We start from the raw sequence: 283,179 nt of genomic DNA on the forward strand, positions 1-283,179 counted from the left end.
TGTTGTAAAAAATGTCAAAACTGAGGTTGTTTCACATTAAGGATTTTTCATATTTATAATGACGTGCTCTTTCGATCGTAACAGCAAAAAAATACTTAAGATTTTTATTTCTATCCGTTACTATTTTTCTTAGACTTTGTATTGCGGTAACGGAATAGCAGAAGCAAAAAATTTAGGGTTTTTTTTCAGCTATTAGGATCGAAAAACTCGTAAATGGCCTACGTAACCTAATTAACTTGCTAGTCAATTATACCCAAAAAAAGGTTCGATACCATTGAACTATTGTTGCACTATTGGTTCTCTGTGCCGGTTTCATACGTAAGTTGTCGTTGTTTTGAATACAAACCAGGAACCAGGAACCGCGAGGGTGAATCTCGTAAGGGCCATTAATTATACGGCGCTTTCGACATTTTCGTTGCGTGGTACAAGTTACAATAGGGCAATTTCATTATTTGGTATGGCTAGAAATAAATACTCAATGTTCGATACACGACAAATTATTCAATGTATATGTTGTTGTGTATACCCTGGCAAGATAGCTTTGTCACGAAAAAAAGAGGCAAATTAATAAAAATTGAATTACGCGCCTTATTCTACCGTCAAAGTTGCCTTGCCAGAGTATATATATATGCATTACTTTCTTTTGAATATTTTGACAATGGCGACAGAAAATCGTAATATTCTTGCAAGCGTTTTACTGAAAGCAAAGCGGGAATAATATCTCAATAGAACACTGAACCATTTAGTCATTTTAAAACAACAACATGTAGACGACGTATTTTAAGGATTTATCTTTAAGAATATGCAGTTATTTTTTAATAGAGAAAAATATGATACCGGTTTTTTGTTTAATCAATTTGTTTTTTATTAAGAGACAAAATAGCCATATTTCGTTCCTAATAGAATTGCTGGAAAAATGGAATAATTCACCGCATCGGCTAATGCTCGAATTCGTGTTCTGGCTCAACCGAACCAAATAAGCTACAAAAAATGCCAAGGCTTATCTGAAATCTTACTTTATTAAATCTTACGGGAAATCTTTCCTTTCCTAATGGTCTCACACAGAACAGCTTAAAGTATGTTTGATTTTAATTATATATTGATATTTATGGAATATTACATTTAAAAAGTGCTTTTTTTTCAAAACGGTGCTGAATTGGGATATTTAAAATGTCAAAGCCGTCAAAAGGGCCATATTAATTACAACTGTTTTCTTACAAACACGCTGCTAAGGCGAAATTATTTTTATTCAATTTTCTATGTCGATTTCGTAAAGAAATTCATTATAGAAAATCGGCCTGAGCATACCTCACCTTAAACGTGAGATCTTAACTCATCGCAATACGAGTAAGGTCGTTTTGAACAAGTACTATGGTTATCATAATAAAGAATTGGAACTAACACTTATCATCATGGAGTCTACTGGATTAAAATATATCTTACATAAAGGTAGGCTATGTGATGTGTTCACTAAAAAGGTACCTTTGCGAGGCGCTTACAATGCGAAAGAGTATTATTTATGGTATGTATGGCTAAATTCTTGAGGCCAAAAGCTCCTTCTTGCTAAGAATGACGCTCTTATGTAAAATGTACAATTTAAGTAGAAAAGGCGGACTTATTTAAAAAGGTTCCCCGCTTGGCAGAAACCGATTCAAAAATGTTTTGAGCAAGAGAGAAAATAGAAAGTACGAGACAAGTATTATTCTAAATAACTATACTTACATCGAATTTCACAAAAGTTGATATATTTACAATAGAACAAGTATCAAGAATAGTTTCTTATTATCAATAGGTACGTTAATCCATGGAAAACATCGTATGATGATACATATAAACTAGTTTCAGTTCCAAAACTCAGCTGCCTTCTACTGGAAAATTTCTTTGCCAACCGCCTGCAATAAGTAGTAATAATAGTAGTAATAGTATTAGTAGTAATTCGCTAATATGTACCTTATGACTACAACAAAAGGTGCAAAATATTAAAATTAAAATGAGTGTATTGCCATGGATTTTATAGTGACATCTTTTTGTTAGTAATATCACATTGGCAAGAGATTTCTGCCTCGAGATTCGATGCCTCGTATAATATCGAGGCATAGCGTATTCGACCATCTTTTTATCGATTTATTAAAATGTGCATAAATATATTAATTATATTATATACTTAAGTTCAAGTATGTGTCAGCACATGTTTTTGATTAATTAATATTTATTCCCGAGTAGGAACGGATTATGTAATTTAATAGCCTGCAAACGTGGACGAATACGCTATTAATTTACGTAAATATTAAAAACAATATAATCCACTTTATGTAGGGAGCTGTCGTATTCATTATTCTATGTATTAGAGTGAGACGCATGTATCATTATGCGTGTCTAAAATTATATAACATTGTGATTTAATGAAGAAAGCAACAAATAAGTCGGATTTGCCTCGCCAGGAATGTTACTGTACAAAAAGTTTTACTGTAAAGCGAAATGTTATTATTACTCGGAATCATTGGCTGTTTATTGCTGTCAAACTTCCACTCGCACCCGACAATATATCTGTCACTCGTATTTCATAGAAACACGAAGATTTCCGAGTACTGTTATTATTCTGTTTTTGTACAGCGTCACATTTTGCTTTAAAATTCTATATCATACGCATTTTCATTTTTATGTTTTTGTATACTTTGACTTAGTAGACTTATGAGGACAGGGCATGTATAGTTTGATAATTTTTTTGCGTATATTTTTACTCTTTTTTCCCGACTCAAAGCAATACGCTATGGTTTATGGCCTAAAATGGATAGATAGGTACAGTCGCCATCAGATATATCGGAGTGGCTAAGGTGCTAAAAAATAGAGGCTTGTTCAGATATTTGTGAGTGCCTTGGCCGCTCCGATATATCTGATGGCGATTGTACAATCTGCATCAAATAGTGACGTCCAAAGTACCCAAATAAATCGTAACTTAACACTCGTTTGTTACCATAGAAATATGAAAATGTTCCTATATTATAAGGAAGAGAATGCTTCAAGGCATTAAGTCCGCCTACTGAACTTTTTGCTCGAATTTTAGTTTAAAATAATAAAATAATTATATGGCCACTTTGAACTTCACTATCTGTTTGATAGCTGTACACTCAATCATAAATATTTACACATTTCTTTACCTTTATCTGTTGAAATAAAGTGAAAAATGTATATATATATATTTGACCTTTGCACAAATGTCGCGGGGCATCTCGAGCGAGGCATTACACAAAACGACACATTTCATCGCCGTGGTGCTTGCGAGGCATGTGTTATGTTACTAATGTTCACACTGTGTCGGTTGAAATATATATAAACGTTGAAATACTTGGCTAACAGACTCTCCTGACATTTTAAGGAACTTAGGCCTAAAATATGTTACATACATAAGTATAACACTCATACAAAACGGTAATTTTCATTGTTATAGTTAGGTACTCGTGAATATTCCAGTCAACTAGTAATGTTATTTACAATAATCAAAGATAAAACCATAATTCCTAATCTATGTATTTAGATCGCAATAACAATATCCGAAAATTTTTTTTTTATGTATATGTAGCTAATTCATATGTTATATGTATGTCGTGTGACAGGGACAACATAATAAAACACTATCAATTCTATCATGCTGTCCCTGTCACACGATGTTATATAACATTTAACAGACAATGTGCATGGGAGCACCATTAAAGTTGTACACTACACTTTTTTATGTGGTAATGTTTATATTATTTCTACTTATCTCAAAATCACGGGATCTTTCTGTCCTGATTGGATAAAAAAGTCTCTTTTTTTCCATTCCGTTACCATTTTTCAAATACTTCATATGGCGGTAACGAAATGGAAGGTACGAAGAACGTGCGAAAATCTAGGCCCTGTTTTCTCTTGTTAGGATTAAAAGAGCTCGTCATTTTGACAAAAATATTCCCTAATCTGGAAAAAAGTTAGTGTACAACTTTAAGGACCACCCCACTCGTGTCACCTGAGCGTCAGCGTCTAGTCAACTCAATGACGGCTGCTCGACGCAACGTTGGCGCAACTGCGCAGCGACGCCATTTTCCACAGCGCCGACTAGACACCGACGCTTAAAAATCGCCCATATGTAAATGGATACAAGAATCTGAATATTTTTGAATGACTTACTGCTGATACCTAGATTTTACTTAAATACAATATTGTAGTGATGTATATTTTCTTGTGATGTGTATGTATAATACAAATATCCTGAAAGACATTATAAGACTTCATCGAATTGCAATAGACTCCAGTACTTTTAGCTTAAATATTTTATTAGTTAAATATGCCAGGCATACGTTCAGACAACAAACATCCTTATACATTAATAATGTGGCGACTGAGTATCATATTTATTCAATGGTTGTATGGAAAAGATATTCACAAAAATATATCATCCATCAAAATATACACATGTCAAACTTAATTTAGGTAAAAAGAGAATTTAATCATGTTTAGGTACAATCACGAACTTTATTTGTTGGCCCATTAGGGTTTACTTTACATTGGAGATGTCATAGCGTTAGTGTTGACAACCAAATTAGCTTGGACCGTAGATGGGTCAACAATGTCTGTGGCCGTACACTGAATGCTAACAATTTTCACCGGCATTTTCCGTACGAATGCATTGGGGTAATTTCAAAATGCGATAAGTCCGAAAATATTAGGTACTAGGAAATAAACAAATTCATTACGAAGCAAACCGCGGAAGTAAGCATAGTTCGGAATTTCCCCAAAGCACTTTCAGAGCCCCTAGTGTAAATTTATTCGATTTCGTGACGTGACGCACGCGTTTGCGTTAAGTCTTATTTAGTATGAGATTTAGAAACAGCGCGCCAAGCGGGACTATTAGGAAACTCAAAATCTCATACAAAATGGGACTTACGCCATCGAATAAATTTACACTAGGGATACAGATCGTGACCACTTTACGATACGATCCACTGCAAACCACAATCAGGATTGACATGCGAATTTCTCAAACATGATATTGATATAATATTCTCATCGCAAATTCCTGTTTGACGGAAGCAAAAATACACTTCTGCTAGTGCTTACGCAAATATCAACTCTTCATCGACATTATATGAAGCAATTTTTGATAGATCGTGATTATAAAATAAGTGCGTCAATTATTACTTTTCCCATTACTTGCAAACCACTTTCATTTATGTTTATCGACATGTTGAAAATTGAACAACAGACAAACATCATATTTCGCTGACATTATTGACGTTAACGTGTTTTTCTTTACGAACGCAAGTAATGAGAAATAATACCTACACAGAATTAACGCTCTTATTATGTAATTGCTATCATTAAAAATTTCTTCATATGGGAATCGATAGAAGAGTCGATATTGAATTAAACTGAAGTGCATTTTCGCTCCAGTTAAATCGGGGTTTGCAGTCATCGCAGATGGGCAAGAATCCTTGCGATGATTAAATATCAGGGGGCCTACCGCGAAAATCGAAGTTCGTCAATTGCGGGCATTTTTCTCTGTCACTCTAATTACATCTTAGTGAGAGTAAAAGAGAAAGATCCCCGCAATTTACGAATTACGGTTTTCGCGGTAGGCCCCCAGATCACGAACAGATTTATGAAGTCCGGACGTCATCCATCCATCCATCCATCATTTTTTTTAATTGGCAAACTAATGTACGATTCCCACCGACCGGCTGGAGTCGGGGGGCTGCGCCGGAGCGTATTTGCAATGTACCTATATATTATGTATGACAGATTAGAAGCGATAGCGTCCGTCTGGAGCTGGTCGCGTCTGCGAGGAGTTGTCTGGCTTGCGGGCGTACAAATGTGAAATGCGCGCCGAATCCGCCCGTTCGGAGGAAATCGTACCTAAGCGCCAAAGTGCACTCGTGTCTAATTTTATGACTGGTTTAAAACAATCATGACGTCAAACTAACGCTCATTATTGTATACAATTTTGTCTATGTGACCCTATCGCTATATTGTACGATTAAATAAATAGACCAAGCATGAGTTTTGTATGTAAAACTTGTGCTCGCTCTAAAGACTTTGTATTACAATTTATAGCAACAGAAACTAGTAGTAGTAGTAGTATGTTATTTGAATGTTCATGTCAAATTTCATGATATTTCATAATGTCGTTTTAAAATGAGAGCGTAACGTAACGTTAAAGCCACTAGCGTCTCTTAAGCGTCGGCGTGTAGTCAACTCTAAGGCTGCCGCTCGACGCAACGTTGACGCAACTGCGCAGCGACGCCATTTTCCATGGCGCAGACTAGACACCAACGCTCAAAAGACGCTAGTGTGGGGTGGCCCTTCATAACATAAAAGGAAGTTACTCGTAGACCATTTAACCACGGACGGTCATAAGTTATTTTGACAAGGAATAATTATGAGTTATGTTATGGCCCATTTCGAAATAGCTCTCCAACTAATTTAAATGCCACGCAAAACATCACTCCCTAACAATAAACGTTCGAGTTTTAACAGTAAATTTTATTTATGGCATACAATCTAAATATTTAAATAGAAACATCGAGAAAGGTAAGCTCCGGGTTTCATAGAGGTATAGAGATTTAGAAATATGCTACTATTTTAAGAGAAAAATGGACGACGTTTTCTATGCAAACGTGGGCTCCATTCACTCTCTGAATTTCGATATATTATTACACAAACTATGTATTTTAGCCGTAGCTGTTTACTTTGACTTTTTTAGATTTTAAATTATTACCTATAAAAGATAGGAGCGAAAAAAATTGTGAACTGGATATACTTGTAAAATTACTTAAAAATCTAAAATTGTGTCTAAAAGGGATATAGCTGTAGCAGAATATACATGAAATCATGTAAAAATATTTCATACAAGATAAATATCTAGAGTGAAAAATGTGGAGTACGATTACTTGGACGTCGTCGACTTTCCTCTTAAACGTGCGACTAGTCGCAAAGGAACTTTAAGCGTAGCTCTGCGCATGCTCCAAGGTCAAGTTTGCGAACTTATTCCTTTTGTCGACCCAGTTCTTGAGCCGGCCTCGCAACTCCTCCAAGCTTTTCGATTTCGCTTTATTTATCCTCTTGTATTTCACGTCTTTTGGTTTCGTCACGTTCCGATGATTCGACATAACGCGATTGTAAGTCACTACTGGATTACGTTCCGTTTCCTCGTCGCTTTCTGTAGCTTCGTCGTCTGATGCGGTCTTCTTTGGAACATAGCTATACGCCCAAGTCTCATTTTTCTTATCATCGTCTATGCTTTTGAGCGCTTCAGTTAACACAACGCTTCTCATGCGGAAGTTATCACGTCTTTGAGAGAGAAGACTGGAGGATTCATTCTGTTTTTCTTCGTCCGTCTTATTGTCTTTAATCTCTTTTTCTGTTGAGTTCTGAGCGCTTAGACCTTTCATGGAGTCCGCATCAGCTTCTTCTTCCACACTGTACACTGTTTCTAAGATCTCAGGACGCCGTAGGAAGCCATTAGAACGGCGGATGATACTGTATTTTAAATTAGGATCGATAGCGTCTGAGATGGATCGTACGATGGTGACAGAGTCAGAATTTCTGAAGCGTGGAACGTGTGCGAGATTACTACAGTCTGAATCGACGTCTTCCATGATGACGGCTGAATCAGAATCGTTGAGACTATCGAAATCGGCGATTTGTGAGTCTTGGAGCATTTCTCTAAAGTCCGGGATCGCTTGTGTTGGTTCTATTCCATTTTCTAGTAGTTTCACTTGCAAGGCTTCTATGGCTTTCTGTTGTTTGGCTATGATGGACTCTCTGACGGCGATGATGTTGGAGATTTCCTTCTGTTTTCGGACCAGGCGTGATTCGAAAAGGAGGAGCTGGCTGGAGAGGGATTTGAGCTGGTTGGCTTTCTCTATTTGGAGACGGGAGACGAGGTCTTCTTGGATGCGATGGGCGCGCCGCCAGGTTAGGAGCTGGTGGGCTTGAGCGCGATACTTCATTCTTAGGTCTCTGTAAAGAAAAATATGTTAATTAGAACTAGGACCCGGAATTTTATTGCAAGCTATAATTACGAGTAGTTATAGCTTGCATGCAGCACGGGGAGTGTTTTTAGCTTGGAATTTTAACGCAAGCTAAAAACACTCCCCGTTTTTGATCGTTGATTTGAGGCTTGAGAAAGTATTTTCCATAAAATTTTAGATTTAAATGCCAGATAAGTTCACCAAGTCTCGCCTGGCATCCTGAAAGAGGCTGTCTACATATCTATTCTTCGTGCGAAGGTTTAAAGTTACCATATTGTCATGTAGGTTTAGATGGCCTAGATGACAATATGGTGGATGAGTGTCATCCACGATGACGCGTAGATTTGTCAGATCTAACCTTTAATACAATGACAATACGAGTCAGGGTACGCGTCGTCGTGAATGACATAATCTATAATCACGTGATTTTTTGTAGCATCTGTCATCCTGATATATACTTTGCTTTCCTCTGGCGTTAGTCGTCGGAGACGTCAAAGTATGTTAACTTGTGAAGTTAACAGCGCCATCTATCTGACCCTTTATATACTTAATCGAACCCTAGATGGCTTATCGATAATCGATACGCATCTGATAACGGTATATAGTTCCCTATACAGTCCATAGGTAGCGTTGTAATCAAAAAATAATTTATTCAGGCTGGTGAATTTAGATGGACTTATTTTACTTTCCAAATATACTCGATACGAAGCACACGTTGTTTGTGTCCGACCTCCTCAAGATCCTCCGACATTTAGGGTAACAGTATGTTACCTAATGGTCCTCCGGGCCTCCTCCAGCGTTGTGGCCTCAACGGGATCCGTAAGGGAAGCCGCTAGAGACACGTCGGGCTCCGTCGGGCTGTTGAGGGCCGACTCGCTCCGACTGTGGACAAATAGAGATGCTTCTTAATATAGAGATAGAGATATCACCTTCTGCCCGAGACTTTGTCTGCGTGGATTATGGTAATTGATAAAAACTACCCATCATACCTTCCCCGGGCCTTAAACTATCTCCATACCGAATTTCATCTAAATGGTTTAAGCATGAAAAGGTAACACATAGACAGAGAGCTACTTTCAATTTATTTATTTGTAACCAAGTACACAACACATACAACACAAAAATAAGCATCTCTTTAAAAAGGCAGCTGACCTGAACCAGCATTCTCGTAGAGATCCTAACAGGCTCGTATGAGAAGTCACTCCAAAACTAGCACTCTATAGGAAAAGCTATTTAACAAAATGCCTGATCACCTTAAAGAATTGAATGCCAATAAAGCACTAAAACCTCTATAAATGGCTAATTGAAAAAAACTTGTATACTATTAATAACATTTTAAATTGATGGTTCCTTCTAATTAATTGTTCTTAGTTTTAGTATTGACGTTTGAATTATGTTGTATACCTATAGCTGTCTATTTTGTTTTGTATGTCCTAGAGTTTAAGGTGTAAATTTGCATGCTACTATGTAGTTATCGTGTGTTACCTAATAACAAAAGTATAAGCACCATTGCAAATAAATAAATAAATGAAATGCTAGGTGTATGTGTACAGTACGTGGAGCCTGATAGGGTGCAGCAAAACCTTTACTTAACCTTAACTTTCGCATTATATTATTACTATTATTAGGTATTTATCTCAATGTAAAATTAATGGTACATACAATTATATAAAATAGCTACTTATATTAAAATTAAAAACTAATCTAAATTAAAATATATCTAAATAAGGCCCCCGCGGCATTGCGCCAAAGATGCTGGCAGCATTTCCTCGCTGAATGGCAATACTTATGCGCTGCGGGAGAAAGCTGTCAGCTCTCTGGTCACCTGTAGAATCTATGAGCCTTTTACTTATTTCCTTGCATAGTACCTTGGCGCTTGGACCCCACTAGTGTCTCGACTCAAAATGCCACAAAGTGGTATTGGGGGCCGAAACCTCGATATTTGGATTTTTTTTTGGTTTCTGCCGCCTCGGCAGCTGCCCCAGCCCTGGTCGAAGTTCTTGGCAGATGGGACGGTGCCAGTGTATCGACGCATGTGGCGTCCCAGACTAGCACTCGACCCATCTTCCATGGGACCAGGGTCATACCGTCCGGAATCTTGCCGTTAGGTATTGGAGATTTTAAATTTTTACATTACATTAACTGTTTAAAGTGGGAAATCGCGGCACTAATATTAATTATCAATTTTATTTGTAACAGCTTTTTTTATACTATGTGGACCACACGTGGCTGATATAAGGTAAATCAATAACTTTGCATACCGCCAAATGGCAGCAAAGCGTAAATCCAAATATTCCAAATTAATTCACATGTTTGAGCACTTTGAGGATGATTTCATTAAATGTCTGGAATTTCAAATGAGGTTGTCACTGGATTCTCAGGCGTAATGAGATGGTACTGCAGACCAATATGTCACAGATTAAACAATGACGTACGAGATATGCCACTGTCTAAAAACAAGTTCCCGGATATTTCACGGTGTGCAATGTGATCGCTGTGATTGCCTGTAAAACTCAGGTACTATTCGTAAATTTGACATATATATATATATATCTTATCAGGTTCCAAAGTGATCCTATTGGGTGTTATACTCGTATGCAGTACAATTCCCAGAGTGATTTATGAAGATAATGGAGACCGATTCTTCATCTATTCCATTTCTTGTCAAGTAGCAATACTGATAAATCCGCTACTCGACGCTAGATGTCAACTAAGAAAAGTTTCGCTAAGTAAACTGTATGGAGTGAACACTCTATGCTTTGTTATTTCTCCATGACTATGGGTAGGCCGTAGGTAGGGTTTGCAATCCGGATCCGAAATATATGAAATTTTTCAGAACTGGATCCGGGTCTGCGGATCTTTCCATACATTACGGATCCGTCGTGCAAACTAGCCGTAGGCTAGAGGCTAATGTCTGAACTTATGGTGTATCTATTAAGGGTTAGTAATCTGTGCAAACGCGTGGAATCTAATTAAAAATGTAGTACAAGCATTCCAAATAGGCAAACCGACAACAGTAGACGATTAATTTCAGTAATTGAACAAACATCTTGTCAAACAAACTCATGTATGTAATGAATATAATTAATGCAACATACATTACTTATTCTGTACCATTGTCCTAGTTCGTTTACAAAAATATTTGTCGTTTCGAAGCAAAAAGTCCCACTTTGTCGCTTGCCATAAGGAGGCTCTGGCAGGTTATACGTATCAAGATACGAGAAAATCTCGTCCTTATGGTAAGCGACAAAGTGGGGCGTTTGACTAGACTTCAACACATGATGCAGAAATACACCAAATATTTTTTCAGGGCACCCAAGAAAACCTTCAATAAACAGAAAATAAAAACTAAAACATGATATAACAATGTATTAAATTATGTAACGTTATGGGCGTTGAAACTCTAGGTCCATGGGGTCCCAGCGCGCACAAGTTTTTTGGAGAAATCGCGAAACGTCTGGTTGACGTAACTGGTGACCGAAGAGCTGACGGCTTCCTCGCACAACGTATCAGGATTGCGATACAACGAGGAAATGCCGCCAGCATCCTTGGTACAATGCCTCAAGGGCCTATTTTAGATATAAGCTAGTTATAGTAATCATCTGTATATATCCATTATGTATATTGTTATTGTCAATAAATTTAATATGGACCTGTAAAATTATGTACAAAAATAGGTTATTCTAAAATAATATCTAATATTTAAATTCTAACATTTGTTTTTCAAGTTAAAATCATCTTAGGGTAAACCGTCTATTACTGGCCACCCTCCAATTACTGGCCACCCTCCAATTACTGGCCACCTTATACTATAAGGGATTCTGTATAATAATCACACAATCTAAGTTAATCATCAGAACGATATACACGACACGACGAATAGAATTCTTATTTTAGCCATTTTAGTATAAGGTGGCCAGCAATTAGAGGGTGGCCATTATTAGACGGTTTACCCTATATAGGTTATTTTCATATCACGTTAAAATAGATGTTCCTAAATCTGTTTATTATCACAAAGGAGTAATTGAAAAGAAAGCGCCTACAAAATAAATGAAGGAAATGTGCACATTTTGCGACTCGTTCTCCTAAAGTACAGGCATTTAACTTGAATGACGCGTGTCACTGTCACAGTATGCATCAAGTGAAGGCCACGATGAAAGGGAAAATAAAATAGCAAAAAAACAAATATATGGCACGTCACGCCAAACTCGCGACACAAAATACAATGTACAAGTACAATACGGGCGAATATTTATTTAAACGGTGGTTAGGATAGGACCTAAGAAGTATATTTGCTTAGAAATGCAATGACAATATTAATCATATACAAACTAATTCGGCCCGCAATGTAAAGCAACACACAAGTTACGAGATACGAGTTTTTTAAAGTAGGTAACTGTCAACGATTGTTGAGATGCACTGCGTTTGAGTTACCGTAGTCGCTAGCGTTAAGAAGAATTACTAGTTGCGATTTTTCCATACAAACGCTCTCGACTGTTTCTTCCCTGGATTTTTAACCTAAATTAATGTTTTTTTCAAATAAGATCAATATCATCAATATCTGTGCGGCTATGTTTTACTTTTTTGGATTATTAATTTTGAAGAAACTTACAGCGATTATAAAATCGCAAAAACGGCTCAATTGAATTGGATGCAAGAAAAGGCACAGTATACAAATATGACAACAAATATACAAAAAATCAATACATAGAGGCATAGATTATTTCATTCTCTTGCAGTTTCCAAAATTTCATAATGATTAGTCGCGTTTTGGAGGAGGAAACAGTCGAGAGCGAAACCTCGATTTTGAGTTTTTTGCGTGGGAATTTTAGTCCGAGCTGCTCTGCAGTTGAACTTATCGCACGCACGCACTCCTGCCTACCGCAGCGCGACCGAAACATCTTCTTTCCAACCTGTTACCTCCTGCTGGGGTGTAGGGCTCGAGCCATTTTCTTCCACTGACTCCGGTCCTGGGCAGCTTGGGTAACCTCCTCCCACCCCATCCCCAATACACCCAACTCTTGCTCGAGGGAACGGCGCCAAGTATCTCGTCTTGGATCTCCTCGTGTACGGGTGCTTGTCCGGTAATTCTCCATAAGTGAGCGTTTGTGATCCGTTTCAGTTTCCAGGCGAGTGCAAAAGTGCATAGATCATCAAGGGGAATACTTTGAAAAACAATAAAACCATTTTCAGCAGTGTACGTTTGTTTGTTTTTTTGTTTCCGGATATATAAGTAGCAACCCTCGTATTAATGTGCATTACAAAACACACGACGAAGCAGGTGTAAACTATGGATTAAATATAAATGGAAAAATTCACAAGTTCTTTTGAAAATGCGTTTTTTTTCCGTTTATTTCAGATTTTTTGTATTCGGAAAAATACATAAACTAAGTGACATTGTTTTTTTCCGAATAAAACTTAAAAAACATGGCTTTTAGAAAAAAAACGGGAATTTTACACTACAGGCGACAGAAACATAGCATCAAAAATTCGAGATTTGATAAGTTGCACAGCAAGGAATTGCTGCTAAGGCTGCGTAAAAATAGTGAAATTGACAACTTGTACGTGTATAATACGTATAATGTGACGTGAGTGCTGCAAATCAAATCACGTCTCTCAGAGATGGTTCAGACGGTTCCTATATCAGTTAGAAATGGCACTAATAGGCGGCAACCTTAATTATTTACAGTATTGGAGTGTTTCTAAAAGTAGTTTATGTGATTGTTGCATAACAAGGCATTAAAATACAAGTGTTTTAATGCCTACCTCCTTTTCACTTTCCATACTTGCAATGGCACCTTCCATAGTTAATATAACTTACTTTGTCACGTAGCAAACAGGGATATATATATTTAAATGGATTAAGGAAAAAAATAATTCTTTAATTTCGCATTAGCTTAAAAAAGCTTTACAGCGCGGCTTACGTGGGCGATGACTCGCGAATGCGACGCCGCGCGGCGCGGCGCGGCGCGGCGGCCCAACGGCATTCGGAGATCGCCCACGTAGGACACTTCCATAGGTATCAAAGGATTGAATTCACCCGCGCCGCGCCGGTTCGCGTTCGCGAGTTATTCGCTCAGGTAAAACACTGCCTTATCGGGTAATGTGGTTGATTTTCATGAATCAAGAATCACAAATGAAGCATTATTTTTTTTTCTTTATATAGATGGCCTTGTGCTTTATTTGAAGAAATAAGCTAATTATCACTTTTACAAACACAAAAAATACAGGTATGTATGTGTAAGTGTGTATGTGTGTGTGTTCGGGGCGTACCGTAAGCCGGGTAGGCCTCACGTATTAGTGGTAACAAAATCACGAAAACACGTTTAATCTTATTTAACTTTAACAAGTACTTTGACCGGCTTACGCACCCGCGTGACTATTAATACTTAAAAGCAATAATAATGGGTTGCTCTATACGGTGAAATTTAATTATGTAGGACTAAAATATACGATATTTTAATTACACCAATTTTTAGGGTTCCGTTCCTCAAAAGGAAAAAAACGGAACCCTTATACGAGTAGGATCACTTTGTTGTCCGTCCGTCCGTCCGTCCGTCTGTCTGTCTGTCAAGACCCTTTTTCTCAGGGACGCGTGGAGGTATCAAGCTGGAATTTATATCAAATACTCAGGTCTACTGTCTCTTGGAACTGTGAAAGAGTCTAACTTCTAAGCCAACACAATCAAAAGATACAGCCGTTTATGCCGCAAATTCGACACTCGCAAGGGAATTAAAACCTACAGGGTACTTCCCGTGATCTCAGAATCGTGAAATTCGGTACGAAGCAACGTCTTATAGCATAGATAAAGGAAAAATTGCGAAAACCGTAAGTTTTTAGTTACCTACATCAAAGAATAATATATACCTACAAGTTTGTACGGAACCCTCGGTGCGCGAGTCCGACTCGCACTTGGCCGGTTTTTTTATTTTAGTTGATATTAAATTGTAATTTTAATTCATTGTCGCTCTACAATGGTTTAGTCTAAAGAGTCTATAACCTCTTTCCAAAGTACCTAACAGCCATAAAAAAATACCCTTCCTATAAGCAAAAGGAATTTGTAATAGAGGTGGATTGTCAAAGAAAATTTTGTAGCCACAATAAATTTACTGCCATCTTTCGACACATTATTAAAACTTTTAGAACGCCATTTGCCTTTGATCCTTATTCTTTCAGTGATATGTGTTAAATTTGTTGAATATCTTAAAGAGGCTTTCTCTTTGGAATAAGCTGTCAATTTATCATTGTCAAATTATTCAATTCCCCGTCATAGCGATGGCACTTGACGTATATACTTCCTTAAATAAAAGCGGCCAAGTGCGAGTCGGACTCGCCCATGAAGGGTTCCGTACCATTTATGACGTATAAAAAAAACTACATACTAGATCTCGTTCAAACCAATTTTGGGTAGAAGTTTGCATGGCAATGTATATCATATGTTTTTTTGAGTTTTATTCTGTTATTTTAGCAGTTACGGGGGGGGGGGGCACATTTTATCACTTTAGAAGTGTGTCTCACGCAAACTATTCGGTTAAAAATAGGGCGTCCATGTATCCAGTGATAATTTCAATAATACCATTAACTGTAATTAATTAGACTGTGAAGTAAGTTACAAGAGATCTCGCGTATTGAATTATATTTAGGTTGTTAATTAATATTTTTCTAATCCTGATCACCGATAAAATTTCATCGTGTATAGAAATTCGTTACTAAATGGATCCATTTTTATTGCTCTGTGAGTGTAATAGCAACGGCATACGCCGATGAGTAGATCTGTAGGTACCCCTAGTGTACATTTATTCGATAGCGAGATGTGACGTACGCGTTTGCGTTAAGTCTCATTTTGTATGGGATTTTGAGTTTCCAAAACGTCCCGCCTGGCGCGCTGTTTCTAAATCCCATACAAAATGAGGCTTAACGCAAACGCGTACGTCACGTCTCGCTATCGAATAAATGTACAATAGGGGCTCTGGAAGCCCGTCAAAATCGGTATAATTATACGGCTGTAGAAGATTCAAATACAGGTTGTAAGTTGATATACCTAGGCTTGTGACACGTGTATTTTCCACCGAGTTACACAATGATTTTTCATCACACTTTCGTGGAAATAAAATACGTAGCTAAGTACCTACTAAAATGTCTTTTTAAAAGGTAATACCGTCTACAATTATTTCGTTTACCCTTACGTTTGTACACATGCTTAATTTTTTTCGCATCGTCTTACGTAGGTGAACAATAAAACAACACGCGAACGTGAAGCGAAGCTATACCAGTGCTATAACCGCGAAAATCGAAGATCTCAAATTGCGGGCAAATTGCGGGAGAACGCGAGGAAAGAGAAGAAGAAAAGAGAAAGATCTCCGCAATTTGTGAATCTGTTTTCGCGGTGGTACGCCCTCAGAAGTGTCGTGCGTAGCCGATCTCGTTATTCTCGTTGCGAGCGTGAAGCGGGGCGACGCGGTGCGGCTTGCACGCGAACGCCGTGCGGCGCGGTGCGGCGTTACTGTGTCTGAGCGAACTAGGGAAATCGTCAATCACTGGCCACTCTTTAATAGGGTATTAGGCTGTATTTAAAATTAATTATTTCACACCATGCATAAAATAAATTACCAGAACCTTAATAGAGAAACGTAGACAGCAGTTATTTTTAGACACTATTTCTATTTTATAATTCGTATAGAACTATTAAGAGTATGTAACTTGATCGTGACGTCATTTGCTAGTGTTTCATATAAATTCCATAGTAGCAAATTGTTTGGACTGTTCGTAAAAATAAACTAGTAGTCAAATACCCTATAACTGGCCTCCTTATACTGAAAATGAATTGATTTACCCTACGTATACATAGGTATGAACGCCTTCTCAAACAAAAATTGTATATCGACCCGATTCCAAGAATGATTAATACACGTTTAAGATCTTGGAAAGATCTTTAAAAGACTGATAACTAAACGATATGTCATAATTGATGTTTATTTCGATTCCGCTGTGATCTCAATAAGATCTATCTACGATATTTCTAACGGCAAAGTGACAGTGGTTGCCCGAATCGAGCTGCTTCTGTCAATTAGATACAAACTATATCTAAATGAGAACTTATCTAAACCAGAACTTATCGTTATCGTATCTCATTCTTCAAATCGGGCCGTATGTCTAACGCAGCGGCTTACACGAGCGAATAACTCGCGAACGCGAAGCGGCGCGGCGCGGCGCGGGTGAATTCAATCCTTTGATACCTATGGAAGTGTCCTCCGTGGGCGATCTCGTTGTGAACGCGAATGCCGTTGGGCCGCCGCGCCGCGTCGCATTCGCGAGTTATTCGCACACGTAAGCCGCTGCGGTACCCTCCTTGTTACAGTATTGTTGGTGTGGTATCAACTCAATTATCAAATCAACATGACATTTTTTGATCACCAAAGCCGCTCGTGAATTTGCTGCTGGCATATCGTGGTGTATGTATATCTGTCTACAACCTTAAACCTATTCGGGGCCGCTGGCGTAAAATTACTTGGCTGTAACGGGAGTTCCACGCCAAGGAGTACGCACAAGGCATAGCCTGTAGCGAGAGCGGGGGCGGTATTCTGTTAAGATAACACTTTTCAGATAAAATTGTAAGAAATGTTAATAGGTTTATTTGTTTTAAACCAAGTCCATCTGAAATCAAATCAGCTGATTTTAATTGATGAATGAGAGATATTGATAAAATAAATTGCTAAAAATTATATTTAAAATATCTTGGTTGGTTCTATATAACACTGTATATAACAAACTGTACTCAGAGACACAATAGTTATTTACGACACAGGTGCATAAAACAGGAAAGTCGCAACGAGTGGTGATCAGGTGGTGATAGATTAAAACACCACCGAAGGGAGTGTTTTAAATCTACACGAGTTGCAAATTATCCATTCGCACGTGATCGTACAACGTTTTACAGTACATATGGCTCGTTAAAGTTTCGACATATGCACGGTAAGTAACAAATAAATTAACTGCCAGATAAAACTTCCTGCAAAACTCAGCATTTTATCCACCAGTTAAGCTTATTTGAAGATTGTGAAACTCCAATGATGACTTTATTCGTCAGATAAGTGGAAAGAAACTTATTCAGGACTTTACTTCGACATTGTGAAACAGGACTTAAGGGTGGGTTTCGACCAGAGATCTGCTATGCTGTGCTATGCTATGTTTTCATACATTTGAAACGTAGCTGTAGCTGCGTTTTAAATGTATAAAAACATAGCATAGCAAGCATGACACATCTCTGTTCGAAAGGCACCCTAAGGCTATCAATTAAACTGTAGGTCTCAGCTTCGTAAATATAGTAAGGGTCAATTTTGTAGCTCTCAAAATTTACTTCTCACCGCCCAGGGACTGTAAGTCGTATTATTTAAAATTCAATGTGTTTTAATTCCGCTATTCTATTACTTATCTTTCTAAGGGCCAGCTTTATAAGGAAAAGTCCGAAAACCAGTGAATTCTGAACTTATAATGTAGGAAATAGAGTTGATTTTGTTTTTTTTTTTAATTTTACGAAACAATACAAATGCCACGCTATTTCAATTGAACATGTTTAAATTTCATCCAACTTAATAAGTAGGTACACGTAGGTAAAGAACTGATGATTAGCAGGAAGAATTTCGTATTGATACGGCTGTTCCTATCTCTATCGCATCACGCGCATAATTATAGTACTGTCCCGCACATGACGGTCATTGACACTGTGCGAGCGGGACAGCAATATAATTATGCATGTACAATAGAGGTAGGAACAGGTGGGTCAGTTTACGAAATTTCACTTGGTTAGAGTATTTTCTTTGAACCGTGAGTCTTAAGAGGCTATTCTGTGATTCCGCCGCCGCCTTTGCCCTAATCCTCAGGTGCAATCTAAGCATCAACATACCGTGTCCCCCTACATGTTATAAGTTATAATTTATGCAGCTACATCAAAATAACTACAGGAACTTCGTAACTTTCGTAAACTTGGGCCATTTTTCAACCCTTTAACGGCTTGGCTTAGAAAAATACATAATTCATCATCGCCTCTAAATATAAAAAGATGATGATATATGCCATTTTTGTCCTATAATATCTGTGTGCCATAATGGGTTAAGAGCAATTCCTAGCTGAGCAACTTTTCAAATCTCGAATTTTTGAAGGTGTGTTTCTGTCGCTCTGCGGTGGGAGTGCGTGCGTGCGATAAGGACAACTGCAGCTCGGACTAAAATTTCCACGCAAAATACTCAAATATCGAGGTTTCGCTCTCGCCTGTTTCCTCCTCCAAAACGCAACCAATCATTATGAAATTCTGGAAACTGCAAGAGGAAGAAATAATCTATGCCGCTATGTTTTGATTTTTTGGATATTTGTTGTCATATTTGTTATACTGCGCCTTTTTTTGCAGCCAATTCAATTGAGCCGTTTTTGCGATTTTCGTGGCACAGCAAAACAGCGGCACAGATATTGATGATATTAATCATATTTGAAAAAATCATTGCTCTAGGTTTAAAATCCAGGGAAACAGTCGAGAGGGTTTGTATGGAAAAATCGCAACTAGGAATTCCTCTTAATGATGTACACTTCACTTTTTTAGATTCACGAATTTTTGATATTTTTACTCCGAACAGTCCGAATCACAAGCTAATTCGATTCTAATAGGAAAAAGTTCCTAACATTTTTTTTTCTTTTCCCTTAGCATTTTTCATAGACATTATATACCTAGTAACAACGAAATGGAAGAAACAAGAAATGTATAGAAATTTCGGGACAATTTTGAATAAAAGGACCCGACACGTTTTCTACTTTTCGATTGGTATTGTTCATAATCGATTGTCATCTTGTCTACGGCCCCTGATCTAAATAGTTATTTGTGCAACAAGAGAGGAAAGTTGGTTTTTCTTGCGAGTGTTGATTTTGAGTTCCGAGTAGGCGAAGGATTCTATAATTGATTCTAAGTTAGAATCTTGAGCGAAGCGAGTGGTCTAAGTTAGAATCTTGAGTCTACACTCAGGGACTCAAAAACACGAGATGTAACATTTCTTTGCTCTCGTGTGACACGTACAACCTTTCACCTCAGTAGTGAGAACATATTAAAGGTCTTGGTTAATTTGTGAGTTTTCGAACGTGTTACTTGTTAGCGGTGTAGGTATAGGGGGTCTAATATGAAATTTGAATGTCGAACTATGAATCGACCTATTCCTGTCATTTTCTATTTTCTTAACGAATGGAAAGGGATAGCGAATGAAGTTCAAATATGTATTTCGAATTTGTAAATTTTGTAATAGACCCCGAAGTATGAAGTGGCAGTTCATGGCCTTTACTAAATTAAAAAGCTACTTTGTCTCACTCCATGGAGTGACGAAAGTAAGCTTGTTCGAGCTGCTGAGGTGAAAATGTCTTTTGGCAATCAAAGTCAAACGCTGGCCACTCTAAAATCAAATTAAAAATGGAATACCTGGCCCGATTCCAAAACCTTCTAATTTAAAAACCCATCTCGAGTATATTTTGATCCTTACATTCGTAAAACCTGTTTCTATTCGGAGTTCACACATTAAACTGGATGGTTACAAAGACTTGAAAATCTGATGTTTATTTTAAATTGCTACGTTCAAATCCGTTGGATATCTCTCAGTATTTAATTAAAGGATTCGAGCTTTACCTTACCTTTAAAAATAGTAAAAAGACGATGTAAACCCTTGGCAAAATGTTACAAGTATAAATGTAATTTCATGTAATTCCTCCCTCAGAGAATTAGTCTTGCATTAAAGCGAGGGCTGCCAACATCTACGGCACCATGCCGCAGGGGGATAGTTTATAGTATTTGATTCTAAGATCAGTATTATTTATTATGAGTTTGAAGTTTTATAGTTAAAATACCTATTAGAGACGTGTTTTTGAGTGTTAATAAACAGTATGAATTGGATTTCAGGCAATGCTAATTCATAATTAGTGCGATTGAATATTCGAGTTGCTTACAAGAGAACAATCTCTTACGGGGTCCACTGATTACCAGTTCGCCGGACGATATCGGCCTGTCAGTATTCGCGATTGTCAGCTTTTGCGAATAACCGACAGGCCGATATCGTCCGGCGAACTGGTAATCAGCCCCTTAACTGTTGCTTATGGAAGGTGGAGGTATAAGGAAAGAAATCTCCATATACCAAAAAGTGTCATCAAAAAACCTTAGATAGGTGGCGCTACAATACTTAGAGTACTTGAACAAAAAAACCAAATCATAGACAGCGCACTTCACTCCGTCAATAACGCCTAGGTTCTTAGCTACTCTAGCGTTACTCTGGAGATATTTGGAACTATTATTTATAGCTGACAGCTGGACACTTTTGCAACAGTCCTACCATAAGAGATTTAACTCCTTTTAATCCACACTCCATACTGTTGCTAAAATGTCCAGCTGGCAGCTGTAAATAAAAGTTCTCAATACCTCCGGTGGCGCTAGGGTAGCACAACGACATGATATGAACTTAGACGTCATTGACGGAGTGAAGTGCAGATTTTTTAAAATAAAATAAAAAATTTATTTGCGATGTACTCGTATTGATGCGCCAACTATTTAAGGTTTTTTTGATGGAGAGCTTTCATACACATAGATTGTTCTCCTTGCCTCCACGTGCCTCATATTCATATTCCTTTGTTGATGATAAAATTACAAATTTTACGTGTCAAAAAGGTAATCCAATATAAAAGTAATCAACACAATTCAGATAGCCAAAATTAAAATTAAATCATTATTATAATATTCTGACATGTCATAAAATGCATTTGTAGTCAGCCATTTTTTAATCGAGTGTATAATGTCAAATCATTTTCAATATTTTTTGTTGTTGTTGATGTTTGGCATAAGAAAATAAAGGCAAACAATCTTGACGAGTCTTTTTATTGAAAATGATTGAAAACAGCTTTTAAGAGCCCTTAATCCTTGGAGCGTTCTCCGATTTCACGAAATAACGCTCGATAGATGGCGTTGGCGCTCGGTACGCGAGCGCCGGCAACGCGACGCGCGTTTCAATGCAGACTAGAATAATCTTGATAGTTTTCAATATAATTTCAAGCAACATTAATTTTAGTGTCATATGATATCATATGGGCACTCTTTATTTTATTGTATATGCACAGTAGTTTTTTTTTTTATGTACACTACTACTAAGTGTACAGACTACAGAGTGTACTATAACCCTTGCTCTTTATTCTGTCTCTTTCACACCAATGGAAAATGAAGAAGTTACTAAATGACTGCAGGTATAAATAAAGTATATTAGTGCGATAGAGAGACAGATAGTGTTTCGTTGTCGTATCGTAAACGATTGGCATGTTGGCCACACACTTGCTTATTGCCTAGCCAAAATACCAATCGTTTGCGTATATTAGTGCAATAGAGAGAGAGTAGTGCTTCGTTGTCGTATCGTAAACGATTGGCATGTTGGCTACGCACCCATGATACCTAGCCAAGAAGCCAATCGATTGCGCATATTAGTGCGATAGAGAGACAGATAGTGTTTCCTTGTCGTATCGTAAACGTTTGGCATGTTGGCTACGCACCCATGCTGCCCAGCCAAGATGCCAATCGTTTGTGCATATTAGTACAAGAGAGAGACAGGTAGTGTTTCGTTGTCGTATCGATTGGCATGGTGGCTACGCACCCATGCTGCGTAGTCAAGATGCCAATCGTTTGCGCACATTAGTGCTATAGAGTTTCAGTGTTATTTGAAATCACGTTAGGGTTTGTATTATTATTTTTGACCCGAATGAAGTCCATCCAGGTTCTTATGATGGAGTCAGGAGTTGGTCACCAGAACTCCTAATCTACTCATTATAATTCCATCGTGCTTGGGCTCAAAAGATTTGCCCTGACGAACACCATCGATCTAGATGAGGTCCAGGGTCTCATGACGGAGTCAGGAGTTGGTCACCAGAACTCCCCAGAACTCCTAATCTACTCATCATAACTCCATCGAGTTTGGGCTCAATAGATTTACCCTGATGAGCACCATCAATCTAGATGAAGTCCAGGGTCTCATGATGGAGTCAGGAGTAGGTCACTAGAACTCCTAATCTACTCATTATAATTCCATCGTATTCGAGCTCAATAGATTTGCCCTGACGAGTACCATCGATCTAAATGAAGTCCAGGGTCTCATGATGGAGTCAGGAGTTGGTCACCAGAACTCCTTATCTACTCATTATAATTCCATCGTGTTTGGGCTCAAAAGATTTGCCCTGACGAGTACCATCGATCTAGATGAAGTCCAGGGTCTCATGATGGAGTCAGGAGTTGGTCACCATAATTCCTAATCTACTCATCATAACTCCATCGTGTTTGGGCTCAATAAATTTGCCCTCACGAGCACCATCAATCTAGATGATGTTCAGGGTCTCATGATGGAGTCAGGATTTGGTCACTAGAACTCCTAATCTACTCATTATAATTCCATCGTGTTTGGGCTCAAAAGATTTGCCCTGACGAGTACCATCGATCTAGATGAAGTCCAGGGTCTCATGATGGAGTCAGGAGTTGGTCACTAGAACTCCTAATCTACTCATTATAATTCCATCGTGTTTGGGCTCAAAAGATTTGCCCTGACGAGTACCATCGATCTAGATGAAGTCCAGGGTCTCATGATGGAGTCAGGAGTTGGTCACCATAATTCCTAATCTACTCATCATAACTCCATCGTGTTTGGGCTCAATAGATTTGCCCTCACGAGCACCATCAATCTAGATGATGTTCAGGGTCTCATGATGGAGTCAGGAGTTGGTCACTAGAACTCCTAATCTACTCATTATAATTCCATCGTGTTTGGGCTCAAAAGATTTGCCCTGACGAGTACCATCGATCTAGATGAAGTCCAGGGTCTCATGATGGTGTCAGGAGTTGGTCACCATAATTCCTAATCTACTCATCATAACTCCATCGTGTTTGGGCTCAATAGATTTGCCCTCACGAGCACCATCAATCTAGATGATGTTCAGGGTCTCATGATGAAGTCAGGAGTTGGTCACTAGAACTCCTAAACTACTCATTATAATTCCATCGTGTTTGGGCTCAAAAGATTTGCCCTGATGAGTACCATCGATCTAGATGAAGTCCAGGGTCTCATGATGGAGTCAGGAGTTGGTCACCAGAACTCGTAATCTATTTATCATAACTCCATCGTGTTTGGGCTCAATAGATTTACTCCGACAAGCACCATCAAATTACCATTATGATGAATAGATTAGGAGTTCTGGTGACCAACTACTGAGTCCATCATGAGACCCTCGACTTAATCTAGATCGATGGTACTCGTCAGGGCAAATCTTTTGAGCCCAAACACGATGGAGTTATGATGAATAGACTAGGAGTTCTGGTGATCAACTCCTGAGTCCATCATGAGACCCTGGACCTGATCTAGATTGATGGTGCTCGTCAGGGCAACTCTATTGAGCCCATACACGATGGAGTTATGATGAGTAGATTAGGAGTTCTGGTGACCAACTCCTGACTCCATCATGAGACCCTGGACCTCATCTAGATCGATGGTGCTCGTCAGGGCAAATCTTTTGAGCCCAAACACGTTGGAATTATAATGAGTAGATTAGGAGTTCTAGTGACCAACTCCTGACTCCATCATGAGACCCTGGACTTTATCTAGATTGATGATGCTCGTCAGGGCAAATCTATTGAGCCCAAACACGATGAGGTTATGATGAGTAGTTTAGGAGTTCTGGTGACCAACTCCTGACTCCATCATGAGACCCTGGACCTCATCTAGATCGATGGTGTTAATCAGGGCAAATATATTGAGCCCAAACACGATGGAGTTATGATGAGTAGATTAGGAGTTCTGGTGACCAACTCCTGACTCCATCATGAGACCCTGGACCTCATCTAGATCGATGGTGCTCATCAGGGCAAATCTTTTGAGCCCAAACACGTTGGAATTATAATGAGTAGTTTAGGAGTTCTAGTGACCAACTCCTGACTCCATCATGAGACCCTGGACTTTATCTAGATTGATGATGCTCGTCAGGGCAAATCTATTGAGCCCGAACACTATGAGGTTATGATGAGTAGATTAGGAGTTCTGGTGACCAACTCCTGACTCCATCATGAGACCCTGGGCCTCATCTAGATCGATGGTGTTCATCAGGGCAAATCTATTGAGCCCAAACACGATGGAGTTATGATGAGTAGATTAGGAGTTCTGGTAACCAGCTCCTGACTCCATCATGAGACCCTGGACCTCATCTAGATTGATGGTGCTCGTCAGGGCAACTCTATTGAACCCAAACACGATGGAGTTATGATGAGTAGATTAGGAGTTCTCGTGACCAGCTCCTGACTCCATCATGAGACCCTGGACCTCATCTAGATTGAAGGTGCTCGTCAGGGCAACTCTATTGAGCCCAAACACGATGGAGTTATGATGAGTAGAGTAGGAGTTCTGGTGACCAACTCCTGACTCCATCATGAGACCCTGGACCTCATCTAGATCGATGGTGCTCATCAGGGCAAATCTTTTGAGCCCAAACACGTTGGAATTATAATGAGTAGATTAGGAGTTCTAGTGACCAACTCCTGACTCCATCATGAGACCCTGGACTTTATCTAGATTGATGATGCTCGTCAGGGCAAATCTATTGAGCCCGAACACGATGAGGTTATGATGAGTAGTTTAGGAGTTCTGGTGACCAACTCCTGACTCCATCATGAGACCCTGGGCCCCATCTAGATCGATGGTGTTCATCAGGGCAAATCTATTAAGCCCAAACACGATGGAGTTATGATGAGTAGATTAGGAGTTCTGGTGACCAGCTCCTGACTCCATCATGAGACCCTGGACCTCATCTAGATTGATGGTGCTCGTCAGGGCAACTCTATTGAACCCAAACACGATGGAGTTATGATGAGTAGATTAGGAGTTCTGGTGACCAGCTCCTGACTCCATCATGAGACCCTGGACCTCATCTAGATTGAAGGTGCTCATCAGGGCAACTCTGTTGAGCCCAAACACGATGGAATTATAATGAGTAGATTAGGAGTTCTAGTGACCAACTCCTGACTCCATCATGAGACCCTGGACCTCATCTAGATCGATGGTGTTCGTCAGGGCAAATCTTTTGAGCCCAAACACGATGGGATTATAATTAGTAGATTAGGAGTTCTGGTGACCAACTCCTGACTCCATCATGAGAACTTGGACTTCATCCGGGTCAAAAATAATAATGCAAACCCTAACGTAATTTCAAGTGAAAATGCGTTTTTCAGAAAATCGCAGCCAAATAACACTAGACCTTACTCATAGTGTTGTGTTCCTGCCGGTGAGTAAGGTTGCCAGAGCTCAACGAGGGGCGGGAGGGGGTTAGGGTCGGCAACGCGCATGTAACTCCTCTGGAGTTGCAGGCGTACATATGCGGGCCGTATGCTTATTTGCCACCGACTTAGTATTTAAAAAAAAGTAACACTGAAAATCCATCAATAAGCGAGTCTGTTAGGCATACTGTAAAAAATGAACTTTTATTAAGATTTTCTAATCGCAGTATATAGCACTTCTCGGAACTCCGTAGCTGATTACGATCGCAACGAATGCCTGACAATCGAGCACAGGTCCGTCCTCTAAGCGCGCTCCGCGCGGACTGAGAGCGGGGCGTCGCTGCTGCGTGATTTATACGTGTTTTAAAAAAATATAAATTTACGGCAATGTAGGTCCCATAGTTACGATTTTTTTTTTATAGGTTAACATAAAGTTACAGTTTGCTATAATATTATTTTTAAAGCAAAATATGCGTACAATTTGCGGAAATAAAATATATTAAAACCCTGTTTTCGCCAAAAAAATGAAGAAAACTCGGAAGGTATTTTATCAGTTTTTTCAAATGAATCTTCGATTGTTTATCATTCCAGCCCCTCGTACGAGATATGTTGAATAAAATTGTAGTCATTCATGTACCAAATGATTCTTGTTTATAGCAAAATTGAGAACCGTAACGCCACATCTCACTGCAAAATTTGGAAAAGACTCCCAAAAAACCTCATTAAAAAAGAGGTTTAAAAGAGAAAATGAAAATTTGAACTGTTGGAGCCCCTAGTTTAGGAAACGATTATTTAAGTACGTTATCAGTTTTTGAATAAATACTAATAGTTACGTCGTAATCTTGAATGAAAAAGGAAGCATTTTACAAAATACGCTCGTCTGTAGGAATAAGGACTCTTAAATTAATAATTTCTATTACTTATGAAAGAAAATTATGTAAATAATCGTTTATGATTTATAATTGCTAGGTATATATTAGCCGAAACTTATTTTTCAAAAGCGTTTTTGAATAAAAAAGTCAAGATCACTTACCTTCTTGTTAATGTTAAACAAACGAACTACAGGTTTATGCAACTCTTAAAGCGGTGTCTATCTCTAAGTGAAAGCTCTTTGAATATACAAACGCAATAATTATCGCTTGAATAACCGGTCAAATGTAAACAATATGGATGCCAATCATATGTAATTAAAAGTAATTCTGTCCGTGAGGAATAATTACCCAAGTCTACAAAATACGCAAGCCATTTTAGGCTTTAAAGGTATAGAACGTGTATTAACGAATGAAACGAATTGTACTTAGGCTATTTTTGAGTTCGAGTTTCGATTATAATTGGCTAATACTCATCGAGACAATTCTAACCCCAAACAAAATTAGTTTGCGTTGTTTCATCACAGAGTTCCTATGTCCACCTCCTGTCTCCATCATCATCATCAGATCAGCTCGATGTTATCATAATATTGCATTGTGATCCGATTGATATCCTATGCAAATTTTCAGCTCAATCGGAAATCGGGAAGTGGGTCGGGGTGGGTGGGATTTGACCCAGACTAACAGGGCATGTTAAATGAAAGCTTGTAAAAATAGACTTAACTTTTAGTGCCATTTTGGAATTCTGTACGATCTTCGGGCTGTGTTTCTCAACTTATCGGAATAGCGTAATATTAAGCCCTTATTCATTATCATTACCTTTCTTTCTTACAAAGAATATAAAGTCCCTCAGCTTATAAAGGAATTTAAACCTTAATACGAAATTGGAGCACCTGCGTGAAATCGCCTTTCATACAAACGTAGTCCTCAATTCCCTCTCTGGATATTAACATTTTTGAAAATATTTCGACACAAATAGTTGTATATCAACCAGAGCTACGACCTCACGTTAGATTTTTTAATTATTATTTAGACTTAGGATTTAAAAAATTGTATGAAATCTATTTATCGCACCAAATTTTTACAAAAATCAAAAAATCGAAACATTCAAACGTAGGGGCATAGCTATGGTTAATACACATCAAATTACATAAAAATATATTCCATAATCTTATACCTTTAAACGAGCAATTCTTGTATATATATATATATATTTCTGTGATCTCGGAAACGGCTCTAACGATTTCGCTGAAATTTGGTATATGGGGGTTTTTGGGGGTATACAATCGATCTAGATTAGTCTTATGTTTGGGAAAACGCGTGTTTTCGAGTTTTCATGCGTTTTTCTTTCGTCGCAGAATATGGTCGCTAATTTCGTGTTGCCGGCCACTGTCCGTCTGGTCCAGCGGGTTAAGACGCGGACTGCTAAACGAGTGTTACGGGTTCAAATCTCGCCCGATGATTAACTTTTGTTTTTTTTTTTATTTTTAATTCTTATTGTTTTAGACAAGTTTAATTTAGTAAAAAAAATTACCTATGTAATAAGAGAAATTGACAATAGATGGCGTTTCTCTGTGACAAGTGCTGTAAGGTTAAATTAAAATCGATTGTAAATAATAATAATTGTCAGTTCACATTTTACTTTTTAAGTTTATGTAGATTATCACCTATACACCACCATATTACAATAAATAGTTATAACCGAGCAAAGCTCGGTCGCCCAGGTACTGTCAATATTAAGAGAGGAAAATGGGGATTAATTTTTAACGGAGAAGCGGCCGTCCCCTTTCCTCGGTGATAGTATCCCGTTCCCCAGATGTCGTGAATGTCTTGGTTGAATGCGTTTCCGTTGGCCGCCCCGCCCGGGAAGCGCTCAACCGACGCTACGGACGTCTCAAGCTTAGTACAATTCACAGACTGGCGCGCTGGTGGACATGGACACGCTATACCAGTGGTGCACGCACCAGTCCGCGAAAGGATTCTATCTGGCCCTCCGTTCCTTCTAAAGAAAGGAAAATATTACTTACATGGCCCGCGAAATAATAAAAAGGCATATTGTGTAATGTATGCTACAATGGCCCTCTGAAATTTATTAAACTTTCTGGCCCCCGTGAAGAAAGTTTGCCAAGCACTGCACTGCGCTATACAGTATTATATGATCTGTGGCTATACTAAGGGAATAGTTTAAGTGTCTGTGTTACCTGTATAGTTACTTAGTTGCCGTACAATGGCCCTTTACTCCAATAAGTATTTGTTCCAAATTAAGAAAATTGCGAATATTTTACATGTGTATTCATTTTCGCTTAGTTAGAAATAGAAATAACGTCAGTTATCACCGCAAGTTCATATCCATAGTGAAACGTAGAAGAAGGTATCATATTATTTTTGACTAATTAGTGACATTCAGTTGTCACCAGCGGTGGCATCACGGTTCCATTTTTATCACTTGTCACTATGCCCGTCACTTTCGCACTTACATACTTGTTAGAACGTGACAGGCATGGTGATAAATGATAAAGAGCCGACCATCTTAGCCCTACTGATGGTATGAGGGCGACGGTGAGCTGGTGGTACTACTGGCAATTATTTTTATTCTATAAATTATAGCATATTACGCTCTTCTAATTGTGTGTTAAAATTCGGTCTGAAGTCCTTCTTAGGTTTTGATATAGGGGCCCCGCGTGTCTGCCACGCATTGAAAAAAAAAAGTGTAGTAGCATTTTTATAGCTCCTCTACACGATGGGCCATCATACAGGCGCGGCGGAATGGGGATGAGATGACCTCGATGTCGGTTTTTCGTTTTTCGTTTCACATCAAAGGTAGTGCGTACCATCTACACGTAGTCCATTCCATAGTGCGTGCTCTAAACCATCGCATGGTCATCTCACTGGCCCAGCGCTGGGCCATCGTGTAGAGGAGCCATTAAATGAAATGACCCGTTTACGAAGTATTCTTCTTATTCGTGCCCCATACAGTGTTATGCAATAAGTCGCAGCCGCAGTCGCACGGTCGTCAGCTAAGCGTGTGAACGTATTGATTTATCTCCTTTTTTGTGTGTGAACTGTACCGCTTAAGATCAAGCCACACGATTCATCATCTAGCATTGTGCAAAAAGTTTGTGATACTTTGCGCAAACATCTCACTTTTTACATTTCGCAAATACAAGTCGGTTGAAAAATTTAAAACCCGACTGCCATGTTTTAAGTATACAATTTGATAGCAAAATCAGGTATTTTAAGTACAGCCAGCGTCTATAGTAGCGGTAGAACCAACGCGTCAAAAGTACCTGGCCACCCTGGAATTATTTTCTAAATACAGACAAAATTTCAAAAGTTCGCGTTCAAAAGTATTTGTTACTAATTGTTATATACACGGTGCCCGTGAGCATTGCGAGATATTTTAACAGTATATTCCTGATCATATTTATAGACTAACATGTCCTATAAACTTTTTTGAAATTCGAACTAGTTTCAGAGTTAAAGCCACAAATACAAAAAAAAACATCTTTTTATTGTTACAGTGCAAAACGCCTTTTTGATGGCGATGTTGCCACTATGGGACCTAGACCAAATATCCTTATAGATAGATGTCAAAAAGTGACAAGTAACACTTTGCAAAAAATATGTTTTACAAAAGTTCAAATTCTTTTTGAGTTACAGTTTTACAAATAGCGTTAACATTTTATGTACAAACATATGTACAAAAAATCGACGAAAAAATATTTTTTTAATGTGAAATTAATTACCCTAACTCATATAATGTTTTTTCCTTTTTCTGACCTCAGAAATGCGTGGTTTAAATCTGTCGGGTTCTTCGTGGGCATCTTGTATATAGAAACATGTCTATTTTTGTTAAGCTGTTAAAAAAAGGCAGATACTTTTGACGCGTGGTCTGACTAGCTACTTTTGAAGCTGACTATATCACCCATTACTGACACCAATAAATAAATAATAATAATAAATAAATGTTATACGACATTATTCCACAAATTGACTAATCTCACAGTAAGCTCAGGCTTGTGTTGTGGGTACTAACAATATGTATTTATAAATACTTAAATACATATTAAGTAAGTAAGTAAACACTTTATTGTACGAGAAAAATAAATATTAATTACATCAGATAGAAAATAATTGTGTTCTACAACGGCGAACTTATCCCTAAGAGGGATCTCTTCCAGTTAACCTATACCTAAAAGAGTAATTAAAAACTATACCTAAAGTAATTATATATTATTACATACTATAAACCGGGATGAGTGGAAGAAGAGGGGGGAGGCCTTTGCCCAGCAGTGGGACACAATGGGCTCGTTATATAATAATATAATATAATAACTATAAACTATATATAAATAAATATGTTTATATACATATATGAATAAATATGACCATAGAAAACACCCATGACTTCATCATACAAATAAATGCCCTTACCAGGATTTGAACCCGGGACCATCGGCTTCATAAGCATTGGGCGTGTAATGACACCAATGACGCCTCATACGAGTACGCACACACATAAGTTTCGTCCGTAACAGCGACACACGACTTGGTGCAACCGATTTAAAACCTAATTTCCTTAGAGCAAACACAGTGTTGTAAATTGTAAAGCAAATAAAACTGTGCACACCGTTCAGTTTTGCCTAAATAAAACTTCGAATACAATATATTAAACACAAGGGCGTCAGCTTTAAGGTCAGAGGGGGGTCATGCCCCATATGACCCCCCCACCCCTGGATCTGCCTATGATTAAACAACAAAACAAATATGTTTAAATGGATACAACTTTCAAATATTTAATTAACAGACGATCATTCTATTTAACTTGACGAAACGTTTACGACACGACCGCATGATTATTTTCAATGGCGATTTTAATAGTAGATGAGATGGTTGACCAAGGGATGAAAGGCATCCATTTCTGTCGAGGTAGTTTAGCGCTACTTTTCATTTCGAATACGAGGAAAGTAAAATACATGTGCATTTAAAACCACGGCTAAGTATAAACTTCAGTAGTATTTTTTGAGGGTAATTTAAATTAACAATTTAGGTAAAAATATCATTACTTATGGGATGGGGAGTTAATTAACAGTATGAAAATTGTACAACAAATCCATTAAAAACCAATATTTCAATTGCTTATCGTAAAAAATGCAAAGAACGTGCAGAGCATGACAAATGAAAAAAAATTTCATCGCTGAATGTTCATACTGCCAGTGAGTAATTTTTCCCCAAACTTACACCAAATTAAAACAGAAAAACATGACCGAGGTATCAAAGTATGCACATCCATCTTGCTCACGGTTGCTCACGCTAATGGTTCCTCTACACGATGGGCCCATCATACTGCCCCACTAAGATAGGCCAGCGTGTAGAGAGGGTAGTGGTGTCGGATGGCTTATGACGCGGCGGATGGCGATGGGATGGCCAAGATGTCGGTTTTTTGGACCGCACATCAAATGTAGCGATGGTGAGTACACATTTATACGTGGCCCATTCCATAGTGTGCGCTCTCAACCATCGCATGGCGATTTCGCTGGTCCAGCGCAAGGCCATCGTGTAGAGGAGTCATAAATGGGCCCGCTGATTACCAGTTCGGCGGACAATATCGGCCTGTCAGTTATTCGCAAAAGCTGACAATCGCGAATAACTGATAGGCCGTTATCGTCCGGCGGACTAGTAATCAGTGGGCCTCTTTACGCTCAGTAAGGCCTAGGGGTCACAAAACCGGTTTCACCGAAACCGAAAAAACCGGAAAAGCCGGGTTTTTCGTTGATTGAGAAAACCAGCTTTCAAATTTGAAAAAACCGGTTTTTCGAGTTTTTCGGTTTTACACTTAAATACTTGATAGTTGTAAGTATTACTTTGATTATCAGTTTATTACTACTTATAACTTCTTCTATTTGTAATTTCTACTTTTTAGTTTATCAGTAAATATAGAATAGAATATATAATTGAATTAATAAAAATTAGCTAATTGCCCTACCCTACGTATAGTTTGTTTTTCAATACAACATCTCTGGTCTTCCGTTGGAAACATTTCAGTGAAACCACGGCATGTAACATACACCAAATGAATACACGGTAAATAAAAATAAAGAACAATATCTGTAAGTTAATTAACATGACAAAAGATTATTTTAAAACAAAGTGTGTGCGGGTTTAAAATAAACATACCGAACGAGATATTTTTTAACAATTGCAACACAATCACATCAAAATGGCAACCATGATCGGAGTGTTACTTGCCTAATCTGTAATCCTAGAAAATATCATGTGTGAACAAATGTGAACTTTATCCCTGCAACGAATATCTCTATATGTGGGTTATTATAATGATTTATTCTTAATTGCCTGGCTGAAAGAAGGCGAGAAGATCACCAATCCTGATCTCCAATTCCAATTCCAATTTAGTAACTTAACCTATGAAAGAAATTAATATTGATCTCAAATGTTAAGTGTAATTAATAAGTATTTACTTTCGTAAAAGGAATATACGATGTTTTGTGTTTTGTGTTATAATGATAACTATTTGTAGTTAATTTTGCGTTCCAGAAGTGCATGGAGATTATTATTTTAGTTATTTTGTTTTTAATTTTTGTTCCTAATAATTATAAGATATAAAAGAGGTTTTATACCCATTGTTAAATGACTGAATATTAAAGTTTAAATACCAATAAATACCATTTTTGTTCTGCAGAAGAGGGCTATTCGAGCAATATATAAAATGAACCATAGAGAGTCACTGAGAGATAAATTTAAGGAAATTGACATCATGACAGTGCACTGTCAATACATTTATGAGAATATTCTGTATGTGCATAAAAATATTGCCGATTTTAAGAAAAATTGTGACATTCATAATATTAATACTAGAAATAAACATAAGTTCGCAGTGCCCTTCACTCGGCTCCATAAAATTAAAAAATCATTCATGGGTAATTGTGTGAGATTTTATAATAAACTTCCAAACCATATTACTGAGTTACCAATTAATAAATTTAAGAATCATGTAAAGCGTAAACTTATTTCTAAAGCTTATTATACCACACAAGACTACATGAATGATAAAACAACGTGGGATTAATTGTGATTCGAAATGATTAGTTATTTATTATATTTGAATAATGATGATGAAATGGATATTCCAATGCATGTATTTCCTTTGTTGTTTTTATTATATTTGTTTGATATTTAGAATTTATTCTAGAAACAATCTAGACTAGTATTTTTTATACATTTTTTTTTGTATGACTATATTTGTGAAAGTTTTAGTATTAAATTTGATCTATGAATTATATTCATTAGTATTATATATGGAATAATATTTACAACATCAATAAATTGCTCTGATAATTAGATTAAGATAATTATATGTAATACTGTCTTACTATTCATAAGTGCTTGTTGCTAGGCCTACATGAATAAAGTATATTTGAATTGAATTGAATTAAATTCATAAAATGCAGTTTTTTTCACTTTTTATATGTAAAACCGAAAAACCGGAAAACCCGGTTTTGTAATGTACAAAAACCGAAAAACCGGTTTTCAAAAATACTAGCGGTTTTGTGACTCCTAGTCAAGGCCTTAACAACAGACTAATGAGTGCTGTCCCTAAAACACCTAGCAGCGCTCCGCGGAATTCAAAAAGTTTCTTCAAAGGAAATGTTCGCGATTCCATTTCCGGGATTCCGGATGGGAAATTCCGGATGAAGTCAGTTAATTAATGTTTCTAGATTAGTTATTTAACTACCTCGGGAATGGGAACTTGAGCAATAATCTGCAGTTGCGCGATACAATCCGTAAAATGCATTATGGTATGTTGAAATTGTATGCTAAAAAGTTAATTTAGTGAGACAATATCGCAAAGTTGCATTTTGTTGTTGTTTAGTCCCAAGGCAGCGAGAGTTTTATAATAAACACGCTAAGCTGTAATTATGATTAAGATTCTTGTGCGCAGCGAGGGACTCGAAAGATGAAAGTGCAAATAACTTAGTCTCGTGTGTCGCATACAGTCAACTCAGAGCTTCTCGCTCATATTAGAATCGATTTTTATTTTATTCCAGTTTTTTCTCATGTTATATTCATAGGTTAGGTAGGTATACCATACAATAACTATTATTTTCGTTACTGCTACTTGTTTTAAAGTAAAACTTACTAACTTGGTGACGGAGTCTTTATTTAAAGGCTCGAGTCTTTTTGATTTGCCTTTTATAGACTCAATAAAGGACTCGACTCGGGACTTAAACACTTGGAAGTTTTTTAAAGCCTTTGTTTAAAGGCTCGAATCTTTTTGAGTTGCCCTTTATAGACTCAATAAAGGACTCGACTCGGGACTTAAACACTTGGAATTTTTTTAAGCGCTGAGCCTTATACAAACCATTCGAGTTTAACCAACATTAAACTACTAGTGTATAGTATATAAGAATTATCTCATGGTGTTTTCGGGCTTGGTCCCTTATCTGTCAAACAAAAGCCTTTGTTTCTTTAAATTTATAAACTATGGTCTACTAGATATTTGCTGAGTAACTTTAGCCATAATTTTAACTGCTCTTTTTTGCGCAACAAATGCAGCTTGGACATTATATCATAATTATTTCCCCAGAATGTTATACTGTATCGTATCTTGGATTCTACTAACACGTAGTAGACCATTTTTAGTAGTTATAAGTTAGCGTTGCTCATACTATTTTTCGTTAAGCCGCTCACCGTGCAGCCGCACTATCCAGCGGACACCAAGGGGTTATACCAGGGACTGATTTCGGTTACGGTATAACGGTATGGTAGCGGTATAAAATTACGATACCGATACATTATACCGCGGCCGCGGTAATATTACGGTACCGGTGTTTTTTTCCGGTATATACCTTAACCGTTATTATAGCCAAACTGATAGTATTAAATAAAATCAATAGGGCTTACGGGCTTACACTTACATAGACAGCTTCATCCAATAGGAACTAAGTTGGTGCGAGGCGCGGGCGGCTTGGCAACGACGCCTAAGCTGATAGGGTAGGTAGGGTAGAGTAGGGTATGAAAGCGGTTAAGGTACCCGAAAAAATAACGGTACTGTTATTTTTCGGTAGCGAAATAAATTTATTCGGCTACCTAAATGGTTCGGATTAAACCGGTATGACGTCATACCGTTATATAAAGGTATCGTTATTTTTCGTTTATGCAGTCCCTGGGTTATACGTTAGGGTACAAAGCTAACAGAAGTAAGACATTATGTTAAGTCTGCTCATCAGCGGCCATTGTCCGCCGCATAAAAGAGCTTTGTTTTAATCGTCTATTGTTTCCAGCATCATAATACATCTGCACATGTTTCTTAAGTGCTTTTAGGGGGCAGTTGAAGTTAGAAACTTAAGGGATAAACGATTTATATTTGGAATCAAAATTATATCTCGCCACGCAAAATTTGCGACGGAAGTTTGGTTTTTACCTTTTTATATCTATTTCTCTGACACTACACGATATCATTAGCTATTTTATTGGTACCAAAACTAGTTTCTGCCCGCGACTTCGACTTTGTGGGATACTTCATAAAAAAAAACGATTTTAGTGATGACTGGAAATTTTTAACTTTTGGTTCGGAATTACGTCGGACAGATTGGCGTCGGAAAGGGAACCGTTAGACCGCGGACTGGACGCACACGTCGCCCGCCGCGCCGCCCTGTTCACCGCGCCACGCGCCGCTTTCGTCCAGTCTGCGGCCTTATATCGTACGATATCGGAAGGGCTACATTGGGAAGGCGACCGCAGCGGCATGGCTGATACAGGTTTACTGCATTATTACTGTTGAAAACCTTTATGCTAAAATGCCTGTTCTTGTTTACAAAAAAACTTTTTTAAAACTAGCATGACAATAGATTCATCTGAACAGTTGACCGGAACATCGACCTTGGCCGCCATCTTTACAATTTGAAATGGCCGTGCATTCCAAACGGCTTTGAGGGCAGAGTCGAATTCTTAAGTCCCAGTTAGCAATGTGCAAGTTTTTTTATACTACGTCGATGGTAAACAAGCATGCGGCCCGTCTGATGGTAAGCAGTCTCTGTTGTCTATGGACACCTGCAACTCCAGATGTGTTGCCAAGCTTAACACTCCGCACCCTCGTTGAGCTCTGACTTACTCACCGGCAGGAACACAACACTATGAATAGGGTCTGGTGTTATTTGGCTGTGGTTTTCTGTAAGGTGGAGATACTTCCCCAGTTGGGCTCTGCTCTAGATCTGACCATTCTTAACTGGTCCGCTCAAAGTTCGCCTCTGATATCTATTGGAACAGACTCTGATTATCCAAGCATGGCGTAACCTAACCTCGATAAATAACGTCTATCTGGCGCTGATTAATCGATTACTTTTTGTTATATAGCTTATTCTATGAACACACCAAGATTTTACCTTACCTCATCTGATCCTGATATCCTGTAGATCCAATCAGATCCCATAGATCCTGTCACATTGACCTTACATTCATACACACACACGCATTTACATTTTTGGATGGGACGTCTGTGACAAGGCAAGTACTCTCGTATTTGTATACGTACCGTACTTCACTCTGACATGACACAATCAGAAAGGAAGACCTTCCCTTCTACTTTATCCACCTTCTGTAAATGGAGTACGTGTACAGTCGCCATCAGATACATCGGAGCGGCCAAGAAGTTCACAATTATCTGAACACACCTCTATTGTCAAGGCATTTAGTGCTTGTTCATATATTTTTGAGCACCTTAAATTGGCCGCTCCAATATATGTGATGGCGACTTAACATACAATGTACACACAAACGCAAGAGATAGAAGCGGCAAAGAGCTTATAGAGGGACTTTACCATATTTTGTACATATACCACGAAGTACTAAGGGTTTCAAATATAAAAACAAAACGACTGTCTGGGTCTCAGGAGATGTGTGTTGAAAATAGATAGATAAATCACAGACTATACGACGCCTTAGTCCAATATGGATGACTTTCCTCTAGTGACACAGAAAAGAAAATATTAAAATTGAAAACTTGACTAGCTTGATACTTCTACAAAAGGGATTGCTGTCTAGGGAGTGTCTAACGACATTGATTGAAGGAATAGAAGTCAGAAAAAAGGATGTATTCTCATTCTAAAGGGGTCAACTGATTAACAGTCTGCCGGACGGTATCGGTACCCGAGGCCGATACCGTTACCGATACCGATCAGTGGGCCCCTTTACTGATGATGCGTGACGTCATCTCCGCTGTTTCAACGCTGCATCATCAACGCCTTTGGCTTAAAACGCACTGCGATTAATTTCTTGCGGTCTCAGAACCGCAGAAAGTGTAACGTACGGTATATTTCATAAGCGCACGCACTTGCGAGACTGAAACCGCAAGAAATTATGCAGAAACCGCAAGGAATTACACTGAAACCGCAAGAATTAAACCGCGTTCCAAGCCTTAGAGTCAATGTGGTTAGAGTCTGTCTGTCTAAGCTGACTGTCTGACTGTCCTAATACTGGACTAATTATCTACAATGAATTATAAATCATTACTAAATGGAACAGAGTTGCTTTTGTTTTATTGCGTTTGATTTCGTTAGAACTATTTTCTAATACCATTGATTCAAATTAGTCTGCCAATTTTCCTTGTATGGATAAGGATAAAGTAAGTATTATATAGACTTGTCACACGAGTACGCCCGTGACACCCTACCGCGAAAACCGTAATTCGCAAATTGCGGGGATCTTTCTCATTTACAAAAAATGCCCGCAATTGACGAACTTCGATTTTCGCGGTTATAGCCCAGAACATTCGCAATGCGACGAAATTCAAAACACGTTTTAATATTTATGACAACTTACCAAAAATAGCCTACGTATTTAGTCGGGTTCATTGTTGCCCACCAAGCTTTGGTGAACAAACATTATGTATTAGATTTTTAACCAAGCGTGGAAAGTGAATGATACTCGTATTCGTTCAAGCGCCAATACTCGTAGTTCGAGGGTGAGGTGGTTACTTTAACCCGAGATAAACTCTCTACTTTTCATTTCGACTATGAGGAAAGTCAAACACAAGAAATGTAGGTTATGACTGGAATTGGCGCCATTTACATTTTTATAGGAAAATAATTTTAAAACCATAGACAATCCGATCTTTAATAAGGATCTGTCTGAAACGACCTTAATGTATACGCGCCTTTAAAAAAGTAAAAATCTAAAAATGTTAATCTAAAATTTATAATGTTTAGTAATGCAATGCAATTAACATTTAATTTCGATAATACTCTGTCTGAAAATGCGAAAGCTAATATAGCTTTTAACTTAATAATATGGCTTATGTATATGTTAACGGCACCAATCATGGGACATTTAAGAGAAACTTTGGAGTATTTTTGATATTTCAACGATCTTCGCTTTAAAAGTTGAATGTCCAATTCGTCCTTTAGGTTTTCTATTTAATGACAGCTACTGCAATTGGTTTTAATATTATTAACCAATTAAACGTGTTTGGTTTTGCTCCAGTCATGGGATGTATGCCGCCATTCATTTTCAAACTAATAAATATCAATGAAAAATTAAACTTAAGCAGCTCTTTGGCTCTTGTTTATGGTAAAATGTTGCCAGCGATTAAAAACTGATGGTAAATAATTGTATTACAGGATTTGTCTATACCATCCCATTACTGGTGCCTGTTCCATTGTAGGGGTGTTTACTACATGGCTGTTGCTCGAAGTACAAATAAAAAAATACTTTCCACCCTAGGGTGGGAAATGTAATTTTCCACCCGACTATCAGCCTATGAAAGGTGAACTTTCCGAATAAGACAGATGAAAAAATACTTTCATGCATGTATCTCATTCTGCATCTCAAAAGCTAAATAAAAAAGATGCTGATGCTACCAATCTACATTACATATCCATGATTACTTTTAACCGTCAACGGCGACCGCGACTATCCACTATCTCCCACTCATCTCGATTGCAACTCGCAACGGGTGCTATTTATATGGCAACTAGAGATATGCCCTTTATTTTCCTAATATAGAAACTCACGATTTCAACCTCTGAACGACAAACTTACTTCTACAGTCGCATGTGGCGCTCACTCGCTTGTTTAAACTAAATTTCCGAGGTAAATCGTTAGTTTAAAATTTTGCCGCTGGCAAAATTAAATTTGTAGTTGCATGCTGCGCCAAGTCACTAATGTAGTTATTCAACTAGGTTCTTGTTAGTAGAATTCATAAATATGTAAGCAATTTTGAGCTTTATTCTGTTATTGAAATGGTTAGGTACGAATATATATTTGTGATCGGAGACACGGCTGGTTTTATCTTTGGATGGTAAAGTTAACTTAGTTAGGTCTTGAGTAAGAGGGCACCCACAGTTGTCTCAAAAAGGTGTAAGTATTTTTTATTACTTGCAGTGACATTTTGAGTGCATTGTGTTTAGATTTATGTTGTCAGTTTTTTTACTGGTTTGACTAATTCTCAGTACTCAGAAAAGTAAAGACATATAAGAGATTTAATTGCGTTCTAGGCGTACGTAGTACTAGTGTTAAACGTAGTAATGTTAAGTTTTAAATTTGCCTAATAGCACAATAGATGTCGCTGTGCTATCGGCTACTTCACGCTGTTAAGATTTTTTTACATCTCCTTATAAGCTAAAATTGGTAAAAGATAAATGAGACCGCTTAGGGTTAATTTGTCCGGTTGACTCTGATTTCCATATTTAAACAAAAAACAATAAATATAATTGTCCAAAACAAATTCAAGCATCTGTTTGACAAGGTTCAAAGGTCGTCCTCATGATGTTTCACAATGGGTATATATTTATGTATGTATGTATATTTATGTATCATATTATTTATGTACGTATAATTTTGTGATATTTTTTTGTCATTGTACTCTGTATTCTGACCCTGCACCAATTAGGATCTTTCGGTTTGGCTCATGGTCGACTGGAAGAGAATGCCTTCTGGCATTAAGTCCGCCATTTGTACTCTTCATGTATTGTGCAATAAAGTTTAAATAGATAAATTGTATAAAGTAATTCATTGTAAGGAGTTTCATACATTGATCCGCTAGGTCCTAACGTGCCAAAAATATCTGCCACCCTGGAATACTTTTCCAAATAGAGAAGATCAAGTAAAAAAATACTGCCTCGGTTGAGACTTGAAGCTATCCAGAGGCCGTGAGTTCAATCAACCAAGGCTGTAATTTTTCCACTTTTACATTTAATCTAAGCTTAATAGTTCGAAGAACTTTCTACTTCTAAAAATTAAAAGTATCTGTCCCAGTTTTATCGCCATATAGAGACATGTTTCTTTTTGCTAAGTTTTTAGAAGGAGATAGTGTCGCTAGTTTAGGTGCTGACTGTATGGCAGTGTTGGACGAACGTCAATTAGAATTGACAAATTGAAAATTAACCATTACAAATTGGACCGCGTAAACCGTAACGGGAGTACACACTGTACATTTTCGTGGCAACTCATACGTTTTACGTCTTTTTTTCTTCCTCGCGCTTATCGCCATGGCTCATGGGAGCTAGTGGTCCGCTTGGCAATCCCAAGAATTGGCGTAGGTACTAGTTTTCACGAAACTGACTGCCATCTGACCTTCCAAACCTAGATTGTTGGGATTAGTCCAGTTTCCTCACGATGTTTTCCTTCACCGAAAAGCGACTAGTAAATATCAAATGATTCATACATAAGTTCCGAAATAGTCATTGGTACGAGCCGGGGTTAGAACCCGCGACCTCAGGATTGGAAATTGCACGCTCTTACCGCTAGGCTACCCAGCTACCCACGCTTGAGGTTGCTGTACAATATTTGGCGTTGTGCGTCGTAATATTTCTTTGTTTAAGTCTCAGATTAAGAACAATATTGTCTATAAATTATAATAATAATAAATTGCCGATCATATTTATAATTAGAAATGATAAAGTAATATTAACAGAATAGATAGAATATTACAATAGATCATAAAGAATGACTTTACTGCCTACCTTACCTACCATAATAACTTGATAAAAAATCAAATCGGAAAATTAACTTATTCAGAATAAAATATGTGCGCCAGACTCACTTTTAATTTAATATTCATTAGTTATAATTTAATATTCAGTCAGTACCTACATATTTATCTCATTAAGTATTCATTTTATCCAACATCGATCTTTTTTTATGAAATAAAATTACAGTCTACCACGACGATTTGTTTTAAAATGTATATTCACCGAAAAGCTCAATATCAAATGATATTTCGTACGTAAGTTCCGAAAAACTCATTGGTCCAGTCGCCGTCAGATATATCGGAGCGGGCAAGGTGCTCAAAAATATCTGAACACGCACTCTAACACGTTGACAACAGTGGCGTGTTCACCTAGGCCGCTCCGATATATCTGACGGCGACTGTACGAGTCCGTCACGGAGGAACGTCATACCCACTCGGCCATCACCGCTTAGGGCTTAGCACAAATCACGCGAGATTTTTTCGGCTACTTTTTGACCCCCCTCTACCCCTTTGGCGATATTTGGTGAGGTTTTTGGCTATCCCTCCCCTCCCCCACATAACCTCACGTGTATTATATGTGTATAACCGACCGAAACCGAAAACTGTAGAATCACCGCCCCCCCCCCCACCCCCAACGTGATCTGTCGTGATTTTTTCGTGAACAACCTCCCTCCCCTATCAAACCTCGCGTGATTTGTGCACAAGTCCTTACCATCATAGGCTCAGTTTTATTTACTTTGTTCTTAAAATTAAATTTCCTCCATTATCGCAAATTAAACCTTCCCGTCCTTTTTACAAGAACAAAACAAGGTAATTTCTTCTCATTTAAGCAAAGGCTTTTAAGTGTTAATTACGGCAAGTGGATTTACTTAAGGTTCGCTGGCGATGAACCCTAAGCGTTTGTGAAAGAGGCGTATTTTGTTTAAATCCGTTAGAGCATGGCTTTCCAACTAGGGGCATGAAAAGGAGTGACATAAAATAGTATTTTATGCAACCAGTACATAATGGGACCTAATTAAAATTATGTAACCGTTTATTACGACTCCATTTTATAACAACAGACAGTTTTAACAGTTTTGAATGATTCACAGTTAGTTTCACTACACTTAACTTTTTATATTGTTTTATTGAGCTCTCGATATTTCGACTGACTGGGCAGGACACGTCTGCCGTATTCCGGATGACCTGTGGGCCAAAACAGCCACCTGCTGGGTCCCACAAACTGTAAGGCGTCACGGTAGCTTGTCGGAGATGGCGGGACGAACTTGATGCCTTCGACAGAGACTGGTGGGAGACTTCCGAGGATAGGGACACGTGGAAGAATAAGAGGGAGACCTTTGCCCAGCAGTGGAACAATATGGGCTCTTAAAAAAAAGATATTTCAATGCAGTTACATGTATCTTGTTCACGGATAAGATAACAATATAAAAGGTAATTACGGTTTATATCCCGGTCGATTTAAGTGTAGTAAATGTGTTAACGTCGCAATTTGACACAAAATCCTAGTTACTACTAAATTAATAGGTAGCTTTGCGAGAGATTCAAAGTGTACAGGCTGAAACGGAAGATAAACCACAAAGGCAAACGTATTCGCTGGCACAAAAGGCTAATTAAGGTAATAGCTTATTTTACAGCTGTATCTAATGAGAGGGACAGTTACAGCCTTTCTTTAAATACTCGGGAATTCACGTGCGTCCATTTAGGTATTTTTATCTAGAGATAGAAAATGTTTTTTAAACACACCAGCATTTGCTCTCTAAATTTTTCAGAAACTGATGAGAAAGTTGCGTTTTATCCACATGTGCGGGAAAGCTATCAAATGAAAATTTTGAGTTGTTTCCTTATGTTGGCTGGTAGAAAAAAAGTCTTTATATGTGGTAAAGGTACTTTTAAATGATTGTGAATGATAAATATTTTATAACGTTCATTTTGATTTGTTATTTTGCGGTTAGTATTTTCCTTGAGTTGGTGTGGTGAAAAATGTTGTGTTTCTCGTGCCTTGAAACCCTCATAACGTGGTTTAATTTTGGTATCTTTCGCTAGCTCTATTATTAGCTATCTATATTAGCACGAGAACAAACATGTTTCCATGCATGCATGGTTAAGCCACCTACAAAATTTGCATCTGATTACTTTGCCCCACATGTGGATAAATGCAACTTTCTAATTAATTTTTGAACAATCATGAGGGCCTTTACCAGTTAGTGTGGTGAAAAACATATTTTCTAGGGACATTTAATTAGGGATGTCAGGAATATTCGCATTCGTATATACGAATATTCGTATCATTTTAAACATTCGCATTCGCATCAAATGAACCGAATGTTTTGCGAATGCGAATGTCCGCAGGCCGCGTAGCCAACGTTACAATCGTTAACGCTCCGTAGCGTAGCGTAGTCATCTCTCTCTATCACTCTTCCAAATTATTGCGATTGTGACAGTTGCCTTTCGTTCGCCACGGAGCGTGAACGATATGCACGTTGGCTATGCGGGCAGGTCGTGTCCTTTCTCGTCGACTTGCGTATATATGGGCAGTGTTTTCTGTTTTCAAGTAATGCATTTTACGCCGTAGACAGCATTTTTCAACACTTTATAACATCCCGTTCTAATGTACCATTATGTTTAAGGACTAACAGTTTTTTTTCTAATTAGAAATTATAATAACAACTACATATTCCCTAACATTCGTATTCGCATTCGGACGTTGGCATCCTGGACATTCGGTTTCGCATTCGCATTCGCGAATGTGAATAATGCGACATTCGTGACATCCCTACACTTGGTGTTCTTCATATAAAATGGACGAAGTTTTCTTAGAAAACTTATATAAATTAAAGTCTGAACAAAATGATATCTTGCGGATTACTTTTAATGAGAATTCACTGGGTAGCTAAGGACAATTCAGTACACGGCGGGAAGAACTTGATAGCTTGAGATGTAAAATTGAGGTAATTTGAACCTTACGTAACTCTATTTTAAGTTCAAATTACCGAATTTACTAGAAAGTGTTGTATTCTTTTGTCCTTTTATTTTTTTTACACAATATTTGTGGAAGTAAACTCACCATACAGAAGATGGGGAAAAACTATAAGAAATTTCAGTTTTATGTCAAATCTTCTTCCTCGCGTTGTGCCGACATTTTGCCACGGCTCATAGAAGCCTGGGGTGCGCTTGGCAACTATTCCCTAGTATTGGCGTAGTTTTTGCATCGTTACGAAAAATGTGCCAAAAATATGTAAACACTACCTTAATATATGGGCAATAAAGTCGTGTATACATATTTTTGACTTTTTTTTCGTATCGATATTTTCAGACGTGACCGTACCATATTTGATGCTGATGTATTAATGTAATAAATAACGGCGCGATTCGAATTTTAAGATACATACCTCAAATATTAGGTCCTGATACGATATTGATCGAACCTCTAGTGTAAATTTATTCGATAGCGAAACGTGACGTACCCGTTTGCGTTAAGTCTCATTTTGTATGGGATTTAGAAACAGCGCGCCTAGCGGGACGTTTTAGAAACACAAAATCCCATACAAAATGAGACTTAACGCAAACGCGTTCGTCACGTCTCGCTATCGAATAAATGTACACTAGCGGCTCGGATATGTCAGTTTCAAAGTGACGTTTTTGTTTGAAGAAGCGTATTTAGACTATGGAAGGTAGAGGCAAGGAACAAAATATACCAAAAAGTGTCCGACAAAAAACCATAAATAGGTGGCGCTACAATACCTATAATACTTGCGCACTTCACTCCGTCAATAACGCCTAGGTTCTTAGCTACTCTAGCGAGTTTTGGAACTATTATTTATAGCTGACAGCTGGACACTTTTGCAACAATTCTGCCTAAGGAGTTTCTGTTCCTTGCCTCTACCTTCCATAATCTAGACCTAATTCGACGTTCTCATCCTAAAGTTTGAAAATCGGGCCGCAAGTACCTACTTAGTTTAAAAGTGTAGCCTAACACAAGTTTTAACTTAACATTGCCAAAATCACCCCTATTTAAAATTATGATATTACAAAATTCTTAATTTCCTCCGATGTCTACAAATTAAAACTCTTTTGTCCGAAGTTCGGAACACGATTATTATTTCTATCGAAGATTTTGTGAAGAAGCGACCCGTCTTACTTTGAAAACTCGCTTCAAAATATTTGTCTAAACTTGGTATCACAGAGCAAAAATACGGTTAAGTCAATATTGGTACAAGTTCAATCGAAAACTGAGCAACACCGGCTTCCGACACGTCGGAAGAGAGGAGCCCAAGTGATATCTTACCGTACAAATCGTTCTGCAATTTTTTTATTATTTTCACATTAACAGTAGGTTTTTATGTTGATTACGACTTTTAAAGGAAACTAACATTAACACTCATCAATAAGTAGTCCAGTAAGTACCCCTAGTGTAAATAAATTCGATTTCGAAACGTGACGTACGCGTTTGCGTTAAGTCTCATTTTGTATGGGTTTTTGAACAGCGCGCCAAGCGGGACGTTTTGGAAAGTCAAAAATCTCATACAAAATGACACTTAACGCAAACGCGTACGTCACGTTTCGCTGTCGAAAATATTTACACTAGGGGTACTGAATTGGAACAAGTGGAAAAGTAAAAAGCACTAGTTCGCCAAATCCAACTTTCCGCACGCTAAACAGCTACGTAAAGTAGCACTTTTTGAGCAACTGTATTAAAAAATATGTTTCAGTCGGACATCCAGAGGGTAAACTGGGGCTAATTAATACGGTTTACATTGCTCTCTTGCCATTAGCTTTGAAAAGGTTAAAAGGGAAATCCTACACGAGCGCGTCCGAGTATCACTTGTATTATCGATGATATAATTATAAGGAAAAGTTACACTATCTGGGTCAGTCTGACCCAGTAACTTTTCTATTTATCAGTTATTGGATCGATCGAACATTGCCGGGTGTTTAAAAATGGAAGGATAGTTATAAGGGCGCCCGCTAGCTGGCGCGGCACGGTGCGGGCGCTCGCACGAGGCTGCCATTGTAGGTAATATCCGTCGCACACGTCCCACGCCAGTGAGCGTTGCTCATACGTGCAAGCGTAGCGTTGCTCCAGCTAGCAGACGCCCCAAAGACTTTGTACGCAAAATTACAAAATTAAAAAGAATTAGATTCGTTCTTTATTCAAAATGTGTGATTCGTTCTGTTTTTGATTGACCGTTACTGAGTTATCTCTAACTAAAAAAAATATTGAAGACCTGATCACAGATCTTGGTGTTTTTGGGTTCTTTCAACTCGCACTAGCATATTCAATCCAGATGCTAAAAAATGTCCCAAAAAGTTGTTTGTAATTTGCCCATAGTCTTAAGATTATCTTATAAAAAATATTTTTTAAATGATCTTGCAACAAACGTTGTTTAACAAAGACAATATATAATATAATACATATCGAATTGAATTATCTTTATTTTGTCATGATCAACATGGTCTTTTTAAATATTTTCATTGTCAAATGGTACGATGATAGACTTAAAGGTCAATTCGTGCACCTGAGCCCCCCCCCCCCCCCCCCACACTAGCGCCTTTTGAGCGTCGGTGTCTAGTCAGCGCTATGGAAAATGGCGTCGCTGCGCAGTTACGCCAACGTTGCGTCGAGCAGCCATAGAGTTGACTAAACGCCGACGACACTCGGGAGATCTCGATTTGATCCAAATCAAATTCATAGCCTGTTGTTAAAATCTGAATACGCCTCCGGGTTGCAATCCCGAAGGAGAACCCGGAGATCGCTCGCTTGCATTATTGATGATATAATTAATACGTACATTTTGCACGTATTTGGGTCAGTTTGTCCCTGTAACCTACTTAAAGCATTATAAACCACTTAATAACGATCATTGGCCTTTTAGTAGTATTAAATGTCACTTAAAGGGGTCGATAAAAAAAATCGTCACAAAGACGATCATTGGCGCTTAAGTAGGTACCTAATATTGTTGTAATTTTAGATGAATGCATAGGACTTGCCAAGTAGGTTAGGTGTAGTGAGGTGATCTCGAACACATAATAATTCTGGAACGGACTAGAGTCATACTAAGATAAGTTAGCAGCCATATTGTTAGCCCAGACGGCGTAAGTGTTAAGTAAACGTCATAATTTCATAGAAGTTCCACGTCTTTCAGTCCTTCTTATTTTAAAGAAGTGCCCCGTCTGGGCTATCAAAATCACTGCCAACTTAGCGTGGTCCGACTGTTATATCTTTAGATGTACTCCAAATTTTAGGCCGTCCGCTAGCTGGCGCGGTTGCACGGAGCAGGTGAGCGGTTTAACGAAAAATAGTATGAGCAACGCTAACTGACGCAGACGCGTGCGACGGATTTTACCTACAATGGCACCCGCGTGCGTGCGCAAACTCTGCACCCGCGCCAGCCAGCGGACGCCGTTAACGTGCATAATTGATAATACAATTAACAACTGACCTACTTTTACGAGTAATTACAAGTATCAGTTACCCGAAAAACGATATGTGAGCGTAAATATTAACTTGAAAGTAGGCTAATAGTTCACACTGCCCCAATTTGCATAAAAACCGATTTTATTTCGCCAGATTTTGATAAAATTTGGTGGGTTTTAAGAGTCGTAGTGGGACTAAGATGGTCGGTTCTTTATCATTTGTCACCATGCCTGTCATGTTCTAACAAATGTGTTAGTGCAAAAGTCATGTATGACATGACAGATTATAAAAATGCAACCACGATACCTCAGCGCAACGGTGGCATTTTTATCACTTGTCACTATGCCCGTCCCTTTCGCACAGCAATCTAATATCTTTTGGAGCAAAATAGGCACATTATTACGATATTTGTTACTTCGCCGAACTGTCTTTGCAAAAGCACCGTTTAACAAAAGTCAATTCGAATTCACTCATTCAAAATAAAAGGATCGACTTCGGTACACCTAGTGTAATTTTATTCGATAGCGAAACGTTTGCGTTAAGTCTCATTTTCTATGGGATTTTAAGTTTCCAAAACGATCCGCTAGGCGCACTGTTTCTAAATCCCTTACAAAATGAGACTTAACGCAAACGCGTACGTCACGTTTCGCTATCGAATAAATTTACACTAGGGGCTCAGAATATAAACACGAACACAATTGAGGTATCTGTTTATTCCACTCACAACTGTGTTTCATAACTCCACTTTATAACACCGTTGTGAACAACTTGTCTTAGACCCTAGACTGTTGTTATTCTATTATAAACGAAACTTTGAATTTTGAGAGGGATGATACAATATACTCCTCAAACGAAAATAGGAGCCACTCGTTTTGAATGTTACATGAAAAACACATTGTGAAAACCATTGACGTATTAGTACTAGAGTCGCCATCTCTATCAAAATGTTTCCACACCTCAATGAAGTGCCGGCACTTCATTGCGTTTAGTACGCCTCCAACTACTGGCGAGATGCCACGCATGTAACGATAAAAAAGAGTTAAAAGTTATGAAAATGTATTCTAATAATATCAAAAAACATAATAAAAGCAATAGAATAACAATCTACTGCGACAAAGGCCATATGCATTTCGGAGCGGTGGTGCGCCATATTCTTTGGCGCATAGATTACATTTCGCAGATGTAACACGTAGGTACTAATGATTACCTACCTTATTGTTCTTCTACCTTCTACCTCTACCTTCATATCGTAATTTTCTGTGGTGTTTTTCTTATATATTCTATAAGCGCGATTTCACCAAAATGGCTACGAGAGTCAAATAAAACGAGTTTTTTGACTATTTTTATAAATGTCAATGTCGTCCGTGTCACGTAGGAACGTTAAAAAAACAATACATTTATTTATTTAATCATTATTGCACAAAAGAAAACCTTATAGTACAAAAGGCGGACTTAAGGTTGACTGGTAGAGAATGCCTCATGGCACCATGAGGCATTCTCTACCAGTCAACCTTTAGGCAAAGCAGAGAGATTGTGGGCGGTGCTACTTTAACAACAACAACCAAATATAATACAATAACATACCATACATACATAATACATAAATATACATACTTGTATTTCTTATAATATATACATAAATAACGACAAAACATATAGCGCTTACACATACATTATTAATTATACATTATTACATTTGTACGGAATTAAATACATTTTATCTATATTCTTTGCGAAACTGTTATGACAACTGTTCATTTTCTGCCTACACACGCAGTAGGCAGAAAATGAACAGTTGTCATAACAGCTACGCCTCTGGCTAGCTTCGCTTATTCTTTAGCTTAGTGACAGACGTCAAACGCCGCAAATGGTGGGTACAGTCTTTTCCCCATAGTGTGTCAAGTACAATTATGTAAGAGGTGAAAACAGGGTGTTTGGTGCCTCGATTGCCAAATAGGGATGTTTTCTGTATTCAATTTCTATATTTGGAAACAAGGGTGGTAATTTGTTTGCAATATTCTTACCCCACAATATTTTTCATCACACTTGCAAAGAAAAAACTAAATTTCAAGCGGAATAATTCTTAAAAACGGTGACATGTCAAACACTCGTCCGCCATTTTGTAATTTCTTGATAGGTTAGGCATCGAAGGTATAGGCAGACCTATTCGGCATTCAGCCACGATTGTAAATTATGTAAACAATATTTTAAACGGCTATTAAATTAATCAAATTAAATAATTTTAAACATAAGCAAAAATATTAAATACAAAACACGCAAGGAATTTCGCATAATGTCCGACGTCGGAATCCGGTCAGGTATTTAAATTTGTGACGAGCAAATTTCAGTAATTAAGTTTTATGACGTATACATCGCTTGTTACAAATCATTTATACTTTCACTTTTTGACGAGTTCATTTACATGCTGCGCGCGCACTAGCCACTAACAAAGAATAACTTATAGTATTTCCTACACTGACATATATATCTAAGGACGGGCAGTCTAACGCCGCAACGCGATTGGTTGATGAGTTCGCACCACGCGCGCGATTGTTCGCAACTAATTCCGTTAGACTGCACGATAGACTTGAATTGCAGAGTGGCACCCCTGAATTAGCGCCATTCTTAGTGTCCGTGAGGCCCGTCCTAAGATATATATGGCAATGATTTCCTACAGTACAGCAAAGCTACTAAGGAAGGGTTGACCAAATGGCGGATAGTCCGGTTAGGGCCGCCGACTTCTTAATTTTTTTGCTTATTTTAATAAACTCAAGCAGAAACGGACCGCGATGGTCATTTTATTTTAGAACCGGAGCCCTGAAGCAATGAGAATTTGAAATAGACGTGGATTGTCAAAGAAAACGTTGTAGCCAAGTAAATTTACTGGTACCTTTAGACACATGATTAAAACTTTTATAACGCCATTTGACTTTGATCATTCTTTCACTAATATGTGTTAAATTTGTTAAATATCAAGTAGCGCCATCTTACCGGACATAACCCAAAGGTTAGGGCGCCATCGCTCGAAACAATGTCGCGATAACTTTGGCCTTTGATCTATTAGATGGCGCCACTTTTTGATATTTATCAAATTTAACACATATCAGTGAAGGAATAAGGATCAAAGTCAAATGGCGGTCTAAAAAAGTTAATCATGTGTCGAAAGATGGCAGTAAAATGTACTGTGGCTACAAAGTTTTTTTTACAATCGACCTCTATTTCAAATTGTCTATGCCTGAAGAAACTAATTAAAGCCCTCTGTATTAGGGCATCCAATTCGCTACGTGCACGACTGTCACGCCACCTAGCGTCAAATCGTTACATCTTATAGAACAAAGCTCAAAATTAAAAACTACTGAACGGATTTTCATACGGTTTTAAATAATAGAATGATTCTTGTGTAAGGTTTAGTTTAGGTATAACTTGTTAAGAGGAAAGGGGACGGCCGCTTTTCCATACAAACGTAGTCTCCATTTTCCTCTCTGGATGTTGAAATTATGGAAAATACGCTACGCTACGTTTAACTTTTTTTCGATTTTATGATTATAGTAAAAATTAGGAGTGAAAAACAGATTTCATACAAATAACTCATAGCTGTGGAATATGAGAACTATATGTTAGTAGGACCAGCGTGGGGACAAAAAAATACAGCTAATTTAAGTGTTACATACAAAACTTTTATTTGCTCTATTTCGTTTGTTTCATAAACAGGAGCTATAGAAGCTGATTACAGGCATAGATATACCTGATGTCATTACAATTCAGCACGCAGTTTTAAAATGAGAACGGAACTCCCTTTGTACGGGAAGGTAAAATTGGGCAAGCATGCCGCGGATTCTTAAGATTCGAATATAAAAAAAAAAAATTATAGGTCATTATTACACAAATTGACTAAGTCCCACAGTAAGCTCAATAAGGCTTGTGTTGAGGGTACTTAGACAACGATATATATAATATATAAATATTTATAAATACTTAAATAGATAGAAAACACCCATGACTCAGGAACAAATATCCATGGTCATCACACAAATACATGCCCTTACCAGGATTTGAACCCGGGACCATCAGCTTCGTAGGCAGGGTCACTACCCACTAGGCCAAACCGGTCGTCCAAAATATAATTTTAAATTTTTCCCCATAAGTCAAATAAATTCATAACCAGATGGCTCCTAGTATAAACTTAACATACTTTTGTTATATTTTACTTTGGGACTTGAAATATAAGAAACCTAATTACACCAGACCCCGCCACGTAGCAAATTAAATATAAAAACCCAATTTCGCCTTTTATTCTTAGTAATAAAAGAGTAATTTTGCCTGGATGGCTAATTTCAGTCAAAACAGAAAGGACTGGGTGTTCTCTGTGGTTTAGGGTCATGGAAGGAACAGTGACTCAGAAAAATAGCCGGGTACAGTGGCTCACTCAACGTGATCCAACACGAGAGAGGTTACCTTCGTCCCTGCTAATAGAACAGAAACTTTCAGTAATCGAACAAACTGGACGTGCAATGGTTATTCTAACACGTAAAGGACGACCGGTCTGGCCTCGTGGGTAGTGACCCTGCCTATGAAGCCGATGGTCCCGGGTTCAAATCCTGGTAAGGCATTTATTCGTGTGAATAGCATGGATATTTGTTCCTGAGTCATGGGTGTTTTCTATGTATTTAAGTATTTATCAATATTTATATATTATATATATCGTTGTCTAAGTACCCTCAACACAAGCCTTATTGAGCTTACTGTGGGACTTAGTCAATTTGTGTAATAATGTCCTATAATATAAAAATTAAAATTAAATTAAATTAAATTAAAGGCGCTACAGCTAGTGTACAGCGATATTTGGGCGACTGAGCTACTGTTTGCGTTGAGCCACTGTTCCTTCCTTGACCCTACACGAAAAATTGAACTAGCCGTATTTCGTATAGATCACTTATCAACAGAGGAAGCATATTGTAAGGTGATGGTCAAAACCCGCTATTTATACATACGTATATAGATAAATACATACTTATTATATACTTATACATAAAAACACCCACTCAGGAACAACTATCTGTGTTCATCACACAAATAAATGCCTTAAGGGCTTGTGCACAAATCACGCGAGGTATATTCGGCTGCTGTTTTGATGCCCCCTCCCCCTTGGTGATATTTGGTGAGGTTCTTGGCTAACCCCCCAATGAAAAAATAAAATAAAAATACACGTGAGATCATGTGGGGGAGCATGACCTCACGAGTATTTTTATTTTATTTTTTCATTCGACCTAATCTTAAGATAAATAGTATTGTATAGAGTAAATCTTGTTTATACTCGCTATTTTGAAGTGCCAAGTGAAGATTTATGTTTAACGAAACCGAGAAAAAGTATGTGGTAGATATTTTTTCTTAGTTTCGTTCACTATAGAAAAATACACGTGAGGACTCCTTATAATTATATTTGTGGACGATGTTGTTGGTCTCACACTTTATTATTCTTTGTATTCTATTTTTGTGTCTAAACCTGTTGTCCCAAAAAAAAATGAGCTTAAAAAGTTGATTTCCTACGCGAATCATATTAGTCCGTCCGTAGGTTTTTTGACTTATTTTATTTACAGTTCGTGATATGGCAACTACTTCGGACTGTTCAGCGTGTCTGTGGGGTAAGCGTTATAAAGCAAAAAAAAAGTAATACACAATACTTCTAAACTAGAGCATACTCGTGATTTCCTAAATCCTATTCCAAATAATCCCAATGCACCCTTTTGCAACTTTTACTTACGCACCCACCCATATTCTGAGATCGGCTAATCTCCAAAATATACTGCAGCAACATCTTCCATTATTCAACAGTTACATTGAAAAATCAACCTTAACGCCCGAACATAAGGTTAAACTCGAAATGCAAATTTAAAACAGATAAGATATTTAGAAAGTTATCCCGCATTTCTGCTCAGTTAATCCAACTTGACGTTTTAACCGATCTTTATATGTCTTCAAAAATCAACCTTATAATTTTCTACGCAAGGTTCACATTGCAATGAAAAGTTACTAACAGATACGACGTCGGGTAAGTTAGTTGTATCACAATATGGCGGTTTCATCAGTGCACCTTCATCTGAGGGCCTTTCAGTGCCTTTCCGCACACTGACGGCTTTTCACTGCTTAGTTTGTTTCGCAATAACGGAATGGTGTCAGTTGGGATTCGAATGGAGGATTTTCTACAGTTTGTACTTTTTCACCACACCAGCTGGTGAAGTTGCATTTTATTCACATGTGGGGCAAAGTAATCAGATGCATATTTTAAGTTTTGAGATGCATAGCTTGAGTCCCAGCATGCGAAATATCGCCACGCGAGCGCCGCGAATGGTTTGAAAAATCGAAGTTTGAGCGTTGCGAGAGTTTTAAGGATATATAGGCTATGAATATATTTGTTTTAGATCATATACCATTGCATGTATATTGTAGATTATAAGATTTATAAGTATAAACGAAATATCTTTTTTATTTATTTTGTGCGCCACTTTGTACATACGGATGTCTCCTTCAATTCTCCCTCAATTGCTCAAAAGTTAACTGGAAGAGATTCCTTAAAGGGATAAGTTCGCCTTTGTACTAATGATGATTGTTTTTTTCTGTTTTGTTTTCATTTAAGTAAAATAAAGAGTTTTACTACTACTACTACTACTTAAGGCACAAGGATTAAACAAACTTTGCCACCGAGTGGAGCACAAAATGTTCCACCACATCAACACAAATCAAATCCAAATAAACGATATTAAATATTTATCAAGTCAAATAATTTCATCAGCCAACATGAGAAAAGAACTTCAAATATGCGTCAAATTACTTTGGTACTCTTGTGGATAAAATGCAACTTTATCATCCGTTATGAAAATATTTTTCCAGCATGTAGTTCATTATGAATGCCACTGTAGTTGATTAAAACGTACGTTGCATTGGATGGATGTAAACAATGTTATCGAAATAAAAGGGTATTTTTGCATGAAAATAGGTTATGACCAGGGGTCGTACAAAAAGTGCGGATGACGTCAAACCACTTATAGGATGATTTCAAATAGTATTTTTGATTTTCATAAACAATTATCACTTATCATTTATCAACCTCTTTATTAAACGATATCGCCACTTGAAATGAGTAAGTACGTTTTTGACTGACACATTGACAATCAGATGAACAATAAATTGACTTCGTTATTGTTTAGCTGTTGTATCTTCACGATTATATTTAGCTAAAATTTATATTTACTAATGTATAAGAAAACGCTCTAAAATGTCATCTTTACTCGAATATTGTGGCAATTTTCCGTTTTTGGAGGTACGTGACAAACACGTATACTGCTCTTACTGTAATCAAGATATACCAACGAAGGTAGGCAATATTAAAAGACATTTGGAGACAACCAAACATGTCGGAAACGTAGAAAAAAAAGGGCAAAGTGAATTTAATATGAACCTTACAAATTTTATGATAGCAGCAAACATAACATCAAATTATCTTTTTTTATTTTTACTAATCTTACCTACTGTTCCTACTTTTGACTATTAAACCTATTTATCTGAGGATCCCACAGACTTTTCTAACTAATTTCAAATAATTATACCTTATGGTAACAAGTTTCGTGAAATTTATTTTATTCACTACATCACCCTACCACCTGTATTATTAATTCCATGGATTTATTTACGATTATTTTGTTACTTCATTAATACTACTTTGTTACTACATGTCACACGGAAGTTTAAATACAAACTGAAACATCATCCTGTGTGCAAGATTACGTCATTTTTACGTCATCCGCACTTTTTGTCCGACCCCTGGTTATGACGAGAGTTATTTGTATAAGCTTTTATTTAAGAGGCGTTATCGATTTTAGTAGCAAAAATGTCAAATTGATTGATTTAGTCGATGTAATTGTACATCTTTTGTTAACTATTCGAAATAACAAGTTCTGGTTTCTATTAGCACGTCTTGTTTTTTTTTTTTCATTTTAATATTTTTTTTTTTTTTAAAGACTCGCTTCATTAGTATTTTTTTTTCTGATGGTCGTTTAGGTAAACACGCGTATAGCACTGATTTTGTCGATCTTATTTGTAAATTTCGTAAAGTTTGGACTGCTAAACATGGTAATATTGTATTACACATATCCTGTACTTCAACTTTAATAAACTACATTTTTGTTATTATAAATTTGAAGTAGTGTAAATGAAAGTTAGACGAAATCAATTTAGTCCAGAAATTACATCAAATCAAGTAGCAATTTCTCTGAAAATCGACCTATTTTCAACGTAATTTTAATAATTTAACAATCTAAAACATTTGCTGAAAATGTTCTTATACATCATTTTGTATAATTTACCACCATGTTTTTTTGATGATTTTTTGAAAACTGTCCCTTCTCGTCACATATTACCGGGGACGCACGCTTGCGACCTCATTATTAAAAGACGTGCTAATAGAAACCAATACTTGGCATTAACTTAACAAAAGGTGTACAATTTCAACGACTAAATCTATCAATTTTACATGTTTTGCTCTGAAATCGTTACCGGGCTTAACAGTCTCTTGACGTGAAACATGTATTTCATACACTTTTTTATTTTTTAAATTCTTTGACACCTAGATCTAGAGAGCCTTTACACCTCCAAATCTTATTAATGTCATAATTATTGTGTACTATTACTTTCTCAGACCGTGGGGACCTTATACTCGTACATCTCCAAACTTAATGTATTAACCGTGGAGACTATACGTCTCTGTAATATTGTATAATATTCTTGACTTGGTACATATGTACTAGTTATGTATTCTGTAGCATTAGTTTATGAGGCTGCTAGTTTAACAGTCCAGACGCGATTTATTTATTTAGTATAAATTTTATTTTGACACTTGGAGAGACTTTACACCTCCAAATCTTATTAGTATTAGTACTCTGACATTGGGGACCTTTTACATCTCCAGATTTACTGTATTTTTAACCATAGAGACTATACATCTCTATTGTCTTGTAGTAATTATTTACTTTAAGATTATTATAATGTAATGTTTACCCAGGTATTGGCTGTTGTATTTATAAATGTTGTTATGTATTTTTCATGTCACTATATGATGTTACTATTAATGTTGTATTGACTTGTAAAAGAGCCCTTGAAGCCTACTTGCACAATATTATTTATTTATTTTTTTAATTTTGGGCTCTTAACTTGCCCGTTTAGTACTAAGTTTGTTTGCTAGTTAGTATGGGTCAAATCTTGAAAGCTAAATTTGACCCACTGCCTGATTTCCAATTGAGCTGATGCTTACCGTCAGGCGGGCATATGCTTGTTTGCCACCGACGTAGTATAAAAGATATATTTAATTTTGACTTTAAATATATATGACGACCGCTTTGGCCTAGTGGGTAGTGACCTTGCCTATGAAGCCGATGGTCCCGGGTTCAAATCCTGGTAAGGGCATTTATTCGTGTGATGAGCATGGATATTTGTTCCTGAGTCATGGGTGTTTTCTATGTATTTAAGTATTTATAAATATTTAATATTATATATATCGTTGTCTAAGTACCCTCAAAACAAACCTTATTGAGCTTACTGTGGGACTTAGTCAATTTGTGTAATAATGTCCTATAATAAAAAATATATGTACGTTACTTATACTAGTCTATGTTATGTGTATGTTACGTATATTTTAACGGGTACCTACCTATCCCATTTTCAATTAAGCAGACATCACACGCATTAAACAAAATTGCTCATATTGTGTCCGATACGGCATCTGGTTTCATTGAAATACCTATTCAGTGAGGGTTAATTAAAAAAATATTTAAGGCGAGGTCATAATGGTTCTATTTTAGAATACTATGCATTAAAAATGGGAATAAAACACTGATTTAAACTTATAGGAACGGATCTCATCCACATGAAATCCAGTCATTATATGTAAGCGGAAACGAATATCGATAGTCGAAAAATTTAATATCGTTAGTGTTGTGTGTCGACAGAGTAACATCCATAGTGTGCAAAACGTTCAAGTTGATAAACAAAACTAAGTGCGGGTAGTTCGAAAATCTCGCGCGGCTAGAAGATGTTGATGTCAAATTTAGCCAGTCTTCTCCGAGACCACGGGGACAACGCCGTCCTCGAAACGTGGGAGGTAAATTTAAATCTTAATACGCGATTAAATCCCATTTCTATAAGTTAATAAGGCACATAATAAGTATTTATAAAACAGGACCACTAAGATTACCCGATGCACATAATATTATTTCCAAGAAAGCAGAAAACGCATAAAATATTGCATAAAATCAAAAATATCTATAGATACAAGAGGAAATAAATTTGGTCTCTAGATAATTGCCAGTTAAAACTTAGTAATTAAAAAAAAATACAGTTGTAGGTATTATATTGTATGTATAGTCAAAGTCAATATATTTATTCAAATAGGCCTAACAACAAGCACTTTTAAATTGACAAGTTTTATAAATATCATCTTAATCTAAATATTGCATTGTGTTATTGTGCCTATCAAAATAAAATAAAATAAAATAAAATGAGATGAGATGAGATGAGATAAGATAAAATAAAATATCAGAGGGCCTACCGCGAACCACGTTCGACGTGTTGCCTCCCTATCACACTTACGCACGAATTTAGAAGTGCGACAGAGAGACAACACGTCGAACGTGGTTCGCGGTAGGCCCTCAGAGCAAATTATTAATGCAATCATTACTGTTATTAAAAAACATTTTTAGTATATTCCTAATAACATTGCTATGTGTGATATGGTTGCTTTTAATATCACATGTAACCAATGGCAAAAACTGGCCAAGACCGACCCGTGTGGCGTCGTGCCATTCATGATGGTCAATCCAAACTCGACGATGTCTGGTTTACCTCTCATGAGGCGCCACGAGCATACCTCGAACCCTCGCCCACCTGGGGAAGCATACACCTGCCGCGTGTGTGGACGTGGGATCCTCTCTCGCATAGGGCTATACAGCCACGAACGCAAGTGTCGTTACCAGGATGCTGCTTAAAACATCTCACACAGATGAAGAGATCTAAATAAGCGCTATGATTTTTAAAAACACTACTGACTGAACGCACTGCCCCTTAACAAATATTACGAGGTACATATTATAATGTCGAATATAATTTTAATTACCGATGCGATCAGATGTTAAATGCCATTATGCAAATGGCATTCAATAGTTTCAAATATGGAAATGAGTATGAGATTCAGTAAGTTTTATGGCTCCTCTACATGATGGCCCATCGCTGGACCAGCGAAATCGCCAAGCAATAGTTATGGCTCGTTTACACGATGGCCAGGCGTTGGGCCAGCGAGATGGTCATGCGATGATTGAGAGCACGCGCTGTGGAATGGGCCACTTGTAGATGCGTACACACTATCGCTGGCCCCAGTGTTGGCCGAACGTTAAATGCAATTGATAATGGTCAACTATTACAGTTTGCGGTTAAATTTGTACTGGTTAATTGCATTAACATTTTGGCCAACACTGGCTGGCCTACCTACCTTTGATGTGCTGACAAAAAATAGACACCTTGGCCATCCCATCGCCAGCCGCGTCATAAGCCATCCGACACCAGTACCTTCTCTACACGCTGGCCCATCTTAGTGGGCCAGTATGATAGCCCATTTTGACGAAAAACCGACACCGTGGGCATCCCATCGCCATCCCGCCACGTCATAAGCCATCCGACACCCGACACTACTACCCTCTCTACACGCTGGCCCATCTTAGTGGGCAAGTATGATGGCCCATCGCGTAGAGGAGCCATTAACTCGAGCTAATGACCGAATCGTTAGCGAAGCTTTCCATTTTAACTCGGGCATTTTGTACTCACCTCTCTGAATCCATGTTGGTTTTAAAGAGAATCCAGGGCTTCTGAGCTTGACCTTCTGCAACAAAAAAAAAAGATTGTAGTGTTGCTGTTGCTGTATTACTAGTAGAATGTACTTATTATAAACGCATCGATTCGATATAATACATTCGAAAGAGAAAAATAAGTATTTTACAAAAACAAATACAAGTTTTTATCGCTGACTGTATTTTCCTTCCAACAGACAACTTTTTTTGGATTTTCTTTATGTTTAACATTTCAACAGTTATAATGATATATTTATCCGTTTTTCCCGGCCCAGTTGCATCGCGGGGTGTCACACTTCTCATAGATTATAAAAGCTTTGTGCATTGTGTCAATCGATTGCGTGTTACTGATACGGTTCACACGTAACCTATCACATATATTATTTCTATTATTGTACATTTCGACTATAATGCTACTGAGGATATAATTCGGAAATAAAATCTTAAAAACAAATCGATACAACACACATACACATACACACACACACACACACACACACACACACACACACACACACACACACACACACACACACACACACACACACACATCTAGCCTATGCTTTATTGCATATCTATATATTTATACATATATATATATATACACACACGTACCCACACTTAGCCTAAAATAGATAAGAAAAAAAAATATATATTTTAAAGAATAAGTAATATATAATCAAATGTAAATTTTGTAAACTTTATCAATTTGTAATTTCATTGTAAAATTATAATGTTAATATCAAAACTTCTCTTAGTGTAGATCTAAATCTGTAATCTGGAAGAGCGAGGTCTCCTGACACAGGTACTTCATACCTAATAGGAGGACTCGACCACTGTGTATTTACCAACTAAGATTGAAATGAAATAAATGATTATCTTATCTTATCTCTTATCTTATCTTACATGTATATTTCTGGTTAGTATCGATAACATCTCCTGTCAGAAGAATACTTTAATTTTCACCAAACTAAATCTAAAAGGATCTCTCCATTCATCAAAAACTCATGAGATAGTTGCATTTTATTCACAAGAGTGACAAAGTAATAAGATGCAAGGTTGAACTTGTTTCCACATGTTAGCTGGTGGAAGTGACTTCGCCAGTCATCAGTCGCCATCAGATACATCGGAGCGGCCAAGGCGCTCACAAATATCTGAACACGCCTCTATTGTCAAGGAGAAAAGCCTAGTTCGGTCTACGCTAGTAATTTAGTCGAGGGGCGAGTATTACGTTTCTGAACACCAAAAATTTAGTTGAGTAGATTAGTCACTGATTTAGTGAGTCAATCCATTTTATTCTATTTTTTCTGGAGACTGAGCCTTCACCCACTCTTACTAATCTTCTCGACTAAATTTTCGGTGTTCAGACACGTTTAGTAACTAAAATGCTCGCTACTTCACTAAATTAACGTAGTCCGAAGTTCCGAACCGGCCTTTCATTTTAAAACACTACCTACTCACTTGTAACTCGCTCGTCTGTAGTCCTTGACCGATTTTAAGTCAGTTGGCCGATTTTAAGTCAGTAGACCGATTTTAAGTCAGTTGACCGATTTTAAGTCAGTTGACCGATTTTAAGTCAGTAGACCGATTTAAGTCAGTTGACCGATTTTAGTTAATTAAAATACTCGCTACTTAGTCCGAACTATGCTTTCGAGTGCGTGTTCAGATGTTGTGAGCGCCTTGGCTGCGTCGATATATCTGATATATCTGTAATATAGACAGATCAGCGTCTATTGCAGCGTATGGTCCAGTGAATATTAGTAAAGCGTGGGTAGTTCCCATCTGCTTTCGTGACCCACGTGGGCTTAGGGCTGTTACTATTATAACAACCAACACTTGTATATTTTTTATACTACGTCCGTGACAAACAAGCATACGCCCCGCCTGATGGTAAGCAGTCTTCGTAGCCTATGGACGCATGTAACTCCACACTATTTTTATTTACCTCCAATCATTTTTTTTTGACAAAACTTTTATTTTTGATACAAGCTTTTATCGCCGACTGTACATTTCTTTCACAGTCAACTAATACTTTTTTTATGATAGAGGAGGCAAACGAGCAGACGGATCACCTGATGGTAAGCGATTACCGCCGCCCATCGACACCTGCAACACCAGAGGGGTTGTCAGTGGGATGGGAGTACGCTCTTTTCTTGAAGGTGTGAAGGCCGTATCGGTCCGGAAATACCGCAGGCGACAGTTCATTCCACAGTTTAGCTGTGCGAGGCAGAAAGTTCCTGGAGAAACGCACAGTTGACGATTACCAACCATCTAAGTGGTGAGGGTGGAAGTTTTATGATGATGGCGAAGATGGCGAAAAAAAGCGACAGGGATTAATTCGAACAATTCCTCGGAGCACTCCCCGTTATACATGCGATAGAAAATGCAGAGCGAGGCCACATCTCTACGCAGCGCTAACAGCTCTACACCGGCAGTCGACAATTCGAGTCGCTCTTCGTTGGATGCGGTCCAGAGGGAGAAGCTGGTACTGGGGTGCCCCTGCCCATAGATGAGAACAGTGTTCCATGTGTGGGCGCTCACTGGGCACTCATCAATACAATTATAAGAAACCCAAATACTATGAGCTTGCGTTATTTTACCACCTCAAGGCCTACCATTTCTCGAATGGCATTAGACTAATATTATTAGTCCAAGAACTGTCAAGTCGAATGGGTTACCATGGCAACACACTAATAATATTAGACTAACACCGTTCGAGAAATGGACCCCAGAGGTATCCATCATGAGATTAGCTTGATGGTGCCGTAATATTGCATTGTCACCATAGACATATCTAAGGACGGGCCGTCCGGGCAATAAGAATGGGGCCAGTACAGCGGTGTCACGCACACGAATTCGAGCCAATCGTGGAGTCTAACGCCACAACGCGATTGGTTGACGAGTTCGCATCACGCGCGCGATAAATATAACTAGTTGTGTTAGACTGCACGATTGGCTTTTTAAACAGTTTTTTAATAAGTGCCTATAAAATGGCAAAGAGTTACCGACAATCACGATTCTATAACAATAATCATTAGATAATTAAAAATCGATAACCCTGTACAGATTTAAAATGAAACAATAACCACCCACAACTAGAAATGCAATCGCATCCTACATTTATGTTTATCTATTGTTTTATAACAATCGCTCTTTATGCCGTAAGGCCACGTCTTGCCATTAGCTTAGCGATGCGATAAATTGAGGATTTAAGATACACCAACGCATACTCCCGTTGAAGCTTCTCGTTAAAGTATTTAAAGAATGTGTTATAAATACACTCAAGTGCATTCAAACGGGTCACTTTCCACGGAATTGTGCATACATTCTTTATTTAAAATAGAAGAAAAATAATAATATTATAGGGACATTGGCTAAGTAAGCCAAGAACGCTTATGTTGTGGGGACTCGGACAACGATATTTATATAATATACAAATACTTAAATATACAGAAAATATCATTGAATCAGGAACAATAATCTGTGCTCATCACACAAATAAATGCCCTTACCGGGATTCGAACCCAGGACCATCAGCTTCATAGCTAGGGCCAGACTGGTCGTCAAAGTGGAGCCTATTTCATCAGGGTCCCAAAAGAAATCTACATCAAAATCATTCATTTAAAACGAACGCAAATATACCTACAGATACTATTAATCAAAACCATACCTTTCAGCTCTGCCGCGGAGGCGTAAGACTACAATATTAAATTGTAAATGTTCTCATTTTACTTTACTCAAACTAATTTTCCCACGAGTCCAATATGAAAATCGTGAAATAAATAACCCCGAGCCCCATACGTTTCGTCTAATTCGGGCCCTCAAGGTAACTATTAGATTTTAGTTACGATTTTGTGGTTAGTCCCATGGAGAAATTTGAGTACCCTAGTGTAAATTTATTCGTTAGCGAAACGTGACGTACGCGTTTGCGTTAAGTCTCATTTTGTATGGGATTTTGAGTTTCCAAAACGTCCCGCTTGGCGCGCTGTTTCTAAATCCCATACAAAATGAGACTTAACGCAAACGCGTACGTCACGTCACGCTATCGAATAAATTTACACAAGGGGTTATGTATGAGCATCTTAACACATTATTGTCATTCAGGATCATGAGCCCACAATCATCCAGTATGTGGAAACCAGGTTTAAGCAGATAGCGATACCGCTCACCGCTCCGCTGATAGAGAAGCGTGTCTTCGGTCACGGATCTTTAAAGATGTCATTATCATTAGTTACTTTGTATCGACGCCGGCGCATGTAGTTTAGATTGAATCTAATGAGTCTAATTTCGAGTCTGCGGTGGCAGCATGGTTCCATTTTTATCATCTGTCACTATGCCTGTCACTTTCGCACATACTTGTTAGAACGTGACAGGTATGGTGACAAGTGATAAAGAGCCCACCATCTTAGCCCTCCTGCGGTGGTAGCATGGTCTCATTTTTATCACCTGTCACTATGCCCGTCACCTTCGCACTTACATACTTGTTAGAACGTGACAGGCATGGTGACATTTGATAAAAAGCCGACCATCTTAGCCCTACTGATCAGCCTGAATTTTAGAGTTCCGAGAGTGTGACTCAAAATGACTCTAGTCTTAATAGTACAGACCTTTTCATTAAATAAGAGTACACTGAAAAAAAAACCATTTAAACCAACTGAAATTGCATTTAGGTTTAATAAAAGTTTAAAAAAATAGACTACCGTTGACCTCGAACTATGAAATTTGGCAAGTAATATCGTCTTACACTACAAGTACGGGGAAAATTATGAAATTTATAAATTAAAAAAAAAGTTAAATTTGTACGGTACCCTCGGTGAGCGAGTCCGACTCGCACTTGGTCGGTTTTTTAGGGTTCCGTACCTAAAGGGCAAAACGGGACCCTATTACTAAGACTCCGCTCTGTCTATCACCAGGCTGTATCTCATGAACACATACAATACATTTCACAGATGACGTATTTCTGTTGCAGCTATAACAACGGATACTAAAAAGTACAGAACCCTCGGTGGACGAGTCCGACTCGCACTTGGCCGGTTTTTGATATTTAGTTAAGCTTAGATTTCGCTTTTCAGTAAAGAAAAACGTGCGGAAGATAGACTAATCCCAACAAATAATATGAGTATGATGTGGCTTTAACGCCAACTATTACGTCAACTCTAACGCAGTGCATCTCGCTTGCACCAATCAGTACGAGGGAGATGCATTGTAAGTAAAGAAATTGATTCTCCCAAAGAAAATTTCAACATCTGATCAGCAAAATGTATGAAACTGCCAAACTTTTTTTCCCGATTTCGAGGTCGGTCCCATAGTAAAAGTTGCTCAGTATGACCACATTAACAGAGGGCCAGCCGCGAACCACGTTCGACGTGTTGCCTCTCTGTCGCACTCGTAAATTCTTACGTAAGTGTGACAGGGAGGCAACACGTCGAACGTGGTTCGCGGCTGGCCCTCAGGTTTGAGTAATTGCTTGACGTTCAGTTACATACTATGTTTACTAAACCAAAAAGTACTCGTATGAAGACAAACGCGTCTTGTGTCTGCAAAAAATAAAAGTCTACTGTAGACAAACATACAATAAAAATACGAAACGTAGGTTAAAATTTGAACGTAAGAGCATGTTGTTTCTATTTTATGAATATAAATCTCATACACGATGCAGTATTACAATATTCAGCACAAGTTTTAAGCTTAGCTTACCTTTGTTCGAAAGTAATATATAGTGCCACGGATTAAGAATGTATTAAGAGAAACACCACTCTGGATAAGACATGTTCTGTGTTGAGGGATTTGATTAGTCTCGAGATTTTTTTATATTCTTAATTCAGTAGATTTTTATACAGGATGTTTATTTAGTCACCTGCAATAATTTACGGGGTTGCTGAGCAACTATTATTATAAGATCGACCCCGAAATCACGAAAAAAAAATTTGGCTGTTTCATACATTTTGGCTGTCCGACCTAGGCATTTTTTATGGGCGAGTTTTTTTTTTTGCGTTTTCGGAGTTGGTCCCATAATAAAAGTTGCTCAGTCTGACCTATATATTCAGCCCGTTAATTATTACAGGTGACTAAATAAACACTGTAAAATCTATGTTTAACATTTTCGACGCCACCGACGGATACATCCGAACCACAGGTCTAACGTCATTGACGGATTGATCCGTCACAGACCACAGAAAAACATACATACGTGCATTATGAATAAAGTTTAATTACAGTTTTGACACTTCGGTGACGTGGCGTCTTATTGACAGCTTTTGCGTTTGACACGGCGTCGAAAAGGTTAAATGTATGTAATAATAATCTGATTTAATTAGTGCTTATTTTGTTAAAGAATTATATAGAAAAACAAATAGAAAAATAATATATATGATCCTTAATTTTTTTATTTTATTTTATAAAGGACATTACTAATATTTCGTACGAAATAAGTTTTTTGTAATGTGGAATTTGTATCTCTGTTGTACAAAATTGTATTTTGACTTGTACCAGTACGCTACCGATAAAGATTATCTTATCTTATCTATTTTATCTTAAAATTTGTACCAACAAATTTTTGCTTCTCCAGTGAACAAATTAATGGCCCTAAAATGAACGCCCTTGTATTAGGAATTAGTAACGGTACTACATAATTATTTACCAATTAATAATTCAAATTTAAATAAACCGTTACTTCTGCCTAGTACGGCATTTAATGTATTTATTTTAACATCTTTTATTGGCTTTATGTATTGTATATAAGTTAAGCATATTTTAATTGTATTGCTGTTGTCGCCCTAAATAAATAAAAAGTATAAAAAGGATACGTTTTCTAAATAGTGACATATCTGTTCTATCATAATATAATCTGTGGCATTAGCAGAGAATATTTGTTTCCACCCCGGGAGTTTTCATATCATAAAATGGAGGTAAAAAGGAAATAAAATACAAGCTGGAGCTGGAATCACTGCAAAATGCGCAAACTACTTTTGTTTAAAAGAAAAAGGTAATGTAGAGTTTACACAAGATTTATTTTCTTATTTGTCTTTTCTGTTATAAGATACAGATACATTTTGATTTAAGATACAGACACAGGTTGATACTTCTAAAAAAATAGTTTATTTTTTAAAATAATAGATGTTACATTATATAAATGACCCACCTGTCAGGGTCGGGCACAGATGGGAATGAGTCATGTTGATGATGGGAAGGATTCATTCCCAACCGTCCCCGACGGGGATAGATGGGAATGACCCTATTCCAATCTGTGGCCGGCGGAGACAAATATGAATACACCATCATGACACACTGTAAGGGCAGACAATAGTATTATACTATTATATTCTAGGCTAGTCTATAACGTAAAGTAATAACATTTTACAGATTAAATAAGCAATGTATCACAACAAATTGGACCCAAAATATTTGTAACAAATATGAGACATTAAAGATGCAAAATTTGTATTTGACGACCTATCTGGCTTAGTGCTGGTCCCGGGTTCAAATCCTAGTAAGGGTATTTATTTGTGTGATGATCATAGATATATGTTCCTTACGTGTTTTCTACGTATTTAATTGTTCATAAATATTTATATATTACATTAATCTTTGTCTAAGTACCCACAACACAAGCCTTATTAAGCTGACTGTAGGACTGAGTCAATTTATGTGAAGATATCCTATAATTATTTATTTATTTGTATTACTTCGGTACCCTACTTATAGCTGCCATGATTTATAGTTCGTGTCATCCAGAATGGCGCGCAGACTTGTCAAATCTAACCTTTAATAACATAGCAATACGAGTCACACGGCACGCGTCTTCGTGAATGACACGTTCTATAGCTATCGTAAAACTCTTTTGCAGATTAAAACGCCTATTTTAAACGCGCGGTAATAATCAGTTTTGCGTTCGTTTATAGGCTTTTAAACGTAATATAAATATGAATTTTAAAATGTTGACCAAAAAGTACTAAATAGAGTTTAAAAACGAAACCACAGATTAGTTAACATTTCCTTTTTTTATAGCTTACATTGTGTCCCATTGCTGGGCAAAGTCCTTCCCTGTCTTATCATTTAGACTTATCTTTTTGTAATTTTTGTATTACGTAGGTATATTTGAAAATTATAACACATAACCTTAGATTTAATTATTTGTATAAAACATTTTGAAATTCCCGTCTTAACAAATTATTCATACCGTTTGCAAAAATAGTGTTAGATGGGTAATTTTTTATTGATTTATTGCTAAAATACAAAAAACAGTTTGTAGGCGAATGAAATACATCCAATTGATACTTTTATACTTACATATACTGTATAACCTAAATATAATTACGAGTAATATATATAATTTATTGAAAATGGATGTATGTAACTGTGCACAAAATTAATAGCACTTCTTTTATTGACTTTTAAATGACATATCTTAGAACTAGAAAGCTTGCACAGAACCCTAAATAAAGGCCAAAATCTTTTGTACATTTTATTGGTAGGCTTAAAAATAGTGAATTTTATTGGTAGATTGTGATTTGCGGGCGGTTACATAAGATATATGTATTTTGTATTCTTTTTGTATGATTTGTTGTATATTACTTTTATATTCATATTATAAAATGCATAATCTAAGACACAAGCTAAATAAAGAGAATAATAATATTTGTTATGTATGTATGTCGATGTATATTTATGGTTAGACGTATTTAAGTATGTTTATTCAAATTAATGTCTTGTGTTGTTTGGTTATATTCTATTCGACTTTTCATTATTATTATTATTTTGTTGTTTTTCTTTGTGCCACCTACCGTATATTCTAATTTTATTGTCTCCGATACCCAAAGGTTGTCTGGAAGAGATCGCTCTTAAGCGATAAGACCGCATGTTGTTACATCTATCAAATTGTCTTAGTTTCTGTACATTTATTGTCAACTATTTGAGGTGTTCAATAAAGAGTATTGTATTGTATAATAATAATTCTGCTTATATAGGTACGTCCCACTGCTGGGCACAGGCTTCCTCTCATGCGCGAGATGGATTGGGCTACAGTCACCACGCTAGCCCAATGCGAATTGGAAACTTCACATACACCTTTGAATTTCTAGGAAACGTGCATGGAAACTGATGTAGTGGTGTATCTATAATATGTATGTAATCTGTAGCACAACCTGCATAAAAACGGCGCCAATATTGGGCCCACATTACCCATTGCCTGTATCAATAACGACCAATATTACCTTTCGGTCCACAAAAGGATCGCCTTACCCTCCATCGTTATAGACACTTTTACCCTATTGTTGGGTTCATATCATTCGGATGTGTACGTTTTTTTACGATAATGTAGACGAGTCCCCGGCAAGCTCGGCCGAATTTCACCTTCCCATACAAAAGGAGTTTCATTCTCATTTTAAAACTACGTGTTGGACTGTTATGATCTTGCATTAGGGTCCGCGACCGCCGTAATTATGGAATTCAATTGTAGATATCACGCCACGCTTCCACAGCTTTCCGGGGCAGCTATCGCTATACTGCCTCAAAATGTTGGAATAACATCCCTCCGCCTATAAGGAAACTACAAAGTATTTATAGTTTTAAAACAAAGCTTAAACAGTACATGCTTAGCCAACAACTTAGCCAGCACCTGCTTACACTATACAAGCTGCCTGTAGTTTCTTCTTTTACTTTGACACATTTAGGTTACGGCACATTTACTTTTCGAAATGTTGTTCTCGCCCTCTCATGACTGTCTGTAAGGAGTCAAATCTGGAAGACTAATTTTTTTTTTTGTTTTTATATGGCGATTTGTATTTTAGTATTTTAATTTAAGATCGATAAAGTGTTTGTTCTTATCAAATCGACCTGTCTTGCTTGTCATTTTTGATTAGTTCGCGTAGCGGCCGTATGGCGCTAGTTGTAATATGAGACGTAATGTACGGCCAAAATGAGTTTGACCGGATATAACAATACAACCATAATTATAGTTGATGTAATATATTTTTAACGTATTTTATCTTTGTCTTTTGTATGTTTTATATTAATTTTGTTGATTACTTTTGTCACCTGTCGTGATTGGTTCACCGGATCTCATCGGAAGATCGGCCATTACGCGGCAATATCTACTTTTTATGTTTCTCTGTTTTGTATAATTTTCTATTTTGTGTTTGTGTTTACGAATAAATTATTTCTATTATATTCTATTCAATAAGCGTGATAAATTTCAAGGTCCTATCAAAATGCGATCAAAACCATTACCAGTTGTCAAATCTGAATCTATATATCTAAGGGTCAATGATAACGAAATACAGGGGACTGATTTTTGAATTTCGAGCGCTCGAATTCGTCACTCGAAAATCTGTAGAAAACGGCGAATTAATATTTTAGAAATACGAGCAATAGAAATTGGGAATTTAGTGGTATTGACCAGATCTTAATCTATATATCTAAGGGTCAATAATAACGAAATACAGGGGACTGATTTTTGAATTTCGAGCGCTCGAATTCGTCACTCGAAAATCTGTGGAAAACGGCGAATTGATAAATATCAATAGGAATAAGAGCAATAGAAATTGGGAATCTAGTGGTATTGACCACTCGTTTTCAATTATATTAGTAGAATTAAATGCCTAGTAGTGGAGATAAATTGTAGGGAATTACAGGAAATCGAGCACTCGAAATTCAATAATCGGCCCCCAGATGTCACTGCCACTTCGTCCCATGTAATCGAGTGGATTCTTTTGTAAATATGGCAGAAACAGAATTAATTTCGCTGTTTGTTTGTATTTGTCATATTTCAATGGAGATTTATTGAAATATGACAAATACAAACAAAGAGTCAGGGGCAGGCTCGGCTGAATTTCACCTTCTCATACAAACGGAGTTTCATTCTCATTTTTAGGGTTCCGTAGCCAAATGGCAAAAAACGGATCCCTTATAGATTCGTCATGTCCGTCTGTCTGTCCGATTATGTCACAGCCACTTTTTTCCGAAACTATAAGAGCTATACTGTTCAAACTTGGTAAGTAGATGTATTCTATGAACCGCATTAAGGTGTTTACACAAAAATAGAAAAAAAAACAATGAATTTTGGGGGTTCCCCATACTTAGAACCGAAACTCAAAAAATCTTTTTTCATCAAACCCATACGTGTGGGGTATCTATGGATAGGTCTTTAAAAATGATATTGAGGTTTATAATATCATTTTTTTCTAAACTGAATAGTTTGCGCGAGAGACACTTCCAAAGTGGAAAAATGTGTTCCCCCCCCCCGTAACTTCTAAAATAACAGAATGAAAAATCTAAAAAAATATATGATATACATTGCCAATCAAACTTCCACCGAAAATTGGTTTGAACGAGATCTAGTAAGTAGTTGTTTTTTTTAATACGTCATAAAATTAAAAAAAATTTTTTTTTTCATCAGACCCATACGTGTGGGGTATCTAGGGATAGGTCTTCAAAAATGATATTTAGGTTTCTAATATCATTTTTTTCTAAACTCAATAGTTTGCGCGAGAGACACTTCCAAAGTGAAAAGAAGTGTCCCCCCCCCCCCCCCTGTAACTTCTAAAATAACAGAATGAAAAATCTAAAAAATATATATGATATACATTACCATGCAAACTTCCACCGAAAATTGGTTTGAACCAGATCTAGTAAGAAGTTTTTTTAATACGTCATAAATGGTACGGAACCCTTCATGGGCGAGTCCGACTCGCACTTGGCCGCTTTTTAAACCACGTGTTGGATTGTAATGAAACTTTGTACCTCCAATGACGTGAGGTATATCTAGTCCTGTAATTAGTTTATATACCTCCAGTACCCCTAGTGTAACTTTGATCGACATCATAACGTGACGAACGCGTTTGCGTTAAGTCTCATTTTGTATAGGATTTTGAGGTTCCAAAACGTCCCGCTTGGCGCGCTCTTTCGAAATCCAATACAAAATGAGACAAAACGCAAACGCGTACGTCACGTTTGGAAATCGAATTTATTTACACTAGGGGTACAGTTTATGAAACAAACGAAATAAAGCAAAAACAAGTTTTTTATGAAAAACTTAAATTCGCTGTATTTTTTATGATATCTAAAGCTACATAAACTAATTACAGCGGTGGTAGCATGCTTCTATTTTTATCACTTATCACTATGGCCGTCACTTTCGCGCTTACATACTTGTTAGAACGTGACAGGCATGATGACAAATGATAAACAGCCGACCATCCTAGCCCTACAGGACTACATATAGGGCTTATTCTATTGTAAGTACAAAGTTACAGAGCAATCTAGCTGGTCGTTTTTAAATGTAAATCCTTAAAGTTTTACGATGGTTTTCATTGAAATATTAATAATCAACATACATTTTAACAAGCAATTGATAAAAATAAAATATTTAATTATATACCCTTGATAAAATCTTGGTTGTCCACAAAAATGCGAGATTATACGAAAAAATTGGTTTGTTAACATTATATGCCATTTCTATTGAACTACGAATACTTTTTTCATCACACTTGCTCGAAAAAGATCTTATTACACGCAGGTCTACTGAAGGACAAAGGCCTATTTTGTTCCCGCGGGAGCTAGGGAGTTAAAGCTTGTTTTTATTACGTCACTTATTCATACAAACCAAGTAGCATAAATGTGTTTTACTCTTGAAATACTGACGTTTATAATATAATATTTTTGTTTATGTTTTAAATTATTTAATCTGATTAATTTAAGAGCCGTTTAAAATATTTTTACATAATTTTCAATCGTGGCTGAATGCCGAATAGGTCTGTGCCCTCGATGCTAACCTGTCAAGAAATTACAAAATGGCGGACGAATGTTTGATATGTCACCGTATTTAAGAATTATTTCAAGCAAGTGTGATGAAAAACATTTGTGTGTAACTCTGGGGGTTAGAATATTGCAAACTCGGGTTTTTAATTCCGTATCCAAAATTTCGCTTACCCCCCTCGTTGCACAATGTACCTACTATTTATTCTATTCTCATCCTTAATTTACCGAAGCCAGGTCATCCGATTAGTGTCTTCTCAAAAGGTCTTATTTTGTATGGATCTCATAGACAAATAAGTCCGTTTATAAAGACACTGACCTGTTTTTTTTAGTACTACGTCGGTGGTATACAAGCATACGGCCCGCCGGATGGTAAGCGGTTACCGAAGCCTAAGGACGCCTGCAACTCCAGAGGTGTTACATGCGTTGCCGACCCTAACACCCCGCACCCTTATTCTCTGGCAACCTTACTCACTGGCAGGAACACAACACTATGAGTAGGGTCTAGTGTTATTTGGCTGCGGTTTTCTGTAAGGTGGAGGTACTTCCCCAGTTGGATTCTGCTCTAGATCTGGAATGACATCCGCTGTGCTGTGCCCTAGCATACTAAGCGAGATGACATTCACAATGCCTATATCTCTCTATTGGACGTAGTTTAAGGACATGCCCGGGGCCTGAATAATTAAAAACCAACTTAACGAGACCGGAAACTTTTGTAATAACCCGGCATGGCGGAAACTTTACTCATTTTATTCGTACGGTGGTTTTTGCAACTCTATATTAGTTGTTGAGTTTGTCATGAGAATGATGTGGTGGCGTGGGCAAACATACAGGGTGATTTGGACGACCGGTCTGGCCTAGTGGGTAGTGACCCTGCCTATGAAGCCGATGGTCCCGGGTTCGAATCCAGGTATGGGAATATATTTGTGTGATGAACACTGATATTTGTTCATACATACGTAAAAACTTTTTCATCATGAACGAAATTGGTTTCAATTGGTTAATTCATTATTGAATACCAATTTTGTTTATGATTTTTTTGTACTCGTTGACTGTAATGGTCGAAGTAAGATTTTGTATACCAAACTATAAATGCGTACTTTTCATTTATGGGCTCCCAACTCAACTATAAGATTCATTTCGATACGCTGTAGCCAATATGAGAAAAAAAATGACCAATCACGTGCCGCCGCGCTCCCATAGAGAAGACTAAACAGCCGCGGGGTGCCGCGGAGTCGCGCGTTTTTCTTTTGTACTTCATTTTTGTCTACTGAGATACTTACCAATTTTAATTCATTATTTAGATTTTATAGTAAAAAAAAGTATTATTTTAAATGACTCGTACAAAATGTTGTATACAATAGTGATATAAACTAGCTTTTCAATCTCGTACCATACTTAGGCAACTCAGCAAGTTTCGTTGCCTAAACGGGGTACTCGATTGAAAAGATCTTTATTATGTCACGATCGTATGAAATACTATTATTTGGAGTACTTCTCCCATTTACGAAAATATTTTGCCTCAGAACTCTATCATTCAAATAATAATCAAACCTTTACTTACCACGAATTACTGACAGTGTCAACACTGACATTATATGCTTCTATACAACGAGATGTATATATGGAGTGTGGAATTAAGAGGAGTGTTATGGTAGAACTGTTGCAAAAGTTTCCAGCTGTCAGCTATAAATAATAGTTCCAAATCTCTCCAGAGTAGCGCTAGAGTAGCTAAGAACCTAGGCGCTATTGACGGAGTGAAGTGCGCTGTCTATGATTTGATTTTTTTGTTCAAGTATTCTAGGTATTGTAGCGCCACCAACCTTAAATAGGTTTTTTGATGACACTTTTTGGTACATGGAGATTTATTTCCTTACCTCCACCTTCCGTAGATGTATAGAAAGTAAGTTACGTAGACGTTAGTGACGTTAGGGCTACGGCTAAAAAAACTTACTTTCTATGCATCTCGCTCATACTCGCATATAAGTGTATGCGAGATGTATAAAAAGTAAATTACGTTCTCGATAGCGTATATGTCAATTTTGACACTGTCAGTGACTCATGGTACGGGTACTAGTCAATTTTGGACGATAGTAGGTTTTACTGTACTCGTCAGTAATAATGTAAAAACATTTTTGTTTTATTGAAACAGTGTTGGTTTTGCATAGGTAAATCCATTGTTAAGGTTTGCTTCCTAGGTATTACCTTTGAAAGCTCGCATCAAATTTATGGGCTAGTCTGTATAAACAACTTTATGTTAATTCAATAAAGTTGAAATTGGAATAAAGGAAAACGGGTTATACAAGCGTGCGAAGGTAAAGTAATTCGTAAAGGTTTATTTCCTTTTCCCTTTTATTCCCTAATCTTCCTTTCGCCTAAAAAGGACAAATTGAATTTATTTAATAAAATAACGCCTTTGTTTGAAATATTTGGGTCAGACATTTTGTCTAAAGGTGCTGGAGGAAGAAAAAATATTTCGTATTGTATTTGCTTATTTAGAAGTTAATGTTACTGACATATATTTGACACATAGGATGACATCTTAGTCAGTTTTTATTAATGTACATTAATGGTATTGACTACGCAAAATCGTTATATATAAAAAAAAAAGTGTTGCCGCACTATCCGAGGACCATTTTCGAGAACTGGCGCAGGTGAGTACTTGTAGTACGGTACTTCGCGGTCCACAAGGGGGTATAGAAGAGCAAGTTGCTGGTGAATAATTCTGGCTACGAGATTATGTCTGTGCAAGTACTCACCGTTAGCAAGATGAGAACAACCGGAAATGATATGCCTGAGTGACTCTCCGGGACGGCGGCATGCCCGACAAATGTCGACCGTACCGTCCTTCAGGATATACTTCCGATAGTTGTTCGTCATCATAACTTCATCCGCAATTGCACAGGCAAAACCCTCGGTTTCTACGAAGAGGTCCCCGAATCGTAACCAGTTCACCGACGCGAGCAGGTCCACGTCAGGTCCCGTGAGGGCCTTGTAGAACCGCCCGTGTAGCACCTTACTCTCCCATGCCGCCTTGCGATCCGCAGTACTTAGTACCACAAGTTTGCGCCAGTTCTCGTTTGCCAAGGAGAGCGGCGTGAGGTTCCTGTCTACTGCCACCACGTCACGATGCATCCCACACTCGTTGTTAAGGAAATAATTCCTGAGATTGCACACCTCGCGGTTGTGGAGATCTTTGGCGTTTAGGAAGCCTCGACCTCCATACTTCCGTGGGATGTACAATCTCTACAAATTAATATTATTATTATTTACTAGTAATTTTATATAAATAAATAATGAATACTGCAATGAAATACTGTGAATTACAATTAAATAGGAGAGCGCGTATTACTAAAAAAGCTCTAATAAAAAAAAATAAGTTGACTATGTATTAAAAAGAAAACTTCTATGAAAAAGTCATTACATCAGACCAATTTTTCTCAACGCTCGCACAAAATAGTCAGGTGAAAATCACATATAAATATTTAAAAAAAAAGTTTTACCGTAGAAACATGGAGGTGATACATTATTGGCCGGTACTGTACTTTATCCTTTTGCTTATTAAAAGTTGTATTATGATAGTCTTACAAAAATGTACCCAAATCGTTAACTTTTGTAACGTCCACTGAAAAGACCGGGTTTCCAAAATATTTTTGTCTCAATTGCTAAAAGTAGGCTATTAAATGTCACCCTGTATAAATAGTTTCTGCTTCAACTAATATGAAAGACGTCATCGCTCAAAAATAGTTGTGCCTCTATTTTAGAGTATCGTCCCAGAGTCAAATAGTGTTGGGAACTCGAGTATTTTGAGTCTAAATTTGAAGAACTCGACTCGTTTTTGAGACACTGCACTAAAAAAACTTCCGAGTCTTTTAAGTCTCAAGTCGAGTCCTTTATTGAGTATTTTTAAACGCATATCATTAGAATCCATCATCAATTTTGCAGTATTTATAGTTTACTAGTAGCCTATGATGTCGGTGGTCAATGACACTGTGCGAGTGGGACAGTAATTATGAGCGTGCGATAGAGACAGGAACAGGTGGGTTAATGTACGAAATTCTTCGTACTTAGCGTCTTTATATTATTGCCTATTTTCTTTAAAGTAAGTGCACTACGTAGCTACTCGTAACACAATAATTATTAAACACGAAGAATGCCCTTTGCTTTAATTTTTTGTACAAAAATTTAGTTTACTGAAAATTAAGAGAGGTATGGGCATTGTGAATGTCATCTCGCTTGGTGTAGTAAGGCACAGCCAGTAGATGTCGTTCCAGATCTAGAGCAGAGCCCAACTGGAGAAGTACCTCCACCTTATACAAAACAGCAGACAAATAACTCTAGACCCTATTCATAGTGTTGTGTTCCTGCCGGTGAGTAAGGTTGCCAGAGCTCAACGAGGGAGAGGGGGGGGGAGAGTTTAGGGTCGGCAACGCGCATGTAACTCCTCTGGAGTTGCAGGCGTACATAGGCTACGGAGACTGCTTACCATCAGGCGGGCCGTATGCTTGTTTGCCACCGACGTAGTATTAAAAAAAAATTACCCCATTCTCTACATTCTGATGTCTAATAAGTTGTAAAGAATTTGAGTTTTGACTTAATTATAAGCACAATCGAGTCTTAAAGCGGGCGACTCAAAAGACTCGAATTTTATCCAGCACTAATATCAAATTTTAGCAGGTCTTGATCGATTCTGAGAATAGCATTTAAGTTCGATCTACACTGCTGTAAAGTGCCGATCGATGCAAGGCTCGAGCCGCTCAAGGTATTTGATTTCTGTTCTAGAGGCAAGTAATTAGAGATAGCCAGTTAATTAGTCGCCTAGGCCGAAAAATTACACAACATTTAACAATTTAGCGTATTGAATGTCGGCTCTTTGAAAACGACTGGTTCTACGGCCGTTTAAGTCGCAATAAATAGTATTTTAAGCAACTGTTGTTTAAGAGAGGTCAAAAAAGGCGAGTGGCGTGAATATATATAAAGACGTCACGAGTACTTTTGATTCAGTTAAACAACGTTGCATACAATACTTTTTCTAGGACCAAGCGTAAGTGCTTTAGAATAAAATTGTAAATTTAATAAATATTTTTGATATCGCGATTTTGAAGGCAGCAAATTTTAGTGACTTCTTGGGCCATCACTGATATTTATTCAGGTGTAGACAAAGTTTTCGTCTTCAGTCTTCATCCATTTTAACTTTACTTGAAAGACACACTGTTTTTTAACACAAAAGGTATGTTTTTTTATTCGACAACTACAATAACCACATTCAAGAAGTAGCAAAGAATGGAAGGTACGGGCGGGAAAATGAATTAATGAATAAAAAAAAACTTGTCTATTTTTATTTGTCAGAGATGACATTTAAAATAAGGTTGGCAACAATGTATTTCATAAAATATTTTTTAAGTGGTCATTACACGAAGTATCGAAAAATGCCAAATACTGCGTGTATGCACAAATACATTTTTGGGGAATAGACCAAAGACTTGTCTTGACAACTATAAGGTGTGCACGACCCTTTAAATTCCAAATAAATGTACGAGAGTAGAAAAACGTATATTTCGACACTCATTTATAGGGTACTTTCCGTTGATCTAGAACTATGAAATTTAGTAAGTCATATTTTCTTACACTACAAGTAGGTCTTATCTCTGGGGAATCGCGCATTTTCGAGTTTTTATGTGTTGTCCGTGCAAAGCTCGGTTTCCTAGATATTGGAAATAATGGTAGACGTTAGCGTAGGTATATGTCAGTGACCCCGCGTAGTAGGGATACTTATATCAAGTGAACTATTCGACCTGTGGGGTTGGGGCATTTCTCGAACCGTAGGAGTAATATTATTAGCGTGTTACCATGGTAACGCATATTACGGCTTGACAGTTCGTGGACTAATCTGGGGACACGGTAGTGCCACCAAGACGAGTCAATCGAGGCATAAGGGCACTATACCTACCTTTTCTCGAAGCGCTTCCTCGTTTTTTTGAACCCTGGCTTGTCCCAGATAAACCACATTTTCGGGATGATGTCAATGGTGGACCGATTAAACATACAGTTTTAATTTCATTGCTCTTATACATTCGATTTTATTGATATCTAAAAAACCCCCAATTTCGTCACCGACTCACTCATTCACTGATGATCATCCAAACTCTTACAATAGTTTCTGAAGTCCTAGAAAGCTGATATTTGGTATGTTAGCCAGTATTAGTACACAAACAACAACATTAATTGCATGTAATAATACGCAAGTAAGTATAACGGGTTAGCACTGATTGACTAACACGTTATTTTCTCGCGGATTAGCAAAGTAATATTTCTTGCTTTAATTAGCATGGATTTCCGTAAAGTAACGCCTGATTGTATTAATTATTATCTCAAAATCATTATTTTGTATGGGAGCCCCCTTAAATATTTATTTTATTCCGTTTTTAGTATTTGTTGTTATAGCGGCAAAAGAACTACATAATCTGTAGAAATTTCAACTGGCTAACTATCACGGTTCATGAGATACAGCCTGGTGACAAACGGACGGAATCTTAGTAATAGGGTCCCGTTTGACCCTCTGGGTACGGAACCCTAAAAACAACACAACATGAGGTCTGATAACTATTTGACAGTGCGAGATTAATTTAAGATTAATTTTTAGATTATGGTTTCGTCTTTGCAACATTTTACGAGTACATGAAAATGTTTTTGGTAGGATATTATTAGTCTAAAACCGTTCGATAAATGGGCCCCCGGTGAATTAATATATTAGTTTAATTAATATTATCTCAGCTATGTTTAGACAGAAGCCTAACAACAGGAAACTAACACACACTAAAGTAATTGAATCCTCATATTTGGAAGTTATACCAGGAACCGGGATAAGCAGTTTCAGATTTCAGAGAACAAAATGGCAGGCGCTAGATAAGGCCATGGTCTTAAATGCAACGATAACGCAAAGATACTATACTGATATTATAGGTAAATGTCAAAGAGAATTTGAAATATAAGTGTACATTGTTCTAAGAAAATTTTGTAGCGACGTTAATTAACTGCAATATTTCTACACATAATTAAAACTTTTAGAACGCCATTTGACTTTGATCCTTATTCTTTTACTGATATGTGTTCAATTTGTTAAATATCAAAAAGTGGCGCCATCTTACCGGGCACTACTTAAAGGTTATGGCGCCATCGCTCGAAACGATGCTGCTATACCTTTGGCCTTTAATCTATTAGATGGCGCCACTTTTTGATATTTAACAAATTGAACACACATCAGTGAAAGAATAATTATTGGAAAATAGCGTTCTAAGAGTATTAATGATGTGTCGAAAGATGGCAGTAAATTTACGTCGCTACCAAGTTTTGTTTGACAATACACCTCTATTTCAAATTATCATTGGTAAATGTATAGAAATTCCCGGACCCTTTTTTCTCTCTTATTAGAATCGAAGGAGACCACGAGGGTTCTGAGTGGAAATAATATAAAATTTTAAAATATAAAAAAATGTAGTGTACATACAACGTTTTATAAAATGGCTTAGACTATGTTTGAAGTCCGGTCTGGCCTAGTGAGTAGTGCCTATGAAGACTGGGGTCGAATCCTTGTAAGGACAATTATTCGCGTGTTATCTATGTATTTATATATTATGCCGTATCCTAGATGTTTAGGTCCCCATTCAAATGCTTTGCCTATAACTAGGGAGCTGAACCAATTACACCAAGAAAATTACAGGTGCCCTTTGGGGATTTAGGATTCTAAAGAGCTATGGGATGATTATACAACGCAGGCAGCCCCGCCCCGCTCTATCCGTGGCTCGAGCCTTATATTACTAACTTGCAACAATACAAAACTGAATTGACTCTCACCCAACTCTATACCCTACTTGTTAAGAGAACTGAAGTCTTAGCTCATTCCGAGTTTGTTGCCGGTCCCATATTGGGATACCCTACCCTTGTACAATTTAGGAGGGACTTAAACCTTCTCGGGTCAGAGGTGTAGGGTTAGAGCCGGCATTGCTTTATTTAACGTTCATAAGCACGTTGTAATATGCCTACTTGAAAAATAAACTATATTTATTTCTTAAATCTTGATATTTGAAATAATAGTAGTTTATGTAACTGATACATAATGTCTGATTATTTACACACATAATATAAGCTGTCTATGATGTGTTCAGTAAGCGCATGTTACGACCACCATTACGGCATTTGATACACACTTAATAAAACATCTGTACTGATACCTACTAAAAACTAGGTCAAGTTAAATTACTTTGTTTTTCAGAGATTTTTTGAATGTCATGATTAAATTAATATCGACATTATTATTATTATATTATATGTTACGACGGCATAACATTTTCACAGATAAGGGATTTATTGCAATAAAAGCAGTTTATCTTTACGGTGGCCGTAATTTTCGGTTTTTAAATGCAACATAGAGGGTTTAAAAAATGTGTGGAGATAAATACGTTAAATACACAAAAATGCAATGAAATTTAATTTGTATACTGTGAAGGTTGGGTCTTTTGGAAGATAACTGGCAACAGTTATATATTTCAATTCAGAACTATCGCCCTGTCAGATGAATAACGAGAAAGTAAAGCCCACAGAGTCCGTTGGTTGGGCCACCTTGAGAGAATGGACGAAGATCGGAACGTAAAAAGAGCGTATCTGGGTCGCCTAGCAGGAGAACGTCCTATCGGACGCCCCAGGTATCGCTGGAGCGACATTGGTGGAGGCGGATCTGCGCGAGCTTCGAGTCGACAATTGGCGAGAGCGAGAGATCGCACAGGACCGAGAAAAGTGGCGCTGTCTTGTGTCGGAGGCCAAGTCTCATTTTGGGTCGCTAAGCCAACGGAGTAAATAAGTAAGACGGGCATTCCAAAGGTGGTAGTCATTTAAGTGTAATCGATATTTGTGATCTTGTTTATTGAAGAAAAAAAAATAGAACCAGAAATCTACGTCTGCGTTTATATTCTTCACCACAACTACGCCGCTTCCCCTTTATAATACCATTTCCCTGAACAGATTTAGATGACAATGAAGCAGTGTTGGCCGAACGTTGATTAGAATTGACCATGTTGAAAATCAACCATTACAAATTGAACCGTAGAAAGTAACCGTCCGTTAATTTTCAATATGGTCAATTCTAATTACCTAACGTTCGGCTAACACTGGTGTGAAGATAGTTTGAAGTCCGGGGATGGACATAGGATAGTTTTTATTAATCACCTTCATTCGACGCAGACAAAATCGCGGGCATCAATCTGTACATTCGAGCAAAAACACGCCAATAGATGGATCCACTTTAACAAATGGTGCTCCGGAACGTTTGGGTAAAACGGCCGATTGGTTCAAGGGCGATATTAGGCTGCCTGTTCACGGAGGAGATTTAGGGAATCAACCAATAGCATTGGTTGTATAGTCGTTCGATTTAAAGCTGGCCCCGAGCGCCTAATCCTTTGTTTATTATTAAGTAAAACCGCACGTGCCATTATCTGTAAAAAAAGGGTCGTACAATTCATTGGCACCTGAGCGCGGGCTAGTCCAACGCTCAAAAACCAATGTAGGTGCGCTCTCCGATAACGCGCCTTTGTTACGCATCTCGAGGACATATTTTAGACTGGTTCGGTAGCGTTCGACTCACCGGCACTTATTAACCGTAGAGTGACCACACAAGAAATCGCAAATTATTTTTCCATTTGTTCATTTTAAATCTTATTTCAATTGCCATAGGAGTTGTAATTCAATTACTGGTTAAAGTGATCGGACCATTTTTTATGCAGGTAGTAGCACGTGCGGTTTATTATATACAACCGATTAGCCGCTCGGGGCCATTAGGGTTTGCAATCCGGATCCGAAATGTACGAAATTATCCGGATCTAGCTCCGGATCCATGGATCTTCCTATACATTTCAAATCTGTCGTACAAACCCTCGTAATCCATCCTACCATTTTGCATTTTGAAACTCCGCTGTCAGTGTCAGTCAGGAAGCTTGCCGCGGAACCGCCGGAACTTGACAGTTGCGTTAGACTGCACGATTGACTCAATTTCGTGAATAACACCACTGAACTAACACCATTATAAGTGCCCGTAAGGCCCGTCCTTAGATATATGTAAATGGTTTGGAATGACGTAAAAGTCTGGAGTCGTCAGGAATACAAAACGGCCATTATTCGATTTGTATCTTGTTTTTTACTTTATCCAGGGGAACTGTTTATTTACGTAACACCAACTGTAGGTAAATACATCTGATCAGGGTGCCTAGCCAACTTGCCAATCGTTAAGACTCCGTAGCGAACGAAACGTCGTCACTGTCGCACTAATATGGAAGAGTGATAGAGATGATTACGCTACGCTACGGTGCGTTAAGGATTGGCACGTTGTGTAGGCACCCTGGGTGCCTAGCCACGGTGTCAATCGCTTGCGCTTCGATAACGAAACGCTTTGTAAGTGTCTTTCTATGACTCTTATATGCGACAGTGACAATTGCGTTTCGTTCGCTACGTAGCGATTGGCATGTTCGCTACGCACTCAGTTGTTTTTCTGTAGACAGGAAGATCGGAAGGATCTTTGTTATCTAACACTGAAAAGAGAAATTCTATTTGTTCTATCTTTAACCGAGTGAAGCAATCAACTAGGGGTATATTTTTCATCTTTGTGTGGGTGTTCGGCGATATTTAAGTAGGTAAAAAACAAAGGTTTATTAAAACTAATTAATAGAATCAGACATTACTTTGCGGAAATTCATATTATGCGAAAATACTATTATCTACTTTGCTAATCCGCGAAATAATAACGTCCAAGTCAATCAGTGCCAACCAAGGCTAGGAACCGGTTTTAAAAATAGCGGTAAATACCGGTTTGTTTCGTTTTTACCCCGAACTTTCATAAGAACGGGAACTTTTTAAGAACTATATTGTAACCTAAATAAACCGGTTTATTTGACGAGCGACGAGACAGCGGGCCGGCCGGCTTGGTCGTGTGACTCGTGTGCCGCGTAAACAAAGACACCGACATAGGAAGAAACCGGTTTTTATAGTTCTAAACCGGTTAATCTGACAACAACTTAAGTATAGAAAACAAGAAAATTGCGATTATGTCGGTGAATGTTTGTTTAGTGTGTTATGTCCTGTAATTAATCCTACTATTTTACTTGATATCTGTTATCTATTTTACCAGATTTTGTTATAAAATTCAACATATATTATTATCCCTATATTTATCGCCGGGTTAGGTTTCGATGCGAAAAGAATATACCAGGATATCATATTTGTCCAGAGCCTACACGTCCCAAAATACAAGCCTTATTGAGCTGGCTTAGGGACTGAATATATTTATAGAAGATTTACTCAAGTCTCATATATATTTGACTGTATTGTAACGCCCACATGTAAACAGTCAGCATCAATATTGGATTAAACAACGTGCCAATAGTAGAATGTTAACCAAGTTAATTTCTGTCGAGGTAGTTTGGCGCTCTAACGCAGGAGAGCGCCAATAGTCCGAGCTGAAATGATGCCCTTTCACCCGAGTTTTTATTAATTTATTGAGAAACAAATTTTTAATACAAACAAACTATTTAATAGTCATTTACATACATACATATAATCACGCCTATTTCCCGGAGGGGTAGGCAGAGACCACGGATTTCCACTTGCTACGATCCTGACATACCTCTTTCGCTTCCTTCACTTTCATAATTTGGGGAAATAGTCATTTATTAACATTAATCAGTAGATAACGCAGCATTAAATAGACCTATAGTTTATTTATTATTGTAGTTTGTGGGCATTTGAGTGCCACGTCGACGAGTGTTCTATTGGGACAGCCCTTTAAAGTTCATTACTAATGCCCGTTGAATCCGGGAAAATCCAGTCTTTGGGCCTTGATCTGTACCTCATAGGGTTGCAATACATGCCGCCCTAAGTGGGTACTTCTTTTTGTCATTAGTGGTATAGTGGTCTACAGGAACAGAGAATGTGCATTGCAGTCTCCTCTGACTCCTGGCAGAACCTATAGTTTCCTTAAACAGCCCCGTGGTGGGAGACACGCTGTAAAATAAAAAACATCACATCGGAACCTAAATTCATTTCGCGATAGTTTCGCTGCCATATTTGATATTGTATACAACGTACTTGTTACTTCCGCGTCTCAGATTTATTGTTATTGTGAGTTTATCTTTCTGAAGTGATTTATTATTTTTGTAATTGATTTGACTAATGAAGCATGAATACCTTAGACCTGTGCATGTTAACTTAATTTTATATAAAAACAAATACGTACGCCATGCGGCAAAACATAGTGTTCGCAATATACTTTACCTCTAAGACCAATACAATGTACCTATGTTATAACGAATAAATATATCAATCAATCAATCAATCAATCAGGCTGTCAACGTGATTGATTGAAATTCTATGCGTAGGTATGTTTTTTTTACGTTTTTTTTATGGATGTCATACCCGTGTCACAAATTGAGTTGAGGGGAATGATTATTACACATCTAGCTAAAATGGCAAAGTTGTCACAAGATTATTTTAGCCTCCAGTCACCCACGGCTGAGCACAGGCCTCTCTTCGGGTGCGCCACTTATCCCGGTCCAGCGGTGGCAGCATGGTTCCATTTTTAGCACTTGTCAATATGCCCGTCACTTTCGCGCTTACATACTTGTTAGAACGTGACAGGCATGGTGACAAATGATAAAGAGCCGACCATCTTAGCCCTACTGGGCTAGTCTCACCCAGAAGTGCCCTGCGATCTTCCGAATGTCGTCCACCCAACGAGCCAACGGACGCCAGGCGCTTCTTTCATCCAATCCAATAACAATTTCTTCCAACTGCCATCACTCTGGCTGGCAACATGTTTTCTCATTAATATTGTTTAAAGTGTAATATCGATAGCATTACCTAGGTCATTTGCATTCAGCGAGAGGAATAATGTAAAAAAACAAAAGACATGTTAAGTTTTTTTTTACCGGCCAGTGCGCGCGGTGGCTGACTGCGAGTTTGCCATGTTACATGTCATTGTGTGTGGGTGCCCCCGCTCTGGGCAACCCACGCCAGCTAGCGGACGTCAGCTACATTTAACCTTCTGAACGCCAAGACCACCTAAAGTTATTGTCACTAGTCGTGCCCCCAACGCCAAGGACAACTATAGGAAATATGGTGGACGCTGTCAAAATAACCTTCACACTTTCGAGTACGGTTTACATTAGCTCTCGCGCCCGGGAGCTTGGAGTTTGAGCGATGTTTGTGTTTATGACATAAAGCGCTCAAAGGGTTACGTAGGTATCTTGGAAAAACCACTTTGACAATGTGCAGATGTAAAATACATGACATGTTGTGTGCGTGACTTAAGATAATTAAGAATCGTCACCGAGAAAAAAAAACTGGCTATAAAATATTGGAAATCGGATACAAATTACTGCTATCAAATAAATTGAGTGTATCCAATAAAAATTATATAAATGCTGTACCCCTAGTGTAACTTTGATCGACATCATAACGTGACGAACGCGTTTGCGTTAAGTCTCATTTTGTATAGGATTTTGAGGTTCCAAAACGTCCCGCTTGGCGCGCTCTTTCGAAATCCAATACAAAATGAGACTAAACGCAAACGCGTACGTCACGTTTGGAAATCGAATTTATTTACACTAGGGGTACTGTTGTTATTACTAATTTATTTTCCACGTAATGAATAAAGTGAGGAACAAAACAACTCCAGCGTATTTATCCATTTTATCGACTTTCATAACAATCATAACGAATAAATTGTTTCGGAATAAATAGATTGTTCTATATTATATACTTGACGACCGGTCTGCCCTAGGGGGTACTCTGCCTATGAAGCCGATGGTCCTGGGTTCGAATCCCGGAATTTATTTGTGTGATGAGCACAGATATTTGTTCCTGAGTCATGGATGATTTCTATGTTTTTAAGTATTTGTATATTATACATATATCGTTGTCTGAGTACCCACAACTCAAGCCTCCTCAGCTTGCCGTGGGACTTCAATTTGTGTAAGAATGTGCGTATAATATTTATTTATTATTTATATTGCTATATACCGGTATTGCTGTAGCTATACACAACATGGAAACCCGTTCTACCTTTTTTCAAGACTGTGGAAGCCCACGGAACCCGAGTCACGAGTAGTCTTGCACCTTATTCAAATATTGTTTTAGGCTTCAATACCCGTCTGTCGAAATAAGCCTCCCCGAAAAAGGTTACTTATAGAAAGAGAATTTCATTCCAATGAGATCGGATTGTATTCGGAATTTCTTTTTTTTGTGTCAAGTCTGTGTCTTTATCGAAATTGTATTTAGTTATAATGAGGGCCACTTTTTGTGCTCACCAGTTGGCGCCACTGTTTATGTAGGTCCAGAAAAACAGATCTCAAAAATCTGCTATGTTTAATTTTAAAAATCAATACGTCCTAATATACCCAAAGGTATATTAGGACGTCTTGATTATAGCGTCTAAAACTAACTAAATTTGCTGTTTTTTCAACCTGATGAATATATTTTAACTGGCACTTTTTTTAATCACTAACATTTAATTGAACTATAAATTATATCATGATTAATCAAAGTCGGAAAAAGACAATTATGAATAGGGAGTGAGAATTCGCGATAAAAAGGCTTGTAACCTCCAAAAACTCTATGCATATGACATTTTGAAAGACCTCCGTGTACACAAAGCGCCCCTAACGGCGAAATTAAACCCGTTAGCCCTTTATACAGCAGGTGCTCTATAATTCTACATCTGAAATATTCCCCCTATGCCGCATTACTCGAACTGCCGGATTGTTGGATTTGTACGGGAATTAAAAGCTATTATGTAATCCGGCGATCGATTGTAAACAGCCAGATTATAGAGTGGGTCACCTGCGTGGCTAATTGCCGGATTATATGGTTTGCCGAATTGGCGAGCGCCTACTACAGAATACAGAATACAGACTTTATTGGTAAATATAAACATAGTACATTTTACACGTCATAAATCTAAAAACTATTGAGTACTGTATGATGATTGATGGCTGAACGCAAAACTACAATACATGAGGGAGCGTACGTGACTGTAGGCAGTAGCTCCTTATTGGCGTAAAGTCAATGTCGGTAAGTTTTTTATAGCGCTCCTATACTGCCAATTATATAACGTTATATAACTGCCAGTGTATGAGCGCCATAAATAATAAGACTGACAAAATGGCTGTTTGATAAAGAATTCTGAAACAGTAATGCTCCGTCCAAGTTTACACTCCTTTGTTTGCCGTTTCGGCAGAATTTATGGTCGTTAGCGCAGAGAACACGATAATGCAGAGCAACGACTCAAATTCAGCTATACTATTCTAACTTATTTTATATAAATTCATTCATTCATAATTCAAAAAATTCATTTAACTTGCGAATCTTTATAAAAATGACATTGAAAATTAAATAACAACCATTTCATTAAAGCAAAACGTATTATTTCCAATAATACCTTTGATGCACAAACCAAAACGTATGTTATCAACAATATACTGCAGTAAAAACAATCCCTTTGTTCCACCCAGACAACCAAGTTTGATAACTGGTTAACTAGACGCACTATTTCTTCCGCGGAGATAACCAGTTATGTGAGTGGAAGTCTAATTCTATTTTCTTAACCGAATTTAGCTACTAGTTGTCTAGGTGGAAAGTATCTTCCGCGAAGAAATCTAGTTGTCTGAGTGAATTGTTCTTCCTCGTTCGTAACCGAGTGTGATAAGGTAGTTGTCCATGGGGAACGTACTTTCCGCGTAAAAAACTGGTTAACAACATGGACTAAGATGTCCTTGAACATAACCGAGAACAAACCAAAACCTATACTTAGCTAAAGATACATCTGGCATAGTAGGAACATATCGATGCTATACCTCAACTACTCAACCTCGTATAGCAATGATTTGATAGAAATGTTTTCTCACACTCGAATTTTGGGTATTTTTGCCATCAAATAATTAAATGCAGATACGAGGTTAAGTTGAGCTACCTACAGCATCGATATGTTCCTACTATGCCACATGTATCTTTAGCCGGTTCAAATCAGCAATCATTTTTTTTATTTATTTTTTTTGTTTTTTTATTAGCATTCCAATCACTGCTACCACACAAAATTTCACGATTCTAGGACTTCAGGAACCAATGTTTTCAGGTTTGTAGGTATTTTTAGGTATCTCCATTTTAAGGAGTTGCAGGGTGAAAGTTACAAATTTCTCATGACCACATGTTTTAGAATACAGACCCGTCTCTACATGCCAAATTTCAGCCTTCTAAGACTTCAGGAAGTAGTCCATCTTTTCTATGACACGAATTTCATATGGCTTGGATAGTGAAAATTAAGGTATATAATAATGGTGCTACTTTTCCGCATTAGTGCGTAAATTAGCACATTATGTAACTATGTCGAAAATTTAAAACACTCCCTTCGGTCGTGTTTTCATTTGTCGCCACTCGTTACGAATTTCTTATTTTTCGCACTTGTATCGTAAATAACTATTTGTTTTTTAAACGCACGGACAACACAAACTCCTTCATTATATATTCTCTGTTACTGTACATTTTAGGCCGAGTAAGTATTTGAGCAGGCCTTAACGATTGTGTAAATTCAGAGCCAGTTCAAATTTGCAACGTTTTTACAAATAAAAGACGAAGTCACGTGAAAAAGCAAGTAAATAATAAAGGTGCTACGAAGAATCCAACGTAAGCTACGGCGTAGCAGACTGCGCTACGAGTGTGCGCTGAGTGGCTAAAACGGTATTTTTTCTCATGGTCATTCCCCACCAAGCTCGGTTCTCCAAACAAACGTATTTCATTTCATTTCATTTCATTTATTAATTGTATAGTCATGTACATACATTATTAAGGTGTTGCAATACAATTCAGTAAGTCAGTCCATGACGCCCTGTGAGGACATACAATAACAATATACTACCTTACAAATCTAAGCTAATCATTATAAAATAAAATTATTCGTCACGATCATCATCCGAATTTACAAATACCTACACAAAATTTAAATTATTATTACATTTAAATATGTTACAATTATATGGATAAATAAATAGTCAGTACAGTAATAATTCAAAATAAAATAGCAATTATAAATTATCATCAAAAAAATCATTAACTGAATAATAGCATTTATCGAGTAATAATATTTCTAATTTAGTTTTGAAGGTCGCATTTTCAGGTTCTTGCTTAATCGAGTCTGGAATTTTATTAGTTATTAGGATACATTTGTAATGTGGACTATTTCTACACATTTGTAGTTTTGTTTGAGGTAGTTGCAATTTATTCCTATACTGTGCTCTAGTTGTTTCATTATCCTGTTTTAATTCAAATAAATGAGAGTTTTCGCGAACAAAAATAGCAGCTTGCAATATATAGATGCAGGGCAGTGTTAATAGTTTGTAGCGGACAAAGTACGGACGGCAGCTGTCTGGTATACGCACATTCGCTAAAATTCGAATACACTTCTTCTGCATTATAAAAAGTTGCTCGGCCTCGACACTATCACCCCAAAGGACTACAGCGTACCGAAGCCATGCGCACGCATATGCGTAGTATGCGGATAATGCACACTCGAAGTTTGTGTTCTTTTTTAGTATGCTTAGGGCATATATAAACTTCGACATTTTCGTTTTAATGTTTTGTATATGGGCCTTCCAATTCATGCCGGAATCTATGGTTATACCTAACAAATTGAATTCCGTGACTTCTTCTATATTACATGTTGTAATGTCTAAACTTAGTTCTAATGGTTTTTTTTTTGTATGGGTTTAAATTGTATGACGTACGGCCCGATTCGAAGAATGAAATACGATAACGATAAGTTCTGGTTTGGATAAGTTCCCATTTAGATATCGTTTGTATGTCGTATAATTGACAGCAGCAGCTCAATTCGGGCAACCAATGTCACCTTGACGTTAGAAATATTGTAGATAGATCTTATTGCGATCACAGCGGAATCGAAATAAAAGTCAATTTTGACATGACGTTTAGTTATCAATATGGAGCGTGGAATTAAAAGAAGTGGAATCTCTTATGATAAAACTGATGCAAAAGTGTCCAGTTGTCAGCTATAAATAATAGTTCCAAATCTCTGCAGAGTAGCGCTAGAGTAGCTAAGAACCTAGGCGTTATTGACGGAGTGAAGTGCGCTGTCTATGCTTTTTTTTAAAGTATTCTAGGTATTGTTGCGCCACCTATTAAGGTTTTTTGACGACACTGTTTGGTACATGGAGATTTCATTCCTTACCTCCACCTTCCATAGTTATCAATCTTATAAAGATCTTTCCAAGATCTGAAACGTGTATTAATCATTCTTCGAATCGTGCCCGTAATAACGCTCTAAATGGACAGATAATGGTACATTAACGAAGTACAGTCGTGTTTGGCGCCATAAAACTTCGAAGGGGTGCATTTTTAAAATGGTTAAGAAAACACATAGGTATATACGTGGTTAACGGCTCCACTATACGTGTAAAAACACATTGTATATATTTACCTATCCTATTTATTCAGTCATGCGTTGTACATATTAGTAACTTCTTAATTTTTTTACTACCACATTCTCTTGATAAACTATTAAATATTCGCGGTGTGAAATTCGAATTCGTCTGTTGGAACTGGCCTGTCAGTTATATCCGATATTGATACTCATTGTGTTTTAACAATTCCAATATTGAGACCTTGAATAGTTAATGGAGAATCACTTAGTAATCGGCCTGATATATTGCCATTATGTGTGTTAACAAATCACTGCCACTATCTATACTTATCCATATTATTATACAGCAAGGGTAAGATGGTCGGCTGTCTATCATTTGTCACCCTACCTGTCACGCTCTAACAAATACGTAAGTGCGAACGTGACGGATGATATGACAAGTGACAAAAACACGACCATGATACCGCTGCTGGTTATCCCAAAAATATCTACGTCGGCCAAAAAAATACGATTTTTTTCTGACAGTTTTTTTACGAAATGCCATTTGAAATAAAAACCTACAATAATTTCATTGAAACAAAAAGTATGTAGTACGAGTAAGTATGTGAGGTGTGCAATAAAGAGTATTGTATTGTATTTGTGTTGAGTTGTATTGTGCTGTATTGTATTGTATTTTCTTCAAAATATTATCCTCAACAAACGCAAACTATGTTAAAATTATCAACATTACATTAATAATTAATTAAATATTTGGGAACAATTTTACAGAGATCGACTTAGCCCCAAACTAAGCAAAGTATGTACTATGGGTACTAGGCGTCGATGTACATACGTATATAGATAAATACATACTTATATAAATGATATTCTATGGTTGTGGTATGGTCTTAGGGTCGGCAACACGTATGTAACTCCTCTGGAGTTGCAGGCGTATATAGGCTACGGAGACTGCTTATTATCAGACGGGCCGTATGCTTGTTTGCCAGTGACGTAGTATAAAAAAAGTTTTCGCCAAAATACATGCAAAAATACGTAATTGAACGTTAAATATTAGTTTGCGCAAATTGCTTAGCATTTTGTTATTTGGCGAAATAGCCAAGCATTTCTAGCAATTTCCTACTGAAATTAATAGTGAAAATAATATTTCTGCGAAGCAGAACGTTGAACGCAGGAGAGCGATTGTTTCTGCAATTTAAATTATAAACATTTCATGTTGCTCGAAAATTCAAAGAGATGCAGGTTTTTCGTAACAGAATGTTTAAATATATAAATCACGACGGAATCGAAATACACGTCAATTTCGACATGTCGTTTAGTTATTTCCAAGATCTTAAACGTGTGTTAATCTTTTTTCGAATCGGGCCGTTGGGCTCTGACAAAGACCGCCATGCTTATCTGTCCAAAGACGTTTCTGTCCAGTCGACGGCGCCGAGTTCGCTAAGGTCTTTTTGCACTTCGTCTCTCCAGCGATACCTAGGGCATCCAAAGCGATACCTGGGATGGTCTTCTGCCACTTGGAACTCCAAAGTACGCCCTCTAGACTGCACGATCGTCACCAGAGGTGGCGCTAGGCGTGAGCGACGTGGGCAATCGCCTACGGCCTCGCGGTCCGAGGGGCCTCGCACCTCATTTACGTACGTAGGTATTACTCGAACGTAAAAACGTATTCGTAATTTCTTGCATCACCAGAGGGCCTCGCTAAATGTACTTTGCCCGCTACAAAGTTTGGTCTTGCCCCGCCACTGACCGTCACCCATTCGGATATCCACATATACCAATTCACCAATTAATATACCTACATAAAGCACTAAAGGTAGGACCTAGAATTTTTTAACAAATTCTTATTCTTAACACAAAATGTAGAACTCCCTTGAGAAACCTTTATTTGAAATTCATTTTCTAAAGGGGTGACAACGGAATTGAAATATAAATTCTTTGTCAACGTATAACGCAGAGGCTATTCTATTACTAAAGTAACACAATGCAACGAAGAATTTACACATTTACTATTTTATCTTCGTGTCCGGAAAAATGTGTTCGCCATGAATTATGCATTAGAATACTGTAGACAAAGAGCTGGCGTCGGAAAATGGTATACTGTTTATAGAGCAATATAAACTCTCCAAATACTAAAGTTCTTAGATCACAGCGTCCAAATTACAGACGTAGTTACGCTCTCATTTCAAAACGACTAGCTAAACTGCTCTGAAACTTTGTACTTACAATAGGATAAGGTATATCAAGCCCTATAATTAGTTTATGTAACTTCAGATACCATAGTTTAAAAAAAAAGCTGTGTTTCATACAAAACGTGTTTTCCTCTATTTCGTTTGTTTTATAAATTGGAGCTATATAAACGAATTACAGGACTAGATATACCTCATGTCATTGTATGTACAAAGTGTCACTACAATCCAACACGTAGTTTTAAAATGGGAACGAAACTCCGTTTGTATGAGAAGGTGAAATTTGGCCGAGCTTGCTGGGGACTCTTTTAAATATAGCCCCAATCTTGGCTCAGAGCACAAACTTTATAAATTACGTACCTTTAATTGATTAAACCACTTTACATGCCCGCTCACCACTGTGGCCTCCACCGACCTATATTGTATTTCGACCTATAGCGATTTCCATGTATGTCGGTCCTTGTCTTCTTGACAACCTGAACCCCTAGTGTAAATTTATTCGATAGCGTGACGTCTCATTTTCTATGGGATTTAGAAACAGTGCGCCAAGCGGGACGTTTTGGAAACTCAAAATCCCATACAAAATGAGACTTAACCTAAACGCGTACGTCACGTTTCGTTATCGAATAAATTTACACTAGGGGAACTGATATGACACGACGTTGAGTTCTTTCCTTACTTAATCCATATATGGTGTCCTCTGCTTCCTCTAAGTATGATATACTAAAGAAGTTATATTGCTCTAATCTAATTGTTTATATTTCTTCACGTCTAGCTCTTAGACTATTGCTTCTTCTCCTTATTTAATAAAAGATCGTGTCCACGTTGGGAGCAAAATGGACCGCAATTTCATTTTGTTACGTTTTTGATCTTTGCATTTTATCCCACCCCACGCATCATAAAGGCCGGCAACGCAATTACAAACCCTCCGGTGTTGCGGGTGTCCATAGGCGGAGGTAATCGCTTACCATCAGGCGATCGGTCTGCTTGTTTACCTCCTATATTATAAATAAAAGATTGTTTATAGTAACTCCTTAATGCTTACTGATTGAATATTAAAGAAAGAACTAGTAATACAGGGTGATCAACTGATCAGGCCCGGATTTAGAGAGCTAGGGCCCCTAGGCACTTAGAATCTAAAACAGAAATGTAAAGATATTTACTGTAAAAACCTTCTACATACAACGCCACTTTAGTTACAAAAAAGCGGCCAAGTGCGAGTCGGACTCGCCCATGAAGGGTTCCGTACCATTTATGACGTATTAAAAAAAAACTACTTACTAGATCTCGTTCAAACCAATTTTCGGTGGAAATTTGCATGGTAATGTACATCATATATTTTTTTTAGGTTTATCATTCTCTTATATTAGAAGTTACAGAGGGGGGGGGGGAGACACATTTACCACTTTGGAAGTGTCTCTCAAGCATACTATTCAGTTTAGAAAAAAATTATATTAGAAACCTCAATATCATTTTTGCAGACCTATCCATAGATACACCACACATGGCTTTGATGAAAAAAAAATTATTTTTTTATTTTACGACGTATTAAAAAAAATACTTACTAGATCTCGTTCAAACCCATTTTCGGTGGAAATTTGCATGGTAATGTACAACATATATTTTTTTAGGTTTATCATTCTCTTATTTTAGAAGTTACAGGGGGGGGGGGACACATTTTACCACTTTAGAAGTGGCTCTCGCGCAAACTATTCAGTTTAGAAAAAAAAGATATTAGAAACCTCAATATCATTTTTAAAGACCTGTTCAAAGACACCCCACACGTATGGGTTTGATAACAAAAAAATTTTTTTTGAGTTTTAGTTCTAATGGGGAACCCCCAATTTTTTTTGTTTTTTTTTTCTATTTTTGTGTGACAATCTTAATGCGGTTCGTAGAATACATCTACTTACCAAGTTTGAACAGTATAGTTTCGGAAAAAAGTGGCTGTGACATAAACGGACAGACGGACGGACATGACGAATCCATAAGGGTTCCGTTTTTTGCCATTTGGCTACGGAACCCTAAAAATGCTACGGCCCCACGGCGGAACAGTTTACATTTCAAAGGCAAAGGAAACTGTCTGTGGCTATACAACGTCATTATTTTTTAAATTCTTATTTTGTACAAAGAAGTCAGTAAAGCATCACCATATTTATATTGAAACAAATGTAAACCTATAAATGTTAGCTGTTTTTTGACACAAATAAATCATTAAGTAATAGAATAAGGCGCTACTTTGCGAAAATCTATGTAAATTAAATCAAAATGTTGTTTTGATAATTATGTGAAATTTATGGTTGGTTTGGTTAGTTTTAACTTGCGGTGGCAGCATTGTTGCATTTTTATCTACTGTAACCATTTAAGGGCGCTTACGGACAATAAGAATTCGAATCCGAGCCAATCGTGCAGTCTCACGGCACAACGCGATTGGATATGTGTCAAGAACCCAATTGTAAAAAAAAATTGTACTCGTGAATTGATTCCATTGTATTATAATATGTGTCAGTATGTGTTAGAAAGACTACTTAATGTAAAATGTCAATCTACTCTAACCCTAGACCCTCCTGATCACCTAAACTTTATTCCGAACACGTTCCGTCACTGAAAATAATCGGATTATACCGGATTTCGGCCATTTTATACTAATGGTGAATGTTGGCTTTACACATGATTGTAAAGATAACATAATTATATGTAACAATTTATGGCGTAAGAACTTTCAATATGGCATAAGGTTCCAGAGTAGCGTTTTTTACGAGCGTACACGCGCGCGTATAGATCAAATGTACGAAAAAGTAACGCGTGTGTAAGCTGGTAACGCCGAGTGGTTTTTCCACATTGAAATTCTTCGAAGATATGGATAATGATTGTGATTGAAATATCGGAAATACGAGTATTATTAAAGCAATAGTTGTTGCAAGTGGAAAGTTGGAAGATATTGGATTCCTGCCAGGATGCAGCGGTCTCGAATGCTCAATAACAAGTCGGGGGCTGTGCAAATATACCAAGTATCTGTAAGGCAGCTGTCTCACCTGCGACGGTAAACGTTACATTCAAATAGCGTATGAAGACGATAATATGCAGAATCGTAGTTGATGCAGCTTTACCGTAGAAAATAGAACCCGACACAAGTTTCGGTTTCTACAGCCTTCGGTGTAAAAATAATGGTACATACATACACTACAACAATATACGACCCAGGTAAAATGCGACTAAAAATATTTGCGGCTAACTAGATAGGCTATCGATAATACATGCTACATCAAAATTTGTTACTGTTGTAAAAACAATAAAAAATATATGCAAGTAACAAAATATACCACCGATATTCGTTATTCGTTATTCGTATTCGCGGGCTGGGTTTCCGCAACTCGACGTCGCAATTCGCGCCTATTTTGCGTGATGGTGGGTTGACGGCACTACTCCTGCCAACCCAACTCTACCAGGAAGCCTAGCAGACCCTTGATGTTGCCGACGACTTCTGGGAGAGACCCCGGGGAACCGAGGTATTGTGCCCGGTATTCTGCCACCCCTGGGCATTCAAGAATGACGTGGGCGGCTGTCTCCTCCTCCTCCATGCACGCTCTGCAGAGGGGGCTATCTGTAACACGTAGGGTTAATAGGTGTTTGTTTAGTGGGGCGTGGCCGGTTATGGCCCCAGTCAAAAGCCGGAGCTGTGGCCTCTTCAGCTGTCTCAGCCTCCTCGACAAACCGGGGTCGATTGTCGGGAGGGCCTCCTTCGCCTGCCTGCACGTGCCTAGGTTAGACCAGTACTGTTGGTGTTTTACCTTGGTGTTGCGTCTCAGCATGTTCCGGAGCCAGGCATAAGGCAGAGGTATGATTGGCTCCGGTCCTGCCACCCTCAGTTCCGAGCCACCTCTCGCCAATATGTCGGCTGCATCGTTCCCTCGCGAGTTGCTGTGTCCCTTAATCCACTGCAGAGTTACGCTGGTGGTGGTGCTTACCTCTGACAGAGCCTTGTGGCATTCGTAGATTAGCCCTGAGGTCAAAGTATAACTTTGCAGAGCTTGCAGTACTGACCGACTGTCAGAGAGTATGCGGATGGGGTAGTCCTCTACTTTCCTTGAGACGATTGCGTGTGCTGCCATTATGATGCCCATACATTCCGCCTGAAAGACTGTGTTGTGGGCGCCTAGTGGTGTTGAGATATGTATGTTTAGGTCCTCTGAGAATACTCCCGCGCCAGTGCCTGACCTTGTCTTTGATCCATCCGTGAAGATTCTCAGCTCTCTCGGGTTAAGTCCTTCACGAGGTTCTTCGTGTAACTGTATCTTGTATTTCTTGTCGAAGATGTATTGCCTGGGTATCCTGTCAGTCACCGCTTCTATTAGCGGTTCCTTACCTATCGCCTCGTAGAGGATCTCGGTGTGTGGTACCCTGGGTGGTCTCCAGAGATTCGATTTTTTGAGACGTACCGCCGAAGCTAGCGCTTCCTGTTGTATAAAGAGGTGCAGCGGCGGCAGGCCCAGTAAAGCTTCCAGGGCCGCGGTTGGTGTTGTCCTCATGCAGCCCGTAGTCGCCAAACAGGCCAACCTCTGGAGTCGTTGTAGTTTAGCTTCAACTGTGGATAGTTTGGTGCGTGGCCACCAAACTATTGCACCGTAGCTTATTATTGGTCGTATGACTGCCTGGTAAAGCCATAGAGTGATCTTGGGGGTTAGCCCCCAGGTTCTACCCACCATTCTACGACATTGCCAGAATACGACCGTGGCTTTGTCAATTTTGCCGTTTAAGTGATTACTCCAATTCAATTTGCTGTCAAGTATTACCCCTAAATACTTTACCTCTGCAGATAGTTGGAGTTCAGTGTTGAACAGTTTGGGAAGGCAGAAGTTTCCCAAGTTGCGTTTGTTGGTGAACATAACCAGCTCAGTTCAGCTCATATACCACCGATATTACACGCTACAACAAAATATGCTATCACGGCGAAACGCTGATAGGTGAAAAGCTACAAGGATTTTCTGATTTCGAGGTATACGACTAACAAACGATGTACACTCGTACTCGACGGCTAATATAGTTCGTGCCATCCAGGATGACGCGCAGATTTGTCAAATCTAACCTTTAATAACGTGATATTACGTGTCAAGGCACGCATCGTGAATGACACTAACTATAGTCGCTTTCTCGTCGCCTGTCGGACGTATGCCTAAGGTCGAGGAGTCTATCATAAATGGTACAATTTCTAAGGTAAATAACTTTGTGATCGGGCTCTCAGATATGATAAGATATGAATAAACATCTGCAATATTTTTAAGTGTAAGAATAAATACATTCTCGAGCAATTTTGTGAGCAGGTACGATACTAAAGATATAGTTTTTTCTATCAACTCAGTTTAACAGTACATTTTTTTAGGTAACATTCTAATGTCCACTGCAGCTGCATGCTGGTCTTGGAACCGGTATTGACATACCTGTTAATATCGGTGAATGATCGAAACCGTTTAAAAAAAAACGGTTTCCGAGACCAGTACCCCTAGTGTAAATATTTTCGACAGCGAAACGTGACGTACGCGTTTGCGTTAAGTGTCATTTTGTATGAGATTTTTGACTTTCCAAAACGTCCCGCTTGGCGCGCTGTTCAAAAACCCATACAAAATGAGACCTAACGCAAACGCGTACGTCACGTTTCGCTATCGACTAAATTTACACTAGGGGTACTGGCTGCATTACTGTTGCGTAGTATGTAACTTTACTTTTGAGTGGCATTAACGTGGGACACTTCATTCAGTTCTTGTCTGTTTGTCTGATTTAATTTCTTGTCTTTTAATTATTTATATAAGAATTCAAGTCTTGGAGACCCTTTACATCTCTTACGATAATTTAATAATCGTTTTTTTTTAACTCTGACACTTGAGACTTTTACAACTAGAAAGAATTTTAGTACTTGTTGTTTGTATTTTTTTTTATGTGTGGCATTTACAGACTGTATACATCTCTAATAAAGTATCTAATATTTCACTGATTCCATTTTCGTAATTTGTTATTTTTAATGTTTGTAAAAATTTCACACGTAAAAGTGCTGTGGCCTATTTGCTGTATAAATGTTTGATCGATTGATTACTGTGTCGATATATTTCCTTGGCAAAATAAGTGATGGATTGAACGTCATAATGGTAGTAATATGGCTAACGTCACTTTAAGAAGCAAATAAGAGGAAAGTTTTTTTTAATACTAAGTCGGTGGCAAACAAGCATACGCCCGCCTGATGGTAAGCAGTCTCCGTAGCCTATGTACGCCTGCAACTCCAGAGGAGTTACATGCGCGTTGCCGACACTAACCCCCCCTCTCGTTGAGCTCTGGCAACCTTACTCTACTCACCTTAAAGTATACCACGTGACCGTCCATAAAAAAAGAGAAAACGTTTTTCACTTCTATATATCTTCCATTCTTCATGATTTTTTTGTATGTCATTGAAACAAAAAAAACTAGGTTTATAGGTTTCCTTTGTTCAAAATTTAAAAAAAAATAATAATTGTTAAGCGACACCTACAAACCTAGAATATAATAACTATACGCGTGCAATAGAAATAGCAGCAGACGCGTTAATGAACGAAAGTCTATATGGGTAGCGTCCACTTTTTTTGTATTGGAATGAAACACATTCCTCCTTTTGTGATTGGATGAGAACGTTAGCTTACTCGGAAACCAAAATTTACCTTATAGGGGCTGTGGAGAAATCTTAATAGCGCGAAGTAGCCGATAGAACAGCGACATCTAGTGTGATATTGGGCAACTATAAAACTAAACATTACTACATAACAGTAGTCATTGTGGATTCCATTAATTCCACTGCGGTCTCGTAAACGGTTAGAGCGGTACATATCGTAAATAGTTGCGGTCTGGGGATGAGGGTAGTTAGCCTCTATTGTCCGAACTTTGTTCTAGTTGATGTATAGTAGTGGTTTTTTGACAACAAACGTAGTAGGTACCTACCTATTTTTATTATGGTTTTTTTTTACAATTGTGCCTTTAGACATGGAACGCCACAATTTATTGTACTTATATTTAGCATAGGCATAGTTGACTTGACTTCGTCTTGATAGCCGAACTGTGGAGAGATTTTTGAATTTCGAGCGATCGATTTCGTTACTCGAAAATCTGTAGATAACGGAAAAATGCTATTTTGATCGAAATTGGGAATCTAGCGGTATTGACCAGTCGTTTTTAATTCCATTCGGAGAATTTTAATGCCTAATAGTGGAGATATTATTGAACAAAATACACGAAATCGAGTGGTCGAAATTCAAAAATCGGCCCCCAGGTCAATACATCATCATTGTTCATCACTGTGTTGTGCCATTAGTCCAAGGTTGTGCCGTAAGGCGTACAATTTTTCATTTATGGACTATGACTGCATGCTGTGCACAGTTTCCATTAATAATCATCTAACAAAAATCACTAACACAACATTCTTTGTCAACAAAAAATTAAATAATTTACTCTTAAAACGAATCATGTAAATTTTAAGGTATAGTTTAATTTAAAAGCGGTGGTGGCCGAGTGGATCTGACGTCCGACTTTCAATCCGGAGGTCGCGGGTTCAAATCCTGGCTCGTACCAATGAGTTTTTCGGAACTTATGTACGAAATATCATGTGATATTTACCACTAGCTTTTCGGTGAAGGAAAACTACGTGAGGAAACCTGCATACATTTGCGAAGAAATTCAAAGGTGTATGTGAAGTCCCCAATCCGCATTGGGCTAGCGTGTTGACTATAGCCCGAGCCCTCTCGCGCATTAGAGGAGGCCTGTGCCCAGCAGTGGGACGTATATAGGCTGAATTATTATTATTATATAGTTTAATTTTAATTCCACAATGAAATTGTTGCTTCAAAGTTAATTAAAAACACCGTAGAATAAGTAAGAACACCGTACAAAGTTGTTAGAACACCGTAGAAAGGTAGCCTGTTTATCGGTATTCTACAGGATACATTTCGGGGAGTGTGCGATGGGATTACATAATCTTATCCCCCCATCTCCGTTCGGCCACCGTGGGATTAGACGCGGACTTGCGTTTCACCCTTACGTCGTTACTTTACCACTGATTCGCACTAAACGCTACGCATCCAGCTTCATCATGCGAACGGCTAAGGAGTGGAATTCACGTCCTGCAAATCTATTCCCAGTCCACTATAGCTTGGACCTTTTTAAATCGAGAGTGAATAGACATCTTTTAGGTAAGAATGTTCCATCCTAGACTACATCGGCACTTTCCATCAGGTGAGATTGTGGTCAAATGCTTACCTTTTCGTAATATAAAAAAAAAAATTATAAGAGTAATAAGGGAGTCAACTCCTCAATTAATATGCGGACAAAGTTACGGGCAAACACTAGTTTCCCATTAAGGCGTCAAGGCTCTAACACAAAATCGAAACTACTAAATTATTCAGAACGATTAAAGCACACAGTTCTATTTAGACGGCGTTCCCTAGACGGGCGTTCTTACGTACTTTAGTCGATGAACATTGTTGTTGCCTTTCTGTTTCTTAAATATAGTTTATTATTCAAATAGACATATTACAATGCGCTTATGAACGTCAAATAAAGCTACGCCGGCTCTAACCCTACACCTCTGACCCGAGAAGATTTAAATCCCCCCTCAATTGACGAATATCCCAATATGGACCGGCAAGAAACTCGGCGAGACACATCTTTTCAAAACATTACGTTATATAATTTAATAAATTATTTATTGACAATAACAATATATACATAATGGATATATACAGATGATTACTATAACTAGCTTATATCTAAAATAGGCCCTTGAGGCATTGTACCAAGGATGCTGGCGGCATTTCCTCGTTGTATCGCAATACTGATACGTTGTGCGAGGAAGCCGCCAGCTCTTCGGTCATATAATTAAATTACTTACTATAGAATTCATGCAATTACATATAGTAGGTACTTTTCTTTAGAAAGATATTTCTAAATCTGTCTATAGAAAGATTTAGAAATATATATGTACAGCAAATCATACAATGGAATGGAACAGATACAATAAATTGTATAGATTGGCCCAATATATCTATCAGGCATATCAGGCATGAGTGTAAGGCCACACCACACTAACGTCTCTCGAGCGTCGGCGCGGGCGTCTAGTCAACTATGGCTGCTGCTCGACGCAACGTTGGCGCAACTGCGCAGCGACGCCATTTTCCATAGCGCTGACTCAAAAGATTGCGATTATTGGTGACTATACAAAGTGTTACACCAGCCAAAGAGTCGGGTGAGTACACATATAGGTCACACTGAGCAGTACTATGGGACCAACGCCGAAAACGTGAAAAAAAATGGTCTCACCTATACATTTTGGCTGGCTGATAATGATGATATGTTGTATGGGAAAGTAATTTTTTTTTTTTGCTATTTTCTCATTATGACCCACTCCACTTTCAGTGGCTGGTGTAACACGTTGTATACAAATTGGCCACTCTTAGCAAATCAGAAAGAAACAAGCCAATAGAAGGCCAATTATTGTATAGTGGCCATAATTCACTAAATTGAAAATAAAACAGACCTTACGGAGCCCGTAAACTTCGCGATACGACCCAAAATGTAGTAGATGTATAAAAAACTACATATGTAGTGGACAATAACTATAGCAGTCACCCGTATAAGAAAGACTGTCATAACAATTATAAGAACCGTCGTTCTAAGCGAGAAGTTAGGTTTTCACATTCGAAATACCTTCTATGTTCGAATGACATAATATATTCGTAGTAAAGGAAGACCACATTCATATTCATAATAGGATTCCCGTCGCGATAAGAGCGTTTGCATATTGTCCTAACCAATATCGGTAGGGTTGCCATAATTATTCGGAACTGATACGGGACAATGGGTTATTGGGGTAATAATGGCGTACGGGGGGGGGTGCAAATACCGTACCTCCCGTCAAAGAAACAAAGTTCATCCTCACTTTCCCGACACGTGACAAACCAAGAACAAGCGGGCATCTCGCTCGTTTTTGCCCAGAACGTGCAAGTTGTGGAATGAGCTACCTTCTGAGGTGTTTCCCTTGCGCTATGACATGGGGTTTTTCAAGAAGCAGGTTTTTAGGGTTCTCAAAGGTTGGCCTAAGTGGCTCCTCCGATATTGCTTATGTCCATGGGCGACGATGACTGCTTCCCATCAGACGGCTCGTCTGCTCGTTTGCTGCCTATTACATTAAAAAAAAATACATAAAAAGCTTTGCTGTTATGCCTCTTTGGTTAGTTACATAGGTAAACAGACAGGTATTCTACAGCGGTATCGATTATACGGGACAAAAACGGGATACGTACAAATACGGGATGCGGTCCTTCAATACCGTGTCAGTCCCGTATATACGGGACGTATGGCAACCCTAAATATCGGATACAGGATAACGATATACAAACGGAATTATATGAAAGTTATTAGACATGTTTTCGTGATTTATTTCTATAGAGCCAACTTTAATCTAATCGTTATGGTAGGAGACTTCCCTAGCACATATAGTTGTGCCGTTCTCGAGAACGTTCCCCGTTTTATATTCTCCATATTAAACGGAGAACGTTCTCGAGAACGCCACAACTATTGCACATATAATTTAGTTTTACTGTGAATAGCATGGCATTTCACAGTGTTAAAAAAGTGTATGAATTTCATAGAGGTACAATAAGCATAGCGATGAAATCGGAGAGCCGGCAGATGACCGAACTAGATGCTCTTATGGAACTTTCAGTGAGAGTAGCAGAGAAAGCGCTATGATTGTTGGTCCTTGTCACAGTTAAATTTTTATTTTCACCGTAAATTTTAGTAAGGCTTAAGGCGGGCAACAAATAACCCGACCAAATTACGTAGGTTGTTTTTGGTATGTTATCAGGAATGTTAAAACGTGTTTTTTATTTGGCGCATTGCGTATGTTCTGTCCCTTACGGACGCACGCGTAGCACATCTCGTTTAATCCAACCATCTATTATGAATTTAATAAAAATAAAAAATTGCGATAGCCCCAGTAGAAATTATTTTAAAATCATTTTCACCCTTAAAAGTCCCCGGCAATCTCGACCGAATTTCACCTTCCCTTACAAACGGAGTTTCGTTCTCATTATAAAACTACATGTTGGATTGTAATGAAACTTTGCACATATAATGACATTACATATATACCTGTAATAAGTAATAGCTCCAGTTTTTAAAGAAACGAAATAGAGCAAAAACAAGTTTTGTATAAAAAACTAAAATTTGTTGTATTTTTTTAACTATGGTATCTGAAGCTATATACACTAATTATAGGCATAGATATACCTTATTCTATTGTAAGTACAAAGTTTCAGAGTAATCTAGCTAGTTGTTCTAAAATGAGAGCGTAGCTGAGTATGTTTGAAGAAGCCGGTATGGACTTTTGGACCCGGGTATGTCCTTAAACTACGTCCACAAGAGAGGTATGGGCATTGTGAATGTCATCTCGCTCTGTGTGGTAGGGCACAGCACAGCGGATGTCATTCCAGATCTAGAGCAGAGCCCAACTGGGGAAGTACCTCCACCTTACAGAAAATCGCAGCCAAATAACATTAGACCCTACTCATAGTGTTGTGTTCCTGCCGGTGAGTAAGGTTGCCAGAGCTCAACGAGGGTGGGAGGGGGTTAGGGTCGGCAACGCGCATGTAACTCCTCTGGAGTTGCAGGCGTGCATAGGCTACGGATACTGCTTACCATCAGGCAGGCCGTATGCTTGTTTGCCACCGACGTAGTATAAAAAAAAAACCGAGCTCCTAAAGCTACACGCTGGCAAGAATATAAAAATTGGAACATTTTTTACGCACCAACGGACTTATGACGAATATTTCTATAACAACCTGGATTTAAGGCTCATCAGTTATTTGAGCGAAGACTCGCTTTATTTTCAAGGAATAATTTTCGTCGAATTGTCTATTGATTTGTATAATTCTGTTTGGTTACTGGAACGCCTTTAAATTCTTCTTCCATTTTTATTCAAGTTATTCGCAGTTTTTATTTAACTTGCCCTGTTGGTATGTATGTATAGTCACGTCTGAAAATATCGATACTAAAAATATGCCAAAATCATGTATACACTATCTTAATATATGGGCAATAAAGTCGTGTATACATATTTTTGGCACTTTTCTCGTATCGATATTTTCAGACGTGACCGTACCTATGTACCTATGTGTGGGTCAAATCTTGGAAGCTTTGACCCACTTCCTGTTTTCCGATTGAGCTGAAAATTTGCATACATATGTAAATCGGGTGACAGTGCAATATTATGGTACAGTCACGTCCGAAAACATCGATACGATCGAAGTGCCAAAAATATGTAGTGTATACATATTTTTGCCACTTTGTCCGTATCGATATTTTGAGACGTCACCGTACCATCGAGCTGACCTAATGATGAAGGCTGGAGGTAGCCATATGAACTCTGTGATGAAACACAACTTAATTTTGTTTGGGGTTTTTAGAATTGTCTGGATGAGTAACAGTCAGCGTTAAAAGTTTTTTTTTTTACAAAAACTTATTTTGGAAAGACGTCAAGTTCTTGAAATGTAGTACTTAACTTTGAATAAATTTAAATAGGCTCATATGCTGGCAAGCCAGCTTTCTCAGTACAAAAAACTCAAAAAAAAAACTTTAAATAGGTACTTAAGTAATATGGTTAAGAATTATATAAGTACTTAAATCAAACTATTCTTAAATTAATACATCGATAATGTGCGAAATCATTAGAACCACTTACAATAACAACCTAATCCACTGTTTTTCTTCAATAAAACCTAAACTGAACAATAAACAAACTAAAACAGGCATTTTGCTTCCAAAATCGTCGCAAGAATTTTAAATCTTATCTACCTGTAAATAAGCTCGTAAATCCCCTAATTCTCCACCTGATTAGGCGCCCTCATACCAAATTGTACTAGCCGAGGTAAATAATGTCATTATAACTTGATATTATTCTGCTCTTACTGTCCTTTTGATTTCCCAATGGAAAACTTGGTATTGTCTGCACGTAGCGCAATCTTATCTTTGCAGCTAGCTGCGGCGCTACTTTCCAAGAAAATATATCTTATTACTACTAGTTCCAATTTTCGCCTCTGCACTACGTAAGTTTGTCGATTGGCAAAGTTATATTTGCTGGTAGTAGCGGCGTTGCTTGCGCGCTTTAGAGGTGTTTTTGTATGGGATATAGTTAGTGCTATATTTGCCCGAGTGCATAGATAACTTTGCTATGATTTATTGAGGTAGCATTATGCGATTCTCAGGTGCTTGTAATCCCGAGAGGTTTTTTGTTTAATTTGGTAACAATGGCAACTAATATACTCGTAAATACTTTGTTTCTAGCTAGTTTATTAGCTAGTAACAAGGGTTTGATAAACAAAAAACATAAATAAAACGTATTACAGTCAAGGTATTAGATATCGACACGAAGAAAGTGGCAAAGATATGTATACACTACTTTAATGTATTTTTTCTTTTTTTTATACTACGTCGGTGGCAAACAAGCATACGGCCCGCCTGATGGTAAGCAGTCTCCGTAGCCTATGTACGCCTGTAACTCCAGAGGAGTTACATGCGCGTTGCCGACCCTAAACCCGCTCCCGCCTCCTCGTTGAGCTCTGGCAACCTTACTCACCGGCAGGAACACAACACTATGAGTGCTGTTTTCTCTAAGGTGGATGTATAGGCAATAAGGTTGTGTATACATATTTATGGAACTTTGTCCGTGTCGATATTTAATATCTTGACTGTACAAGCACAGAATAAAAGTAGATTTGGGCCATGGCGTTTAATACTTCAGTTTTCTTTTTCTACAGAAAACATTACCGATCACCTGTCATAGAAAACGAACTGCCGGACGGCTTAACCCGGAACCGGACCCGGGCCGTTCTAGCGTGAGTCATGCATAAGTATGTAATAGTATTTCATACATAACGGGCATAGAGAAGTTACACAAAGCCGAAAACTAATTTTTTTTTTTCAAATATACTAGAAAAAATAATGTGAATACAATAAAACATTTACATCAATAAAAGGTCGAAATAAACTAAGTATGTTTTTTCTACTTGTTGACTGTAATGGTCAAATTAAGATTTCGTATACCAAACTATAATTGCGTACTTTTCATGTGTGGACTCCTAACTCAACTATAATATTAATTTCGAAACGCTGTAGTCAACTATTAATAAAGAATACCAATCATGTGCCGTCGCGCTACCATAGAAAAGACTTAACGGACGCGGGACGTGATTAAATAGTCGCGCGTTTATGTCTTTTATATCACATTTTTGTCAGCTGAGATACTTACCAATTTTCATTAATCATTTAGGTTATATAATAGACAAAAGTATTATTTTAGATGATTCGTAGAATTTTTTTGTATACAATAGTGATATAATCAAGGTTTTCAATGTCATACCTTACTTAGGCAACTCAGCAAGCTTCGTTTCCTAAATACGGTACTCGACTGAAAAGCTTTCTATTATATATCCCGATTGTAAAAAATACCATTTTCAATTAGTCGTTGACATGAGCGTTTTCATGACGTACCTACCTACACATTTTGTAATAATGTAAGCTGTTTTTACCGACACTGTCTCAGGACCAAATAGAATCTTGGCAGGATCTAATTTGATTACAATGGGTCCACACCATTGACATATATCTAAGGACGGGCGTTACGGGCAATAATAATGGATCCAATACAGCGGTGTCACTCACAAATTCGAGCCAATCGTGCAGTCTAACGCAACTAGTTGTGAACAGCGCGCGCGTGATGCAAACTCGTCAACCAATCGCGTTGTGGCGTTAGACTGCACGATTGGCTCAAATTAGTGTGCGTGACACCGCTGTACTGGCCCCATTCTTATTTCTCGTAAAGCTGGCCATTCACACTAGGATATGCCTGCGCAGTTTTGCCAACTGCACAGGTAAAAAGGAGCGTGTGTGACATTCGACTGTGCAGTTTCCTAACCAACTTTACCTGTGCAGTTGAACTGTACAGGCAAAACTGCGCAGGCGTACCCTTGTGTGTATGGGCAGCTTAAGGCCCGTCTTAGATATGTATATGTTAATGGTCCATACATTGTTCCCTTGCGCCAGGGTCGGCGCTTGCCAAAAAAGCGTCCGCAGGTGCACGACGACCGGTCCGACGGGTCCGTTACGCCATAAGTCACACACCTGAAACAATCATATATGTTGTTTTATGTATGATACGATTGAAGAGAATATTAGGGCACTCGTCTATGCTAAACTAAGGAGGAAAGGACGCCGATTTTCCATACAAACTTAGTTCTCATTTTCCTCTTGCGTCCATTGGCTCGTTGGGTGGACATTCGGAAGATTGCTGGTCGCTTCTGGATGAGATTAGCACAGGACCGGGACAAGTGGCGTACTAGGAGATGCCTATGCTCAGCAGTGGGCGATAAAGGGCTGATATGATGATGATGATATTAACCATAGCTATTCCCCTACGCTTGACTTTTTTAGATTTACATAAGAATTAAAAATTCGAAAAAAAATCAAACGTTGATATACAACTAATTGTGTCAACTAAGTGCAGACACACTAGCCCCGTCACATCTCCACCGAACTTCCATGAGGGCAGCGACAGCTGCAGAGGCGGCGGAGAACGCCAAGGTAGGAAAATACAGGGGTATCGGCACCGAGTACAATTTTATTCCATTCGGTGTCGAGACCCTTGGTCCGTGGGGCCCTGGCGCTCTGAGTCTCTTCAAAGATCTGTCTAAAAGACTCAGAGACGCCACAGGAGATCAAAGAGCTGGCAGCTTCCTCGCTCAACGCATCAGTCTAACGATCCAGCGAGGAAATGCTGCCAGCGTCTTCGGTACTATGCCGCAGAGGCCATTTTTAGATTTATTTTAGTTTTATTTTAGATTCAATTTAGTAATATTTTAGTTTTAATTTATATTGTGTTTTTATAATGAATAAAATATTGGGTTTTTTTCTATATAGTTTTTCTAATAAACAAGACGAATATATTGTGTCAAAATATTTTCAATTATTAATATTCAGAGAGGAAAATGAGGCCTACGTTTATAAGAAATGATGATTTCGCCCGGTTGTCCACTTTCGTTTTAATTAGACAGTAAGTGAAGTAAGTTACATGAAATATCACGTATTGAATTTCATTTAGGTTGTTAATTTTAGTAAACGGCCCATTATGGGACTGGTACCAGTAATGGGATAGTATAGAAAAACCGCATGACTGGAGCAAAAACCCATTAGCTTTCAATAAATACGTAGAAAACATAAAGAACGAATAGGGCATTCGACTTTTAACGCATAAAGCGGTAGAGAATTCACAGGTGTCGGTGAAATATCAAAAATTCTCCAAGTTTTCTCTTAAATATCCTATGAATGGTGCCGTTACACTATTTATTATTCAACTACTGGGGTCCGATTTTTGAATTTAGAACGCTTGATTACGCGTGGCTCCCTTCAGTACTATTTCCACTACTAGGCATTTAAATTCTAAGTTACTAACAGATTTGAAAACGAGTGGTCAATACCACTAGATTCCTAATTTCAATCATTCGAATTTCAAATATATCAATCCGCCGTTTTCTACATTTTCAAGAGACGAAATCGAACGCTCGAAATTCAAAAGCGGCCAAGTGCGAATCGGACTCGCCCATGAAGGGTTCCGTACCATTTATGACGTATTAAAAAAACTACTTGCTAGATCTGGTTCAAACCAATTTTCGTTGGAAGTTTGCATGGTAATGTATATCATATATTTTTTTTAGATTTTTCATTCCGTTATTTTAGAAGTTACAGGGGGGGGGACACACTTTTTTTCACTTTGGAAGTGTCTCTCGCGCAAACTATTCAGTTTAGAAAAAAATGATATTAGAAACCTAAATATCATTTTTGAAGACCTATCCTTAGATACCCCACACGTATGGGTTTGATGAAAAAAAATTTTTTTTTTAATTTTTATGACGTATTAAAAAAAAACTACTTACTAGATCTCGTTCGAACCAATTTTCGGTGGAAGTTTGCATGGCAATGTATATCATATATTTTTTTTAGATTTTTCATTCTGTTATTTTAGAAGTTACGGGGGGGGGGACACACTTTTTACCACTTTGGAAGTGTCTCTCGCGCAAACTATTCAGTTTAGAAAAAAATGATATTAGAAACCTCAATATCATTTTTAAAGACCTATCCATAGATACCCCACACGTATGGGTTTGATGAAAAAAGATTTTTTGAGTTTCAGTTCTAAGTATGGGGAACCCCCAAAATTTATTGTTCTTTTTCTATTTTTGTGTAAACATCATAATGCGGTTCATAGAATACATCTACTTACCAAGTTTGAACAGTATAGCTTTTATAATTTCGGAAAAAAGTGGCTGTGACAGAATCGGACAGACAGACGGACATGACGAATCTATAAGGGTTCCGTTTTTTGCCATTTGGCTACGGAACCCTAAAAATCGACCCCCTCTACAACGTATATCACTACTATCTCCATGATTGGCATGATTGCGTTTTGTGCACGGTTTTGCCCTTTGTGGCACACGTCTGGGCTCGCTTTGACTTGCTTTGATATGTGACAATTCTTATGGGGATCAAATCCAGAGATTTACTGATTGAAGCCAATGAAAGTCGTTCGAAATTGTACTTTAATAGCTGTCAATAGAGTTGAATATTCAGTTGAGTCACGAACCTATACTCGGCGCCAGTTAACTTGTCAATAGCGAACATTGACCACACTTTCATCCCGATGTCGACGGTAATTAGCGATAAGTAACCATTTCTATTTAAATTTGTCGCAAAACTGCAATAGCACATGCATCTTAGTACGGGGTGGTGTGAGTTGTCGTAAAAGTGTTATAATTTAATAAAAATAAAAATATGCAAAGTGTATTCCTGAATTGTCAGTTTACTTAACTTTAAGGTAATAAATATAAATCACCGCCATACAATCGGAGTTATGCTCACATTTTAAAACAACATGAAATTTGACAAGAACAAGTCACTATACATATACAGGTTGTAACAAAATAGTGGGAATTCGTTCAAGCATATCCGGTTTAGGAAAAAGTAAAAGAATTTCTTTTGACACAAAAAAGTATTGGCCTTTTTATGGGGGGTTGGCCGACTTACACGACCTGCCCCATAGAAAAAAAAAACGCGGCAAAAAATAGCGAGCCGTTAAACTGTTTTTGTTGCATAAAAGATTTATGTACAGTCAGCAAAACTATTCGCTTAGCAACACTGTTTACAAATATTATTCAGATCTAGTACTTGGGGTTCAGAGAGAAAATTATGGGTAAGCGAACTTTTCTTTTAATGTTTGGGAACCGCTGCCGAAAATGCTAAACTAAGTTATATGTTGAGTTTAACAGTTTGAGTGTCCATGTAAAACTTCATTTTAGTTGAAATAGTTGAGGATGTAGTTTTCAAATGAGAAACTAGGTCCTCGAAGCTTGGCCGAAATTCATCTTCCCATACAAACGTAGTTACGTTCTCATTTTAAAACTACGCGTTGGATTGTAATGAAACTTTGCACATATAATGACATGAGGTATATTCCTTCCTCGCGTTGTCTAGACTTGAAATTAGTTTATATAGCTCTTATAAAACAAACAAAATAGAGTAAAAACAAGTTTTGTATGAAAAACTTAAATTCACATTATTTTTTTATTATGGTATCTGAAGCTACATAAACTAATTACAGGACTAAATATACCTTATTCTATTGTAAGTACAAAGTTTCAGAGCAATCTAGCTAGTTGTTTTAAAATAAGATCGTAACTACGTTAATGAGGAAAACCGAGCTTTACTCCCTTAAGAAGTAACATCGTTAATTTTATAATCCATAGAGGGAAGTAATTATTCTCGATTCAAATCCAATTAAGAAAACGGCATTTTATTATTACCAGTGGACAAGTACTAGTGAACTAAATGCTCGAACCAGTTTAAGATTACACTTTGTCCACGAAGTAAGAGGAAGTGCAAGAGTTGCTAGTGTTTTTAGAGAGAGAAGAGGGCAGCTTTTCGAAGCTAACGAAACAACGGTAGTTTTTCTATGAAATTTCGGGAAAAAGTGGATTCCACTAACTGAATCTTAACAAATCACTTTGATTTTGATGTCGATCGCTTCAGCATAATATATTCTAGGTTTATACGTATTGCTTAAAAGAAATTGTTGAACAAATTTTGAAAAAACAAAAGGAAAACCTATAAACCTAGGTTTTTATTGTGTCAATAAAATACTAAACAATCATGGAGAATGAATATTTAGAACTGGAAAAACGTAACATCGTCAATTTTATAATCCATAGAGGGAAGTAATAAAATTATTCTCGATTCAAATCCAATTAAGAAAACGCCATTTTATGAATGAATATTTAGAACTGTTAAAACGTTTTATATTTATGCATGTACAATCGCGTATAGTTTCCTCTTAATCATTAAAGTCATTTTTGACCAGTCGTGGACGCGACAGGTGGCACTTTACTCGAGTACTGGATATTACCTCTTCGTATATCGGAATACGAAATTACGGACAGACCTGAGTGTCATTGGATTAAACGTCAAAGGGAATTGCTTTGAGTCGTGTAGGATACGGCAAAGCCAAAAGGTTGGTTTTAGAAGTCTGGGCAAAGAGAATAAGTGTCGGTTGGAACTCGAGTCTTTTAGTCTTAGTTTGAAGAACTCGACTCGTTTTTGCGAAAGACGTAGCTTAAAAGATTTCCGAGTCTTTTAAGTTCCGAGGCGAGTCATTTATTGTCCTTTTTAAGACTAAAGACTCCGTCAACAATTTCATAGGTTTAACCTAAATAAAAGTAAAGAAATTATGCGTTATTGTTTTATTTGTGTGCCTAATCCATGAATATTATTGAAATAAAAAGCATATCGAAATTTTACAAACTGGAAAATCCGAGTTCTTTGAAAAGGACTCAAGTCCGTACAAAAGACTCGATTCGCTAACAAGTTGAAAAGAACTTTATATGTGAGTCTGAAAAACTGAGTCGAGTTTCAACGCAGAGGACTCAAAGGACTCGAGTCTTAACCAACACTAAAGAGAGTTTAGTACAGAGGCGTAGTGTCAAAGTAAATTATGTAGTCAACTAAATTTACCTCCTACATGACTAAAAATCTTAAAATGACATGGCTGATGGTTGACCCATGTTAATTCCTTCAGTGATATGTGTTAAATGTCAAACGGTGTCGCAATCTACTCGATCACATACGGTACATATTTCTTGATCTTTCGAGGCTGGGTTTTTCCCTACTAGACTTTATTGGAATTGGAAAACATTTTCTCCCGAAATGGAATTTCATAGAAAGACCGTTATTTCGCTAGGATCGCAAAGCTATTCTTCCCTCTTAAGTTAAGTTTTCGAAAACGGAGTCTTTAAAAAGTCGTAGCGACTTTTTGGATCTCAATAAGGCTGCCATAAAAATTAGCAATCTTGAGGCTTTCCTCGATTGTATTGATTCAGAACCAGAGACTCGCTCGATACAAAATCACGAACATAGATCTAAAATGCACTTTAAAAATTTGTAACAAATTATGCACTAATGCTAAAATCATCATAGAAAATATTTTTACATAATTTGATGTATATTCGTCATAGTTCTTACGTTTGACTTTTCTGGTTTTATGATAATTATAAAAATTCGGAGCGAAAAACAGATTTCAAATTTTTTTTTAATTGCTTCTCACGCTTTTTATTTGTGTCCAAACATGTTTACATAATAATGTTAACATCCAGAGAGGAAAATGAGGACTACGTTTGTATGAAAAGACGATTTCGCGATCGGATATCCATATCGTATCTAGACCTAATACTTGACGTATCTTAAAGTTCTAATCAGGCCGTCAGTTATATGGACATATTTCTAAAAAACAAGTTTCATTGGCATTGGAGCTCAACGAGTTTAGGGTTTAGGGTTCGGCAACGCGCATGTAACTCCTCTGGAGTTGCAGGCGTACATAGGCTACGGAGACTGCTTACCATCAGGCGGGCCGTATGCTAGTTTCCCACCGACGTAGTATAAAAAAATCTAGTTCTAAACCTACACTCTATAATGAGACTGCTGTGAAACGGAACTTTCAGTCAATATTAGATTTGCTAGTCTTTGAGCATCCAATTTTCGGACCGAATGCAATTCCACCTAGTTTCCGACTAACGAGAGACGGAAGCGAAAAAATGTAGGAAAGAGCACACATATGTAGACTGACAATATTTTAATGGCTGAACGTTATTTATATAAATAGTCATGTTTTTTGTCATGTTTTTTTGATACAAGCTTTTACCGCGGAATTTACTTTTTCTGTCAACAGACAACTATAGATCGTGTTCACGAAGACGAGAGCCTTGACTCATATTTAAATAATATTAACCCTTTGAACGCTTTGTGTCATAAACACAAACATCACTCAAACGCCAAGCTCTCGGGCGCGAGGGAGCTAATGTAAACCTTACTCGTAAGTGTGAAGGTTACTTTGACAGCGTCCGCCATAACACCAATAGTTGTCCTTGGCGCTGTGGGCATGACTAGTAACGATGACTTTAGGTGTTCTTGGCGTTCAAAAGGTCAGAGGTGGCGCTAGGCGTGGGCGAAGTGGGCAATCGCCTACGGCCTCGCGGTACGAGGGGCCTCGCGCCTCAAATAAGTACGTAGGTATTACCTTGGACGCCATAGGTAGGTATTACTCGAACGCAACATAAAAACGTATTTGTTATTTCTTGTGCCACCAGAGGGCCTTGGGAAATGTACTTTGCCCACTACAAAGTTTGGTCTTGTCCCGCCACTGCAAAAGGTAATAGGTTAGATTTGACAAATCTATGCGTCACGCGTCATCGTGGATGATACGAACTACAACAAATTTATCGAGACTATACCTTAAAATTTGAAAGTTACAATTGACAGTTGAGAAAGGCATCTTGATTTCCACAACTCCCGATTTGGTCACTATTAAAAATAGAATACTCCAATATGAAACTTAGAATACTCCAATAGAAAAAATAGAATACTCCAATAGAAAAAATAGAATACTCCAATAGAAAAAATAGAATACTCCAATAGAAAAAATAGAATATTCCAATATGAAACTTAGAATACTCCAATAGAAAAAATAGAATACTCCAATAGGAAAAATAGAATACTCCAATAGGAAAAATAGAATACTCCAATATGAAACTTAGCATACTCCAATAGAAAAAATAGAATACTCCAATGGGAAAAATAGAATACTCCAATATGAAACTTAGAATACTCCAATAGAAAAAATAGAATACTCCAATAGGGAAATCTGAATACTCCAATAGAAAAAATACAATACTCTAATAGGAAAAACTGAATACTCCAATAGGAAAAATATAATACTCCAATATGAAACTTAGAATACTCCAATAGAAAAAATAGAATACTCCAATAGAAAAAAGAGAAAACTCCAATAGTCCCCTACCCGCATTCAGCCAGCGTGGGGACTATAGCCCAAGCCCTCTCGCGCATGAGAGAAGGCCTGTGCCCAGCAGTGGGACGTATATAGGCTGAATTATTGTTCCAATGGGTACATAGGGACGTTGCGAAAAGCTATTTAACTTACCCGACACCTTAATTAACTTTTCTAATCAACAGAGTAATTATTTATCAGCAGCTTTTTATACTTTGGCAAACTTGGAGTTAGCACAGATAATTTAAAATGCAGAAAACAGACTTTAAACTACTGAATAGCATAAGCATAAATAATAAATATTATAGGATTATCACACAAATTGACGAAGTCCCACAGTAAGCTCAATAAGGCTTGTGTTGTAGATACATAGACAATGATATAAATATGTAATATATAAATCCTTAAATACATAGAAAAAACCCAAGACTACAAATATCCGTGCTCATTACACAAATAAATGCCCTTACCAAGCTTTGAACCCGGGACCATCGGCTTCATAGGCAGGGTCACTACCCACTAGGCCAGACAGGTCGACAAACGCATGTATTCCAGTATTCCCATCCATCGCCATATTGTGTATTGACTGCCCTTCACAGCAAATAAATTGTACACTTATTGCTAGTAACATTTTTTAAAAGTCACTAACTTTTGGTAGAATCGGTATTTTACTGTGTACATTACGACCGTTAACGACTTGATGTGAGTACATTTTTCTAAGACTTTCATCAAAGGAGTAGGATTTAACATGCCAATAAGGATAAAGTAGGAAGATTTGGCATAAAAATCCGTTCATTTTATGATGTCCACAGTTGAGCCCGAGACTGGACCGGGACGTCCAACATTTCGTTTTCTATCACGCGATCACCGATCATGTCATAGAAAATGAAGTGTCATTATGTTAACGGCACCAATCATGGGACATTTAAGAGAAAATTTTGAGTATTTTTAATATTTCACCGACAAATGTAAAATTTCTAACGCTTTATGCTTTAAAAGTTGAATGTCCAATTATTCCTTTATGTTTTCTGCATATTTAATGAAAACTACGGCAATTGGTTAAAAAAAAATATTAACTTAAAACTGTGGCTTTTTGCTCCAGTCATGGGATGTATAGCGCCATTCGTTTTCAAACTAAAAAATATCAATATAAAATTAAACTTAAGCAGCTCCTTGGCTCTTGTTCATGGTAAAATGTTGCCGGCGAGTAAATACTTGTTTTACAGGATTTGTCTATAGATGGTATACCATCCCATTACTGGTGCCTGTTCCATTATAGGGATGTTTACTGTAAAAGAGATACGGTCTAGCTGAGGTGGGGAATGTAAACGCTCCAGGTAGATTCGAATAATATTTATATATTTTTTTCTTCATAAATGAAATACAATAATGTCCACTAACACAGATGCTTGCAACTTTCAGAATGAAATCGCCTGCAGATCTTTATTCCTTCAACAGGGCGATAGTTCTGAATTCAAATAATCGTTGCCAGTTATCTATCAAGAGACTGTGAAGGATTCCAACCTGCACATTACTATACTAAAAAACGCATACTCACACTAAAAAGTAGACCGTGAGAATTTTCCGAAACTTGGTGAAACTTCTGGCCTAAGAATACTCTGTGTAGCCTGCATTTTCTTCTAAAAAGTTGTCTTAAAGGGCTTAAACGTTAATGATACCAGACAAATGCCCCGAAGGTAGGTATCTCAGGCAAAAGCTCGAAAGCCAAAATACTAGGTCACCTTTAATTAGTTATTCTAAATGTTTTAGCGAGACGAAAGGCTAGACTTGTTAAATGTAGCATTTGAATTTTACTTTATTATTTTATATGTGACCGCGGCCGGTAAAACGTTCCAATTTGTAGCTTGCCATAGGCACGAGATTTGCTTGTATATTTATACGAATAACCTGCCAAGGCATCCTTATGGCAAGGAGCTACGAGGCCGTCGGAATATCAAACGGCATTTCAAAATCGATATCTTCTGGGGGGCGATTTTTTAATTTTGGACGTTCGGTTTCGTTACTCGTAAATCTGTGGAAAACAGTGAAATGCGATAGATATTGGGAATCTATTGATCACTCGTTTTCAATTCTATAAGTAGAATTTAAATGCCTAGTATTGGAGATATTATTAAACGCCGAGCGCGATCAAATTTCAAAAATCGGCCCGCTGCTCGTACGCGAAAGAGACAAAAATTACATCATTTTGTCAAAATATAAATTTGAATAGGCCTCTGGGTTATAAAACTATGTAAAGCTAACATTTGCCTTTCAAAATTCAACCCTTTGATCGAAAATTTAGATTGACGAGAGCTCTCGTGCAAGCGACAGTGATTGGCATCGAGGTATGCTCCACAAACGCTCTTCATATTTCAAATACGTTCGCTTCAATATTATTGACAGCGGGAGATATTGCCAATAATGTCTGGCAATGTTAAAGAACAATCAGACTAAGTTTTGACTTTTTTTTTTCAATAGAACAATATATAATGAATATAATTCTCAGAGTATTGTATTGTATACGGGCGATTTTTCCGCAACTCGACGACTGGCGCCTATTTTGCGTAATATGTGGGGGTGAGCTAGTCCTGCCAGCCCAGCTCCTCGAGGAATCCTATCAAACGTTTAATGTTGACTAGGACCTCGGGGAGGTCTCTCGGGGATCCGAGATGTTTATCCCTGTATGGAGTCACTCCGCTGCATTCCAGCACCACGTGAGAGGCTGTTAGTTCTGTCTCCATGCATCCTCGGCATAGGGGACTGTCTGTGACACCCGTTGTGAAAAGATGTTTGTAAATAGTCCATGACCTCTTATGACACTGGTTACCATACTCAGTCGGACCTTCCCTAGTTGCAGGAGCGCCCTTGTGAGCTTTCCGTTGATGCCAGGCATGGCTTCTTTTGCCTGTCTGCATCCAGTCTGGTTCAGCCCGTGTTCTGTGTTTAGTTTCCCTGTATTCTCAGAGTAATTCCCGCTATGGTCAATTTTTCCGTCGTGAATGCGTAATTCCGAACTTATTTTTCTTATCGACCGTTTCCCATAAAGTACATTCAAAGATTTTATACTTAACTTGGTTCCTCCCGAATCTCTAAACTAAAGCGATAAGAGCCGTCGGATATTGACACATGGACTAACTTTGTGGATTAACTACCGACTTTGGGTAGGTACAGTTGCCAGAAGATGTAATAGAAATATAGTTTTTTTTATTCATAAACACAAATACAAACAAAAGAAATTAGGTGCATTACTGCCTAAGTTACTGTCTGAGCATATACTTAAAACGTGACTTGAGTTTTGACTTCAAACCATAAATACTTTGCAGGTTCCTCACTGGCGGTGGTATGTTGTTCCAACATTTTGACGCAACATAACAGAAATTTTCCTGGAAATCGCATAAAAACTGAGGCGAACAAAAACTAAATATACACTCTGTAGACCTTCCGAGGCACTATGTCTCCGCCATTCCAGAAAAGGTGACATTACTATGGCGGCTATGGTTATCGTTGTATCTGTCAATATCTTTGATAAAATATATCTTTTAAAAATTTGCCTCTAATTATCAGTATCTGAAGTATCTTGTTGGGAAATCCTATGTTTAATGCCCCACAGTCCTCACGACACAGGCTCGGACTAGTGTGAGGGTTATTGTTTGCTCTAGGAAGTGGTTTTACATACTTTATAATTAATTTTATGTCATGTCATATCAATTTGGAATATAAATGTATTATATTTGTATTTAAAAATAAATGACGGATAGAAGGATAGAGCGTCCTAGTAGCGGTGACATAATGAATGATGTTCGTAAACGTCACTCATTTTAACAAGGAATTTGACAGATATATCCCTGCGCGAGATTAGTGCTTAAACACAGAATAATGGTCTAAGTATCTTAATTGAGGTCGAGGCGAAGGTCGAGGGCCGAGCACCACAGAACTATATCGAGATAGAAGAAGAGTTCATCGATTTCTAAGGGAACCGTGACTTCAATATCACCGCAGTAATCGGACATTTTTAAATTATTATCCGATGAAAAAACACATAACAAGCGGCCATTGGGCTGTGCATTTTTACTGTTCATGAGTTTATTTTGCGTAGATGCGTATGTTTCTGACTGTACTTAAGCCCAAACGGCAGCTCTATAAATATTTAATGTATGAACAATGTTTTGAGCCTCACGTATACGGTAGGATATAACGTCAGTTACCTATCAAAACTCGGTAAAGTAAAAAGAAGTGTCTATATACACCGTGTTTTGTTTGATTTCCGTTAATTTCAAGAGTGCATCCCTGAGCTTAAATTAAGTAACTTTCTCAAAGACACCGGTATTCTAATTAACTGCATTTCGGAAATAATCAATATTTAATTTTTATCTTATAAGGCCCTTACGAGCGTGTGTGTCACTTAATACATTTGCTACTAAACTTAAATACTATCTCGGACGATCAATGTTAGATAGAAATGACATTGATATGTCACAGTTTTCAATTGTTTAGTTGAGTTTAATCTAATGCCCGTGTTACAACAACGCTATATGCAACATTGATTTATTAAAAAAAAAAAAAGTATAAAATAAGTTTATTTTTTATTTAACTATGCCATTTAGTTTCCCTTAACGTACTTACCGATACCCCGAAGTTAAACGATTTCATTAAAAACACGGTGTATATTTTTATAAGATAATGGAATCTTCTGTACTTTAGTAGTAAGTGCTATTACTTATTTTGTGGAGCTATAAAAAATATATTCAGTAAGATTTAGAGATGACTCACGCTAGACCGGGCCGGGGCCGGGCCGGAGCTTCCCAAATTCGTTTTCTACGGAAATCACGACGTGATCACCGATCAGCCGTAATAAAAAATGACGTGTCGTATGCCTCAGCCCGTTCTAGCGTGAGTCATCCTTTGCCGCTTATTTCCGCTTCGGTACTACTTTCAAACTTAAAAAAAAAGCGTACTCCCATCCCCTCTGGTGTTGCACGTCCGTAAACAACGATACGCCTACTCAATACTCATGTGTCTCATATATAGTAAAAAAAGAATGCGAATTAAAAAAAAATTGCCAAAAAAGTGCCGACACATGCCAAGTATGGTGTGAATGTATGGAATAAATAATAATAAAAAAAAACACTTATTTCACAATACATTAGGTTCCATATTATGGTTAGTAATACTTAATAAGTATGTTAGGCTATTGTAAAAAAGAAGCAAAAAAAAACAGAACAAAAAATTAATATTAATTTTATAATTAAAATTAAGTAAATAATATTTTAGAATTTGTTAAAGACCCGCAGTAAAATAATAATTAAATTAACAAACGGTAATATTCGGCCGGTTATAAATTAAACATGTATGCAAAACCAGGGCTAATTGCAGCTCGGTACTAACTAGGTATCAAATTCAGTGCTTCAGATCACCTCAGATAGATGTCGCTCTATGGCAAACTCGCGAACCTGCAATTTTATTCATAAACGTCTGTCAAATCTAACAAAGCGTTGATAATCGTTTGTCCCTGCCATTTTGACATTTCTGGTTGTCACAAAAATACTACATTTTATAACGATTTGTAAGCTACTGCTAAGAAAAGGTAAATCTCTTTTTTTAAGCCAAGCTTTCTAACCCGTCAAAGTTTGTAAGCAGCGATTGCGTTCGTTTACGAAGCACTCTGAAGCCATTTTTGATACAATGATATTTCTTATAATGATATACTATAATTAAACGTGTTTTGCGTTTGTAAGCGACTCACTGGTGAAATTTTCGTTTTGGGTCTCTATTGTTTCCCATAAAGTTTTGAGTCACAATGTATTGTTTGTCCGCATTTTCGTTAGCCATAATTTGCTTATTCTCAGAAACGCGTAACTTTTCAGGATTACCATAAAACAAACCTAACCTAACCTATCTATAGGATAACCTAAGGAAATTCCTGAAAAATAAACGGTTATGATTAATGATAATATGACTATCATTGCATTATGACTTACAATAATTATGCCAAACAAAGGGATCCGGTTCATTTTTTAGTGGCCGCTTACAAGCTTTAATTGCGTGCATTTATTAATCCTATGGTTCCGAGCTCACTGCCACGTTTAACACACTGTGATAACTATAACAGCCCATATGATAAATTTCTTTTTTTTTCTAAACGTGATCGAATAACCCATTGTAAATCTGCCATTATAAAGATTACCTTTGGATGTCAACTGCAACTGCACGGCAACGCCGCACCAATAATGTAGCTGCAGTTTTCATCCGAAATTCACCTCAAGTCTTAACTTAACATTATCGGATGTAACCGAATTAAAAACTTGTATGAATTTTAAAACTTTCGCGTTTACGCGTCATGAGCGCGGTTCGTCATATGCTTTATGGTTTCGTAATAAGCCAAAACAAAGGCGTTTTGGCTTATTTTTCCTATTATACCCAATTATTTAAGACATAATTTATCTAATAACCGTGCATAAACTGTTTATGGCATAGTAACCTTTAGCATAGTTGTCTAACGCAGACTTTGATAATAATTTACTCCGAATATTAATTGTGCATATATTCTCCGATCGGTTCTCCGAATTATTTTTAGGCTGAAAGCATTTGTGTATGTAACTGGTGAAACGAAAATTAATTAACAGAATTATTTTGGTTTTTGGTAAGACCAAATAATGTAGCTTAAAGACAGGTCGTTCAGTGACAGATCCAGGCGGTTGGTTAACCATTAAATGTTATAACTACCCGAAAATGTACGAATTGTTAGTTTAATTTAAATACCTAAAGATACAGTGTATAGATTAGATTTCTTTTTTCATGATAAAAATGACACATTAAATTTGCATAGATGTCATAATTACGTTTCCCTTCTAATCATTATCGTCAAACATATAAAAAAATGAATGAATGAATTGTCTCTCCTAATATGGACGCTTTATCTATAGTAAGTTGTCTGTGGCCCTCCGCCTACATGAGTGTGTCCGTGGGTTTATTTATCCACTGTAATACGTAGATTAAACACACCTTAGCATTTACACAACGCAACAGCATAGTGTTAAAAGTACGTGATTAAAATATGGCTGTTGCAAATAAAAGTGGACAATGATTTTTACTTAAAAAAAGTATAGAAAAAGACGAGACGGTTTTGTAGCGTTCAAAAGAATTAGGTGTCTATTCTCATTCTTAGGGCACATCTAATTTTAAATTCGCCTTTGTTAGTTCATACTTAATTACTCCATTAAAATTCTTAATGACATCCGCGTAGACAAGAGCATCTGTACCCGATTTGAAAGCACCCTATATATTCGAGCTTATTTTTAATGGAATCTTAAACTCGAGCAATGAAGGCTGTTGTTCACGAATATTCACGTTTGTATTTTGTCCCAGTATTAAGTTGATCCCCGAGAAAATTATCAGCTCATCATTCAATGGGGTTGGCCGGTCGAAGTATTTTCCAGATGGCGCCAGCATTTTACGTGTCAATCTAGTTTTTTTTTTTTTAATTTGTGGCATTCACGCCAAATTTGCTGTAGATATTTACATCGCTACAGCATGCTTGAACGTTGTATAAACAATTAAGTTTTGTACACAATATTTTAGCTTGATAATTGTTTTTTTAATTAGGTCAGATATTTCAAAAATATCTATCACAAGTAAATAGTTTTCCGTGAACCCTTTTCTCTAATTAAACTCTGTATAAACTCTCTTATTATGCAACGCTTAGACGTGAAAGTGTAACAAATTGTGAATAATGATGTACACTTCAATTACGTCTACTGATTTTTCGATTATATGTATAGGTATATAGTTTTTGAAAAATCAATATATTCAACTTTGTGCGTTGCCCGGTGCACGGGTGACGAGGGGCAGTCGCCGCTTGGCCGTCGGACGGGGAATCTGTGTCCTTTGTCACCGTGAATTGATCGTCCGATTTTGGTTGACTTTTGAGTGACAGGACACTGTTTATTTAAGTTTAAAGTAAGTGATTAAGTTGTAAGTGAGCGAAGACGCAATAATTTGTTTGCTTGTGCAAATCCAAGTCGTCAAGGTGAAGAACGAGGAAGGGGGATCGGGGGAGTTCGAACGCGCTTTGTTATTCAGATAGGGGGCGGCCTTAAGCCAAATCTTATAGAACAAAATTAGAGGCATGTAAATCCTATACTAGCGCCATCATCAAAACCTTTGAGAGTTGTCAACTGATTAGGCGAGTCTGTACAAAATTCCTCGTTCTTAGCGTCCTATCCTTAGCTGGCGTTAGCAATAAGGCCAGGTACTCGTGTTTTAATTACTGCGCCTGACGATAAATATGCAAAACGACCGCCGTCGGTAATAAACCAAGATGGCGGATGTGTTTAATGGCATTTTCAGGATTCTGTGCATTGTTCAATTCACCCCAGATATAAATTACCAAGTAAGTTCTACCATGGATTACAATAAAATAAATACGTAGGAATCCTTCAAGAAGAGCTTTCTCCCATCTCATAGGACGGCAACGCACTTACAACCCCCCTGATGTTGCGGGAGTCCAATGCTGACGGTAATCGCTTACTATCAGGCGATTCGTGTGCTCGTTTGCCTTCTATATCATAAAAAGCAACTTTCGATTATCCAGTACGAAATACAATAATAAGTTTAATTTTTCATGTACATTTTTCACTGTATATTTAGTTCCCAAATAAACTTATAAGTCCATAAAAAGTTTGGAAGAGCGATTAGTCAGTCGTACTATATGTTATCTGTAAATTACTCTTGATTGAATAAATAAATATATATATATATATATATATTATATTATATATATTTTTTTATTTATTCGAGGAGACCATTCGCTACGCTTTGGGTTCAATTTTCGCTTATTTCGTCAAAAAGTGGATACAAGAAGCATCAGTACCCCTAGTGTAACTTTGATCGACATCATAACGTGACGAACGCGTTTGCGTTAAGTCTCATTTTGTATAGGATTTTAAGGTTCCAAAACGTCCCGCTTGGCGCGCTCTTTCGAAATCCAATACAAAATGAGACTAAACGCAAACGCGTACGTCACGTTTGGAAATCGAATTTATTTACACTAGGGGTACAGGTGTTTTTCAGTGAAAATCCCAATACATAAAATTTTCCACTCCACGGCTTTCAAAACTTAAATCATTTAAGATAGTACGTCATTGGGAGACCCGGAAACTAAAAATTTGGGTTACTGTCAGCTTATGTTGCCAACACAATAAACGTATTATTTATTGAATCGGTACCATTTTATAACAACAAAGAGAACTTGAAACAGAGATGGATTTCATAGAAAACTTTGTAGCCACAGTAAATTTACTACCATCTTTCGACACATGATTAAAACTTTTAGAACGCCATTTGACTTTGATTCTTGTTTCGATGATGTCTTAAATTTGTTAAATAACAATAAGTGGCGCCATCTTAAGCGCTTCCATTTAAACGCGAATAACTTATCTTGACTTATTAATCATTAGTTTAAGCGTACAAAAAAACCTACGTTACATCTCACGTTCTTCAAGTACCTTAATTACATGGGCCTTCTAAAAACCAGGAATAAATTTTACTGCAATCGTCTCTTTTCCATTAGTTTTCTTATCCCTGGGGCCCATTTCATCAGAACTTCTAAGCGGAAGTCTCTTTGACCTCCTTTTATTAGAAAACCTCCGCTTTTACTGAAAGTTTCAAGTCTTAGACAAGGCTCGAAAACCGGATAAATTTCTAAACGGTTATCATGTACGGTCAACCAATTTGATTCCTAGGCCACTATAGAACCATGTCATAATGACTTCTACGACAATGTTTATTGAGTGATGCATGTCATGTATAGAGTAGTTAAAGCGACAAGGTTCTATAGTGGCCTAGGATTCAAATTGGTTGACTGTACTTGGCGCAAAACCTTTTAATTTGGGTTTCGCTTGAACAACCTCTCTTCTTCCTCGCGTTGTCCCGGCATTTTGCCACGGCTCATGGGAGCCTGGGGTCCGCTTGACAACTAATCCTAAAATATGGCGTAGGCACTAGTTTTTACGAAAGCGACTGCCATCTGACCTTCCAACCCAGAAGGTAAACTAGGCCTTGTTGGGATTAGTCCGGTTTCCTCACAATGTTTTTCCTTCACCGAAAGGAGACTGGTAAATAATATCAAATGATATTTCGTACAAACGTTCCGAAAAACTCATTGGTACGAGTCGGGGTTTGAACCCGCGACCTCCGGATTGCAAGTCGCACGCTCTTACCGCTAGGCCACCAGTGCTTCCCAGCGCAGCGTTTCGCTTGAAAAACCGTTATTTTAAAGGCAGTTTTTAAAAGAATAGCTCTTGTCAAATTCACCGGTTTAGAGCAATAAAAGCCGGTTACTTCTTATGTCGGTGTCTATATTTACGTGGCACGCCACCAGGCCGGCTGGCCGTTTCGTTGCTCACCTGACTTTTGGGTTAGCATTTATGCTGAGGTCCATTTCGTGGTAAACAATTTATTTATGTTTAAATTTCCTTGTTGTAAACTTGTGTTTCAACTTTAAGATTTCAAAAGTAGGTTCTTAAATCGGTTGTATGTTTTTTTTTATGTTTTTTACTTCATAATTTAGGCATCACAGCAATTTATTTAAACGACACGTCCGATTTAAGCCTACTGAATTAGTCTCCCGCGGAACATGATCCTAGCTAATCTACAGGCTCTTATTTTGTAATGTATATTGGGGAGAAAAATACTAACGAGCACTTTTTTCGTAGTGAAAAACGAGAGTGGGTCGTAAATTGGTACCGCATTATATAGAGTTTTATTGAACAAATAACTCGCGAACGCGACGCGGCGCGGCGCGGCGCGGGTGAACCAATCCTCTGATCAGGGCTCGAAACCGGTTTATTTTTAAATTATTTTATACTCTTTACGTAGGACTGGATCATGTATTTAGGTAACAACTTCGCATTATTAGATAGTCCTATTAAAAATGAAATAATAAACCAAAGAACGAAAAAGAACGTTATAATACCGGTATTATTTGTATGAAGAAAAAACCGGTTCTGAGCCTTGCCTCTGATACCTATGGAAGTTCGCGGTCGCGCCGCTGCGTAAGGAAGTACCAGTATTTTATTTAATGATTTTTTTAAATCCCATATTCATTTAAAATGAATTTGTGAGAAATCGCGAAACGTCTGGTTGACGTAACTGTACCCCTAGTGTAAATATTTTCGACAGCGAAACGTGACGAACGCGTTTGCGTTAAGTGTCATTTTGTATGAGATTTTTGACTTTCCAAAACGTCCCGCTTGGCGCGCTGTTCAAAAACCTATACAAAATGAGACTAAACGCAAACGCGTACGTCACGTTTCAAAATCGAATTTAGTTACACTAGGGGTACTGGTGACCGAAGTGCTGGCGGATTTCTTTCACAACGTATCAGTATTGCAATACAACGAGGAAATGCCGCCAGCATCCTTGGTACAATGCCTCAAGGGCCTATTTTAGATATAAGCTAGTTATAGTAATCATATGTACTTATATATCCATTATGTATATTGTTATTATAAATAAAGATTCTTTAAAAAGTATTTTTTTTTCAATGCATGTTAGTTATAAGATGTAATGTTTTGAAAATTGTATGTGTACGAATTATATATATTGTTATATGTAGGTACGAATAATAAGGGATAATACCTATAACTTTTTTATAACGTTTGTGACAGAACTTATGGCCATGAACCAACCAAGTATATACGTCCCACTGCTGGGCACGAGCCTTCTTTCGTGCTTGAGAGAGTTTCCGCTAGAGTCCCCACGCTGGCCCAATGCAGGTTGGGAACTTCCCATAAGGCACACACTTGTGCTTGATGTTTAAGAGGCTGTCAATACCTAAAGCGCGCACACTGTCTATTTGTATCGGAGTAAATGAGATAGCACTGTCGCATGTTACTGGGCCTGGGCAAGGAAATAATAAGAAAATTATTTAAATAAAAAAAAGTGGATTATTAGTGTAATATTTTACTCAACAGCGGTTTAGATATAAATGTTTTGAAATTGTGATTTTAATTGCAGACCCATAAGTCAAAACAACAAAGACATAGAACCGTTTAATTGTGATTTTAAGACCAATCTTTGCAATTATTTTCTATCGAGCCGATTTCGTTCAATCATGTATCGAGTACAACCACGGTCTTTGAAATATAATTAATATGAACATATATTTTTCTTACTTGACTAAAATAAATAGTATTTCTTAAAAAACTGTTTAAGTAACATCAATTTCAAGGACATTGGGCGTTGACAGCCTCTTAAGCTTTTATAGTAGGTACTCCGATAGTAGTTTTAGTAGCAATTTTTATTCAAAGAAAATAGAGCGAGTAAAAGTTTTACATAAGTACGTACAAAATTTCTACTCTGCTATTATATTTGTATCACGTCTGAAAATATCGATACGAAAATTGTGCCAAAAATATGTAGGTATACACTACCTTAATATATGGGAAATTAACTTGTGTATACATACTTTTGGCTCTTTTTTCGTATCGTATTAGGTCATATTGAACAACTTTTGGAAAAACAAAACTCTCCCACAGAAAATTATTATTGCAGCCCGTAAATTATTGCAGGTGACTAAATATACTCTGTAGTCCCAGTTCTTATTAGGTTCCTAATAAGAAAAACGTCATAAATATGTACCCAAGCCGTTAATATGTATTGCATTAACAGTTTTGAATGATTCACGGTCAGTTTCACTAGACTTAAATCGACCGGGATACAAACGGTGATTACATTTTATATTGTTACGAGTATTGTAGTCCCGATATTTCGACGCAGTTACATGCATCTTGTTCACGGGTTCACGGGTGCGTGTAACTGCATCGAAATATCGGGAGCTCATAAACAATATAAAAGATTCAGATTCAGATTCAGAACTTTATTCATAAAAATTGAGTATTTTACATGTCATTTTACAATATGTACAATAAACAACACAAATTATTCATTTTATACATTTTACAAATAGGTAGGTAAGTACTTGGTTGTTTTGTGTGGTTGGGTTAGCCACTCCTATTGACAAAGTCATCTATGTTATATATAACACGCCAGTTCGATCAAGAGGGTTTTGAGTCTTTTATTGAATATTGTATCGCTTGACTCAATCATTTCTGCAGGAAGCGAGTTGTACAGTTTTGCCCCAATAACACCGAGCGACTTTCTAGATTTTGCGAGTTTACATTGTAGGACAACTAGACGGGGTCTCCGTCGGGAGCTCCTATCTCTTGTAGCAGAGGAAATATAGTTGTGTAAATTAGCCCTTATGTACTTGCACGCAGTGTGGACATAGACACTTGGAAGCGTAAGTATAGTTCTTTCGCAGGATGGTCGTGACACTTTCCTGTTATAACCACGCTTTATATCCCGGTCGATTTAAGTATGTATTGTATTGAACACAGACGTGACCTTTTTCCATAATGTTTAACCTTAACTACCCAGTTTCTATATGAATACGTCTCATCCATGAAAATTCTACATGATGATTACAATTTTCGGACCACTGAACTAGATATTTGATAGTGCCTAAATGGAAACTAAATGGGGAATTTAGTTTATTCAGAAGACACTAAATAAAGGGTAATGAATAATCTAAACACAGAGTGTATTTTAGATACAACCGCATAGTCAAAGGGTAGTTTGGGCTTTAATGAACACACTTTCATAGATTTTAGAAAAAACAAACGAATTTCATTTTTCCATTTAAAATAATTCAGCACGCAATTTATCACTACTTTGTTTTAACTCAAAACGTCTCATTAATGACGCGACGTCACAACTGTCACAAGTGACTATGATGTACGAAATATATTGCCTCTCGAAAAAAAGTAATTAAGTAAAAATTAAATAAATAAAACATTTCTTAAGGGCCTACCAGGCCAAAAACGCTGTTTTTACGTCGCTATAGCATGCAATGCAATAAAGTAATGTACATAATATTTTAGCTTGGTAATTTAATTAGGTCTACTGATATTTCAAACAACATATCGTATCACAAGTAATTTTTTTTCCGTTAACCCTTTTCTCGAGTTAAGATCCGTATAAATTCCCTTATTATACAACGCTTCGACACGAAACTGTAACAAATAGTGAATAATGAAGTACACTTTAATTACATCTGCCGATTTTTCAATTATATCAATCGTTTTTGAGAATTCGATACTATTCAACTTCGTGCGTTGTCCCGGCACGAGGGTGTTTGCGCGGGCGACGAGGGGCAGTCGCCGCTTAGCCGTCGGACAGGGAGCCTGTGTCACTCGCACAACACAATTATTATCTGTGAATTTATCGTACGATTTTGAGTTTTGAAAGTATTGAATGACAGGACACTGTTTTTTTTTAAGTTTAAAGTGAGTAGCTAGTAAACGGACGCGATAATTTGCTTGCTTGCGGAAAATTAAATTGTAAAAGTGAAGAACGAGGAAGGGGAGTCGAGGGAGTTGGAACGCGCGAGTTCATTCAGATAGGGGACGGCCTTAAATTTTCAGTTGTATATCGTTATCCTGCACATATAATATAATTTTAGTATAAAATAGAATATAATTAATAATAAATAGCTATGAATATAGTGATATAACGAGCAAAATTCTAAACAGAACTGTATTTCATAGTAGCTTATTAAGATAGAACGTTAAAACGTCGGCGAGCCACATCTTTTATTCCCTTCTAAAAAAAAACTATTTCCTCTACCATTGTTAAGACCAACCAAGAGTGAAAGAGATGACATTATGACCTCGCTTCTTAGTTTTGCGGCAAGTATAGTAGCAAGAACTATAAATTAGAGTCAAAGCATAAATATTATTATTCAGAACAGAATACATACTTTTACATGCCTTTCGTTTCATTTTGGACCTCTAAGGGCTACAACATTAGAAATTTATAGAAACGGTTTCACAGCAAGTTTAGGGCTCGTGAATCGCAGCCACTAGAGGGCGCATAAGATCACATAATAAACATAATTTAGCAAAATGAATCTGACTTCCAAGTTTGTAATTGATTATAAATGTAAAAGTTGAACCTTTGACATTGGCAGCAGGTTTAAATTATAACGGCGATTTTTTCGAGTTGAGATCTCGATTACTTAAGACGAAAGTTGCATTTTCATACAGTTGCCTCACTGGATATTAACATTATTGAAAATATTTGACACAATTTTTTGTATATGAACCACAGCTATGCCTCTACGTTTAATTTATTTCGATTTTTAATTATTATTGGAGTTAGGAGCATTTTAATATTTTGTATTAAATCTATTTTTCGCTCAAAATTTTTATAATAATCAAAAATTCAAAAAAAAGTCAAAGGTATGGGCTTGGTTATGGTTATGACTTATGACAGAGGGGCGACACTCCTCCTTTCGGGCATTCTCGGCTCCATTCGGCTCAGCATTGCTCCGAGCAATTATTAGGTTTAGCATAACTTGACATCCCTATGCGTGCACGAATACGGATAAGATAATCATTATCTTATCTGTGGTCTGTGGTCGTATATGCTTTCAGCTGAAAGACATAGTGCCGTACATTAGAAAGGGACAGCATGATTCGAGCCTGAATCGCTGTCAAACTCCGGTTTTGTAGGGAGTGTCATTTCTGTACTATTATTTATTCTGTGGTTATTGGTTCTGTTAGTTAAACTTATGTACGTCAACGTTTTGAAATGTGATATCTATGAAAGGTACTCTGTGGTATGGGTAGGTATAGGTAATATGTACACTTCTGCGGACATTTTTGCTCGAGCTAGCATTTTTGCTTGAAATACGACGAAAGTTGAACACTGTAATATTTCATCCCGACTACACGATGGCAATAATAACAGGATAGCTACAGTCTGCCTAAAGTTTAAGCTAACTATGCACCTTTAAGGGTCGCAAGCAAGGTTCTCCATACAAACGTTGATAACTCTCATTTTAAATTTTATATATTTTTTGTTTAATTTATTTTTTCTATTCGTTTTCTGCATTTATATAATAAAAGTGCATTCTGTATACATAAGTACTGTCAATTTCATGTTGTATGAACCTTAATCAGACAATGTGAAAACGCTCTGAATGAGACAAACCGTAAGTAGGGTAAGGTGGACCCAGGTATGTCCTTAAACTACGTCCAAAAAAGAGTTATGGGCATTTTGAATGTCATCTCGCTTTGTGTGGTAGGACGTAGGACACACCACTGCGAATGTCATTCCAGATCTAGAGCAGAGCCCAACTGGGGAAGTACCTCCACCGTACAGAAAACCGCAGCCAAATAACACTAGACCCTACTCATAGTGTTGTGTTTCTGCCGGTGAGTAAAGTTGCCAGAGCTCAACAAGGGTGCGGAGTGTTAGGGTCGGCAACGCGCATGTAACTCCTCTGGAGTTTTCACGGACAGGTTACGGTACTGGCTACGGACTGGTTACGTAGACTGCTTAACATCAGGTGGGCCGTATGCTTATTTGCCACCGATGTAGTATAAAAAAGGTACTTCCACTGTGACCAACCTTTTCCTTTCCTTAATATGGTAGGCGCAGTTACCCCTATAGGCGCACTTATCCCAATTGACCTTATACAATGTAGTGTAGACTATACAATGATAATAAGACTGGCGGTCCTAGCCTCCTAGCAAACACATTTACGGCAGTTATAACGACGCTCGCGACTTATTGTGGGCAAACTTTTATCACTGTCCATTACAATGACTGCTCTTTTACCGACTTCGCATAAAGCACTTTACAATGAGTTATCTACCAATTTCATATTTACGGCATCTAAGCATACATAATACAATACTATTATTGTCTGTTATGTACAGAATTCTCACTGTCTAAGAAAACCTACAGGCGTATTCTTATTGAAAAAACAGGTTCTCGAATCAGAAACTTAACACTGACAGAACATATCCATAATAAATGAACTTGAATATGTCTATTTTGTTGAACAGCGGAAAGACACGAATCATGTTGATCTTGGAAGCATGACATGCTCTCTTTCACTCTCGACGGACTATGCTTATGCCATTTTGACACAAAACATAAAATAAAGGTTAGAGGGAGTCGCATTTAAGAGCTTACCCCCGTGTCGAAAACCTCGGCCAGTGGTCATATGTATTGTACGTGTACTAGCGTTTATCACCCAGGCACCCTGAGGATGCCTCGAAGAGAGGCGAAACGTGTCCAGTTTTGTATTTTCGGTAGTGGGTTGTTATATTTAATTGCGAATTTATTTTTGCGGTGAGAGGGTGGGAACATAAATTGCATGTAAAAATATGCAAGTTAGTATAACGGGTTAGCACTGATTGACTAACACGTTATCTTTTCATGGATTAGCAAAGTATTTTTTTTGTTCTAATTGACGTTTATCTGACATGGCTATTTGTACGTTACGTATAAATAGCCAGACATTTTACGTGCCCCTTCCCCGCAAAACTCCGCAGACGGTTTTGCACAGAAAATTACAGACAAATTTGTTAAATCATCCACGGGTTAGACGCCCTTCCACTGCCCTTTTCATTTCCTTACTGAAAAACGGCAAGCGCAGTTGCCTCTATGGACGCACTTATCCCAACCGAACTTATACAATGTTGATTTTAACAACGAAATCATAATTACAGCGATATCATGTGCATTGTGGACAGAAAAAGCGAGTAATTGGTAAGCGGCCATTGACGATGGCAAGCGACATGTGATCGGTTGCGCCGGAGTCGACGGGCCATTCCCAAATCTACAACAACACCCTAGTGCTTGTGTGTCTTTTTTGTTTGCTTATCTGTTGCTGTATGCACTTAAGTACTTATTATTGCGACAATAAATGACATTTTTTTTATCTACCAGTAATATATTCAAGGTGCTTAATAAGAGGAAAAGGGGCCCCTTCAACATACAAACGTCCCCATTTTTCTCTCTAGATATTAACATTATTTAAAATATTTGTACATAATTTAATGTATATTACTCTTCGCCACTACTCGCCAACAAACTGCCCTCAGTTTGGCGAAAAAAAATGTATACCTACTTAAGTATTCTCTTGATATAAATAAAAAAAAATAAAAATAGATTTGATTATTGTAAAAATTAGAAGCGAAAAAAGGTTCAAAAAAAATATTTAAATGCTCCTAACTTTTATAATAAATAAGAATTGGAAGAAAATCATAGCTGTGGTCAGTATACAACAAATTGTATAAAAATATTTTCAATACAGTTAATATCCAGAGAGGAAAATGGGGACTACGTTTGTATGCAAACTTGAAAAGGCGATTTCACTCGGGTCCTCCACTAACACTTGTTCGTAAATTATTGTTTTAGCGCCCTTAATACACAATGTACTAACTATTATGGTATTGAAGCAAAGGAGCAGACAAATCGTCTGATACTCATACTCATTTATTCATAATATTCTTAAAATATTACAAGTCAACATCAGAATATTACATTACGATACAAATACGAAAAATAGAGAATTAGAAACGAGTGACGATAAATTAAATCACGGTGTTTCAAATTGACACGAGTTGCGAATTACCTATTCCCACATGTATCGTACAAAGTTTTACGGTACATATGGCCCTTTAAATTTCGACATAGTTACGTAATGTGCTAATTATCACACTAGTGCGGTAAAGTAGCGCCATATGTACTGTAATAAATATTGAACTCAATCGACCATAGTAGCACACGGCTTTGTTCGAAGACATACAAAGCAAAAGTACTTAACTATGACTGTCTGTCTATGTATGTTACCTCTTCAACTAATCTAAACCGATTTAGATGATATTTGGAAGGAAATAATAGGATAGTTTTTATAATAATTATCATTATTCGACACAGACACAGTCGTAGGCAAAGCTAGTCTTCATTTCCTGTGCCCGAAACGAAAATGTGACAATTATTATTATTTTATACGCAAGCTACTGATTATTTTTGTATATTTATATATTTTTTTGTTACATCAATAATCTGTTCGTGATCTGGGTTCTAGCAGAATCATCAGTGCTTCACCCGAAAGAGTGGAGCGTATTACTGAGCCAGAACCCTTTTGTTTTGCTGCAACGCACACAGCAAACCTTACCTTTTATTTATGCTTTTTTTCTTTATTTAATTTTTATTCTGGTGTTGCTATTGTTTTTATTATTTTTGTTTAGATGTGTGTATTGTGGCAAACGAATAAAAAAAAGCGGTGAGGTTAAATGACCGAACGCGATAATCTTATGTATCTTTCAGTAGGAATAGAAGAATAGAGATAGCGCTATTATTGTTTGTCCTTGTCACAGTTAATTTTTTTTATTCCCCACCATATGGTTATGGCGGGCAACAAATAACCCGACCAAATTCTATAGGTTTTTTGTTAGAATGTGTGTTCGTAAACTGAAAGAATCTTTTAGACTTTCCTGCTAAACGGTCTAAATTGTATCACTGCTTAATCCTCAGACAAATATATCTTCATATTCCACCAGTCATAGTTTCCTTTTACGCCAAGATCTATCATTTTTGGAATTTTGTCAGGAATGCTAAAACGTCTTTTAAATTTTGTCGCATTACGTATGTTCTGTCCCTCACAGGCGCAAGCGGTATAGCACATATATACTATCCTACCACCGTAATCAACCCCCTTTATTTATCGGCTAACTTCGTTATATGTACTAGTAATATACCCCTACAATATTCTCATCACAATATCACCACGCAACGCAAGATATATCACTTTTAATATCAGTCGGATTAGGAACGGCCCGTGGCACCCGGAACATTGTATTGCGAAACGCGTCACGCGATATCTCACAGTAACATACCACTTTGTATTCAGACGATAGACTCATTATTACAGCCCGCGTAGCCAACATGTGTGCGACAGTGATAGTTGCGCTTCGTTCGCTACAGAGCGTTAACGATTGGCATGATGGCTACGCAGGCAGTTCAGAAATGTCCTCAGTTCAAATGCCGGTCAAAGTCAACCCCAAACATAATTAGTTTGAGTGGTTTTATGGTTATGGAATGGTTTTATCCTATCTCCATCATCAGATCAGCTCCAAGTGCATTATCATCCGATTTACATATGTATAAAAAAATCAGTTCAATTGGAAATCGGGAAGTGGGTCAAATTTACTTTAAGTCATTGATGTTGAAGGCTTATTACAGAGTCGAGGACTATTTGACAGACAAACATGAATGGTCCAAACCAGAAACTGTAATAAAAACAAGTAGCAATTCAAATCATTGTATTATGAGTAGAGTTATAGGTGACACAGCTGGTAAGAAAGCACATCAATCATTTTATATAGGTATTTCATAGCAATCAGTTAGATTTATATAATATATACTCTCATTTCTCTTATTAATTTTATTTTCTATTGCTTTTGTAAGAATTTGATATGTTTTCTGAAAGAATATATATATACATCAAATCATACAAAAACGTATTGTATGATTTGATGCACATATATATTTTCAAATCAAATTTCTATAAAGAAAAGTACCTACTGTATATAATTGCATGAATTGGGTACTTGACATATTTTTTTTTTTATACTACGTCGGTGGCAAACAAGCATACGGCCCGCCTGATGGTAAGCAGTCTCCGTAGCCCATGTACGCCTGCAACTCCAGAGGAGTTACATGCGCGTTGCCGACCCTAAACCCGCCCCCCCCCTCGATGAGCTCTGACAACCTTACTCACCGGCAGGAACACAACACTATGAGTAGGGTCTAGTATGAGTAGGGTAGTGGTAGTGGGTATGTTGAATATTATAACAAAATTTAGTTAAATCGATAGAACATGAGCCATCCATTATAAGTATAAGGAATTAAAAAAAAAATTTGAGATTATAAAAAAATACAAGGCTCAGAAGTCACAAAAAATTTTTTTTTGGTTTTCAAATATTGAAAAGAACGTGGTACCATTCGATTCCTTACATTTTATTGAAAAATAAATTGTATGACAACTATACACATAAAGGCAATATTTCAGGGTCAAAATGGCAATTACCTTGATCTTCCATACATTTAGGACAGACTTATATGATGTGACGTCACATCATGTTATCATTTTGTTACAGGCGTTTCAATTGTCGACTGCGAGCGTCAGACTTTAAGTCTCATTTCTAACCTCTGTGTTGCTTAAATGCCATGAGTCCTATATAGACATTTGATCCTCAGGAAAATCAAGATCGTTTGACATTATTTACAAAAACAGTCAAGTAGCCAATTCTATAGTAATCTAAATTGTACTTTTTCTTATTTAATGCATGTTAATTATAAGATGTAATGTTTTGAGAAGATGTGTCCCGCCGAGTTTCTTACCGGTTCCATATTGGAATACCCTCCTCTAATTGAGGGGGAATTTAAACCTTCACGGGTCAGAGGTTAGAGCCGGTGTAGTTTTATTTAACGTTCATAAGGGCATTGTGATATGCGTACTTGAATAATAAACTAGTACCTGGGCGACCGAGCTTTGCTCGGTTATAACTATTTATTGTAATAATATGGTGGTGTATAGGTGATAATCTTAACTATTTTTTTTTACTAAATTAAACTTGTCTAAAATAATAAAAATTAAAAAATTATATATAAACTTGAACATGATAAAAAAAAAACAAAAGTTAGTGTCACCAGGCGAGATTCGAACCCGTAACATTCGTTTAGAAGTCCGCGTCTTAACCCGCTGGACCAGACGGACAGTGCCCGGCAATACGAAATTAGCGACCATATTCTGCAACGAAAGAAAAACGCATGAAAACTCGAAAACACGCGTTTTCCCAAACATAAGACTAATCTAGATAGATTGTATACCCCCAAAAACCCCCATATACCAAATTTCAGCGAAATCGTTAGAGCCGTTTCCGAGATCACAGAAATATATATACACATATATATATATATATACAAGAATTGCTCGTTTAAAGGTATAAGATATTTATCTATAGCTTCCACGATTTGAACCACATTAACTAACATACATACTAACAGGGCAAGTTAAAAAAAAGCTTTTAAAAAAACGATCGCTAATCTAAGAAGTCGAGGCTCTGCTGACTGCTTACATATCTACTGTGTTAACGAGTAGCGTGCTTTGCCACTAGTCCGAATTATGACATCCAATCTATTCCCTCTCGCTCACTCTTTACCTCTGTTAGATATGTAAGACAGAGCACTACATATGAAATCACATCAATTATTTCGTGTTCACGTTACTACTCGTATTGTGATAGTTAATTCTGTTTGCGATGTTCTCTGAATTGATATTATCTTGTTCTACGTAATTAGTTATTGATTTTCCGAAAACCTAGTAACAGACACATGAAGAAGTATGACAAGTAAAGTCGCCGTCAGATATAGCGGAGCGGCCGAGGTGCTCACAAATATCTGAACACGCCTAACGCGTTTAATTTCGCCGCTAGGGGCGCTAGTGTGTTTCAAAATGTCAAATCTATAGTGTTTTTGGGGTTTACAAGCTTTTTTATGGCGTATAATTTGCACTCCTTTTTAATAATTGTGGTAAACCTTTTTAGGGTTCCGTAGCCAAATGGCAAAAAAAGGAACCCTTATAGATTCATCATGTCCGTCTGTCTGTCCGATTATGTAACAGCCACTTTTTTCCGAAACTATAAGAACTATAGTGTTCAAACTTGGTAAGTAGATGTATTCTATGAACCGCATTAAGATTTTCACACAAAAATAGAAAAATAACAATAATTTTTAGGGGTTCCCCATACTTAGAAATGAAACTCAAAAATTTTTTTTTCATCAAACCCATAAGTGTGGGGTATCTATGGATAGGTCTTCAAAAATGATATTGAGGTTTCTAATATCATTTTTTTTCTAAACTGAATAGTTTGCGTGAGAGACACTTCCAAAGTGATAAAGCCCCCCCCCCCCTGTAACTTCTAAAATAACAGAATGATAAAACTCAAAAAACATATGATATACATTACCATGCAAACTTCCACCGAACATTGGTTTGAACGAGATCTAGTAAGTAGTTTTTTTAAATACGTCATAAATGGTACGGAACCCTTCATGGGCGAGTCCGACTAGCACTTGGCCGCTTTTTTCTATTTTTGATTATTCATGGTTAACTTTAGGTACCTATATCTCGATAAATGTTAGTGGTTTAAAAAAAGTGCTAACTAATATCGTGATCCAGATTTTGTAATAAAATTCATCATAAATATGTCATCATCCCTATTATAATGGTTCCACTAAAACACCTATTATGTAACTTTCTGTACACATATAATTAGGCAATAAATTATATTTTAAGCCTGTCTGTTTAAGCTTACACGGGGTACAGGTTATGTTAAAGTATGTAACTTTACTTTTGAGTGACATTAACGTGAGACACTTCATTCGGTTCTTGTCTGTTTTAATTTTTTTGTCTTTTAATTATTTATATAAGAATTCAAGCCTTGGCGACCCTCTACATCTCTAAGGATAATTTAAAATTTTTATATTTTATCTCTGACACTTAGAGACTTATACATCTCTAAAGAATTTTAGTATTTTATGGTTTTATTTTTTTATCATAGTTTTTTTTTTGTGTAATTTGACATTTAGAGACAGTATACATCTCTAATAAAGTATTTATTATTTCATAGATTCGATATTTGTAATTGTTTTTTTTTTTAATTTATTGTTTGTAAAAATGGACATGTAAAAGTGCCCCTGTGGCCTATTTGCTGAATAAATGTTTGATATTTGATATTTATCTTATAATTTCGTACTTACAAGCGGTATCTTCTAATTATAAACTTGGTATTTGCCTCGATTCCGTAGATGATTATTACCTGAAAGCAAAAGATTATAGGTTTTAGAAAATTATGTTTTCTTAATGAAGAGTACCATTTGTACTTATTTGTACTTATTTTTAATAAAAGTCAGCGGCAAGCTCGGCCGAATTTCACCTTCGCATACAAACGCAGTTTCGTTCTCATTTTAAAACTACGTGTTGTATTGTAATGAACTAAGACTGCACAAATCTATGCACTTTAATTCCATTGTACAAAATAGAAGAAGAAAAGATAATATTATACCAACTACGTCTATTAACACTACCTTTGCGAGTAGACAATTCTCCACCAGGTCTGCAAAATTGTATAACTTCATCAATAGACAAATAAATATTTACCACTTACCTTATAATAAATGCAAAAAATTTATAATGGACTGGATAAAAAAGATGACTTACCAAAATATCGAAAACGTACTACTAAACATTGCTGAATTTGAATAAACTTACATACATTATATACACTCAATAATACGAAAAAGAAAGGACATATATCAAACACAGGTACACCAAACTCATGGTTTAATATTATTTCAAGATATAATATTTTTGTAATAATTTATTGTTTCATTGGATTTTATTACAATTAAGATTTTTGTTGATCTAAGAAAAGAGCAGTACCTCTTAACACAGGTAAAGATTTACTTAAAAAGAGGTACTATACACTATATGATAACTGTAAATTACTCTTGATTGAATAAATATTTTTTTTTTTTTTAATTTTTTTTTTAATTTTAAATGAAACTTTTCACATACAATGACATGAGGTATATCTACGCCTGTAATAAGTTTATATAGCTCCAGTTTATAAAACAAATAAAATAGAGCAAAATCAAGTTTTGTATGAAAAACTTAAATTCGCTGTATTTTTCCACTATGGTATCTGACGCTACATAAATTAATTACAGACCACGATATACGAGTACCTTTCCATATGAAAGTGTGACATTGAACCATCGCACTGGGATACTTTGGCACAAGATCGGCTGATGTTGAGGCATACAGTGAGGACATAAAGAAACTCACATACATACAAACATGAACCCTAAGCTGAAAACAATACTCTTTTTTGAAGTGAAAACTTCTTTAGCGGCGCTGTGCACTTTTTGAGATGGGGAAAAAATGTTAAACTCGCGTCAGGGCGTCAGGTGTCACGTGACCGTCAGATTGAAAATTCGTAGGACGGACACGTGACATCATGGTGACGTGCAAATTGAATGTCATCGAAGCCTGTACCCCTAGTGTAAATAAATTCGATATCGAAACGTGACGTACGCGTTTGCGTTTAGTCTCATTTTGTATTGGATTTAGAAAGAGCGCGCCAAGCGGGACGTTTTGGAAACTCAAAATCCTATACAAAATGAGACTTAACGCAAACGCGTTCGTCACGTTATGATGTCGATCAAATTTACACTAGGGGTACTGGTGACTTTTGAAAAATCGTATCTCATTCAAGTGTGACATTTTATTTTCTTCATAATCAAAGTGCTGTTATAACGGTTAAAGAGGTTTAATCTTTGTTAATTGTGTTGTATTGTATCTCTATATTGTTGGGTGTCCATGATTGTAGACACTCAAATTTTTCCTTACCAATAAGTTAAATAACAGAAAAGAAGCGTAATTGTTTTACTTAATATGATGGTGAACGATTCTTTAACATTTACTGATTGTGTAGGCTGTAGTCCTGCTCACGTTTCATGAATTACTCTGTATATGTTATATATTAACACTAAAATTCGCAAAATATCTTCCACACTCAAATTTATTTACGTAGGTATAATAGAGAATTATCTCTTTTTATAAAACTGCTACTCAATTTCTCCAAAATATCAAAAATGCACAAAGTTAATAGACATAGACATAGAATTTTTTTATTCAACATCACATGAAATGGCAGAGTTAACAGACAGTGACATTTAATACAAATAAGCCTTAAATTTAGACTTAAAAACTAAGAAATTGAGTTGTATATATAAGGGAGAAATATTCATGAGTGTTAAAAAGGAGCTTGCCTCAGCATAGTGTTGCAGTGTATTTACTACAACGCTGGTTTTCAGGCAGACCCTTGATATATTATCCCTTACTCGCTGTTAGTCGGAAACTAAATGGCTTAGAGTTATGTTATTATGTTTGAGTGTACACTATATGTATTATAATTTGGACAAAACAAGTGCTAATATTCAAGTTTTCACTTCTGCCGGCACTCCCGGAGTGCAACCCGTTGTTTTTTTTTTGCCAGTCGCGTAAAAAGTGCATGGCGAAGAGGAAGAGCAGAGGCGAATGGAACTCGACGCGAAGCGTGACGAGTTGAAGACGCGGCCGCCTGCGGTCATCAATTACAATTTTGTCGGAGGTGCCTGCAGTGAATGTGGCCATACATTTGCTGCTAAAATCGGTTGTCAGCCACCTGAGAGCTCACGAACTTCGCTCTCAACCAGTACTTAACAGTGGCCGTGGTCGAAAACGGCCAGGACAGTATGATTTGATTGATGAGTCATAATTTTCCGACGACCGCCCCGAAACCGCCTTTCCTTACAAACGTAGTCCCCGTTTTCCTCTCTGGATATTAATATTATTGAAAGTATTTTTACAGAATTTGATGTATTTTAATGATAATCAATGTGGAGTTAGGAGCATTTAAAAATTTGTATGAAACCAGTTTTTGGATCCTAACTTTTATAATAATTAAAAACAAAACGAAAAAAAAACACGGTAGCAGAATTTTATGTATTTTAGTCATAGCTATGACTAAAATACATAAAATTCTGTAAAAATATTTTCCATAATGTCAATATCCAGGGAGAAAAATTAGGACGACATTTGTATGGAGAATCGATCTTCCTCTTTCCTCTTAACATTATTGAAAATACCTACTTATTTAGACACCATTTGATGTATATCAAACACTAAAAAATAAACGATGGGGCATTCGTTTAATTTTTAGTATAATAATAAGGAGCATTTAAAAATATGTATGCAATTGATTTTCGCTCCTAATTCTTTTAATTATCAAAAAATCACTAGACCCTACTCAGTGTTGTGTTCCTACCGGTGTGTAAGGTTGCCAGAGCTTAACGAGGGGGGGGAGTGTTAGTGTCGGCAACGAGCATGTAGCACCTTTGGTTTGGAGTTGCAGACGTACATAGGCTACGAAGACTAATTACCATCAGGCGTACCGTATGCTTGTTTGCCACTGACGTAGTACAAAAAAAACGAAAAAAGGCAAACGAAGATATATATATCAAATCATGTACCTACTAAAAATAGTTTTCATAATGTCAATATGTAGAGAGGAAAATGGAGACTACGTTTGCATGAAGAACCGGTTCTCCTTTCCTCTTAAAAATACCTTAAGTAAAAATATCTCGACACCTGTTACCAGGGCCGTCTAATTAAAATCCTCAAGGGATCAAATTAAGACAATGGGCCATAATTCATTTATTCAAATTAGGTGGATTTTCTTTGAAACTGGACTGAAGACCGTTTTTAACTGACGTAAAAAAGGGAGATCCTCAATTTGACATAATTTTCATTAACTTTCAAGAAGTTTGTGTTTACCTGACGAAGCCTGCGTTGCGGATATAAACTTATGGTCCCTGAATAATAGTACATTATTGCAGAGGCCGGGAAATGGCAATTCGTGGATGAGTTTCGATTTTGTCGGACTTATCCACGAATTGCTGTTCCTGCCGAGGCCTATATAGTGCTTTTCTCCAAACATGCGAGGAAATCAGGTAAAATAATCATAATTTAAACATGAACCATCACTCAAATCGAACCTTCACATTAAAAACGTCGAAATCAATTTCCCTCTTTAATTATTTTTTAAAAGTTAAAGGCACAACTATTCTGCCATTAAGTTCCATTCAATATTCGCTCATTCAATATAATTGTGCAATATAAGCTGTATTTGCACGCATGAGATCCTTAAGAAATATAATAGTTATATAGTCTTTGATTTTATTAAGCAGTATTCACACGATCATACACGTCGGTCTTACACGACTCTATCCTATAGCTTGAAATGATGCTGACCGGGTCGTGTAGACGCGGCCCGCAGCTATATTATATTAATTGGCTGTATGCGTTTTTCTTAGTGGATACATGTTTTTAAAAAGTAAAAAACAATACAGTAATAACTTTCCCGTCCGCTAAAACACGACAATAATGGTTTGAATTTGTGTTTGACCATAACGAAGAACTTCCCGTACTATTTTTGCTACAATAAGGTGAACATTTCCGAGTATATTGAAGAAAAAAATATTTTTTCCTTTATTTATCTTTTTTCTTAGGCTAGGCTTTTCACAATATATATTTAAATTAAAATATAAAAACACAAAACAATACAAAAGATAAAAACACATTATAAAAAACGTAACTAAAGGTGCCGCCAGCAGCAGGGCAGGGCCCAAGCTGCCGATGGTCAGGGCCGTAGAAAAACGAACCGCCGGACTATCCGCGCCGTGTCCAAGATCACCGCCTTCTGCATCTGACCCTTGATCCAACCACCTAGCGAGAGTCTCTCAAGGTGTTGGTCGAGACTTCGCTATCAGACCGTTCGCTGAAACGACTATCGGGACAATAAACGTCGAATCAACATCCCACATGGCGGTTGTCTCGTGAGCTAAGAGGTACTTACTGGACTTGTCCTCGGCTTTCACGAGATTCTCATCATGAGGGATGGTGATGTCGACGAGCATTATTTTATTATTATCTTACTATTAAATATAATGTCAATGTCCAGCGAGCAAAATGTGATACGGTCACGTCTGAAAATATCGATACCTGGCAAAGTGCCAGAAATATGTATACACTACCTAAAATATTAGCTAAATCTCTCCCCATTTTCAAAAATCAGCTGAAACTATACTTTCTATCTCTACCTTAAGTTGCCATTTATATATTGTATATGTGTAAGTATAAATATATATATATTGTATTATATTATATTGTATATTTATTAGTATATTAGGTATTGTTTTAATACTTATATAAGTAGTATGTGTGTTTGTATTTAATAGTCACCATATTTAGCTCCTTGCACTACCTGTTGACTTTTGTATGAGTTCGAAATTTCCTGCTACCTAAAGGTTGTCTGGAAGAGATCGCTTTTTAGCGATAAGACCGCCTGTTGTTACCTGGTTCTATTTTCCTTTAAAATTCATTTGTAGTTTTACATGTATGTAAAATGTATAATTGTTGGTGCAATAAAGAATATTTACTTACTTACTTACTTACTTACTTACTTACTTACTTACTTACTTACTTACTTACTTACTTACTTACTTACTTACTTACTTACTTACTTACTTACTTACTTACTACCCTAATATATGGGCCATAAAGTCGTGTATACATATTTTTGGCACTTCGATCGTATCGATGTTTTCAGACGTGACTGTACGTTTGATGGAAAAGAGGACGTCCACTGTCCACCAATTTGACGTATATCGAATAAAACAATCATATCACTCATATCTCTACAAAACAGTAGCACTGAACATTCAACTCAAACTGACAAGGTCCTATCTCACCCGCGTGAATCCCGAGATGGAACTTTGTCGTAGCAAACAAATGTTTTCCGTGTGAAAACCCTGTACATTACCGATAGCGTCGCGTGTCTCACGCCATACTCTTACTTTTAATACTGTTATATTAACTGACAGTATACCTTATTGGAAGGCCTTAAGGTTCAACAATGTTTAGTGTTAATTTCGCATTGCAATCGCCATCAGATATATCGGAGCGACCGGGGTGTTCACAAATATCTGAACACGCCTCTATTGTCAAGGCGTTAGAGTGCGTGTTGAGATATTTTGAGTACCTCGGCCGGTCGGATATATCTGATGGCGACTGTGACATTGTTGGCTGACTATGTTTAGACCTTATTAAGAAGGCATAAGGTATAGAAATGGTTAGTGGCAGGTTGGGGTAATTAAATTCAACTCTTTTGGGTTTGTTGATCTTTTACCGGCATAGTGAAGTATTGTTTTATTTCGTTGCGTTTCCCACACTAAGATATAGTACAACTTGTATGTAAACTTATAGACTTATATAGAAATCTTTATTTGTTAACACTTTAAAAACAATCCACTTAGCATGTAAATTAGACTAGAATAGTTCACATTGCACATATAATTTACACTAAATATTTGAATAGCCTACAGCTATTTTGATTTTATACCCGACAAGATTTGCGCCATGTTGCGGATTTTCAATAGGCAGTATTCACACGGACAAAGTGCCCAAAATATGTATACATTACTTAAATTAGGCAATAAGGTCGTGTTTACATATTTTTGACACTTTGTCCGTGTCGATATTTAATACCTTGACTGAACTAGCTAATTATTTTTTTGCAAGGCAATTTTAGTGGCAAGGACACTTTAATAACAGAATTTGAAAGTCGTTGAATGTCACCGATGTAAACAAAAATAAAATATTTCTCAGTTACAAACAACAAAATTATACCATAAATATGCAAAAAAAGTTGTCAAAGCAAACTTAAACGAGACGTACGTTTAGTCTTTAACTACCACAGATTAATTTTTGTTTATTTTTTGCGTGGCAATGTATTTCGTACGTCATAGTCACTTGTGACAGTTGTGACGTCGCGTCATTAAATGCGACGTTTTGAATTAAAACTCAGTAGTGATACATTGCTTGCTGGATTATTTTATATGGAAAAATAAAAGTCGTCTGTTTTAAACATATGAAAATGTGTTCAATAAAGCCTAAATAACTTTGGTTATGCGGTCATATCAAAAATACACGCCGTTATGCTGATTGAGGTAAAAAACTAGAGTCGGCATCTCCAACAAAATGTTTCCGTACCTCAATGAAGTGCCGGCACCTCATTGCGTTTAGAACGTCTCCGACTACTGGCGAGGTGACACGCATGTAATAAAAAAATATATATAAATGTAAAATGCCTTTGTGCGTTATGAAAATGGATTCTAATAATATGAAGAAACATACTAAAAGCAATATAATAGCGAAAAAACTCTTATTTTAAGCTCATAATTATTTTGAAACGTCACTTTAAACACTCGCGGTGGTACACCATTTTCTTTGGCGCAAAGATTATATTTCGCAGATGTAACATGTAGGTACTAATAATTACTTACCTTATAGTCTGCAAAATATATACACAGTAATGATATACACTTTACTCTTTATCTAGTATTTTTTCTATTATTTAAAGAGTGTGGTGGAAGCGGTGGTGGCCGAGTGGATATGACGTCCGACTTTCAATCCGGAGGTCGTTGGTTCAAATCCTGGCTCGTACCAATGTGTTTTTCGGAACTTATGTACGAAATATCATTTGATATTTACCACTAGCTTTTCGGTGAAGGAAAACATCGTGAGGAAACCTGCATACATCTGCGAAAAAATTCAAAGGTGTATGTGAAGTCCCCAATCCGCATTGGGCTAGCGTGGGGACTATAGCCCCAGCCCTCTCGCGCATGAGAGGAGGCCTGTGCCCAGCAGTGGGACGTATATAGGCTGAGTTATTATTTTATTTAAAGAGTATATTATGCTATAAGCGCGATTTGTTCAAAATTGGTACGAGTACGAGAGTCAAATAGAAAGATTTTTATGACTATATTTATAAATTTTAATGTCGTCAGCGTCACATATGTAAAACAATTTCAATACACCTGTAAGAAAATTTTATCTAGATTCTTTACAGTGCGTATTTAGGCAGAAAATGAACAGTTGTCATAACAGTTTCGCCTCTGGCTAGAGTACGCTTATTCATTAGCTGAGTGACAGACGTCAAACGCCGAAAATGGCGGACACGATTTGTTCTCGATAGCCTGTCTAGTACATCTATGTCAGTGGTTTTGCTAATCCCTTTTCAACGAACGTACAAAATATCATTTATTTTGATATACAGCCAATAGGCTTCCACGAAACATCCTGGGGCGTTCAAACGGAAAATCCACAAACATTTGAAAGCTGAGTGTTCCGAAAGGATGCGCGAGCGCAAGGTATATTTTTACAAGCTTTTATTTAACTTGCCCTATTTGTATGTATGGGCAAATCTTGCAAGTTAAATTTGACTCACTTCCCGGTTTCCGAAGAAACTGAAAATTTGCATACATATGAAAGTCGGGTGACAATGCAATATTATGGTTCTCCCGAAATGGATTATCAGAAAAAAAGTACCGTTATTTCGCTAGGATCGCAAAGGTATTCTTCCCTCTTAACGGTTTAGTTTTTAAAAGTAGGTTAGACTTGTGGGTTAAAACAACAACCAAATGGGTCCCACATGAAACCCAGGGTAGCGGCCTCGATGGCGTTGGCGAGATGAACTTGACGACTTTGATATCAGCTGGTGGGAGACTGGTCAAGACCGGGATACGTGGAAAGGGAGGAGGGAGGTTTTTGCCCAACAGTCGGATACTCTAGGCTCCTATAAATAAATAAATAGGTTAGAACTAGGGCTCCTGATATCCGTGATACACGCCGATCCGTAGCTACGGGTTCTTAAGCCCGGCGGTACTAAGATCACGAATTTCACGAACACGGCAAGGTACGTACCTCGTACCTGCGTTCGCGTCCGGATTCACGTGACACGCCGTGACCGTGACACGCCATGATACGTAGCCCGTACCTGCGTTCGTGTGCGGAGCTTCGGGCTCGGTTCCGTTGGATAGGTACTTATCGCACGTCTCGTATGTTCGACACGCCCGGGAGAAAAATAAATAAGGACTAGGTATTGTTGAATTGAGTTACCACTTAGTATATAGAATACGGGACGTTCGTCGGACAAACATTTACGTGTGAATTAAACTTAAATTGTATTTTTTGCATCGATTTGAATATAATGGTTATATCTAAATAATTTGGGGTTGTTCTGTTTTTTGTATAACCAGCTATTGATTTTAGTCAAAACTAGCGACCTGCTCGTTGCATTGCACTAAAATAATAATAATAAATAAATATTATAGGACATTTTTACACAAATTGACTAAGTCCCATAGTATTGTGTTGAGGGTACTTATACAACGATATATATAATATATAAATATTTATAAATACTTAAATACATAGAAAACACCCATGACTCAGGAACAAATATCCATGCTCATCACACAAATACATGCCCTTACCAGGATTTGAACCCGGGACCATCAGCTTTGTAGTAAGTATCATTATAATTATGAACTTAAGCAACGCTGTGCTACTGGTTGTCATTATTAAATCAAAAGAAGACATTTTATTCTGTTAAGTATTAATGAAATTAATGAAACATACTTGTAAAAGCTTGCTACTATCAAAGAACGTAACGTAACGTAGCCTAAATATAAACAAGGCAATCCTAATTCAAAGAAACAAAAGGGTAAATTTCTGCAAATCTTCGGTAGATATGATAAAGGTAATACAGGTAAACAAATTCAACAAAAACACATGTACGGGGCCACGGAAAAAAAGTACGCAGCTGCAGTTCTTATCAGTTTCGGACTTTCGGCACATTAAAGAGTACTGTTTATTTCTAGATTGAAGGTAATAATGACATATTATTGTTAGAGTGTTTTATTGTATGACTAACAAGCTAAGCCAACATACCGGGTTTTTTTTTGTAGATAAGAAGTGCAGTTGCACGTGCAGACAAAATGAAACAAACAATATACATAAGTAGCTGTGGGCTTTACCTTTTGTTCGTGAAGTTGAAAGAAGTGACCGCGATGTTTTGTTTTACAATTCGTGGTATTTTTTATTTAATCCCGAGGGGGCAGTTTAGAATTTTGAACTCACATTCATTGTCATTAGTTACTCCTGACATCACAGTTGGTCTCCTGACACACAGTGTTGTGGTATTATTTTAGCAACCCGTTTATTAAAGTAGCTATTCATTGTAATTAATGTTTTGTTCTATTCATTTATTACTCATTAATATTTAAAAGGACTTACTATTGGAAATAAATTTTAATTCAAAAGTAATGAAACGGAATTAGAGCTATGAATAAAAAACTCACGATACATTTTTATTCGTAGCTCTTAGAGACCGCATCGTATCTTCACTCAACGTCGCGGGCGGACCGAACCGGCGTGTTCTTAAGGTACGTGAAGCCGTGATCACGCCTACACGGATCTACACGGATTCACGTACCCTAATTTCACGTAGCCGAATGTCACGTGTGGAACGGACCAGAAAACCGTTGCCGTGAAACACGAACACGGGCGCACGGCTACGGGTTCACGAATCACGGACACGACCGCGAGCCCTAGTTAGAACTGTGACCTGCAGCTACAAACGTTATTATTGGCCGGGGGACAGCTGTGTTGTCGATATATGGCACCTAAACAGTATTGTTATTTTAGGTTAGTTGGAGCGCATCGCCAACAAACTGTTTTACATTTTGGCGAAACTTTAATTATAGACACATTGTTTATTGTGATTTGTGAAATAAAAAATAAAAAACTGTTACCAGAAAAATATACTTTAGAATTATGAATTGCAGATGTTAAAGAGGCATGAATTCCTCCTTTTTTGTTTTTTTTTTTTCGTGCAGGAATAAAATAATTACAGAAAAACATATGTTATACTTTACTTCTACCCTATATCCTACATAGGATCGGACAAAGTGAAAACGCTCTTACACTGGTTTCCCTAACTTCCCATGGCTAGGAACCGGTTTTAAAATAGCGGTAAATACCGGTTTATTTCGGTTTTCCTCCAAACTGCTAGGGCTCCTCTACACGATGGCTCAGCGTAGGCCAGTCCAAGGGACGCAGCTATGCGGTGAAATGAGATAGAAATATTACTTGCTCCCTCTAACGCATAAATGCGTCCCTAGGAGTGCCCTACGCTGGGCCATCATGTAGAGGAGCACTTATAGGAACGTGAACGTTTTAAGAACTTTATTGTAACCTACTAAACCGATTTATTCGACGAGCGACGGGACGGCCGTCCTGTCTGGTTGTGTGCCGCGTAAAGACACCGTCATAGGAAGAAACCGCTTTTTATTGTTCTAAACCCGTTAATCTGACAAGAACTTTATGGAAATGTTCTCCGAAAAACCGGTTTAAAACGTTTACGAACGAAACTACAGTCAAAAAAAAATTAATTAAATGTCAGATTTAATTAGTGGCCCATTTTGTACCGTGTCACAGTGACAATAAATAGTATGATGTCTCTAGCGACTTTCATGTTGTTTGTCAGTGTGTCAAGCGACGAATTGTGTCACAAATTAAATATTTTTACTGTACATTGACAATAATAACGGTTTGGCTCTCCCCATACTCGGCAGTAGATGGGAATACCCCCTTGAGAGGATCAGAAACTAATGTTTGTCAAAGAGCTCAATTTGAATATAGCATTTTTAAGCGCTTTCCCTCCGACGGGAATTGGAAATGGGATCGTATACATTTGGAACGTTTGGCTTTATAGCGATGAAGGATACGTTGATTGATTTTATGGGAGTGCAAAACGAATTGAAATAACAATATGTATATAATACCTTGTACTGCGAAGTACCGTACTACAAGTACTCACCTGCGCTAGTTCTCGAAAATGGTCGTGCCACGCTCTATTGGGATCGATCTACCATCACCGATTGTAGCCAATAAGCCGGACATCGTGCTGATAGACCGATCGCAGCGTCGGACCTTGCTCGTCGATGCCCCATGATGAGAATCTCGTGAAAGCCGAGAAGGACAAGTCCAGTAAGTACCTAGACTTAGCTCACGAGATAACCGCCATGTGGGATGTTGACTCGACGATCATTGTCCCGATAGTCTCGCTAGGTGGTTGGATAAAGAGTCGTATGCAGAAGGCGGTGGTCTTGGACACGGCGCGGATAGTCCGGTGGTTCCTCTCTCTGCGGCCCTGACCACCGGCAGCTTGGGCCCTGCCCCGCTGCTGACGGCACCCTAGGTTAGGTTTTTTTTTTATAATAGACTCTATAATAGTCTAACTTGTGAAATGCTTTAACTAGGGATATCCTTTTGATGTCAAATTTTAGCTGATATCCTGTACTATCATTTAACAATAAAAAGATACACGTCAACGACCACGTTTTGGAAAAAAAAAATTAAAAAAGGGAAGTTTTGAAGACAATTTTTATTTTTGTTATTAATTCTCGAGTAATTGTGTAATATCTCTAACATTTTTTGGCGTCATAAAACTTTGAAGGGGTGTATTTTTAAAATGGTTGAGTCAAAACATAGGTAGGGGGGGGGGGGGTGATTTGTCGACAAAATTCATCTTACTATACGTGGTTAACGGCTCCACTCCACTATACTTATTACATTATTTACATTGTATATATAGCAGGGTACAAAAATATTCCTAATACCTACAAATTTCTGTACTAACTTTATTTTATATTTTCCGTCTCGCGCACGTTCAATATACCTACTGCATAAACTATAGGAGGCAGCACAGGAGACGTCAGATTTTTGGCGCGAGATGTAAACGTGAAGTTTATGCTTCCAATGTAGCCCACAATATGGCAGAACCTATTATGCACAAGAAAACGTACGAGAAAACGTTCTCATCACCATCTACCGAGATGGCATCACTTGCTTTGGCGTGAAGTGTCAATGTAGACGTTTATATTTCCGATTCAGGCCACAAGATGGCAGACCCTCGACCTCGCACTATGACTTTTTCTCTATCTGGTTTTTATATGGCGTTAATGCAGTTGGTATCAAAATAACTACCATAATATAATTGCAGTCATGCGTAATAATGCGTATTCAGTAAGCAGCCATTGTGTATTTAGTGATCTTAACCAGCGGAGGTATTGTCCGCTCCCACGCTCAACTAAGTCGGTAATGAGATTTGAAGCGCTAAAATGTTCAACACATTTAACTATATAATAATATTAAGCAAAAATAACGATAAACCTTCTTCAGATCTCTTGTATAAAATGACTTTTTATTCTGTTTCCTTATTATTTCGCTATTTTGAGTATATTATAAATTCCAAAGTAAATCTGTTTTTCTCTCTGTCTGTCGGTCTATTTGTCTGTCAATCTGTCTGTCTATCTGTTTGTCTGGTATAGATTCAGTAAGTAGCCATTGTGTATGGAGTGATCTTAACCAGCGAAGGTATTGTCCGCTCCCACGCTCTAGTATAAGTCGGTAATGTGATTTGAAGCGCTAAAATGTTCAACATATAACTGTGCGATAAAATAAGCAAGTAAAAACAATAAACCTTCTTCAGATCCTTTGTATAAAATGATTTTTTATTCTCTTCTCTAAATATTATAAATGCGAAAGTAGACATGACTATACGAGGCAAGGCACGCGTCTTCGTGAATGACACGATATATCTTAATTAACCTTATTTTACGGTTTAACTCAAGTATTTTTAAATCACTCGCGCGACATGTTTCGTTTCGGGTGACTAAAACACGTGACTTATACTGTAAAATAATCCTCATGTTAGTATGCTTCACGACAGTTTAATTTATTTAATGCGACAGTAATTACCGTCCGTGAAAAAAAGAAGTGTAATATTGCGTATAACGTAATTACGAACTCTGGTATTAGAACAGCTTCGTATAGTGCCAACAGTCTCTAACACCGACTGACTAGAGGAGGCCGTCGAAAGTGTATTATACAATTTCGTGTGAAACAGACCAGCAACATTTTATGGCCTCGCGTATCTGACGGCGCTATCGGCCTTACCGTTTACAATGTGAACCCTTTTGGACTACCGTCTTAACTAATTAAACAATAAAGTAACAAAAGTTTCACATTTATGTATACCTAGTTGTGCAGACATATTGGCATTAGAAATGTTTAGTATTACAACTAAATTAATTTTAAATAATATGATTATATTCTTTAAAAAAAGGAATGAAACCAATAGGATGTTAATGAACATATACGCCATATGTATAATAATTTTCGCGGCGCCCCAATATTGACCCTTTTCCGCTCTTTTTTAAAAAATGTGTACAGTTTTGGACTTTACCGTCTTAACTAATTAAACACTACACAACAATACATAAAGTACCACAGTTACTACACATTTATATAGTTTTATTTAGTATTAGAAAAAAGGTTAACAATCTGGGCATATCTTTATATTGAAAAACGCTGAGTTCTAGATAGAGTTAAGGGTCGGCAACCCGCATGTGACTCCTCTGGAGTTGCAGGCGCACATAGGCTACGGAGACTGCTTACCACCAGGCGGGCAGTACGCTTGTTTGCCATCGACGTAGTATTAAAAAAAATACCCAGTACCGGCCAATAGTATATCACCTCCATGTTTTTACGGTATTTTTTTTTATATTAGTGAGTGACTTCCCCCTCACTACTTTAGGTAGTGATAAAAATTGGTGTAGATAATGTAATAGTTTTTTCATAGAGGTTTTTTGTTTTAATGTATTATATTGGTGAACTTCATTTTTTTATTAGAGCTTTTTTAGTAATATGCTGAGTCTCCTACTGTACGAGTAATACAGTATTTCATTGCAGTATTCATCATATATTTGTATAAAAGGACAAGTAAAATATGCAATCTACGAACTAACCTATATTGTTTACTCTACACGTTCATGCAAGTACACACAAAGGTGACATATTATTGGCCGGTACTGTGGTATAAAATCACAGCGGCATTTTATGCCCCCGCGTATCTCACGGTGCTATCGGCCTTCCCTTTAACAATGTGAACCCCAATTGGAGTTCACCGTCTTGCTCAACTAATTAAAGTCCTAATAAGAGTTAGCGTCATTTGAACCATCCCACCAACCCGTGGTTAACCGGTTAAACCGTTAACTCAGTGTCAAATTGTACAGGTAACCATGGTCACTCCAGGTTTAACCGGTTAACTCCGGGTTAGTGTTTGGTGTATGTGGCCCTTAGTATTCTTAAGAGTAGGTACAGTCACGTCTGAAAACATCGACACGATTGAAATGCCAAAAATATGTACTCTCATATATTAAGGTAATGTGTACATATTTTTGGCACTTTGTCCGTATCGATATTTTCAGACGTGGCCGTCCAGTTACTAGTCTAGTAATTTTCAAACACGAAGACAGGTGACAGGAGTCATCTTAGATAGGTTTAAGGTTATAAATTGTATTGGGATCACCTGTCACCGTATCTTTCGTGTTTGAACAATACTTTAGAGGCATGCTTCTATAGAATTGATGGATGAATGTGATTCAATTATAGTTTTTGTGCAACAGTACCGCCCCGCTGACGGCAATGGGACATATTAGTTGTTTGACAGTTGTCAGACCACAAATATGGCCCAACGTACATTCAATTTCCCCACGTTCGTTACGGAATAACAGTTTTGTTTTTTGTTTGTCTTTTATCGATAAACAAAGTATAGCCAAGACATCGACTTCTGCGACGACAAACGTCAAACGAAAAGTAAAAATGCATTGCGATGACATCTGTAATCGCCACAGATATTACCACAAAAAAGTCACGTGACTATTTCCATATATTATTAACGTCTCGAATGGCGTTTGTCGTCTTAGCTAGTTCCTCTGACTTCTTAGTAACACAACTATTACTAATTCTTCTTCTTCCTCGCGTTGTATTTTGCCTGCCGGCATGGGAGCCTGGGGTCCGCTTGACAACTAATCCTAAGATTTGGCGTAGGCACTAGTTTTTACGAAAGCGACTGCGATCTGACCTTCCAACCCAGAGTGTAAACTAGGCCTTGTTGGTATTAGTCCGGTTTCCTCACGATGTTTTCCTTCACCGAAAAGCGACTGGTAAATATCAAATGATATTTCGTACATAAGTTCCGAAAAACTCATTGGTACGAGCCGGGCTTTGAACTCGCGACCTCCGAATTGAAAGTCACATGCTCTTACCGCTAGGCCACCAGCGCTTCAACACAACTATTACTAATTACCCACCCTAATCGAGTAAAGGGTCATTAAGCATACCCAATATGTCGGTCTGGGGTATTTAGCGTTAATGAGAGTAATGATATACAGACTTAAATGCTTTCGTTAATGACCTAAATGGCTAAAGCTTTATTAAGCTGTATTTTTCATTCCCTCCATATATATTCAAAAGACAGTTGAGTCAAAAACATTTCTATCTCCTAAAGTAATAGTAATAGCAGAAGGTTGTCTGGAAGAGATCGCTTTTTAGCGATAAGACCGCCTGTTGTTTACCTCTTCTTTATGTGTTGTATTATTTGTACTGTTTCTGTATTGAGGTGTGCAATAAAGAGTATTTGTATTGTAATAGCAAATGAAGTATCGGTTGCCTCGGCCCGGACCCGGGCCGTTATTGTGTGAGTTGTCTATGATAAGAATACAGACCGAAGTATAGTCATAATTTTGCATTTTTTTTTGACAAAAATAATTTTTGCAATAGGTATACAGCACAACACAACCGAGACTTTAACCCGTGATTTATATCATCACGAACATATGAAATATTAATGATAGGTAATATTAACAGTATGGATTTGGCATGTTCTGTTATTCTTGCTCCGAATCATTAGACTTGCGTCAATCCTGGGTTAGGCACTATCTCGGAGTTAACCGTTAACCCAAGATTAAATTGTACTAATAAATCCGGGTTTAACCGGTTAACCCCGAGTTAATGGTTAATCCTGTATGTCACAAATGGCCCTTATCTGTACAAAGTGTTTCAGAATGGCGCAATTATCCATTTAATATAAACGTTCTTCTGCAGAATCAAGGGCCGCGAACTACAACAAACAAAGACCACTTTCATTGATTCACATACTTACCTTAAAAGTTGACTTTATTCTCAGTAAGAAAACAATATGTCTTCTGTACTTTATGTGGGTATGGATCGTCTCATTCACGACGACACGTGGCTTGACTCTTATTGTCATGTCATTAAAGGTTAGTTTTGACAAATCTGCGCGTCATCGTGAATGACGTCAGTCAAAGAATTTTTGACGAAATTTTGGCAATAGACTGACGCGGCATTGATGATATTGACGTATACATTGACATCTGCGTATAAGGTGACCAGATGTCCCGTATTTTAGGCACGAATTTTGTCATTGTCCCGTAATTTTGCGAAATCAATACGGGACAGTACATTCGAGCAATACTTAATTTTATATTCTCGCGCAGCGGTTATTTAGTTGATTTTCCAAATAATTTGCATTATTGATGTAAAGTATTCATTGGAAAAGTCAGAATTAGTTTGTATATGTTATTTAGTAGATTAATCCTCATATTCACCAAATAATTAACAAATTGTTATAAGGGTAATTCATAAATAAAAGCAAAGTTTGTACTTGTAGATTATTTAATTGATTATTACACATTTTTCGTTCAGATAATATTTTATTTGTTGTGTTTTATAATATTTTGTATTGTTTTTTAGTTTTCATTAAGGAATTCATTTATTGTATAGATCATTTAATTGATTACTGCAAATTTTAGTAATTAAAAATGGATTGGTGATCTCGAATCCCGTATTTTCCATGTAGTTGTCCCGTAAAACCGGAAATCAGATCTGGTCACCCTACCACCCACTCTCTTCAAGCATTTAGAATGCCCCCAAAAATCAAAATTAAATCACTCCCGCCAATCAGACGCGAAGAAATTCAATTGAACTTTATAGAATTAGAACACGAGTTCGATTACGTTTTAACAACTTGATTTGGGTATGAATTGGTTTAGATACAACCAGTATATTCGCGACTGCGTAAACTAACTCATTTACATCTCCCTCGTACTGACAGTGGTGCGAGGGAGCATGGACGTATAGGCAGATACAGTAGGGTTCAAAAGTGCATGGACAAGTTATGAATGAAATCATTCAAATGCAAATTTAAAACTGATGGTGCAGGCGGGGTGGCATCTGGAGCTCTAATTTAGTTCACTGACTATCTACGCCCTTGCAAGCGAGCTGCGTTTGAATTAACTGTCGCTAGCGTATAAGGCCTTCAGTACATGAAGCGTAAGCATATCGTTAAAACGGTACCGGCCGCGTAGCCAACGTTACAATCATTAACGATCCATGGCGTAGCGTAGTCATCTCTCTCTACCACTCTTCCATATTAGTGCGACTGTGACAGTTGTGTTTTGTTCGCCACGGAGCGTGAAAGATATGCACGATGAACGATGACTATCGCGGGCAGTACGCATAGAGTTCTGCGCACGAAGCGTCGCGTACGCATAATCTTTTCATAATTGAAATATAATTCGTTTGCGCTTTGTTTTTTACGCCAGTATTACGCTACGACTGTCGTAATGACAATAGAAATCTTATACGCTACGACGACGCTTCGTGTCCAGAGTAGGTCGAACTTGTTCGTGCTCGTAGCGCTATCGTTCTACGCGCGTTACGATACGCTTACGCGTTTCTTACGTTACGACGCTGTTTGATGGTCTTAGGCCGTGTAAAACTTATAGTAGATACTTAAGGATACTTGTCGAACCTCTTCGTAAATAGCGTGCATCACACGCACGCTTTCACTTCGTTCGCATGCTATCAGCGTGAACCTTCAAGGTTATATAAAACTAAGACCAAAACAGTGCCATGCATCCGTGCCTGGCATCAACGGAATGCTTACAAGGGCGCTCCTTCAACTAGGGAAGGTCCGATTGAGTATGGTAACCAGTGTCATAACAGGTCATGGACTATTTAACAAACATCTTTTTATAACAGGTGTCACAGACAGTCCCTTATGCCGAGGATGCATGGAGACAGAAGAAACAGCTTCTCATGTGGTGCTGGAATGCAGCGAAATGGCCCGATGCAGGGCAAAACAACTCGGATCCCCGAGAGACCTCCTCGAATTTCTCAACATGAAAAGTTTGATAGGATTCCTCGAGGAGTTGGGCTGGCAGAACAAGCCTCCCCCTGGTCACGCAAAATCGCCAGTCGTCGAGTTGCGGAAAATCGCCCGAACTACAATACAATACAAAACCGTAACAAGTTTATAATCTGAATCAAGCTCCAGGTGTCTCGTGCCAAAGTGGAATAAATAACGAAACGAAACACGATAAGGAACTTAGGAAAAGAAAAGGGGTTGAGTAAGAGTAACAATTCGGGGCAATTTCGTTAGAATTGAGCCTTGTTTCGAAGTGTATTTTTGAGAGGGAATTTTATTAGAGTTACAAAGAGCAACAAAAACCGGCCAAGTGCGAGTTGGACTTGTGCACGAAGGGTTTCGTACGCAGAAAACGGCGAAATAATCACGTTTGTTGTATGGGAGCCCCACTTTGTTGTTATAGCGGCAATAGAAAATAGAAATACATCATCTGTGATAATTTTTAACTGTGTAGCTATCACGATTCATGGGATACAGCCTGGTGACAGACAGACAGACGGACAGTGGAGTCTTAGTAATAGGTTCCCGTTTTTACCCTTATGATACGGAGCCCTAAAAACTAACTAACAAGGTTCTGCCCTCGACTTTGCGTGGGATGATGGTAAAGAAAAGAAAATATAGATATACTTTCTAGGCCCTCAAACTATCTCCATACCAAATTTTAACTAAATCGGTTCATCGATTTAAGCGTGAAGGCCCAACAGACATACAGACAGACAGTTAGACATAGTTACTTCCGCATTTATAATATTTTAGTACTGACGAGTCGGTTGTCACACAAATTTGCTATAAGTTTGTTGAGTCTGATGAAGAAAAAAAAGATACTCAGAATAAAAAATTATCAAAAATGTAGTATCTGATGGAGTCAGGCCTAAATGGAGTAAGGGGAAAAACGGAGTATATAACTAAATTGCCTTAAAATACAGTTGAAACAGTTATATTGAGCATCAAACCAAAGATCGTCGGTCTTAACCCGTTCTCTCCCTATAAAACAGACTGCTCCGTACAAAACTTTGTTTACGGAGCACCTACGGACGGTTAAAAAATGCTTCGAGCAACACCGGGAAGGGAGTCGGTATTCACACTATTTCCCCTCTGCCGAAGCACATGCCCAACTGGGCATAGCGCGGGGCGCGTTGTGAGGCGTCCGTACACAAGTAGACATCGAGGTGTGCAAGATTTGTCTTTGTCTTGTGCCATTTTCTATGTATTGGTGTCGTCATTACAGATTGGATTTTGTATGTAGTGTGTGAGAAGTGCAACTGTGTGCACGTTTGCTCCCGCAAAAAATGGCAGAACGATTTGTACGGTAAGATATCGCTTGGGGGTCTCCCTTCCGACGAGTCGGAAGTCTGTGTTGCTCGAAGGTTAAATGTGATTTTTACATGGCTTGGTAAATAAATATATTTCATTCATAACAAAATAGACTTGGCAACGAGATGACTTCTCAAACCTTTATAGAACCTAAAAAGTAATAAAATATAAATATGGACAAAAGTTCACATGCAAGATTTCTTCTAATATTTATTCAATGAATCATAGAATATTCAGACCCTCTTCGACTAAGTTAACAATAGAGTAGTATAATAATGTGAAACTTCTCCGCGCTCGAATATCTTTGTATTACAAATTTCTAGTAAGGAACATGTATTTATGTCTGGCAAGTACCAGACATCCGCCAGCTGGCGCGGCACTAAGTGGGCGCACGCACGCGGGTGCCATTGTAGGTAAAATCCGTTGCACGCGTCCGCCAGTTAGCATCGCTCATACAATTTTACGGCAACCCGGTCACCCGCTCCGTGCAACCGCGCCAGCTGCCGGACGCCCTGGTCTTGTCAAATTTCATGTTAGTACAGAAAGTCGTTTTAAAATGAAATGGTGATTTCAGTTGTATGGAAGCGGCTAGGTTCGTGTGAACTATAAGGTTCTGTGACCTGTAGGTAAGTATCGCTAAAGAGGAAAGAGGACGGCCAATTCTCCATACAAACGTAGTCCCGATTTTCTCTCTGTATATTGAAATTTTGGATTTTTTTTACATAATTTGATGTCTCATAACCATATCTATGTCCCTACGTTTTACTTTTTTCGATTTGTGTATTATTATAAAAAATAGGAGCGAAAAACAGATTTAATACACAATTTTAAACTCCTATAAGTAGTAGGGGCAAAGCTGTGGTTGATATATAACGAATTCTGTTAAAATATTTTCAATAACGTTAATAACCAGATAGGAAAATGAGGACTAGGTTTGTATGAAAAGGTAATTTCACGCGGGTCCTTTACTTTCGTCTTAACGCAAACGAAGCGATGAGTAGAAACGAAGACCGTGACGTCACTATGAATAATTCTATTAATGAGTTTTTGTTGATTTTCAAAAGATACCTATCTCGATCGCTTTTTAGCGATAAGACCGCCTGTTGTTACCTGGTTCTATTTTCCTTTAAAATTCATTTGTAGTTTTACATGTATGTAAAATGTATAATTGTTGGTGCAATAAAGAATATTTACTTACTTACTTACTTACTTACTTACTCGATAAAGCGCAACGAACTCGCGATATTTTTTTGTGGAATGAACCCCTTGACGTTTCGTTCCATTACGAGAAACTTAAACCAACGAGAAGTTTCGCCAACGTGTGCTTCCGTTGAAGCTCTTCGTAACATCTCCAGCAATCTTCAGCTTTAATGGCGGGTCTATACGATGGCCCAGTGCTGGACCAGCGAGATGACCATGCTATGGATGGCATGGGCCACGTGTAGATGCGTACGCACCACCTTTGATGTGAGGACGAAAAACCGACACCGTGGCCATCCCATCGCCGTCCCACCGCGCCATAAGCCATTCGACACCACTACCCTCTCTACACACTGGCCCATCTTAATGGGCCAGTGTGATGCCCCATCGTGTAGAGGAGCCATAAAATACGTGAGTGACCTGATTTAATATATATTTTCACCCCTATTGCCGAGTAACATTACCTAGAGGTACGAGTATATTACACCTAATATTATTACGCTTATTCCTGATGGCCCGCTATGAAACACGAACGAAGATTTTTATTAGATTTCTCCCTGTCGTATTGTGTTCGTTCGTTCATCTGTTATCGTTCGCGAAGAATTTTTTCCGTATATTTTATATATAAGTAGGTATAATAAGTAAGAAGTTTCATCTACGTTACATTACGCATGATTAATGTAGCTTAATTCGGAAATTGATAGAGTGGATCGAAAATAATCGCCCTGAAAGTACAAAACGAATTATCACTACACCAACGCAATAAAAATTCAAACTGTGAAACATTACGAATCAAAAACGTTATGAAATGTTTATAGATCAAAATAATCACTTAAAAGCGAATTCTAAATATACACCAGCCATACATTCATACATATATAATAATATATAATAATTCAGCCTATATACGTCCCACTGCTGGGCACAGGCCTCCTCTCATGCGCGAGAGGGCTCGGGCTATAGTCCCCACGCTAGCCCAATGCGGATTGGGGACTTCACATACACCTTTGAATTTCTTCGCAGATGTATGCAGGTTTCCTCACGATGTTTTCCTTCACCGAAAAGCTGGTGGTAAATATCAAATGATATTTCGTACATAAGTTCCGAAAAACTCATTGGTACGAGCCAGGATTTGAACCCGCGACCTCCGGATTGAAAGTACTCGGCCACCACCGTATATAATCACGCCTATTTCCCGAAGGCGCAAAGACCACGGATTTCCACTTGCTACGATCCTGACATACCTCTTTCGTTTCCTTCACTATCAGAACATTCCTCACACACGCTCGCTGGATTAGGGCGCTCTTGACCTGGCCTTGCTTCAGAATTTTCCCGATTCGATCAGAAATTCCGCCGAGGTCTAGCCCTTCCAGCTCCTTCATATATACTAGCCAATGAAGAAATTATTCAAAATTTACATTAATAAAAATACTTGTGAATAAAACTTTCCCATACGTGTTTGAAGAAGAAAGGAAACCTTCACGAGCTGGTGTGGAGAGAATAATAATAATTAATATCCTGAGAAGACGGGAACTTCATCATGGGAAGTTCCGACTGAGTATGGTAACCAGTGTCATGGACTATTTAACAAACATCTTTTCATAACAGGTGTCACAGACAGTCCCCTATGCCGAGGATGCATGGAGACAGAAGAAATAGCCTCTCACGTGGTGCTGGAATGCAGCGGAGTGGCTCCATACAAGGCTAAACATCTCGGATCCCCGTGAGACCTCCCCGAGGTCCTACTCAACATCAAAGGTTTGATAGGATTCCTCGAGGAGCTGGACTAGCAGGACTAGCCCACCCCCACATGTCACGCAAAATAGGCGCCAGTCGTCGTGCAAAAATCACCCCAATACAATACAATAAAATTCTGAGAGGAAAATGGAAGCGGTCATCCACTATCCTCTTAAGATGCAGTAGGTTCAACCAGCTGAGTTTTTGAAAATCGAAACGCGTTTTAAATCACAGTACGATTGCTAAAAATTTAATTGGAAATCTCAAGGCCTTTTTCTAGAAACTTCATCAATTCGTAACCTGATTTCTTGACTTTCGCTCGATAGAAGAAAATCACGAAGATATTTCAATTTCAATTCAATTTATATTTGTTTATTCTTCAATTTAGGCATTAACATAATGCACCCATGAATGTCAAAAAAATACATTTGTACAGATAGGTTAACGCACCTGAAAATTTCAAACAATATTTTCTAAAACATACATATAACTCAGCCATGAGAATATTAAGAAAAAATAGTCATATTTTTACCAACTTTTAGCACCTTGTACCGGACAACTGGCCGTCGGGCCAATATAGCAAGTATGCAAAAATAAAAGTACATACTAACACTATATTATCCGGTACATAGGGATTGCAATCCGGTCCGGCGGATCCGGTAATCCGGCCGGATCCGGCACTTTTCAGGGGCTACCGGATCCGGTAAAAACCACCGGATCCGGACCGGATCCGGTATAACTAATAAACGCCTAAATACAGCACGTGCTGTGCATTTTAGAAGAGGAAAAGGCGATGGATGAGAAGTATGAAGTTGAACAGAACAGAAAACGAATGAAAAAGTTTAAATTTAGTGAGATAAAAATATATTTATTATGACGATGACTGGTAACAGGAGAGGATTTCTTCTTCTTTCATATTGATGGCACGATATGACGATTACATAAATACTGTATTAGAAGGAAAAATTAAAGGATGGAGATGCCATGGAAGGCATTTTTAATTTATGCTAAAGAGAAGGTTTATGTTATGTCATAATGTTGTGATAGGAGATTAAAACAAAACAAATGGACAGGATTAAGTCGGCGGTTCTCAACCGACTAGAGTACTAGAGCACATCAATATGTGTGAAGGAATATTTGATAATATTGATAATGTTTAGTTTACTCCGATTATATATATATATATATATATATATATATGATAAATTATAGATTATTTTCTATTCAAATTTAAGAGAGAATTTTTTGCCTTTACAATTTCATCCAATCTTATGCAATTTCCTTTATCTCCTGGTACGTGATACTCTACGTCTAGCCAATTCTTTATTTGATCCATGTAAATTTTCTTAGGAAGTCCCATTCCGCGATAGTTTTTAATCCTAAACTCTATTATTTTGCGCATGAGATCGTCGTGTCGTGTTTTGTTCCCTATAATTTGACCAATATACTTTTCTGTATTTTTTTTTATCATACAGTATACTACTTTCTCGGACAAAAAAATTAGAACAAGGCAATATTGGAGCGCATAAAAAGTAAAATATCTTCTTTTGTTTCTAGAATGGATGTCAACGTTACAAAAAATTCAATCAGAGAACAGTTACGAAAACTTGTCCTTTCAAGAAGTTTTATTTCCCACCCCACATCCCATCATCAGGCTTTGGAAACTAATCAAATTTATAATTGTAAACGGAAATTTGAGCACTTGCGAATGGTTAAATATAATAAAAAACCGATTTCAAATTTTGTTTTTAAAGTGATATTGACATTGTAACACTTTTCACTACTAAGTTCTATTTTATTGTTAAGAAATTATTTATTAACTTCAAATTATAGATTTAGGAATACGTATTACGCAAACAACTAGAAAAATATGTCATTTAATTAACTTAAATATTCCTATGCCAATCCGGATCCGGTCCGGACGGATCCGGCCGGATCAGGGCCAAAATCCGGCCGGATCCGGCCGGATTGAAAATCAATCCGGTTTGCAATCCCTACCGGTACATTTTATTCATGAGAAAATAAGTAAGTTCTGGTGGCTCTGGGATCTTGGACTATATTAACAGTAATTAGTTTCCCTTTGAGCCAGATAATTACTAACTCCTTAATTATCCCATAAAGCGAAAATTAAAAGATCTTAACTCCGCTGCCATCGGAGACCAGGCCTACCGCGAACACCGAAGTTCGCAAATTGCGGGCATCTTTCTCTGTCATTCTAAGCACGCCTGAATTGGAGTAAAAGACAAAAATGCCCGCGATTTTCAAACTTCAGTGTTCGCGGTAGGCCTTCTAATTTTTATAAAAACTGCCAAGCCAATTTTAACCTTATACAGACGGCTGGAGGTTTTAACTTTAATTGAAGTCAATTTAGTTCTGAAAGTTGGTGCAAAGCTTCAAAGAGATGTCAAAGGATCATAATTTCCTTAAGGAAAATAAGAAGCCTTTTGGTCAAAGAGATTAGTTTTTTATCTTTAATGGGCTGCCACTGGATAGAGATACTTTTTTGCGACTTAGGATATGAATAATAATAACCGACTGCCGGAAATGAAATTGCATAGTCTTAAAGATCCTTCCGGCCGATTTCGGCCATGGCGACCACTTCGACTCCTAGGGCCCTCTTTTCGAACGGTATTAGTCTATATATTATTAGCGTGTTGCCATGGTAACCCATACGACATGACAGTTCGTGGACTATTATTAGCATAGAATTATTAGTCTAATACCGTTCGAGAAATGGGCCCCTAAGCCCTAAGAACACGGCGCGTAAGCGTAAGAGACGCGTAAGCGTATCGTAATACGCGCGTAGAACAAACACTACGAGCACGTACAACTTCAAACAAGTCCGCACACAAAGCATCGTAGCGTAGCGTATGAGATTTCCGTCCTCATTACGACAGGCGTAGCAATAATACACGCGTAAAAAAACCTTCAGACATTATCAAAAAATAAAAAAATATTTCGGAAATAATGATTTAATTTTCTTGTCTTTTAATTATTATATAGAATTGAAGTTTACGAATGAAAAATTACAATTTTTTATATTGTAATAACATATCATAAAGATTATAGGAAAAATAAAATCAGACATCTATCTTGATATTTTTTTTAATAACAAAATACATTTTATAATTTAATTTGCAATTTAAACGAACTCGCACTTGACCGTTTTTTTTATTATATTTTATCTGACACTTGGAGACTTTTATATCTCATAAGAATTTTAGTATTTGTTGTTTGCATTTTTTATCATAGTTTTTTTTTATGTAATTCGACATTTAGAGACTCTATACATCTCTAATAAAGAATCTAATATTTGACTGATTCCATATTTGAAACTGTATTTTGTAATATTTGGTAATTTTTGCTAGACATGTGACAAAGTGCCCCTGAGGACTATTTGCTGAATAAATGTTTGATGTCAACTTTAATTTAATGTAATATATTATATTTATTTAATGTAATTTATATGGTCAATTTATTAATTTTAATGGTTGCAATTTAATTTTAATGGTTGTATTTTAATTTTATTATTTTTAAAGCTGTAGTATATTTGATTTAATTATAATTTTATTTTTTTTCAATTTTTATTATTGTAATTTAGTTATACGTTGTATAGGTAGGTATATGGATTCCTTATTGTCCGAAATAAACGAATTTTAATTTATTTTATTTTATTTTATTTATTTATTTATTTTATTTACGTTGCTCCTCGAATTCGCGTACATGTCGCGCACATTGGCAATTCCAATTTTTCGCACTTGTATCATAATAATGTACTATAATCCAGAAGTCTAATTTTCTGACCGGACCAGGACCCAATTAACTACAAGTAGGCATGTTCAAACGTTCTTCTTCAAAGCTGTATGATGAAAGCATTTTACCTACTCAAATTCCTAAATAAAGTTTGATTAAATGTGTACCCAAATTGTTAATTGTTATTATTATTTTCCCCATCTTTCCCATTTTCCCCTTTTCTACGTTTCCCATTCTTAACTTTTAGGCCCTATTCTATGATATTGTATGACTTCGCTTGATTTGAATCTCATAAAACGTTAGCTTACATTAATCCTAAAAACAACTCTATCACTTTCACTTAAGATTCATAATCATTTAGCACGCAACTTTGCCCAAAACTATACAACAAATTCGTATTGTGATTCTTCGACATAGACAAAGTTACTCGTGCGGTGCACTAAATCTGAAAACTAGCACAGGGCGTCTAAATATCTGCGTAAAGTTTAACAGTGGTGCCCTCATTGTCGGCAAACTTAAGTTAGTATTAGTCGAACATTGATACAAACTTATTTTTGCGTGTGACAAAATGTACAACCTATACTATTATTGTGAACTTAAGTTGAAATAGCGCCGTCGCGAGCCGAATTAGTATGTTTGTAACGCTTCCACCGACGACATCGATTGTATCATTGCATTTTCAACCTTAATGCCTTCGAATAAAGTGTGAATTATGTATGAATATTTCAGCTGTCAAATATACGCCCAGTTGGCTTCTTATTTCAAAGGATTTGATAGATCATTGGTTTTTACGAGAACTGTAGTTTAGCACAAGGTAAGAACATAAATAAAAAGAATTCGATTTAGCCTTGACTGGGCTCATTTTCTATTTTATTTACCGAATGAGATTGTACAATAAGATTGCGAGTAGCTTAAACCTTAGATTTAAAACTAATTTACCGTGAAGTAGATCGTGTCGTGTTATTTACGAAGACGCACGCCTTGACTCGTATTGTTATGTTGTTAAAGGTTAGATTTGACAAATCTGCGCGTCATCGTGGATGACACGGACTATAGGCCACATACAAAATAAGTGTGTATTGTGAGTTCGGCTTAGGGTTGCCAGACGTTAGGATTTCTCTTGGCATGTCTGGATTTTTGGTCAATTTTTGGCGAATGTCAGGGTTTTTAAAAAGACACTATCGCTTACCATCAGGTGAACCGTCTATTTGTTTGCTTCCCTATATCATAAAAAACACTAGAAGTTAGCTAAAAGTTTGGAGTAAGGCAGAGGAAAGGTTGATAGATACAGCGATTTGTTTCAAATTAACCCTGTAGATACTTAAGAGGCTGTCAATACCTAAAGCGCGCACACTGTCTATTTCTATCGGAGTAAATGAGATAGCACTATCGCATGTTACTGGGCCTGGGCAAGGGAATAATAAGAAAAATATTTAAATAAAAAAAGTGGATTATTAGTGTAATATTTTACTCAACCACGGTTTAGATATAAATGTTTTGAAATTGTGATTTTAATTGCAGACCCATAAGTCAAAACAATAAAGACATAAAACCGTTTAATTGTGATTTTAAGACCAATCATCGCAATTATTTTCTATCGAGCCGATTTAGTTTAATCATGTATCGAGTACAACCACGGTCTTTGAAATATAATTAATATGAACATATATTTTTCTTACTTGACTAAAACAAATAGTCTTTCTTAAAAAACTGTTTAAGTAACATCAATTTCAAGGACATTGGGTGTTGACAGCCTCTTAACTTAGATATATTGCAATAATAACCACCCTATAACTAATGATATTATAACTAAATATAGGTTCCAAAAACAACAATTAAAATTACAACAAGTACAATTTGTACAAGGTAGACGTTCCAAAATTGAAGCGCTTATACATTGTACAAATTGTACTAAGTGGCCTTAGGCATGCGAGAAATGTACGTGGTAACGAACTGACACCGAATGAGAAAGAGACAAGCTTATGTTTAACAACGAGTATGAAAAAGATGAATTGAGTGCGAAAATTAATTAAAAATAACAGATTTCTATTAGGTATAGAAATCAATACGGAAGTATTTTTTGTGCTCCTTATGTAAAAGTATAACCAATCTATAGTTATATAATATCATTGTCTATCACGTAACATAACATCATCACCGGGTATCCCCAATTTAAGCATTATTCACCGATATACGTAAATAATAAGGCTGTACCCATAACTTTTCAATAAAAACTTTTGTGACAGAAATAATGACCTGACTAAGTAATTAAATTAGAAGACACTTTAATTTAAACCAGAATATGTCGTATGTTTAAATAAAAACTGCATGAAAATATGGCGAAATTCACAGCCATGTTTAGTATTGTTCAGACTAAATTCATGTTTAGAATCAATACGTAAAAATCTAAATACATTTCACACTTGACATTGGAACGGTCCGATTCGAACTTCAAGATAAGTCAAAGACTTCCTAAACATACGATATTGATATAATATGGATAGAATGTAGTATATATCCGATCGACGTCGTATCTTAAGCAAATGTGTGACGTATCCTAGTTCGGATCGGAACAGAAGTCTTTGTCGTACAGTCAAGGTATTAAATATAGACCCGGACAATATGCCAAAAAATATGTACACACTACCTTAATGTATAGGTAATAAGGACGTGTACCTTGACCGTACGGAGCAGGGTTGTTTTCAAATTGACACGCGTTTTTCCGAGCCTTGATCATTTTCCTTCCAATCCTTTAAATGGCCGGCAGACGCACTTTCGGCTATTTGGGAGCTGGCAGACGAGTGTTTTCTGAACCTTCATATAAATTCCTATCAGTTGCCACAAGTCTGATCTTTGTATCCACATTTTTTCGTACCTTTAAAGTGCCCGGCAGACGTACTTACGGCCATTTGGGAGCTGGAACGAGTGTTTTCTGAACCTTCATATAAATTCCTATCAGTTGCCACAAGTCTGATCTTTGTATCCACATTTTTTCGTACCTTTAAAGTGCCCGGCAGACGTACTTTCAGCCATTTGGGAGCTGGAACGAGTGTTTTCTGAACCTTCATATAAATTCCTATCAGTTGCCACAAGTCTGATCTTTGTATCCACATTTTTTCGTACCTTTAAAGTGCCCGGCAGACGTACTTTCGGCCATTTGGGAGCTGGAACGAGTGTTTTCTGAACCTTCATATAAATTCCTATCAGTTGCCACAAGTCTGATCTTTGTATCCACATTTTTTCGTACCTTTAAAGTGCCCGGCAGACGTACTTTCGGCCATTTGGGAGCTGGAACGAGTGTTTTCTGAACCTTCATATAAATTCCTATCAGTTGCCACAAGTCTGATCTTTGTATCCACATTTTTTCGTACCTTTAAAGTGCCCGGCAGACGTACTTTCGGCCATTTGGGAGCTGGAACGAGTGTTTTCTGAACCTTCATATAAATTCCTATCAGTTGCCAGAAGTCTGATCTTTGTATCCACATTTTTTCGTACCTTTAAAGTGCCCGGCAGACGTACTTTCGGCCATTTGGGAGCTGGAACGAGTGTTTTCTGAACCTTCATATAAATTCCTATCAGTTGCCACAAGTCTGATCTTTGTATCCACATTTTTTCGTACCTTTAAAGTGCCCGGCAGACGTACTTTCGGCCATTTGGGAGCTGGAAGAAGAGTGGTTTCTGAACTTACATATAAATTCCTATCTGTTGCCACCAGTGCAGTGTCTTTGTATCAGATGACGTATATTCTATTTTGTTTTGGTACCTTTAAGAGGAATTCCTAGTTGCGATGTTTCCGTGCAAACGCTCTCGACTGTTTCCTCCCTGGATTTTTAACCTAGACCAATGATTTTTTTCAAATAAGTTCAATATCATCAATATCTGTGGCGCTGCTTTGCTTTTTTGGATTATTTTATTTTGAAGAAACATACAGCGCCTCGAAATCGCAAAAATGGCTCAATTGAATTGGCTGCAAAAAAGACGCAGTATACAAATATGACAACAAATATCCAAAAAAATCAAAACGTAGCGGCATAGATTATTTCTTCCTCTTGCAGTTTCCAAAATCTCATAATGATTGGTTGCGTTTTGGAGGCAGAAACAGTCGAGAGCGAAACCTCGATTTTTGAGTTTTTTGCGTGGGAATTTTAGTCCGAGCTGCAGTTGTACCTATCGCACGCACGCACTCCCGCCCACCGCAGCGCGACAGAAACATAGCTTCAAAATTCAAGATTTAAAAAGTTGCTCAGCTAGGAATTAGTGTTAAGTCCTCGTGAATAATATAATTAATATATAAAAGTTAAGGAACAATCTCGCGTGCAAATGCTAGCCCATAATAATATTTTAATGACAGTTGTTTTGCAATGGTCAGCTATTATGTGACACTATATAACTGGTCATATTAGTTACGTCAACCACTTAACCCAGTCGTTATGGATGCAACGTACACTTGGCAGAATTAATGCGGCGACTGACAGACTATATACCACACGATCGTCCATACAATAAGAGAAAACGTTTTTCCACTTCTAAATATTTTCTTAGTATGTTATTCACACAATGAAAACCTAGGTTTATAGACTTTTTTTCAAAATTTACAAATAATTTTTTGTTATGCGAAACCTGTAAACCTAGAATATATTATGCTGAAACGATGGACATTAAAATCAAAGTGATTTGTTAAGATTTAGTAAGAGGAAACCTTTTTCTCCCGAAATGGAGTTTCATAGGAACAAGTAACCGTCAAAAATATTTTTGAGACACACTTTTATTGCCGACTGCACTTTCTCTTTTTTGTATGTCTATCAAGTACTTCTCGAGACCTTTCAAATGAGCCTAAACTCAATGTGTTTAAGTTTTCCCACCGTAGAGTTCCTTTGGCTACCTTCCGACTGCATCATCAGATCAGCTCCATTTTAGTATACTATTGCATTGTCATCGGGAATACGGAAGTATACCAAATTTCAGCTCAAACAGACACCAGGAAGTGGTTCAAATTTAAGTTACAAGATTTGAAGCACATATATACGAGTATATGTAGATGTATACAAAGAAGATACGCGGTGAAGCTAAATAAAAGTGTGTAAAAAAGTGTGTAATAAAAGTGTGTAAAAATAAAGTGTGTAATAATAAAAGTGTGTAAAAAGTGTGTAAAAATACCGCCAGGATCACAAAGCTATTCTTCCCTCTCGGATTTTCGTTATTCGTTAGTCTCAAGTTGTATTAGATTTAGAAAGAGCGCGCCAAGCGGGACGTTTTGGAAACTCAAAATCCTATACAAAATGAGACTTAACGCAAACGCGTTCGTCACGTTATGATGTCGATAAAATTTACACTAGGGGTACTGTACCCCTAGTGTAAATATTTTCGACAGCGAAACGTTACGTACGCGTTTGCATTAAGTGTAATTTTGTATGAGATTTTTGACTTTCCAAAACGTCCCGCTTGGCGCGCTGTTCAAAAACCCATACAAAATGAGACTTAACGCAAACGCGAACGTCACGTTTCGCTATCGACTAAATTTACACTAGGGGCACAGAGCTTGCAACCCTCTACAACGCTTACCAAGACACTTGTTTAGTATTGCAAGTTCTTTTAGTTGAAATATTGGTCGCGTTCAAAATTACCCTGATTTCGAAGCTACCCCAATACACGTTATGGTTGGGTTATGACCCAAAACGTCTCTTACGTCACGGCCGATGCAGTTCTGCATGTGATTGTGGACCGGTTGCGCAAGCGCGAAAGGAGAGCATTCGTTAAGATTCGTTGAGAATGTCATTTCTGGTTTTTGAATTTAATTTAAAAATGGAACGCAAAGCATACCGAATCGTCGAATGGATGGGGCCCTATTAGTAGAAGATACGTTGTAAGACTATCTACCCTCATATGTTGTTTATTTGTGATAAGAAATATTCATATAGACACATTGCAAGTAGGTTGCCTAGTAAAATTGCGTGCGGACAGATTTTTTTAGTGTTTTTATTTGTTATTTTATCTAATTAGGTTGCCATATTAAATGTTGGTCTAGTCTATTCCATGGTTGTCTAGATTAACCGATTTTTATATAAAATCTAGGCAACCATGGTCGTGTTTTAAATTGTCACGAGTTGCGAATTGCCTATTCGCACATGTATTATACATTTTACAGTACATATGACCCTTTAAATTTTCGACATAGTTACGTAATGTGCTAGTTATCGCACTAGTGCGGTGAAGTGTACAAGTTCTTTAATAGTTATTTACGATAAAAGTACGAAAAATAGGAAATTCGTAACGAGTGGCGATAAATTAAAACACGACCGAAGGAAGTGTTTTAAATCGACACGAGTTACAAATTACCTATTCGCACATGTATCGTACAACGTTTTACAGTACATAATTACATATGTATGTCCCTTTAAATTTTCGACATAGTTAAGTAATGTGCTAATTATCGCAATAGTGCGGTAAAGTAGCACCATATGTACTATAAGAACTTTTTGATTGTGAGTTGATTAGCAAAGACATAAAAAGGACGTTGAAACTAAACGTTTACATTAACCAAGTATTCACGACGCTTGGGTACAACGCGAAATATTTCAACTAACCACCGCATCGCAGTTAAACGAGTAGGGTAACCGTAATTATTTAATAATTTGCGTTAAGTCTCATTTAGTATGGGATTTAGAAACAGCGCGCCAAGCGGGACGTTTTGGAAACTCAAAATCCCATACAAAACGAGACTTAACACAAACGAGTACGTCACACAGTTAAGGGTTAACGTACCGGGTCGTTAATTTCAGTTAACAACAAAAATGCGTACTGTATGCCCATATCTTATATAACCTATCTATAGGATAACCTAAGGAAATTCCTGAAAAGTTAACGGTTTCAGAGTTATGACTAATGATATTATGACTATGATATGGCTTTCTATGGCTTTCAATAATTATGCCAAACAAAGGGATCCGCATTTTATAGTACAAATGGCAATTAAAATTTTCGATATAGTTGTGTAATGTGCTGATTATCGCACTAGTGCGTTAGCGCCATATGAACTGTAATAGTACATTACGATACAAGTGCGAAAAATAGGAAATCCGAAACAAGTGGCGATAAATTAAAACACGACCGAAGGGAGTGTTTTAAATCGACACGAGTTGCAAATTACCTATTTGCACATGTATCGTACAACGTTTTACAGTACATATGGCCCTTTAAATGTTCGACACAGTAACGTAATATGCTAATTTTCGCACTAGTGCGATAAAGTAGCACCATATGTACCTACTGTAAAAATAATTATAATATGAGAACAATGAAGGTCAATACGGACGTGTAAGTTTGGCTGCGAGATAAGTGTAACGATTGGGAGCACGCACGCGGTGTTTTTAATTGAATAAAAAATAGTGCTTCTAGAACTTTAAATAAATAAATAAAAAACAATTCCAACCGTTTTCATCAATGGAACATCCACTGCACTCGGGTTACGGAAACAAATCAAAATATTTCAATTAATTGAAGCGTCAGAGCTTAACCAGTAGTACAACAGAGTGAGGTAACAGAAATATTAATCAGATATTTATTATACCTACCAAAAACTAGTATAGCCTGACCAGAAATATATGGTTATTGTCAAGAGGGCGCTGTTATTCTCATGTAAAGGGCGACAGCTCAGTTTAGTGTGAAAAATTTAGTTCCAATGAAATTCCGCAATATGGCGCGTGATCATATATTACTGATCAGGCTTCATAATATCTGAGTATAATAAAAATTATAAACTGAGTTACATTTCATATGACTTATTGTCCTATGTCCCCTAGATGGGGCAGAGGGCGTCCACAGTGCGCCGCCATCTGGATCGGTCTTGAGCTTCGTGCTTGAGTTCGCTCCAAGTCTTCCCAATAGCCTTCGCCTCTGCAATTATAGTCCGGCGCCAGGTCTGCTTTGGACGGCAACGTTTCCTTTTTCCTTGGGGATTCCAGTCTAGGGCTTGCCTCGGTATGTGTTTAGGATCCCTTCGGAGTGTATGCCCAATCCAACTCCATTTCCGGCGCTTGATCTGCTGGTCGATTTCATATAATAAGGAACAAACATCGATCGGGGTTTCATATAATAAGGTACATTTCATATGCTAAGGAACAAGTGAGCCGGATGCTTAAGAGTCCCCGGCAAGCTCGGCCGAATTTCACCTTCTCATACAAACGTAGTTTCGTTCTCATTTCAAAACGACATGTTGGATTGTAATGAAACTTTGCACATACAATGATATGAGGTATATCTAGTATTTTAATTCGTTTATATAGCAAACGAAATAGAACAAAAACAAGTTTTGTATGAAAAATTTAGATCCGCTGTATTTTTTAACTACATAAACTAATTACAGGACTAGATATACAATTAAAAACATCATATTGTAAAATTGTTAAACATTAAAGTTTTCGTTCATCGCGACATCTATTGTCAGATAAATAAATAAATTGTCGGATAAATCCGCTACTTGACGCTAGATGTCGATTGCGAAAATAGTAAACGATTTGTAAAGAAAACTGATGTATGGAGTGAGCACTCTATGATTATTTATTTCTCTATGATATTAATGCGGCAGTGACAGTTGCGTTTCATTCGCTACGGAGCGTAAACAAGAGGAAAACTCAATTGGAACTTTAAAAATATCTCTTCCTAAAAGAACACAAATGTCACATAGTTGAAAACGATTTTCAACAGTATTGTAAATATAAGTAGGTATAAAACAATTCACCCCTGGCTAGTAGTTTCGTTTTAAGTCCAAGTTAAACTACTTCTTTGCATATACTGTGATACCAGGGGCGGATTGGCATCCCTTGAGATTATATATTTTTCATTTGCATTTCTCTGCATTCATTTGAACAAACACAAAATTTGCAATTAAAGTTCGGAATATCTTTATTTAAATGTACAACTTTTTGCTTTGTTTTCTTATTCTCAGTGGAAACTTGGATAGGTTTTCCTGATATTATAATCCCTAATGGTAGGGGAGCCAAGAAGGGGATTTTTCTAGTTACCCGAGTCAGATTAAGATATGACTGACATCTTACATCTTACTACCCTTGGAGTCTACCTTAACAAGCTTTAGCCGTCTTAGTAGTTTTCAAGTTCGAAACATTATATAATGCGTAGAATAACTGTCAGATTAAGTATTAGCATACTTATAGCATCAACGTGGACCAAGCTAACCAAAGCAACAATCTAATTAACGATCTTTGTAACTGCCCTTCAATTCCCGACCAACGTATCTTAATCTGACACGCTCGAGTAATTACCAAAATCTCCTCTTGGGCTCCCCTGCGCCAATCAATTACCGTCATAGATTTAAATTCCTTTATTTCATGATAAAAATTACACTATAAATTTGCATCAAGGACAAAAATATATTTCTCTTCTCATAAAAAACATGACATAAAAAAAGTCCTCCAAAACCCCTCGCGTAATTATTAGACGCCCCCAAATGACGTGCCCGTACCGCTGGACATTAGTGACGTACTTTTCTCTCGGAATAATTGTGCGGTTTGCGGTCATTATGAGAGTAAAAGTGACCATAATGTCTGTTTTGTTTGGCGTGTGTGAAAGATTTTTAGTGTAATATACAAATTTCTTACAACTCACACGAACCTTGCATACAATGGAATGGAAATTATGCTCAAAACGGCGTGGTGGTATGACTTTATTTTTGAATTAGACATTCAAGTAAAATACCTATAAAGTAGCGGAAAGCGTCGAAATTTAGAAACGTAATAAATATATAAGCCTAGGTAGTGTTAAACTAAATACACCAATCATCATCAAATAAAGGATTTAATACAATAAAAACAGACATAACTTGGTAAACACCCATACGGCCGCCATTGCCGCGATTCTCATCTGTCAGTCATTGCCGCGAGTGATGTGACAATATCCAATACCGATTGTAGGCTGCACTCGAGAAAGCCTCATCATCGGTTATCAGTAGAGGGTACCATTTTTTTTCCATTTGGCGTTGAAATTGTCCCATGGGGTCCCGGCGCGCACAAGTTTCTTGCAGAAATCGCGAAGCGTCTGGTTGACGTAACTGGTGACCGAAGAGCTGGCGGCTTCCTCACACAACGTATCAGTATTGCGATACAACGAGGAAATGCCGCCAGCGTCCTCAGTAATCCTTTGTATATATCCATTATGTATATTGTTATTGTAAATAAATGTAATAATAGTAACATAAGTATGTTTAGTTTAGTTTTCGTAGCTAGAAATTGTAATATAAAGAAATAAGAGCGAGTTTTTACATATAAAATTTACATATAAAATATACTCCTACTATTTTATTAAAATAACAATTTTTGACAGTAAAAGCTGTTACCAGAGAGAGTATATTCATATAAATTAATATGTTCATTGTATGGTGGCGTCTTTTAATCGTGTAAATTTTAAGAGAGTATAGGATACAAAACGAGAAAACGTTTTTACACTTTTAAATATTTTCCATTCTTAAGATTTTTAGTATGTCATTGACACAATGAAAAACTAGGTTTAAAGGTTTTCCTTTTTTTTAAATATGCAAAACAAGTTTTTTTATTCAAAAAAGCGAGACCTGTTAACCTAGAATATATTATGCTGAAGCGATAAACATCAAAATCAAAGTGATTTGTTAAGAGTTAGTTAAAGGAAACCGTTTTTTTCCCGACATGGAATATCAGAAAAAAAGTACCGTTATTTCGCTAGGATCGCAAAGCTATTCTTCCCTCTTAACAGTTTAGTTTTTAAAAGTAGACTTGTGGGTTAAATCAACAACTAAGCCCACATCAAACCCAGGGTCGCGGCAAACCTCGACAGCGTTGGCGAGATTGCAATTGGTGGGAGACGTTTCTCCCAACGTTTTCTCCCGAAATGGAATTTCATAGAAAAAGTACCGTTATTTCGTTAGGATCGCAAAGCTATTCTCCTAGTGCAAAATTTCTACTAAACTGAATGTCCCGCAATGTCCTTTATTCCAAAGCGCTACTCATTTATATTTATTATTTACTTGTTAGCTTATTTGCAGAGTATTTCCATTTTTAATGAGTCAACTTCAGTGGCTGAGCTTCCTTAACTTCGTAAAAATAAAATCCAGTGGCTGCTAGTTAACCTAGATAATAAAACGATTACGATACTAGTGCGAAAATAGGAAATTCGAAACGAGTTGCGATAAATTAAAACACAACCGAAGGGAGTGTTTTATATCGACACGAGTTGCGAATTACCTATTCGCACATGTATCGTACAACGTTTTACAGTACATATGGCCAAATAAAATGTTCGACACAGTAACGTAATATGCTAATTCTCGCACTAGTGCGGTAAAGTAGCACCATATGTACTGTAAAACTATTTTTGTACTCGTCGACTGTAATGGTACCCGACTCAACTAATATATTGATATCGAAACGTTTTAGCCAACTATAATAAAGACAAGAGAACGAAACAAAACGATAGCTCATTTATTTTAGGTTGTAAGTAGAAACAATTGCTTCATAAGTCAAAAACCCGCATGTCACACGCTTAATACATATACCAACATCCGTAGACTACGAAGACCGCTTAGCGTTGCTTGTTAGTCTCCACAGGCTACGGTGGCCAAAATCAAGAAAAACTGTCCAAAAATTGAATTTAGCAAAGAGCAAGTACCAGGGCCTCATGAGTTACGAGAAGGTAACCAGCCGGCCGGGGCGCGGAGTATAAAGGTATCGCAGCTGCTCGCGTATCCTAGATGTATACCTTTGGTTTGTTTACCTATATAATTAATTCTACTAAATTGAAGTATAATTTTTGTATAAATAAATATAAATAAGTATTGTACACAATAGTGATATAATCAAGCTTTTCGATCTCGTACCCAATAAGGCCACTCAGCAAAGATAACACGGTACTCGACTGAAAAACACTCCTTTATATCACGATTGTATAAAATACTATTTTATGAAGCAAATACGTCAGCGAGTGAAACTAAAAAAATTTAAATAAAAGAAAAAAATATAAATTCATCGATGTGGACAAGAACTTGCGACCTGTCGAAATACCAGCCCGATTATTCCTTAGACATAAAAATGTATTGACAATACTAGCTTCTACCCTTGATATGTCTACATTGTATTAGTATTTAATTACATATCCTCCTTCCATTATAAATTCAACTACCCTTTATTAACCCCCCTAAGGTATCATTTCCATAATAAGACCTATCCCATTTAAACCATCTCGGTTTATCTGTTTTAGCGAGAAGTGACTACCAGACAAAGGTACTTTTAGGCATTATATAATTTTTGACATCTGTCATCTCAATACCTTTTTTTATAAAATTTCCAACGTCTGGGTCATTACCCAGCCATTGCCTCCCCCCTAGACTGCCAAATCTTCCTGATTGAGTGCAGTATCTGTTCAGTTGCTTACACATTTTAAGGTTAGAAATTGAAAATGACAGCTGTGACCAACCTATTAAGGGCGTCGCCAAACCAAATTTATGACCCTCCCCCATCCCCTTGGCCGTCAGCCATATGAACTTATCCCCCTCCCCCTCCTAGACCATCAGCTAGTGACGCCCTTGCGACCTATGAGAATAATATAAAACTGTTCGGGTTTTGCTATTTAATTTGACATTTAGTTCTTTGAAAAGACATTGCGTGTGAACGGCCCAGTACATGATAACACATGGGCTCGTTAGTGGATCTAACGGGCAGAGCTATATTTTACGGCCAAAGACCACTTTCTAGACTCGGTCTTATACATGTCGGCGGCCGATCGTGAGATCAGGCAGATCGTGGATTCTAAAGCCCATAGTGAAACGTGAAAATCTTTGTTTCGTTCGCTGAGTCGGTCGCCGAATATTGATAGATAACTAAATATATGCCTCTCCCCCTTCCCTTGGCCATCGGCCATATGAACTGTCTCCCCCCCCCCCTCTCCCTCTAGCTAATCAACTTGCGCCACCCCCTCGCGACTTATGAGAACAATATAAAACTGTTCAGTGGATATTTGCCGTTTTATAAAGTAGGTAGGTAGCTATTTAATTTGACATTTAACTCTTCGGAAACCCTTGCGAACGGCCAATTGCATGATAACACGTGGGCTCGTTAGTGGATCTAATGGGCGGAGCTATATGTTACGGCCAAAGACCACTTTCTAGACTCGGTCTTATACATGTCGGCGGCCGATCGTAGGATCAGGCAGATCGTGGATTCTAAAGCATATCGTGAAACATGAAAATCTTTGTTTCGTTCCCTGAGACGACGGAGCCCCGCATATTTCTAGAAAGTTGGCCTATCTGAAGCAACTTAACGATAACTATCCATCCTATTTATTGGCTTAATATGAATAAGGTCAAAACATTACACAGCAACATTACGATCTGCCTAATTTTACGATTGGCCGCCGACATGGAAAGCGTCGTCTCGTCGAAAAGCCTATTGCGTGTGAACCGCCCAGTACATGATAATACATGGGGTCGTTAGTGGATCTAATGGGCAGAGCTATATGTTACGGCCAAAGACCACTTTCTAGACCGGGTAATTCCACGAGACTGTAACGCCAGTTACCAATTCTTTCGTGTGTTCATACATTAATTAAGCAAATTTAAGTATCCTGATATCTACCTGTAGAGCAACGCCAGACATACAGACACTTAAATTTTCTTCATTAATGTAAGAACACACAAAAGAATTGGTAACTGAAGTTACAGTCTCGTGGAATTACCCGACTTCGCTTTATGAAGCGGTAATGTACACGGTATGTATCACGAGTAAGGAGGCCAAAAGAAGGAAAACATATATAAATATAAAATAATTGCTACGTGATGTGTTTAGAGAGAAGCGCTTTTTGACCTTACCAGCATTTATATATTTGTAAATCACCCTGAATATTTCACAAAGCGTTCATGCAAAGAAAACATCAGTTCACAATATAAATACAATATGGTACTTTCGAGAGCTTGCACCTTAATATATAAAAATATACATTAATATCTCTTATCTGCTGCTGCTCTTCAATCATCTGCCTAACGAAATAAAGTCTTGAAAGAAATACTTTAAAAAGATGTTTAAAAATCTTTGAAATGGACAAAGTATTCTATAACTTAAAATAATTTTATAACTACATAGGTTTATATAAACCTAAATCCTAAATGTACTTATATTAAAATTTAGTTTAAGATAAAATATTAAAACTTAGTTTAAGATAAAATAAATCGTATGCCCGAAAAGGGTAAAACTGTTACTAATATCTATGTCAATGTATAGGTACCTAGTTATACTTCTTGTACGGTCACGTCTGAAAATATCGATACGAAAAAAGTTCCAAAAATATGTATACACGACTTTATTGCCCATATATTAAAGTAGTGTATACATATTTTTTGCATATTTTTCGTATCGATATTTCATACGTGACTGTACCTACATAGTCTACACAATAAATATTTCTGAATTATGTTTCATCTCGTGTACAAGTGATCTATGTTTCAGTGAAGCTAAATATCGTGCACCCAGCCTGAAAGTGCTTGCACGAGTATTTGTGCTTCAAAATGTATTGCGTTGAGATCAATAGGCCTCTGCATATTGAAGCAAAATTTTAGAAATTCGGAGGAAATATCCGGGTTAATATTCGGTAGGTAATCATGTGGTGAATTATGTTTAAATATATATATTTACAATAACAATATACATAATGGATAAATACAGAGGATTACTATAACTATAAGTCTGTATCTTTAGGTATTTAAAAAAAGGTAAACAAACAATTTGTACATTTTCGGGTAGTTTTAATATTTATTGGTTAACCAACCAAATACAAAACCGCCTGGATCTGTCACTGAACGACCTGACTTTAAACCTACATTATTTGATCATGTAATGTTTTCATCTACCCTCAGCTGCCTTAAGGAGCCATTTGAGGGTAGATTTTGTTTACCTTTTTTTTAAATACCTAAAGGTACAGACTGTAGCTTATATCTAAAATAGACCCTTGAGGCATTGTACCAAGGATGCCGGCGTCATTTCCTCGTTGTATCGCAATACTGATACGTTGTGCGAGGACGCCGCCAGCTCTTCGGTCACCAGTTACGTCATCCAGACGCTTCACGATTTCAGCGAAAAAACTGTGCGCGCTGGAACCAATGGACCTAGAGTTACAACGCCAAATGGTACAAAATGGTACTACTTGTATTTATTACGTTTCAAAATATGTTAAAATTAGATATCTAAGGTACTTGACCCAGTGCCTAATAAAATATACGTTTAAAAATATATATCATTTTTACAAAACGATTTTGGATATCGATGTTTTAATATTTAAATGATACACATCAATTTTGTTGTTTTGGCTGTAAAATAACTAAGGTAGGTCTTGCAAGGGTTAGTTACCTAATTTTGGTATCTTTAGGTATTAAAATAAAAGTAACCAAAATCTGCCCTCAATTGGCTTCTTGAGGGTAGATGACAACATTACATGATCAAATAATGTAGGTTAAAGTTAGGTCGTTCAGTGACAGACGGTTTTCTATTGGGCGGTTTTTTATAATGTTATAACTACCCAAAAATGTACAAATTGTTTGATTACTTTTATTTAAAAATATCTAAAGAGGTGTGCCACCGAAGCAATAATGTGCTGTTGGAAACTTGCCGAAATTTCCACATGGTAAAATTAGGTAAATTCACATACTTATTTTTGTATGGGACTAGAAAATTTGTTTCCAAACTAAAAGTTTCCCTTGTTTCCTGTAAAATGTTGCTAAAATTTCCGAGAACTCTTTACTTTCCAATTTCGTTTTTATTCTTGTTTCGGTTTCGTCCTCGGCATACAAATCATGTTTCAGCCGATGGTTCGGTTAGGTTAGGTAGGCAAACTGCAGAAAACATACAACATTTAAACTGTTCAACATTCACTATAGTTCGGTTCAACTTCAGTAAAACCCCAAAACAGCAAAAGAACTGCCATTTTATTACTAAACTGCATTTTGTTCTTTTTGCTGACAGTAGTCTCGGACCTGTTGCAGCTCGGAAAGCGAAATGATCGCGGTGGAAACCTTGTTGAAGACCGTCCATTGTATGGGAGCTCCATTATGCTCTTAAATCTCATTATTTTCTAACCATTAACCTGCTTTTGGCAACTGTAGTTACCAGCTGTAACCCTTATTTTATTATAGTAATAGAAGTCACTGAAAAATATCAAGCACGTGAGTGGAAAAAGAACTGCTATTTTATTAGTCAACTGGTTTTTGTTCTTTTTGCTGACAGTAGGGTTATCACACGATCTCGGACCTGTTGCAGCTCGGAAAGCGAAATGATCGCAGTGGAAACCCTGTTGAAGACCGTCCATTGTATGGGAGCTCCATTATGCTCTTAAATCTAATTTTTTTCTAACCACTCACCTCCTTTTGGCAACTGTAGTTACCAGCTGTCACCCTTATTTTATTATAGTAATAGAAGTCACTGAAAAATATCAAGCACGTGAGTGGAAAAAGAACTGCTATTTTATTAGTCAACTGGTTTTTGTTCTTTTTGCTGACAGTAGAGTTATCACACGATCTAGGACCTGTTGCAGCTCGTAAAGCGAAATGAGCGCGGCATGAACCCTGTTGAAGACAGCGGCAGAGTCACAGTGCACAAAGGGCAGTAACTCAACTAATATAAGTTAAACTTTTATCAATATCACCACGACAGGTTAAACAACAAATTTGCCCCCTTGTAATTACTTACCATAATTGAATAGTCAATTCCACCAGCCAACATGAGATGAGGAAACAACTCAAAACTTGCATCTAATATTATTAATACAAAGCTCTTAAACAATCTATATGAACTAACAAAATATAATACGAGTATTACATAAATTAAAGTTAAACCTAGAATTAAATAAAATCACAAAATATAAAATGTAAAAACAACAAAACCAATTACAAAGGGAATACCACTTCTAACAGGTCGGTCTATCTAAATTATCTAATAATATTAATAATTTAGCCACTCGTGTCGATAAAATGCAACTCACTCATTCGTTTTTGAGGAACAAAGAAAGCCTTTACAATCCATTTTAGCGAAAATAGCTATTACAAAGCTGCTATATACCCCAGGTCCTCTTTGGAACTTTAGTACCGAGTTGAACTACTGGAGCATTATAAGTTATAGGCCTTGAACAGCGCGTCACCGCCACCTGTTTGTAAAATGTACAATTGTGAATACAATACCTATTATTGGACGCTTTCGCTTTGTGATATGATAGCAATAGAAACGGAGACGGCGTTCTGGGGCGTCAGCACGGTCGCATTTTTATCCTGTCACCATGCCTGTCACGTTCTAACAAGTATGCAAGTGCGAAATTGCTTTACAGGTTGGCCCAAAATACGTTGAAAATATTTTTAAAATGTATTGTTGATAATTTCAACAAACCTTTGCCTTTGTTTATCCATAGTTAATGGGGAATATTTTGAAGATAACGTTTTGTTTGTTATAATGTTATAAAAGACTGAAATTAAACTTGTGGGTTGCCTTAATGACAGTATATTAGGTTTACGCTCCGTTTGTTTTATATTACTTCTACCCACACACAATACATCTATAGTCAAGGATACAGCTGACAGTTCTAAAGCTAGGAAGTCATCCTCAAATTGCATTAGAACCATATATGGTTCTCAATGCTAAACCCATCACACCGCTCTGGGCGTAACTTGGTACCAAATATACTTTGACTAATTCTTTTTTAGCGTTCCGTAGTCAACTAGGAACCCTTATAGTTTCGCCATGTCCGTCTGTCTGTCTGTCTGTCTGTCTGTCCGAGGCTTTGCTCCGTGGTCGTTAGTGATAGAAAGCTGAAATTTGGCATGGATATATAAATCAATAAAGCCGACAAAGTCGTACAATAAAATCTAAAAATTTAATTATTTTGAGGGTACCTCCCCTACACGTAAAGTGGGGGTGAATTTTTTTTTTTTGCTTCAACCCTACAGTGTGTGTTATCGTTGGAAAGGTCTTTCCAAACTAATAGGGGTCTTCAACAAACATTTTTTGATAAAGTGAATATATTCGGAGATAATCGCTCCGAAAGAAAAAAAAATGTGTCCCCCCCTCAAACTTTTGAACCATAGGTCCAAAAAATATGAAAAAAATCGTGGAAGTAGAGCTTAAGAAAGACATTAAATGAAAACTATAGCGGACATGATCAGTTTAGCTGTTTTTGAGTTATCGCAAAAAGTTTCCCCTTCATAGTAAAAAGACTTACTTTAATTAGGTACTGATTATGCAAATTTGCCTATTTGTTTAACTCGCGTGAAAGGTACCGTTTCATCCCTTGGTTAACAATTTACTATACTTTAAGCTCCAGTTTAGCTTATTGTGACAGAAGAGTAACTACGGAACCCTACACTGAGCATGGCCCGACATGCTCTTGGCCGGTTTTATTTCTTAGTTACCTCCTTTAACACTGACACCCACCTATCTAAGGAGGCCCTGACCTGGAAGATGCACGGAAAACGGAATCATGGTCGCCCTAAATCTACATGGCGCCGTTCCGTGGAGCAAGAGTTGGTTGTATTGGGGATAGGGTGGGAGGAGGTTACCCAAGCTGCCCAGGACCGGAGTCAGTAGAAGAAAATGGTTCGAGCCCTACATCAGCAGGGGGTAACAGGATGAAAAGAAGAAGAGGAAGACCTCGTACCTTTGGACCGCTACCCTGCTGTCGTTTGCTAGTCAGACCAAGATAAGTTGGCAGCGGTTTTGATAGCCCTGCGGCGGTATCATGGTTCCATTTTTATCACTTGTCACTATGTCCGTCACTTTCGCGCTTACATATTTGTTAGAACATGACAGGCATGGTGACAAATGATAAAGAGCCGACCATCTTAGCCCAGCAGACAGTGCCAGTGTCAAGTAAACGTCATAATTTCATAGACTATTGACGTTTAAAATAACCCGTACACCGTCTGAGCTGACAATCGCTGCCAACTTAGGTATCTTGGTTTGACTGTATCTTTTCGCGTTTTAGCATTCTTCTATTTAACTATACAGCGTGTATTTTTGATACGACCATATGTGGCATTATCTATGAAAAGGGACCTTATTGTCGATGGCGCTTACGCAGCACTACGCGACGCAGCAGCGTTGTATTTGTATCGGAGCATCGTTTATAACGGCGGAAGCGCCATCGACAATAAGGTCCCTTTTCATAGATAACGTCACATATAACCAAAGGGTAGTTTAGGCTGTAATGAACACACTTTCATAGGTTTTATAAAAAACAGACGACTTTTATTTTTCCATATAAATAATTCAACAAGCAATGTATCACTACTTTGTTTTAACTCAAAACGTCTCATTAATGACGTGACGTCACAACTGTCACAAGTGACCATGATGTACGAAATACATTGCCGCTCGAAAAAAAATCAAAAATTAATTATGCTCTGGTCAACAGACTAAATTAAAAAAATCTTTTTATAACACTAAAACCTACGTCTAGCTTACGTTTGCGGTGATATCAAAAATACTGTATGAAAAACATGTTTGATGTTCCAAAATGGATTATAGTAATGTGTTCCTGCCGGTGAGTAAGGTAGCCAGAGCTCAACGAGGGTGCGGAGTGTTAGGGTCGGCAATGCGCATGTAACTCCTCTGGAGTTGCATGCGTACGTAGGCTACGGTACTGCTTACCATGAGGTGGGCCGTATGCTTGTTCGCCACCGACGTAGTATATAAAAAAAACTATGAGACAAACAAACAGACTGAATTGTAGGCGCACATAACCTTTGGTGGTAATGTCAAACACGCAAGTTCGCGCTGGGAGCAAGTACAGGAGGCAGCGGGAGCGGGCGATGTTTATATAGCGATAATTTTACCTAGCCGAGACAAGACTTAAGAGGATACGGGAGCTGAGATTTAAATATTTTAGGAGCTGAGATTTAAATGAAGTGGCTCCTAAAACTAGCGTGATAAGGATAACGCCAGGTCAGGCGTCAGGCGAAAAATCCTGCATAAAAACCCCAAAAGACGATGTTTCGTACTCGACTGTTTCCCCCTCCAAAACTTAACCAAATGTAACGAAATTTTGAGATCTAATTGGTAATGTAATTATGTGTGTCGGATTGTTTTGATTTTTAAGCTTATTGATGTCAGTTTAGAATACCATGCTTCTCTTTGCGGCCTAGTAAATTAGGCCGTTTTTGCGAATATATGAAGTGCACGAGCGCCTTAAGAAACAAACATATGAATAAAAGGAAAACAGTCCGACACAGATATTAATAATAATAATCTGTGTTAAAAAAATCATAGCTCTAGCTTTAAAAACCGCGGAGGAAACAGTCGAGTACATTTGTATGGAGAAATTACCACTCCTGTTGCCTCTTAATCGTAGGCGCACATAGCCTTTGGTGTTTAATGTCAAACGCGCAAGTTCGCGCGTGAAGCACGATATACGGTGAACCAGGCACAAGAGGCAGCGGAAGCGGACGACAAAGCTCGGAAACCGGTTAAATTTCCAAACTATTATCATGTACTTGGAGTTGTGGATGTGAATGAAGTTAAAAATATAAAGAAAAAGAAATGCAAGCTAAGGGGCCTACTGATTAACAGTCCGCTGCATGGTATCGGCTTGTCAATAAGAATAAAAAGTTGACAGTTCCGAACCACTGACAGGCCGATACCGTCTCGCGGACTGTTAATCAGTGACCCCTTAAGAACCACATAGAGCTATGTCCCGAGAGTTTGAACTACAAATATTTGAAGACCGCCTTAAAGCGTTTTCACATTTTCCGATCGATCAGACCGACAAAAAATCTACATAGCAAAAAACAGACTGACAACTCACATCTGATTTTTGTAATTCGATATCGGATAGATACTTCCGATAATTTTAGACATGTCGTGTCGGATCCCCCCTCCCCGTCCCCCCATCGCCCCCGCCCGATAGCCTGCGGCCCGATTGTGGACGCTCCAAGCCAAATAACACTATACACCCTCATGGTGTTGTGTTGTGTTCCTGCCAGTGAGTAAGGTTGCCAGAGCTCAACGAGTTTGCGGAGTGTTAGGGTCGGAGTTGCAGGTGTACGAAGGCTACGGAGACTGCTTACCATCAGACGGGCCGTATGCTTGTTTGCCACCGACGTAGTATAAGGCTGTCACTTGCACCATGTCCCAACGAAGACTACCACAATTACTGTTTTAACCTAACCGAGTGAAAGTATGTATTATAATAATCTCGGTATTAACCTGTTATCCGACTATTAAATACAGTGACTTAAAAATATGTACACGAACAAAGTGGCAAAAATATGTAAACAATACTAAACATAGCTTTATTATGCAACTTTAATAGTCATCATCTTCCTCGCGTTGTCCCGGCATTTTGCCACGGCTCATGGCAGCCTGGGGTCCGCTTGGCAACTAATCCCAAGAATTTGCATGGGCACTAGTTTTTACGAAGGCGACTGCTATCTAACCTTGCAACCCAGGGGGTAGACTAGGCCTTATTGGGAATAGTCCGGTTTCCTCACGATGTTTTCCTTCACCGAAAAGCGACTGGTAAATATCAAATCATATTTCGTACATAAGTTCCGAAAAACTCATGGGTACGAGCCGGGGTTTGAACCCACAACCTCCGGATTGAAAGTTGCACACTCTTACCGCTAGGCCACCGGCGCTTTTATGCAATTTTTATAGAATACCATGAAATTAACAGTTATATACTGACTCACCGAAACCATGTATCCTTACATTATATACCGCTCCCCCTGGTATCCACATCCTTTCGATTTACAAACTTAAATTTGCCGCTCCTCACTCCCATCTTTCAATATGTCATACAATAATTGTATTGAGTTATCGTTAGTACCAGTTTAGTGGCCGCAAATGTAACTTTGTAGGAGGGGCTTGGACTGGACACACGCCCTTACCGCATTGCCTCAAAGGAATGGTCCAGTCTAAGCTTGAGCTCTGATTTCTCATAGTCGTTACGAACTTAGAGGTCAAAGATAAATTGGTCTTTTTGAAGCTTTAGGAATAAAGGACAGAGGAAGTGGTCTCGCATGAACGGTTTACACCTGTCTGTGCCAATACAAAGTTACGTATGCGTGCGATAACACCGCGCGCTATACTAAATAATATGAACTGCAGAACGTTCCAGCTGCAAAGTTAACTTTGTATTGACGTTTCATTTACAAAATGGCGTAAGTTAGAAGAAGGTTTGTGCGAGTTATGACGTTTTGTAAGTGAACGAAAGAGGACCGACGGGAAACGAGGTGCAACTAAGTTGAGATGTGCTTTTGGGTTCGTTGCTTTTAAACGAAGTATGCTTGTAATATTTGAGTAGCGACAGTAAATATCAACAAGGAGATGGTAAAAGCACTGACATGATGGTTCCAGTTTTATCGTCTACTATTGCACTTAAAAGACAAACTTACGCAGTCTTACGTAAGCGAACAACTCGATAACGCGAAGCGAAGCGGCGCGGCGCGGGTGAATCAATCCTTTCGGCCCGATTCGAAGAATGAGTTACGATAACGATAAGTTCTGGTTTAGATAAGTTCTCATTTAGATATTGTTTATATGTCGTGTAATTGACAGAAGCAGCTCGATTCGGGCAACCAATGTCACTTTGATACACAATGTAGATATATCTTATTGGGATCACAACGGAATCAAAATAACCGTCAATTTTGACATGTCGTTTAGTTATCGATCTTTTACAGATCTTTCCTAGATATTAAACGTGTCTTAATAATTTTTCGAATCGGGCCGCTTGACACCTATAGAAGTGTCCTACGTGGGCGATTTCGTTGCGAACGCGAATGCCGTGGGCCGCCGCGCCGCGTCGCTTCGCGTTAACGAGTTGTTCGTTTACGCCTTACGCTTACGACAACAGACGATAAAACCGCGACCATCTTAGACTCGTATCTGCGTAATCTTTTGTATTTAAAGAAAAACAATATGCATAAAATTAATAAAATAATTGCATAATTTCGAGTTGTATAAGCGCTTGCACACAAAAATTAAAATATCAATGTGCATATTAAATTACATAATAACGGCCGGTAGTAGTAATCGTGTATAATGTTTAACATTATACAACTATGACAACTGGATGCGACCGAATAATTCAACGAACCTACTTCATTTAGTAAGGGCAAGGACTCAAGTCCCCAGCAAGCTCGGTTTTCTATACAAACGTTACGCTCTCATTTCAAAACGACTATCTAGATTGCTCTGAAACTTTCTATTTACAATATGATAAGGTATATCTATGCCCGTATAGTTATAAAACCTAAATAATGAATGAAAATTAATAAGCATCTCAGTAGACGTAAACGCGCGACTCCCGCCCGCGCCCGTTTAGTCTTTGTAGGAGCGCGGCGGCACGTGATTGTCTGATAGTTCAATTTTTTTACAGTTAACTACAGCGTATCGAAATGAATCTTATAGGTGAGTGGACCCATATATTTGACGACCGGTTTGGCCTAGTGGGTAGTGACCCTGCCTACGAAGCTGATGGTCCCGGGTTCAAATCCTGGTAAGGGCATTTATTCGTGTGACGAGCATGGATATTTGTTCCTGAGTCATGGGTGTTTTCTATGTATTTAAGTATTTATAAATATTTATATAATTATATATATCGTTGTCTAAGTACACTCAACACAAGCCTTATTGAGCTTACTGTGGGACTTAGTCAATTTGTGTAATAATGTCTTATAATATTTATTATTATAGTTTGGTATACGAAAACTTCAACCATTGCAGTCGACGAGTAGATAAAATATACCAGGTTATTTAATCACCTACAATAAATTACGTGCTGAATATATAAGTCATACTGAGCAACTTTTACTATGGGACCAAACCCGAAATCGCAAAAAAAAATTTCTCCCATAAAAAATGACAAATTGTATGAAACAGCAATTTTTTTCGCGATTTCGGGCTTAGTTCCATCCATAGTAAACGTTTTTTCAGCACGACCTATGTATTCATCCAGTAAATTATTGCAGGACTAAATAAACAGCCTGTATAATAATACAATGTAATGTGGACAATATTCGCGTATTCCTCCCCGCATGTAACACCCTGAAAGCGGTAATGATCAGTCTGTCCATTAATAAGGAATCAGAGTACCGCAATGCAGGCGGAGTGAAGCTATAGTAGACGCAAACCAAACTGACGACCGAGTTCATATCACTATCTCTCTCATCCTACCTACGACCACGCGAGTGTGAATGAGAAGTTTTACTACGTTGGTTGTACTCGATACATGATTGAACGAAATCGGCTCGATAGAAAATAATTGCAAAGATTGGTCTTAAAATCACAATTAAACGGTTCTATGTCTTTATTGTTTTGACTTATGGGTCTGCAATTAAAATCCAAATTTCAAAACATTTATATCTAATCTAAACAGCTACCTAACGAGTAAAATATTACACTAATAATCCACTTTTTTTATTTAAATAATTTTCTTATTATTCCCTTGCCCAGGCCCAGTAACATGCGACATTGCTATCTCATTTACTCCGATAGAAATAAACAGTGTGCGCGCTTTAGGTATTGACAGCCTCTTAAGCCCTAGGAAGGCTTTGTTCGCTGGCATTATTTTTAGACTGTATGTATATGTTTTGTTTGTGTTAATCATAAAAAAAACGATCTGTGTAAAATTGTCCTATAATATAGATTTATTTTTATTCACTTATTCAAAATCCTGACCAAACAAACGTTTCACTTGTCTATTTTACCCACAGCTAGTTTACCAAGCAAATAGAATCCGGAATACATTTCGTCCGTCACGCGCCCCTACTTATAGTACGTGACACGGTTCCTAGAATACTTGAAGAGTCAGCACGTTCTCGTTTTATAAAGTCTTTGAGGAAACCCTCACTTATATATCTTTCTTTTAAACGATTAGGCCATTTTACGAATAAATAAAAATAGTAGGCGCTTTTACCCTATCTAAGCTAATTGTCCGGATTAATCCCTAGCTTCTATCCGCCATAGCTCTGCGCGACATTTCTATTTTCATTTCTTAAGCGACTCGCTGATTAACAGTTCGTCGGACGATATTGGCCTGTCAGTTATTCGCGATTGTCAGCCTGAAAATTCGACCAATGCTGCCGTGACCCCGGTGGCCGAGTGGCTCAGGCACCTGCCGCGATAGCAGAGGACGCTGGTTCGATTCCAGCCTGGGGCACTGGAGGCCTTGGTCACTTTTTCTTAGTATATGACATTTATTTCAGTTTGAAATTAGTTTTTATTTAACACTGTCTCAGGATTTTTTTTTGTAAGAAAAAAGTGGGTACACACTACATAGTGTGAATCGGCAACTGGTAAGCCAAGTACAAGTACAGTACAGTGAGATTGTCATCGCGCGAGCGCGGGCGGACCGGGTTGTCGCGCAGACCAGCGTAACGTGACCGAGACATTAATAAAGAGAGCGCGCCAGAGATACGCGTTAATACTGGTTAATATTATTTACTTTACATTTTGTTATATGGACAATGAGACAGAAGGATAGGAAACGCTTGGAGGCTTTTGAGATGTGGTTGTGGAGAAGAATGGAGTGAATAAGTTGGACTGAGAAAAAAACGAACGAGGAAGTGCTGCGAATTGTTGGAGAGAGGAGAAACCTACTGAGGACCATAGAGAATAGACGAGGAAAAATGATAGGTCACTTGATAAGGCACGACAGTTTCTTTACAACTATTTTGGAAGGCAAGATCGAAGGTAGAAGAGGAAGAGGAAAACCACGAGCAAGTTACACGCAACAACTAAAAGGAAAAGCAAATGTCGTGTCTCACAGGGACCTAAAGAACTTGGCCGAGGACCGCGAAAACTGGCGTCTACTCCACCGACAAGAGCCATGCTCTTAAATGATGATGATGTGATATATATCCATATACTTTATTATATGTGTTTATCATATCTTTCTTATGCTACTTTATTCCTATTGACTACCTTAACTATTATTTGTCTACAGTATTGTAAGAATATTTCTCGTTTCTTGCTCTTAATTATATTTGCCAGGCTATCTAAACCAAGTTTTTCGTCTAAAAGATGTTCTACGTCATATCGATATTTAGCTGACCCAGTCGAGGATTATATGCTGAATAGTTTCTTCAGCCTCCGGTTCACATAGGCATGATTGGCTCTCCTTACACTTGGATCGATTCAAGTATGAGGAGAAACCTCCATGTCCCGTGAGCATCTGGTGTAATTACTCTATCTATTTGGATTTTTCGCGCAGTTTTGTGGGCTGTCGTGGCATCTGGAAAGAAGATTTTTGTTACAGAAGCCGTTTCTTCTGTTTTATATCTTTTGTCGCATGCGTTTATTGTCTGGCGCGGATAGCATGTATATGTTATAAATGAGGTCGTCTAAGTCCGTGAGATTCATATTTACTTATATTATTTCTTCATTGACTTCATAAGACGCTCTGAGGTAACAAAACAAGGTAACAGTTGAAACCTTATTTTTTGGAATCTCAAATGGTGTGAAATGATTGAAATGACCGAAACATTAACATCTAATCCACCGACTCACCGCATCATCAGCCATGAATGAATTGGGAAAACGAATTCTGGTAAGGCTGCATTGTTTCATAAGCTTAGCGGTACAAAATGCGGGTGGTTCGATCAACCTTCCCTTCTGTAGTAAGGGTCACTTGATAAATTGCATTGACATACCTATATCTAAGGACGGACTTTACAGGTACTAAAAAGGCTGCTAATTCAATGGTGTTATTCACGAATTCGAACTAATAGTGCAGTTTAACTAGTTGCGCCCAATTGCGCGCGTGATCCGAACTCATCAACCAATCGCGATGTGGCGTTAGACTGCACGATTGCAGCTTCCTTCCTTAGCTATATGTCAATGATAAATTGCGTTTTTTCGTAGCAGAAATAGTCATAATTTGTAACAGGAGGTCAAGAATACAATTTTATAGGATACAAAACTTGGAAGCGCACTAAATACACCGACTTATTTGACTCTAAAATAATAATTTGCGGAAAATAATGCTGGCAGATTTTTCTCGTATATACCCCCAATTTTATAGGAGTTGTAATTTGTAAGAGCATTGAATTTACCTATGAGCTTGTATATTTTATTGCATTGAAGCAATTACTGAACCTCATTCGGTCTCTTGTTACAGGTTGAAATAAAAATAGTGGAAATCTGTTTAAGGAAATATTCGGTATCATGTTCTGATTAGAAAAAAAAGAAGCAAAAAAATTTTACAAGAAAAAAAATACAAAGACCAAAAAAATGTTAAATCTATATGTTCCCAATCAGAATTCAGAACACGGATCCCCACTATTTTTGTTAGATCTTGCATGAGAAATACAATGCAATATTACAATTTGCACCCCGCTCTTCTATCGCTCGAACACCGCCTTAATCTCTTCAAACTGTCCAATCAAAATCGTATCCTATCACCCTTTCCCAAGTTCTATTTTCCTTTAACAGCAATCCGTAGAATTGATAGTCCGGCAGACGTCTGCTCAGAACGGAAATGTCTTAAACGATAAAGTATTTCGAATAACATAAGTCTTTTAGTATTATAGTACTTTGTTAAGCGAAACGTCGTTAGGCAAGAGATTTCAAGATTGGACTAATGGGTTGATAATCGGGCAAGAATTGAGAGGGTTAGGACATTTTCTGTTAAAAGATCGGATATAAGAGTAGATTGTACGAGAGCATAAAACGATCTTTTGTGCGAGTCAATTTATGGTCCGAGTGAGGCGAGGATCCATATAAATCGAGGACAAAATCACCATGGCCGTAGGCCATATACGTATTTTATGCCTCAAAATAGAGAAACAATATTTACGATTTATACTATAATTAAGAGGGAAGCATACCACGTGATCGTCCATACAAAAAGAGCACGGCCCGATTCGAAGAATGAGATACGATAACGATAAGTTCAGGTTTAGATAAATTCTCATTTAGACGTGATTTGGACATCGTTTGTATGCCGTATAATTGACAGAAGCAGCTCGATTCGCAACCAATATCACTTTGACGTTATAAATATCGTAGATAGATCTTATTGGGATCACAGCGGAATCGAAATAAACGTCAATTTTGACATGTCGTTTAGTTATCGATCTTCTAAAGATCTTAAACCTGTCTTAATCATTCTTCGAATCGGGCCGGAAAACGTTTTTCCACTTCTAAATCTTTTCCATTCTCCACGATTTTTTTATATGTTATTGACACAATGAAAAACTAGATTTATAGGTTTTCCGTTTTTCAAAATTTTGCAATTAACCATTTTTATTTATTTTATATTCTATTTTTTTAAAGCATATCCTATAATCCTACAATATATTATGCTGAAGCAATCGACATCAAAATCAGTGATTTGTTAAGATTTAGTTAGTGGAAAACGTTTTCTTCTGAAATGAAATTTCATAGAAAAATTACCGTTATTTCGATAGATTCGAAAAGCTATTCTTCCCTCTTAAGTTACAAAATCAAATTGATTAAAACCTGTCAAGCTCCAACTAACTTTATTAATGTACCTATTCTGTGCATAAGATGTGAATAATAATTTGTTTTATCTACCTATAGCTAAGTGTTACCTTATAGTCGTAGATAAGCATATACATTGTATATGTATATCGGTAGATATGGCGTTACAAGCGCGCTTAAGTAACATCCCATGTCACCTGATATAAAATCGTACCTTGTACCCTACCTACTCATAGTCGGCATGCAACATATAACAATAATACCTAAGGTCAGCTGGGACAATTGCAACTGTGGGATAATTGCAACTATGGGACAATTGCAACTATGGGGCAGCTGCAACTTTGGGTCAAATACACTCTTAAGAAGTGAGTAATAATGAGAATTATAATGACTGATGAAAGTATGTCATGAATACAAGAGGCTAGCTCATTAGTTCTTGTATTTTTAGAGTAAATAGTTGCATTGGCCCCCATGCGGCCATGGTTGCAATTGTCCTGGGTGACCTTATACATATTTTGGGGTAGTGGAGCAAGAAAACAAGACATCATACAGAATTCAAGGATGAGCTTAATGTGTTGCTAATTATTTATGATCTATCACCAATAATGATGATTATTTTTCAGATTACATGTAGAAAAAACATTTTTGCATACAATTTGGTCACCCTACTCAATGTGAGGTCTTGGGACAAGACTCTTGTCGCTTTCCATACAGCGTATGTCAAAAGTCATAGGGTGACCATGATTACTTAGTATAAGATTAATTTTACTTGAAAAATAATAAAAATTAAACTAAATATCTTTTAATACAATACTACTTATTGAGTCAGAAAAAGTGGTTCTGGATCACGAGCCTGAAATCACCCAGTATATACCAAAAAGAATTTGAGAAAATGGTGGATTGTCAAAGAAAACTTTGTAGCAACAGTAGATTTACTGCCATCTTTCGACACATGATTAAAACTTTTAGAACGCCATTTGACTTTGATCCTTATTCTTTCACTGACACGTGTTTTTATTAAATATCAAAAAGTGCCCTCTAATAGATCAATTCGATTCGAGCAATAGCACCTTTAGCCGATGCCCGGTAACAAGGCGTCACTTCTTGATATTTAAAAAATTTACACATATCAGTGAAAGAATAAGGATCAAAGTCAAATGGCGTTCTAAAAGTTATAATGATATGTCGAAAGACTGACTTTTGGTGTCAATGGTGGACATTACATAGAAACAGCGGCGGGGCAAGACGAAAATTTTATGTGGGCAAGGTACATTTAGGGAGGCCCTCTGGTGGCACTACTTGTGCCACCAGAGGGCCTAACGAACATTTGTTGTGTCCGAGATATAGGTACTTATTTGAGGCGCGAGGCCCCTCGGACCGCGAGGCCGTAGGCGGTGGCCCACGTCGCCCACGCCTAACGCCGCCTCAGCATAGAACCATGGATATTATGGTCGTTCCTGTCTACGTGACAACGTGATAAAACGATGACCCGCAGTGTTTACAGTGACAGTTATTTAATCACGTGGATAAAGGCATCCATGATCAAGGCGTAGCCAGCCAGTAAACTAGTATAGGGGGCCGGAGCCTACGGGGATGGGGTCGCAGAGGGGCATAATTTTTTTTTTTTTTCATTATTACACAAATTGACCAAGTCCCACAGTAAGCTCAATAAGGCTTGTGTTGAGGGTACTTAGGCAACGATTTATATATAATATAAATATTTATAAATACTTAAATACATAGAAAACACCCATGACTCAGGAACAAATATCCATGCTCATCACACAAATAAATGCCCTTACCAGGATTTGAACCCGGGACCATCAGCTTCATAGGCAGGGTCACTACCCACTAGGCCAAACCGGTCGTCCATTATATGTAAAGTTTGAGCTCCGGGGGTTATGATACGCCTATCGTGGTAGTGTCGCAGTGCTGCTGCTGTCTACGATCGGGGTTCTGTGTCGCATGCGCATAATTATATTAATGAGCGGGACAGCAATATAATTACGTGCGTGCGATAGAGATAGAATCAATGTACAACATTATTTGTGCTTAGCGTCCTTTCTACACCCTAAAATGCACAAACAGAGCTAAATTGTGCCAAACACGAGTACTTCATAGCAGAATCTCCACTAGAATCACCAGATACACTGCAGTTCTGCCCCAATAGACATAAAAGCCGTAACAGCCATTGCAGTCATTCCATTGTAGACCATATTCCACCGCAACAAAGTCCAAATTCAAACAGGTTCTCAAATGGCTGTGACGACGTTTATATATGGACTAAGGTACAGTTTCCCTTGGAAGCAGTCATTCAGCTCAGTCAACTGTGTACCGTATTGCCACGCAACAAAGTCCAAATTTAAGTGGTTTCTACTGGCTGTTACTTTATGTGGTGTAAACAGTTTGCCCAGTTTTCGAAACCGTGTCTTATCTGCTTTAGGAACTAAGTGTTGAACATTTGTACTTGAACTAAAGTTTTAAATGTACCCACTTCTTGTTCGGGGCTTCAACAGTATAGAGAAACAACTAAGCAAACAGAAATAAATTGTGGCTTTCTGTATAACAAAACATAGGTACAGTCATGGTATCACATATAGACCCGAACAAAGTGCCAAAAATATGTACACACTGCCTTAATATACAGGGTGATTCATGAGACGTGAGCTGGACTAAGACTACACAATCAGTAAATGTTAATGAATCGTTGACCATCATATTTAAGTAAAACAATCACGCTTTTTATCTGTTATTTAACTTTTTCTTAAGGACAAATTTGATCATCTACAACCATGGACACCCTAAAACAATTAATTAACAAAGATAAAACCTCTTTAACCGTTATGACAGCACTTTGATTATTTATATTTATATTTATTCACTTAAATACAATGCAAGTTTACAGTATGTCATTACACCAAAGCACTTACACGCTAAATTATTAATTATACATAAAGAGAAAATATGTCAGTGAGAGAAATAATACCAATACTAAATACATTCACAAAAAATAATAATAATAATACTAAATAAAGATAAAAAAAAAAAAAAAAAAAAAAAAAAAAAAAAAAAAAAAAAAAAAAAAAAAAAAAAAAATTATGAATTAAATTATGAAGAAAATAAAATGTCACACTTGAGTGAGATACGATTTTATAAAAGTAACCACACTCCGATGACATTCAATTTGTCACTTATTATGGATAAAACAAAGAGGGTGACCATAAATATCGTAAATAAAATAAAACTCTTTTTTTTTGAACAGTAAAAATTAAATTAACGTTAATCTCACAAATACTGGTACGAAACAGTTGCTAATAATATACCGAATATGCAGGCTTGATCCCGCTCACGTCTCCTGAATCATCCTGTATAGGTAATAAGGTCGTGTATACATATTTTTTGCACTTTGTTAGTGTCGATATTTAATACCTTGTCTGTACTAGATGCAGTTGTCATAATAGTTTAGGCTAAGCGTATGCCGATACGCAGGCTACGCAGTTCCACTTCCACGCAACGCAGGTTAGAGCAGGTTTTGTAAAGTATGGAAAGTCCTTTAGCTACGCACGGTGCGACGCAACCTGCCTTTATGATTTTATTAGTTTAAAGTTATCGCCCTTAATACACAATACTATTTTTGGCTTACCTATATATATATATATATATATATATATATATATATATATGTATGTATTGTGTTTGTAGGGAATGGGCCGGTCATATAGCACGAAAAACCGATTCGTGGAGCAAACGTCTACTGGAGTGGCGACCATGGGGGGAGGAACGTCCTCAAAGTAGACCCCAGATGCGTTGGGACGACGACATCAAAAGGACTGCGGGGAAGAAGTGGCTCCAGGTTGCACAGAACCGTGACGAGTGGCATAAAATGAAGGAGGCCTACACCCAAAGGGTAGAGAAGAGCTAAAGAAGAAGAAGAAGAAGTATGTATTAATTATAACATATCAGAACGTACTTGGGTAGCAAATCTTTCTACATACAAATAAAGAGGTCATATACGTACAAACACACTCATAAATTTAAACTTGTCTACCGGATATGTTATTGAAGCGACGCCAAGAATGCTTTTGTCCTATATAAGGAACACTATTGAAGACCTTATGATGTTAGGTTAGACCCCATATAAAGCATATGGATATCCATACTAATATTATAAAAGCGACAGTAAATCCTACTTTTTTTATTCATGTAAACATATGTTCACAATAACATTCATTTCACAATGCATCTCATTCGTACATTGGTGTAAGCGAGATGCACTGCGTTTGAGTTGACGCACTAGTGGTAGCTGTTTTGTTTTAAAATATATAATACTTAAATGATGATATTTTATTTTGTGTAAATTCCAGGGAGTTCTGTTATTGGCTATGCTTATAAGTACTAATGTTATTTGTATATTATTCATTGTAAACGCTGTAAAACTACTCAATAAATAAATGAAAAAGAAAAAAAAATCTAAAATTTTACTATTTTAACACCAAACTTCCCTTAAGTTTCAGACATGTCTATCGATGTACAGTCAAAGAATCTTTCATCACACTTGCTTGAAAAAGATCTTGTTTCATGCAGGTGTACTAAAGGAAGTTTTTTTTTTATACCACGACGGTGGCAAACAAGCATACGGCCCGCCTGATGGTAAGCAGTCACCGTAGCCCATATACGCCTGCAACACCAGAGGTATTACATGCGCGTTGCCGACCCTTTAAAAACCTGTACACTCCTTTTTTGAGGAATCCCATACTGTAGCCCCTCGGGAAAACCTCGGCAGGAAGCTAAGTACGAACAATGTAGGTTTAGTTTTAAATACTGACGTTTCTAATTTAATATCTTAGTATATGTTCAAAAAGATTTTATTTCATTAATTTAACAACCGTTTAAAATATTTTCATCACACTTGGTCGAAAAAGATCTTATTTCATGCAGGTGTACTGAAGGACAAAGGCCTATATTGTTCCCACGGGAGTTATGGATTGTGAAATAAAGCTATAACTCCCTAGGGAGTTATAGCTTTTTCTTTTGATTCTGTCACTAATTCATACGAACCATGTAAGTTTACTTTTAAAATAATGACGTTTATGTTTAAAATTATTTAATTCGATTAATTTAACAGCCGTTTAAAATATTTTTACATAATTTTCAATCGTGGCTGAATGCCAGATATTTAGGTCTGTGCATTCGATGCTAACCTGTCAAGAAAATACAAAATGGCGGACGAATGTTTGATATGTCACCGTATTTAAGCTTAAAATTTAGTTTTTTCTTCACAAGTGTGATGTTTAAACATTGTTTAACTCCGGGGGTAAGAATATTGCAAACTCTAGTCTTTAATCACCCTCGTGTCGACGTCCTCGACTCATCATGACGCGTTCAGGGTGCTGTTGCGGTTGCCGCGGCATGGGCATTGCAGCGCGTCCAGCATGTTCGCGGACGCGCACGTTGACGGTTCCCGTGCGACGCTGCGCAAGCGCTGCGCCTCGACGCTCCACAGTCCGCAACAGCCGCCACAGCCTCATGAGCGTAGTAGCGGGGAGGTGCGAAAGTTGCCTAATCAGGCACTGGTCCTCGCTTCACTTAAGTTTTGGTACTAATATAGTTATTTAAGTATTTTCTTGTTTCTAACAAACTATGTACAATTATTTGTCTGAAATAAATGCATTAAATAAAAATAAGAAAATCTCCAGCCGCACTATGGACTGAATCAGCATTCGTACTTTTCCCAGGTCCCGTTTTACCCTTTGGGTACGGCTAAAAATAAACTTGAAGCCACAGGGCATTTTCTAGCAGCTGTTCTCTAAAAGTCATCCGACATCCGATATCGAACCGGAAATATGGAAACGCTCTAAGGCTTCTATCCGTTTAACTTATGACCTTTAACGGATATTAAGCCTTACGGTATCAAATGAGGCTTAAGAAGAAAGGAGACGACCGCTTCTCCATAGAGTAGTAGTCCCCATTTTCCTCTCTAGTTATTAACGTTACAGAAAACACTTGAACACAATTTGATGTATATTGACGATAGCTATGCTCCATAGTTTTTTTTTAATTTTTTTTTTATTATTATAAAAAGAGAAAACCCTGGGGGCCTGCCGGTAAGAGCGTGCGACTTGCAATCCGGAGGCCGCGGGTTCAAACTTCAAACCCGCTCGTACCAATGAGTTTTTCCGAACTTATACACTAAATATCATTTGATATTTACCAATCGCTTTTCCGTGAAACAAAACATAGTGAGGAAACCGGACTAATCCCAATAAGGCTTAGTTTACCCTCTGGGTTGAAAGGTCAGATGGCTGTCGCTTTTGTAAAAACCTACGCGAATTCTACGGAATTAGTTGCCAAGCGGACCCCAGGCTCCCATGAGCCGTGGCAAAATGCCGGGACAACGCGAGGAAGATGATGATCATAAGAGCTTTTAAAAAATGTAGGAAATTTGTTTTTCACTCATAAATCTTATAATACTCGAAAAATGGAAAAAAGTCAAACGAAGGGGTAATATAAAGGTTGTCTCTTTAGCGATAAGACCGCCTGTTGTCTGCCTCTATCACTAATCATTTGTTTTTCTTTAAGCTGTATATTTTACTGAGGTGTGCCAATAAAGATTATTCTATCTCTTCTTGCTCGCGTTGTCTCAGCATTTTTATTTTAGATTATTCTATCTATCTATCTATAAATAATATAAAAATATTTTTCATAGTGTTAATATCCAGAGAGTAAAATGGGGACAACGTTTGTATGGAGAGCCGGCCGTCCACTATCGTGTTAAAACGACCGGGAGAAAAGTGCAATTTTCCGCCCACCTAATGGGAAATGCAGCGAGCGCATCCCCTTACTTTTTACTTCTATTCCATTGCATGGACATTTCCATATAAACTAAATCGTTTTCATTGCTGTTCATTGTATTTGATATTCATGTATAAATGTTAGCGCCAAAAAGGCAGCCGCCGTTCTGAAGAAGCCCCCTAATTGAATACATATTATTGACAAAACACAAATAAAAACTAAGCTAGCAATAAATGCAACTACCTGCTTAAACATTTAATTAATATTTAGTAAAATCTGGCTGGCAGCGCAATGGACTATTGATCCAGATTCGCGAGTTCTAACCTCGTCTGAGACAATGAGTATTTCCACTTTTAATTTATTTCTAAGCTTTATCGTTTGCAGAAGTCTGGTTTTCTTCTTCAGTCGGTCCCTCAATGCCGAGGATCGTGACATCATGTCCTTCTGTTGAAGACCAGGTTCCTCCATAGGTTTCTATTCCTCGCCAAGCGCATGGCCTCGTGTAATTTTAATTGCATTAGAGCAGTGATTTGAGCACAGCATCTAGTTGGGGGCCATGAGGTCTGGTGCCTTCAACTTTGCCCGTCATAACAACTCTCTCCAGGCTATCCGAAGAGCGATGTGAGAGATGTCCGAAGTATATGAGAATTAGGTCCTGGGATATCGTTGACAACCGGCGTTTGCGTAGCTCTTCCAATATGGACTTATTAGTACGCATAGCTGTATGTGAAGTCCCCAATCCGCATTGGGCCAGCGTGGGGACTATAGCCCGAGCCCTTTCGCGTATGAGAGGAGGCCTGTGCCCAGCAGTGGGACGTATATAGGCTGAATTATTATTATATTATTATTATTATAGCTGTATCTGTAGGTGTCCGTAAAACCCGGCGCCAACACCACATCTTAAACGCGTGGATACAATTGTTCAAATTTGCTCGTTAAGTCCATGTCTTTGGACCCGGGTATGTCCCTAAACTACGTCCTAGAGAGGTATGGGCACTGTGAATGTCATCTCGCTTTGTGTGGTAGGACACAGAACAGCGGATGTCATTCCAGATCTAGAGCAGAGCCCAACTGGGGAAGTACCTCCACCTTACAGAAAACCGCAGCCAAATAACACTAGACCCTACTCATAGTGTTGTGTTTTGTGTTCCTACCGGTGAGTAAGGTTGCCAGAGAGCTCAACGAGGGTGCGGAGTGTTAGGGTCAGCAACAGGCATGTAACTTCTTTAGAGTTGCAGGCGTAGATAGGCTACGGAGACTGCTTACCATCAGGCGGGCCGTATGCTTGTTTGCCACCGACGCAGTATTAAAAAAAAGTCTACAACAATAGAGATAGATTAGGAAAACCAGAGCAACTACAAGTCTTCTGGTTTTCGAAAAAATATTTTACCTACTAAATTGTAGGGGGAAATCTAATGTGTGTTGCAGAGGCGATGGTTAGTTTCCAGCTTTGGGCACTGGAAGCCTTTGTTATGACTATTTTATATAAATAAATAAATAAATAAATAAATATTATACGGCATTATTACACAAATTGACTAAGTCCCACAGTAAGCTCAATAAGGCTTGTGTTGAGGGTACTTAGACAACGATACATATAATATATAAATATTTATAAATACTTAAATACCTACATAGAAAACACCCATGACTCAGGAACAAATATCCATGCTCATCACACGAATAAATGCCCTTACCAGGATTTGAACCCGGGACCATCAGCTTCGTAAATTGGTTGCCGAGTCTGTGCATAGCTAGGTCTCACTCTATGGTTACATTTTAACTTTTAACAGCAACTAACTTTTCTGGACTAGTTACAATAAATTCCGACGAGAAAGTAGTTTAACTTTGGAATTATCTGCAATTGCGACTTCAGTGAAAAACTTTAAAAGTAAGTTAGTGCTACTAGAAAATTGTTCGTATATAGGCACACACCGCGATCTGCCACGGTGATCTGGTAATATAATTTAATGGTTACAATAATTATTAGTAGTAGTTTTGCTTTCTGGGACTTCAGGAAGTACCCTAGAATTTTGATGATCATCAGTGAGCGAGTCAATGAAGGTATCGGGACACTTAGAACTTTTTATGGTTAATAAGTCCGTTATCGACATCATATCCCGAGAATTGTGTTTATCTGGTATAATCCAAACCCAAGTTATGAGGGTTCAAAAAAACGACGAAGCGCTTCGAGAAAAGGTCAGGTAGAACTTAAGTCCTATTTTTTTAAAGTAATACCTTCTAGACACACTGGCCCCTTCCCACCTCACCAGAACCAGTAACAGTACGGGCGCTGCGGCTAAAGGGGCCGAAAAGCTTAAAGTTCAAAAGTACAGGGGTCTCGGCCCCGAATACATTTTTATGCCATTTGGGGTTGAGACGCTTGGCCCGTGGGGTCCTAATGCTCTACAACTGTTTAAAGAATTATCTAAAAGGCTGGTCGACTTCACAGGTGACCGAAGAGCTGGCAGCTTTCTCGCACAACGTATTAGCATCGCAATACAGCAGGGAAGCATCCTCGGCACCATGCCAAAGGAGCCAAACTTTTTAGACATATTTTAATTTTATTTAGTATTAGTTTTTAGTTTTGTACATATAACTATAACATACAATTTTAAATATTATTACCTTTACTGAACAAATTAAATACCTTCTTAGTTAGTTATATGCGTAGTTAACTACGCATTATCACTAATTGCCTCTCATTGATAATTTTTAATTAACTTTTTTTAAACTTTGGCGCTAATAATATTCTTTTTATTAAGTAAGTAAATATTGTTAACAGGTACACTCTTCAATAAAAACAATTTAGTTGTTAAATCTCACTTTTTATTTTTTTCTTAGCAATCGTTTTTACCCACCCAAATGAGTAAATACGCATATTCATCGGGTAGTTTGAGTAAATACTCAGTATTTACTCACCCCTACCCATCTCTAAGTCTGATCGGTTACTTTTCATGACTGTACATGTACCTGTCTACCTATAGACTATCATTTTCATATTAACAGTTGTTTGCTTTTCCCTAGGTAGCGTAATACCTAGTTAACTTTGCAGGAGACTACCAAAGTAATTTACTGAAATCAAAACCTCATTTGATCCTTAATCAACTCTGAAACCATGTGCGAAAGTTTTAGATTAGATCACGTGGGTGTAGGTAAGTAGGTTAGGTACAGATATCGTAAAGTTTCTAATAGGTAAGTAAATTATAGTTTGCAAATTATTTGTGGTTTAAAGACTAGGTACCTACTCTAGGTAAATAATTAGATTGTTTTTCTACCATAAGTACTGCGCTGTATGTATGGGCGATGTGGGACGAATCGGAAGTGTTACAAATCAACATTAGGCGGGTCCACACAGAGCGAGCATACGCGCGTGGCAATTTCCTCGTACGAGCACGCCGCCGCTGGCCGGTTTGTGCGCAAGGAAATTGCCTCGCGCGTATGCTCGCTCTGTGTGGACCCGGCTATTTATCATATTGGGTAACATAAATAATTATCATAATCATATTGAGATAGAGGCGACTAATTTTTACTACTCGTAAAATACATACCTACCCTATTCGATGTTTGCAGCGTTGCATTGTTATTCTGAGTAGAAATAACACAAAATATTCAAATATTCAAAAAACCGTACAAGTGCGAGTCGGACTCACCCACCGAGGGTTCCGTATTTTTTGTATTTGTTGTTATAGCGGCAACAGAAATACGTCATCTGTGAAAATTTCAACTGTCTAACTATCACGGTTCATGAGATACAGCCTGGTGACAGACGGACGGACAGCGGAGTCTTAGTAATAGGGTCCCGTTTTACCTTTTGTGTTTAGATAAAGAACTATTTTGTATATGTTTTTCAAAATTTTAGACCCGATAGTTTCGGAAATAAAGGGCGGGGAATTGTCATTTTTTGCCTATTTTCTTGAATAACTTCGAAGCTAATTATTTTAAAATTAAAAAATATATATTTTTGAAATTCTCATAAGAAGCCCTTTCATGTGACATATAACAAGATATACTTAGCAAACCTTTTATTTTTAATTTTCTCGTTTACCCCCCAAAAGTGGCCCCTATATTTAAGATTCATTTATTTAAGTTACATGTCCGTCTTTGGGTCACCGATTCACATATGTGTACCAAATTTCAACCAAATTGGTCCAATAGTTTCGGAGCAAATAGGCTGTGACAGACGGACAGACAGACGCACGAGTGATCCTATAAGGGTTCCGTTTTTTCCTTTTGAGGTACGGAACCCTAAAAAGACCCAAAGTTGGTTTGCCAGGTTATAGATTGTGGGTACCTAGTACCTACTTAGTATAAGGTAGCAGGCTAAAATAACAGATCAATATTCCTCAATTTGCCCAATCCACCTGATATTTCAGCATAAAACCAGACAGATATTGGATAGAAGGTAGATTAGGCAATCGCTCTGTCGTTTTAGCATCAGAGATATAAAACAGAGCGAAGCTCTCCGTTCCAGCTTGGGGGAAAAATGCTGTTGTATCCGCATGTTCTCCTCTGCAAGTCCCAATTGGCAATATTTTGACGATTCTCGTGAAATTTTCTGAGCAGATATAGATAGATTTAGACTTCCTTATTTCACGATTTACTATAAATTTGTTACATTCGTCAAAAGTATGTTTATCTCATGATCGTCAAACATTACAAGTAAATTGAAAATAATAAAATTAATTGTGTCTCCCAGTAGGGATCGTCATGTACAAATTAAAATATGTCAAACAATTGAATATAAACCAATTTATCATTAAAGTCGATGTCAACGTAAATAATTTGCTCGTTAAAATGTCAAATAATAATAAATAATATGACCTCGGTCTCTTTAAAGCAAGAGTGAATAGGCTACTACTGAACCGGTGTGCTCCATCTTAGGCCCTGTCTTCACTTTCCATCAGGTGTGACTAGAGCCAATCGTCGATCAGGTTTTTAATAAAAAAAAAATAAAGATAAAAATATCATCAAAGAACAATATGTCAGGTTTAGTAGGATAGTTTGATAAAAATTATTTGACGGTCCGTTTTTTGATTTTGACTAAGTTCAAAATGGCGAAAATTTGAATAAAGAACTTAAGAGGGAAGTATACCACGTGCTAGTATACAAAAAAGAAAACGTTTTTCAGTACAATGGCCCTTTAAATTTTCAACATACTAGGTCGGTAAATTCGCGCCATAATATATGTACCTACTGTAAAATATATTTAACGTGTAAATATGACTCTGGCAATAACGTAAATACGTATATTATTATAGTTGACTTGAATATATATGTCTTTAGTAGGTAAATACTATATATGTCTGAAACCATTTAGCATTTTGTATTATAGTTTCTAGCTGATAATTCCTAGATGATAAAATTTCCTAAGGAACCGATTGTCCCCAGTTTCCCCTAACCACCTGCCAAACATGTGTTATAATGTCATTAGTTTTGACGCGCGGGGCTATTAGAGACCCTGGGGCTAATGGGAACTAACACGATTATATCAGATTATTTCATAATAGTCGAAACAAGCGTTTTACAAAATTATAAAGCATTTTTTAGTTTTTTACGGTAGTTTAAATATAGGGAGTAGCTTAGGTATAATCCTAGATAAATAGGGTAGCTCCTTAAGAGCCCTTAATCCTTGGAGCGTTCTCCGATTTCACGAAATAACGCTCGATAGATGGCGTTGGCGCTCGGTACGCGAGCGCCGGCAACGCGACGCGCGTTTCAATGCAGACTAGAATAATCTTGATAGTTTTCAATATCATTTCAAGCAACATTAATTTTAGTGTCATATGATATCATATGGGCACTCTTTATTTTATTGTATATGCACAGTAGTTTTTTTTTATGTACACTACTACTAAGTGTACAGACTACAGAGTGTACTATAACCCTTGCTCTTTATTCTGTCTCTTTCACACCAATGGAAAATGAAGAAGTTACTAAATGACTGCAGGTATAAATAAAGTATATTAGTGCGATAGAGAGACAGATAGTGTTTCGTTGTCGTATCGTAAACGATTGGCATGTTTTTTTTTTTTTTTTTATTTTATTTTATTGGAGAAACAACAGAAGCAAGTACAATAATAGTATAAGTGATAAGTTATACATTGCAATAGACGTGCACCTACCTCCTAAAAACGCTCTCACTAAGAACTATATATAATATAGGTAAGGTAATGCTACAGTAAACTATGCTAAACTTAACGCGCTCTAGCGACTAGATGGCAATGATACAAATTGTACGAAGACACTAAGTTGTCTCACCTAGTATTTCAAGGATTTGTTTTTTGAAACTTACTCTACTTGTATTGAAAATGTCTGCGGCCGTGAACATTTTATTGTATGAATTGCAAAGACGGCGCAAAGGTGCGCGTATCCCAGCGTTAGTTGAGCAAGTCGGGACGGCGAACAAGGCTTTAGAACGGGCAGTGCTGCGTGAGGGGACCCTAAAGCGTATGTTGTCAAGCAGCTCCGGGCAGTCGTACTTATCACGGCAAATGTTGTGGAGAACCAACATATCAGAACACGTGCGCCTTGACTCCAGGGAGGGTAACTTATAATGTTTCAATAATTTACAGTAGGACATACGTTTGCCAGTTAGGCGTCTATGTGTAGCCCGCAAAAACTTTTTTTGGACCATTTCAATTGCTTTCGAATACTTGGAATAAAAAGGGTTCCAAACAATTGAGGCATATTCCAAATGAGGTCTAACAAGAGCTTTGAATAATAGAATGTACGTGGATGACTTTTTAAACACTTTTGCTGTTCTTAAAACAAATCCTAACATTTGGTATGCTTTAGAGATAATTCGTTCTATATGACTGTTAAAATCAAGTTTATTGTCAAATAATATTCCTAAGTCTCGTACAGATGACACCTTTGTGATGGGTGCGATACCAATCCTGTATTCAGAGTCAATTACTCTTTTTTATTTTTCGTAAAACACATGTGCAAACATTTATCACCCGCTAGTTGAAGTTTATTTTTATGGCAGTACGAAGTAAAGTTGTTGATGTCATCTTGAATTGAGTAAATGTCATTATGAGATTTTACTGATTTAAATATTTTTAAGTCGTCTGCAAACATTAGAATACTACAGTTATTGAAACACTCCTTTATATCATTTATAAAAATTATGTACAACAAAGGACCCAAAATGGACCCTTGAATTACCCCAGAAGGTACAGTTGTGGAGTCAGACCTAAACCCATTCACGGTAATGACTTGGGATCTGTTAGAAAGGTACGACACGAACCAACGTAGGAGGTTTCCCCGGATGCCATTGTAAGCCAGTTTTTCCAGAAGCAATAAATGGTCCACCTTGTCAAAAGCTTTTCTGAAATCAGTGAATATCACGTCAACCTGTGCTCTTTTATCCATAGATTCTAGTAGGTAGTTCGTGTAAAGTGTAAGATTAGTGATTGTAGATTTACCTTTCATGAAACCATGCTGCTCAGGGATTATAGCATTAACAAGCGAGGGATACAAAAGGTCATGTATTAAGCTCTCGAATACTTTAGGGATGCAAGATTGCACTGATATAGGTCGATAATTAGTAATATCAGCACGTGACCCATTTTTATGAATTGGTGTGACATAAGAAGTTTTCCACTGCTCTGGAAAGATGCCTAAACTTAGGCATTTATTAAATATGATGTATAACGGATTAGTAAGCGCCTTGGCAGAGTTTTTAATAAGTATAGGGCTGATTTTATCAGGACCGATTCCCTTATTTGTGTCGACTTTTAAGAGTTTCTTAAAAATATATGATTGCTTAATATATAAATTTGATAAGTTAGGTGCTCCCTCTCGCTGTGGTAGATTGGTCAGAACGTCATAGTTTATGTTGCCCTTAGGCTCAAATACAGAAAAAAAGAACTTAGAGAATAGATCTACAATTTGTTTAGGTGTTGATGCAAATTCATTATCATGAAACATAGTTTCGGGATAGCTAGACAAGCTTTTTTTTTGAGATGACACATAGGACCAAAATGCCTTGATATTACGTTTTAAAGAATTTTCCGTGTTAGCAGTAAAGGTATTAAAACATTCTACCATTAATATTTTACAGCGAGTGCGAAGAAGTGAGTATTCTTGATAATCGGCGAGCGATTGATAGATCTTCCATTTGCGCCAAACTCTTATTTTCCTATTTAAAGTGCTAATAAGTGCCGTGGAGAACCATTTTGGATATTTAGAGTTTTTTATGTGTTTAAGTGGGATTAATTTGTCAATAACATCAAACAGTAAATTGTAGAATCGCCCTACCGCCTGGTCCGGTTGTAAGTTATTTAATTCAATGTTGGCCACACACTTGCTTAGTGCCTAGCCAAAATACCAATCGTTTGCGTATATTAGTGCGATAGAGAGAGAGTAGTGTTTCGTCGTCGTATCGTAAACGATTGGCATGTTGGCTACGCACCCATGATACCTAGCCAAGAAGCCAATCGATTGCGCATATTAGTGCGACAGAGAGACAGATAGTGTTTCCTTGTCGTATCGTAAACGTTTGGCATGTTGGCTACGCACCCATGCTGCCCAGCCAAGATGCCAATCGTTTGTGCATATTAGTACGAGAGAGAGACAGATAGTGTTTCGTTGTCGTATCGATTGGCATGGTGGCTACGCACCCATGCTGCGTAGTCAAGATGCCAATCGTTTGCGCACATTAGTGCTATAGAGTTTCAGTGTTATTTGAAATCACGTTAGGGTTTGTATTATTATTTTTGACCCGAATGAAGTCCATCCAGGTTCTTATGATGGAGTCAGGAGTTGGTCACCAGAACTCCTAATCTACTCATTATAATTCCATCGTGCTTGGGCTCAAAAGATTTGCCCTGACGAACACCATCGATCTAGATGAGGTCCAGGGTCTCATGACGGAGTCAGGAGTTGGTCACCAGAACTCCCCAGAACTCCTAATCTACTCATCATAACTCCATCGAGTTTGGGCTCAATAGATTTACCCTGATGAGCACCATCAATCTAGATGAAGTCCAGGGTCTCATGATGGAGTCAGGAGTAGGTCACTAGAACTCCTAATCTACTCATTATAATTCCATCGTATTCGAGCTCAATAGATTTGCCCTGACGAGTACCATCGATCTAAATGAAGTCCAGGGTCTCATGGTGGAGTCAGGAGTTGGTCATCAGAACTCCTAATCTACTCATTATAATTCCATCGTGTTTGGGCTCAAAAGATTTGCCCTGACGAGTACCATCGATCTAGATGAAGTCCAGGGTCTCATGATGGAGTCAGGAGTTGGTCACCATAATTCCTAATCTACTCATCATAACTCCATCGTGTTTGGGCTCAATAGATTTGCCCTCACGAGCACCATCAATCTAGATGATGTTCAGGGTCTCATGATGGAGTCAGGAGTTTGTCACTAGAACTCCTAATCTATTCATTATAATTCCATCGTGTTTGGGCTCAAAAGATTTGCCCTGACTAGTACCATCGATCTAGATGAAGTCAGGAGTTGGTCACCAGAACTCCTAATCTACTCATTATATTAATGGACAGCGATCACCGGGGTCATTGGTCTCTATGGGTGTACCACAGGGGTCAATATTGGGACCTTTCCTGTTCCTTATCTACATAAATGACTTGCCATTCCTTGTAAAGACCCACCATGATATAGTATTGTTTGCAGACGACACTTCACTTATTTTCAAAGTCAAACGACAGCAACAAGCTTACAATGATGTAAACGATGCTATTTCAAAAGTAGTAAATTGGTTCAATGTTAATAATTTATTGTTAAATGAGAATAAGACTAAATGTATTAAGTTTGTCACTAGTAATGTAAGGCATGTAAAAACAAGTGTCATTGTGAAGGATGAGGAATTGGAATTAGTTGATAGTACAGTTTTTCTTGGTATAACTTTAGATTCTAAACTCCAGTGGGGTCCCCATATTGCTACTCTTTCGAATAGACTGAGTTCTGCAGCTTTTGCAGTAAGCAAAATCCGTCAGTTAACTGATGTCAAAACAGCTCGATTAGTATATTTTAGTTACTTCCATAGCATTATGTCATATGGTATTTTACTGTGGGGTGGTGCTTCAGATATAAATACCATTTTTGTTCTGCAGAAGAGGGCTATTCGAGCAATATATAAAATGAACCATAGAGACTCACTGAGAGATAAATTTAAGGAAATTGACATCATGACAGTGCACTGTCAATACATTTATGAGAATATTCTGTATGTGCATAAAAATATTGCCGATTTTAAGAAAATTGTGACATTCATAATATTAATACTAGAAATAAACATAAGTTCGCCGTGCCCTTCACTCGGCTCCATAAAATTAAAAAATCATTCATGGGTAATTGTGTGAGATTTTATAATAAACTTCCAAACCATATTACTGAGTTACCAATTAATAAATTTAAGAATCATGTAAAGCGTAAACTTATTTCTAAAGCTTATTATACCACACAAGACTACATGAATGATAAAACAACGTGGGATTAATTGTGATTCGAAATGATTAATTATTTATTATATTTGAATAATGATGATGAAATGGATATTCCAATGCATGTATTTCCTTTGTTGTTTTTATTATATTTGTTTGACATTTAGAATTTATTCTAGAAACAATCTAGACTAGTATTTTTTATACATTTTTTTTTGCATGACTATATTTTGTGAAAGTTTTAGTATTAAATTTGATCTATGAATTATATTCATTAGTATTATATATGGAATAATATTTACAACATCAATAAATTGCTCTGATAATTAGATTAAGATAATTATATGTAATACTGTCTTACTATTCATAAGTGCTTGTTGCTAGGCCTACATGAATAAAGTATATTTGAATTGAATTGAATTGAATTGAATTATAATTCCATCGTGTTTGGGCTCAAAAGATTTGCCCTGACGAGTACCATCGATCTAGATGAAGTCCAGGGTCTCATGATGGAGTCAGGAGTTGGTCACCATAATTCCTAATCTACTCATCATAACTCCATCGTGTTTGGGCTCAATAATTGCCCTCACGAGCACCATCAATCTAGATGATGTTCAGGGTCTCATGATGGAGTCAGGAGTTGGTCACTAGAACTCCTAATGTACTCATTATAATTCCATCGTGTTTGGGCTCAAAAGATTTGCCCTGACGAGTACCATCGATCTAGATGAAGTCCAGGGTCTCATGATGGAGTCAGGAGTTGGTCACCAGAACTCGTAATCTATTTATCATAACTCCATCGTGTTTGGGCTCAATAGATTTACTCCGACAAGCACCATCAAATTACCATTATGATGAATAGATTAGGAGTTCTGGTGACCAACTACTGAGTCCATCATGAGACCCTCGACTTAATCTAGATCGATGGTACTCGTCAGGGCAAATCTTTTGAGCCCAAACACGATGGAGTTATGATGAATAGACTAGGAGTTCTGGTGATCAACTCCTGAGTCCATCATGAGACCCTGGACCTGATCTAGATTGAGGGTGCTCGTCAGGGCAACTCTATTGAGCCCATACACGATGGAGTTATGATGAGTAGATTAGGAGTTCTGGTGACCAACTCCTGACTCCATCATGAGACCCTGGACCTCATCTAGATCGATGGTGCTCGTCAGGGCAAATCTTTTGAGCCCAAACACGTTGGAATTATAATGAGTAGAATAGGAGTTCTAGTGACCAACTCCTGACTCCATCATGAGACCCTGGACTTTATCTAGATTGATGATGCTCGTCAGGGCAAATCTATTGAGCCCAAACACGATGAGGTTATGATGAGTAGTTTAGGAGTTCTGGTGACCAACTCCTGACTCCATCATGAGACCCTGGACCTCATCTAGATCGATGGTGTTCATCAGGGCAAATCTATTGAGCTCAAACACGATGGAGTTATGATGAGTAGATTAGGAGTTCTGGTGACCAACTCCTGACTCCATCATGAGACCCTGGACCTCATCTAGATCGATGGTGCTCATCAGGGCAAATCTTTTGAGCCCAAACACGTTGGAATTATAATGAGTAGATTAGGAGTTCTAGTGACCAACTCCTGACTCCATCATGAGACCCTGGACTTTATCTAGATTGATGATGCTCGTCAGGGCAAATCTATTGAGCCCGAACACGATGAGGTTATGATGAGTAGATTAGGAGTTCTGGTGACCAACTCCTGACTCCATCATGAGACCCTGGGCCTCATCTAGATCGATGGTGTTCATCAGGGCAAATCTATTGAGCCCAAACACGATGGAGTTATGATGAGTAGATTAGGAGTTCTGGTAACCAGCTCCTGACTCCATCATGAGACCCTGGACCTCATCTAGATTGATGGTGCTCGTCAGGGCAACTCTATTGAACCCAAACACGATGGAGTTATGATGAGTAGATTAGGAGTTCTGGTGACCAGCTCCTGACTCCATCATGAGACCCTGGACCTCATCTAGATTGAAGGTGCTCGTCAGGGCAACTCTATTGAGCCCAAACACGATGGAGTTATGATGAGTAGAGTAGGAGTTCTGGTGACCAACTCCTGACTCCATCATGAGACCCTGGACCTCATCTAGATCGATGGTGCTCATCAGGGCAAATCTTTTGAGCCCAAACACGTTGGAATTATAATGAGTAGATTAGGAGTTCTAGTGACCAACTCCTGACTCCATCATGAGACCCTGGACTTTATCTAGATTGATGATGCTCGTCAGGGCAAATCTATTGAGCCCGAACACGATGAGGTTATGATGAGTAGTTTAGGAGTTCTGGTGACCAACTCCTGACTCCATCATGAGACCCTGGACCTCATCTAGATTGATGGTGCTCGTCAGGGCAACTCTATTGAACCCAAACACGATGGAGTTATGATGAGTAGATTAGGAGTTCTGGTGACCAGCTCCTGACTCCATCATGAGACCCTGGACCTCATCTAGATTGAAGGTGCTCGTCAGGGCAACTCTATTGAGCCCAAACACGATGGAGTTATGATGAGTAGAGTAGGAGTTCTGGTGACCAACTCCTGACTCCATCATGAGACCCTGGACCTCATCTAGATCGATGGTGCTCATCAGGGCAAATCTTTTGAGCCCAAACACGATGGAATTATAATGAGTAGAATAGGAGTTCTAGTGACCAACTCCTGATTCCATCATGAGACCCTGGACCTCATCTAGATCGATGGTGTTCGTCAGGGCAAATCTTTTGAGCCCAAACACGATGGGATTATAATGAGTAGATTAGGAGTTCTGGTGACCAACTCCTGACTCCATCATGAGAACTTGGACTTCATCCGGGTCAAAAATAATAATGCAAACCCTAACGTAATTTCAAATGAAAATGCGTTTTTCAGAAAATCGCAGCCAAATAACACTAGACCTTACTCATAGTGTTGTGTTCCTGCCGGTGAGTAAGGTTGCCAGAGCTCAACGAGGGGCGGGAGGGGGTTAGGGTCGGCAACGCGCATGTAACTCCTCTGGAGTTGCAGGCGTACATATGCGGGCCGTACGCTTGTTTGCCACCGACTTAGTATTAAAAAAAAAGTAACACTGAAAATCCATAAATAAGCGAGTCTGTTAGGCATACTGTAAAAAATGAACTTTTATTAAGATTTTCTAATCGCTGTATATAGCACTTCTCGGAACTCCGTAGCTGATTACGATCGCAACGAATGCCTGACAATCGAGCACAGGTCCGTCCTCTAAGCGCGCTCCGCGCGGACTGAGAGCGGGGCGTCGCTGCTGCGTGATTTATACGTGTTTAAAAAAAATATAAATTTACGGCAATGTAGGTCCCATAGTTACGATTTTTTTTTTATAGGTTAACATAAAGTTACAGTTTGCTATAATATTATTATTAAAGCAAAATATGCGTACAATTTGCGGAAATAAAATATAATAAAACCCTGTTTTCGCCAAAAAAATGAAGAAAACTCGGAAGGTATTTTATCAGTTTTTTCAAATGAAGCTTCGATTGTTAATCATTCCAGCCCCTCGTACGAGATATGTTGAATCAAATTGTAGTCATTCATGTACCAAATGATTCTTGTTTATAGCAAAATTGAGAACCGAAACGCCACATCTCACTAGTACGGTCGCCAAATCTCAAAAGCCCTCTAGAAACACGATTTAATTGACTCGGCTCGGCCTTACCCACAACCGGTATCAATGTGTTCGGACAGTTCTCCTGATCACCGTACATGCGGTAGTAAAGCGGAAAAATGGTGGAGGGGATAGTAATGACGTCACAAAGATGGCGGCCGGACCTATTTTTTTTGGCGGTGTATCTCGAAAACCACTTAACCGATTTTAATCATCGAGGTGTCAAATAATAGCTTATATTATGGAGATTATTTCCTTTTCTACAAACATTTACGTGAAACCTATAGGAAAAAAAATAATCACAAAAAACAGTTTTTTTATAAAATTATTTTTTTTTATTTTGTAAAAATCTCCGTAAATATTAGCATTTCGCAAATTTTGTTTAATATAAAACATATTGCTTCATTATCAAGGAATATAATGAGCCTTAAAACATACAGATCGAGTAATAAACAATGAAGCTACACTCATTTATTTGCGCATGGGTAACGATAACTGGCTTTTACCGGTCGAAACTGTGGTGACTGTTACGATACGTATTGAATGGAATTTATAGAGTATCGGTTTTAATTACTGAAATTATAATGACAATTATAAAAACCAGACACAATAATGTTACCTTACTTCGACGTTTAGTCTCTTTTTTCGTCTTAATCATAGGTAGGTACATATTTCTTTTTACTTAAAAATTTTATACAGGGTGAACTTTTAACCACCAGTCATACTCTACGCAGCGACTTTATAGGTCATACTGAACAACTTTTACTATTAGTAGTCCCCAAGCCGCTCCGAGGCCAGATTTAATTGACTCAGCTCGGCCTTACCCACAACCGGTATCAATGTGTTCGGGCGTTTCTCCTGATCACCGTACATGCGGTAGTAAAGCGGAAAAATGGTGGGAGGGGATAGTAATGACGTCACAAAGATGGCGTCCGGACCTATTCTTTTTGGCGGTGTATCTCGAAAACCACTTAACCGATTGTATTCATCGAGGTGTCAACTAATAGCTTATATTATGGATATTATTTCCTTTTTACAAACATTTACGTGAAACCTATAGGAAAATAATAATCACAAAAAACATTTTTTTTTATACATTTGGTTTGTAGGTTTGTCTTATGTTTTAAAGCAGTAAAATCTTTCAAGTCGAAACACAGTATAAATATACATTTTGTTGTCTAATCTAAAAGTATGATGTTCATTGTTTAAGACTGATTAGTGATTACTGAATTAAATAACATGCTATTTCTTATTTTTGTTTTATTTTTTAAATCAGGTATTAATTTATTCACTATGTATCACTATACAGGCAAAATGTGTATCATAGTTGGTCTGTAAGTACTTACTACTTGTGTCGAATATAGGTATAAGATGAAATTTTAACCACCAGCCATACTCTGCGCAGTGACTTTACAGGTCATACTGAACAACTTTTATTATGGGACCAATGCCGAATCACGCAAGAAAATTTGGATCTGGAATGACACCCACTGGCTGTGCCCTACCACACAAAGCGAGATGACATTCACAATGCCCATACCTCTCTTTTGGACGTAGTTTAAGGACGTACCCGGGTCCATGACGCATGCTCGCCACACCGCTGCTTAAAATAAGCTGACGCACCGTAAATTGAATTGCGTAAAAATCGCAAAAAATATTACACGGAGATCTTATGGCAGACACCGTACCGGTGACGTAAAAGACGCAACTGTTTTGCGAACAAAAAAGATTCGCGTGAAGCACGTCACTGCGATTCCGTACCGTCACCGTTTTTTAAACAGCGGTGTGGGGAGCATGCGTCAAAAACGGTACGCATACGACGCGTCACTGCGATTCCGTATCGTGACCGTTTTTTAAGCTGCGGTCTGGTCGCACCTTGTATTGTATTGTATTGTATTGTATTCGGGCGATTTTTCCGCAACTCGACGACTTGCGCCTATTTTGCGTGATATGTTGGGGGTGGGCTAGTCCTGCCAGCCCAGCTCTTCGAGGAATCCTATCAAACCTTTGATGTTGAGTAGGACCTCGGGGAGGTCTCTCGGAGATCCGAGATGTTTAGCCCTGTATGGAGTCACTCCGCTGCATTCCAGCACCACGTGAGAGGCTGTTTCTTCTGTCTCCATGCAACCTCGGCACAGGGGACTGTCTGTGACACCTGTTGTGAAAAGATGTTTGTTAAATAGTCCATGACCTGTTATGACACTGGTTACCATACTCAGTCGGACCTTCTCTAGTTGCAGGAGCGCCCTTGTGAGTTTTCCGTTGATGCCAGGCATGGCTTCTTTTGCCTGTCTGCATCCAGTCTGGTTCAGCCAGTGTTCTGTGTGTAGTTTCCCTGTACGTGCCAGCAGCATTGAGCGTACCTTGCTAAATGGTATCGGAAGAATCGGTTCCGGACCAATCGCCCCCGCATTCGATCCTTGCCTGGCAAGCTCGTCCGCAGCATCGTTACCTCGGGATCCACTGTGTCCCTTGATCCATTGTAGGGTGATCTTGTTATTATGACATACCTCCATTAGTCGTTCGTGGCATTCGTGTATAAGTTTGGATGTAACTATATGGCTATTTAGAGCCATTAAGACTGCTCTACTGTCGGAGAGTATGCGGATGGAGGATCCTACTACCTTCCTTGCAGTGATGACAGCCGCCGCGTTTATGATGCCCATGCACTCAGCTTGGAATACCGAGTTATGGGCTCCTAGCGGAGTGGTGATCGACATGTTCAGGTCTTCTGAGAAGGTTCCAGAGCCCGATCCGCTGTCTGTTTTGGACCCATCAGTGAAGATTCTCAGCTCCCGGGGATTGAGTCCTTCATGATTGTCGTCCTCATATAACTGTATTTTGTACCTTTTATCGAAGATAGCTTGTTTGTGAATCCGGTCCGTGTCTGACCTAAGCACTGGAAATTCGTCATACACCTTTTCCAGGCATTTTGTGTGAAGAGCTCCTGTGATGTTAGACCATATCTTGAGGGTTCGCAACCTTACCGCTGAGAGACTGGCCTCTTGCTGTATGTGTAGGTGCAGCGGTGGAAGGTTTAGCATGACCTCCATGGCTGCAGTCGGGGTAGACCTCGTGCAGCCAGTGGTGGCCGCGCATGCGAGCCTTTGAAGTCTTTGTAGTTTGTCTCGTACGTTGCCTAGGTTTGTTCTTGGCCACCAAACCAGAGCACCGTAACAGAGTAAGGGGCGGATTATCGTCTTATAGAGCCAGAGGGTAATTTTCGGGTTGAGTCCCCACCTCTTACCAATCATCCTTCTGCACTGCCAGAAGACAACTCCCGCCTTGTCTATCCGTTTGTTGATGTGGTTGTTCCAATTGAGTTTATTGTCGAGAGTTAGTCCTAAGTACTTAACTTCATCGGACAGCTGTAGCTCAGTTTGGAAAAGTGTTGGTCTGGTAAAGTTGGTCGCACCTTTATATGGGACAGTCAAAATTTTTTTCGCGATTTCGGAATTGGTCCCATAGTAAAAGTTGTTAAGTATGACCTATAAAGTCGCTGCGCAGAGTATGACTGGTGGTTAAAAGTTCACCCTGTATAAAATTTTTAAGTAAAAAGAAATATGTACCTACCTATGATTAAGACGAAAAAAGAGACTAAACGTCGAAGTAAGGTAACATTATTGTGTCTGGTTTTTATAATTTTAATTATAATTTCAGTAATTAAAACCGATACTCTATAAATTCCATTCAATACGTATCGTAACAGTCACCACAGTTTCGACCGGTAAAAGCCAGTTATCGTTACCCATGCGCAAATAAATGAGTGTAGCTTCATTGTTTATTACTCGATCTGTATGTTTTAAGGCTCATTATATTCCTTGATAATGAAGCAATATGTTTTATATTAAACAAAATTTGCGAAATGCTAATATTTACGGAGATTTTTACAAAATAAAAAATAATAATTTTATAAAAAAACTGTTTTTTGTGATTATTTTTTTTCCTATAGGTTTCACGTAAATGTTTGTAGAAAAGGAAATAATTTCCATAATATAAGCTATTATTTGACACCTCGATGATTAAAATCGGTTAAGTGGTTTTCGAGATACACCGCCAAAAAGAATAGGTCCGGCCGCCATCTTTGTGACGTCATTACTATCCCCTCCACCATTTTTCCGCTTTACTACCGCATGTACGGTGATCAGGAGAACTGTCCGAACACATTGATACCGGTTGTGGGTAAGGCCGAGCTGAGTCAATTAAATCTGGCCTCGGAGCGGCTTGGCGACCGTACTACACTGCAAAATTTGGAAAAGACTCCCAAAAAACCTCATTAAAAAAGAGGTTTAAAAGAGAAAATGAAAATTTGAACTGTTGGAGCCGCTAGTTTAGGAAACGATTATTTAAGTACGTTATCAGTTTTTGAATAAATACTAATAGTTACGTCGTAATCTTGAATGAAAAAGGAAGCATTTTACAAAATACGCTCGTCTGTAGGAATAAGGACTCTTAACACAACAGATTTACATATGATGTAGTACATATGATGCTACTTTTCCGCACTAATTAACTGCGTAAATTAGCACATGTGTACGATACAAGTGCGAAAAATAGGAAAATCGAAACAAGTGGCGATAAATTAAAACACGACCGAAGAGAGTGTTTTAAATCGACACGAGTTGCGTAATGTACTACTTATTACTTAATTTGAGTATTACGCACACTAATCTAAAACACTGATAAGGATCCGTCGGTGGTTTTTTTGTTAAATATTTTTTGTACATGTTAAACAGCATAAAGCACAGCAAAAAATCTGAAATAAACAAAAAAATGCCGTAGATAAAGCCAAAGGCCAACACTTTTCAGCTTTTAACACAGCATGTAATACATCAAGTAAAATAGAAATCGCAATAGCCGCTTATAGCTTAAAAACACCATCAAAAACTCGCACAGCAAAACATCTTATTAGAATTTAACCGTTACCAGTTACACGCTCCGTTTCAACGCTTAAACTTTTCCGAATTCATAAAGTATTCCATTTTCAAATTAGATTAGATCGCTCACCTGTCAAGTTTCCACGGACTACCGCCAGCTTTGCGCCACTCAAACGTCCAGTCCGAATCGAAAGTGCCACTTACAATTCAAAACAAACCTCCGTTCAACATTTACAATCGAAAACCAAGAGCTCTTTTGTATCACGACCCAAGTTTTAGGCGGACTAAAATTGCAACAGAACTTTTCAACTTCAAAACTGCTTCATCACTTAATAACTTCACTGAAATCTGTATTAAAGTCACTGATCACTGTTGGCGGGATACTTGGGATATTTTTTGTTTTTAAACGCGTTCGGATAGATTGTAAATGAGCACGATCGCTTTGTCGTGAGCAGCCATGTCGAGTACAAGCGACCCGTGCGATGGTTATAACAGTACTGACTGAAGAAAAATGGCGAACCGAGCGAGCGGTCGTGGTTGGTCCGCTATCGGAGCGCACGGCGCCGTGCGGGCACAGAATAATGCTAACACAGACTGTTTAAACGCATTTTAGATTATACTATTTCTCAGACCCTATGTATTAAAATACACTGCTTTTCCTACCCCCTATGCCCCACAAGTCCACCGCTGTTTAATCTAAGAAAAAATGTAGGCTAAAATGCGTCAATAGCAGGTTAAATGAGGTCAATATTACGGCTTAAATCTCTTATACAAAGCTGTATGTAGTTGACTGCTAAAAGGGTGCCACTTAGACACATGAATTATACACAACGTTAAAAATAAATATAAGTAAAAGAAATGTTCCATAATTGAGGGGGTGTAATCACGAAAACTTACACAGTAATCCGTAAGCTTAGTACTATTAGTTATTCTGTGCCCCCATTTAGGTTTGTTAAGCGATGTCTTTAGGTGATGCAACTAGATTTCCATATGAGATGTGGTAGTGCATTTATAAGTCCCACTGCTGCACATATACCTAAACTAGAAGTCTAAGATGTACACTATCTAATTCTGTCGTTTTACCCACTTCTACGAGAGACATGCGATTCTCCGTTTTAAAAACCCCTGTACCTATTTTATAATGCAAGCGAAAGTCATAAATATGTTAGTAATAGTAGTAGTAGTAAAACACTTTATTGTACAAAAAGAAACATAAAACACACATCATTTGTACAAAGGCGAACTTATCGGTTTCAGGGATATCTTCCAGTTAACCTTTGAGCAATTGAGGAAGAATTGGAGAATTGGATTGGATATGTTTATTTTCCTTTAATAAAAACCCCTGAAATAACAGAGTTCCTTTTTTCTTTCCAAGTATAAGACTAGGATTACCTAGTACTTTAACAATCGCTCTCTGAACACGACATGAAAAAAGTTACCTAATTGCTAAAATAGTACATTACGATACAAGTGCGAAAAATAGGAAATTCGAAACGAGTGGCGATAAATTAAAACACGACCGAAGGGAGTGTTTTAAATCGACACGAGTTGCGAATTACCTATTCGCACATGTATCGTACAACGTTTTACAGTACATATGGCCCTTTAAATGTTCGACACAGTAACGTAATATGCTACTTCTCGCACTAGTGCTATAAAGTAGCCCCATATGAACTGTAAAGATTCTTATAGATCACAATAGCCCCAGAAGTTTCAAATAACCCCAAGCGGTTGTTGAAATGTTTATTCACGTGATCTTTTTCCTTATAACTATAATCCTCCCGACTTTTTTTTATAACTATAGTCTCATTAGAAGTGTTCATCAATACCCAAAAAGTGGCATCATTTTCTATGAAAGTAACGACGAAAGTAATGACGAATAGGATGAGATAATGATGACGATCAAATAGTATTTTCGTAAACAACGTCCTCTTTAATTAAACGACATCGCCACTTCAAACACAGTACATAACGTCTTGACCTGATATTGTCATTTACATTAACAATAAATTGACGCTATGATTGTTTCGTAAAAACTTATTTTGTTTATTGTTTAAGTTTAGATACGAAAGTGCCACATGCCACATTATATTTACCACATGAGCCAGTCTATCGATGCATAATCTTTGGCAAGCGCAACAGTGCCGACTACGGCGGGCTAGCTACCGCCGGCGCGGCAACAGAACAGGTTTAAAAAAATACGCGACCATAGATTATCACGCCTACCTACTAATTAAAAAGTTAATATCGGACGCCAATGCGAATCCTTCTGTGAATAAAATATCAATAAAAATAGATGTTACATGAATTAGCAGAAAATGAAGTTTTCACTTGGCTAGGAAAAGCAAATAGGAAGTTATAGTAGGAAATGAGTTATAATTCTCATCTGTTATTTATTTGAGATAATAAAATATTCACATTGCCACATTGCAAATAGTTTTTTTTTTGTTATTAATCGTATATTATATCAAATTTTTATCTTTTGTTCTAATTAAAAAATATGAACGTCAGAGCATTCCTGAGAAGTAACCCTACGTGGGATTTCAGGGTTTATCCAATGGCTAAGGTCACCCTGTATAAGTATGTATTTATCTATATACGTATGTATATTGTCGCCTAGTACCCATACTCGTAGCACAAGCTTTCCCTTATTTGGGGCTAGGTAGATCTGTGTAAAATTGTCCCCAAATATTTATTTATGTATGAATAGTTTCGAAGATATCTCCAGTTTTGTGATCTTTATAAACTGTGTTACTCGTAATAACACTATTAACCCAAATATTCCAACATGATTACGAAATAATGACCAATCAGAATATTAATAGAATATACCTAGTATTAATTAACCAGATTTCACTGAAAACTTCGTTATTAGTTAGCTTTAAATGGAGCTATATTTCAAATGAATCGAAACTCACGAAAATTATATTAAAAAAAAACAGTGGAAAATGTTTATTAAGCTATATTCTCTGAATATTTTGCACGCCATTTTCATAGAGTTATTCCCACTAGTTACCACCAAGTTGTTACCAGTGCTAACTAAACTACTAGGATTTTTTTTCCACGTTTACCACTGGTAACTACTGGAAAAAAAACCCATTAGTTACCACCAACAGTTTGGTTGTACCTAACTACCGAGATTTTTTTCCCAGTAGTTACTAGTGGTAAAAGGTGAGATTTTTTTCCGAGTAGCTACCACCAAAATGTTGTTAGAGTTAATTTTTTTTATTTCCAGTAGTTACCACTGGTAGAAGGTGGGATTTTTTTCCCAGTAGTTAGCATAGAACTGATAACAACTTAGTGGTAACTGGTGGGAAAATTTCTTTGCAATAAGTTAGAGGGGAACCGGAAACAACATTTTTGTTCTAGTGGATTATTTCCAAAATTACTTATATTAAACTTAACCATAATTAAAATATATCTTCGTTAAAATATATCTTGTAGTTTCCAAGTGAAATGGCTTGAACATATGCACAGACAGACATGACGAAACTATAAGGGTTCTATTATTACCATTTTGACTATGGAGCCCTAAAAATCGTCAGTGAATTCTCCGAAACCATTAATTTTCGCTGGGAGTCACTCTTATAGGTGAAATATTATGTATATGTGTAAGTGACGTGTTCGAATAGACGTTCCATTTTTCAAATGTGTAATACATTGTGTAAATCCAATACGGGCAAACATTTACACCAAGTGGCGGATCAGTACATAGATTTATTTATTTTGACAATATAAATTATTTTAAGCGAATCTATATGAATTTATATTATGATCGTCAACATGATACACAATGTCAAGACAGAAAAAAAAATCAAATATCAATAGAAAAATAAATTCATCACAATGTCAAATAATAATTCAACGAGGAAATGCTGCTAGAATCTACGGCACCATGCCGCAGGGGGATAGTTTTTAATTTTTTTATTTTAACATTAGTTTTATTTATTTTTAGATTTAGATTTTAAGTTTTATATGTATTATGTTGTTGTGTTTGTACCGAATAAGTTGTTTGTGTAAAAATAAAAGTTCATTAATATGTCAAATAAATATTGGGAAATATTTTTTTAAAGTTTAAAATGTGTTGTCTCTGCCATCGTTTGATCCATAATCAACGTAACACCCTTTTAATGCATTAAGTGTTGTCGGTAAATCTTTTACGATCTATTTCAGGACACGACCAATTTTACGCCAGCAATTTCAATAAAATATTAAAAGCGAGATAATGTTGCCGGCATCCAGGGCTCGAAAACCGGTTAATTTCCAATCCGTTATCTTGTTCTTGGCGCAAAACCTTTAAATAACGGTTTACCGTTATTTTTAAACCGGTTTTATGAGAACAGTTCTTGTCAAATTAACCGGCTGAGAGCAATAAAAACCGGTTTCTTCCTATGTCAGTGTCTATGTTTACGTGGCACATCACCAGGCCGGCCGGCCGTTTCGTCGCTAGTCGAATAAACCGGTTTTTTAGGTTACAATAAAGTTCTTAAAACGTTCGCGTTCTTATAAAAGTTCGGAGGAAAACCGAAATAAACCGGTTTCGAGCCTTACGCTCTACGGTGCTATGTCATGGCGATGATGATGATGTATTAAGTATGTTAGTTAATTTGTATCTCTTTTGGATTTCATGGGCCTATAAATCCCGGTCTTTTGATAGGCTTGCGTTGGGATATAGATCTATAACGTAGAGGCCCTTTAGGAGAGATGACATGTAGAACGCCTGCTGGAACCGGTTCACAGGCGCAACAATACGCACCCATGAACCGGTCTTAGCAGGCATATAATAATCGTAAAATTGTAGAATAAGTGAACAGGTCTATGGATCTATGGTCTATGGATTGAAGTTTGGGTGGACCATTAGTTTATTTATTTAGAACACGGCGCTATATGTATCGCGCTAGCAACCTAGCATCCTTGTTTAAAAAATTACTATATTGACTAGGTATACAATAATATAATAAATTCAATAGAGGTAGTTATAACTGTGAATGTTGTTCGATACCTCCCTGAAAGGCTCCCCACCATAGATGGAAGATCAGATGTGTATACGCGTGCGCCCGTGAGGGACAGAACATACGCAATGCGCAAAATTAAAAACACGTTTTAACATTTCTAACAACGTACCATAAACAACCTATGTAATTTGGTCGGGTTATTTATTGCCCACCATAAACCATACTAAAATTTACGGTGGGGAATTAAAAAGACTTACAAGGACAAACAATCATAGCGCTTTCTCTGCTACTCCCGTATCATGCTCTCCACCGATGTGTGGAAAACAATTATCATCTTTTAGAGGCCGACGTGGCTGCTGAAGTCGTCAGGCCGCCGCTACCGATCGTTACCGCATCCCACGACCCCAGAGCCTGGTGATGCCCGTTGGAGTGGGGCCAGGTTTCGGGGCCAGGGTGATGGCGACTAGTAGCTTATCTATCTCATGCAACGTACTGGAGATAGTTAGTTGGTGTTTAGTACCGGCCAGACGTCATGTTTCCCGGAAAAATCTTAACACCGCGAACTAGGATTTTCAACACACGGTACAGCGACATCTAGCAGGAAATTTGACAATTAAAATTAACTTCATGCAAATATAACTAAGAGGTTAGACAGAAATTAAACAACATTTCCAAAACTTTTGGAAACTTATGAGAAAATTCTCATGGAACTTCCCATTCAGGTTAAGGATTATCTTGTAACTGCCGGCGACTGTTTTATTAAATATTTTACATCATTGGCGTATATTGTATATTTCAAGTGTGATAGAAATCGAAAGTACCTGTTTATTTGGCATTAACGTACAGAAAACATACTCGCACATTTCATGGAAACTGCAATTTTTGAAAATTTTCTTTGACACCCTGTTAAATGGGATTAATGCACCAAAGAAACGATAAATCGCGTTTCTGCCGTGACCGTCGACCATAAACTAGGTATACTTGTAAGTAAAAGCGTCCATTAGATCGTTACTTACTATTGTCGAATATTAGGATAAAGGTGACAGTCCATTTCCAACTGCAGCTGCACTACCGTTGCGACATTACTGGTGCGACATTACTGCAGCGGCCGACTGCTGCTGTTTGCGGCGTGCATTCGCGGCAGCGTTCGTCAGTTGATTGTCAAAGTCAATGAATAATGTCACTGTCAGACGTATAAATAAAATTACTAATTTACTTATTTGTATTTTTTACGAGAAGAAGTAAGTGACGATAATGCTACATGGTACACGAAAACGAAAAACAGTTTGCCTTTCTACAAAAGTCACATTCAGTCGAAGGCAGCTACGCAATATTATTAAAAAACCAGATATTGTTGGTGATCGTTTGTTTGCCGATTAAATGAATAACAATGTAACTTCAAATTGAAGAAATACAACCAAATTACTCGAATTAAATGAATGCAGAGGAGAAATATTTCTTCACTTAAGGTAAGTTAACATTTTGAAATTATCTTCCCCATCCTCTTGACTAAATGCGTGACCACCGCACACAGCAACCCGACGAGAGCGGGACTCATGTTGCTCGTGATGGATGGGGTATGCGCACTTGATCCACTTGCATCACGTGATCCAGCCAAATCCAGCCGGTGGTGTCTGCACGTTTTTGGTGGCCTAGTACCGCCTGGATGTAGAAGTCTGCGATAAACGTCCCCTCAAAAAGCTAGGTATTTAGGCTCTTTTATCCCGGGTTTACTTTATTTTTGCAAAGGGATTCGTGGGTTTCGGAGATGGCGATGCGACAAAATAAATTCTCCAATGCAGTCGTTCAGTGTTAGCAAAATATTACAGATTTATCTTTCTGAGTTTTCATATTAAACCAATCTTTCATTAGTTACCTAAAAGTAAAGAATAAACGAATAAATGGATTTGTAAGAGCTATAATTACGCAATTTACACTTAATATTGTCCAGTTTCCTATTTCAAACTAAAGCACAAATTTAAATCTTATAATCGCTCTTGTGTTGCAGGTATCCATGGGCGACGGCACTCGTGGTCGTGGCAGATACAGTTTATGACTAGACCATATAAAACTTGATGGGCGAGACAAGAAATCCTTTATGAAGAAAGCTATTTACGTTAGCCAAGGGGCTGATAGAAAGAATATTTAATAAATTAATTGGAATAATTAATATTTTCCTCGTGATGTTGTGATAAAATAAATTCGTGTTGCGCTCTGTAGCAAAGTTTGTTTAACCCTCATGCCTTGAAGGGGACTACCATGAGGTGTTAAACAACAACTTTGCCTTTCGTATTTCTAGAAGGTAATACAACTGAATTATTGCTTCTTTTATCTTAGAAATGGCTTTGAAATGACAAAGTGAGAAAGTGTCACGATATTATATACCGTGGGCTGGTAAAACCTGATAGATTTAACGTTGTATTCTTAATCGCATTTAGAGGCTAAAATATCATACAAATTTTCTATAATCGGTCTTCTTTCAGACATGATGGCAATTCTTGCGAAAATTTGTTTCTGCAATAACTTTGTGAAAAACGCCTTTTTCGTTGCGGCGCTGTCTCTATGTGACTTGGTTTAGTCATACCTTCTGACAAACATTACTCAACTAAAAAGAACACTCGCAATTTTGATCTATAGATGAATTAAGAAAACTTTACTTCTTCGTTGTAATGTTTTTTTTTTTCGCCAAGATGTAGAAAGAAATAACGTGCTGTGTGCAGAAAAAGGCTTTTAAATCGGCTAAAAAAAAAAACAGAACATTTTTTTCCGAATTTTACTAAACATTTTTTGATCCTCAGGAATGCGCGGTTAAGATCTGTCGGATTTTACCAACCCACGGTGTATATAATATGATATTACGACACTTTCACATTTTATCACGCCAAATTCACTGTGCCACGGACGCCACGGTACTGTCAGCGAGAATTCAGTAATTAATCCTGTTAAATCACTGAAACTCCTAAGCACGCCTCCAACTCCAGAAGTGATACATGCGCGTTGCCGACCCTTTAAAAACCTGTACACTTCTTTTTTCAAGAACCCCTACTGTAGACCTTCAGAAAAACCTCGGCAGGGAGCTCATACTAAAGCCGGAGCGCCCGCGGGAGGAAATTCCTCTTAAGCCGCACAGTGCGCGACCATTGTTGCCACTAAAAAATGTAATCTACTGTGGTTTCGTAGTATCCTAACACAAATATAGAGGATACAGAGTAAGCTATTTCATTCGAAACAATTTCTCAGTCAAAATTTGGAAAAAGAGAGAAAGAGGAAAGTGAGAGGAAATTGCATACGACCACTCCGTTCAGTATTAGAATCATCATAGAAATATTATGTTGTCATATTTTTATGCTATGTGTACATGATTGTACGATAATGGTTAGCATACCTACATTGATCTTATTCTAATACATAAGTGCGTCCTGTAATTTAGTAGTAGTAGTAGTAGTAAAACTTTTTATTGTACAAAAATGAACACAAAACAGGAAAAAAACACTCATCATTAATACAAAGGCGAACTAGTTTTCCAGTTTTTTCACTATTATTAGTTTGTATATAATTTATATATACATACATACATAGCTACTATCTACTTATTGCCTACCATGAAAATCTTAATTTGAAAATCGTATATTTGCCTCTCTATCGTTCTTGCCCTTTCGAGCTTATAGCTGTTCTCGGAAAACTACGAAAAAAGGAAAGAACTGTTTATTTAATGAATTTATCAGGAAACATTAAAAAAACAATAAGAGCAACGCCAAGATACAGAGGAACTACCGCGAGACACAGAAACTATCGGGGTTGTTTATCCGCGGGTGTAATAAACTCCTTATATTGTAGTGGTTATATCCTCTTTGCTTAGAGCTACTATATCTGTGACCAAAGACATTTCTGTAAAGATTTGACGTGCGGTTCGCAGTTGCGGTCGTATGTACACCAAACACTAAAAATGACCATGCTACGTGCAGTCGGTCTTGTCATCATTTTACTATGGAATTTGACAATAACACTGACGTATTTAGGCCGCTGCAGTAATGTCGGAGCAGTAGTGCAGCTGCGGTCGGAAATACGTTAAAATTACCATATTACGTGCAGTCGGTACTGTCATTGATTTTACTATGGAAATTGACAATAACACCGACGCGTTCAGGCCGCTGCAGTAATGTCGGAGCAGTAGTGCAGCTGCGGTCAGAAATGGACTGTCACCTTAAGCGATCAATATACAAAACGTTATAATAGCCCTTACCTTCGGGTTAGAGGAGATACGTAAATCTAATTTTCATCTCACTTGCTCGTAAAAGGTGTTATATTACACGTAAGCGCTGGTGGCCTAGCGGTAAGAGCGTGCGACTTGCAATCCGGAGGTCGCGGGTTCAAACCCGGCTCGTACCAATGAGTTTTTCGGAACTTATGTACGAAATATTATTATTTGATATTTACCAGTCGCTTTTCGGTGAAGGAAAACATCGTGAGGAAACCGGACTAATCCCAACAAGGCCTAGCTTACCCTCTGGGTTGGGAGGTCAGATGGCAGTCGCTTTCGTAAAAACTAGTGCCTACGCCAAATCTTGGGATTAGTTGTCAAGCGGACCCCAGGCTCCCTTGAGCCGTGGCAAAATGCCGGGACAACGCGAGGAAGAAGAAGATTACACGTAGGCGATACGGTCCGTAAATCCTAAATTCGACATAGGGCTGCAATATAGTTTTCACGTCAGCAGCTCGAACAAGGGTAATTTGCTGCTTGAAAACAGTGAGCAAAATCGCATTTGCTCACTGAGTGAGACAAAATAACATTCAAGTGACTGTCATTTCAACGTGCGGGGCCTAAATACAAGTTCGAAATATTTGGATTCTATTGTCTTTGTCCCTTTCACGTCATTAGCAAAAAGAAAGAGACCAAAAAAGTTCACACGTAATTCAACGGTATATTGACGGTTAATAATAGACCCCCGAAATAAGTCAGACCGCATTGTTGCATACGAGTCTTCGTTCGTAATAATTAATTAATGAAATAAAAGTTTAAAATTAAATAAAAACACCATATTGTACGTATTTAATTATACAATCAAAACAATTAACTTATAAAAATTTACGCAATTGTTACGCAAAGAGAATAATTTTACTTTTAACGATTACTCCTAGAGTTGACAAAAGTAGTATCCGCAATTCGGACCGTATCTAAGTTTTTTTTTAACAAAAAAAGTTGTCGATTGAACTGTCAATTGATGTTCATTATTTCATTATTTTTGTATTATTTTATTGAAATTTCTTTCGTTTTGCTTTATTGCGGTAATTAAACTTAATTGTTAGAATACCTTTAGAAAACATGAGTGAAATAGTGATGAAGACGTATTCAATTTTTACAGGTTGTATTTTTACCTTCCAAATAAGTTCTCACTGCCGACGTGAAATTTTTTGTGTACTACACGAGATCAGAGTTATTTACATCTCGTGCGCTTTCGAGTCCCTTACGACGCTCAAGATTCTAGTTATTATAGAATCTTGCGCTAGCACGGGACTCAAAATAAGCACTCGAAGAAATATCAAACTTTGCTCTCTTGTTGTACAAATAACTATTTTCATCACTTGCTAGGATTAGACGTCCGAAATTAGGCATACGTTTTATTTTTTCGTCACAAGAGTGATGAAAAACATTGTTTAAGCCACTAGCGGTACAGAAATTACGAATTCGTGTTAATTAAGCCCTGGCTTTCAGCTGCGGGCTTCAATTCACCGTAGGTGTTCGCACTCGTTCGTAATTCCTTATTTACCGCCCTTAATTACGCAATGCACTATGCTGGGTATAATATAACCCTTTTTGCATCATGGGTATTTCTCCTTCTTAGGATATTAAGAAATAATAGGCTTATTCATTATTATAGACATTATATTTTAATAATTATACTTGATTATCATTCAGCCATTGTTTAAAAGTTTACAAATTATAGTAGTTTATGTTACTGCTACATGATTAAATCATAATGAAACTCATATGACCCCACACTCGTATTTTAATGGCTAATTATGTACATACAGTCACATAATACTGTTTTATATCGGTTATATGAAGTTTAATACAAATGGCTAAAGGTGACAGTTGACATCTGAACGTCACCTTAAAACTGACAACAGAGTGACTTTTACTTTATTCCCTAATACCAAATATAATCTGAAATAGAGGTGGTTTGTCAAAGAAAATTTTGTAGCTATATTAAATTTAACGCCATCTTTCGACACGACACTTTTAGAATGTCATTTCACTTTAATCTTTATTCTTTCACAGATATGTGTTAAATTTGTTAAATATCAAAAAGTAGCGCCATCTAATAGATCAAAGGCCAAAGGTACGGCGGCAACGTTTAGAGCGATGTCGCCACAACCTTTAGCCGATGCCTGGTAAGATGGCGCCACTTTTTAATTTGCACTTCAGGAGTGCCGGCAGAAGTGAAAACTTGAATATGAATGTTGTGCATTTTTGATATTTTGGAATGGTTAGGGAATAATTTTGCACGAATTGCTTTAATTATCAATATAAAAGTACTATAATTTATGTGGTAAAATACAATATTCATTTATTGCGCTTTCGTACACAAACATGAAAATTTATATTACATCAAAAATTTAACACTTCAGAAATATTACAATTATTTAACATTAAAAAGTTTATCTCTCAGAAAAATCAACTTCCATCCATAATTTCAACTTTCATCCACTCTTACACTATCGACTCTACTGGCTTCAATGACATTGTAACAGTTTTTCGATCAGGTCACGTGTACATCTTACGAATTTTCAATCTGACGAATCTGTCGGTCACGTGACCTGTCGCGAGTTTAACATTTTCTCCCCATCACAAAAAGTGCACAGCGCCGCTAAAGAAGTTTTCACTTCATAAGTATCAAATTTCTAGCCCTTCTAAAAGTTTACGAAAGACGGCAGTAAATTTACCGTGGCTACAAAATTTTCTTTGACATCCACCTCTATTTCAAATTCTCTTTGCTAATACTCACCTTTAAAGAACAAACTGACATATCGACAATTTAATTGAATAGTTTGTTTTATATTTTAATCAAGAGAGATAATAAAATTCATAGTTGATATAAAATTGGAAGTATCACTCAACCTTAGATAAGGCACTTTCTTTTAATTACCTAGCTAATGCTGAAAAAATATGTATTTAATATATTCACGTATATTTCTTTTCGACTTCCCTGATCACACATTTCTATTAACATCTTTAAAAAAATTTATGTTTCAGAAATTAAGACACTTATTAGACCTGAACACCTAGTGTAAATTTATTCGAGGCGTTAAGTCTCATTTTGTATGGGATTTAGAAAAAGCGCGCCAAGCGGGACGTTTTGGAAACACAAAATCCCGTACAAAATGAGACTTAACGCAAACGCGTACGTCACGTTTCGCTATCGAATAAATTTACACTAGGGGTACAGTACAGCTACCGTGCGTTGACATTTGAAATCTGTCACACGCGTCCGCGCCAGTTAGCAACGCTCATACTGTTTTTCGCGCCAAAGGTATCTGATGTTCCTGATAACTTTTCCAAATATAGATATTTCTTTAAAATTCACATTCAAAAGTATATCTTTTACAGTCTTAATTGTTCTACATATAGAACCATCACTTTTTGTTCAGCTGTTACAAAATGGTAGATACTTTTGACACCTTGTCTGATCCGCTACTTTTGATGCTGACTGTACTCACATTCATATAATTATTGGTAAAAATAAATTTCGTCATAAAAGTTGTGTCAAATATCATGCCATAGCTAATGATTTCGAAAAATTTCTATTTTGCACTGATTTTACAAAAAAAGATCCTTATATATCAGATTAAACTTAGAAGCCATTTTCTCTTATTTACGTAGCTTATATATAAAATAATAATAATAATAATAAACAGCTCTTCAAATCACGTGTACTTCTCTTTGAGTTCCCTCCTCAATATCTTGCCCGTGGCACTTTTCGGCAAACTCTCCACAAACTGCACGTCCCTAATCCTTTTATACACCGCCACCCTCTCCTTTACAAAACCGCATATATGTCCCGGCTGTGCCTCGTGTCCTTTTTTTAGGACGATAAAGGCCTTAGGTACTTCTCCGTCGGATTTGTGAGGTATGCCTATGACGGCTGCGTCGGCGACGGATGGGTGGTCGCGTAGGACTGCTTCTAGCTCTGCTGGGGGTACTTGGAAACCTTTGACCTGATGAAGAAAGAGATATATCAGTGGTACTGGCAAAGTGGCTATTTCGTACATTGTGGTCATTTGTGAGTTGTGACGTTGCGTCATTAAATTTTGAGTTAAAACAAAGTAGTGATGCTGTCCACGCATTTAGGGGCGAGATGATCTTGGGGTCGTGGATGAGGTGAGTTAAATGACACTCGTAGTCCAATACATGCACGTATAATAATTTAACTTTTGTGATAAATAGTCAAAGTCAATATACAGGGCGTCCCAAGACTATGGGACATCAAGGGAAAGTACCTTAAACATCGTAGATAGGATATTTTGCTGAAAGAAGACTATATTTTATTTTTAAAAGTAAGGAATATTGCATTCAAAGAATTTAAAAAAAAAAAATTGAAAATTGCTTACCTACTTTTTCTGGGAATTAAACCGAATCTTGAAATTTTAATCAAAAATTTTATTCAATTCATTTCTTTTGCGATATCATATTTCCGATATGACTTATTTTTTATGCATTCTTTCGATTGGCATCATAAAAATACAGGATGTTTTTTTTTTCCACATTTGAGTAGGTTCGATTTCCAGACAAAGTTACTTATTTTTTTTAAATCTTTGAATGCAGTATTACTCAGTTTTGAAAATAATATAAAGTCTCCTTTAGCAAAATATCCTATGTCTTATATTTAAGGTACTTTCCCCTGATGTCCCATAGTCTTGGGACGCCCTGTATTCTTTATTCAAATAGGCCTAGCAACAAGCACTTTTAAATCGTCATATTTTACAAATATCATCTTAATCTAAATATCAGAGCAATTTATTGATGCAGTTTTTATTGTTCTCAAAAAACATTGAATTATTATAGATATGTCAAACTTAATAATAAGAATTCTACAAAAGGATCGTCAAATACCAAAATTGTATAAAATAACCGGCCAAGAGCATGTCGGGCCACGCTCAGTGTAGGGTTCCGTAGTTACTCTTCCGTCACAATAAGCTAAACTGGAGCTTAAAGTATAGTAAATTGTTAACCAAGGGATGAAACGGTACCTTTCACCGAGTTAAACCAATAGGCAAATTTGCATAATCAGTACCTAATTACGAGTAAAGTAAGTCTTTTTACTATGAAGGGAAAACTTTTTGCGATAACTCAAAAACAGCTAAACTGATCATATACGCTATAGTTTTCATTTAATGTCTTTTTTAAGCTCTACTTCCACGATTTTTTTCATATTTTGGACCTATGGTTCAAAAGTTAGAGGGGGAGGACACATTTTTTTTTCTTTCGGAGCGTTTATCTCCGAATATATTCACTTTATCAAAAAAATTCACCCCCACTTTACGTGTAGGGGAGGTACCCTAAAAAAAATTTAGATTTTATTGTACATACGACTTTGTCGGCTTTATTGATTTATATATCCATGCCAAATTTCAGCTTTCTAGCACTAACGACCACGGAGCAAAGTCTCGGACAGACAGACAGACAGACGGACATGGCGAAACTATAAGGGTTCCTAGTTGACTACGGAACCCTAAAAACTAGTCTAGAAACTTTCTAGACTAAAATCTAAATGTGAAAAAATACGGTTTATATACATTGAATTATAAATTTCATCATTATTAATCATTCATTATTTACAATCACACTTAATCCCACGGTGATTCATCCTTCATGTAGTCTTTTGTGCTATAATAGGCTTTAGAGATAATCTTACGTTTTACATAATTTTTAAATTTAATTTTAATTTAATAGATGTTAAGTTATCACTGATTGTTAGCGAACGGGCACAACCGTCCGTCGAAAGATTGCTGAGATGCCGCTGCCGGCCCCATTTCTCCGCGCCCCACACCGACGGCTCCCGAAGATGCCCGAACAAAGACGAGGCGTTAACAGATACATTACTTGCTAAACTATTTTATACAGGGTGACCTTAGCCATTGGACAAGCCCTGAAATCCCACGTAGGGTTACTTCTCAGGAATGCTCTGACGTTAATATTTTTTTAATTAGAACAAAAGATAAAAAAATAAATTTTTCGAACAAAAGTTATTTGCAATTAATAATCGACAATAAAAAGAAACATACTGTGTTAATCTTTGGCAGTGTTTTTGACAATTTGTTCGAAATATTTGATAATGAAGACATTTTTCAAAAGTCAGAAGCTTATTAGTGTCATAAATAAAAAAGATAATCAAAAAGGTTGAAGAAGGTTCCATACTATTCTTTAAGGATATTACCTTAGGAGCTACTAACACATCAGGCTGCTCCAAAGTAAAATATGGTAATTTGTTAATTTCATCGAAACCGCTACACCGGTTGTTATGATACTTTGTACACTGGTTCTAAATACCCTAATGCATTTGTACATTTCGGCTTTGTCCAATGGCTAGGGACACACAATGTATGAAAAATGAAAATCGTCCATCTTTTCACAAAACCTATGAAAGTGTGTCCTTTGATTATGCGGTCATATCCAAAATACTCGCTGTATATGGTATAAACTCTTCTTCCTCGCGTTGTCCCAGCATTTTGCCACGGCTCATGGGAGCCTGGGGTCCGCTTGACAACTAATCCCAAGAGTTGGCGTAGGCACTAGTTTTTACGAAAGCGACAGCCATCTGACCTTCCAACCCAGAGGGTAAAATAGGCCTTGTTGGGATTAGTCCGGTTTCCTCACGATGTTTTCCTTCACCGAAAAGCGACTGGTAAATATCAAATGATAAAATAATATGGTATACTAAACTATTATAAAGATAACCACGGACGCGGATCAACACTTTATACGGGAATTAAAGATTCGCACATTATGTTTAAATTACATGATTACAGGGGTCAAATGACAATTACAAGGGGCCTAGTCAACTGAAAATTGTTGATAGAAAATGCCAATAGAAACTTAAGTTACTAACCTTGATAAGTTCTTTGAGTCTGTCAGCAATGGTGACTATGCCCTGGTCGTCAGCAACGGCCAAGTCTCCTGTCCTGAACCAGCCATCCTCTGTGAAGGCCTCCTTGTTCGCTTTCTCGTTATTCTTGTAGCCTTTCATGACTTGAGGCCCTCGGACAAGGAGCTCGCCTTTCTGTGAACATGATTTATTACATATTTAAATGTTCGCCATTTTCTATTAAAAATGTTCCTTTTAGATTTTCCGTAAATTTTTGCATTTTACTATGTGGTAGTGCCGATAGGAACACACTTTGGGAATTATTTTGGGAGATACAAGATAAAACCACTGCGTTTTCAAATCCTGTGCAGTCAGCTCACTTAGCTGACAGCCTAATGGAAGATCGGACAAACAAAGACAGCTTAAATGTGTTTTACTGGATCGAAATCTTGAAAATAACTCCACATTTGCCGGACTCACCTCATTAGGTCCCATATTGTTTAGGTTCTGGTCCACGATCTTAAGGTCCGTGTTGGGTATAGGGAGACCGACACAGGAGTAGTTGTCGAGGCCTCTAGGGGTCATTGTGACCACAGGCGACGTTTCGGTAAGGCCGTAGCCTTGCCTGAAGTCCATTTTCCTCTGAAAACAAGATTTTAATGTTAATATAATTCCGAAATATAGGTATTATCACAAAATTAAAAGAAGGATTTTTGGTCATCAAAGAGAGCAACAGTGGCACTGTTTCAGCAATTCACATAGCTACGAACTTTAACTTATCATATCATGTTAAATAATGCATGTTAATTATAAGATGTAATGTTTTGAAAAGATGTGTCTCGCCGAGTTTCTTGCCGGTCCATATCGGATACCCTCCTCCAATTGAGGGAGGATTGAAATCTTCTCGGGTCAGAGGTGTAGTATTTATTTGATGTTCATAAGCGCATGTAATATGCCTACTTGAATAATAAACTATCCTATCAACTGAAACCTTCACTAGACGAAGGCCTGTCTTCAGGAATCTCCACAACGACCGACTACAGTATACCTAAGAACTTTATTGTGCTACATAATGCAAGATTTAATGGGTCCACAGGTAGGAAATGTTAGGTTAGTAGACCCCTTCTACGGGTCGGACCAAAAACCAGATGTAATGAAAAGCGTTATGGCGCGGTGGCTTCATCATCATCATTATATATCAGCCCTTTATAGTGGGCACTGCTGAGCATACTCGTAATAGGCCTCTATTCTAGTACGCCACTTGTCCCGGAGCTAATCTCATCCAGAAGCAACCCGCAATCTTCCGAATGTCCACCCAACGAGCCAACGGGCGCCAGGGACTTCTTTCATCCGAAAGCGGCCACCATTCCGTTAACATTTTAGTCCACCTGCCATCACTCTGCCTAGCAACATGTCCCGCCCAACTCCATTTTAGTTCAGTAATGAAGCAACCCTCTTGCACCTTGGTGCAGCAACGAATCTCGACATTTCTTACTCGATCTTGAAGCTTGGTGGGTGGTGCGCGGTGGCTTATATAACTATAATAAATAGGTATATGTATAATTTAATTTTTTTAAATAGTTTCCTTTCCTTCCTGTTATAAGGCGGCTGACGCCCACTTAAAAGTTGCCAAGACATCTTTCTCCGTGATTCTGATTGATATATTGCGGGATGGTGTACGGAGCCATCCAAAGTCCACCTCACCTCGGCTTTTTGGATGAGCCTATCTCCATCAGCGGAAGCCAGGGGTGCCGCACCGTTAATGATGACATCCAGGTGCTGCAGCTTCTTCGAGGAGCTGGCTGGATGCGACGCCATCATCAGTACTGGAAATAAAGCCAGATGGATGGGAATGTAAGCTCATGCAGCTTTTGATCCATAATTATTGATCCTCTTCCCTGTTCCGATCCAAAAAGATATTGTTATAGGATGGTCATATTGCTCTTCAATATTGTTCAAAGGATTTTTTTATATTATACGAGGGTCATGCCAAAAGAAGTTAGATACTCTATGGTCATTTGATCGATACTGGCCAGTTATACACCATTGTAAAGGTAGGTTATTTGCTAATAAATTCAAATATGGAACACTCGGAAAATGTTAGGATTCCTTTTTTAATTATTTTTTTTCTGGGTAATTTTGGAGGGAAATTTTCGCAACAATGGAGCTCACTCGACGTGATTTTCGTGTTATGATTTATTATGATTTTAAAAAAGGTTTAAAACCTCAAGAGTGTTTTGAACTTTTAGTTTCAACTTTTGGCGAGTCTGCTTGTTCACGTGCAACTGTTTTTAATTGGTTTGCTGAATTTAAAAGGGGACGAGAGACCTTTGAAGATGAGGCGAAGACCGGACGGCCGCCAACCGCAGTCACTCAAGAAAACGTACAGGCTGTGGAAAAAAATGTTCGTGCGAACCGACGAATTACATATGCAGAGCTCGAGCGTGAGCTGGGTATTGGATCAGCAGCATTGCAAACTATAATTCATTATCATCTGGCCCTTCATAAGCGTTGTTCAAGATGGGTGCCGCACAAACTCACCGATTTGCAAAAAGACCGCCGCGTAGATTGGTGCAAATTTATGATAGATAAATTCGACGCTGGCGAGAAAAAAAAATGTATATGATATACTTACAGGTGACGAAACATGGCTATATAACTACGACCCCGAAACAAAGCGGCAGTCCACAGTATGGTGTTTTGAAGATGAGCCGACGCCAACAAAATGTCGCCGAACCCGAAGTACACAAAAACAAATGATTGCCTCATTTTTCTGCAAGACGGGACATATTGCTACGATAGTGCTAGAAGATCAAAGGACAGTCAACTCTGAATGGTATGTGACAGTTTGTGCCCCCAGAGTACTGTCAGCTTGGTGTGACAAGCGGCCGAAATCGGGAACTCAGCACCTGCTCTGGCACCATGACAACGCTGCCCCTCACACTTCTGCTAGAACACTTGACTATTTCAGCTCAAAAAACGTGACTATCTTGCCCCACCCGCCATATTCCCCCGACCTAGCCCCTTGCGATTTTTACTTATTTCCCAAAATTAAAGAAAAATTAAAAGGAAGGCGATTTGAGAACAAAGAAGATGCCCTGGCTGCGTATAATTATGAAATTTCTGAGGTATCTAAAGAAGAGTGGTCATCGGTATTTTCTAAGTGGTTTAGACGGATGGAAAAGTGTATACGTGTTCACGGTGACTACTTCGAAAAAATAGATAGCTGTAATAAAGAATAAAGTCGGTAACTTTTGAGTATCTAATTTCTTTTGGCATGACCCTCGTACATATTGTTATTATTTATTTGTTTTTTATCAGCGATTACGAAAAACATAAAAGCAGCATCTAACATAGAAGAAACTAATTTTAAGAAGGAGCAGCCAATATTTGGTATACAAAGCTGCAATAGTAACTAAATAACACTAGACCCTACTACCCTTCCTGCCGGTGAGTAAGGGTGCCAGAGCTCAACGAGGGTGCGAAGTGTTAGGGCCGGCAACGAACATGTAACACCTCTAGAGTCGCCGGCATCCATAGGCTACGGAGACTGTTTACCATCAGACGGGCCGTATGCTTGTTCGCCACCGACGTAGTATAAAAAGTGCATACCGACTATATGAATGGAATACATGAAGTGGGTATGAACTTTTGCATCTCGCTGTACCTACTTATAGGAGGAGCCGCGAATAAGAGATTCGCCTCATACGTCTCTAAAGCGTCGAGGAACAATTCAGGCTGGAACTTGGCGAGGGTCACCAGCTTGATGCCCTGGGACAGCTTGTGAAACATGATGACCTCGGCGCCGTAGATGTGGAAGAAGGGTAGCACTGCCATGACGGAGTCTTGGTGAGATGCTGGAAAATGGAGAGAAATAGTTGGCATAGAGAAATAACATCGATTTTCTTACCAAAACGCTTATTATTTACAAAGTCGACATCTAGCATCTTGATACAGTATACAGTACAGTACTCTCAGTACTGCTACTCGACAATAGATGTGGCGGCAAACAAAAAGTCTAATGTTCAACAATTTTCAGCTAATTTATATATATATATATATATATATATATATATATATATATATATATAACCAGAGTAACCGGAACTCTATTTTTACGAGTAACTCCTACGCTTACTCCGTTGAGCATTAGACTTTTTGTTTGCCGCGATATCTATAGTTGAGTAGCAGTACTTAAGAGTTCCGCTACTCGATGTTAGATGTCGACTACGAAAATAATAAGCGTTTTGGTACCAAAACTGGTTTATGGAGTGAGCACTCTTGGTCTTCTTAATTCTTTTTGGATTAGGTAATCAAAGTAATGTTGAGCAGGACATGTTATCCTTCGGCATCGACCCGAACACCTGGGAAACGGAAGCCCTTAAAAGAGGGGAATGGCGTAACCTTCTACATGACGGCATAGCGAAGCATGATGAAGTCTGGCTCGATGATTTATAGCAGAAAAGACTTCGGACTGCACAGGAACCATCAACAGATTCGCGCTTCACCTGCGATCTTTGTGGCAGAAAGTGCCGTGCTGCGATTGGGCTTTACAGTCACAGAAAAGATGTGCCGCACCTCCGATCTCCGACGGCGCACAGACCTCTTCTTCTTCTTCTTAATAACCTGTCGCTGCAACAATCATCTGTCAAGATGATGTGGCCAATGATGTTGCAAAAAAGTTAAGACCACTAATATTGTTCAGGTACAGTGGTACATTTCATGCCGTTGACACAAAAATATCGTAAGTTAACATTCGGGGATCTTTTTATAACACTACAAATTTGCGTAAAACACACTGTTAAAATGAAAAATATTTATTATTTAATAAACTATAGTTGAGTGAGATAAAAGTTTCTGTACTGATTGTCAATTAAGTATCTATATCAGCTGCGGTATCATGGTCGCACTTTTATCACTTGTCAAGTCATGCGTCACTTTCGCACTTACGTACTTGTTAGAACGTGACAGGCATGATGACAGATGATAAGAAACCGACCATCTTAGCCAGGCGCAATGGCAGCAATGGTTCCATTTTTATCGCTTGTCACTATGCCCAGCATGGTGACAAATGATAAAGAGTCGACCATATTAGCCCTACAGTTAACTAAAGTGATTACCTAATTGTTACGAAAATACTAATTGTAATATTTGTAATCAATAATCATACTCTTCGTAGCGTGACGCCTTTTATTTACTTCCTTATCTAAAAATACTTTGTTATCATTTTTCCGCTAACGGCGTGACTTTTACGCCCTCTTAGGTACCTGTAGTATCATTGTGCGTCCTGATAACCGGATCATTGATCTGTTCCATATTAGCCACTAGATTCTCATTCGTCAGTTCCACTCCCTTAGGCACTCCAGTGGTACCGCTTGAATATGGCAGAAAACACACATCTTTCGCAGTCCGCCTCACTTCTTTCAAGCATGATAAGTCTACGTTTACATCACTTAGTTCGTTGAAGACTATTGTGCCTTGTGGGGTGGGATCGTTGGTTTTGACTACGATTATTGGTAGTTTTAGTTTGGCCATGGTTAGGGCGTTTTTCACGGTGTCCACTGTTTCTGGGAGCGTGACGATGATTTTGGCGTCGGAGAGGAGCAGTTGACGTTGGACTTCATCTGAAAAGATAAATTGTTTTCAATGTAAACCGTCGCAAGTCACTGTAATCTAATGAGACCCCAATCCAATGAGTCCAAGTAAAAATAAAGATGAGAGAACCATCACATTCATGTTTGAGGATGTAACAAAACATAACATATAAGCCACGAAATGGTCCCGACTCAGCATGGTGCTAGCCTGGCTGGGCTAGCGCTGGTCTTCCGTCGGGGCCATGACCGTGTGCAGCACGAAGCGTAAGAGAAGATTTAAAATAAATATTTAGAAAATGACACATTATTAATTGTATAACAAACAAACTGGAAAGTAAAGAAGTAACTTTTCATTTCGTTCTCCACATAAAAATATATGAAGTTTCCGAAAAACAATGGTGGAAATTTCCGATGGCGCACCAGTAGCCAAGACAATACATTATAAGACTGGGGAGGAGACCAAGCAAACCACGTTCAAATATTGGACTTCCCCGGACCATACAGGGATCGTGAATAAACTGTAGAGGGCAGCACAGGAGACGTCAGATTTCTGGCACGAGGTGTAAATGTGATGTTTATGGTTCCAATGTAGCTCACAAGATAGCAAAACCTACTATGCAAAAAAAAACGTTCGAGAACGGTAGATGACAGCACTTGTTTTGACTTGAAGTGTCAATGTACATGTTTATGTTCCCGATGCAGGTCACAAGATGGCTGACCCTCCAACGTGCATGGTATCTATTGAATAGGGTGACGGAGTCACTTTCTTACAGACACGCGTTTTAAGAGAAGAATTGGGCTCGTTCGGATTCACATTGAATCCATATTGCACTACACTGCACACTGTCCTGTTCACTGTCCTCAAAACTGACGACCGAGATCTTATTCTCATCTCTTTCACTCTTACTTCGACTATGCAAATGAATGAGTTACGCCCCAGTTCGTCAGTTTGGAGTGCGGATGGCTAAGTAATGACAGCCCAGCTGTGATAGTAGACGAGGTAGTTAGTGAATTGAATTACCAAACAAAACTAAACTTACGAGCTGTATAAATAGGGTTGATACTAGTAATGAGAGCGCCCGCGCCCAATATCCCCAAGGCCACAAGGGGATAGTCGGGCACGTTGGGTAGCATGACAGCCACGGCGTCGCCATCGCGAACCCCAAGCTTGTTCCGCAGGTTGGCTGCGAACGCCGAGGACAGTTGGTAGCCTTGAGAGTATGTGTAGCCTCGCCCCGTTGAGCCGCACACCTGAAATATTAGATAAAGGTAAAGATAAAAGACATATATTCGTGATAGTCACAAACATGTACAGACAATAAACACAGAGAACCAGAACATTACGTGCGCATCACGAAATGGAGCCAACTCAGAATAATGCTAGCTTCATTGACATATATCTAAGGTACTTAACACACTTTCATAGGTTTTATAAAAAATGGACGTCTTTTATTTTTCATACAAAATAATTCAGCAAGCAATGTAATCACTACTTTGTTTTAACTCAAAACGTCTCATTAATGACGCGACGTCATAATTGCCACAACTGATCATGATGCACGAAATACATTGCCGCTCGAAAAAAAATCAAAAATTAATTATGCTCTGGTAGTGAAAAGTGATCTAAAAGTTAATTTATGTTAGAATCAATCTACACATAAATTGATAGACAAAAGAACTGCAGAGTGGAGAAAACCATAAAAGAATCCATAAAAATACCAGCTAATTAATACCTACACAGTTAGAGCCGAGTGGCGAAGCGTTACGATCCGATTCGAACTTTAAAAATTTCCTAAAGATATAGATTGGATATGTCAGCGTCTAAAGAAAAGTTTTCGTTTAAAAAAAACGTCACTTTTGCTACTGACTCCATATTGTCGGAAGGTAGACGCAAGGAATAGAATCTCCATAGGCAGAACTGATGCAAAAGTGTCCAGCTGTCAACTAAAAATAATAGTTCCAAATCTCTCCAGAGTAGCGCTAGAGTAGCTAAGAACCTAGGCGTTATTGACGGAGTGAAGTGCGCTGTCTATGGTTACATTGTTTTCTCAAGTATTCTAGGTATTGTAGCGCCACCTTTTTATGGTGTTTAGTCGGACACTTTTTGGTATATGGAGATTTTGTTCCTTGCCTCTACCTTCCATATTGTTACTACCTAAAATTACACTGATAGCGCCACAGTTATTATACATTTTCCTGTTTCGTACCCCTAGTGTAAATATATTCGATAGCGAGACAAAACGTCCCGCTTGGCGCGCTATATCTCTCACGCTATCGAATTTTACACTAGGGGTTCTGGTAACAATACATTTTCCTTATATTACATTTTTTTTAAATTAGTAAAATCATTCCATAGGTACAAACAGCAACTCTCTTAACTGTCCATCGGTGGACCTTATATTTTTTATAATAAGGTCCACCGAACAGTTAAAAATAGTGTCAATAACAGTGTGGGCGATGGTACGATCACGTCTAAAAATATCGACACGAAAAAAATTGCCAAAAATATGTAGGCACCAAATATGTGGGCAATAAAGTCGTGTATACATATATTTGGCACTTTTTTCATATCGATATTTTCAGACGTGACTGTACTAGAACAATGGTTCACAAGTTCATTACGTAATTAAGTATCAATACCAATCTTCTTTTTGGTGTTGTCTGAGTTTTCTGAGAGCCAAAAAAAAATCATTGCTATCTTATACTTAGTTTCTATAGTTGATGATTCCATTTTCAAAATCATCAGTTATTGAAATAGCGCTATTCGGCTACGGATATACTCACCGCCATCGTCCGATCTGACCATCTCTCCAAATTCTGCCAAACATATTCATGCACAGTGCAATTCGGGACTTCTACCGGATTCAAGGGTGACTTTATAATGCGTTCCTTCGTCCACGGGGATATTGGGGTTCCACTGAGCCTTCTCATACTGAAGGGGATTTTCTTGGTTGCAGTCAAAGCTCGATTTGCCATGAGGAAACATTTTGCCATGATTTTTGAGTTGGTTATTGGCAATCTGGAAAAGGAGATATTGTTATGGGTGTTTTCTATGTGAATAGGTATTTATATTACAATAACAATATACATAACCTGACGACTTGTCTGGCCTAGTGGGTAGTGACCCTGCCTATGAAGCCTATGGTCCCGAATTCAAATCCTGGTAAGGACATTTGTTCGTGTGTTGAACACGGATATTTGTTCCTGAGTCATGGGCAGGGATCGGAACCGGTTTTTTGCAAAAACATCGAAATAACCATATATTTCGGTTTATTTTATACTCAAAATATAGGACTCGGTTGTGTTTTCAGATAACGACTTCGTATTATTAGATTGCCTAATTAGAAATGAAGTAATACCGTTTTCGTTCCCATACAAAAAATACCGGTTTCCGATCCCTGGTCATGGGTGTTTTCTATGTATTTAAGTATTTATACATTATATATATCGTTGTCTAAGTACCCTCAACACAAGCCTTATTGAGCTTACTGTGGGACTTAACCAATTTGTGTAATAATGACCTATAATATTTAATTATTTATTTATTTTATTTTATTTATATATCGTTGTACTAAGTACCCTCAACACAAGCCTTGTTGAGCTTACTGTGGGACTTAGCCAAATTGTGTAATAATGTCCTATAATATTTATTTTATAACAGCCAGTGTAGAACCACCATAATATAACTCACTACAGCTCGTGTCATCCACGATGACGTGCAGATTTGTCAAATCTAACCCTTAATAACGTGGCAATACAAGTCACGGCACACGACTTCGTGAATGACATGATCTATACAACCTGTCCACTCCATTACTCCAGTAAACAGCAGTGGCCGACCGTTCAAAGAACTCGATTCCCACCGCTTTGTCTAATTAGTAATTACAGCCCGTTGAGTACTTTCACGATCGGTTCATGGAGAAAAAGCAAAATTAGCTCCGGGTTCCCTACGAATATTTGTGACGCACCGTAAACAGTGAACATTATAATCAGGGCCCGTACATTTCATGCCGTTGACGGAAAAATGACGTCACGCTACATAGATTATGATTTTCGTAATAATTAATCATTTTTCAACCTCTTTAGTTAACTGATATAGATATTTGACAATCAGTACAGAATGTCTGACTGACTTTCATCTTATTGTCATTTAACTAAATTTTTATTTATTTTATTTATTGATATTTAGGACAACAACAGCCGTAAATATAAGTTTTACATACGAGTGATTACATAACAGATGGCCAATGACAGTTATCTACTAATTACATTTTACTTAGAATAACGTAAGTCGTATCTAGGTATTATCATAATAAACAGTTTAAAAAAACAGTGTGATCATCACAAAATGCTGATCATTAATTATGAGTTTATGATTCTATAAAAATACATACATTTTAGCCAGGACGTATACGTCAACAAGTTCGTTGACATAAAAATCTGATGTAACGTTATTATACAACAAATATTGTTCGTTTTTATTTAAGTGCATATTAATAGTATAGTTTATTAAATAAAACATATATTTGATTTTTAACAGTGTATTTTACGTAACAACTATTTATTTTTCTACGCGTCAATAGGTAAGTTACCTAAATGTATATAGTGTCGTTAAAAAGCTCCCTATATATAAAATGACGTCATTTTTGCGTCAACGGTATGAAATGTACGGGCCCTGATTATTCATATCAATTGATTAGTTCATATGAACTGTGTGTCTTAAGTCCTTTTATTTCAAAAACGGTTGGCCGCCGGTCAACGGAATGATATAACACTGGAGCAAAATGTTTACCTACTTCGCAACAACGTTACGTTCGAAACAAGTTTACAAGCCAGAGTGCCTACCGACTGTCCGCGAACCACGTTCGGAGTGTTGTCTATCCCTGTTACACTTACGTGCGAATGTACAAGTGCGACCGCAGAGAGGCTTCTCCTGAGCTAACTCTGCATCTGCTTTGCTGCAAAATTGCCTGTCAACTATCAAAAACACTACCGAAATCGAAATGATGTTATATGTGATTGTAAGTATTTAATTTAGAATTATTGTGCGATTGAGTAAATTATACTGCTTTAGCAACAGTACCTATATTTCAAGATATAAACCGGACCCCACCGTATCTCCTGATTACAGTTCGTATTTTACAATCCGCTATAGTTCGTGTCATCCACGATGACGCGCAAATCTATCAAATCTAGGCTTTAATAACATGTACAATACGAGTCAAGGCGCGCCTTCGTGAATCTATAATTCTTTATTACGTTTTAGTACTTTTGAAGCGGCGTTTAAAGATATAAACTGGTCACGTTTTTAGGGTTCCGTAAGGTTCATAAGGTAGGTAGGTTATAAGGAGACGGAGGGGGAGACCAAGGAGAACCTACATAGATCAAGTAAAGAAAAAACTGAACGTCGTGTGGTATCAGGCTGTCAAGAAGGCAGAAGACCGACACACATGGAAATGGCTCCGCCGACAAGAGTCTAACTAACTAAGTCTAAGTTTAACTCTTAAATATATGATGATGATGTTGAAGGTTCATACCCAAAAGGTAAAACGAGACATATTACTAAGACTCCGCTGTCCGTACACCTTGTCTTTCACCAGACTGTATCTCATGAACCGTGATAGTTAGACAGTTGAAATTTTCACAGATGATGTATTTTTGTTGCCGCTATAACAACAAATACTAAAAGTGCGAGTCGGACTCGCCCACCGAGGGTTCCGCACTTTTTAGTATTTGTCATTTATGGTAACACTTTACACTTTCTTTTTGTAACTGCAATGTCCGTGTCCGTGCAGCTTGGTTCTGGTTTATCGGTTCGGAACCTAATGGGGAAATACCCTCTTAGTGGCAAAAGTGCTATAGGTGCAGTCCCTAAAGGATGACTCACATTCTCAAGTTAGACTGGCCCGGGGCCGGGCCAGGGTGTCCGACACTTCGTTTTCTATGACGGGTGATCGGGGATCGCGTAATATTTTCTATAGAAAAACGAAGTATCGGACGCCCTGGCCCGGCCCCGGGCCTCTCTAACGAGAGTCATCTTTAAAATAATAAACATTCGCGCAACTAATGTTGCAAAGTTTTTCCTCGTCAAAAAAAATATTAATAGGTAAGTACACGATTATCGACGAAACCTAATAAACTTAATTGTGAAATGAGAGCCAAAACATTAAATCATATGACTCATGCATGACTTATTATGTAGTAGTATTAAGAATATTCTTAATGTTAGAAGAAAATCAAGTCAGGAACATGAGTTGCGTTGCGTGCAATCAATTTTATATTTACCAAGTGTATCTATGCGATAAATGTAAGCCTACTGACAACAAACAAGTCGCATGTAAACGTACCGATATCTAGAAACTGTTTTTTTTTTTTCATTTCTCATGTTCTAAAAGTGGGTCGTTGTTGTTCTAAAAAGTGTGCAGAAAATGATACGTTTTAATTGCTCTGGAGCACTGTTCTTTTGTTCTGTTCTAATAAATAATTTGGTTTTAAATGGATTTATTGTAGTTTATACTTAGCCGTGTTCTGTTACATCCACATGTAGGTATTTTACTTTCCTCGAATTCGAAATGAAAAGTAGTGTGTTTAACTCGGGTACAAGGCACCATTTCATCCCTTGGTTAATTACAAATTGCTTATATGACAAAAATAAGTTGGTTAGTTATCTACTATTTTAATATACCTTATTTTAAGACACACCCGAACGTCTCGAACCCACCACCAACAAGCTGCTTCTAATCAAAGTTACTAATTATAAATAATATGTCACTACCTGTGAGTTCCTTTAATTGGCTTCCTGTATCTACTATATTTATCTTTGTTAATGTCACGGCTGTTGGATCTCCAAATAAATAAAAATAATATAAAATAAAGCAGAGACGATTTCCATATAGGTTATCGTTCATTGACCCGCATGTATAATTATAATTATATTGGTCTCCCGCCCATGATGCCGGTTGTCAATGTCACTGTGCGAGCTGGACAGCAATAAAATACTGCGAGTGCAATATAGTTCGTGTCATCCATGATGACGCGCAGGTTTCTCAAATCTAACCTTTAATAGCATGGCAATACGAATCAAGGCCTGCATCTTCGTGAATGACACTATAGAGATGTCAACAGGCGGGTCAATGTACAGTCAAGGTATTAAATATCGATACGGACAAAGTGACAAAAATATGTACACACTGCCTTTTAATATAAGGTCGTCATGGAGGTCATGACTCCCCTGCTGAGCCCTGGCTGGGCCCTTATGTGGTTAACGTTTCTAGAATTACGTCAGTTATTAAAATTAAAAATAGGTAACATAGCCTCCAAGACATAGTGTATGTAGTCATACATCGTGTCATTCACGAAGACGCATGCCTTGACTCGTATTATCATGTTATATAGATTATAAAATGAATATAATACCAATCTTAGCATTAATCTTGATAAAACAAAAGCAGTCACATAGACTCAAAGTCCGTCTAATGTGGGTACTTTATCTATATCCGAAGGAATTCTATGGCACTATTTTCAATGCAAAATACTCAACAGATCTGTTTATTCACTATGCACCCATAATATATAGGTTGCGCATAAACATTAAATTGTTTTTAACAGCCACTTTGCACAAATGTTTGTAAACAAAATTAGCTACACTACAATAGCGCGCGTGCGCTCACAGCGAAAACTAAAAGCGGACTGACGTGAACGCACCGACGCTGTGACGCTGATTCATGTCATCTATTTTATTTTCAAGTTCAACATACAAATAGAAGGCCGATAATGACAGTACAACAGCGTTCCCTGGTGTGCCTCGTCAATCTTCTTCTTCCTCGCGTTGTCCCGGCATTATGCCACGGCTCATGGTAGCCTGGGGTTCGCTTGGCAACTAATCCCGAGAATTGGCGTAGGGACTAGTTTTTACGAAAGCGACTGCCATCTGACCTTCCAACCCAGAGAGTAAAAACTAGGCCTTATTGGGATTAGTCCGGTTTCCTCACGATGTTTTCCTTCACCGAAAAGCGACTGGTAAATATTAAATGATATTTCGTACATAAGTTCCGAAAAACTCATTGATACGAGCCGGGGTTTGAACCCGCGACCTCCGGATTGCAAGTCGCACGCTCTTACCGCTAGGCCACCAGCGCTTCGTCAACCATCATTGTTATAGCGTATTACCTATTATTCGTTATTCGTTATTCGTATTCGCGGGCTGGGTTTCCGCAACTCGACGTCGCAATTCGCGCCTATTTTGCGTGATGGTGGGTTGACGGCACTACTCCTGCCAACCCAACTCTACCAGGAAGCCTAGCAGACCCTTGATGTTGCCGACGACTTCTGGGAGAGACCCCGGGGAACCGAGGTATTGTGCCCGGTATTCTGCCACCCCTGGGCATTCAAGAATGACGTGGGCGGCTGTCTCCTCCTCCTCCATGCACGCTCTGCAGAGGGGGCTATCTGTAACACGTAGGGTTAATAGGTGTTTGTTTAGTGGGGCGTGGCCGGTTATGGCCCCAGTCAAAAGCCGGAGCTGTGGCCTCTTCAGCTGTCTCAGCCTCCTCGACAAACCGGGGTCGATTGTCGGGAGGGCCTCCTTCGCCTGCCTGCACGTGCCTAGGTTAGACCAGTACTGTTGGTGTTTTACCTTGGTGTTGCATCTCAGCATGTTCCGGAGCCAGGCATAAGGCAGAGGTACGATTGGCTCCGGTCCTGCCACCCTCAGTTCCGAGCCACCTCTCGCCAATATGTCGGCTGCATCGTTCCCTCGCGAGTTGCTGTGTCCCTTAATCCACTGCAGAGTTACGCTGGTGGTGGTGCTTACCTCTGACAGAGCCTTGTGGCATTCGTAGATTAGCCCTGAGGTCAAAGTATAACTTTGCAGAGCTTGTAGTACTGACCGACTGTCAGAGAGTATGCGGATGGGGTAGTCCTCTACTTTCCTTGAGACGATTGCGTGTGCTGCCATTATGATGCCCATACATTCCGCCTGGAAGACTGTGTTGTGGGCGCCTAGTGGTGTTGAGATATGTATGTTTAGGTCCTCTGAGAATACTCCCGCGCCAGTGCCTGACCTTGTCTTTGATCCATCCGTGAAGATTCTCAGCTCTCTCGGGTTAAGTCCTTCACGAGGTTCTTCGTGTAACTGTATCTTGTATTTCTTGTCGAAGATGTATTGCCTGGGTATCCTGTCAGTCACCGCTTCTATTAGCGGTTCCTTACCTATCGCCTCGTAGAGGATCTCGGTGTGTGGTACCCTGGGTGGTCTCCAGAGATTCGATTTTTTGAGACGTACCGCCGAAGCTAGCGCTTCCTGTTGTATAAAGAGGTGCAGCGGCGGCAGGCCCAGTAAAGCTTCCAGGGCCGCGGTTGGTGTTGTCCTCATGCAGCCCGTAGTCGCCAAACAGGCCAACCTCTGGAGTCGTTGTAGTTTAGCTTCAACTGTGGATAGTTTGGTGCGTGGCCACCAGACTATTGCACCGTAGCTTATTATTGGTCGTATGACTGCCTGGTAAAGCCATAGAGTTATCTTGGGGGTTAGCCCCCAGGTTCTACCCACCATTCTACGACATTGCCAGAATACGACTGTGGCTTTGTCAATTTTGCCGTTTAAGTGATTACTCCAATTCAATTTGCTGTCAAGTATTACCCCTAAATACTTTACCTCTGCAGATAGTTGGAGTTCAGTGTTGAACAGTTTGGGAAGGCAGAAGTTTCCCAAGTTGCGTTTGTTGGTGAACATAACCAGCTCAGTTTTGTTGGGATTGACTGAGAGTTCGTTGTTAATACACCAGCGCTCCACGATGGCTAGTGCAGAGCGGGTAACATCGCATACCGTACCTGAATGATTGCCGCTCGTCAGTATCACTATGTCGTCAGCATAGCCGATTGTGTAATAGTGATTGTTGTTTAGTGTGGTGATCAGGTCATTCACCATCAGGTTCCATAGTAGTGGTGATAGGACTCCTCCTTGGGGGCATCCTTTTGCCACTAATGCTTGTTGTGTTTCGCCCGTCCCGAGTTTGATGGTTCGCTGGCTCAACATGTTGTTTATCCATTCTGTCATAACTGCATTCGCGCCATGTCTTACCAGTGCTGCTGTAATGCTGCTGAACCTGGTCCTGTCGAAAGCCCCTTCTATGTCTATGAAGGTTCCTAAACACATGGATCTGTTCTTGATCGCCACCTCAATCTTACTTACCACTGCATGAAGTGCCGATTCTGTAGATTTGCCAGGGCTATAGGCATGTTGGTTTGGATGCAAGGGCACATTAATTAGCACCCTCTCCCTAAGGTACCTGTCACACAACCTCTCTAAAGTTTTCAGCATGAAAGAGGTCAGACTGATGGGCCTGAAGGATTTGGGGTCCGAGTAGTCGCTTTTACCTGGTTTCGGTATGAAGATAACCTTGACCTCCCTCCATTGCTTCGGCACGTATCTGTGTGCCAGACAGGCGCGCAGAACGATGGTCAGCTTCAGAGTGAGATGCTTCCCGCCCCATTTAAGAAGCGCAGGGAAGATCCCATCCATACCTGGAGATTTGAAAGAGTCAAAGCTGTTTAGGGCCCACTGCGTGCGCTGCGGGCTGATTACCTCATAAGTCTGTAGCCACTCGCCTTCCGTCGGGGTGGTTGTCTCCCTCTCGTTCCAACTTACTGGGTGCGATATCACGCAGTCCGGGAAGTGCGTTTGCACTAGGACCCGTTCCGCCTCCTCCGGTGAGTTTGTGAGAGAGTTGTCTGGCTTACGCAGGGATCCTAAGGTTATGGTCGAGTTGGTGGAGAGGACCTTCCTTACCCTGTTGGCCTGCGTGGTGGTCTCGATGTCTGTACAGAATTTGCGCCAAGAGTTTGTGCTTCTGTACCTGAGACGTTTTTTGTATTTGGCCTTGGTGGACTTATAGTTGTCCCAGTCCTCGTCAGCGCCTGTGTTCATAGCTCTGTTCAGTTGCCTCCTCATCTTGCCCCTGAGTCTCTCCAGCTCAGGTCCCCACCAGTTGTTTTTCCCTCTGCTTCTGGTCGGTGGGGTCGATAGGGGGCATGCTTGATGGTAGCAATCCAGAATGGTGCTCGTGAGAATGCTTACCTGTTCCTCTATGCCCGCTGTGCCTTCTATTCTAAGGGGACCCTCCAGCTGTTTCAATGTTGTAGACAATCGCACCGTGTAAAGGTCACGATTCATCTTGCGTGGGTTCCGCCTGGGCACTGCTGCTCGTGTTTCTACCTGAATGTCAAATCGAATCCACCTGTGGTCTGAGCACGATACCTCCTTCGATACATGCCAGCCCGAGATTAGTCTCGATGCTTTTTCGGTTGCTAGGGTCAGGTCAATGATTGTCCTGCTGCGTCTGTTTACAAATGTCGGTTCTGAACCTGTGTTAAGGAGGTTGAGGTTTGTAGTGAATAGGTACTCGACGAGCTTCTTACCTCTCTCGTTACCTGCTTCCATCCCCCATAGGGGGTGATGCGCGTTCGAGTCGGTGGCCACGATGAGCTCGAGCCCTGCCTCTTCACAGTAGTTGACCAGCCTTGCCATGTCGTGCGGTGGTGGTTCTTCAGCCTCCGGCATATACACAGAGGCTACTACCACCTCCTGCAGGCTGAAGTCTTGCGCCCCGTGCAGTTTTATAGCGCACAGGTCTCTGGAACAGAAGCTCGTTAGAGGTTGCGCATGTATGTTATTGGTTGTGTAGATGCAAGCCCGGGGGTTGTCCGGGCCCGAGTAGACTGTTAGCTTACCTCCTAAGTTGCGGAGTCCGCAGACAGAGCCCCTTCTGACCCACGGCTCCTGGATCAGAATTACGGCTGTTGTGTTGTCCTCCAACCACTTCCGGATCTGCGCCGTCGCCGTTTCGCTGTGGTGGAGGTTGGCTTGGAGGAATTTACCAATGGGCGAAGGGAGTTCCTTCACAAGGATCACCCTCCTCCGCCGACATCGGCTCCTCCTCCTCCTTGTCGATGGCCAACTTCCCTAGCCCCTGCGCGCATTCCCCCTCACTCTCCGAGGAGTCACGAAGAAGTTCTTCTTCGTTCTCCTCGGAGACGGAGGGAGGTTGCGCTGGAGCTTGCGACTCAGGCACCTGGACTTCGTCCATGGGTTCCTGCGTCGCCCCGGAAGTGTCCATGGGCTCGGACGGTGCAGCGGCTTCGCCACCAGTGGCGACAGTGCTAACAGGGGGCGGCTGCTCCCTGAATTTTCCTCGTGCCCCCTCGAACTTCACGTACACCGACCCCAGCATAAAGCCAAGTCGGCGCCCGCGGTCCACCAAGGGTTGCACCACTGTCTCCGGCACGCTGACGACAGCGAACGTTTCCGTTCCCTGCACCTCGCGCCGGTTGAGTAGCCAGCGGTCTATTTCCGCCCACGGGTTCTGGTACCGAAGGGCTCGGCCTACTTCGCCAAAGTCCTTCCAGACGCCCGGGAACAGGATGCCGCATCGTACTCGCTTTGGCACCTCGCTGAGGCGCCTGACCACCACCTTCTCCCCCTTATCGAGGGTGATGGTGGCCACGCTGCGCTTGAGCCATGCTAGCGTAGCCTGATCCTCGCACCACAATCTCAAGGAGCCATTAGCCCAGGTAGGCTTGCCCCTGAAGATCGGTCCCGCGGGAAGGCTTTCGGTCGGCTGCTTTGCCTCCTGTGAGAGCAGGGCTAGCAGTTGCCTCTGGACCTCCTCCGACTGTTGCGGGCTCAGGTGTCCCGAGGTGGCAGTGGTCACTGCCATCAGTAGGTCCGCCTTTGCAGCCTCCGCATAGTCGGCATGGGGGGTTTCACCTCGCGGTCCAGTCTTCTGCCTCTTAGGCTCGCCCCTGGGAGATATGGTCTCGTCAAGACGAGCCCTCTTGGCAGACGACCGGGCCCCTTGGTTACTCCCACCCTCGGCCCTGGTTCCTTTCGCCCCTTTCCCCTGGAGGGGGGCGCGGTTTGCTGCTGGTGGGCCAGCTGCTGCCCGCTCCCCATCCTTTCCAGGGGCGCCTTGTTGGGGCTCCGGGGCGGTGTTGTTCAGGGCCGCTTGGGCCCTTCTGTATCTCTGCCGTTGCTTCCTGTTACGCTTGTGCGGCTTAGCCGCGGCTGTAACAGGTGGAGGCGGGGGCACAGGAAGTTCAGCCCGTTTACCGGGCTTTCGCTTCCGCGCCTTCCTGGACTCGTGTACGGTCCAGCCAGCCTCCAGCTGGGCAGAGATAGGGTCCAACACCACCTGCACCGGTTCAATCACCGGGTCCTGCTCCGTAACAGGGGGTTTTCCCCCTGTTGGCACAGCACCCCTGGATGTCCCCGGTGCTGGAGGTAGGGGCCGGGTACGCTTTTCCGATACGGGGGGTTTCCCTCCCGTTGGAATGGTACCCGTGGATGTCCCCGGTGTTGGTAGTAGGGGCTGGGTGCGCTTTACCTTGGCGGGGGGTTTCCCTCCCTTCGGTATGGCACCCTTGGATGTCCCCGGTGTCGGTAGTGGAGGCGCAGTACTCTGGAGCACCGGGCCTGCTGCTTTGGGCGTCAACGCATCAGGTTTACGTGCCTTCGGTTTCCCGGCGGCTCTCCCACCTGGTGCGGACTGTCCCTTGCATGGCGGTACTGTCGAGACTGCGCCGCCACGGTGTGTGTGTGTTTTGTGTGGTGTGGTGTGTGGCGGAACTGTCGGAACAGCTCCACCATCGTGTGTGTTGTTGCCTGCCAGGGTTGCTTGTGCCTCCCTGTAGGCACGTGTTAAGGAGGGAGGAACTGTCGAAACAGCTCCTTGACCCTGTGGTGTGGTGTGTTGGGTGGAGGTTCCCGGTACAGCCGAAGCTGCTCCGTCTCCCTCCGGTGTTGGGGTTTGGGATCTTGGTTCATCCATTGTTCCTTTTGCTTGTTTTCACCTCTCGAGCTTCCCACCCTCCATGGAGCCCGCACCTTTGGGGATGTCACTTTGGACACCAGGAATACCCAAGAGGTATAGGTGTGTTGAGTTGGTTCTCCTGCGCGACATCGGGAGCTGCAGACACGTGGCTGGAAGAGACGATCCCATCTCCTCCAGTGGTTCCACGCGCCCTTGCCCCGTCAGCATGGCCGAGCCCCAGGCATCCTCCCAGAGGACGCCCCTCCCCACACCTCGCCTGCGGACCGTACCACCTCGACCGTACGGGACGCGTGTCCATTACCCTGCAGTGGCTAGTTGCAGGGCCACCGTTTCGCCGGAAATTCGGACCAAAAAGGGCATATTGGCCCACAGGGGATAACTAACCCCGACCCCCTGCAGGCCTCGGCCCCTAGGACTCCTGCATCCCCGCTGACGGCGCTCTACTGCGCAGGACAAACGCAGGTAGGTGATGTGTAGTCCGCCTAGGTCACCTACTCCCTAAGCGGAACCGGGAGATCCATAAAACATAGCTGCCAATTAGATCGAAACCAAATTGCCAGCCATGTTCTACAGGAAACTCCAGAGTGTGTCATACCCCCTTCGGGTTTTTAGGTCCTCGTGGGTTATGACGTCGCCTTCATACTCGGCTACTGGTGGTCCGGGGCAGATGGAACGTGCGACGCCCGACCGACCACCAGCATTACCAGGGTGTGCGACCCACCCCACAGGTGGGATGGGTTCGTCCATGGCCTGCGGCGGCAGAGCCATAGACGACGGGGACGCGTATGATAGACTTGAGGGAGTGAGCCCGCTGGCTCAGCGCCGCACACCTGAACCCGCGTGACTACTCCCCCCTACACCCCTAGCGTATTACCTATTATTTTCCATTATAAAGTTTAGCCTAATATAAAAATGCCATCTTACTGTTATGTATGATTCTAATGGCGTTCTATCAAAGAGAATTTCAAATAGAGGTGGATTGTCAAATAAAAATTTATAGCCACAGTAAATTTACTGCCATCTATCGACACATGATTAAAACTTTTAGAACGCCATTTGACTTCGATCCTTATTCTTGTACTCGTATGTGGTAAATTTGTTAATTATGAAAAAATGGCGGCTTCGTTTATTCGAACGATGGCGCCACAACCTTTAGCCGATGCCCGGTAAGATGAAGCCATTTTTTTTTATATTTAACATATTTAACACATATCAATAAAAGAATAAGGATCTTTCTTTGACAATCTACCTCTATTTCAAATTCTCTTTGATTTTATGAATGTCCTCGGTCTTGTCTTGTCTAGCCTTAAATCGTTGGACTGAACATATTTATTTTTGGCAAAAAATATTGTATACAAGTGAGAAAATTACCTGTTTTTTTTGTTTGCTTTTTTAATAAATCCAAATCAAGGTGGGGGAGGTGTCGAGGCAAATCTCACGAGTCTCACGACTTCTCACCAGAGGGGAAGGAGGAGGCAAAAAATACTCACGCATTTGATGGACGCCTATGAAGACAATTTTATCTACCCTTGAATTTCTATTCTACAACCAGAGGCCACTAATAAAGAAGACTGACAACTTACCTACATACGCCGCGCCGCGTACATCAGCGTTCTCGTATGTGCAGCGTATGTGGCACTAATAGGTACCTATTTATTTATTTTAATGAGATGCAAGTACCTGTGAACTTCAATATGCCTTTTAATGCACTTTATAATGCCTGTGTTTATGTCAATTCGTTGCTATTTATAACTTCCACATGTATTTTGTATACAGATCGTGTCGTTCACGAAGTCGCATGCCTTGAATCGTAATGTCATATTATTAAAGGTAGGATTTGACAAATCTACGCGTCATCGTGGACGGCACGAAGATTACACATGCCTGACTACTGTTATAGACACAAGAATGAGTAAAGTCATAGTGTTATTGAATCCTTAAAGTAAATAGTGTTTTTCTACTCGGCGACTGTAATGTTGAATTAAGATTTTGTATACCAAACTGTAATTGGGTACTTTTCATGTATGGGCTCGCAACTCAACTATAATATTCATTTCGAAACGGTTTAGTCAACTATAATGAAATGGACTAGAGGCAGATCATGCCTTGATCACGTGATGACCAAACCAGGTGACGAAAACTCAAAAATGACTGTACTAGTGCTGGACTCTACAATCACAGATCATGCTATGACTCTATGTAACCTTAGCAAGTGCAGTGCCCACTCAGCACCAAAAAGAACAAAAACTAGTATTAATTTTGAAAACGCAATCAAATGCCCATCTGAAGATAACCTAGATTTTTTGTACTCTGTAACTGATCCGAATTATCTTTTAGATCTTGTAAACACAATCACTACATTGTTTCCAAGAAGCAACCGTATTATAAAACCTTGGATAACAGTGGGCATACTGCGATGCATTAGGAACAGAAACGACATGCAAAAGAAACTGCGATCCAACCCGGAAAACATTACGCTAAAGACTACATACAGGCGGTACAGAAATTTTTGCAACGCTCTAATTAAAAAATTGAAACGTAAGTATGACAAAGAAAACTTAACTAAAGCAAGCAAAAACTCAAAAACTTTATGGAAAGAAGTTAACAAAATAACTCATAGAAAACAAAATATTAATGACAACTCAGAATTATTAGACGATAACGGCAACTGCCCAACCAATTCTGTAAATTCCGTCAATAACTACTTCTCTGATGTCGGTAAATTACTTACAGAGGATATTATTTCCAGTAATAACTACTCTTATAACGGCTCTAGTAATCTTTTTCGTTCTAATACTAACTCATTTGTGCTCTTTGATGCCAATCCTAATGAAGTATTTATTATTCTGTCTAACCTCAAATCAACAAGCGGCCCTGGCTGGGACAACATACCAACCACATTCCTCAAATTAGCGAGCAACACCTTGGTCCCCATAATCACTCACCTCGTAAACCTATGCTTTAAACTAGGTGTATTTCCAGACTCTCTTAAAAAAGCTATTGTTACCCCAGTGTACAAGGGTGGGAAAAGAAATTTAGTATCGAACTATAGGCCGATATCTGTTCTTCCAGGTATATCAAAAATATTAGAAAAACTAATAAATAATCGATTAACTAATTACCTCAATAAATTCAACATTCTATCGTCAAATCAATTTGGATTCAGAAAAGGTATTTCCACCGAGGATGCAGTCACAGCTCTTTCCTCTCTAATAGTTCAAAAAGTATATAAGAAACGGAAGTGCTTAACTGTATTCCTCGACTTAAAAAAGGCCTTCGATACGGTTTCCATTCCCACTCTTATAAACACTCTGGAAGGTATAGGAATTAGAGATATACCGCTCTCTTTACTGAGTTCTTACCTTCGAAACCGAAAACAGAAAGTAAAAGTCGGGAAATATATAAGTGACGAGTGTGACGTAAAATTCGGAGTTCCGCAAGGAGTGTTCTAGACCCAACGCTCTTTTTAATCTACATAAACCAGCTCTGCGACATGTCTATTGATAATGGCTCTATCTTTTCATATGCGGACGATACAGCTGTTGTGTTTTATGGAGATAATTGGGAAGAAGTGCGTACATCAGCGGAAATCGGGCTTAGTAAGATTGCTCGCTGGCTACAAAAACTAGCTACATTTGTTTCACCAAAGATTGTAGAACTCAACCTGACCCGTTGTTCACACTTAGAATCCATAATTGTAATGACATAGATTCATCAATTTGCTCTGGTCCTCCTATTGAAAAAGTGGAACACGTAAAATATTTAGGAGTTATGATGGACCAGAGACTTACCTGGCACTCTCATACGGAGCTAATGATGTCCCGAATTCGGAAACTTATTTGGACCTATAAATGCTTAAGATACGCTGCGTCCTCAAACCTCTTAAATCAGATTTATATTGTCCTAGCTCAGTCGATCCTCTCTTACTGTGTTTCAGTATGGGGTGGAGCCACTAAAACAAAAAATTTACAACTAGAAAGAGCTCAAAGAGTACTGCTAAAAGTCATGTACTTTAAGCCTTATAGGTTTCCAACCGTTGATCTATATGATCTATGTAGACTTTTATCTGTAAGAAAATTATATGTGCTTAATGTAATCTTACGGATACATAAGTTTACGTTTTATTACCCTGACTCTAATACCTCTAGAAGGAAAAAAACTAACATAATCCCTATTCCACCTACAAAGTCTGCCTTTGCTAAAAGACAGTACATTGTTCAATCAGCATAATTGTACAACTTTTTAAATAATGAAATATATATATATATCCCTCCACCTACAGAGAAAGTAAAATTAAAATAAAAAACTGGTTAAATACTAAAAACTATGTTGATATGGAAAATCTACTTAAATCCTAATCTAATATAAATCATTCAATGCACCATCCCCTAACATACATACACACACACACACACTGTACAGTCTCATTACTGTACATGCTTACGTTGCGATAAACTATAGCGTAAGCCCTACGTGATGCATACGTCATGTGACATTAAGAAAATAGAAAATAGATTAATTAACGCACAATAGAAATGTCAAGGGTATGAATCATCTAAGAAATTATAATTATATTTAATATTGTTAAATGTCACCTAAATGCCATGCACGTAGACAGCCACTATATAAACCCTGGTTTTCCTCAATAAATCGTTCAGTAACCATCCAACCTTCAGTGTATTATTCTACCTCCGCTACCAGCGCTACCAGTCGCATCAAGCAAGTGTAAGGGCTAACGGCCCCTACATTTTATGGTCCTTCGAACCTCTCCGGGTCCTTCGCTGCTCACAAAAGGTATTTAGTGTTTTGTTGCTTATTACGATAGTGAATCGGTTTACTGGCCTCCCACAAGCGGGTCTCACCAGTAAATTGAGAAGGCACATATATCGTGCTCAAAGCACTGATTGCCTGTGAGCTGTGAACACGGACATCGGGCTGAACCAGAGGTAATACTCCACCCACGCTGCGCTCCGGAACCTACAACTACAACAGACGGGGTGCAAGCTCAATCATATCGATCAAACTCGTCAGCTCACTCATACTCGGTAAACTACTGAGAACATCAGCTTAACAATTGGCTATCCTATCGCCTGTCACGGTAACAAGAAACCCGGCGGTGATTGGACATAACAACTAACTTCAAGCGACAGCTTAGCCTTCAACTCATCATGAGCAAACTCCTGCAGCAACAAGCCTGCTTTGAAAGCATCAAGTCCCTGTGCGCCAACTACAAGAAAGACTCAGCGGACAGGAAAACTCGCGACTATTTAAACAAACGGCTGGCCAATCTCGACGCCTTATGGGATAAGTTCGAGAGCCAACATGGGGTCCTCGAAACAGAAATCGAGGACAAAAACATCACCTACTTTCAAGAAGACATCCACACAAAAACAAAAAACATGTACGACGTTACTAAGGCGGATATGCTAAACTTGATTCACAAGCTAACTGAAGCGAACAGTTCAGTACAATTCGACCTTACAGAGCGTCTGGAAGGAACGGAAACCGGAACCAGTGACGTCATTCAACTGTTAAGCAAACAAGAATGCAACTTCAAGGCAATCGACCGAGCGATGTCAAAAATTGCCATTGCCCCTAACAATGAAAAATGGGAATTAGAAGATAATCTTAATATCCTAAAATCAAAATGGACGGACATAGACAAACAACACTGGGAGATAGATGGCTTACTCAAAGGCGCTCATGAAACTTACTACAATATATTCACCGACATAGAAAACAGGTACGATTCCATGCGAAAGGATCTCAACAGCAAGATATGGACAACGTCACATTATCAAAAATCGGCACCTCGCATTTCGATACCCGAATTCTCGGGAAACTACAACCAATGGATTTCGTTCAAAGATCTTTTCGTAGAAACCGTCCACAACAATCCAACAATCAACAAGGCACAAAAGATGCAGCATCTCAAAACTAAACTTCGTGGAGAAGCAGAAAGATTGGTCCAGCATCTCACAATTAACGCAGACAACTATAACTCATGCTGGGACATTTTAAATCAGCGTTATGACAATCGGCGCCTTCAATTTACTTCCTTTATGAACACCATGCTGAATTTGCCTACCATTCAACAACCAGATGCCTACAACCTGAAGAAAATGCATGACGTCATAACCGAATGCTTAAGTGGACTAACAAATATCGGCTTAGATACCACAACGTGGGATCCTATTATCGTTCATTTGATGACTTTGAAATTGGACGCATCCACACACAGCGACTACGTACGGGACCTCCAAGACCACAGGGAAGTTCCGGTGTTACATGACTTTCTCTACTTTCTAGAGAGCAAATTCATGGCTTATGAAACCATGAAACGCGCTAAAAAGGATGTCATCACCCAACAGAAGCAAGCATCCGTGAAACCCTTCACTAAGGAATATCAAACCAAGAAGCCTAACTACAATAACTTTAACTATTTCAAGAATAACTTCAAAACATACCATGCAACACACGGTCAATGTCCACTTTGCGAAGGGGGGCACTCGCTGAGACAATGTCAGAAGTTTGTTGACCTGGATATACCGCAACGCAACAGCATGGTTGCGAAACTAAAGGTCTGCAAAAACTGTTTGTCCGATCACGGGGACAGGGAATGCAGATCTCAAAATACGTGCAAGGAATGTAACATGAAACATCATTCATTATTGCACAATAATAACATGAAGAAACAAATAACTTCTAAATATACAAAATTTCCATTCGGGCCAAAGCCATCAACTTCCACTCAACAACCAACGAGCCATCATATAGCAACAAATGAGGTAGAAGTCCTGCTAACTACGGTTCAGCTTCAACTTCAAGCAAGCAACGGGACATTTACAACGCTACGCGCATTACTAGATCAAGGCTCTCAGCTAAATCTCATAACTGAAAATGCCGCACAATTACTAAACCTACCCAGGAAGAAGCTAAATGGGACTATAACTGGAATCGGGACCTTAACCTGCAAAGGAAAAGCAGAGCTTAAGGGCAAGTCCTTGCATTCCGATTATACATTTCAAACAAAAGCATTTATCGTCCGCAAAATAACTAGGAACTTACCTAACTCCACATTCAAGAAAGCAGACTGGCCGCACATAAAAAACTTAAAACTAGCGGACCCCGACTTCGACGTGTCGCGCCCCATAGACCTGCTACTCGGGGCCCACGTTTACGCTGACGCCCTCATGAACGGGCTAATAAAAGCTGGTAAAAGGGCTCCAATTGCCCAACAAACCCAGCTAGGTTGGATTATCAGTGGAAGCCTGACAACTCCCACCTCACCCAGCTGCCACGCAGCCTTAACTAACATGGATGAACTTACCAAATTTTGGGAAAATGAAGACATCTCGCAAAACGACGCGGATAGGTCTACGGACGATAAATGTGAAGATTACTACCAGCAAACTGTTAAGCGGGGCCCCGATGGAAAATACATTGTGAAAATGCCACTAAGCGCAAAATACGAAAAAAAGCTGGGAAATTCAAAACAAATAGCGATCTCTCAGTTTCTACAACTAGAACGCAAACTGCAAAGGCAACCAAAACTAGCCCAAATGTATCGGGAATTTATGAAAGAATATTCCGATCTGCAGCACATGAAGCCTTCAAATTCATCCTCAGCACAAGACTGTTACCTTCCGCATCATGGGGTGTTGAGGGCAAAAGCATCCACCACAAAGTTAAGGGTTGTTTATAATACATCACAAAAAACCAGCAGCGGCTATAGCTTAAATAGCCTCCAAGAAAAGGGTCCTAACCTACAAAGGGACATTCAAGCCCTGATTCTAAAATGGAGGTCCTACAAATACGCCTTTTGCGCTGATGTCCAAATGATGTACAGATGCATATGGATCTCTGAGGACCAACAACATCTTCAGAAGATAATATGGCGAAACTCGCCTTCTGAAAAACTTCAAGAATACCAACTCTGTACAGTAACCTACGGCCAAAAATGTGCAGGTTGGTTAGCAACAAGAACACTCAAGCAGTTGGCCATTGACGATGGTCACAAACATCCCGAAGCTGCCGAAACACTAAATAACGAATTCTACGTTGACGACCTCATCAGCGGTCGCAACTCAATCGAAGAAGCAAAAGAACTACAGAGCTCACTAATAAGCCTACTCAAAGGTGGAGGTATGAACTTACGAAAATGGTCAGCTAACGACCCAACTTTGCTGGAAGATCTAACCAAAGATCAAATTTCAACACAAACATACGACTTCAAACATGAAGAATCTATGAAAACGTTAGGACTTGGCTGGAACCCAAGCTCGGATACGTTCCTACTCAGCTGGGAACTACAAAACGACACAGCGTCAAACTTAACTAAACGGACTCTACTGTCTGAAATATCACGCCTATATGACCCATTAGGCTGGTATAGTCCTGTCACCGTGACGGCAAAACTAATATTCCAAAGGGTTTGGACCAGTAATATTTCATGGGATCAAATTCTGCCTCATCAAATCCAAGAAGATTGGATAAAACTTAAAACGGAACTACAACTACTAAACAAGGTTAACCTAAACAGATGGATCGGCGGAACATCAAAGCAAATCGAACTTTTAGGGTTCTCTGACGCAAGTGAGAAAGCGTTTGCCTGCGTCATTTAGGTACACTCGCGTTAAGGATGACAACGGGAAGCCGCGAACAACTCTACTAGCAGCGAAAACTAGGGTTGCCCCCATATCGCAAAAAACTACTCTGCCAAAATTAGAATTATGTGGAACCCTACTACTAGCCCAACTCATGAAGAAGGTATTGGAAGCCTACAAAGACTACGATGTAACTATACGAGCATTTTGCGACTCCCAAGTAACCCTCGCATGGCTACAGGGGGACGAGTCACGATGGGAAAAATACGTGGCCAACCGAGTAGTAAAGGTCACACAAATAATACCAGCAGACAAGTGGAATTACATCAGATCTGAGGATAATCCAAGTGACTGCGCTTCACGAGGCGTGTACCCAAGCAAACTGGTGAATCTCACCCTCTGGTGGCACGGTCCGTCACTTCCCGAAACTAATCTGGAAAACGAACTTCAAACCTCAACTTGCCATTTCACTACTAACATCGGGCTAGCGGAAAACGAAGAGACAACCCTAACTACAAATCAAAACAATAACTTCATGTATGACCTACTTAACAAATGCAGTTCCTTATCACGAGCCATACGAATCACCGCGTGGATAATGCGATTCATAACAACCTTGCGGCGTAAACAGAAACCTGAAACCAACTACATAACTACAAATGAACTGCTCGCTGCAAATGAATATTTAACCATATGCGCACAAAGAGACGCATTTGATAGCGAATACAAACTATTGGCCAAAAATAAGCCTATAGTAAAACAAAGCTGCATGTACAAACTGAAGCCTTACCTAGATGAAAAAGGGTTGATTCGGGTTGGTGGACGATTAAACAACTCCAACTTGCCCTATGGAATGAAAAACCCAGTCATCTTACCCAGAAAGGGCCGCATGACTCATCTCGTTATTCACCACGGGCACATGGCAACATTGCACGGCGGAGCTCGCGTAGCCCTTAACTTCATAAGACAGCGTTACTGGATCATCGGTGGAAACCGGGCTGTAAAACATCAATTGCAACACTGCGTGCGTTGCCACCGATTCAAGCCGTCAAGCACCTACCAACTAATGGCAGATTTACCCCCGCAGAGAACTATCCCATCAAGGCCATTTACGCATACTGGCGTAGATTTTACGGGAAGCGTAGAAGTCAAAATTAATAAGGGACGAGGTGTCAAGACATCGAAGGGATACATAGTCATCTTCGTGTGTTTGGCCACAAAGGCTGTACACATAGAACTTACTTCGGACATGGGCGCCGAAACATTTCTCGCCGCTTTTGAGCGATTATGTGCACGCCGTGGCACACCTAAACATGTTTATTCTGACTGCGGCACAAACTTTATTGGCTCCTCGAAGATTATGCGCCGAGAATTCGACCAGTTCAAGCAAACGCTAACCAACTCAAACTTTTTCAATGAAATTGGAAAACTGGAAGTGGAATGGCACTTTAATGCTCCTGCATGGCCTAGTGGAGGCGGAATTTGGGAAGCCGCGGTGAAATCACTAAAATACCACCTAAGAAGAGTACTCGGGGAACAAAAACTAACTTTTGAAGAATTTATCACGTTACTGACGAAGATCGAAGCGTGCTTAAACTCAAGGCCGCTTTGTCCCCTCACGGAGGACCCCGACGAATATTACAACTGCCTAACACCGGGTCATTTTTTAACCGGATCCGCGACCCTGTCACTGCCGCACTCGGATCACAATCTCACCCAAAACATCGATCTGCGTCGAAGATGGCAACTTATTGAACATATGGCACAGCGATTCTGGAAGGCTTGGTCTTATGATTACCTAACTCAACTCCAACATCGAAGCAAATGGAACAACCCTACCAAAAACATTGAAAAGGGCGACATAGTCCTTGTCAAGGAGGACAACTTACCGCCTGCAAAATGGGCCCTTGGCCGCGTCATAGACGTCCACCCGGGCCCAGATGGTCTAACTCGTGTAACAACTATAAAAACTAAAAATGGGACTTTGAAGCGTCCCATTGTCAAGCTTTCGCTCCTACCAATAGAACCAAACAATGAACCCAATAACAAGGCATCGCAAAAACCAGATAAACCTGAAGAAAATGATATGGAGAAACCTACAAGACACCTTAGAAAAATTAAAGGCAGCAGACAGTGTTTTCTAACACTATTTACAACCCTCATAAGCATATGCACACTTATATCAGGGTCACACGCCTCCGGCAGCATGCCGAGCTCAGCACATATTATAAACATTGAACCCGAACGGCCCATATACTACGACACAATCGGCAAGGTACAAGTGATACATGATGAATGGACACTACTTATGTATTACAACCTAACTAACTACTGGGAAGGAGTTCGTCGCATTGAAATTTACCTGCACGGAGTGGAAAACTGGTGTCAGAAGACAGACCCCAGATATTGCAAAACTACACTCAACCAACTATACCACGAGATAGACCTCCTCCAGTACTACAACGCTATATTGCTTACCCCTCACAAACATCTAACTGACAGAAAGAAAAGAGGACTTGTCGATGGGGTTGGATACATAACTAACAGTCTATTCGGAATCTTGGATCAACGATTTGCTGAAAAATACGAAACCGACATAGAAGCAATACATACCAATGGAAACTACTTACTTCAACTCATAAAAAACCAAACATCCATCGTTGAGCTAGAAAACAAGATTTTAAAGAAAAATGAAGTCAACATTCTACAACAGTTTAACGTTATAGAAACATTTATGAACCAAACGAATATAAACCTAGCACAAGGTTGTGTACTACAATCTAAATATTTAACTATTCACTCGCTAAATCACTACAACAGCAAAGTGAAGATGGACTACTATATCAACGTGCCATCAGTAACGTCATCAATTAATAAGATTGCAAATCTAACCTACCATAACATACCGCATCTATACTATACGGCAAACAATGACGCGGACGTCAAGGAAATCGAGAAAAAATTAAATTACGCAAGGGGTAAGGAACAAAGCCTTCCTACAGCTCTCACTACCCACGACATTCATCAATATACCATATGCTACCTTTTGCTGGCCGCAGCTGTCTCCGCTGCCATTTTTTGGAGGGTGGGAAGGTGCTATCCCAACTTGTGCGCACTAAGGAAGCGCAAGCAATGCTCAAGGCAAGCAGTGGAACCGCACTACGAGGATATCGAGCTTCGGCCGACACCAAGGGAGAGGCGCCAACCACAAGTCAGAGCAGAATCGACAAGCAGCCCCAGCGAACACCTCCCCACCAGCGGCAATGTGGGATTCAACCTCGATTAATTTAGATTTAATGGTCAACACTATTAAATATTACAACTTACCTATCCAAAGAACGTAGCAGTAGCGCACGCACACACACACACACACACACACACACTAGAATTGGCAAGAATTTGAATTAATCGCCCCCAAGTTCACGCACGTCCAAAAAGCCCCACAACCAGTCAAAGTCAAGCGGGGCCCAAATGACGAACCAGAACAACTGGCTGGGCGACAATTCAAACTCCGCACCGTAAAGTACACCATCCGGGGCCGTGAAGGACAGTTCTCCAAAAAATCTCTCCCCAAGCTCCAATGCAGGAGTTTGGAGAGTGATAAAGGGATGGCCCTCGGGAGTTATCATACAAGATTGATATACCATCCCATAACGAGGATGGTCATAGCGCACCCGCGAGTAAAGGAACTGCAACCCGTGGCGCTCGGCAAACGCGACACTGCGCGAGCGAACATGCACAAGGGTTGCTACGGACTCCATGATGCCAAAAACCGTACTGTGGTTAATCTGCCATTAAAATAATAATGAAAATATAAAGACCACCCAGAATGCAATATGAAACCAATAACAATAACCTACCAAACTAACAGAATCCCAAAAAAGGGGGATCTCCATCATCCTTACTAAGTGATAGTGATATAATAGCTGACAAGCATTATTATCTAAGAGAAACATTGTCAAATCTCACACCTACCTGTAGAATATAAGATTAAAACTCGAATGCACATTACATATTAACAAAACACTTTGTAATTATAAGTAGGAAATCTAAGATTATAAATACTATTGTAACTTTAGCTATGTGACCTTTAGGTTAGGTTAATGTAGCACTATCCAGATTGTTTAATGTAATATTATCCATGTAGCCTTTAATTGGTTAAGCCATTGTAACTTAGATCCTATCTCGGGTATCCTTAACTTCCTTTTGGGGTTGCCAGTATGTACAGTCTCATTACTGTACATGCTTACGTTGCGATAAACTATAGCGTAAGCCCTACGTGATGCATACGTCATGTGACATTAAGAAAATAGAAAATAGATTAATTAACGCACAATAGAAATGTCAAGGGTATGAATCATCTAAGAAATTATAATTATATTTAATATTGTTAAATGTCACCTAAATGCCATGCACGTAGACAGCCACTATATAAACCCTGGTTTTCCTCAATAAATCGTTCAGTAACCATCCAACCTTCAGTGTATTATTCTACCTCCGCTACCAGCGCTACCAGTCGCATCAAGCAAGTGTAAGGGCTAACGGCCCCTACACACACACACACACACACGATGGCTGTGATTCCTTGAGGTCCCCAAATGTTAAATGGTGTGGGCATGAAAAAGGGGCCTTTTATTTATATACATACCAAATTTCATGACTGTTCCAGGGATTTCGAGGTTGGTCCTAATCCAATTGTGCTAATAAGATACTTTTTGAGCTTTATATGTCTGTTTGGGGAACTCATATATTGGGATTGTGTTGTTAAAAAAGACCCTAATTTTGATAAGCATGCTATGGACCCCTACTATATGAAAAAAAAAAATACCTTGGTTTTATAATTATGTATTTAAACTATATAATAATATCATGATTTAAGTTAACATTTCTTTAAATCTAGTTCAGTCATAATTAGTGTTAAACATACCAAATAAACTTGACTCAAACTAACTAGTCATAATAAATGCAGGAATTACAACATTGACTACAATTATTTCCTCCTTACAAAATATACATATAAATCACTATCTAATTACATTTCATAAAATTAAAATATAAATTATGCTACTAACAAATTAACAATATTCCTATTAAAATGGCATGCATCATTAATTTACAGATAGCCCTATATTTTAATGAAAAATATCCTAAAGGTGCATTCTTATTAAGACTGCAGCTAGAAGTTAATAGCCAGGTCCACACAGAGCGAGCATACTCTGAGCATTGCTCTGTGTGGATCTGGTTATTGAGAAATAAATACACAATAGAATAATCAGAATGCAAATATTTGCTACCTTTCAACCAGGAGAATGTCTCACATCTTGTATTTGGTCTTGTCCTAAGAATGAGTACAATTAGAATACCTAGCAGATATACAGATAAATTTAATTTTTACAGTAAAAAAAGCCTCAGCATTAATAATTAACATTAGCCTGCAACATAATTATTGTATATTCTCTTCATTGGGGGTCAGGGCAGGAGGCAGCGCCCCCGGCGGGGCGTTCTCTACAATCCAGGGATGCTGCAGAACACTGGTGAGGGGCAGCCGGTTGTCTGGGTTCGCCAACACCAGCTTGCCCATGAGATCCTTTGCCTTCTCAAACACATACTCTGGATACTTAATTCGTACATTTCTATTATTTTCAAAAGTCTGCCTTGTGTCCTCACCATGAAACGGAGGATATCCTACAAGTAACTCATAGCATAACACACCGAGACCCCAATTGTCAACTTCGTAGCTGTGGCCTTTTGCTTCTAACACTTCTGGTGATAAGTATCCCATAGTTCCACATAACGACATTCTTTTAGATGGGGACTGCACAGAGCAGCCAAAGTCAGCTATTTTAAGCACCCCATTGCATCCTATAAGTATATTCTCAGATTTGATGTCACGGTGTATGACACTCTTGGCGTGGCAGTAGATGAGGGCCTTGGTGAGGTCGCGGATGTAGAAGGCGGCAGTTTTCTCATCAAAGCTGCCGCGCTGCTTGAGCAGCCCGAAGAGCGTGCCGTGCATGGCGTACTCCAGGACGAGGCAGATAAAATTCTTGTCTTGGAAGTGGTCGAACATTTGCAGGATGTTGGGGTGCCGCAGCCGGGACTGAATCACCACCTCACGCTGCACCTGGTGCTCGATGTCCGCGTTCATGATCTCGTTCTTGACCAGCACCTTTAGCGCTACCAAGCATTGGGACTTCTTCTCGCGCGCCAGATACACATCTCCAAATTTACCACTTCCCAGCGTCCGCCCGACTTCGAAGTCTCTCAATAACAAGGGAATTTTCTCCTTGCTCGCAGGAGTGGTTTCTTTCGTGTTTGCGATGTTCGCTTTGGAGCTCGACTGCAGGCGGCGGCCTACGGGCAACGTTGGCACTTTGAAATTATCACTTGCGGGTTTCTTGTTCTCCATCTTAGTAACAATGCAAGCACACTGAGAAGCTTTCAAGATGTCCTTTTGTCACGCGAAATTTCATCAGTTTACACTATATGAACATACAGTAACCGTAGTTGATTGTTATAATTTTAGATAAATTATTATTTCATACGATTTTTTAACAACTCTGCAGTGAACGGTGAACGTGAACGTCGTTTCTATTCAAATAAATAACGCATTTTGTTGGTATTTTGCTATCTGCAGTGATTTGAATGTCAGGCAAAAAAGTATTGCCATACGCCAGTACGCATACATTCAGGGAGATTTATTTAAATAATATCGTCTGAAGTGAAGTCTTAAACAAACTGTATAAAAATGTGCGTTTGTTTCTACAAAGAAGATATTTATTATCTTCTTCGTAGAAACAAACGTATGCATTATGATAATAGACAACATTAATTTTGCAAATGTGAATGATTTAATGATTAACACTGTTGTAGGGTTAGGGTCCAACGGATACTAAAAATTACTGCAAATAGAAAGTTTTTTATTTAATCTTTTTCAAATAGTCCATAAAATAATTATAAATGAATTTGTAGATTTTGGATATAAATATCAAATGTCATGCATTTACAATATATCATATCATGTGCATCACAATCTACAACAAATTACCGTTCCCATTTACATTTATTTTCAAGTGACAACGCTACAGCCAATCACAGCGCCTCATTTTATAATAGACCAATCGTAGTTCGGGTGATTTAAATTGGCTAATCATGATCAAGTGAAGTTTCGTCGAAGAAAACAAGACCAGGGGGCCTACCGCGAAAACCGAATTTCGTGAATTGCGGGGATGTTTTTCTTTTACTCTCACTAAGACGTAATTAGAGTGACAGAGAAAATTGCGGGGATCTTTCTCTTTTCCTCTCAGTAAGACGTAGAGTGACAGAGAAAAATGCCCGCAATTGACTAATTTTGATTTTCCCGGTAGCCGCCCTGAACTTTGACGAGTTGCAATTGGTCCGTTATTAGTATTGCGTGTTTTAATAGTGGGGCCACTTTTACGCTGATATTTTGTTTTACGTTAGTCTTCTATGTTTTTTCGTTCGCTGTTCTAATGGTATACATGTTTATCGTTCCGATTATAGAGTGTGGAATTAAAAGGAGTTAAATCTCTTATGGTAGAACTGTTGCAAAAGTGTCCAGCTATCAGCTATAAATAATAGTTCCAAATCTCTCCAGAGTAGCACTAGAGTAGCTAACAACCTAGGCGTTATTGACGGAGTGAATTGCGCTGTCTATGATTTGATTTTTTTGTTCAAGTACTCTAGGTATTGTAGCGCCACCTATTTAAAGTTTTTTGATGACACTTTTTGGTACATGGAGATTTCGTTCCTTATCTCCCCTTTCCGTAACGCCGTACGGGCCCTGATTATTTATATAGTTCATATCAACTGTGTGTCGTAAGTCCTTTTATTTCAAAAACGGATGGCCGCCGGTTAACGGAATGATATGATAACACTGGAGCAAAATGTTTACCTACTTCGCAACAAGGACGTACACATTCTGACCTTGGACTAAAAATACTGCGGACGGAGTATCGGTAAGACACAACTAGGATACCATCATCCACCAATTTCCTAGTTACGGAAGGTGGTGCCAGGGCTCTGGAGTCATAAGTTACGTTTCGTTTACCCTAAAAGTCACATTTTTGCTGCTTAAGTCACATTTTTAGGATTCCGTACCCAAAGGGTAAAAACGTACCGTAAACGTAAAAACTATTACTAATACTCCACTGTCCGTCTATCTATCTGTCTGTCACCAGGCTGCCCACTTAAGCGCCAATTACATTCCCACTTCCCGATTTCGGGTCCGAAATCAGTCCCGATTTCGGGCATGATAATCGTTTTCGTTTCACGGAATATCAGCACATCGTTAACAATATTTGAAATGTTAAAAATAATTTGTCTCTAATTGCCAAAAATGTTCAATGTTTGATATTTTTGCATATGAACCATCTTTTTACATTTCAAATATTGTAAACGATGTGCTGATATTTAGTGAAACGGAAAAATATTCTTTTTCGGGCCCGAGATCGGGTCCTGATAAAGTTTGGATGTAATTGGCACTTTAACCGGTTTTTATAGTAAACACCCATATAATGGAAGCACCCAGACGGGATGATCAAATCGATCAGAAAATAAATTGGCGTCGTACTCCAATTTTAGTTTTATGGTGACATTTGAGCGCTGTAAAACGATATGTGGTGATATTTGAAAAAAAAAAGCGGCCAAGTGCGAGTTGGACTCGTCCATGAAGGGTTCCCTACCATTTATGACGTATTAAAAAAAACTACTTACTAGATCTCATTCAAACCAATGTGCGTTGGAAGTTTGCATGGTAATGTACATCATATATTTTTTTTAGTTTTATCATTCTCTTATTTTAGAAGTTACAGGGGGGAGACACACATTTTACCACTTCGGAAGTGTCTCTCGGGCAAACTATTCAGTTTAGAAAAAAATATTTGAATCTTCAATATTATTTTTGAAGACCTATCCATAGATACCTCCCCCCCCACCCCCCCACACACACGTATGGGTTTGATGAAAACAAAATTTGTTGAAATTTTATGACGTTTTTGCCATTTGGCTACGGAACTCTAAAAAGCGCTGGTGGCCTAGCGGTAAGAGCGTGCGACTTGCAATCCGGAGGTCGCGGGTTCAAACCCTGGCTCGTACCAATGAGTTTTTCGGAACTTATGTACGAAATATCATTTAATATTTACCAGTCGCTTTTCGGTGACGGAAAACATCGTAAGGAAACCGGACTAATCCCACCAAGGCCTAGTTTACCCCCTGGGTTGAAAGATCACATGGCAGTCACTTTCGTAAAAACTAGTGCCTACGCCAAATCTTGAGATTAGTTGTCAAGCGGGCCCCAGGCTCCCATGAGCCGTGGCCAAATGCCGGGACAATGCGAGGAAGATTTGAGCGTTGTAAAATAAAAAAACAACGGGTACTCCGGGAGTGCCGGCAGAAGTGAAAATTTGAATATTAACGTTGTGCATTTTTGATATTTTGGAATGGTTAGGGAATAATTTTGCACGAATTGCTTTAATTATCAGTATAAAAGTACAATCATTTATGTGGTAAAATACAATATTCATTTATTGCGCTATCGTACACAAACAGTGACAATTTATATTACATTAAAAATCTAACACTTTAGAACTATTACAATTATTTAACTTAAAAATGCACAACGTTAATATTTAAGTTGCGCGGGTCTACTGGCTTCAATGACATTGTAACAGTTTTTCGATCAGGTCGCGTGCTGCAGAACATTGCGGTAATATTGGATGCAGTGTGCCATGCGCCTAAAGATGTGTAAGTAGCAATAAGTTTCCAAAAAGACGGAAATTATCTAGGTAAATTAGCAAGAGTATTTAAAGATTTTAGAATAATAAAATTAAAAAATGTAACAAGTTTTATAAATATTCCGATGCTTGGTATTTCGCACTTTTACTGCCTTTCCATGGGCACATCAGTTATTTTGTAGAGAAGATACGAATTGCTAAATAAAACTACTTTTATCAAAAAACAACATATACTCTAATCGCATAAAAACAGAACTCTTTAAAGTTATACACCGAAGTTTTCTTACTTACAAATTACAATATTCTTCAAACACAGATACATATATAATATCTATAGGTAGTATTTACACAGAATAATAATTGATAATCTACATAATTCAACTTGTGACATCTTACAAATAAAACTGCCTTGTGGAGTCAAAATATTTTCTTAAGTAAGGACGCTAAGAACGAAGAATTTCGCACATTGACCCGCAATTCGCTATGTCTACCTTATCTCACGCGTGGCGTGTAATTAATAATTATATAGCTGTCCCGCCCATGATCTCGGCGGTCAATGTTACTGTGCGAGCGGGACAGCTGTATAATTATGCGCGTGCAATAGAGAGAGCAACAGACAGGTCAATGTAGGTACGTGGTTTTTGACTTATTAAAGTATGGACGCTAAGATCAAAAAAATCTCGTGGAGGTGGAATAACAAAAAACAATTTTCGAATTGCCACACTTGAAAAAAAAACCTTTGGCCTTTATTAGATAGCGCCACTTTTTGACATTTAACAAATTAAACACATATCAGTGAAAAGATCAAAATCAAATGGCGTTATCATGTGTCGAAATATTGTAAATTTACTTTCTTGGACAATCCACCTCTATTTCAAACATTCTTTGATAAAGATAAATGCTATATGTAAAATAATTTATAATTAAATTCTAATAAAAATAAAAATCACACACTTGAATATAGCATAAATGATTTTCGCATGGCAACAACTAAATAAAATACTGTCACACGGGTTAAAATTGAAGAACTCTATTGCACTGACTGATATTCTATTTTAAGCCATAAATACATATTCAAAACTCGCATTGCACATGATCTACCAATAAGTACAAAAAAATCTCACAAGAACAAAAGGAATTAATACCCCAACATTTTTGTCAGAAAAGCCAATATGGCCCAAAAGACAACACAGCATTTCTGACAGTAAAATTTCACTGTAATGACAACTGAAGTATAATTTTATTTACAGTACATATGGTGCTACTTTACCGCACTAGTGCGAAAATTAGCATATTACATTACTGTGTCGAACATTCAAAGGGCCATATGTACTGTAAAACGTAGTACGATACATGTGCGAATAGGTAATTCGCAACTCGTGTCGATTTAAAACACTCCCTTCGGTCGTGTTTTAATTTATCGCCACTCATTTCGAATTTCCTATTTTTCGCACTTGTATCGTAATGTACTATTAATAATTTATTTAAAATTTGTGACTTTCCATTAGAGAATCCACAAAAAACCATATTTATCCAGCATTGTAAAAAAAAGAGAAAATATTTCCCTTGATCTGAGTTAGATACTGGTACTGCATTTGATAAGCATGTACAGTCGCTATCAGATATATCGGAGCGGCCGAGGTGCTCAAAAATATCTGAACACGCACTCGTGCCTTGACAATAGAGGCGTGTTCAGATATTTGTGAGCACATAGGTCGCCTTGATATATCAGATGGTGACTGTACTGTTGTTGTTATTTAAAAAATTAGGTAATTCATGTCAGCAGTAGGACTATCGGGATATTTGGAGTTCTTATTGCATAGCTAAATAACTTAGAGTCAGACCAAAATAAGTTGGCAGTGATTTTGATAGCCATCAGACATGAAACGTCACAATTTCACAGAAGTTTAACATAACCCATGCACAAAATCGCTGCTGGTTTGACCATGTGGTTCTACTTTAAAATGCTATAAATGTTACAACCACATTACCACCATTTTTTCTAACAGCACTTTCTATAAACATCAACAATATGCTAGTTTTATGATATATTAGCAGTGCCGGATTAACCATTAAGCAAAATAAGCACTTGCTTAGGGCACCACGTCTAGGGGGGCACCAAAATCGTGGGAAAATAACGGGTAGTTTGTACATGAAACTTTGTGCGTCATGTATAGGGCACGTAAGTGCGTCTCCAACGCAGGCCTTTGCCCCTCCGAGGGCCCATTCCATCAGGCTTGCAATATGCTGATTTTTTCATCATACTTTACCTATTGGTTCGTGGTTGATTTTTGATTTCCAGCATTCTGCAAATCTGTCAGCCTTTGGGCCAAAGGGCCTTATACCCAACGTAGAGCTCAGTTTTAGAAATCTACTTGTCTTCAACCCTACGAGGAGCTTTTTCTTCAGCCTTCTCGGAGTGTCGAATTTAATAGTAGATCTACACTTTTGTCTTAATTTATAATTATGTCGTGTCCGAATTTCGCTCTCTTGTAACTCGGCCTTCGGCTTCGCAGCACCGAAGTCTTAACAGATTTTCAAGGATCGGAATTTGTCACTCATGCTGCCCGAGCTCTTGCACACCAGATTGGTTTGCGACGTATTGCACACGGCCAAGCTCGTGCGAACTAATTGTCAAAGTTTTATTATAAAAAAACTGATGACGGAATCAAAGGCTAAAGTGCAGGTTCGGGGCTTCGTTCCCCACGAAGGTCGTAAACCAAAAGCATACGGTTTTATTTAACCCAAAGGTTTCCTTTAGCAGAATTAATCTTTGGTTTCCTAAGATGTAATTAAAAAATGATGCCACCCAGATTTTTGATTCAGGTTTATTTTAGCTTCAGCGAAGTCGGTCAATCGGAGGTCAATAACTGTTTAAGTTTAGGTTCTAAGTTACGTTTGTTCTCATTTTCGACAAAATCTAAAATGTCGATCATACCACATTTCATACAAATAGATGCAGCGGTTATTGATTCCCCACATAAACTACCACCCTTCTTTACACATCCTTATCGATGATTTTTTTAGATTAAAACTATCCTGTCCTTTCTTGGGACTAAACTGTAAACTCTTGATTATATTTTTGGGTCTAAACTAATTATCTCTATACCAAATTTCAACTAAATTGGTTCAGCGGTTGAGACGTGAAGAGGAATATTAAAAAAAATGAAAATTTTACCTGTTTCCACTTCGGAATGGTGTCAATGTGATACCATACTCGTAAATGAGTTCGGCATTACACTACAAAACTTAATGGCTCCACTTTTTAACTAAATCAACCCTTGGGTCCTAACTCCTAGGGGCCAATCCTGCCAAAGGAAATCTTCGGTTCGAAACGCCTATTTCATCGGCTGAAACTAACTCTAATCAAGTGCCCTTTTGAGCGAGGCCAAATGCCGAGCAGCAGGCCTCACATGAATGCGTTTCTCAGAAAAGCTCTCTTTTCAACCCTGTGTGGAGCTCGACCTTAGTCCTCGCTTACACTGGGTATTCAGTCACAAAACCCAGCTCTCTTGCAACTTCGCCTTTAGGTCTTGCTCGGAAGCGCCAAGTGGCCACTCCGGATCTTCAACCTTATGAGTATGGCCGTTGGATTCGTTTTTTGACTATTTCCACCATTGGTTCAATTCCAAGCACTGCTATCCTGCAGTTCGGCCTTCGGCCTCGGACGATTGCCCGCCACGGTAGAAACAACTGAGTGTCAACCGTGAACCACGTTCGACGTGTTGTCTCCCTGTCGCACATACGAATTTACAATTGCCTCTGGGCCTCAGTCCTTATGTAACTTTCGGGTTACTTTTGGTCATGTTACTTCTAGGGTTTATTTGTGAAGTGAACCAAAGCAGGTTTTAATCACATAGTTAGCCGGAAAGGCAAGTACACAATCATAGATATATAATTTCAGTAATTTAGTTCACGCATGCTTTGATAAAGGTGACATTAGGATGGTGACTGCACCAGCATTACTGTTGCAACGTTACTGCTGCAGCACTGTCAACTTCCTTGATAAAATAAGTAATGGATTGAAAATACAAATTGCAGCAGCAATGCGACCATGAACGTCACTTAGTTTACCAAAAAAAATCAATGTTGTCAATGTAATCTGGATGAGCCTAGGGAGAGGGGGCACCAAGATCTAGAAATGCTTAGGGCATCAAAATTTCTTAATCCGGCACTGTATATTAGGAATCAATTCAATTTAATAAATTACTTATATTATTTAATTTCTATGACAGGTGATAGTTCAATCTCTATTAAGTCATCTGCAGGGGCTATAGGCGCCTCCTTTTTGACCACAACTCGCTTCTCCACCACAAGTGTAGGCATCTGACATTTGTGTTTTGATCGTATGTGCTTGCCGACCGTGTCTTTCCTGAAGAACCGTTTGTCACACAATGGACATGGGAACTTCTTCTCTCCGAAGTGCTTACGTTGATGTTGGATAAGTTTATCAGGCATTTCAAAGAACATGCCACATACAACACAAGGGATATTGGTTGCTGTATGTTTCGCTTTGTGCTTCTTCACTTTTTCAGACCTTATAGATTTGTATTCGCAGACATCACAGAAGTACCAATACTTGCCCTTCATGTGAATCATTCTTTTATGATTACAGAGTTCGGCACATGTGTAGAATGACTTGGCACAAACTTCACATGTGTATTGTTTGACTCCGCTGTGCCTCTGCATGTGCGTTGCCAGGCTTTTCTTGGACTGTAATATCTTGCTGCAAACTTGACATTGATGCTGGTTGTCCGTATGTGTCTTTAAATGACGGTAAACATTTGAGCGGCCTCGGACAAACTTTCCACAGTACTGGCACGTTATTTCGACTTTGTAGAGCTTGTGCGAGCCCTCCTGATGGCACTGTAGGGAGCTCTGCTGAGTAAACTTAGCAGGGCATTTGTCACAATGATATGGACGGTCACCAGTGTGTATAACCAGATGTGACTGCATATCTTTAATTCTTTTAGACTTATAATTACATTCCTTACAATGGAATATCCTGTTCCTTCCTATACCTTCTATCCTAACGTTAGCGGCAGTTTTACAACTCTGTTTGTTTGACTTGAGATGCCTGTTGAATGCTTTGAATGATTTGAACATTCTTTTACAAATGGAGCATATTAAAGCTTCCGGCAGATGAACCTTTTTCCAATGCACACGTAATTTACATTTGCTTTTAAAAAAGTTTCCGCAGTCATGACATTCCAATTTCAAATCTATCGCTCGACTTTTTTTGACGTCTTTTTCCTCATCATACTCTAGCTTGGTGTCGTTGGCGTCCGAGAGCAGATCAGCAGAGTCAAAAAAATGCACATCCTCTTCTAAATACTCGTAAGTATCTTCTAAAGGTTCTTCTTTCTTAACAACGACCTCAGCTATCGCGTTGTTTATAGAAACAACGGGAAGCTTCTCCAACTGAGCTGACTGCAAAATGACATTGGAACTCTCGCATTTCTGCTTGAAATGTATCGCCGTTTCCAGCTCCAAAAGGCAGTCCAAGCATATTTTGTCAGGGAAACCATCGTCTTTCTGTATTTTAACGTTAGCTATAGTATTGACGTAGTCGTAAATTAGACAATCTTTGTATATTTCGAACAGAGACATACACTTTTTCACGTTTGTACCCAAACACACACGGCAGATTTTCACTTTCTTCTTATCGTCACCCATTGTTATTTATAAAACGAAATCTGGGTAAGAATTACTTTGGGAATCGCATTGTTCATTATTTTTCCTATTGTTAATTAGTCAGAAATGTCAGAATCACAAATTACAATCTATCTTCTCTGTGCTGATTTATTGTGTTGCCAGGAAAGTTATTAGATGTCAAACAAACGTCTAGTATGGCAGCGTTCATGTTAAATCATTCTACATGGAAATGGAGTGCTCCCTAATATACTTACTTTACTCTTTCAGTGGTCCTGAAAAAAGCTATAAGCAAGGCAAGTTGTATTTATTTATTTTCGCGAAAGTAACTCAATGTTTCGTTCTGAAACAATCCGAAATGGAAAGCAGCCGTTTTCGAAAAACCCTAAAATAAAAGCTTGCGGAGTGAGCGTCATAGCACTCATAGCCTGCCTTTCTCATTTATTCCTAGTATATTTTATAACCTGTCAAAGAATTTTGTCAGTAGCAGGTGCGAAATTCAAAATTTATATTTATTTATATTTGAAAAGATGTGTCCCGCCGAGTTTCTTGCTGGTCCATATTGGGACCTTTCGACGCATAGTACCAAATTCGCAATGTGCCAACATACTCATATGTCCAATTCCGCAAAACCCCAATTTCGTAAAGTACCAAGTTTGTAAAGTGATCAACTCGCAAAACACCAACTACGTTAGTTACCAAATCTGTAATTCGCATAGTACCAACTTTGCTAGTTACCAAAGCTGTAACACGCGGAGTAGAAACTTCGCTAGTGACACTTTGTGATCGTCAAAAATATCGTTACTCCCGGTAGTGTACAATCCAAATGGGTCAGTATGGTGAAGTCGGAAACTATGAGACATAGCAAGATCTGTTCTTAGGAACCATGACGTCGATTTTAGCAACAAAGAAAACTGCATTCATAATTAACAAAAAAAGTCGAACGGGTTCGATTTCTGAGCTAAGTATAAGTTTTTTTTTAATGTATAAATGCAGTTTTCTTTGTTATTAAAATCGATGACATGGTTTCTAAGAAGTAAGGTATAAGTGACAGCCTTACAAAAAATATTCAAGACTATGATCTAAAACCATGGTTTAAATCAATGGCAGGCTTTCACTTATGCCTTATATTACATTATGTATTAAAAGATAACTTTTAAGTTCTATTTTTGTTGAAGGTAAAAAAAAATAAGGAAGTAAATAAAATATTGAGTATTATTTTTAAGCGTATTTTTTTCCTGTCGACGTTGGATTGTAATTACCCCACCCCAGAGTAGGATGAATAATATACCTACTCATATATCAGATCTATACATATTCTTTCAAACTATCCTCTACCTCTACCGCAACATATGTGGCACTATGCGTATTGGCACTAAGCGTATTTGGTATTGTGAGAACTTGGTGCTTTGCGTGTATAAAAATAATACTCCGCGAAACGCCAAATGGCACATTGCGAATTTGGCACTACGCGTATTCGCACTAAGCGTATTTGGTATTGTGAGAATTTGGTGCTTTGCGTGTTTAAAAATAACATTCCGCGAAACGCCAAATGGCACATTGCGAATTTGGTACTATGCGTCGAAAGGTATTGGGACACCATCCTCCAATTGAGGGAGGATTTAAATCTTCTCGGGTCAGAGGTGTAGGGTTAGAGCCGGTATAGCTTTATTTGACGTTCATAAGCGCATTGTAATATGCCTACTTGAATAATAAAATAAAATATCTTTATTTTTATCTATATGGAATGATAACCCTTCGCGCCTATATTTTTTTAAATTTGTCGCTTATTTCTACTGATGGAAATGGCTTTTATTTTAAATTTAAATGGTATTAGTACGTCTCCGAATACTAGCTAGATGCCAAACACGTAAAGAAAATTTTAAAAAATAATAAAAATTGAAAATGCCTTTATGCGTTATGAAAATTCGTTATGTTTATTTCGGACCATAATCCATAGAAATTGGTTAGTAGCTTCTTAAAAAGCTATGTTAGTCTTATGAATAAATATATATAATATCTATAAATAAATATATATAATATCTATAAATAAATATATATAATATCTAGAAACATAATAAAAGCAATATAATAACAATCCATTGCGAAAAATGTTTGGTTTTAAGCTTATTTAGATTATTTTGAAACGTCACTTTAAATACTCGCGGTGGTTCGCTATCTTATTTGGCGCATAGATTACATTTCGCAGATGTAACACGGAGGTACTAATGATAATCTACCTTATTGTTTGTAGAATATATACCACTAGAGAGCAGCTAAGAGCTACAGAAAATGTTATTAACACTTACAGTGCTGGGCGCGTGCCCGGGTACGTGTTCTTAGCAGTGAATGTGTTGAGGTATTCCGCTAGCCACCATTTTTAACCTTTCATGTGTCTGGTGGCATACAGAAATAAGTAAACATATATTGCTCACTCCATTGCTCAACAATTTACAACTAATATTACAAGCGGAAGGGGTTGAAAATAGAGTTCCGGTTAATTCGGTTATAATATTACCTGAAAATTGTTGAGCATTAGACTTTTCGTACGTCGCGACATCTATTGTCAAATAGCAATGCTGATAAATCCGCCTTGAAGCTAGATGTTGACTACGAAAATAATAAGCGTTTTGGTAATAAAACTGATGTATGGGATGAGAACTATATGCTTA

General features: G+C 38.2%; 4 protein-coding genes and 1 long non-coding RNA gene across 19 annotated transcripts; all 5 read right to left on the minus strand.

Moving 5' to 3' along the window:
* Positions 1 to 6,790: 6,790 nt before the first annotated feature.
* On the minus strand, positions 6,791 to 221,918 carry LOC133524859 (uncharacterized). 2 transcript variants are annotated; one of them, XM_061861009.1, is made up of 4 exons: positions 221,166 to 221,918; positions 60,452 to 60,506; positions 8,778 to 8,888; positions 6,791 to 7,995 (listed from the first exon to the last, which is right to left on the minus strand). In XM_061861009.1, exons 2-4 carry the CDS (start codon positions 60,463 to 60,465, stop codon positions 6,975 to 6,977), a joined length of 1,146 nt encoding a protein of 381 aa, XP_061716993.1. In that variant the 5' UTR covers positions 60,466 to 60,506; positions 221,166 to 221,918; the 3' UTR covers positions 6,791 to 6,974. The 2 variants fall into 2 exon arrangements, with proteins under 2 accessions (XP_061716993.1, XP_061716997.1); XM_061861013.1 differs by lacking the exon at positions 221,166 to 221,918 and having other exon boundaries at positions 60,452 to 60,915.
* Positions 145,078 to 146,212, minus strand: LOC133529754 (uncharacterized). Its single transcript, XR_009801202.1, has 2 exons — positions 145,404 to 146,212; positions 145,078 to 145,343 (listed from the first exon to the last, which is right to left on the minus strand). It is a non-coding gene; the product is annotated as an uncharacterized LOC133529754 (long non-coding RNA).
* A 9,935-nt stretch (positions 221,919 to 231,853) lies between the features above and the next one.
* LOC133524678 (uncharacterized) lies at positions 231,854 to 250,368 on the minus strand. Of its 14 annotated transcripts, none has more exons than XM_061860785.1 (10): positions 250,085 to 250,366; positions 247,565 to 247,626; positions 245,453 to 245,687; positions 243,709 to 243,919; positions 242,342 to 242,698; positions 240,746 to 240,931; positions 238,779 to 238,900; positions 237,555 to 237,716; positions 237,099 to 237,269; positions 231,854 to 234,207 (listed from the first exon to the last, which is right to left on the minus strand). In XM_061860785.1, the coding sequence occupies exons 1-10, from the start codon at positions 250,094 to 250,096 to the stop codon at positions 233,917 to 233,919; spliced, it is 1,809 nt and encodes a 602-aa protein (XP_061716769.1). In that variant the 5' UTR covers positions 250,097 to 250,366; the 3' UTR covers positions 231,854 to 233,916. The 14 variants fall into 14 exon arrangements, with proteins under 14 accessions (XP_061716769.1, XP_061716844.1, XP_061716836.1 ...); XM_061860860.1 differs by having other exon boundaries at positions 247,565 to 247,645; XM_061860852.1 differs by having other exon boundaries at positions 247,565 to 247,657.
* Positions 250,369 to 269,929: 19,561 nt separating this feature from the next.
* On the minus strand, positions 269,930 to 271,736 carry LOC133524749 (uncharacterized). Its single transcript, XM_061860903.1, has one exon. It carries the CDS (start codon positions 271,507 to 271,509, stop codon positions 270,544 to 270,546), a length of 966 nt encoding a protein of 321 aa, XP_061716887.1. The 5' UTR covers positions 271,510 to 271,736; the 3' UTR covers positions 269,930 to 270,543.
* A 6,824-nt stretch (positions 271,737 to 278,560) lies between these two features.
* On the minus strand, positions 278,561 to 280,920 carry LOC133524831 (zinc finger protein 226-like). Its single transcript, XM_061860986.1, has one exon. It carries the CDS (start codon positions 280,529 to 280,531, stop codon positions 279,071 to 279,073), a length of 1,461 nt encoding a protein of 486 aa, XP_061716970.1. The 5' UTR covers positions 280,532 to 280,920; the 3' UTR covers positions 278,561 to 279,070.
* Between the last annotated feature and the right edge of the window lie 2,259 nt (positions 280,921 to 283,179).

The sequence above is a fragment of the Cydia pomonella genome, chromosome 1 (genome assembly GCF_033807575.1).
Source record: "Cydia pomonella isolate Wapato2018A chromosome 1, ilCydPomo1, whole genome shotgun sequence".
Lineage (NCBI taxonomy): Eukaryota > Metazoa > Arthropoda > Insecta > Lepidoptera > Tortricidae > Cydia > Cydia pomonella.

Excerpts from the sequence above, each read along its gene's own strand:
- LOC133524859 (XM_061861009.1), bottom strand. Across the intron at positions 7,996-8,777 it reads GAGGCCCGGAGGACCATTAG|AGACCTAAGAATGAAGTATC; the intron begins GTAACATACTGT and ends TTTTCTTTACAG.
- LOC133524678 (XM_061860785.1), bottom strand. Across the intron at positions 245,688-247,564 it reads TCGCACTTGTACATTCGCAC|ATTGCCAATAACCAACTCAA; the intron begins GTAAGTGTAACA and ends CTCCTTTTCCAG. Across the intron at positions 242,699-243,708 it reads CAACCCTATTTATACAGCTC|ATGAAGTCCAACGTCAACTG; the intron begins GTAAGTTTAGTT and ends TTATCTTTTCAG.
- LOC133524749 (XM_061860903.1), bottom strand. The coding sequence starts at position 271,509 with ATGGAGAACAAGAAACCCGCAAGTGATAATTTCAAAGTGCCAACGTTG.
- LOC133524831 (XM_061860986.1), bottom strand. The coding sequence starts at position 280,531 with ATGGGTGACGATAAGAAGAAAGTGAAAATCTGCCGTGTGTGTTTGGGT.